Source organism: Triplophysa dalaica, chromosome 12 (genome assembly GCF_015846415.1).
Source record: "Triplophysa dalaica isolate WHDGS20190420 chromosome 12, ASM1584641v1, whole genome shotgun sequence".
NCBI lineage: Eukaryota > Metazoa > Chordata > Actinopteri > Cypriniformes > Nemacheilidae > Triplophysa > Triplophysa dalaica.
The window spans coordinates 7,511,370-7,733,583 of NC_079553.1; the positions used below are offsets into that span (position 1 = coordinate 7,511,370).

Genomic DNA, 222,214 nt, shown 5'->3' on the forward strand with positions numbered 1-222,214 from the left:
AAAGGCAATTTACTAGACAAATGTAATTTTAAAGGAAAAAGTGTTATTTTAACGTTTATTTTTGGCGCCCCAGCTACCAAGATTTCAGTTTTTATACGTTTTTTACAGTGAAAGTGCTTCTTGAAGTGACCAAGTGAAAAACATCATTGTTCCTTATGGACGCTATATGCATGGGATGTAACAGCTGGCTTAGAGACATGCGGAGGCAATCGTGCACAGAGTCTACTAAATTAAATTATTACTTCTGAAAAAAATACATTTTATTATCTGTTGCACTGAAGGCTGATTCACTTAACTAATTCAATGATACACACTTAAAAATACTGTGTAAAGAAATAACCCAGTGCAAGACCTAAATGGCACAACTGAGTCAAAAGCTGATGTTTATCAGTGTACACTATCAGAAAAAGTGTAGAAACGTTGTCACAGGGGTGATACATATGACCCTGCCTATGAAAACCCAGCTAAAGTCATTTTTGTGATACTTGATGTAAAAAACATTTAGTAAAAATACAATCTTGATGTCTTAAATACTGAATAAGACTGCGACAAAGATTGAACTGATAGTAAAATTAAAGGTTGAAATCCAATTTTGATATCTTTAGCCTGGCTTTCACATATACATGGTCACATATTTACACCTAAAGAGTGCATATTTGTTCTTTAAAAGGTATTGATACCTATGGTACACCCAGAACTGTCAGTTGCTATTATTCATTCAAATTGTATTCAGCTGAACAAAGAATTTCATTTAGGTTTGAAACGACTTAATGGTGAGTAATTCATGACAGAATTTTAATTTTTATTTAACAATTCCATCTCATGAAGATCAATCTCATGCTTCTTATAGTCTTTCTGTTTATGTGGCGTTGCTGTTTTGGAGGTAGTCTAGCATGGTCCAGCATAACTGTTGACTGCTGGTCAGCATGGTCTGGTGAAGCTGGATGCCCTGTACTGGGATCCAAGCATTCTCTATATGATTTTTTAACAGGGTTCTATCCTTTTATCATTTCCCCATCTCATGTTCTTATACCATCATTAGATTTCATGGCACGTCTGAACAGACATGGACAGAGGGGGACTGGGTCTAAGATCTTTCATGTTCAAGATTCTGTCTTGAAGCTTGTCTGCCAGGTAGTGCAGAGCTCAAGAGCCACACTGGGACATTGAGACTGCTGTCTGGATACCAAACAGTGACTGTCCCCTGCTTTTAAAGAACACTCAGGACTCGCACGGAATGCCAATTCTACAGTCAAAGTCAGGACAGTGAAATTTGGGATGCTGTTCCAGAAAGGAGACATTGTGTCATTGCTCTGATGTCTGTTAGCACGCCAAGTTGCCTTGCTAAAATCTATTACTACTTTGAAATGGAAGTAAGGTCTCTATTGCAGGTAAATTAGGAATTGTTATGTCTGGATTTAATGTACTAGGAATCACTTTCTGAGCTCTTTAAAACAATCTGTTTTGGAGAACGTAAATGAGTGTCTCATTTAAAAAGCTATCTGCATACTCTTGTCATCAGACACAGATGAAAGGTTTAAAGCACTGCTCAAGTGTAACAGACAGATATTTAGACTAACATTATGCGTTTGCCTGAGGCACTACAGTAATGGGGAGTCGTGCTTTCCTGCCTTTTGATATATGAATGACCCTCTTTTTCATTTTTCATCACAGCCATTGCGCTTCTTTCACAGCCGTCTCATGTCCGACCGTGTTTCAAATCTGTAGCTCTACACACACACAGCATTTCATGAATAACAATGCCCCAATACTATTCATTGCCCTATGGGAGTAATGGTTGGGTGGGTACAAAGAACCCGGCCCATTAAATTGTCCTGCCACCTGCAAGCATAACTGCCACTCAGCTTTTGCTGCATGCACACTCTTTCTGTCCTCATTTTTTCTTTGCAGTGGCATGTTTAATTCCTTTTGTTGTCATTTCAGTTCCAGGCCCATGTGCAGGTTGGATTTATAGATTCATTTTCTGTCGAATAAATTAAAGCTATAGTGGTGTATATCAAAATACTTTCTCCTCTCCAAGTTTAATGGTTTTATCTACCCCGAATATATAAACATTGTGGGTATGTGATGCTTTAATCTTGAGTGTGTAGTTCCATCTGAATGATGCAGGACCTTAAGAATGAAATGCATTATTTGGCCATCAACTGAAATGATGGTCTTAATAGAATGAATTGTACTTAATCAGTCTATAAAATGACAAAACTGCTATTTGTCTTGTATTACTGCTGTTTTATTCATGGAGGCATTTAGAATACGTTAGACCATCGAATAATTGTGGTGTAGCCTATTGTGAGTGACAGGCCAAGAGCAGCTATAGATTAGTAAGCTTGCCCAAGGCCACAAAATAATATTTATGCTTGCTCTATACCTCTAATAGCTTTTATACTCCAAGACATTTCCTTTGGTTGACCTTTAAACAATCATTTTGAAAGTTCAAGTGCAGTTCCATTCTTTAAAACTTGTGGCCTTGTTAGTGCCCTTTTCATGTCTCAAATACTAGGCCTAAACGCTAAAAAAAAATGTGGTTCTTCAAAGGTTCTTTATTAATGCTAAAGGTTCTATTTAGAACAATGTCTTCTGAAGAACACACAGGTAAGCTTCAGACTGTTGTTAATTATATATTTTATGGTTATTCAAGTATCAATTTTTTTATGTTTAGACAATCTAATTTAACAATCATTTAGAATAATAATGTGTTAAAATGTTGAGCGTATACATTTACAGTATATAGTATCAATCACAGTTAGCAATCATTATTTACTATAAACCATTTTTCTAAAATATTACTTTCTAAAATATTAATTAAATCTTCATGTTTCCTAAGTAGACTGTACTAAAACATGCATTTATGTTTATTTATTAATAGTTCAGAGTTGTGGGCTTGTGTTGTTTGTAAACTTGAAAGTAATTCTCACTGTGCTAACCAAACCTTCATTCAGCTTAGAAGTTTGATGTGTCTTGGTGTTTCAAGGTTTTTTTTATGGCGCGAACATGCATTTTTCTGTGTCTTTTGTGTGTTTTAGACACGTAAAATTGTAAAAATTAAAGAGTTTGAACAAAATATGCATTCTATCTAAAAGCGAATCCTTACCGAGACCTGCCTGAAATGCCTCATGTAATCACACCCCACATGTCTTTGTAATTTCGTGGTATGATTTGACTAAGACCGACCAAATGTATACGCTAGTAAGGTACTTGTCAGTGCAAATGCTTTGAAACCTGATATTCCAAATATGGTAAGAAGCATTTCATTTCCGTCACATGTTTGCAGTATTCTACCAATTACTACGCACTTGTTAATTGGCCAATCATAGCACACCTCGCCTTTCAGAGCGATGAGCTTTTGTAAAATCTGCGCATTTCAGAGAGGCGGGGCAAAGAGGAGATACAAACATGCACTGGATGTGAAAAATACAGCGGTTTTTAACCTTAAATCGTGTATACACATTGCATCACATCTAAAACAAAAGATAATATTCGTTTTAGCCGTGTCATATGACTCCTTTTAATGTTGATATCCTTCCTACACAAAAGTTATAGTAATTTACTGTTAAATCATTTTGGAAATGGAAGTTGTGTGTTCTTATAGCACATGTACTTGTCTCTGTTTTAGGTGAATCATAAGCCAAACTCACAACTGCACAGCTGCAGGTCTGACTTTGGCTGAACGGTTGAGGCAAATTCTGTGATATTCACAAGTCAGTCAAAAGAATTTATGAATGAATCTTTAGCCAAACATTATCTTTATTACCTATATAAACGTGTTTAAACATGTCGGGTCATAACCTTTACATATGGGAGTGGCATCTACAATAAAATCACCTTGTTAAGCTTCTGTCTCGTCTTCAGGCTCCTGAAAACACCTGACTGACAGACACAGCTCTGGTTTGGCCTAATGCTTAATGAGGATGACCACGGCCATGGTGGGAATCTGTTAAGGGCCTGCAGATTTGAGCCCCATGATACAACACGCTGCCAGATCCTGCTTCTATTTAGCCAGATACTCAACATCATAATCACACACAAGAAGAGTTTGGTTCCAAAATGAAATTACTCCGTAAAATGTCATTATTTTTATTATGTTTTCATGTTTTTGTTGTATTTTATTGTTAGTTTGCTGTATTTTTTTGTTATGGCTGAAATCAAAACAAACCAACTGAAGTTTGATTGATATTATTTGTATTTGTATTGATATTATGCGGTTGCATTACGCAACCTCACCACTAAATGTCTCTAAATTTTATTTTATACAACGGACCTTTAAATAGACTTTTTTGTCTTGCAGTGAGTCCAAAAGTTCTGGTAAAGTGTATTTTATTTCCATTTGAGTACCTTGTTTAAAGCTGAATTCCAGCTATTATTCACGCTGACAAAGAAAGGATCAAACCACTGTAAAAATGCACAAATAGGAGGAGCATCATAAGAGAACAAGGCATTATGGGTAGATGTAAAATAGAGGAGAGGTAGAAAGAGTGCGATTGTATGCTTTTAAAAACCACTCAGAAAAAATCTATTACTTCTACTTGTAAACAGATCGATTGTTCTTGCATTTTCCCCTTTCTCTGATATTCCTGCCAACAGTCGAGATCATTCTGTCGACGCAGTGTGAAGTCATCTCAGTCCAGCACGAGGCAGAGATGCTGAGTCAGATTACTCATAACCACAGGGCATCAGACCACATCATTCTACCAGGAAGCGCTGAACAACGTCACCATGACAGAATAACTCATCGATTGGTGGGTCACTATTAGAGAATAACAGAACTATTGTTGACAATGTCAGAGGATGCCTGTGGTTATGACTGAGGCAAGTGCCCACAATTCAGAAGTATTTCAGAAAAGTTTTTCATGCGTTCTATTTTTCTTGATTTTCAAATATGGCAGTTTTAAAGTGACAGTACACCCCTTAGCGGCGTAATGAACCCTTACAAGGTTTCTGCCTAAAAGTGATGATACGTTGCATATATAGTATGTTCAAGAGTTTTTTTAATATATATATCAGATTTCTGTTTGGTATTATGTTTATTGACATGACGAAGGCACCGTTACATCTTTGAAACGGTTAATCTTTATATAATGTTGCTTGATCTGATTTTCATTTTAAATTGAGTAAAAGCATTGATATTTTGTGTGAGATGGAGAAACTCTGCGTGGGTGTTATGTCTTGCAGGGGGGCTCACACAGAAGCTTGGATTGTCCTTGGGACCGCTTGCTTGATCAAAGGGACAGAAACAAAGCTCAAACCAACCAAGCCAGATGATGACGCCCACAATCTCTCTCTCTCTCTCACACACACACACACTCCTGCGGGACACTGCGCCTCACCATATGCTGAATATTGATTATGATTCTCATTGATTTATGCTTCCATGCCTTCGCACTAAATTAAGTCTAAACCCTTTTCAAGAAATTACTGCAGTGAATTTACATCACGCTATCCTTTGCTTTTGAAAAGAGCAAAGAGTTTTGCGTTTTACTCGAACAACATAATGTTCTTGCTGATCTGTGCAAAACAGACGATCTCTTTCTGCTGGAAGCTTGGGTGAATCAGCTGGTAAGTTGATTAAAAGAACACGTGGGCATTCCTCTGCACTGCTACACTCATGCTGATGAGCGGGCATGCTGGGAGCTCAGAAGCCCATGATCACAGCGCTAAATCATAGCTGCAGTAAGGGTGCTCTGTTGTACCCTCTCAAATGGCTACAATGGGTTGGGATTACCGATGTTGAGTTCTTTTGTCCGTTCTTTCTTCAAAAGCAAACTCCCATTTACACTAGCAATTTGTCATTGTGCTTGAGCATCTGTCATATTTTATTTTCCCTGAATGCACCGTCATTGGGGGCTAATACGATAATGACCATCATCATGAGTAATAGAGGGTGAGAGAAACGGGAAAGCATGGGTTGATAAAGAAGATGGCTTAAGGCGTGATGTAAAGAAGTTAGGTTTGAAAATTAAACACTTTAAAGTGATAGTTCACCCAAAAATGAAAATCCTGTCATCATTTACTCACCTTCCTGTTTATTGGAATCTGTATGACTGTTTCTTCCAAAGAACACAAAAGAAGATATTTTGAAGAATGTTGTTAAATGGAACCCATTCACTTGCATTGGTTTTGTCACCATACAAACTTTCTTAAATATCCAATATCCAAAGTCATACAGGTTTGATATGACAAGAGGGACATTAAATGATGACAGAATTTTTATTTTGGGTGATTTATCCCGTAATCAAAAGGTAGATTGGGTCATGATGGCTCAAGTAACTGGTCAGAATTGATCCTGTTGGTACATTAGCACAGAGCAAATACAAGAAAAGGGCTGGATTTGTTCTCTCGCACCACACTATTTTTAATTCTATCTTAATTAATTCAGTAAAAAATATGTTAGTGCCTGCCTGTAATACTTGAATCCCTTTTTAGATTGAAGCATTTCATCTCAACCTTTCCTTTCTTACACTGTGTGCTAGGCTAAGGAGTCTAATGAGTAAAGTGGCTTTAGTCCAGTCTCTGAAAGGGCCGTGGATTATCCCGCTGGTTGAATCGATAAAGAGCAGAAGCTGTGTGACAACTAAATGTGTGCATGGTGGTTTGGGGGTGAGTCTAGTGCCCCTGAAGAGATGAGGCCCCTCGGGGGGAGGTGACATCAGCTGAGTTTGGCACTGAAACGGGCCTCAACGCAAACAGATGGGGCCCCATTATGAACCAACTAACTTGCACAGAGAGCAGCACTGCCTAATGGACACACAGGTGGACAAACACTGGCATGATCTGGCTCTAGAGAGATGGAATAGAAATTTGAGCCCAGAGATCTCTCTGCCGAAAATACACTCTTATTTCTGCTGTATGCTGCAATCATTATTTGGTATTGCGGGAACAATAGCGGTAGGATGAGAAGGTGTTCAAATATGATTTTCTGCCTGGTTTGATGTGTCAACAGATCAGACCACAGTCTTACTTGTTTTCTTTGTGTAAGGATTATGAGATCCATTGTGGCCAGATCGGACATGTTGATGCACATATTGGTTACCTCATTTACATGCTTTCTAGATAAACAGTCACGCTTTGATTCATCCATAATTACCTCTTTATTCATTCCGTGGAACTGCGTTGTTTCTCTTTAAAGTGAGTTATAATTCAGGTTTATATAACTCTGAATATATTTCGAGTAATATATTTCAGAATTTGCCTTAAAGCTCTAACACCCCCATCTAACTTTGCACACATATTTCTTGACTCCATGTTGAATTGTACCTCTGGCGTGTTGCAGGCGTATGTGTATGAAAGAAAAAGCGTTAAAACATGATAAGGGTTTAAAGGTTCTCTTTAAAGGTTTCACATTTTTCAATATTGTTTTCTGGGAAGAATGTTTATGAAATAGGATGTGTTATACCTCAATGTTTACTGTGCGGTTTTCAAAGTCTACAGTATTTTGTAAGCTCAAACCAGATTTAAGTAGCCTAATATGCATGAATGTTACATAGCTCAAATAAAACCTGATCTCACGGGATTTCGTAATTTTACAAGGTGGCCAATTTGAATGGATTTGTTCAAATATTAGAAAAAAGCAATACAGAAAAACATATTTTAACCCAACCACTAAACCTAACATTGTGTGACAGCAGATCATACTTAAATGTATGAATAAAATCATACAAATCATATGAATTAGCCACCTCGTAAAATCGTTACAAATTCCCATGAGATTGTGTTGAATGATCCTAAATTCAATTACATATGGTTTTGTTTGCAAGACCCCTTGTTTAATAGGGAAGGGTATGGTCAACTTAGAAACGAACATGGCTGTCGGCATCGGTGGTCCGGTGGACTGTACCCCTCTCTTATTCTGTCATTTTCTGTTTCTCTCTACTACCTAGCAAAAAATGTCCCTATTAAACAATAGGTTCTGACATTCTATGTTATTATTGCCATTGAATTGAACCTGCAGAGAATAGCTGTTCATCCACCAGGTCAGCTGAGCAAGTTCTCAGAGAGGATGGATTTGCTGCTATCCTCCTTCCCTGGTACATCAGTCCACTTGTGAGCCTCAGAGGTTTCACCCACTCTGACCAAAGTGATAAGGTAATGTAAATCTTTTATATAGCAAACACATTTGCACTTTAAGTTATGGCTACAAAAATACCTTTAAAAGGTATTTACAGTGAACACTGTCCACTAAATGATAATGCATTATATAGCACGCTCCAATTTATACAGACTATAGATTGATTGATGGAACGATAGTTTGCCAAGCGTTTCACTTTAAGTAGACCGTACTATAAACAGTGGTAACTGATCTGAAAATCATTATCTTATTTTTCCACTTCCATTAGTTGAAAGATGCTGCTGAATACACAATAGAAAAACTCTGTTGTTCCAAACAAAGTACTTTGAACTGTCTCACAGGCCAGGGCTATGACACCAGCAGTGTGAATCATTCTATTTGGGTTTACAATAAAATTGTGCATTATATGAAGCGTGCAATATATCCTGTTGTGTTCTCACTGACTGCTAATGAGGCTTCTCCTAAGTGCCAATGATGAATGTGCCATGTTTACTGATAGTTAGATAGTTATTCTATGTTCTGTGACCCACACATTAAGGACTGATCAGTGTGGTCTGTGGTTTATAATAAACAGCTCTGTGTGCTGAGGAAGATGGTAAGTTAGGTTGTGGGCAGAAGGAACGATAGCCTCCATTGTTTCTCTAAAAGCCCCCATGAGGAAGAACCCCGGAGCTGAAATGTCAGCACGCACACCCACGTGCCAGCCACCCAACTTTCTGGGTAAAATCCAGACGCTATGCCGCCATGATTAGAGACTGTTATGGCTAGATCTGAAAGCTGGATATGTGCAGCTTGTGGGCTTAGTGTGGTACTTCCTGGAAGGAGTACAGAATATGGATCTGTCCCATCTGTACTGGGGTTCTCCTCCCAGAAACGGGCACCTTTTGCTGCATATCCATGCACCATGCAGAGGGTGATTCTTGTTTAAGAGATTTAAAGTAGTTTACTTAAAATCAAAACATTTTCATAATTTAAGCACCACGTTGTCAGCCAGTATTGTTTTTTTTGGTGAATTATATACAGTCAATATTTTCGTACAATGAAAGCAGATAGTGATTGCTAAAGGCACCATTCCATTCCATTCCATTCCATTTTCTACCGCTTATCCGAACTACCTCGGGTCACGGGGAGCCTGTGCCTATCTCAGGAGTCATCGGGCATCAAGGCAGGATACACCCTGGATGGAGTGCCAACCCATCGCAGGGCACACACACTCACTCATTCACTCACGCACTCACACCCTACGGACAATTTTTTCCAGAGATGCCAATCAACCTACCATGCATGTCTTTGGACCAGGGGAGGATACCGGAGTACCCGGAGGGCTAAAGGCACCATACAAATATAATTCGAGTTTTTTAGGTTTATGTGACTGGTGTGCTGTTTCAAGTCTTCTGGTTTTATTTGAAAGCTTCTTGAGAGAAAGAGACTTCTGAAGTTATTCTCACCGATTATCCTCCACTGTGCTTTGTCACTCATTGTGACACTTTTCTCATGTTTGAGTACATTTTTTCATAATATTTGTGGATATTTAACATGTCATCATTTGCAATATCTTTCTGTCCAATACTTTAAATCCCATGCAACTGTCATTGACCAGAAATAACTTTTCGCAGGACTTCTTGCAATGCTCTCTCTGAGCCAAATATTACCACTCCCTATATCATTTTGGCTTTTACTGAAAATACTATATTTTCCTGTTTCCATGCCAAGTGTTATAAAAAGGCATCTCTCGAAAAGCACATTTTCCATCCTCTGTGTTCAGTCACCAAAAATGACCAAAAAAACATGTATGAAAAATCGTTGGGGAAGATAACAACCTGACTGAAATTTGCAAAGAAATAACCTAAAAGCAAGATGATAAACAAAGAAATTCATATTGCGAAAGTGTGTGTGCATGGGGTGTTGGTTTGTGTAAGTGCACTTATTTATGCGCATTGCGCAACAACCTATAACCTGCGAAAAATGTACAAAGCACATGAATGCACTATAACTGTGCTGTGTATTGTCTGATTCACTGCAGATCTGTCCTGCTTTTTTCTCTTAAGCCCCAATTTATCATTCTGTTTCTCTCTTCTCCGCTGCTCTGTTCTTATATCTCTGTTGTTCCCCGAGGCTTCATGCTCGTCACACCCTAACACAAGAATCAAAGAGCTGTTCTGACCTCTTCTCTCCCCTTTTCATCATTTTATCATTACACGCCTTTATCATCCTGCCATCTGCTTGTATTTCTGATGGTCCTGAAAATGACACTGAGCACAACACTTTTGAGGGATATCACACAGTTTAGAGGTCCTCTGCACTGCTGGGTCAAGCGAAGGCTATGATGTGTTCAAAGAGCAAAATCTAGACCACGTAAAAGGTCACGAAGTGGGTATCGATTACTAGAATGTTATTCGTTCTGGCTCTGTGACCAGTAGTTAAACTGGACCTTGTAACTCAACACCAAAACAAAGCATAATTTCATAGTATGATAAGTTATGGCTTATCTCTAAAATTATCAGGAAATATACTATGTTGGGAAGAAATGTCATATTCCCATTCAGCCCCCCTATATAACAACACTACTGATTACTGTAAACAGATCATAACTGAATGTAGAGAGAGAAATGCTTGTGCATACCTCAGCAGACACACCTCTGGTGTTATGTGATGAGCATTTTAATGCTCTGATGTGCTGTTATTGCCCGGGAATAGCACAAAGTTACAGTAATGACACAGCTGAACATCATTCTGTATGTCCTGCTGTTTGCTATACTCTCTCTATTTAAGCCCAACCCCCTTTGCTCTCTCTCTTTTTCTTTCATCACTTTTTTGACCCACTTCATTTCCCATAGACTCCCTTCTTATAAGGTTTGATAACATACTCTCTCTCTCTCTCTCTCTCTCTCTCTCTCTCTCTCTCTCTCGTGCACCCCAGTCTTGCCCTGAGAAAAGTGAAGCAGCTGGTTTGCTCGAGCTATCATGGAGTGCCTTTTTGCAACCCTGTGTGCACTGAGACACTATTATTACCAATGGAACACCGAGATCTAAGCTTGTGGAATGGCTGAGATTATACTTACTGTCACATCTCTCACTAAGAAACTAAGTTACATGAAAAAACATAGCACAGTCCAAATCTTGTGTGGGGAATTTACAGAATGTTTTCTATACTACCATCTATACCATTATAAGTTCTGCGGTCATTTGTGATCGTTCATTACGCATTCAGAACTCATACAAACGCAACTGCGTTCATTTATATAATTTAAACATGATTCAAAAGTATATTATTAGGTTAAATTCCATCCATTTAACTCTAAATCAGCGTTTGCGTTTTCCCCGTTGCCCATTTTTGATTCACTCCAGCAGCAGGTTTTGGAGAGGGAGGGGTAGACGGGTCACCTTTTGTGCAAATATATCAGCCAAGTCACCACCATGCGCATCAGATTTCTTGCTGTGAGGACGGGCTGTGTTCGAGTGAGTGCGTGAGGCACAGTTTGAAAGCAGAGGGTGAAGGAGTTGTGCGGACATACGCCGGACTGACGATACATCGCAAAGAAATCAAAGCGACGCTGCGCGAAAGAAAGCCGCTAAGTTTAGAAGCAACTATGGAAAGAACGATGCTGGGACGCTTCGGGGTTTGCACCGTGTTTGCCTTAACGCTACAAGGTAAGTTCAATATATACATTTTTACTAAAACGTCAAGGCGCATAACGCCAATTTCTGCCAAAAGTTTTAAATATAGGCTACATTTAATCACTATGTTATGAATTTAAACCTAAACCTAAAGTGCATGTTTAGATGTAGAGAACATTGCTGCGTTGAACAAGTGCGTGTTATGACGGATGATGAGTGCAAGTGCGTCAAAAACATCTTTACATTTTATTTTAAAACAACTTTGGGGGTACTACACGTCTCCTTTACACACTCTTCCACAAAGATTCGAGACTGATTTTTTGGGTGTCGGTGGTCTTTAAATGTTTGTGGGTTATGTTTAAATCTGGAAATAGTTCAAAGGTTAATAACCCGGACAAGTCTTGGGGTTGAGGAGTGACACTCCGGCGCACTTGAGAGCCATCCCGAGAGCGGCTGTATGTCGCCTGTATGTTTGAATGCGCGATAAACCTGCGGCAGGACTCCGACTGACCTCGTTTAATATTTACCACCTCTCCCGTTAAGGTGAATGTTTTACTAGCAATTTGTTGACGCAAAACGGAAGCCGAATTCCGTCGCGTTAATGTAAAGTTAATTAACTGTTTAACATAAGTTTAATTGCATACGTTTTTACATTTTTTACCACTCCTAAAAATGTATTCTTTGACTGATTGTTTAAATTTGTTCAATATAAAAATGATGCATGTGCATCGCTCCCCTGTTACAACTGCACCATTCCCACTCCAAAATCTAGAAAACCCTTCCAGGCAGGCATTCCTCTCCATTCCAGAGGTACCTGCTTTTAATCTTATCTGCTCTTGAGGCTCTCTCACTCCCTTTTCCTATCAAGTGTATCTGTCTTTTTTGGCATTCTCACCTGCCTTTAGTATAGTGCAGCAACTGTCTTATAAAACCACGGATTTTATCCCTCTGCGTCCTATTGTTTAAGAGAAAATGTGTAAAGGCTTTACTCCTATCCGAAGTGTAAAAATGCTGTGTGGCGCAACAGAGATTAAGTATTTCTTCTGCTGCCCAGGGTCCTGTCATTATGATATCTCTCTTGTGAGTCTACAAAGCAGTTCTCTCAAGCTAATCCTTTAAATGTTTTATTAATTTATTTAAGATTTAAAATGAACTAATTTAGCTGAGCTTTATATATGCTGAGACAGTTGTATGATATTGGATCTACTTACTTCCTGACGGCCAGACTGTATTGCTGTACTGAAAGCTGTGTGTACATGTTAAAGGTATTGAGTACATGACGGTGAGAACATGCACTTTGTTGTTTCTATTATGCGAGTCAAACAACTGACCCATGATCTTTTAACCCTAATGGGATTAAAAGTCATTTCGGTTCCCCCTTGTTTTTGATCAGAATATGAAGACAGAAAACATGCTTTGAAGGGACACTTCACCCAAAAATGAAAATTCTGTCGTCATTTACTCTCCTTGAGTTGTTCCAAATCTGCATAGGTTTCTTTGCTTTGATGAACACAGAGATATTTGAAAGAATGCTTCTAACCAGACATATTTTGACTCCCATTGTAGGAAAAATTATTTTAAATATTTTTTGTTCCGTTGAACACAAAATGAGACATTTTGAAGAATGCAGAAAAAACATTTCTAGGGCACTTTTGACTAGCATTGTATTTTTTTTCTACTATGGTAGTCAATGTGGGGGGCAGAATCTGTCTGGTTATAAGCCTTCTTCCAAATGTCTTTCTCTGTATTCATCAGAACAAAGACATTTATACATATTTGGAACCACACAAAGGGAGTAAACAATGACAGAATTTTCATTTTTGGGCGAAGAATAACTTCATCATCTTTCCGGGCAATTGGTTTGAATTCTGTAGCATTTCACTGCCAAGTGGAAGCCGTTGGACCTCTGCCCGTTTATTTTTTTGCCACCCTCTACCATTCCATAGGGACACCACCAGCACCTGCTATTTTATAATAATTTGTCGTATCTGTTCCACGATGGAAAGCTCAATGATTTGCATATAAAATGGTTCATGGCCAACCTCATATTTAGATCACATGACCTTGTTACTTTAACCACTCTCACATCAGTCACAAAGCAATACCCTTTTTACGTGGCATTTAGACATTTTATTTGCTTTCTCGGGCTCCAAGTGCGCATCCTTAGGTGGTATCATGACTCTACCTGGGTGAGGTGTGTGGCTGCATGCGTTTGATCACAGTAGGATTTTAGTAAGTGGATGGAAAGAATCGCAGAGACAGCTTGTCAACCGAGTTTAAGGAGCTTCATAGAAACAATGCGCTTCCCTCCTTTTTCTATCATGGGCTTATTCCCCCGCTCATTTCCTTGGTTAAATTTTTCCCCAACCACAGCGGCTTCAAACGCCAGCACGCACACACATCACCTCCTGCTGCCAGCAGTAATTATTATGGTATTAGGAGGCTTCGAATTAAAACCCGCTCTTTGTGCTGGGCCAACAGATAAAAGCAAAACTTGTGTCTCTGAGGTGGCTTCTCCAAGCTCAAAGCTCATGTTGATATCCATGTGCATACGTACGCATTTCTTAATGGCAGTGTGAGCACCTGCACATAAACACACACACATTTAAAGCAGCATGCACACACCTGTGTGCACGCACAGCCCACCCCGGTGCGAGCCCAATGGCTAACTCACTTTACAAATTGTGCAACTGTACAGACCCAAGGTGCTTATTTGGTTGGTGATGATGGTGGTGGGTAGGGCCGGTAGTGTGTGATTCAGCTTACTGTTGTGGGCCCCAGACTGCTTAAACCTTGTGATTCATGCCTGTGGGGGGAGTCACTGCTTGGAATGAGAGGCATTCAGCCGGGGACAGGTTACATCTCGCCCCCTCCAGGTTTTCTCTCTATCTCGTTCTGCACAGATGGCCCCCTGACTCTGTATCCCCCCCCCATCTCCAGGTTTTCTCTCTATCTCGTTCTGCACAGATGGACACACGGGTTGCCAGTAAAAACTGGTCACGCAACCATAACATTCTGGTTTTAATCCAAGACCACAATATGACACTTTGGTAGACCATACACTTATTTTTATGCATAGGTCACGATATAGTGGTTTAACAATTTGTTTGCAGTTATAGCTGTAGCATGTTGCACTTTCTCTTGGAGTTTAATCCATCATAATATTGCAGTTATTTCTATCAATTAATAATATGACATAAATGTTACATTGTACAGAAAAGCCATTGCCAGATAAAAATACAGGTAATGATTCTTTACAGCAGAGCTTCTCAAACCAGGGGCTGTGGGCTGCTGAGGGGACCAAAGATGGATTCGGAGGGCCACAGATTTTGTGGCATTTTATGAAATGTAGAAATCTGTCATAGATTTTATGCAATCAAACATCAGAAAAATAAGACCACGGAACAAAATAATTGATGTTCCAGCATTGCATAACCAAATGTTTTTTTTTTTTATTCGACATTTAAATTTAAGATTATAAGTCTTTATTTGGGGGACACCAATGGACTCTACACAAAGGGGGCCTTACAATGAAAGAGTTTGAGAACAGCTGCTTTGAAATGATAGTTCACACAAAAATGAAAAATCTGTTATTATTTTTTCTTCTGCGGAACACCTATGAAGATATTTTGAAGAATGTTGGTATATGAACAACAGATGTACCAATTCTATTGGATTGACGCAAACCAATGCAAGTCAATGGGAACCGCCATTGTTCAGTTACCAACAAGTCATACAGGTTTGAAATGACAAGCTAGTGAGTAAATGATGACAAAATTGTGATCTCTTTAAACACTTTGAATGATAAATAAAAGTGTTTGTGCTCGTTTTAATTGTTTTATAAGCCCATCACACAGGCTTGTTTTTGGAAGCTTAGGCCCAATGGCGGCTGTCCTTTTGGCAGGCAGTTGGAAGAGAGCTCACTGGCAACAAAACAGCGACAACCACATGCTGCACTTCAGCTTGATGTGAGCTCAGAAAGAGAGATACAAAGCTGTCTGCTGTTTCATCTTAATATCATCTAAACCGGTGTTTTCCAACCTTTTTCATCTTATAAACCCTCACAGCACCATCAGTAAAGCACAAGGTCTCCTGTTTTAAAGGAACTTTTCTCTCAAAAATGAAAATTCTGTCATCATTTACTCACCCTAAAATTCTTCCAAATCTAGAGAAAGATACTTGGATGAATGCTTCTAACGGTTCTTGGCCACCATTGACTATGATGGTAGGAAATATTGGTTCTGTTTTGACACAAAAGAACATATTTTGAAGAATGTACGAAAGCAAACTTGACGTGAGCAATTTTGACAACCATTGTCATTTTCTTACTATGGTAGTCAATCTATGCCATAATTGTTTGGTTACACACATTTTTACCCAATATCTTTCTCTTTGTTGAACAGAACACAAACAAAAATATTAAAAGATTTAGAACAACTTGAGGGTGAGCAAATGATAACAGAATATTTATTTCTGGGTGAACTGTCCCTTTAACCTTAAGAAAAACCTTTTATTTCTTCAACTTACTGGATATCATTCAGGTAGCAATTTTGACTACCATTGTCATTTTCTTACTATGGTAGTCAATGTTGACCATAATTGTTTGGTTTAAAAAAAAATAGTCTTCTGAGGTAGCTTTGTTTCCAATGAACAAGACTGATAAACGTGTTTATATTTCACTTTTTATCAGTTCTGGCAATCCAAGGTAAACCTTCATAAGAAGGACTGTAGAGATGTTTAGAAATAGAATCCAGGTATAACATTATCTTTTTTTATAGGTTGAGCAAAATCGAAATCTTTTCAAGTCCCTTCCAGAGCTTGCTCAAGTATCTCCTGTGACCAATGAACCCTTGGATGGAAATTACAGATCTGAACTCCAACTGTTCAGACGGTGCTGCAGATGTTACAAACCCATACACAGCACACACGCCTAGCTGTTATGCAGTAGATTAGCTCTGTCTGAGATTTTTCAATGACTCTGAGGTTATTAGCATTTCTCATTGTTTTCAGTAATGATGGCGCTGTGTGTAGATCAGTGGGAGACCATTGATGTTTTCTTTGATTTACGATAGTCTCCATTATGTTTAACACAGCTATTATGCATGTCCTAACATAGATATTGAGCTTTCATACACACAGAGAAGTTGACAATGAGGGCAGACATGTGTATATGGACTTGAGGGTGGAGGTAAATTCATGCCCTACTGCTGATAGTCGTGACTTTAGAAAAGAAAATAATACCCCTCAGTCTCTCCTCCTCCTCCACTTTTCTGCTCAGTCTGCACCTAACCCCCCCACCAACTCCCCAGTCTTTCATGAAATCTGGACCCTGCCCAGTCCTTCGGTCTTCAAACACTCTACCCACACTACAAAGCATCCAGGCAGTGCAGAAAAAAGGATAGGGGAAGCAGGTAGCCCTGCTGCCCTTTGATTTCTCCACGGCTGTAACTTCAAGGCTGTTATTTGCGACATCCAGAAAACACAGACAAACAAGAGTGTGCGAGGAAGTTGTGTGTGCTTTGGCTGTTTTCTGTAAAGGATGTTGAAGTGGTTTGAAACTATAGCGGAGTGCAGAAGGATACGAGGGACATTGAAAAGCTCCATTTGTGTGTGCTGGGGTGTAGTGCTTTTGAAGCACAGCCTTGAATGTGGGGCCGATGGTAGTGAGAATGGAAGCTTCACATGGGCTCTTTGGGGAGACAGGGTTAAGTGCGGCTGATCCATTTAGCTGCAGAGATCGGCAGTGCGATTGGCCAACGCAAATCATGAAGCCTCTCTCAGGCATTCCTAATGGATACTGATGGGTTATCTTTTGGGAAAAAATATCCCTTTTTAGTAGCGAACTTAGGTCATGCTTTACTTTCGGCCATCTTGTCGTACATTGGAGCATCTATTAGACTCCTATCGATCCTGAAATGGACATTAGTAGTACTGAATTGATTTGTTTATCCTAACAGTGTTCGGGGATTTGGCTTACAAGAAATGCTTTGTAGTTTTACATCTTGCTTTCTGTTATACACTTGGTGGTCTGTTTTGTTGTCTGGTTACGGTATATCTAGCATTGAGTGAATATATTTTCAGCGTTTTGAGGATATAAAATATATATCTCAAGATTCATTGTTAAAAGGATCGTTCACCCAAAAATAAAAATCCTGTCATCGTTTTCTCACCGTCATTTCACACCCGTATGACACATTTTTAACCAACCAATGGCTGTACCCGTTCACTTCTATTGTATGGTCACAAACCAACGAATTTTCCTTTTTTGGTGAATTTACCCTTATGCTGTGAATATTGAATATCATTCCTTATTATATCATGATATATCTTATATTTTGTTTTCTGCATGAATTTCCATTCTACTTTAAGCTTATTTACTGCTAGTTTTGAGGTCATCAATGGTCTCGCTCATTTGCATCATCTCACAGTTAGACTCCACAGAATCTGGTTTAAACTGTGCCAGATTTACCTGTAAAACAGAGTGGTGTTGAAACACTGCTTGTTTAAGAACTCCTCAAACATCCTCTTCCTCACACAGACTTTCTCCATTGTCCTCATGCTATCAGCTGGCAAACATTCCCCAGAGAACAGTCTACTGACGCAGGGGAGAGAAAAGCTTTTATGGCCCTCAGCTTACGGCTGTTTGGTTAGTGGTACACACCCCCAGGCTCAGGTATTCACTGCGCTGCCCTCCAGAGACCCTTCAAGATGGACCTGAACCCTGAACATTTGATCTACTTGCACCACCTGAAAATGATATGAAAGCTTCGGTGTGCACACAAAACCACCAACAAATATTTTAGTTTTTTAAATGGACAAATATTTATTTTGCTTGTACACAGAACACTTTTTGTCATGTGTCAACAATTTAAATATTTTGATTTGCACATCTGGTTTTGGCGGGTGAATCATAGTTCAGTAGATGAAGATGGCTGTGTAGTGTGTCTGCATGTATACATTTCTGGATGTGATTTATCATCAGAATTCTCCTTTTCAATCATTCACGGTCTGTTTACACAACAAGTGGGATGAAGGACATTTTTTCTCTGTGGGTTATGTTGCCATTTTTTAATATGGTTAATGGTTAGTGGAGCATTGAACCTCTTCAACGAAAACGGTCACTGTTTGACAAACCGCATTGTTGCTCTAACAGAGCTTGACCCACGGAGCACTGCAGGGCCCACTGTTGATTTAAAATGTCCTCGTAGGGAGAAATCTGCTGAGCAGGCTAAAGTAAATTAAAAGAGTCCATTAGTGAGTGCGTGCGGCTCTGGAGCGTATTACATCAATCCATGGCAACGAATTATACTGCTAAAGAACGTGTCAGTTTCTGTTTAAATAAATCTGTTTACAAAAGACGGTACATTACATCACCAGAGGGCTCGTGTGTAAGTGTCAGATGGACGTTTTGGGACGTCTTTGAGCCGCTGAGATTGGGGGTTCCCCGTTCTCAGGCTGGGATTGGATAACAGATCACATTTCACTCAGGCTCCACGTGTTTACCTGCGGGAGAAGCGCACCTTTCATTTTTTTTCTAACGCCACCCCCCACAACTCGTGTCTGTAACATACGCGGTGCTTTCCTGTGTAAGCCTGTACTTCAAATTGACCAGGTCTAAATCAAAGAGCATATTTCTGTCTCGCTCTCTTTTCCTTCCCTTTCCCACATCTGAAACCCTTCATTCCTGTGACTTATATTAGCTGGCGTGGTGTTTGTAGTTAATGAATGTCCCAGGCTGAGTTAATCAGGAAGGTGGTCTGACGGACCCCAAGGACCTCCGTGCCAACTCTAATTCTGTTGGTCTCCTGATTGACACCCAGCTTGATAATCATATTCAGGCCTTCGGGGCTTAAACTCACATTGGTTTATCTCCGGTATAATCTCAACCAATCAGTGATTTCCCTGTACAGTACACCAGCATGTGATTGACAGCTGTGGCTAGATGTCCTATTTCAGGTTTCGTACCGTGTCATTTCTTATAGGTTGTAACCGTATATTTGTGCTGAAATGTCTTTGATGTCCAGAAATCGGTTTTCTATGTAATTTGTTTTCAGTACAAGAGAATCTAGATGAAGTTTGTAAGATTCACATTGCAACCAACGGGAAAGATGTTTTCCAGAGCTAGGATCGGATCGTAATGTGCGTTCTAATTCACTCAAATTAAGCACAAATGAAAATCCAGATCCGTTATGAATTATCATAGGAAATGGGATATGTGCAATTAAATTAAGCTTTAATGAGGACCCGTAATTTCTTGTTTTCTTCTTCCTAGCAGAATCTCTCTTAAAAGACAATTACACACTTACGCATTTGGCTTACTGTGGATTAGTTTAGTTCGTTCAAAAGACAAAAGCTTAAGAAATGGTTCTGCGCTGAAACACACAAGGCTTTACCTCTTTAAAACCGGCTTAATTAGACATTCATTTTGGGAAGAAACAGATAAGCACTGGTGGATTGAATCTGTCTTTGCATATGTTTGTTGCCATTGTTGATGTCTTTGAGCCTCCTGGCCGGCCTTATGGGGTGTGGGACGCCCGTTGGGCGAGGGCAGTGACGGCTGTCGCTCCCTGCCTCGGATGAACATTTTTGAGATGGAGGTCAGACTAACCCCCGTTCTCTTCCAAGTAACCATGGTGACAGGCACGTGGAATTCCCTAGTCAATTAACAGTCAGAGTGGGAGTAGGAGAGGGCGTGTGGGCGCATATTGACTGGTGCGGTAGGGAGGGCTGGTGTAGAGAGAACAGAGGACACATGTTCATTAAAATGATCCACTCTGGATCAGATGGGAGATCTCCCCCCTCAGTGTCTTTGAAACAGCAATTGCGTGAGTGTTATACTGTACCTTACTACGCTAAAGGCAACTTTCTCACACTGGTCTCTTTCCCCTTTGGCCTTCGTTTATTCTTATTCGCTTTGTTAATGTCCATTTTTCTTGTGGGGAAACCCCTTTCCTACCATCTTTCACATCTCTTTCCTCTCTTTATTTTTGTGCAGTGACATCATGCAATAAAGTATTTAATGTTACACAGCTTTCAGAATTCTGATTTGTATATGGACCATTAAAAGTCCAGTGTATGAAATTTAGGGGTATCTTGCAATGACTCCCACTTCTCCATTTCAAAGCTTTACGGAGGCTGACACAGGACTAAGTGTCATCATGCTTTGCCGAAGTAGAGAACATATTTATGAAAAGTGCTCTGTAAAGCAGTTTAGGGCTGCATGGAGAATTCCATCAAAGGGGACTCACAGTGTATGTAGATAAAAATAGCTCATTCTAAGGTAATAAAAACATAACACTTCATCATGTAAGGTGTTTATACACCTATGGACACATAGTTATGTATATTATATTGCATTTATGTCAATAGATCCTGAAAAAAGTACACGTTGGACCTTTAAATTGCTTAATTGTATTTTGAAGCACTCCACTGTTACACAGAAGTATCTCATTACTCCACAGTCTTTAAAATATATCTGTCAAATTTTTTCAGTTCACTCTATGACTTTTTATGTTTCATCAAAAACGTTTTTTCTCACTTTCTAGCACACGCAGACCCGAAAACGTGAAGTCGAACACGTCCACACACACACACGCTCTTGTACCTGTACATCAGTTAAAGGACAGGGCTACATTGTTAAGACATTCCTCCGGCTGCTGGAATGCAGGTATTAATGCGGAGTGATTAGACACAGCAAGAGGGACAAGGTGGAGAAAGACAAAGAAAAGAGAGAGACTAGATTTGGGGAAAATGAGGGAAGAAATGAGTGAGACATATTGCAAGAGAAGAAGGAGGCATTATGAAGCAACATACATACAGAGAGCTGTAGAGGTTTGATTTCCGATTTAAAGTGTATGTGTCAGTTATGTGTTTATTAGCTATCCTTACACTGTGTTTATGTGTGTTTTGGAGATTTTCGAGTGTGTTTGTTTGTGGGCATAACTCTCCAACAGGAGCATGTGAAAATACTCTTTTCATTCCAGAAGAGAATTTTGATTTAAACGTATTTAAAAATAGGAAGCAGAATGCCTGGGAGGTCCTACCATAGCGGTAACATTACCAGCTGGTGATAGGATCTGCCGTTGATCAGAGTGTGTGAATAACTGAGAACCGGAGAGGGAGGGGGTTGCATGTTGGTGCTTCCATGGTGAGCGCCACATTGCCAACCAATGTCAACCGTGCCATCTCTGCTATATGGCCAGGTGGCACCAGCATCGTGTCCTGGCACTTCCAACATCAATGCTTCCAACATAGGGTGGTGTAATCAATGTCAAAGTCGACCTCCTCTACCCCGAGATCTGCTCTAACCCTCCCTAGAATTCCCGGCCCTCTGTCCATCTGCTTCCGGCAAGTGCTGAGCAACTGACTGTAGTTGCACATTTGTCATGGAACTGGGTTTGCTATACTGAAATGTGAATATTTACATGACAAAAACTGTTAAGAAGCACGACGAGTACAGATCTCGGTTATAGGGATATTTCACCTAAAATGAAAATTTGTGCATTATTTACTCATCCCCATGACACTCCAAACCTGTATGACTTTCGTTCACTGTCACTCTGGTTTTCTGTCCATACAATAAAGGTCAAAGGGGTTGTTCAGAGTTTTTTAGTTACAAACAATCATTATATTATCTTCTTTGTGTTCTGCAGAAATAAAAGTGTGACACGAGAGTGAGTAAATGATGACAGGATTTTCATTTTTTGGTGAATTGCCCCTTTAAGTGCAGTGAATGAACGTTTGCAATGTAGCTCCTTAATGAACATTGAATTAACAACCTCAAATTTTTTGTTTTCATTTAAACTCTCTCTATTTCTTGATCTCTCTGGGAATGATAGTTTACAGTGTTGCTCCAGATGAAGTGACATAGAGACAGCTGGACCCGCTGCCCCACAGATCAGCTTACATATGCTCACTGGCATGTCTGGCTGCAGAGTTCCTCTCTTTCTATCTCTAATGCTCTTTCGTTCCACTTCTCTTATTCTGTAAGTTGCTCTCTTTCTGTTAGCTCCTTAGTGTACACAAACAAGCACAGACGCACACATAGGGCAATGTGTTGGTGTCTTGTGTTCATTTCTGTGGAGTAGCACACAAATAACAATAAAGGCATGCAAACACTGAGTGAAACCGCTCTTGGGCAGTAGCTATGAGCCCCTCACCACACACACATGCATTCAGATGGAAACATGCTTTAAAGGCATGACTCTTCGTACCCCTGCGGTGCCATTCATTTGTGAAGCAAGGAACGTTTCACTCACGGATAACTTTAAAAAGTGCAGAGTGACAGACAGGAAGATACTGCCCCCAGCACACTACCCCCTCCGCTCTCCCCGTACCCCCATTTTAGATGACAGATGGCTGTTTTCTACCCTTTTGTCACTGGCCTTCATACCTGCCTGGACACGGAGCATATCCCCCAGCCAAGCTTTACAGAACCCTTAACAAACACAGTAAAATCCACTCATTACCCAAGATTTAGGACACAGCCCGAGGCCTTGCATACTTCTCCAGGTGTGTTTTCGTACCGAAGCTCTTTAAAGTTGTAAAGGTCTGTAAGAGCAGGGAAGAACTGACACTTTTCTTTCATTCTAACACGAACTGTGGGTTGCTGCTAGACAACTTGGCATGTGTGTGTTTGCAAGGTTGTTGAGCTGATACGCCGTGTCGTGTATTTTCATGTCAGTCGTGCGTGTGTGTGTTTGCATATTTCAGCGGTCAGACAATGAGTCACAAAAAAGAAGAAAAGGCCAAGATCACATCACAGTTCTTTTATGTTTGTTTGGATAATGTTTGACAAATTGTTCACATATTTGAGCATTGTATCACGTTTGAAATGCTATCACTACATGTATGAATCATACTGAAGATTAGGTGGCAGAAAATCATGTTTTTTAGTGAACAATTAATAGGAAATATTTTATATATATATATATATATATATATATTTATAAAGAAAATATGCTTAAAACAAGTTAAATTAAAAAATATTTTTTCAAAGGAAAAGCTTGGAGAGAAATCTTCTCCAACACTACTTTTTAATAATGCAGTTTTGTTTCTCATGTAGGTGTTTCTTGTTTAGATTTATTTTAGGCTATTGGAAGATACTTTTGAGTTAGACTCCACAGCTAATTTCAGTTTTCTCTCTCTTGCTGTCTTTGTTTCAGAATTAAATTATAATGGTAGACAGTAGCATCTGTTCTTATTGCTCTTTCCCCCAAGGTTTCAGCTCGCTGCCCTCCTCAAAGGCTCTCTTTCTCTCCTCTTATCTCCACATGCACAAACTTCTATCTATCCTGCCAGAACAGTTGAAGAGGATGATGTTGTGCCAGGGGCATCAGAGCAGCCTGTGTTTAATTTCATCATTTTTTTCCATTTTTCTCCCTTTGCCTCCCTTATACAACCAGATCTGTCCTGCTGGAATTCTGATTAAAATGATAATTTGTCACCTGCCTGTCCTAATATTGATAAAAATTCTTTTGATCACTTTTCCGGGCTCCACCTCTTTCATGTTTTTGTTCAGGCTGGGCACTTTGTCTAAATACTTATCCGCTTCTCAGCAGATTATCTGCTTCTCAGCAGACCATGAACTCTCTGGCTGGTTTCTGCCCACTTCACGTTCATGTTGGCTCGTGCTTGCTAATCTTATATCTGAAGTTCATAGGTGTGCTGGTGGTATACAGTATCTGTTTGTTTGCTTTTTCATTGACGCAGTCGTGAATTAGCTTTCCAGCAGGGTGCTAAACTGCTTGACCTTGATGGCGGAACCAAGTCCTTGTTTACAAGTGACTCTGATATGAGCAGACAGAATAAAAAAAAAATAATAATAAACTAACCCTTTCTCTCAACAGGTATTGGTCTAGCTTTAGTTGAAACCAGTAACTTTGTATTGGCACCTAATGTATTATGGCTCCTGTATGACATATCGATTGTTGCTACCTAGCTCTTTGTAAGTCGCTTTGGATAAAAGCGTCTGCTAAATGACTAAATGTAAATGTCTGCGATATATTACTCGCTTTCAGAATTGCATGTGCTGGGAATCTCACTAATGATTGTTTGAATGTTATTGTTAATATCAGCGCTGTTTCAAAACATTGGAGTTAGAAAGTAATGCGCCCAATGCCAAGGCTGTTCCAAAAAGTTGGCAACAAAATAATGAAAATGATAAATAAAGCTGCATTTGTATGCGGTAGACAGCTAGTCAGCTCAGTTGTGGAACAGCGCTATTGTATTATGTTTAAAGGTGGAGCTTTTGAATGTCCGGGTCAGGTCTGAGGGTAATGCTCGGACACAGATATGGGGATGTGTTTACTAATAACAGAATTCCTGGAAAGCAGGATTTAACTTTTTCTTCACTATTACGGAACCAAATACGATAGGTCGATTTCAAACAATTGTGAGCGTGTCTGTGTGTCTCAGTCTTTCGATTCCTTGTGTGGTCCTGTCTCTTTCTTCAGCAGGATGTTATATTCCTCCCCTCCCTTAATATATGATGTACTCCATATTCAGCTTCTTTTTGTGTTTATAGACTTTTCTCTCTCTACTCATTAATTTTACAGCTTTATATCCCTGACGTTGTACCTTCCCCCGGTATCTCATCTCTCTGCTTCCTGGCTCCTCTACAGGTTGAGACGTGTTATGTCTGTAATGCAGATAAGGGCTATTCTTTAGTTCGCACTGCAGATGCTAATCTCTAGCTCACTCAGGCCAGACTCTGCTCCATTGTTCAACTTTAGCAATGCATTTCCTGCTTTCTACTAACACTTGGATCTTTCAATTTTTACTAGATATTTATAGACCCTTTAAATGATTCACTCAATCGATTCACTACATAAGAGCTTTATCCCACGTACATTTTTTTAAAAAATATTCTGACTTTTTGTAATGTATAGTGACATCATGGATGACGAGTGGAAAATATTTTCTGCAGTGACATAATGAACAAAAACAGGAGTGTGATTTGTCTCTTCTTTGATGTCTTGACTATGATCTCTGTTGTGTAACCTCCAGCCGAGTTAGCTTGAATCAGTGCATCCATCAATAAGGATGTGATTCTTTAGACCACAGACCTAACCCTGACCTGACCTCGCCCGAGACGCCGCCACCCCTCTCATTCCTTTATAACATCTCCGTTCATCTAAGGGGATGCGTCCTCTGTTATCCCTGTCTCCTTAGTGGCTGTCCTGGAAAGACAATTCCCCCCCTGGCCGGTAACCTTGTTGACACTTCATTCTTGTCCTCTCCGCCCTTCAAATTTACAGCTTTTCCCTGTGGGTTTTAAGCAGAGCCCTTTGTCTATGTTAGCTTTAAATAGCCGACTCTTTTTGGAAAGCAAGAGGGATATAAAGGCGGTGTTGCAGTGTGTGTGTTTGTGTTAACAGAGGGCAGGTTTCTCATAATTAGATGGATTAGGATTGTCCCACACAGACACAATGGAAGAGTCCGAGGGGTCACTTGTTGTGGCGGTTCTCCTGGTTGTGTTATGAAATCCCTCCAAAATAAAATGATATAGGCCAGAAAACCTAGTTAGTAAATTATAGAACCATGGATGTGAATTTGGATAGAATAGCTCAGATAGTTTGGAATTTGAAGAATTCACTGAGAAATGTGGAAGTTCAAATCAAAACATATGAAATATGGTTAAGGTTAAGTGAAATGTCCTTTTTCTTTTCTCTTTTCTCTATATGGTTACAGACACTATCTTTCTGCACTTGCACATCTTTTTGTCTGTCTGTGTCTCCCTGATGTCCTGTCTGTTAATACAAATTTGAATGGAATTTAAAGAAACACGCATGTATGTGTGTGTGTATGTTTTTATTGCTTGATCTCACATACTCAGACGTGTGTCATATGCTGCTCACAGTCACACACTGCAGAGATAATGCAAAACTATTCAGTACCGTAATGTGATTACGTGTGTCTTCATGTGAGTTTGTTATCTTTTAACTCGTTCGCATTTCAGATGAGAAGATAAAGTAATGCTAACGTGCCAAGGCTTTCCAGCAGTCAACAAATAAACAAAGTATTGCAGTTGTTGTTTTGTTTTATCACTGTACTGTTTTAAAAATAAACGCAGCCAAAATTAATTAATGCCATTTCAAACCTGGCTTGGCTTTATTTCTTTGGTGTAGAAAAAGAAAACAAATTCACTTTCTGAAGCTTGAAGACTCGAATTAAAATTGAATGAATACTATTGTCTGTTCCACCAAAGTCAAACAGATTTGGAACCAAGTCAAGCATGACTCAATTTTATTTCGTTTTAAGGTGAACGATCCCTTTAAGCTTTTTGCGGTTATTTTAGAGCAAGGAAGAGAAAGTAAAGCTCCCTGTCTCGACCAAATGTAATTTCCTCCTGAGGCGAATGAATGTCTGCTTGTAGGAAGTGTGTGTAGTTTAATGATCGCATGTTGGAGCGTCCTCTGCGCTAGGTGACCCTCTGTTTTAATCAATCAAAGTGAATCACAAGACGACAAGAGTTCGACAAGAGGAATACAGTTACGGAGAAAGAGAGTACAGTAGAAAACACAAGAGAGTAGGATAAATATCAGACAGTGGGATGAAAAAGAGGAATCATTCAAGGTAGAGTGCATTGAGCTAACTGCGATAAAATGGATTAGCCGGCCGTGAGCTGCATCGATCCTCCGTCAAACTCTCTGACTTGTTTACACGCTGGCTGCTCTGAGCTACAGAGCCGAAGACAGAAACGCCTGTGAGACTGTGACTACCTTCACACTTACCCACAGCCATTCAAGCGTTATAAAGTTAATCCGTCCTAATAGGCAAAAGAGAGAGAGGGAAATAGAGGGCTTGGTGTCGCAGTGGAGGAGTAAAATGGAGGGATAAAATGAAACAGTGGTTTCATTTTAGAAGCTTAGTGCTGTGGTTTTGGTTCGAGAAACTGATAACTTGTACAGACAGTCACGGATGATGAGGTCATGCTTTGTGCAGCTAGTCTAAACCCAGTCATAATCATACTTCATAAATTGCTTGGGGAAAGAGAAGAATATTTCCAAACAGTGCCAGGGTTTTGGGATATAGTGGCATGATAGCTATTGTTTGAAGTACTTTTGGGAGTACATAAAACAAATGACAAAAATAAAGGGTGAATAAAACAATTTTCATTGCAAAAAAAACAAGAAATATGGAGATGCAAGGTTTCAGAAGGACTACAACAATGTTCTTTTTTGTACCGAATTTGATTACAGACAACGCATGTTATATTTTGTTTTTTACCAAAGTTGTTTTTCTTTCCCCAATTGTTTAGTCTTTTTACTTAAAATGATATAATGCACCATAGACAAAAAGGATAATTACTTTTGATATGTTTGGAACCCTGCATCAAATGCATGTATATATATATAAATATTCTTATATTTTCCCGATTGACATATCACAAAATTTTGGAATAGCTAATATTACAAATACTGATGGGGTCACCAAAATTTCATGCATTCCTATTAAAGTTCCATCTGATAGCATCACTCTATCATGATACCGCCACAGTGCTTTCTGGGACAAGGAAAATGAAAGAAAAAACTCCTCAGATAAGCGTCAGAGTGAATGAAACCGTGGAGGATGAAAGACTGTGTTGAAAAAGCAAGGAATGTTTGTGTGTGACCTTTAGCCTTCAGTCTACTGTTAGCAATGCTAACGTTGTAAACAATCTCACTTTACGCTGGAGGCAGGATTAAAAATAAATAAGACAGAGACAGAATCAGCAGGAGACAGAAGAAAATCTAGAAAGAGAGACATTGGGAAGAAAGATTTGATAAGAATGAGGGGTTGACGGGGGGTGAGGGAGGCAGGTGCAGGACTGACTATAATAGCATTGTGGTGAAAACAGCAGGATGTTTATATTGATGTATTTATCCGAAGCACTTTTCAGTGCACTCAAGTTATATGTTTTATTTGTGCTTGCATTCCCTGGGAATCAAACCCATGACCTAGCGTTGCAAGTATCATGCTGTTCTAAAACAAACACTGACTTTTAGCTCTGATTTTTCACATCGAATGCCTCTTTATCATCCTCTCGCCCTCCCTTACACTTAAAAATCTCTTTAACTTTAGCTTTACGACTATCGGGGCTGAGATTTAAACAGGCCGATGGTTCTTGCTATCTTTTCCCGACACGCACCCGCACAGACTGCGGGCACAATAGAGGGGCCTCATGTAAGCGGACCTCATAAGATCGCCAGCGGTGTGCGTTTCCCCCTGTTTTCACGGGACCGGTTCGACAAGACTCCTCTTATTGTATTTCACCATGGAGACGTGAAACGCTACGATAACGTCCTCCTTTAATCCTATCGGATTAACAGCATATCATTTGATTAAATTTTTGCCACAACTCACTCATGGGTGAAGCTGTTAATATACGCATTGCAGTTGTAATTATGCACGGTCATTTAACGTTTATCACTCCACCCACAATAACCTCATTTCCATGCTAATTTTCAAATCATTTCCAGCTTTTCCCGTTCTCACTAACCTAGGAACGGGAAAAGAAAACCATACCGGTTGAACTCTACAGCGGCTGACAGGAAAGCAGACCCGAGGATGTGCAGTCAAACATCAGTAGCCTCTGGGATTGCAGACACTTTCTCTGTATTCTCTGTATCCTCCCTCTCTGTATTTCTCTCTCTCTCTGTCATTCCTGCCAAACCGAAGCTCATTAGAGGAAAAGAGATTCTTGACTAAATAGAACGGGGCTGCTGCCAGACGGAGTGAAAGATGAGGGTGAGAAAAAGAGAGAGAGGAAAAGTATGTTGCAGTGAGGAATAATACTTAGTTTAGCTATGGTTTGGATATAAACCACTTGAAGAGGTCCGGGAGTCACTTGAGCATTTATACACTTGAAATTTTTAACCTCTGATAATTTTTAATCCTGGATTGACATAGTCCTGGCTCTGCTTTTGACAATGTTTGAATTCAATTTTTAGGTATAAACATGTATGGTTTATTGTTCATATTTGCACGTTGAGTAACAGTAATTGGACCAAAACAAAATGAATCAAGCATTGAAATACCTTCTTCTCTATCTGCATACATAACTTTTTAACTCTTCCCCCACACGCTTATTGAAAACTAACCAAAGCACGTGCAAATTTTTGTGACTTTACAAAGCTCATGAATATTCAATGAGGCAAGCAACATTACTCCATTGACATTTAGGAGTGCTACACGACTCTTTGTTAAATACTGTTGCTAACCTTTAAATTACAAATGAGAAATGATGCTTAACCCAATGTTACCAATTGCCTTGACAAAAGTTTTAACAAAGATCAATAAAATCAATAAAATTAATTTGTGGGGCAATGACATTTTGATTGTTTTACACATAAGCCATAATGTAAAGAGCTTAATTGTAAGTTAAAACAAAAGTCCTCACCCAATACTGAATATATAATTTACACAGATTAGGTTTTAATTTATTCTACTCCATTTTAAAATGTTTAAAGCCTTTTCCTTTTTTAACTCTTGACTATGTTTACTTAGTCTGATGTTTATAAGGCTTGTGTGTCGGCGGCCGCCCTCCAAAAGTCAAACGCAGTATTGTCCAGCTAATAAAGCACCTGAGTGTGAGAAATGTGGAGCTTAAGAAGGGAAGGAAAGAGAGGGAACAAGCAGACAAAAGAAGTGTTGATACTATGAACTGAAGTCAGAAGACTTGTATTAAGACTAACCAGGGGACAGAGGGACTGAACAAGTTATGTGTGTGGCCTGGTTGGAAGCATAACTTCATCTGAACTTGAATTAAAGCTTATAATGATCAGTACACGGGGTCACAAAGCCAAAGAAAAAGTGAAAAAACCTAAATCAGCTGGTAAAAAATAATAATTCTTTAGATACAATCTCTTTAGTATCCCTAACGTTTCTCTTCGACAACAGAGATAAAAAAGAAACCATTAAAAGTAAATTATGATGTTTCTCTTTTGGAATTCCAAAAGAATTTACAACAATGTCTCAAACAAGTTGCCCGATAGCCCACTGATGATTTCTGTATGTCAACAGCTATGTGCTAGTAGTTTCTATTGAAAAACAATTATTTAGACAAAAGTATGAAGTGAGTGAGCAACTGGTACTCTAGCTGACAAATGTGCAGTGTAGTGAGTTTTATTTACATCCTTCAAAAACGCACAGTATTTCCAGAAACAAAGCTCTGTTGACTTTGTGTCATTTCAGCCTGAATAACTCATTTTTCGTGTGGTTATCTACACCCAGAACCCACTTTGTCTGCTTAATATTTATAAATATGTTATATACTGTAATCATCCCTCAGAGCAAACTATGCGGCACGGAGAGAAGGTTGAGAGAGATATTGGATGACTGAATTGTAGGGAGAGGGAGAGAGGGCAGCGCTCCCCGTCCTAACCCTTTTAGCGAGATTAATTCGAGCCGTAATGTCTCTCTCTCACACGGCCCTACTATTTATCTTCTGACTCAGCTCTCTCTCCCTATTTCCTTATGCTTCTGTCTCAGTAATGAGCTTGAGTGGTACGGCAGAGGTGCCCGTGTGTCATCTGACCGTCCTCTGCATTGTGTGTGGAGCAGCTGCGGTGTTAAAACACACAAACGGCATGTGAGCTCTTCTACAGAAACTGTCAGCGCTAATACACATACCTACCCACCCAACCCCTTCATCCTCTCCCTCCCCACTCCTGTCACTCACTTATTTGTTGTATTGCTGCCTGCTTCCATTTTTATTCCATCTCTTTTTCTTTCTCTTTCTCTCTCTTACTCTCGGAGTTCTATTTAATTCACTTCGTTTTCAGATGTCCATTACTGGCTGTTGCATCATTAACTGTCATCTACAGAGGCTGATTGCTCTGCCAAACAATGCATATATCTAGCTCCAGTTACAGGTGCTCATTTTTGCTTAAGTAAATGAGGGGAAATGCAGAGGGGCACTAAATTGCAGCATTTAGACTCTCTCCTTCCATTTAGTCATCTCCGTCTCTTTTTATATTTGCCCGTTTTTGTAGCCATCCATCTTTCGGTTTCCGAACGTCTCTGATTTAACCGCCCAACCCCCAGCGTACCTCATTTCCCCCCCAAAATTCATTTTCACATTCAGCTGGAGTTAGGAACGAGGGGCTGGTAATTGCTCTGCCTGGAGGGCTGGTGAGGTGAGAGGGAGACAGAGTTGTCTCTCAGCATTAAATATTAACTCAGTTTTTCATCTCTGCCTCTTTGCTGACATCCCCTAATAAAAATCCAATCTCTTCATTTTTGTCAATGCCATATGAGTTTCATTCCGGTCCCTTAGAGGCAATTTCAAATTGGGTTTCCAGGAACTCGCAATTTGAAACTTTTGAGATGGACCCTAAGATTGTCTTCGGTCGCTCTTGCGGGCTACTTAATGAACTGTGATTCAATTTGGTGATATATTTTATATATATTGATACAATTTGTGTCATTTAGGCAAACAAATATGCTTGTACATTTAGTCTTGTAATGCAAGCTCATGTGTCAAAGACAGGAGCAAAAAGAGCATTTTCCTCTTTGAGGAATTCAGAGTAGCTTAAAAATAACTAAAAAAGAATAAAACATCAACCGTTGGTGCTGCAGAGGATATATTTTGTCTGAATAATTTATTTAAAATTTGCTGCCCTCTTAGACAAAATGCACCAGCTAACTAACTAGACTATAAATTATACATGCAAACCAGGACATCAGATAGCTTCTAAAATGTCTGCAACATTGATGTAATGTAGGTATATAAAGTGCATGCTTAATAAACAAATCATTTATTCATTCTTAAATCTTATAGATCATCGTAAAGCAATGTAAAGTTTTCCGCTTAAACAAAGTTGCCAACTTCTTGTTCATGTATTTCTCATGCTGTGTGTGGTAGTTACTTTGGCCCTCAGACAGAATTGTTTTGACTCATGACCTGTTGTCAGGAGAACTACAATATCAAAGGGGAATGTTGGCAGTACAAACGACGTAGAGTGAACTGACCTTGTTGTCCACTTCACATAATTTAAAGTCTGATATTATTACGAGAACTAGAATTTACTCATCATAGTACTGTATATCATTAGGAAAAAAGATATAGAGCATTAAGCTAGTTGACTTAAACCAAAAATGAGGAAAATAGAGTCTGATGTGAGTGATTATATAAGAGTGGTGTAACCTGAGGCAGCTGTGGTCCAGATGTGACGGCTTACACATGTATGATAGTAATGGGTTACACTCAAACCAAACAAGATGTAACAAAAGTTTTAAGGAAATTATAACTTATATTATAAAGGGATTTGCAACAACAACAAAAAAATGCATTTTGTCTTGTAAAAATCAAATTACATTTACATAAGGAGAAAATTATGAAATTTAATATTATTTTAAGCTTTTTTTAAACCTTGTAAGATTTATGCTTAAAACGGCACAATAATATTTGCCAGTGGTAAAGATATTAAAGATATAGTTCATATCATATAGTTCAAGTTCATCTTTTACAATTTTGCATTCAAGCAAATTATCTGGTTTGGATGTTTTTAAAAGTTAAAACATAAAAAATACTGATTTAGAAAATTACAAAAAATGCAGTTTGTGTGTGCGCATGTGAGTGCGTGTGAGTGTGTGACTGGCTAACACAAACCTGTTTGATACGGTTCAAAAGCGTACAGAGATAAAAATAGAAAAAGAAATGGCATCTCGTCATGATCACTCGGGTGAGTAAAGGTGAAACGTCTGCCTTTATTGTGTTGTATCAATGTGTTGCTAAGTTGCAACTTACTCTTGGACACATTTCACTTTCCAGTTTTCCATTTCGTCTTTTTTTATCTTTTGGCAGTATTCTGTATGTCATGTTGTTACCCAACCCCAGTTTCAGTTCTTTCTCAGTTCCCTCCAAATCTGTCTGTCTGTCTTTTTCTGGTCACCCCTGATCTTGTGACTAACTGGGGGTGTGCCAGTGTGTGTGTGTGTGTGTGTGTGAGAGAGAGAGAGAGCCAGCAGCTGCTGTTGGTGATCTTGCACCTGTTCTTGTTTCATCACAGCAGTGATGACTGATGCAGGCCTTACATGGATTCATCATGCCCCTGTCTGCCCCCACACACACAGCGGCAGCTTATATCTACCGATTGGTCGTTTTGTGTTTGGCAGTTTATTTGAAGATGTCAGGAAGTGAAGTTTAACATGTTCTTAGTTTATAAGTGTTATGTGACTGTTCTCATTCCCTTTTATAGCTGGTAAATTTGTATGACCATATCTGTATACTATTGATGGGTTTGTTGCTGTCTGTTCTGGTTTTAGTTGTGAGTTGTCATCTGTTAACATTGAAGCAGCGTAGATACTGTTCCCTCCCACTCACTGCTATTACCCCCCACGGCAGTCCTGGTACCCTGTTGCCATAGCAATAATATTCAGCCCACATCATCACTGAAAATTAAAGGCCTCCATAAACATCAGCAAGGTTAACTCTTGCTGTGTGTTTACCTTAGTGTGGGTGGATGTTGTTGAATGAATATTCATATTGTTACAGTTTTGTATTATTTTATTTTAATAAGCATCTGTCTGTTTGTTTGTTTTTGTTTGCATAAAAATATGCAAATGCCATATTTGAGTTAGTTACTGGATAAATTATAATATCTAGGCCTAAAAGATTTTACATGCCTCCAATTATATATGCAGGTAGATCAGATCTTGTTAAATTATTTGGTTTCAATGGATTTTATTTTTTATAGGTGCTATATGGACGATTAAGGAGTATCTGTTGACAGAACTGCAAAATGAAATATACACAACATATGTCTTCAGAGGTGTATAGAGACCTAACATATTGAATCGTTATGTTTTTATAACCTTAGAATGAGCTATTTCTATATACATACAACGGGTCCCCTTACATGGAATTCTCCATGTTGTTTCTACAGTATCCCTAAACGGACAAACTGCTCTACACGTTTTGTCCACGTTATCTCCTGTGACAAAAAAGTGAAAATGAGACGTCATCTTAGTTTTGTGTCAGCCACCATAGTGCTTCGTAAGGATGTGTCGAGCGGTGAACTGAGCAATTGGTTGCAATTGATTTCGTACACTGGACCTTTAAGGAGGAAGGTGCATCATTACATTTCATCATGGTTTTGGTGATGCAGTAGATGCAGTTCTCTTAGAGAAAAGATGCAGGTTTTAATAAAAATTCTCAGAGATGCTGACCCACTGTCACTGTGAGTTAGAGAGAAAGTTCATCTGTTTTCAGCATCCTCTTCAGGATGTGCAGATAATAAATGTGCTCAGAGGAACACGAATAGCATGAAAGGTCATATTTTATTTTAAAAAATAAAGGAAAGTGGAAAGTTCAAGTGGATATGGAAAGCAGAGCAGAAAAACTTACTTCACCGGTTACCACAGAATCTGTCCATCTTTATTTTACAGCTCAGTCTGTGAGCTGGTATGTGTTTTTTATAATTCCATATTTTTACTATGATTAAGATCACCCAGGGCTCTTATAAAAGTCTGTTTAATCCTGATCGCAACCACAAACACACAATTAAATACTCCCCATAATTCATGAGCTTTGTGGAGCATCAAAACACACCCCATTTAACTTGAGCATTTTTACCTCAACATTAAACCTCAAATATATCATTTTTATGATAGCGTAATATGCAGATATGTAAGTCTATAGGTATCACCCAATAGCTTAATGTGTTAACACGTGCATCTACTGCTATGCCACTGTCTTAATAAGAGTCAAGTACCCTGTTAATGAACAAAAAAGCTTTTACAATTAATATCTTGTTTTTTACACTTTTTATATGCTCGGAGGACTCATAGGACGGGCAGCATATGTACCCTTGGCCGGGTGTTAACGGAAAATTGAGTTTACACTAAAGCTGTTGGCCATGAGGGAGCGATCATCCCCCTCTCCTGTCAGACCTTGTGTGTGTGTCTGAGTAAGCGAGTGTACAGTATGTCCTCTCAGTGGAAAGATACTGTATACACACCATTCATCTGTATAAAACATCAAGCATGTGTGTGCAGGTGATGCCAACACCAGCCAGCAAATTAATGAAAGGAGGTTAGAAAATGCGGTGGGGGAGGGAAATCATAATGTACGTTTAAAGATGATGTAAAAAGATCTCAAAGAGGCACCGCCCCCAAATAATCTTAAGATTAAGAGGTTTTTTAAAGGTGTAAGCAAAAAAGAGGATTGAGCACGGAATAGAGTGAAACAGTGAGAGACATTGAAAGTGGAAGTAGAAAAGGCAGCCGACTCTTTTTTCAACAGCCGTTTGCTGTGTGAGAGTGTGAAGGATAGCACTCAGCTTACTCTTAAGTCGGAACTTCAATGGGAGTGTATGACAGCAGGCTTTGACTGTGGCAGCTCTCCATCTCTCTGAAATCGACTGGCCCGATTTTGCCTTTCTCTCCAGCATCCAGCCGGGTGAGAACTGCCTTACGCTGTTTTGAGTTGTCAGAATTCAAGTCAGTATGGCAGTGGTTCATGAATACTAAATGTAAGAGTGTGTGTGTACAGTGTTCTCTCAGTGTGAGTGTCTGTCGATGTGTCTGCTGCTCACAGTCAGAACGTCTCCTGTCCATCTGCTTCTCTCGTTCGCTCTCTCTCTCTTTAAACCCGATTATCTTTCCCTTTGCGACAAGCACTCGCTATTGCTCCCACACGCGTGCCCTTGACCGTGCCCCACCCGGCCCCTGCTGAGGTGGAGATTGAACAGAGGAGCCACTAATTGCACCTTAATTGCCCCTCTGTCTGTCCAGCTGCTCCCCTAGGCAGAAAAAAGCAGAAAAGTAGTATTGATCAGACAAATCGAGTGTCTTGAGTTAGAATTGGGATGGGAGCTTGAGTTGAAACAGATGCATTAAAGGTTTACTCTCATGCAAAGTCAGGCAGATCGCAGCTCCAGACTTTCATGGGCTGTAGGTGAATGATAGAAGGTAGGAAGAATTCTAGATGTGCAAAATGCAGTCATCGAATACAGAATTGCTACAGTAGATACGATGGTCACGTTGCAACCATTTGATGTGTTGTGATATTTTGTTTCTCATTAAATGGTATTTAAAGATCTGACCTACGACACATTTCTTTTGGTGTACTGTATGTTTTTGTGTCCTCTGATGGATTCACAATGCCTGTCTTATACACCTCTTATAATTATATAAGATAAACAGCTGTGGAAAAAAATGAAGACCGTTTCAAATTTTCATGTATTCAGTATTTATAGATGGATTGTGGGCATTCCAGTCTAGTGTCTGTTACAACAAAATCAAACATTAGAAGTGACAAAGTCATCCAACAGCAATGTGAAAGACTGACAGCATGACAAGACACATAAAAACTGTGACAAAAATTGAGGTCATCACAAAAAAATGATGTTCAAACCTTTCCTAAATACATTTAGGCCTACAAATATTACAGTTGTATTGAATAAAAGTCAATATGAACTTGTTTTCTTGGCCGTATTTAATCTCTGAAAAAATACCAAGCATCTTTCCTGTTATTATGACCTGTTTTCTCCTCTTTGCATTTTCTACAAGTAAATGCAAACAGAAACTTTATTTTTATTTGAAATTTGGGAGAAATATTGTTAGTAGTTCACCGAATGAAACAGAAACAGACGTTTTACCTAAACACATCAGAAAACTGATTTTGACATGGTCTCTTCATTTTTTCCATGACTATATAGAGTATATATAGACTTATATACTGTATACGATATACCATATGATTTGGCAAAAAATAATAACGATTGGTAATGATTCTTAAAACAGGTTGTCTCCTCCCAGACTGACACTATTGATTGAGTCATGAATTTACACATCACTGCTTAAACATGCACACAGGAGAACTATGTCCAGGAGAAAGAGATATATGCTCTGTGCATGTCTACACATATTAACCTTTGATCCCAAGTTGAGGTCTTTAATGCATTCACTGTCAATCACCAGGGGAATGTCACAACCCCACTGACATCCACACTTTCACACAGACTTTTCAATTAGTCTTTTACAATGAACACACAATATATTTTTGTTGAAATACAGATACATCATTTCCATAACACATAGAACATAGAACGTTTTAAATTTTGCATACAATCTTGAGTTTGGCCAACAGTGTTGTGCTAGACGGCTGTCGCCACACTTGTTTGTTATTCCACCTCCACTGGGATGTGAATCCAGACCGACAGAGATCTGTCTGTGCGTGAGTGGGCGAGTCAGAGGGGAAATTAAAAACCTGAAAGCAGGAATCACCTGAAACTTTATTAGCCTGACTGAAGCACTGTTGATGTGTGCGCTGTGTGATAAGAACAGACACTTAACTGCCTGTAAATGTCCAGAGTGAAAAATTATACTGCTAAACATCCGCTCTAGATCTGCTTCCTTCTCTCTACATTTTTTTGTGCTGTTTGTGCTCCATTCAATATTGCAAAAATAAATTTTCTTGAGTGAACTTGGCAGGTTTTAGCTCCTCTCATCCAGTCTGTGGGACACACACAGCAATATGGCTCTCATGAGCTGTTTGTTTGGGTTCTGCGCTTCAGTGGGAGTCATGAGAATCTGCTGGAGCGAGTGTTTATGTTTGGACGTGTGTGTTGTCAAATTGAGGAATCTTAGGAAGAGGGCGGATCCTGAAAGAGATTATTGTCTGTTTGGGTGCCACAAGGCTCCTGTGATCTGTGACTCAAGGAGGACCCAAGGGTACTTTGGACACAAAGCCATAACTCATGTTACACTTCTACAAACAAAAAGGAAGAGGATTTATTTTCTGGGTATGGTGTAGCTTGGGAGCATACACTTGCTTCTTAATAACAAACATATTGGAACTTATTATTTTTGCTGCAAATGCATATTTTGCTTTAAAATGCCTAACCCAGTTTTAATTCTGCTAAAGAGCAGTGTGTTATTATCAAGACATAATTATTTTTCATAGTTCTCCTGGTTACCACACTGTTCCTCCTAACACAGTCCTGCTGTCCTTATTTTATAGAACCACAGGGTTATCTATAATCTCTCTCCTCCTTGCACCTGGATCTGTGCAGCTGGCCTTCATGTTTTGAGGCGGCAGGAACACAATGGTTGTTTGAGAGTCACAGCATGTGTATCATTTCTCGCCGCGTGTGGCTGAGGCTGGTGCGGGGAGTCGTCAGGCAAATTGTTAATGTTGTTCACTGATGCCCAATTTCTTCTTAAAGAACGTGCCATTTTTAGAAAACATTTAGCATTGCTATCAAATATTTAATGGTTTCTTTTGCTCTTTTGCGCTTTTTACAGTGTGTTTGGCTGCAGTCACGGTCAATGTGATCCCAAAGGTGGAAGTTATAAAAGGAGACACGGTCCAGCTGACCTGCACATACATCACTACTGAAACTGCCTCCTCTTTTGTGGTCCAGTGGTTCATTGTGAGTACTTATTTTTTACCATAGTGACGAAAATCAAAAATTGTATTTACTTATGTATAATGTACGTGCCACTTTTCAGGAGATTGCAGGTGCAAGGGAGCGAATAGCTTACTGGCAATCGAAAGGTGATGCTGGCGTTGATGCCAACACATTGTTGACAGAACGGTTGACCCTGGGAAGTGACAAGTCCATCACCATCTCCCCCGTCAATGTGGAAGATGAGATGACTTATTACTGCCAAGTAACTGGAGGGCCCGTGGGAACCTCTGAGGGTGAAACCGTGGTGAAAGTTTTCAGTAAGTACGGAGAAAATGAATTCAGAACTCACTCAGATAGAAACATGGCATTAAAAGGAGCAGTTCACCCCTCAAAAATTAAAATTCTGTCTTCATTTACTCACCCTCAAGTTGTGCCAAATCTGTATAAATCTCTTAGTTCTGATGAAAACAGAAAAAGATATTTGGAAGATTGCTTTTAACCAAACAGTTGGCCACCGTTCAGTAGGAAAAATTGTTTGATAAATGTCTTTGTTATGTTGAACACCAAAGAAGATATTTTGAAGACGGTAGGAACGCAAACAGTTCTGGGGCACTTTGACTATCATTATAGTCAATGCTGGCCAAGAACTGTTTGGTTACAAGCATTCTTCCAAATATCTTTCTCTCTGTTTTCGGAACAAAGACGTTTATGCAGGTTTGGAACAACTCGAGAGTAAATGATGACAGAATTTTCATTTTCGGGTGACTTATCCCTTTAAACCTTCAGCGTTTTCATTGTTTCATCAAAACTGGCTCCAATTATCCATAATCCTGTTCATTTCAGGTTAATATGGATTCCTGTTTATATCCAATCCTAATCAACCACAGATTCCTTATGTCTTCTTTAATAAATATTTATATACATTCAAACTGTACTTTTAGACAGCAAGCAGAGCTGCAAATCCTTGTTTCTCAAAGTCCTATTCAGTTTATTATATTTAATTTCTGTATGTATCTGTGCCACTGACAATTTTGCATATAGTTAATAGGACATTTTGCCAGTCACTTTAACCCCTTTTCATTAACCCTGGTTTGTGTTCATAAATTGCCCTAGGTCAATTATGGCCGTAGAGATTGCATTTGACACTATAGATTAATAGAGTCACTGCACTTGTCACGTTTGATGGATGTCATTTAAAGGACTTAGAGAACTAAATAGCTTTATACGCATTAAACACAGTGCTAATGATTACTGACCTCACAGCAGAGCACCATGGCCTTGCACATTACTGATTCCAGACCAGCTGCAATTAGACATATGCTAAAAATCCAGTTAAAGTTAACATATCAGGTATGGCCAAACTAACTAACAAACCTTATTTTTATAAATGAACATTTATTTATTTAAAAATATTTTAGTATACCTTCAATTGCCTGTAATTGGTCTGCATTAAGTGATAGAGTTTTCAGCCCCCTGCTGTCATGAAACTCGAACGGGAACCCAATTGCAAGGCAGAGAGATAGGCAGGACGAGATGATACGGGGTTGACAGGTTTATTTAACAGAAAACAAGAACACTACAAAATGGTCAAAACAAAAACCCACGAGGGGGAAAACAGGACAAGAATAATATATAAACTATAACAACGTACAAGGACACTGACTCACTAAACTAATAAAACAAGCACTTGAAACAAAACACTAACACTGACACTGACTGAACTACACTTACTTTGACGGAGAACAGGAACAAGAACAACTCAGACGAGGACCAGGTATCACACACAGTATACAGGTACACCTTACAAGGGACATCATACAATGAACGCGCACAGGACAATGAAACATGAGGACTCTTTATAGGGGAAACAAACAGAGGATGGTAACGAGCAACAGGTGCTGGGGATTAGCACTCAGGGAAAGCTGACGAGGAACAAGATGTAGGGAACAATGACGAGACACGAGAAAGATCACTCAATCTCACACAAAACCATAGGTTATGCCATGACTCCACTCAAACAACAAGAATAAACATGACATGATAGTGGAATCATGACATAAGCCCCCCCTTTAATGAGCACCTCCAGGTGTTCATCAAGGGGTAACTAACGAGACAAGACTGACTGGGAAACAGACAAAAACCAGACAGACAAGGTGAACATGACAAGGGGCATACAAGATATGATAACAAAAGGGTTGGGGTGAGATAACAAAAATAATAGACATGGGAGGGGGGGCGGGGGCAAACAAGAAAACACAGGAAGTCCAGAAGGGGCAGGGCCGGGCGGGGAAGTCCCAGCCCTGGGGGACGCGCCAGGGCGCGGAGCCCCAGGAGGCTTGACAGGGGTATTCCTGGGGGGAACTGTCCTAGTCCCCTGCAGGACTGCAGGGCTAGTCCTCGGCTGGAATGCCGGGCTGGACCAGGGCTGGAATGCCGACTGGATCGTCGGCTGGACAGGGCTTGGTGCTGACGGCGGCTGGGCAGCCGGACTTGACGGCGGCTGGGCAGCCGGACTTGACGGCGGCTGGGCAGCCGGACTTGACGGCGGCTGGGCAGCCGGACTTGACGGCGGCTGGGCAGCCGGACTTGACGGCGGCTGGGCAGCCGGACTTGACGGCGGCTGGGCAGCCGGACTTGACGGCGGCTGGGCAGCCGGACTTGACGGCGGCTGGGCAGCCGGACTTGACGGCGGCTGGGCAGCCGGACTTGACGGCGGCTGGGCAGCCGGACTTGACGGCGGCTGGGCAGCCGGACTTGACGGCGGCTGGGCAGCCGGACTTGACGGCGGCTGGGCAGCCGGACTTGACGGCGGCTGGGCAGCCGGACTTGACGGCGGCTGGGCAGCCGGACTTGACGGCGGCTGGGCAGCCGGACTTGACGGCGGCTGGGCAGCCGGACTTGACGGCGGCTGGGCAGCCGGACTTGACGGCGGCTGGGCAGCCGGACTTGACGGCGGCTGGGCAGCCGGACTTGACGGCGGCTGGGCAGCCGGACTTGACGGCGGCTGGGCAGCCGGACTTGACGGCGGCTTGGCAGCGACCTCTGGCGGCTTCTGGCCCGGGCTCGGTGCCGGACGGACCGTCACCTTCCCACAGCGCCCCCCCAAAAAATATTTGGGGTTAGGCACCACCGGACTCGGGACCACCGGACTCGGGACCACCGGACTCGGGACCACCGGACTCGGGACCACCGGACTCGGGACCACCGGACTCGGGACCACCGGACTCGGGACCACCGGACTCGGGACCACCGGACTCGGGACCACCGGACTCGGGACCACCGGACTCGGGACCACCGGACTCGGGACCACCGGACTCGGGACCACCGGACTCGGGACCACCGGACTCGGGACCACCGGACTCGGGACCACCGGACTCGGGACCACCGGACTCGGGACCACCGGACTCCCAGCTGCCCTCCGCTGCCTCTTCTTTTTCAGCCGACCCACCCGTCTGGTGGTCGGCTGAAGGAAGGAGGTGAAGGGCTCTGCTGGTTCGGGGTTGGAGGCCTCAGAGGAAGACCCCGAAGAATCTCTTCTCCCCCGTTTGCCACGGAGACCAGATGGTGGTGGTGAAGAGACTGCAGAGGATGGGGAGAGGCCCATGACCCCGATTTCTAGGGAATGACCCTCGGGGATGGCGGCCAGCGGAGAAGGAGAGCAGGACTCGACAAAGACCCTGGGCTCCGGCCGATTCATGGCGTACCTGATCAGTTCGGTGAAGCCCAGCGGTCTCAGCATCTGCATCTCCTCCCGCGTCAGAGGATGGTTGAGGCCACCATTGAACAGGACCATCTGTTCCTGCTCATCATGGACCATCTCCCCTGCAGTCTCAAAGAAGCGATCCGCGAAGCCAAGCACGTCGCCGTATCCCTGACGAACAGTACACAGGCGACGTGCCTGACTTGCGCGTCTCGCCTCCATGCCTGCTGGGTTCAATCTTGGCGCGTTCATTCTGTCATGAAACTCGAACGGGAACCCAATTGCAAGGCAGAGAGATAGGCAGGACGAGATGATACGGGGTTGACAGGTTTATTTAACAGAAAACAAGAACACTACAAAATGGTCAAAACAAAAACCCACGAGGGGGAAAACAGGACAAGAATAATATATAAACTATAACAACGTACAAGGACACTGACTCACTAAACTAATAAAACAAGCACTTGAAACAAAACACTAACACTGACACTGACTGAACTACACTTACTTTGACGGAGAACAGGAACAAGAACAACTCAGACGAGGACCAGGTATCACACACAGTATACAGGTACACCTTACAAGGGACATCATACAATGAACGCGCACAGGACAATGAAACATGAGGACTCTTTATAGGGGAAACAAACAGAGGATGGTAACGAGCAACAGGTGCTGGGGATTAGCACTCAGGGAAAGCTGACGAGGAACAAGATGTAGGGAACAATGACGAGACACGAGAAAGATCACTCAATCTCACACAAAACCATAGGTTATGCCATGACTCCACTCAAACAACAAGAATAAACATGACATGATAGTGGAATCATGACACCTGCTCAGTTAAGTGCGAACTTCATGAAAAACTGTGGCAACTGTGCATAGGGGGTCGTAAGCTGCGTGTACACTTGTGCATGTGTGTATGTGCACGTATAGAGAGAGTAACAGAACAGGCTCTTTGTTCATTTTCCATGCCAGGCTGTATAGAGAGAGAGAGAGCGAGAGCTGTAATGGCTGTAATAATTGTGAATGAGTGCACTGGGACCGGAAAACAATAGCATCTCCTCCCAGGAGACAATACTACTGCCTGCCTCATAGCTAATGGCTTCACAAGAGCGAAATGTCCTCGTTTTGAGCGAGAGAAACATCTATCTTCATACAATTCACTTGTATTCTGCTTGTGTTTTAAGAGAGATTTGGGGATTTAGAGAGATAAATTTGTCTCTGAAGGGAATATTTGATAAAGTGAAGAAATCTGAAAATCTTTTTCATATCTCAGTTGTTTTACTAGAGACCTAGAGAGAGACTGAATTGAGACTTTTGCTTAAAAAAAGGTTGAAACATTTCCAATATAGTTCTTTGAAATTTGAAAAAAATATGAAGAGAAAATTAGAGAAGATGACACACAAATGATACACAACTGAGAATTAGGTCTCTTGGACTATGGAAAGCAATATTATTAGTTATAAAATAGTGAAAATGACAAAAAAGGGAGAGTAAGTTGGAGTTTTTGGAAGAAAGGGTGTTAATGTCATTAAAATGCTGTTTATTTTTGTAGCAGATATCAACTGGGAGCAGTGTTATGACGATCTTGTGTGTGTATATAAAAATGTTTCAGAGATAAATCAGAGAAAGTCATAGTGTAAAAATTTCCAGATATTTATCTTTACTAAATTCCCATTTTCCTTTTTAATCATGAAGACTTGCCAGTGTCAGTGGGTGCATAACTGTTTCTGTGACAGTCTTTAATTTATTTAGGAAATCATATCTAGACCTTAACTTGATTTGAGCTATTAATAAAAATGAACTGGTAAGTAATGACGCGTTCCCTCTCTTTGCCTCTCACAGATGCACCAGAGAAGCCGATGATATCTGGCAATAATCAGGCCATCACTGTCAGTCATGGCTCAGCCCCCTCATCCCAGGTGAGTCTCATTGATCAACCTCCAAATGGTAGTATGTGTCCGTTTCATGTATAGTTTATAGAAGGCGTTTGTGTTTTTGTCTCTTTAGGTTGGTAAATGTACCAGCAGGAACGGTCACCCTGAACCTCGTATAGTCTGGTTCAAGGATGGCAAACCTCTGCCTGTAGTGAAGGACCAAAAGGAAAGTAAGTGTTAAATCTCAAAGGATCAGTTATTATTGAAGTAACTAACTATTTTTAATTTTCAAAAATCATGTTTTTTCATTGTTCTTTTCCAAGTTATATCAATCAAGCAACAGTTGGGATGTTTTGATTAAATAGTAACGACTTAAAAAAAACAGCTTACTAACACTATAAAATATGAGAACATAATCAAAAACATGATTTTTGAAAATGTTTAAAAACGGAGAAAAATGTATATTCTTATTAATCACTGTCTGCACATTTAAAAAAAAAACACTGAGGTCTATTCCTGTCCCACCAACTGTTACATATATTTTTTTAAGTTAAAAAGCAAGGAATCTATGGACAGACAAATAACCAGAAAAAAATCTGTAAATCTGTAAAAGTTGAAAACTGTTTCTAATCTCTCTCACTCTCTCTCAGAAACATTCATGATACCAAGTGTAGTGAAGGAAGCCTCAGGTCTGACCACTGTGACCAGCATACTGTTTATGCAGCCAGAAAAAGCTGATGCTAAATCAGTCTTCCACTGCACCGTTGAGTACAGCATGCCAAGAGACCAGACCAAACAGGACAGCTCGGAAACATTCAGTCTCTCGTTGCTCTGTGAGTCACACACGCACACACTCAAGATGAATAAAAGCGCATGAAGCCCCCCTTCCCCTGAAAATCATCATCCTGTTCTCTCCTCCAATCAGATCCATCAGAAAACGTGTTCTTTAAACTGATGAATCAAGGGCCAATCAAAGAGGGGGATGATGTGGATATGATCTGTGAGACTGATGGTAACCCTCAGCCAGAGATTTCTTTTTATCAAGTGGTGAGACCATCTATGCTACATCACAACCAAATTGATTTGCGATTGCCACAGTGGATCATGTTGACCATTAACACTCACTCACTTACTCATCAGACTACTCCTGAGGACAAAAAACTACCAGCGTCAGCAGGGAAGTTGGTCCTGAAGAACGTGACTCGTAACGATGCTGGAAACTATAAATGTGAAGCGGAGGACTTTGATGCTGTGGTTGATCTTGTCAAGACTTTGAGCTTTTCTGTGCATTGTGAGTATCAATTCCACACACTTTGCCAGTGATGTTGTGAGAACTAGTTGTTGACCACCAATATCCATGACAGCTACATTTGTCAGGTTCCATTTTGAATATTCAAGCACTCCTGAGACACGTTCACTTACCAGACTTTTTCATTCTCTTAGATCTTGAACTTGTGGAAGTGGATCCAAAAGGTCCTTTGTTTCCATCTCAGGGAGATGCTGTGGAGCTTCAATGTAAGACCCAATCCTCAGACGAATACACCCTGAAGTGGAAGAAGGTAAGTCAAAAAACTTCCATCCTTTTCAGTGTACCTGCTTTGTTTTATCTTGGTCGCTTTCTGTAAATCTTTCCAACAGGTTTTCTTTAATTTCACTGTGTATGTATGTATTTTAGGACTCAAAGGTATTGTCGCAGAATGGTGTGTTAAGTTTTCAGTCGGTATCTCTCTCTGACGCTGGTGTGTATATATGTGTGGGAGCTGTACCCTCTGTGCCAGGCCTCCAAAAACAAGCCAATGTCACCCTTACCGTAAAAGGTACCACTTGCACTCACAGATACAGTCATACACAATATTAAGTGTACACGTGGTAACATAATACATTTCTGAACCCAAAGTGCAGCTACAAACTGTCATTAATATCAACAGCCGGCATTCAGAAGATACAAATTATGCTATCAGGATGTGAAGAGACTTTTGAACTTTTGAACAAAAATGTTTCTGGAAAGAGTCACCTGCACTGCCTTTAAACTATGAGACACTTAAAAACACTTACATTCAAATAAAACAAGTTTAATTCACATAAAAGCACAACCTACTCACAACCCTAAACTAATCAAGTTTCTGTCTCCTCTGGAAATAGGAGCAAAGATTTCAAGTCAAAATGTGATTGGTTTGGTTCAAAACTCAATTATTTGTTAAATATAATCTACCAGTCATGGTTCTATTGAGAGTAAACTAATATAAACACTTTGTTATAGCAGATTGTAACATACACTGTAATAACACTGGGCAGGGTCCATAGCTGTTTCACCAGGAAAACGTTCTTTCCGTTTTTGTTTTCCTGTGGTTGTTCTATAGTGTTAATGGCCTTTACGGGTGGAGTTCAACTTCATTTTCCTGGTTGTCCGAATTTACGAGCATGAGAGGATGGTATCCACTATATCATATAGACATCATTCTTTAAGTTCTCCCGTAGTGCCAGGCACACGTAATGATGTCATGGCTACAGCAGATGTAAAATTGAAGAACTGGTGTTCTAGGCTGACCAAATGTGGCCAATGATCAGAATGTTTTGCTTTTCCTTTGCTCTCTCTCTCTCTCTCTCTCTCTTTCACTTACTATTCTCGAAGGTAAACCTGAGATTGATACTCCAGTGGATGTTTTCATTGCCAAGGAGGGAGGATTAATCACTCTCAACTGCTCTGCTCTTGGTTTTCCCGCTCCACAGTTCACCTGGACACCCTCTGGCAAAGAGGTGTGTGATTGTGTGTTGACATGTCTAAATTGGACCAAAACTATATTCATTGTGCAATAAAAATGATTTTACATTTGTTTTTAGTCAGTAACAGTAATGGGAAATAAGGTGATCAGCAGAATCATGCTTGAAGCCACATCTGCAGTCCTGAAGGATGGTGTCAAGTGCGAAGCATCCAACGAATTTGGAATGGACAGCAAGAAGTTCAAGGTTTCCATCAAAACAGGTTAGCACCTATTATTAGTACATGCGTAACTTCATACTGCATACTTCCTGCATATTGCACATTTTGGCAAACGTAGTTGGTCACAAAGATATTTGAAGCATATGGAGTATGTAGGAATCATGCATACTACATGTACTCCAAATCCACTCATACCCTAATTTAAAGTAAATGATTATTTAATTCAACCTACATACAACATAGTCTAAATCCCTCTTCTTTCATTACATCTTTGCAGAGCCAGTGACACACGAAGATGCCAATGCAGCTAACCGAGGTAGACACCTGTCTCAGCTCTCTCTGCTCCTCCTCTCCGTCTCAGGACTTTTTCTTGAATATATGCAATGATCTAGTTCTCCAGCTTTGCACATTGTATATTATACCTCTACCAAACACTGTTTATATTGTATATTGTATTATGTACGTGACCTTTGTATGATGTCCGTCCTATATTTTGTGGATGCTGCACCTTTAACTTCCCCTCATGTGGGACAATAAAGGAGTCTGTTCTATTTTACTTTCCTCTCTTTCCTTTCTCTATGTCTGAGGTGTCTGTGTCTGTGTCTTAAAACTCCCCTCCTTTCCTTCCATCCTCGAGCGTGTGGTGAGGTGTTTAGCTCGTCGCATCACTCTGTGTGCATGTGTGTGTGCGCGCGTGTGCGTGTGTCTACATCGAACACTTGCAATAAAACAATTTTTCTAATCGGTAATAAGATTTAAACATCCCATGGCCTTAAACAAGATAAATGTACTTAAGAATTAAATTAAACTTAAGAAGCATTGGATACATACTAAAACTTGCCCAGCTCACAGAGATATCTCATATTTTATACATCTTATAATATTCTGTGGGGGTTGTGCTTAAAATAAGAAAGGAATAATTCTGTGGCAGAGACAAATACACTTAACTCAAGATTTATTCTCAAGTATATTTATCTTGATTTAAAAAGGGTTTATATGTTTTTACTGGAAAACAATAAATGTAAATGGGTTAATGGTGAAGGTTTGTGTCTATGTACTGTTCAATGGGACTCAACTGTCTTTTTTTCATAATGCTGCTTGAAGGGAACCCCATGTTTAAAACAGGTCTGTATGACCACTCCTGCTATTTCTCTTTTCCAGTTTGTGTGCGTGTGGATGAGAGATCTGTGTGATGTTTCCTTTGCTTACAGTTGTGAGGAAGGGTGTGAGGCTGTGTATATTGATTCTTGATCATGACCTTATTTATCACAGTGTGGCTTTTTGCATTTACTTTCGACTGAAGAACAATTGCTGGAACAACTTATTGTTCTGGTTTGCTTCCTCCCCACCCTCCTGACTACGCCTACCGTTCCACTCTTTCTTGTCCTCTTCCACCCGAGCCGATCTCCTCTTTCCAACCATCAACCATCATCCTTGTTTTTCAACATCTCACCTGTGTTCTTCTCATTGTCTCCCTCTCTCCATGCACCCTCCCTCCTGTTCTCCCTCACGATCTTGCTCTCCTCAGCAGATAGACAGCAGGCGGGTTCGAGCTCGGTCGTGATCGCTGTGGTGGTGTGTGTTCTGCTGCTCCTTCTGCTGGTGGCTGGACTCTTCTTCCTCAATAAGAAAGGCAAGCTGAGCTGCGGAAAAAAGAACAAGAAGGATGTGTAAGTAGGAAGCTAACAGTTACATGTCATGTTTTACAGCACAGTCATGTATTGACCTGACCCTATGTCTTTTTAGGGCCTCTGGGGACATGAAAGGTGGCATCGTTGTGGAGATGAAATCTGGTGAAAAGGGCAATGAGGAGTCCGGTCTGCTAAACAAACCCAATGCAGATCAGGTGAGGCGTCACAGACACAGCAGAGTATACAGTTGTCTGACATGTATATTTTATTATCTTATATAGCAATATTAAAAATAAACAAATAAATTATAAATTGAATGAAGCATTTAGCAAAATGTCAAATTTAAATTAGTTAAATTTAAATAAAGTTAAATAATAAAAGAAAAATGAATAAAACTAAAAAAACTTTAATAACTCATGTGTCTGAATGACCAGACAGTCCTGTGTTTAACAGTTAGTTGACAGCTAAACATGTTAGAACTTTCAATAATAAAAAAAGACCAACAAATATTTAGGCCCTTCCAATGTTATGCATATTACATTTTTGTTCAAAACGTAGAATATGAATTCTGAGACAATATGATTATTGCCAATGAATTTAATCATCTGTTTATATTTTACTAAACCCCTGTTGATAGAGTCCAGACATCAGAAAAATATCAGTCTAAGCACGAGTTTTCTATTTTAAAATATAGAAAACATTTACGTTTTACGATTGTGACAAACAAGGATGCACGTTTTCGAGAGACAACATAGACAACTTTCAAGGATTTCTGTGCAATAATACGAAACAATTTTAATTTTAACGGCTCTTAATAAATGTATAATATTTATTCTAATGTAATTTTCATGTGTAATTTTTCATTTATTATGTTCACTTAACTTACCTGATGTAACAGTTCGCTAAGGGAACACTCGAGACGCAGATAATCCAATACCTTTTAATAATGTCCAAGATGAAGCCGACACAGAGAAAAGCACAACACTATGTACATACATATACAATTCCAGACAAGAACTGAATTGAATAGAATAGAACTTTATTATCATTGTTTAGGGAACAGTGAAATACAGTTTAGCAGCTCTTCACCATTGTAAAGTTTGTAAAGCACAGTTTAATGTGTAGGAGAGAACTAAAGAGAGAACTTGAATAGGACAGATAACGAGGGTTAGACAGGTGATGGGATGTCCGGATGATGGGGATCAGGTGTGACGGGTGAAAATGATTATGGATACTGTAGTCCAGGGGTGAATAAGAGGAGGCAGTGGACCGTGAGACCTGACTATGGAAAACTTTGCCTTAAAAACAACAACAAATAAAGCTTTAACATTTTTTGGACGGACCTCATATGGGTATTTAAACCACCTAATATTGACATCTGACCTATTGTGAAAACCTTTTGTTGAAAACCTTTTTTTTTACTTAAAAATATGATGGTCTGAAAAGCAACTTCATTAATCACTTTTACCCAATCACAGTGTTAAAGAAAGAAGACAACAGGAGGAATGCAAGAGGAGATGAAGCGATGGAATTGGAGCGCTGTTTTTTCTTCATGAACATCAGGCTACATTGAGAAGAGAGAAGATAATTTCATTTTAGCTGTACAGTTTTCTTTTTTGCAGGTTGGGGTGGGGGGTTGGGGGTACGGTAGGAGGGGCAATGATGTTACACTGAGGGTGGGTTTCAATTTGGAGGAGGAAGGGGCATAAATGTAAATCTGGCATAATTTTGATAAGGGCACCTAGTGTGTCATGATTTTGTAATCAGGTCAGTCGTGAAGGTCTGGGCAGTAGATATCTGTGGAACAGAGCACCAAATAAACACCAGGTCAGTGCTAAGCAAGCAGTGTCAATTAACTTATATACCCCAAAACAAAGACAAGAAAATCACTAGACACGGAATGCTATTCTTGTTCATACTGTGCTGCACCCTGGTCTATTAGAACATGACGTAGGCCAGTTTAGCTACCCCCTACATTAACCAAGAAACTGCACTTACCTATATTTGTATTTTGAGTCCTTCACATACCTGTATACATTACATGGCATTATTCTGACATTAGCTGCTTTGGTCATGATCTGCATGGAACACATTGAAACGCTATAAACATAATACACTGTCGAACTGTTTGCATAAGCTCTTCCATTCGTATTCGCTCCATATTCACATTTTTGCCCTTAAATGTTTTAAGTCATGCCTTAACTAGCATGCTCATTGCTGTTCTAATGTACTACATCTTTAAGAATCGAGCTTAAATTAAAAGGCAGGAAGTGAAGTGAAGAGAAGTGAAATTCAGAATTCGAACAGAAAGCATATGAAACCATTTATCAGAATTCGCAGTCATTCAGCTCGAGTCCGAGATGATTGTTGTTTTTGAAATACTTCAGAGTTACAGAACTGAATCAGCTCATTTCCTCTGTACTGCCCTGGATTCCATTCTACAGCCCAAACATGTTCAAAGACTTCAGTAATGATTAAGCATGAGCTACTAGGAGGGCAGGTCAGGGTTATCCTGTAAGTTAAAAATGACAGACACACATCAGAAACGATAGGGCTTAGATAGGGCGATAGAGTTGATTGTTTATATTCCTACTTGTGCTTTCCTTTTTGTATTATCAAATATTCGAAAATGATAAAAAAAATGATCTGCATATTGAGCAAAAAAGCAAGTTGGTTTCCGGCATACTTTTCTATTCGTCTTTTTCCCCAGCACATTTATCTACATAAGGTCATTGTATTCAGATTATGTATAAACAACTTAAGCCTTTCTTAAAGTTGACCCAGGTTGATACTTTACCCCAAGAGTTTCATAAGCAAACAATGACTGTAAGAGGAAGGAGGTAAAGAAGAGCAGCTTGTAACATTTGAGGGATGGGGCCGCAGTTTCGTTTTACTGTTGTTTCTGTGTGATCAGCTTTTGTTATTTATCATTTTTTATAATAACCACTTTCATTTAGCCTTTGTTTCTTTTTTAAACCAAATATATATGATTGAAGATGACACGCTGTAAAAATGATTTCTGTTAACTATGATTTTAGATTTATTTGTTTTTCATCTGTATGTATCTTTTTCCTCCGTGAAAGCACACTGTTGTTCACGTGACACAGCTGGACGACTCTAGAATCACTATGTTGTTGAAAGACCCTGTCATTTTTACCCACTTCCCTCAACAAGTTGCGAGCCTTGTTATTTTCCTCAAATAACAAGTTCTTTGAGATGGATCAACTGCATGTCGGAACAGCAAACTGGAATTATGATATTTAACAGTTTACTCGATGGCTACAAAAACATTCACCGTTCTTCTCTGAAACAACCAGTGATTCTAGACTCTCTAATTGGCATCATGGATGCAGATTAACTACATTTGGATAAGAGCATAGAAAGGACTATGCAGACATGGGCTAGAAGTTGGGATGGGGTTTGTTTTGGTTATAACACTGTTATTGTTTTACCTACTGAGTCTTTTGTGTAGTGGAGAGTGTTCTAATTAATTGGTATGAATTCATTGTCCTATAGAAACATCTCTGGGAATCATCATGTGGGAAAGGGAAACTCCCATTTTAAACACTGGAAAAATAAATAGTATATAATAGCAATTTGTAAAGCCCTTTGTTTCCGACTTGTATGCTTAATTTTAATCTGAATGTTTTTGAGATCATTTACTGATGTACATTTTGCAAAACGTAGCAATGGGTGTGCTTTAGCTTTATGGGAAATACATTCATACCAATGAATCTGGGCACTCAACATGCTGTAGGTAAAAAAGTGTGTGTTTTTTCTAAGCGGTATATGTATGTCTTAACTACTGAACAGTTTCTTATATTCCTGTACCAATTGAACCGGTCTTACAAGAAAGAACATATGATGTCATAGCTTGTCGTTCAGATTGCTCAAATTGTTTATGCCCTCCAGGTATACTGTATATTTTGTGGTACGCATTTGTGAACTTTGTAGCTTGTCTTCTGATTGGAACTGTGTAGAATTTATACTGCCAAAAAAACAAATTCCAAAATATGTGCCTCCTGTTTTATGTTATCTCAAATAATTGATTTTAAATGTTCATTCTATTGAGTTTCCTTTAAGGCTTTCTTGTTTATTCTTTTTTTGCTAATAATGCGGATGTATGTGGCTGAAAAATACACCTGTTTAAATGGTCAGGTAAGTGTATGGTGCATGATTTTGTTAATCATTAAACTATGCGAAACCCCCTTAAGGTATTTCCACATGTAAAGACAGTATTACCTTTGAGGACAGGTTTTACACACTTCCGTAATTTAAAGACATTTTACCATGATCACTACAATATGTAATCTGATAGGCGTGGGGTTTGGATATTCCATCTTTGTGGGAATGAACCGACACATTCAGGGATATACTTTAGGCTATGGGAAGTTTGCTCATCATTTTACTGCTAAAAGTTACCCAGACCCCATCTGCACTGCAAACAAGTCCCTACTCAAACATTCAAATCGTGTTTTTAGCTAATTTTAGGGGAATTTACTGTTTTATGGTTTTGATGGTTGGGTGTAAAATAACACAATAAACATATCATTTTACTTTAGAAAAAAAAAATTACATTTGTTTTTGTAGCACAGCTGCCAGAATGTAACACTTTTACAGGATTTATTGTACAGTGTATGATAGAAAGCATTCTGGCTTTTTTTATAAGAAAACCTTTTGAGATATCTCCCACCACGTGTCAACACAAGCAGGCTGGCCACCAGGATTCAGGGAGCGCAATGCAAGTTATAAGGTTGAATCCAGGCATGTAAACACATTTTGTGGGACTCAGGACAATGTTTCATCCATACAATGAAGGTTACCAACTTTCTTCAAAATATCTTCTTTGTCATAAATGATGACAAAATATTAATCTTTGGGTGAACTTTGCCTTTAACTCACTGCAATAAATTCAAGATGTACAACAGGATTCTTTTTAAAGAGCACGTATTTGACATCTGTATACTGCCTCGGGTCTGACTATCACTCCATGGTGTCCACATGAGTTTGAGGAATGAGACAGATGTACAAATGAGAAAAAAAGGGTCATCTGCAGATCCCTCTTCATTCATTGATTTTGTCAGTTCAATCAGTCTTCAGTCAGACCTAAGCTTTTCCAGCACATGCACTGTAAAAAATGCCTGTGAAATTAACGGTAAAATCCTGTTGTTTTCACACAAAAACCCTGTTATCAGAAAGTGTCTGTAAAAAATACGGAGAAACACTGTAAAATTGTCTGTAAAATTAACAGCAAAAATTCCATAGTTTTTACGGAAAAACCCTGTAAAAAAATGCTGTGAAATTAACAGTGAAATTCTGTAGTTTTCACAGAGAAAACTGTTGTCAAAAAACGTCCATAAAAATACGGATAACACTGTCAAATTCTCTACAAACACTTTTATCACCTTCACTTACAGACACCACTGTCACTTTATTTCTGTTGCACATCTACAAAAGTTCTAATTGAAAATGAACACAAGTTTACATGTTGATGGTTTTGTTGAGTCACCATTATGGTGATGAGTGTTTGCTTTAGTTGTGGTCTTGACCCTTTGCTTTCCATGTGAAGAAGTCTTTCCCCAGTATTGTCATCTATGAGTTGAAACACACTGACTCAGGTGGGTGGAAAGCTCAGATAAAGCTAACGCATTAAATTACTTGTGTTGGTGGTTAAGTACATGTTCAAGGGTTTAGGTAGTGTTTCTAAGTTACGTGTTGTCCTCATTGATGATACTGAATGAAATTAATTAATATACTGAATGTCTTTAACAGCACATCTAACACATGATAAATGTTCTAGCAGATATCTAGAATATAACAGTTTGTCTCAACAATGGTGACAACAGAAAAAACCTCTAAAGATAAACGCAATGCATTCTGGGTATCATCAAAGCACAAAACTCATCAATGACTCCCAGCATGCATTGCGGCTGTAAGCTTTTCATTTGTTAGTCACCACTGTTGAGATTCATACACTGATTCTTGATGTCTGAGTCAAAGAACAAATGAAAGCTTTTTAACGGTCAAATACTTTTTATATTGTTTGTTGCATGAAATGTGAATTTTAAAAGTAGATTCATTGAGGTGTTTGTAACAAAAAATACAATAAGTAATTAAACAACATCCCAGATAAAGAGTAAGTACCAAATCACACTTTCATTTGATGTGATTTGCTACAAGACTATGTTTCATATAAAACAATGTCATAGGAGCACAAAGAAAACTGTAAACTTATTTATGACGGCTGAAAGTGGCCAACTAAAGCAAACCCTGATCACAAAAACGGTGACTTTAAATAAACCAATAAAGCATCAAGTCATGGCTGTTATGCTGCAGTCCCTGTGAAGCAGAAGTGATGATCGTCTTCAGTATTCTGTCGTGTTTCCAAAATGAATAGTGGGTGTGGCTCATGTTTTCTACTGTGAATTGATTGGATCAATAAAAACAGGATGTTCCCGTAATTTTACGGTAGTTTGCTGGCAACCACAGCTGCCTGTATTTTTCCGTAAAAACTACGGAATTTGTATTTTTTCTTTTCTGACATTAAATATTTTGTGGGTCACCACTAAGCTGAAGAGTTGAGTCTGTGTTTAAGTCACGGTCAGGCAAAGATATTCTGATGTCATGTGCATGTTGCTTTGTTTAAAAGTGACTTTAATAATGAATTACAAAGAAATAAATTAAGTAAATGTAATGTTATCACTTTTATGCATTTGGACCAAGTTTTCATTTTCTATAAAGAAATGTTGTTGATATAAAATACTAAAATGTATTAAGTTCATTCACAGTTTGAAGTTCGTGCCCTGAAGTTTTAAACTGCAAAGCTGTTTACATTCTTTTCCTGTATTTTTTACGGAATTTTACTGGCAACCACAGCTGGCGGTATTTTTCCGTAAAAATTACGGAACATTTTTTACAGTGTGGGGCATAACATTTTAATACTGTTTTATATAGTTTGAACAGAAGGGAATGGAAAAATTATCGAAGATGGAAAATGTGTAATAGAATAAGAAGTGGAACCCTTAACAGATAATTCCAGATACGTGGACGTACTTGTAGAGAAAATTACTCGAGAGATTCAGTGAATAAGAGAATGTGGGTGACTATGCTGTATCAGATACTCTCAGTCACGTTGTTATGCATTTAATTTACTTAATGGAGACACTGATCCATTCCATTGATTTAATGATGATTCTTCCACATCAAAGCGAGTGGCTTTACATCTTTCTCCCAATGCTGCTCCACGCTGTAGTTCTTATTACTGTGTGAGTGATTGAATGAAGACAGAGATGCTGCACTTTTACACCATTTGAAATGTGTGAGTTTAATTTGAAAAATGTAATGTTATAAAAAATGTTCTCCATTTAGCAAGAACATAACTGAAGACAGCCTCTGCGAAAGAGAAAGAGACAACTGTGCAATCATTGCTGGAGGTCTCATAGCCTTGCCGTTTTATGCTGTGAACTGAAGTAGAGAGACCTCTTTTTCAGACAAATGTATACTTGTTGAGACTGAGGAATAAACAAGTGCATTTTAGACAGAGGTCACATTCTTGTAAATGTTTGGCCTTGAGGTGAAATCTCTCATGTAAACATGCTTTGTCTTATGACTTTTAGGAAAAACATGACCATCAAGATTGCAAATATCCAGATATGTCTAAATTATTAGGAGCCATAACCTCAGGAATGCTTTTACAGTCCTGCTGCCCACACACACTGTCTTAAAAGTGAGGATGCATCCTCAGTCATCAGCCTGTTTGATTCCCCCTCCATAGACTCACCCTTCTTACCCATAATGCCTTTCTGTCATAGTAGGGGGGTTTAAGGCATAATTTGTGAGGTATTTCTAATTGCAAATGTGCCTGCACTATGTTGTATGTACACTCAATTTGCTCTTTAATGATGCATTGAGCATAAGAACTCTTCGTTTGCTTGTTATCCTCAACCTTGTGTTACAGCCCCCGCTGTGTCAGGGGTTAAAGCAGAATGTTATCAAACCAGATTAGCTAAATGATCTCGCTTTGCTACTTCAAGTGAGACATTTTTTTAATTAGCTTCCTTTGTGATGAGTTCATTCTGTTTTAATTAGATTTTGTGACTGATGAGAAGAGTATTGTGAATAAATGTGATTTTTTTTTTTCGGGTAGAACAGGGAGGGAGTTTCTCATGCAGCAAAGACGAGATAGCAGAAAGGCCTTGACATTACTCACATAGCTTAACCCTTTTTTTTTTTATCACCACTTTTTTCTTGATTTAGTCAACAGCAGTCAACTCATGGTGGTTATCTCTACCTAGGTCATCATATATTTATAGAATACATTTGTGTTTGGGATTAATTTCTAAAACAGCACTGCGTGTATGAGTTTGTATGTGAATTTCTATAGACCACTTCGGATGATGTAAACAACGCTGGTCCAGAATAACTTCTTGTTTCAGTTTTTTTACCCATTCACTCACCCAGGATAACGCCCACCAAGTTACGCCGCTATTAGAGGAACCAAGTGAGTTCCCCATAGAGTTCAGAAGACCCTGCCACACACCAGCTAATCAAATAAAAAAATACAGCTACCGAACAGCCAATCAGAAAATAGCATTTCTGGATCCATGTAAGATTTAGATATTCCCGCAACAACAACATTTACTTTCTGATTCCAACGACACATTCTGTGATTCACGGGCTCGCGGATGCGACAATGTAGCGGCACCATTCTTTTCAAAACTGGGAGTGCTGTATTTGTGACGCATCAAATAAAAGGACATCATCAATGTTAAAGTGGAATGTTTTCCAGTACTATGTTTAATACTTCACAAACAAGTTGAAAGAATATTATAGATCGTATTTGCTGATCAACAAAGAGTACACTTACTCCCCATTCACCCCCTCCTGCCCACAACAGGTGAGTAGGTGGCTAATAATAACTAGTTTCCACATGACCACTCCCAAATCATGTGACAGATAGATAGAGAGATAATGGTTAGTGTTGTTTATTGTAGGTCTTTGTACCAGGTTTTGAGGCCTTCAGCACAGGGGTTGTTGGCTCCTCTGATTTTGTTCTTTTTCGTCAAAAGAGAATTTGTTCGTCATGTGAAAGTTAAAACCAAAAGCAGCTACCTGGACACACCAATAACCAAAATCTTTCTTTTATTGGAAGCAGAAAATGAATAATCACGGATTGAAGTTTGATGGACATTTGACAAAAACTTTGATCTGTGGATTTGACAAAAAATAACTTTTATGAGCATGGAATTCGTAATTTTGGACTTTTATCTCTTGGACTAATAAGATGAGACTTCTTCTCCTTTATGTTGGAAAATTAATGTAATGAATTTCATGTCTTCGTGTAAGTGTATGTGTATATGTAATTATTGATTTTTTTGATAATAATTAGGGGCTGGTAAATGTAGTCAACATGAAATGGTTAATCCATCACATGGTTTGGGAATGGTCATGTGGGAATTGGTTATTATTAGCAGGGCTGCACATAAGTTTTTCTATCTGGTTCTCAAGAGAGTACAAGAGGATTTGTTTTGTTGCTCACATTGCACATAGTGTGACAAATTATATTTACCTATTAAAAATACAAGTAACAAAATTGTTACTTTTTAATGAACAATAAACAAAATAATAAAGTGGGATAATACTATATTTATATTATTTTAAAGTACACTTAAAGCACAATGATAATGTATGTCTTCTTGTTTAAATACTAATTTTCAACACCAATTTTGAAACCTGCCTTTTTGGTTTTTGGCAGGTTGCTGGGAAGTGCACTTGCGAGCACACATGGAGACTTGCGGTGCAGAGCTAGGATCGAGTATAGCATAGAGAAACACAAGCTGCGTGCAAGTGTCAAGTTTAAACAGCTTGTCCTTTTAGAAAGTTTAAGAGAAGCGGTGCTTTGGTAGACGTGCAGCGCAGTGCAGATCCAGACATTCACAGGCTGCAAGTGCCGCGTGCTTCTCTAGTAACGGAAGCAGAACCAACAAAGCACTGGTTTGGAAGTAACTTGAAGGGTAGTCTGGTTTTGAAACCTTTTGGCCTTGTTTACATCTATGAACATGCGTCTCAGATCTCCGGTGGCCATTAATTATGATCATATTTCCAAGAATGGGAGTCTGGCTTTGTTATGATACTTTGTATCCCTCGCTGTATCCGTGTTTTGCGTTATCCCATTGTGAATCACCCCGAGACAGATGTTAAATTGTTCACATTTAAATTGAGCAGTGTTTAAACAGACCTGCACTAGTGGAAAAAGGTCAGCAGTGTTTATAATATTTATGTTAAATGAGCAGCCACTCCTATGTCGTATTTATTTACTCCTTAAACGAAATATGTCAAAATAGTCTTGTTCATTATTGTTTGCCTCAGAGGTTTCCTTGCCATGACATAATGCCATGACAAAAAAAGTGCATTTTAAAATCTGAATTCCTGTAAGTGCCATTATACACAGCTGATGACAGATACTGTCATTGCTTTCATGTACAGTGTGCACAAAGGTTTGTGTGTAAGTGTCCTGTAAAGTATATCTAATCACTGTAACCTTTTTGTTCAAAACCTCTTTGGTTGTCAAGCCGCCAGAAAAACATTCAGGATGTTGTTGTAAAATGTGAGTTACTTATATTTAAATATATCCTAGGGTTACAAGTTTCCTTTAGCATTCCTTTGTGCTTTACACCACACAAACTCACACAATGTCTGTCTTCATGAGCTGTTCTGATGCATTCATGCCTTTCGGCGTTGTTTTCCCAGTTTTACACACACACGCACACATACAAAGACTCAAGAGAGGACTTGTTGAACACCACTTTGTTTCTTCATTGAAGGCTGTTTCATGCCCCGTAAATCAAAGTAGCAAAAATAAACTGATCGATACATCCCGATTCCCCATATCCGCTGGCAATACATGCTGGTTTAAATGCATTGCAATAGACTATGGTGATAAAAAGGGTTCTTTTGTGTTCTCCAGGTGAAGAGTTTTCAGTGATTATGCTGCGGTTGGCATGAGTTGGAAATTTAAATTTAAATAGATGAAAGATAATATATCCTTGCCAGCGGGACACAGAGTCATGCCATCACAGAGGCTGATTGAGATGTGGGGCAGTCATCGCAGATACAGGTTCTCTCCAGTTAGATTTATGCTAAATCGAGACCAGCGTTTGATCTCTCTGGGTCCTTAACATGCAAAAAAGCCAACTGCATGCAAAAGCAGAATGAGTGAGTATAGACTTGAAAATTCCAGAGGTGAGCTCAGACTTTCCATTAGCTCATGCCTTTTCAGTATTGTGGTAGGATGATAGAGCCTGTCTATTTTATAGCAAAACAGAAAAAAAAGAGCTTCCCAATCCATTATCCACTTATCAGACATATTATCATGTTGGTAAACCTAGAGCCTAAATGCATGCTGTTATTATGAAACGCTTGTGTCCTTTTATATAAATACACTTGAGATCAATATGGTGGGCTGACACTATAGATCACTCGGGCAGTATTAAAAGCATCTCAATGAAACCATTAGAACAGAGAACTCACTTATCGGCCGGCAAAAACAGTGATGGGGACAGTATGGGTGACGTGGTATGGATAAGAGTTTATACCACCAAGCAAGCAAAAAAATAGGGGCAGGTGGTCTTTATACCATTCAAAATCAAGAGTTACTTATACAACAGTTTAACTACCGTAACAGGTCTAAATGGAGGCATAACTGAAGAGAGAGAAAAACACAATTCTGTTCTGTAGCTGGTTTAGGGGAAATAAGAGAGGGGAGAGCAGATGGAGAGATGGTTAATTGAGACCGGGGTTTGTTGTCACAAAGTCTAGCTCTATAATAACTGTAAGGTTTTGAGTCAAAACATTAACTACACAAATGTGTAAAGTTGATTTTTACATTACTTTAGTTCGGGATGACAAAGACGGATGGGCAGGAAAAATTTGTACCATAAACGGAACGTAATCACCCCTCTCTGTGGCTCTCTCAGCTGTAGTTGAGCTAAAATGTGTTTATGATGTGCTTCAGTTTATAGATAGTTGTATAGACACAGATATATATGGATGGAGATTGATGAATGAAAATAAAAAGTTAGTTAGGTGTATTATGTGAGGTCTGTTAATGGTGTCCATCACTGAAGTTCTGTCTGGTTTTTGTAACTGTCTGTGAACAGTACTGGAGCAATATTATGGAATGCTTTTCATCTCAATGTATTTGTAACCTGACATGTAGATAAACAGAAAGGAATTTGAGTTAATGTGTGAGATCTACTGGAGTTATGCAGGTGGAATATAAAATAACAGATGATGGAAGACATACAGAATGATATATAATGAAAATAATGGAGAATGGAGAGAGGTTGGAACAGGGCAGGGTATTTCACAGCTGAAACAGATGCACTTATCAAAAGACAGATGAGGGACCGGGATGGAAAGGCGGAGATGGTTCTGTTGGAATGGGTGATGGGTGGAGGAAGAGATAGAAAGGGAGAAGAAAAAAGAGAGATGGATGACAGTAAAGAAAAGACAGATGGTGAAGCGACTCCAGTTTGGTCTAAGTATTAATGGACACAGCTGTCGTGTGTGTGTGTGTGTGTAGGTGTGTGTGCGCGTGTGGCATTCCTAAAATGAAATTTTAAAATACTTACTATTGACAAAGTATTTTTCTTGTACTGGAGATGTTGAACTCATGGTGTCAGGGTTTTGATTGCTGGCGTTTAAGGATTGCCACCAGCCAATAGCGTTGATCTGGTTTTAGATTGACTCGAGATTAGAATTACCTGGACTGAGAGTCCATGAGCAAGAATGGCAGGTTTTAAATCATGTTATTCCAGGATCTTGTGTCAGCTAAGCATCTTCATGGGAACAATGGGAATGCTGTGGGATAGCTATATGAATTAAAGACCACCTCTTTGGAAATCTGCTTCCATCTGGTGGTGAAGGAAACAGAAACACTTCAAACACAAAAGATCATGTTATTAACACTGGCTAAAATCTTTAAATGAGCTCATTAAACCTGAAATGATTACTGTACACAACATCACAGCTTCATAAACAGGTGTGTGTGTGTGTGTGTTTGTGTGATTGTATGTGTGTGTGTCTGTGTGTGTGTGTGTGTTCGTTTTATGTGTGTTTCATGAAGCATTAATGGCTTTATCAAAGTGAATTAAGCATGAAGGGAAGAAAAGCTGAGGTATCCCAGCGGATTTCACATCAACAGAAAAACTGAGTAACACTCACTCAACACCTGAGAGCAGAACATTAGCCTGGAGGCTCTCCTCCAGATAGAAAACCCATTACAGAAAGGACACATTAGCATAGTTGTATTGTTTTCATATTCCTTTGCTTATTATTGATATATTTTGCTGGCACTGCCTGCAGGAAAAAGGCTTATACGACCACACATAAGAACAGTTATGTTTTGGAACAAGGGATGCGCTTTTGTTTTTGTTCCAATTGGAACCTTAATTTTAGGAATTATATGTTTTGTGTGAACCTATAAGAATGCGGACTTAGTTTAATTAATCTATGAAAGGGTTAGAACTCAACATGATGATGTTTATGTTGACATTTAGATCAAAACACAGCAGTTTTCATTGAAGCACTACTTGGGTAAGTACGGGCACACATAAGCAAACCAATTAATAGAATGAAAGAAATGTGTTTGTTGTACATAATTGACTTTTTAATTTAGTGACTTCATCATAAGGGGAGAACAAACATGATTTACAAATTGGTTTTTAAATGATAAACTGTTTAAAAGTAGAAAATATTTTATCTGAACATTTCTTGCCCTGGCTTATATCATGATATCTCTGTGTGTTGTGATGTTTACTTTAAACAAGGTTATAAAAGGCTGGAGGTGCTTTTATCAATAAAATGTCTTGTAACATCAGTTAATAATTAAATGTCACTATTGCATAATTTACAAGTAAATGTTACAAACACATGTTTGTGTTTCTTATCTGGCTAACACTAAAAAGTGCATTGTATAGAATACGTCATTCAGAATGGGGTATATGCACACGGAGCGAAGACGTCGTTCCTCTAAAATCTCTGCCAGCTCTGATACATCCGGCACCACAGGAACAGTGGCGTTTCGCTTCAGGATGCTATGATCACGATAAACAACGTGAGGGTAATTATTCAAACACTTCGCCATACGTCAACAACCCCAAAGGAGAAGCACTTTAGGTTATCCGTTTCAAGATGCATCTACGAATATATAAAAAAGCAATTCGCAACCTTGCCGCTAGATGTCACTGACTGGACATTTAACAATGCTCACCCGTAGTGCTGTAGGTTCGCCGAAATGTGAACGTTTTCTTAATAAACACATCGTTATCACTTGGTGAAAAATCCCCTTAGTGCTATGAGAGCGGAAGTGACCTAGATGGCAGCGATTTTAGCGGAATAACGTCATCGTCCTGTGTGCATATACCCTATTTGTTTGACTGTTTTTTTTTTACTGTCATAAGGATAAGCAATTATACATGTTCTTAAAGTGATAGCACACCTACAAATGAACATGCTGATCTTAAACCCAAAATCGCTCCAAACCCAAAGTCATTTTCTGGTGTGAAACATTATTAAAACATTTAGCACATAAGTAATTTTTTGCATGCAATGGAAGTGTGTGGAGAACAGGGACAGCTGTGATCATCATGTACTTTCTGGCATAATAAAGATAAAGATAATGTGTGAACTATCACTTTAAGGATAATCCAAACCAACCAACTGTGTTAAGAAATAAACAAAAAATAATAAAAATTGTGTTGATCAATTCTGAGTAACAAGATTGTTATCATTTGAAGATTGCAGGTGTCCAAATAAAAAAATACTCTTAATTGGAACCTTGCTGGTGCAAATCTTTATCAGAAACCTGTTTTCATGAATTCAGCTGTCGTCTTCGAGCAGGTAACACTACTGGACGGGCTGTGTCTGTGCCTGTAGAATTGTCTCTTTGTTTGCAATGTTAGAATGTTAGTAAAGCAATCCTACCTGTGAAAACTGCAAAGACCTGGTAAAAATGTTTTATACAAGGACAGTGAAAGTATGACTGTAATTTTGCAGAATTTGGACATTTCATAAGAAATTTCTTATGTTCTACGATAGCATTGTTTTGTGAGAGCAAGAAAATAAAGCTACATAAAAATGTACAAATGTGGAGTTTTATTTTAATGTGTTATTAACTATGGGTGCAGAACCTGTTAAAGTAGATATAATACATATATTTCTTTAATTTACACAGATAAACTACAGTGAAACAGTCAATGATTCTGTGTTAACCTTGATGCCCAATAGAGGGCACCAGATAGACAACAGTAAGCAGCAGTAGGGTTTACAATCTCCATCCAAAAAGAGCTTGAACGGTAATGTGCCTTTGCAATATATTGCTTTTTAGTTGACAGATAACCTTTGGGTTATAACAGTTATATCTTCACCGTAGACTGCGTGGTCTTCGTGGAGGATTAATGTAATCTTGGTTCCAACGTATAGTCACTCTGGACCAGAAAGAGATTGAAAAGTTCTAGTGAGGTATTCTGCTACATGTTACAACATAAGAGTGCATTTAAGCGGTGTCGTGGGAGTAGAGCATGTGGTACAGTTGGTCACCGAAGATGCCAGAGTAGGTGGTGACAGCACGAACCGTCTCATCGTATGCGTTCCTTTATGCAGAGAGAAATACATATTGTCAAATGTAATCAGATCTTTATGATAGCTTCAAAGTCAGAGTTCTATATCATTGAGCATGTGTCATAATAAAATGCTACAAATGTCTACGTCTAAAACCCTGAGAAGAAGTCACTACGAGAAATAGTTTATACATATGGACTTACTTGGCTTTCTGTTCTATCTTATAACCCTTGACGGTCTCAACATAACTGTTGGCAGTGTCAACACTCTTGTCATAGTAACTCTTTAGGGTGTCGATCACATTGGCAAAGGTTCCCTTTTCCTCGGCATCTCTGGGCACCCGAAAGCTGTCCGCACCTGCAGGGGGCAGTTATAAGTTCAGTGCTCCGGTCATTTAGGCATTGTGATATCAGTTAAGTGATTCTGGGCATTTTCCAAACGGAAGTGAGCATCCCTATGTCCAACTCCCAACGAAGGGCTGAGCACTTGAAGTGAACTCTTTGTAGGGTGTAATGCTTTATTGTCTCTCGTGAATGCATTTGGAACTCCCTTCCCAATGGGAATGACTGGCCAAATGTTACCTTGAAATTGCCGCACGTGCATTCTGAATCCAGTGCTCTTTTCTTGAAAATTAACAACATTTTAAATACTTCTGGTTGAATTTTGTGTAATTATGTTTTATTCCCTTCTTTTTCCACTATTCTTCACTTAATAATATAAGTGAAAAAGGAAATATATGATAAAAGAAACCTATAAACAAGTACCTATTTTGAAACATATTAAACATTCTTTCCTATAAACTAAATGATCTTATGCTATATTTTAACTGACATATTTATCACTGACAATAAGAGTGTAAAACAAATACGAACTGAATCATTCTACTTACATTTAGATAACATCAAAATCCCGCTCCTTATTTGCCTCAAAATGCATCCCAAGACCTCGTAATCCAAGATCATGGAACTCACTTCCTTGAAGTGACCATGGCATGTACCCTTCACCAACGGACTTCTGAAAGGGCCCTTCGTGAAGGGATTCAGGTGTTCACTTTTCTTTGGAATGGCCCATCAAATGGCATCCCCTTCGCGAAGGGCCCTTCAAGGTTGCATAAATGCCGTTTGGAAAATGCCCTCTGTGTGAATGCTTGCGTGCATGTGTGTGTACTTACTGAGAGCCAGCAAAGCAGTGAGTACTGTGATAGCCAGTAGCTTGTTCATAATGTCTGTCAGATCTGAGGAATTTGGTACAACACTATTTAGAACATGGCAACACAACAAGTGTGAGAATATAATGGTGACCACCAAGGGGAACATTTGCCACATTACGAACACCAGTATAGCAGTAATTTATAGTCATCCATATAGTGCAAACACTTTATATTGTTTATGCTGTTACATTAGATCTTAACGTTTTGACTGATTTTACTCAACATTGCAAGTGATTTCTTTTGCTAATTAAAAAAATGTTGTTTTACTTTGGGTTTGGCAAGAAATTACATCATTGTAATTCAAGGCATGAATTGAAGACTTAATTATATTCCTTGCATAATTGCACAGTTCTATTATATCTCATTAAACAAATTGACACATCTATATTGTTATTACTTTGGTGATATTACAACTTTTTAAAACAAACACTCAATTCGCCAATGTCCTCAGTATTTCATCAATACATTTGATAGTCATGTGTATTGTAGAAATACTACAGTTTTATTCGACAGGTGCTGAGTAATTATTCATCCTAAAATATGTTGAATTATGTAAACATTTACTTTAATACAATTAAAAAATACTTACAGTTTCTCCTCAGAAGTAGATGTGTCAGACTGAGAGCAGCAAAAACTCTTTGGCATATCTTATATATGGGCGCTGATGTATTGACCTGTGAACTCATGTGCCAAAGTGCAAGTCTTTCAGAGAAATGTGTGAGCGTGTTTATTTCTTTGTGCAGCTGTGTTTTCTTTAACTGGAGGTTGTAAGATAAAACTAAACCGTTGAACAAGGAGTCTCAAGAAGGGGGTTCACAAAAATGTAGAACTCTGAAAAATAATCTTTGAAACAATGAGAACTTTAAGGACAATTCAAGTTTCCAATTAAGCGGAAGCATATTCATTTAGACATTATAAAATGTCTCGCTTTAAGGCATTTAATATATGATCGTTTGAACAGTTCATTTAGCAACAAAAACAGAGAGATTAGGTTTATTACAAAATATTAAAAGTGGATTTTATTTTTCCTTAAAGTGTAAAAAACAATTTAATTATGTCATTTGGGTCCACAAACAGAGATTATAAAAGGGATCCTTGTTTAAAATTGAAGCCGGTTTGTTTTGCGCAATTGAATTTCTACACGTTTACAATTGAAGTCCCAAGTCTGTTGACACGTCATCCTGATTACTTAAATGTTACTTTGTCCACGATATGCATATTTAGCAGTTCAAATCATGCCATGGAATTGTTTTGGGCATGCAGTGAAATCTTTTGTCTGTTTCAGTTTCAATGGAAGGATTCAGATGTTGTAATGAATCATGAATGAGCTAACAGACAGTGAATTGATGGTGAGATAAGACTTGAGTGAAGTTAAAGAAATCTCAGTTTCTGTGAACTGTAATAATTATCTTATCAGTCTTGTTCAATTTATGAATATAAACTTGATGTTTAGTTAGCTGAGTGCATAGAATATTCAAAATCTTTGATTGTCTAATCGCCTTAAGAACTTTTTAAGCTAAGTTTTCTACTTTTTAGTGTCAATAATGTCATAATTAGGTCATTTAAATCTTTTAAAACAAGATGCTTTCTCAGTATAAAATAATCAATGAGTAAATAAATTAAAACTACAAGCTTTAATACATTGAATTATAAAAAGCTAAAACATAGAATAGGAGCAACTTCTTTGTTTTGTCTTTTTTTATTTACATCTAATGAGTTCTAAAAAAGAAACAAATTGTTAAATGATTATTGTTGTGTTTCTTTGGTGTACACTGTAAAAAAAATCCTGTAAAATTTACAGTAAACTACTGGCAGCAGGGTTGCCAGCCAGTTACTGTAAATTGTACAGCCACAGTACTGTAATTTAATTTACAGCCATTTACTGTAATTGCAGAATACAGGAAAAACTGTAATTTTGAATAGCAACAGTATAATGCTGTATTTTTTACAGCAAATTGCTTGATTTTAATTTACTTTATTTAGAAGAAATACATAAATCACTGTATATCCAGTATGTTTTGCATACTGGATATACAGTGTTTATTTTTTTTTAATTGATACAAAAATACATTACAGACAAATTGTGTACGTTGTTGTACATGAAATAATTTTATTCAGTAAGAACTTCATAGTATCCAACATGGCTCTTTAAACACTCATGTTTAAACAACACGTTAACCAACATTACCATCATGAAACAACATTGCAAAACAAGGCCCAAGTGAGTCTGTAAAACGGTCCACATCTTGATCCATCAGAGCACAACAAGTAGCTGGAACTATGGAAACGAAACAAGAGAATAATGTTAGATATTCAATTTATAGTCAGAGAAAAACAGAGGACAACATCTACAGTCAGAGAATAATAAAATGATGTAATTCAATGATGAGATCTGTGTGTGTGTGTGTGTGTGTGTGTGTGTGTGTGTGTGTGTGTGTGTGTGTGTGTGTGTGTCTCTGTGTGTGTGTGTGTGTGTGTGTGTGTGCTTCTTACTTTTCATCGATTACACTGAATATTCATCATTGTGTTTAGAAGAGCGGCGACATGTGGGTTCACTGCAACCTGTTTCTTCTGTATCCTGGCATTTTAGATGACGCTGCTTGTTCCACTCTCTGGATTAATATCTACAAAGAGTCAGGAAAAACTAAATGTTATATATTAAATGTACAAAATATATTATATTAAAACACATGAATTAAATCATCAGCTTGCTAGTGTTAAATAGGGGAGACTTCTAAATAATTTGCCCAAAAAAATTGCATCTCTCGTTGAGAAATATTGTTTTAAAGGTCTTAACAGGTATATAACATTAACATATCTATAAAATGCAGGTAAGGAAGTTGTTCAATTAATACCTTTCATTGGACTCCAAGTACATGCTGCCCCATCCTGGTACTCAAGCCTGAATATGTAACATGCTATGAACAGAGTGGGAAGGCCAGACATGAAGCTGTGCTGAGCACCGTCACACACAACCTAACCTTCAGTAGTCAGCATCCAGTGGCCTGCAAGTGTGTTCTAAAACAAACAATACCACATGTGACAATAGTAATAGTTAATAGTGACTATACAATTATCTTTAAGCATTTTACATTTAAACTACATTTTAGTATAAGTGACTCTACAAACAAACTCTAAGCAAATTAAACAGAGTAACTTACACTTAAAACCGTACTTATACAGAAATGTAATCCAACTAACGTTAGGGATGTCACGGTCAAGAAATTGTCACACTAGTATTTTGTAACGGGTCTCACTCCCACCCTCCAACGGTCCTATTTGGGAGACAGGCCTGCTATACAATGAGGGTGTCGCTAACGTCTTTTGCTCAAGCTCTCAGCTGGCCTCCGATACATAAACTGTATATCTAGATGGTTACGTACATTAATCACTTTACCGGGCTATCCTCCGTGAACATCGACTTACCTCAAGCTATGGTGACTCATTTTAATTTGGGCGCTCGATTTAACGGATGACTGCATTTGCAAATTTGAATTACAACACAAAATAATCACGAGCGAGTGTGGTATCCCAACTGTCGAAGCATGTAACTTTTACCGAGTCTACGGCGGGCGCGATGTTCAACATTAAAAAAACAACCGTCAACTTACTAATACAATGAACTGTAGCTCGTCACATACCGCCTTCACTCCTGGTGTGAACAAAAACTCTAAATAACATGAACAACTTCTGTCCTCAGGTGCTATAGCGACGGAGAATGTTTGAAATCTTACCGCGACGGCGCTGCTGAAACCCCGCAAGACTCCTTCGGTCCCCGCGGATGGTGTAGTATATGTAACAGTACACTCAATAAATACATTTATAGCTACATCATTTGCCACAAAATGAATATTAACTAGATTTTCTTATGAAAATAGGGATGCACAATATATTATCGGTCAAATCAGGATCGATAATAAAATCATGCCGACATATTACAGCCACTAAATCTTTTAATCATTACTTCGTTAACATACTGTATATATACTTCTCCTGCTCTCCATGCTGCCGCATGGGCGTGCCACATTTTTTTCCAGGCTAATTGTCCAATAAGGGACTAAGGAAAATTGTTACAAAACAGTTTTATTTGTTTGACAAAAACTTTCCGAAACGTTTACGATCGCTGGGGGAGTGTATTGAGCACAGAAATACTACTTAATACGCCCAACTCGTTTCTGACAAGTTGATCATGTTAAGCTTGAGAAGACAGCGCGTTTAACATTGTAAACAAGTCAGAATGCGTGACACATTGTTGCAGCACCCCTTTAAAGAATGTTGAACTAGTGTAAAGTAGGATTTTTTAGAGAACTAAATACTTTGTTTTCTGCAGTCAGTGTTTTTAAATTAAAGTAATTGTCCACTTTTTGCCTTTTGTTTCAGGCTCAGAAAAAAAGATAATATAAAAAACTGTATATCGGTCAGCATATTAGTTATCAACTTGGAATGTTGAAGAATTAGTTATCGTTATTGGCCCATATTTACATATCCGTGCATCCCTAGAAAATAAGACAGCTGATTGCCACAATGGCAATTCAATTATTAAATATTAAATACACTGTCATTCAAAAATTAAGGGTAACTTTTCTGAAATGTTTTCATTATCTTAAAAACCTTGATCTGAAGGTATATATCTGAATGTTTGAAAATGTTAAAAGGAGTGATGAATTAAAATCACAATTTTAACTAGAGCTTTTGTTATATAAACAGAAGGCTCCAACTACACAAACTGCTATCCAAATCAAAGCAGTGGGCATTTACTTATAAAGTCTTCAATGCGGCAAGCCAATTAAAACCAAGCGTTTGCAGAGCTGGCCTCAAAACCCTTGTAGAAAATAGCCTAATACTTATTGATTTCAATGTTTTTGAATGTGAAAAACCATGCAAACGTCATAAGTATACCCCATATAACAGTATAAAGCAATAAACAAGCACAGTTCATGAGACCTTTAAAATGTGAAGAGACCTTTTTATCTGAAGGTGTGTAAAATGCATGTGTTTGTATTCAAATTTTGTTGATTTGTCAATAATATATAATTCTTAAAAGACACAGTAGGGGCTTTGGTCAACACTGTGCAATAGACTAAACTATTAAATAATGCTTCTGTATTAGGGTACTATATTAAGACACACTTTACATACTTAAACAAACATTCACCGTTACAAAGTTTGCATTATCCAGAGATCTTTATTTAGAGTCTTTTTGTTTACTTTTGAGTCTCACAAAATCACACAATACTCATAACTCTATTAATGCTGGACTGGATGCTATTCTTTCTTGCAATGAACAGAACAGTATCAAATGCACAGATACAGTATATACACGCAAAAAATGCATTGACATAATAGCTGGGCTGGACACGCAGCTACCTGCCTTGCAGTTTCATTTAGAATTGGATCCAATTATTTTAGCTGTGGAAATGCATGATGTAATGCATGTTTAATACATATTATCTGCATATATAAAATAAGTCTAAATTGAACATGGCTCGGATGATCTTTCCTATCTGACAGAGTCAGGTGTTAACTTATAATAAGAATAACTAATCCTCAGCAGGCATGATGGTATTCAGGACTGGCTTGATGTTGTTGATGGCGTTGTCCAGGGTTTCACCAATGTAGGGTCTCAGATAGTAGCCATAAGCACCAAGAAGACTCAACCGAGCGTTATCCACAACAGGCTGCAGCTCTGAGCCCAAACCGCTGGAAGAACAAAACAAGACCACCATTTTACAAACGTGAAATATCTGAATGTAAAAGAAATGAAAATGACAGTGGGGGTGTATTTAGTTTATAGTGATTACGTGAGGATCTTGATGGCGCTTTCCACTCTTGGGCGTTTCTTGATTTCATCCATGGTCTCTTTGGCTAATTTTCCTGTTGGTGAGCTCTCCATCAATGGTTCGACAGCAGCTACGAACTTAGTGTAGGCGTTGACAAGCCTTTTGAAGAATACGGCCTTCAGCCCCTCATATTTCTCCACTAACTCCTTGTCTGGCGCTGGTATGGGTTCTGCCCACACACACACCGACACTAAAAGACAAAAGACAATGCTTTTTGAGAATGCCTAAACTAGCCAAATATGCAAAGGTGCTGATCAGTTTCAGTTCAGACGAAGGGGATACTGAGGTTCTGGAGTCTTGCATTAGCTTGCAACGAAACGTTTGGAGCAGATAGATATATTTATACCAATGTTACTTTATCATGATAAGGAAGTTATTTGAAGAGTAATGTGTAAATATCTTAAATAGACTGCCCGGTTCTTTTTTTACTTTTTTATGATTGGCATAAGTACTATTTGCCATTAAACAGTGTCAGTCAGAGACAAAGAGGCCTCAGGCCCTCTGTTTAAATGTATAGTAACTTTGTTTTTCAGGGGTCTCTTTCTTTATGCACCGATTATTGAAGAGGTCTAGTGAGAAACTCTAAAGAGCCCAAGAACTAGTATCTTACCTTGGAGTGCAAGAATGAGAGCTAATGTCAGCTTCATCTACAAGGGGAGAAACAAATTGGATGTCATATACTTGCTGAACATCTTCAGAATATCACCAATTTTGCAAAATTCAAATGCTGTAGATCTGCACACAGTCATGTACAACGTCCTCCATAACTGTATCTTGTAAATAAGCAAAATGTTGTCACACTAAAAAGAGGCATTTGAATAGTTTTCGTGCAGTGATTTATGCATGCATAAATGACAGGAGCAGTTACTTTACCTTTTGTTAGTAAGATTCCTGTAGAGAGAAATGAAGGACTGGAGTCAACTGGACCAGTTGTCTGCAGTTATACTGTCTTGCATCCACCCCTATATCTATCTGACCACTTGACCAAACAGACGTCATCACAAACACACACATATGCATACACAATCTTTCCTAATCGCACACATCTGCTCAAACTGCATGCATGCACACCCACCCACGCAGATGGACCTACTGTCCCTAAAGGACAAACACACAGACATACTCAAAGTCCACTGTTCCCTGTCTGTGGATTGATGAGATGGTAGAGAATGCTCATGAAATCTTTGATCAAAGATTTGTGTGCATGTGTTCCGTTTAAATCGTGTTGATCAATATTATGTTAGAGATTCACAAGATGCCTTGCTTACAAATGTCAGAATGCGTTTTTGAAAACGCTTAGCCATGGATCACTTTTGACTTTATTCACTTATTACTTGCATTTAATGTTTTAGCACTAAAATCATGGATTGACCTTATGTTAGAAAGCTGTTTCGTTTCTCTTGCAACCCTGCCAGAATCAATATTTTTGGACTTGATGTACATTCCAATAAGGGTTAAGCAAAGGCTGTCCAAAGGTTGTGAACAGCTTTCCACATACTCAATAGACAGAGCTAGACGCAGTGAACTTTCAACTTTGGAACATAACGTGTCCAATCTATAATATGTGGCCTTATTTATTTATGTATGAGTTTTTTCTGTTATATTATTGGTATGTAATATTTAGTTACTGTATATCATATTGTTTTGGCATATAATATATTTTCTAGTTTTATCCCTCTTATTTAGTTCTGTGATATTATTCAGTATATTATTTGTTTCATGTGCGGATGAAATGTGCAGAAAATGATTTCACCAACAACGTTTTTAAAGAAGTGTTTTAATGTATGAATGTATGCATTGCACTGTTTGACAGTTTTATTAAGTTTAACTGCAATGGAATGACTCAAATCGACAATTGGTTTGTGTAATAATTGTCAAAGACCTAAATCCTGAACAACATAAAATGAGTTTTGAATGAAGTTTATCAGGTTGATCTAAAGGTGGGCACTCTATTTTTTAGTTTCTCCCACAAAGAGCTTGTACTGCCTTTAGCCCATTCTACATAAGAGTCAGCAGTCTGTTTGAAATGTTCCTCATAGTACATCCCAGCAAAGTCAGCCACTGTGCTGCCAACATTAAGGACTTTAGCCTTTGTTTCCCTATCACAAAAAACAAACATAAGTGAACAAACAGATAAGTGAAAAATGTAGAACTCTTAAATTTCTCTTCAAGATTATTTTCAATTTGACTTATTTGTGAAATGAAAGACAGAAATGACATCTAGCAGTTCTACCTGTATGCTTGCTTTGCTCTTTCTAAAATTCCAGCAGTTTCCTCCGGACTTTGAGATGGCAACGGGTCTGATGCTATCATACATGCTTTAAAGGACCACATATTTAAAAAATTAAAAAATTATGTTGAAGAACAAAAACATTTTTTTTATGTATTTTGTCATAAGTGTGTCATAACCACAGTAAAACATAAATGTATAAATAAAATACAAATGCTAAACATAAGCAGACCTTGCAACGTCATGATCAGAACAAAGAGCATCAATCTTGACATCTATAATAAAACAATCAATAATATTATAATTTAACTAGTATATAGTTTAATTGTAATTTTTGATGTCTTGTTCATTAGTGCAGTTTGATACTGACAAAAAACTATTTAGACATATATGTAGTAAATGTACCTTCACAGATCTTTTTCTCTTCAATTAAACCGCCTGCTTGCTTTGTCACTGTTGTTTTTGTGATGAGGTTGTCTAGGGTTCAGTCAGATTTCTTTGAGCGATATCTTGGTGCAGTAGTGCTGTATTTGAATCAATTCACATTCCGAGAAACAGATGACAGATCATTTCTGAGCTGGCACTGATGATGTTTGTTTGGCAATGGCCATGTTGCAAGCAAATGTGAAATAAAGCATTTGTTGAGAGTGTCCACAAATGTTTTTGCTATTAATGATAAATGTTTTAATTGACTAAAATGGCATATAATGTCCTGTTTATGGGTTGTGTGTTTGAGGAAATCTAAGGTGAACCATTTGGGATCAAAGTGGGGTGGGCACAAAGCCATTTGTCTATTTTAAAAATAAATATTAAAAACCGTTACAGCACATTTTAAGTTTTGTGTGTGTGTGGGGGGGGGGCTAATATTGGAATAATCTATAAAATAGATATGATCAGAAGATATTATTGATAAATGCCATGTTCAAATTGTAATGTGTTGTTGTTAAGAAAGTAACTGAAAATCTGTTTGTTAATTCCTGAGTAATATTTTTGTGTTTACTTTTATTTTTATAAAAGCTAATATGATCATCCACATTAAACAGCTTACATTGTTTTAACCTTAAACCCGCATAACCTACATAAATGCGGTTTATTTAAATGCTGTTTATTTTTCACTTTCATAGAGACATTTGGTAACGGGATGTTATTCTAGGAAAAGATCACTGAACCTGAGAGGTTAAAAATATTCATGAATGTATTGATCATTAACAGAGGACAAACAGCGACTTTAGCCTGATGTGGCCTGATGGTGGAAGGTTGTTGACTTCTAGTTGTTTGTACATACAGGTATGTTTACATTTACACATTTGGCAGACACTTCTGTGCTTAGAAACTTTCTGGCTATATACCGTTTCTTTACGAATGAATTGATGGTTGAATGAATTTGGCATTTATACAGCGCTTTATTGTGCATTGCTGAACACCCGAAGCGCTTTACAATCATATGAGTGGGGTCTCTCCTCACCCACCACCGGTGCCATCCATATCAGTGTGTACATCCATTAGAAATCAAAACTGTGATCTTGGTTTTCCTAGCACCATGCTCTAGCAACACTCTATACTCTAGCAAGTATTTGAATGTGTATACATATTCTAGGTTGGCCTATGGGTAAACTTGAACACTGTAAATAATCTGACTTCAAAATGTCCTCCAACAAAGGTAATAAAGTATCTAGAGGAAATGCTTTTTTTAGGGGGAGTTTATTATTTTGTTAATAGGCTACTGAATAAGATCAGTCTAAACATGATGCTAAAAAATATTGTTTTTTTGACTGAATTGAAAAAAATCCCAGTATGAAATGTGGTTAAAAACAGGATTACTATTTCACTGACTTTATGCTGTTATTGTTCTCATTCATAGTTGCTTGTTGTAAGTAATTTTCTTTAATGAATTATTGTTGACTATGATTTACATTTTTGTTATGAGTTTAAAGTGCATTCAAAACAAATGTACCAACAGTTATTTAATTTATGACTTACTCTCTCTTCAGCAGAGTTGTGTAGAGTATATAATATAATATAATAATAATAATAAATAAAATGTAACAAAGTTGAATACAGCATGCTAATTTTTTAATAAATTTGATGTATTTTTTAACCTTTGTTAAATAAACTTGTAAAGTTATGTTGCATAATTATTTTAAGTTGGATTTAAGTTAAGTAAACGTTTTTCTTGAAGCCTTAAACTGTCATAATGCAAAAATAGGGATATAAATAACTGAATATACACTCACCTAAAGGATTATTAGGAACACCTGTTCAATTTCTTATTATTGCAATTATGGTGGTGGTGTAATGGTGTTGGGGATGTTTCCTTAGGCCCCTTAGTGCCAATTGAGCATCGTTTAAATGCCACGGCCTACCTGAGCATTGTTTCTGACCATGTACATGCTTTTATGACTACCATGTACCCATCCTCTGATGGCTACTTCCAGCAGGATAATGCACCATGTCACAAAGCTCGAATCATTCCAAATTGGTTTCTTGAACATGACAATGAGTTCACTGTACTAAAATGGCCCCCACAGTCACCAGATCTCAACCCAATAGAGCATCTCTGGGATGTGGTGGAACGGGAGCTTCATGCATCCCACAAATCTCCATCAACTGCAAGATGCTATCCTATCAATATGGGCCAACATTTCTAAAGAATGCTTTCAGCACCTTGTTGACTCAATGCCACGTAGAATTAAGGCAGTTCTGAAGGCGAAAGGGGGTCAAAGACAGTATTAGTGTGGTGTTCCTAATAATCCTTTAGGTGAGTGTATAACTGTTTTTATCAACTTAATGTATTTTTACATATCTTTGCTATTTTTGGTTATTAATTTGTTATTTACTTATTATTTTTTTTGGCAGGCTTGGGATTCCATATTTGTGCAGGTTGCATGTAACATGAAAAATAATTTATTTCGGTATTTCGTTGTCAGGTGTAATAAACTTTAGCCTGCTTTATGTGAACACAATGTAAAATATGAATCTTGCAAATGACACAAAAACAATAAGTCAATTACTGTTTATTCATTTGGGGAAAAAACCTGAATTTATTATTAGATTTCTTCAGAATATCTAACAGCATTCCACAAAACAAACTATTGTACAGATTACACAAATGACACGCAGATGACGACAGCTCATTGTAACCTTTTGGCCAATTGTTAAAAAGAATGGAAGTTATATTACATTCCTGATTTAAAGTTTTATGAAGAGTGGGTCACTGTTTTTTATTAATTGAAGCTTTCGGACATCTTCTGCTTCAACTTCTCAAACTGCTCAGTAAACCAGTTCCTGTCAAGAAAAAAATAATTAGAATTAGAAATATGTGCGTTTATGACACATTAATGTCTTAAAATATAAGCACATATGTCATAAAAAAAGATTTAATGGGTGTAAATATGACAATCTTACTTGGTTTTGACAGCAAATTCACTTTTTTCAATTTGATCAAATGTGTTTTTAGTCTTCTGTGTCAGGTCATCAGCAATTTCCTTAATCTGGCTATGGAAGCCGGCGAAACGCTGCTCCAGTGTTGGCTCCTCCTGGGCCTCTGTTTACATTTTAATTGTAAGTTATTGCATTTTTATTGACTGCGATAAATGACTGTTTTAAACTGAAATCTGATGTATTCAGTATGGTCAGAGCAAGTTACCTGTGTGTGCGGCCAGCACAAGCATCAGCACGGCTGCAGCGAGGTATAGTTTCATCTTTTCAATTCGTCCTGTAACACAGAGTTGATTTAACGACATAAAAAAGACAAAGATCGTGCTCAATGAACATGTCATCTTTGAAATGATTCGATAAAAATGTATCAGCCTACGTAACTTAATGCAAACAATTATTTTTTTTCTACACTTCGCTGTTCAGAATGTGGCAGTTTCAGAAACAATGAAATTGAATAGAATTATATTTAATGAGAAAGGCAATTTGATTCTATTTTTGTTAAGTTTTTCTTTTTTTAGGGAATATCTAAAAAAGCTGAACATTCTTACAACGATGCCAAATCATAACGTCTAGATGTCGCCAAAATACTGATTATTGTTCTGTTCTTGCAGAGCGCAACAAACAAAAAATTGTTTTCACTCTTGCGCTGTTAGCTACATGGTCTGTAAAAAAAGTGGTGATAAAAAGAAATCTTTTTTCAAATGTTAGTGCCCATACCTTGCAGTCCTCAAGAGAATCGAGTTGAGATTGTAGTGCCTCACAGATGAACGCGGGCTCTTTATAGGTCTACAGAGCTGACGTCGAATGAAAACACCAACTCTGACCTATTAAGACCTACTGCGCTTTGCTTAGGGTCCACGCAGGTGCGATGTTTTGATTTCTGTTGTTGTTATACTGCAAACATTAGAGTTGCTTAATGGTAAACATGTTGTAGAACTGCATAAAGTGTACCAGATGTTGAATAATATAATAAGATATATACATTATATAAATTCATTGTGTAGCCAAAGTGGAGCCTGGTATCACTAACCTTTGATACAATAACAACTATCAAAGCAATGATAAAGGCGCAGAAGTTAATAGTTGGATTGTGCAATGTCCACATATCATAAGGGATTTAAAAACAAAGATCCATAATCTTAATAATCCTTATTTTTTAATATTTTTTAATCCTATTTTAAAAAGACCTATCAATCTTAAAGAAGCCCTGCTGTTAAGGTTGTAGGCTTCACAGATCTCTGTCATGTGGAAGTTGGTCTTTGACCTGATAAGCCACGTCATTAGGTTAGATAGAGAGACTTGAAGTATTTAAGATTGTTTATCTAAATAGTTACAGTTAGTTCTGACACTACAAGCACAACAGAGATGCAGGAATGTGTTAACCTATGATGCAACAATTGTATTAAAACCCTCTCTGGATTTTTTCTGATCTAGGTCAGCAAGATGATCAGATCTGATAACCTTAATTACCCTTTATTGATCTAAAGCGTGTGTGTATTCTTAAATGTCTTCATGCTTTTGTGTTGTATAACCTATACGGAGTAATATTTATGTTTCTCCAATAAATTTTGTATAGGCCTATTGTGTATGAAAAATAGACACCTTTAGATTGCCCTATACACTTCATTCTCATGCAGCAGGACTGGAGACGTAACATTTGGTAGATTAATTCAACAGTAAAATAAAGTATTGCTGTAAACCTAATGTAATACTGTTTAATGTTTTAAAATAAAATCACAATAACCAAGGCTTTGAACTTTGACTAAAGTCCAACACAGTTTGGGCAGCTTTCCCTGCAATTCTTTTTAAATGTCAGCTGTTTTTTATTCTTATCTCAGGGCCCCTTTTTCTTAGTAATGCACCACATCTATAAAAAGACATGATCTCGATAAGAAATGTTTAGCTTAAAAACTGACTATGGCAAATGTTGCAAGTGTCTAGACTTAAAAGAAGGGAAGTGAGACTCCATGCAAACAAGGACATTGTGTGAAATCACAACAAGAGACAGTGAACTACAGTTACCTCACTTGTCACATTTGAAGATGAAAAGTCTGTGGTGGTGAGGGAGTGAGGGGGGTTACAGTTGAGATATTTCCTTTGTGACTGTTAACCATGATTTGTCCAGCAGACTCAAAGCTTAAACCCATTTGTCTAAAGCTATTTAAATAATCCCACATTGCTAACTGCTTGGCTATTTACTGCTCGTGCCATCTCTTTCTAGAAGCTGTGAAAGATGAACCAAAGTCGTCTAATTTGGTTGGTAATGAATGAATCTTGTGAAGTGGGTAGCATGCTGTGCCATTTAAGCTTCTTTGTTGACCTTTGAGACAAGATGTCTGAAATACAAGGCTTGGACTGCAAAGTGTATTAAAGATGCTGTGCTTTGAAGTTTAAAATACTACTTATATAAAAACTGGCACTGAATAAAGTGTGTAACTGAAGAAAAAAAGTCTGTTTTAAAACTTTTACAGAATTGTTTAGATTTTCTATTAGCAAACATTTATATATGAAATCTGGAAGATTTTTTATCAGAAAACCATTCGCTCAAAACAACACATATCACAACATGCAAATCAGCACATCCTTAGAAAATAGGGAGTAACCAAGATTACGACATAACTCTTCAGAGTTAAGATCCTTGTTATGCAATCTTCTCTTTTGTTCTTTCTTTTTCTTTAAATGGCTTTCCACTCGGCTCATGTTTTGTGAATAAGATCCTAAGATGTTTGTGAACTAATGATTTAAGTAAACCTAGATTCCCATTAAAAAAATATTCTAGGGATGCACCCATATGTAAATTTTGGCCGATAACCAATAATTATTTGCCATTGAAAGCAGATAACCGATATATTGGCCGATATACAGTATCTAGATATTAATATAACATTTCCTAAGACAAAAGGCGGACAACTGCTTTTATTTGAAAACGTTCACTGCAGAAAACAAGGTAACTGTTCTCTTTTTTTCCCCTTAAAATCATGTACCAAGCTTACTTTACACTATTTAAAGATTCTTTAACCATCAAACATTTCTGGTATATTTTCTATTTAATAAACAAATTATAAATGTTCTTACAGGTCTCAAGAAAAAATTATTTACACATTCATAAAAACTGTTTCTACATACTGTACATACATCAACAATGTTTTGCTAATAGCAGCAGGTGAATGATCACGACAGAAAGACTGTTCTGTACAGTATCTCAACTGTGAGCAGTGTGCAGCTGAAGAAGTTTAGAGGAAATGAATTTTAATCTTATTACTTAACATATTTGAAAATATCTATTAAAGACAGACAGAGGAAGGGTGGCATCTACTGGCAATATGTATGCAACAAAGCTCATACTGTGTGTTTGGTGTTCTTTTCAAATGTGTTAAGTCTTATTATGTTTGTGTAGTCTGTGTGCACAGTAATGCATCTGAATAACATAAATAATATGGCAAAGATTAAAAAGAAAAACAAACAGTGAATAATACCACGGGCACAGCACGTACCTTTAAACAGTAGACCCGCAGATAATCAAATGGAATTTGGATGCAGATCTCAACATGTCCACCTTGACATAGAATAGCAAAATGGCAAAAGAAAGACACAATTATAATGGAGTGAGAACAGTACCCTGATCCAGACACAAACAAAACTGTGCTTGTATACAATCCTGGACAAGTTTTAAATGTGGAGTTTCAAGAGGATAACCTATATTATATCCTAGGCTTGTGGTCTCTGGTAGCCCGCATGAACTCTGTAAGGTGCCCGCCAACCACAGGGATCTACAATAATGCTCAGGACTGTCGACAAATATTAGACCGTATCGTCGTGAAAATGTTATTATTAGCACGTGTTTTAAGCTTAAATATATTCAAAAATATGTGATAGAACACTCCATTTGGTCCTGTATACTGAAAATTTATGTATCAGATGTTTAAAGTTTTAAAGTATTTTATCAACAAGTAGCCCTGTAGATTATTTTATCTCTTCAGGTAGCCCTCGTTTACGAAAAGGTTGATGACCCCTGTCCTAGGAAATGTTTTTTATGTATTGCAAATGTACTAAATTCTTTGTTTATCTTACTGTAGGCTTATAAAAGTAAGTTTCCCAATGATGAAAGTTGAAGAAAGAAAGAGATGTTTTTTGTCAAAGGGTGGGTAAATATATGTATATTTTTCTTATAATTTAAACAACATGAAATAGTTGTCAATATGTAATCTTTAAATCAAAATTCAGTTAAATGTAAAGCCTTTTATTCAACAAATCAAATCTTCATCTCAAACATTCTGATTGAATGTTGTTCAATTCTAAGTTCAAACAGTTTGAACTTGCTTCTGCAATATTATTTAGTGTTATTTGCTATACGTTTCCCCATCAACACACAATAATGTGAATGTGATTCAGATAAATGATTCAATTCCTCCTTATTTATAGCTATTATTGCTCACACACAAAAAAATCGCAAAAAAAGGAACGAACATTGTTAACCTTTGCTATGCAATGCAACCTTAGCAGAGTTAAGACATCATGGAGATGGAAAGGAGTGAAACAGAGATTAGTCTTGCCCACACAAGTCTCCCTTTGAATGCAGGAGGTAGAAACATGCGTGACAGTCATCTAAAGTCAGCAATGGGAAAGTTAGGGGATGAATGTAGAAATGTTCTACTGTTATTTATTTGTGAGGAAAATGAAAGGTGGGTCAGTCTAGCCTTAATGCACTAATCCCTGAAAAAATAAGACTAAAGAGGACTCTGTCGAAACATGCATTTTGGATTGAATTATAATTCATGGTCACTACTTTTTGTGAATTAAGTTCCCGACTCATATTACAGGCCTGCACCCAGAGTGGTTGTTTTAAGTACATGTTTACACCCGAATGATTTCTTAGCCTGTTATTAAAATGATAGGAGTTGAGTGGACAAAAAAATCTTTGTCTGAGCATTTATGTACAGTTTATTATCTGTAAAATAAAGGAAACATGATTCAATTTCTGTTTCCTTTATATTTGATTGGTTTGGTTGTTTTGACATGTTTGGTTTGATGTTTTGTGTGTTTCTGTAGTCATGAAGAGAATCGTTTTGGCAAGAATCAAAAGGTAAATCACTTGTGTAGTAAGACACACATTTATTGTAAACAAATTCAAACAGCAGTGGACAAAAACATGCATAGCAAAATATTTAGAGATGTGGCTAGCAAAGCTCATCTCTGCATATATTCTCGTGATTTATTTTGAACAGTGAAGACACATTTTGATTATTCATTTCAGTAGGTGCCATAATGGCCAAATCAGCTGTGAACATTAACTTCCACAGATAAGTTGATTCATCATAAAATTTCTCTACTTTGTATGCTAATGAAAGACGTTTATTGAACATAGATAATGAGACAGTGGGTTAATACTGAAAAAGTAAACGTGGCAAGTTATTTATCCGTCCAATGATGGACACCAGTAGTTTATTAGAGTCCTGCACTCCTAAACCTACCACAACAGCACATTTCAGTAACAAAAGACAATCTTTGTTTGGTGTTTACTGTAGATGAGTGTTCAGAGTTCTTAAGCTTGGGCGGGAAGAGCTGCTGTGGCCTCCTTGATCTTGTCCATGACCATCTGCAGCTGCTCACGGATCTTCTCTGAGTAGGGCATGAGGAGGCTGGTCAGCTCGTCCACGCGTCCCTCCAGGGAAGTGCGCAGGGTCTCGGCGGTCTGTTCGAGCTTCTCTTTCAGAGCTCCGGCCTGAACCTCCAGCTGCTCGCTCACTTCCTGGGCCTGGGACTTCATCAGTTCGCTAAGGGCACCCAGTTTCTGGTTGGCATTGTCTTGGGCCTGGCTCACGTAGGGCTCGAAGCGGTCCTGCATAGCCTCTGCATTCTGGGAAGCACGAGACTGAAGCTCACCCATGTAGGTTGCCACAGTGCTGCAATTTAAAGGACGTGTGTTAAACCTAATTTGTTGTTATTTTAAATTCTTTATACTTTAAAACCTGGGACAGATGGACATACTTGCGGATCTCCTCTGTGTCTTTGTTCAGACGCTTTTTCAGTTTGCGGGTGTAGGTGCTGACGCGGTTCTTCACATCATCTGCGTTCTGCTCCATCATGGTTTTCAGCTCTTGCAGGTACTGGGTTGAGCGTTGCTTGGCGTCTGTCATGTCAGTTTGCAGTTTGGTAGTTAAGAGCTGGAGATCTTTAGTCATTTGACCGGCAGCATCAGAGGTGTATGGAGCCAGCTGGGTTTGAACATTTTCAGTGTACGAGCTAAGCTCAGCCATGGTGTCAGTGATAAGGGTGCTGCAAAACAGACAGCCAGGAATGATGTCAATTACTAAAATGTAAGATTGCGAATATGTGGTTGTTTTAACTAGGTTTTTTGTAAACTTACTCAAGCTCTCTGCTGAGCTGAGAGGTTTTGATGTTCTGCACCACACCATCAGCTTGTGTGTTGAGCTCTGCTACATACGTCCAGAAGCTCTCCACCATCTCCTCCCATTTGGGCTGAGGTGCGTCGGCCTGAAACAGAACACGAGCATTGCAGCCTGCAAAGAGGTGCCAAAACAATAACTTCATGATCATTTTATATACATATATATTTCTTGTATACACAAAGTAGAGCCTATAGTGATTGCCAATGATTTTATGCATAATAAAACATGTGGTGGTTGGTATAGATGCGCTAGAAACAGAACTGTCTATTCTGCATCAATAATTTATCAATGATGTATCCTAAACTAAATTAAAACCAGTGAATGTTTTTTTTTCATACCAGTAATGACTGCCAGAGCAAAGATCACTGCCAGAGCCCTCATTTTGATTGATATACAAATGCACCTGAAAGATCAGAATAGAAAAATAAATGCATCTTAAACCAAGAAACTTGATCAGTCCTACATAGAAACGTCGTCTAAAAATAACGATAATAATAACCCGAAAAGTTATTCAAATAAGTATATTCTTTATAATAAACATTGTATCTTAGATCTTTCATTGTAATTACTGTGATCGAAACTTTGAATGAATCCCAAAAGATTATTTAACATTTAAGACTAACCCAAGCCTCTAAATACTCGGAAGACTGTTTGGTGATCATTTATTCAATAATATAAAAAAACAATTATACTTTCTAGTCACAAGCTACCGCAATAGTTCAGATCGAGCTTACTCACCTGAGAAGAGCGTTTTCTCCGTGTAGAGGAGTCGCGGTGTCAGGTCTTATATACAGTCCCGGGACTCACAATCACTGCCACGTGATTCATCCTTTGTTCGCATCATCATCATCCCACGCATCTACTAGTGTGCGAAGTCCGCATCTTTTCGCACCAGTTGGAGATGCATTGCACAATTTTATAAAGCCCCTATAATGAAGCTTTAAAGAGCATATCAACCTTCAAATTTATTAAAGCTATTTTTAAATTCACGGGGTTAAACATGTAGAACCAAGAGGAAATAAATGGGCTAGTTTATAGTTTTAAAACCGCCACAAATACGTCTATGGTAACGAAACGACATAAAAACAACAAATTAGGAGTTTACTACAGTAATGCAAATCATTTAAAGGGGAAAAGCTATTCAAAATTTACAATTAAAACGTTTTTATCTAAAGTGTAATACATTCTGCTTCTATTATTGATAGCGTATTTATTTATTTTTTAATTTTTAACAATTTTATTTAGGTTTACCTTATCACAACCACGTCTTTAAGGATAAAACCTACGCTTTCTTTTCGGATGGAGCTTTTAAAACGTGTCTTTGTTTCTTTAGGACAAAACCTACTTGATCAAATGAACAGCAGTTTGCAGATGACCCGAACTTTAGGCTAGAGGCAGGCGCCATAGCGATGGTTATCGGCATGGATGAGCCCTATTAGCATCTTTATAAAGCCATTTGGATTAGCATTCTCGGTAATCACAATACAAAGAAAACACACGTAGGTACATTCTGTATTTACATTAGCATATGAGTCTTGTGATGGTTTGAACGTTTTTTTAATCAAACTGTTAATGTTATTATGTAAGTTATATGTACTATATTAGCCTATCACAGATTTACAACAACCACTGAATCCACCTGGTTTGATTACCAGTGCCCCTCCACGTGACACGTCTAATAGCGCCGTTTATCTTTCACACACTATGATAGGCTATTCTTTGTTCTTATCGAAATTAGTTCAAATTTATGAAATACGTCAATGTATTTCCTTCAGCAGGTCTATTCTGAACACACATCACAACCCGTTAGAACCGGATACCGTTCTTTCTTTAAATCTTTAGTCTGGGCAAAATGCCTGGGGTAATTGTGTTTTTCCTTGTAACACAAGCCTTATCACCCACATTTTGATTCCACCTATTCAGTGATCTTTAGCCTCCTGTCCCAACTTGTCCCTTTCATCTTGTTGAGCCTTGTCTGATTCACCCCTGCAGCTGCCGCAAACAAACTGGCTTTGGTAAAGCAAAGGACTCAGCAGGATCACTGTTGCACCAGGGTCACAAGTATGCATGCATACAGTATACAGTATGCAGTAGTGTCTGCTATTCTTCTTCTTAAAGATAGCCATTATTTAACTTTATTTAATCATTTATATAGGCTTTTTGGTCACACTTTATTTAAAAGTCCTGTTTCCCATGTACAGACTGTCCTTATTACAGTAAATATAATAACTGGGTAATAATTAGGTACCTTGCCTTAAACCTAAACTTATACCAAGTAGCTACCTTATACTACCCATACTTTCTTAGGTAAGTGCTGTAGGTAAACTATAGGCACACGTACTGTAAAATAAAGTACAACCGACTTTTCTCATCTGCATAACTCTGCTAGAAATACTTTTGCTACTCTCTCTTAAAAATTGCTTGTTGTTGCATTTTGTATTTATGGATTGCCTTGGATATAAAAGAAGTTAAATAGAGTATTGTAAATACAAATTATATTGCTCGGGGCAATTAATCTTATTCAGCGTTGATATGAATGATGTGAATTATGAATTTAAGTGACCGGTGGCATTGATGTCATGTCTGTCTGTCATCGACATGCTGGTGCTCTGTGTCAAGATAGTTCCTATTTTCATGGTTTTGTTTCCTGAAATTGTGAGTAAGGCAGAGTTAAAAAACCTAAAGACTGTGATGGAAATAAGACATATTAAAACTGCTGGGCGGCTTATGAACAAAAGAAAAGAGGAGTTTCATGTTTTTTTTTTTTCAAACCATTCTTTTGCTCTTGTTTCAACCTGTTCATAGATTCATATATGAAAGCTGTCCACACAGAGCACCTTCTGTAATTCCTTTGACTGTTTTTGATAACAGTGCTTTTCATAAGAAGATGATATTGTATGTGCCTACTATTGTGCAAAGCATTTTGGTGTCTTATTAGGAGTTGTTGAATGCAGTTTTTAACATTATGTAATAACCGGAGATATTGATATAACTTATCCAGATTTTAAATACAAATACTGTAAAAGTGGTTGAAAATGAATAATTCTCTTCAAAATAACCAAAATTAAATTCATCCAGATGATTTAATAATGAGCTCATGAAAGGCCTTTGTTGTTTTTGGGCCATGTGGTTTTTGCCTAAATGTGTGAAAGGTGAACGCATGTAACCTCGGCCAACTCATCAGAGTAATGAGGTTTCTTGGTCCAGTGAACTGAGTGTTTCAGTACAGTAATCAAACTGTGCGCTGCCCCCTCCCCAAGATAAAAGCTGCTCTTCACACCACAGTCATGGCTTGATAAATAGAAAGAAAACTCATCCCAGATAACAAACATGAGTGCTGCAGTGTACGTGGTGATGAACTTTAGTGAACCGAGTTCAGTTTTTTTATGTCTTGCTTTCTGTTATTTGTGAATCACTTGTGTTGTTTTGGAAGCTTGTCCACATTAGTCATTGTTTTCATCAGTCAAACATTCCAGATCACAGGGAGCTCAGCTGCTTTTTGTCAGAAAAAGCTGTCAGTGCATTTTAATCGCTGTCTTGACCAACACTTATATTTTCAAAATGTTGATTCGTGACCAGTATGACTTTTTAACCCTTGAATGCAACAGGCAACAACACACTATTTCTACTAGATTTGCTATTCAAATTAAACTCAGTAAAAATCTGTACATTTAAACAAGCCAACAATACTGTAAAACAGGCTTTATATTTGTAAGGCAATGTTTTGTTTTTGTCGTTTCCACCATGAGGGTTTTCATACAGTAAAAAATGGTAAACACATTGCTTTTTATTGGCTAATGTCCTGGTGATGATGGCATGCCTGATTGATTTATCTTGGCAGCGGCAGGATGAGCTTCTTTGTGTGCATTCAGGATATGAAGATTGTTTTTGTTCCCAATGTTTTGGGTGGGAGAGCAGAACGGGTACTTTTACAAACCTGCACAGACAGCTCCCAACATGCTATCCCAGAGATGTGTGGGATTATTATGTTTTTTAGGGGCTGTGGGTGTTTACGAATGTTCTGGTGGCACATGTCTTCATGCACTGAAGTAAGAGGTTAACCTGGCACTAGTAATGACCAGTTTCAACGGTAAACCTTGTAGTGACTTGTTGAAGAATTACGGTAAACTTCCCCTAGGTGGCAGATGTGTTACACAATAGTGTAGAAGTTTCAACGGACAGGCAGTTATCACAAAACTTGTTAACTTGTGTTCTGAATTTATAATAGGCTTCTTACTTTGAATGTTCAATGTCTCCGAGCAGAGAAGATACATTCTCTCTCTCTGAAACTCTCAACACCTGACTGACCATTTCTGACTTCTATTTCTTCTCTACTCTTTATAAAAAAATCAAATAAAAACTTAGCTCTGTATACTGTGTTAGGTTATATGAGATAAGTCTTCTTTTTGATTGCACTTATGCTTTTGTTGTCCTTATGCTGTCCCAATTGCTTCCATTGCTTACCCCACTTCGGATAAAAGCGTCTGCTAAATGACTAAATGTAAAATGTAACTGTAAACTACACGTTGCACATGTAATCGTCTGTTGGGCTATTTACAAAATACATTGTGCGGAACAGCGACCTTCTACAAATCATAACTCTATTGGTGGACATGAACAAGCTAAATGTCTGTTTAATAGTCCGATTCATTTGGATAACCAATTTTTCATATATGTGTAATCTTTAGGCAGTTTTATATGTTTGTTGGAAACGTCATACAGTGAATCACTCTGGTTGATGCTTTTTTAGAGGTGCAGAAGTCCACGTAGGCTATAGCAACACGTCAACTTGTGCTTAGTAATTACAATGACACATGATATAAACATGTTTATAATGTTTTTGGTGGGCTTGTTTTAACATATTCAATTTGTGTCTGTGAGTTTATATATATACAGTATCATTTTGGCTGGAGGCCAGTTTTTTAAAGGGTGTTCCAAATCTGTATACATTTCTTTGTTTGATGAACACAAATTTGGAAAAATGTTAGCAACTCAAATTTCTGTGTCATCATTGACTACCATAGTTGGAACAATTATCATTTTTTGGTTTTGTTGAGCACAACAATGAGATACTTTGAAGAATTTAGGAAGGCAAGAAGTTCTAGGGCACCTTTGAGGTTTACCGTTGTTAGTTCCGCACTGAGGTAGTCAATTATAACCAGCAAGGTAACCAATGTCCAAGTATTTAAAAGAAATCGAGCACTAGTTTCTTTCGACATGAGTTTTATTTTATTTTTGTTTGACGTTTTGTTTCATTGCTGTTAATAAATACTTCCACCACATATTGCGAAAAGGTGCAGTTGTTAATCACAGACAGTGAAGATGCATACTTTAACACTGAAATGAATCAAAGATTCAATTATATCAGCAGCAAATGGCAGCAAAGTCTTTGAAAAGACACAGTTGTGACAATATTTAATTTCTGTTGATGAAAGACTCATAGAGGGAGGATAGCTGGGTCTGCAGGTCCTGGGCGTAGGGGTCCAGCTTCTCCTTCAGGTCTTCAGCATAGGGTGTTAGACTCTCCTGAACCATCTTTGCTCTCTCAGCAATCTGGGCCTGGAGATCCTCAGCCATGGGGCTCACGGTCTTCTGAAACTCCTGCAGATGTTGGTCAACCTTCTCTTTGATATCAGCGGTGTAGGGCTCAAGCTGAACCTGGAGCTCCTTCACACTGTGCGCAACGCTCCCTCTCAGCTCCTCACTTTTCTGGAGAAGAGTGGCCTTCAGGCTCTCAGAATCCAGAGAATCTGCATATGGAGCCATGGCTGCTCTGAGATCCTCCACTCTCTGCTGAATGTCGCTCTTTAAGTTGTCGGCGTAGGGCTCCAGTTTGTCTCTCACTGTGATCAGATCCTGACCCAGACGCTCCCTCAATGCTTCAGCTTCCTTGGTGATTTTTGTCATGAACTCTTCAGTCAGAGGATCCACCTGTTTCCTGAGGGTGATGGCATATTCGCTGGCCATATAAGCACTTTGTGTCAGCCTAGCACTAAAAAAAAGTTGTTTATTTAAAGTCAGGATACATAAAATATATATTGAAATCACTCTTAAACACATTTTCTGGTCGGTGTATGTTCTTGACTTACTTGACTTCTTCCCCCAGGTTTGAAATCCTGATCATCTTGATGGTTTCCTCTGCGGTGTTTGTAGCTTTAGCAGCATAACTCCAGAAGGCATCAGTCAACTGCTCCAGCTGTGGCTTGGGCTCATCAGCATAGAAAAGGTTGGCATTGCAACCTGTATTGTTACATATACATTTAAGTCATTTACAGAATAAAATAACACATACATCTCACAATAGAACATTTTCATATTAATCCTCTTAAATTTAAATTTCTAACCTGTAAACACAGCAAGGGCGAGAACCAAGAGAACCTTCATGGTTTTAGTCTCCGTACTGTCCAGTAGAACAAGTGAGGATGTTGCTGTTTCATATCTGTACTTATACAGTATTAGGAGTTGATTGCTGGAGTGGAGACCCAAAGTCCATTGTGTAGTGCCTTGCTGTCAGGAGCGCTCCACATCATAACTTGACATCCTGACATTGTAACATAGGTCCTGATATCAATGCATATGGTGATAGCACATGGAAAATGAACTGTACAACTAATACATTGAAATAATTGTATGATACGTTTATTATTTAAAGAGCTGTTATTATCCCCCCCCCCGAAATAAACAGATAAACAAAGAAATCAATATGCAGCATTAAATTAACACATTTTTAAATCTCCTTTATATCTCTTTCTTTAGTTTGAATACTATTGTAGACACATATTTGTGTGCAGTGGGGGTTTCTTAATTGTTTCTGTGTTTAGAAACATGAATGTGATTAATTTATGGGAGCTCAAAACTAAATAACCTTCTTTAGATGAGTAATCTTAAATATCCTCATTAATGACAAGATTTATCTGAGATGCTTAATCTACATGAAACCAGACAGAGTTGGACCTTTGACCTAATATTAGCAACCAATGTTACAAGACTTTGATCGCTCTCTGATAAGATTTGACACATCACAGAAAACAAAAATATTTTTTTATTCTGTTTTCAGATGGATTTATCTTGACTACATATCGCCACAAAAGCTTTCCTGTTATTTTGCCTAATTTAATTTCCAAAACTAATCCCGTTTCTGTTATCTAAATTAATCTGCACAGAACCTAAAATCAGACTCAAAATAATTCCTACAGAATTTGCATCACAGTAAGGAGCCAGCGCTCAGCACGTCTGTTTGACCTTCAGCCAAAGAATTGCTGATTGTTTAACCTTGATAGCATTTTAGAAAATAATTGTGTGTGTGAATTTGAAATTCGATTATACTTAAATTTCTTGTGCAAATGAAAACTCAATAAGGTGATTTTCAATTTGGCATATGAAAGGAAAACAAATCTACCTACAGACCATTCTCAAAATTTAAATACTGATCCAGAAGGTCTTCCGGTTTCATTTCTTTTTTATTTTGAAATCTTACATATATAATTAAATCTTAAGGTTATTTGTTTAACATTTTGATTTGGTTATAAATGTTTTGTTGGTTGTATTTTGTTCAAATGTTCGTGTAGCATTAAAATGATTGAAACAGGAAGTTCTTTTGGACCAGTGTTGGACCAGAGTTGCTTACGTTTTCTGTCGTGACCTATAGTGGCATATACTGTTTCTTCATTGAAACAAGATGCTGATTTTACCTGTTGTGTTTAATTGCAGTTTAAAAGTATATTAACTCAGTAGAGAAAAATGTAATACTGAAGAGGGCAGAATGTAAGTTTGTACTGTGTTATTTTGTTCTGTAAATTGCTTAATATGGTGTGAGAACATGTGTTTAGTTTTCTAAATAAATGCATAATTCACACTCACTCCAATTCTTTTGATGTTTATTCATTTTGCGTATTACAGCATGAGGACAAAACACAAACGTTTTGGCAGTAAGTCTTCCTGGGTGCATTATTTTTTCTACACGCATCTATTAGGTATATTTGTTTAAGAAATTAACATATTTCATAATTTAACAAACGCTTTCCATTAATAAATGATCAATGAAGTCTCTAGTTGTAAAGGAAAAAAACTCCCACATGAAACCATTCAACCACAAATACAAAGTTGCCAGTTTTATGGATCATAAAAGTCAGTGCATTGTATATAATTCAGAATTAAATAGACGTATATGTTTAGATATGCCTCTAAATCTCTCTGTGATACACTATGAGTACGAATACTTAGATAAAGACTATGATTTAGGCCAGTTTGAGTAAATTGTGTTGACCACCTACATCACTGATTTTGGAATAAAAATGAAATTCATTTGTGACAGAGTCTTCAAAATGTTTAGCTGCCTGTGGCATAGAATTCATAAAAGGCCTTCAGCTCTCTGGTGTAGAGGTTCATCTTTTCCTTCAGCTCTTGTGTGAAAGGCTCCAGCTGAGCCTGTAGCTCCTTCAAGCGCTCCTCCATTGTTCCTCTCAGCTCCTCTCTCGTCTGGAGCATTTTGGCCTTCAACATCTCAGAATCCAGGTTCTTTATGTAATCAACGCCCTTCTCAAATGGCTCGGTAACGTATTCAATGTAGGGCTTCAGCGCACACTTCACAGTGTTCAGTTCCTCCAGTAGTTGGTCAGTCAACCTCTCCAGTTGTGACTGGGGTTCATCGGCATACAACGGGTTTGCTTGGCAGCCTGTGGATTCAACACAGCCTTGTATTTTTTACTTCTAATTCAATATTTGATGCTTTAAATACATTATTCTTGTGAACTAATTACACATAAAAATATCCTTTGGGATGCTTTATCTTGTCCATAAAGAACACAACATTTGTTCTATCATATTATTATATATATTTTAAGATATATACTATAGATGGATTAGTTTGTAATAAAGTGTAACCTGTGAATACAACTAATACAAGGACCAGAAGAGCCTTCATGTTTTTCAGTTTTAGCCTGGAAAGAAATTCAAATTAAAAAGCGTCTATTAAAATTATTCAAAGCAAATAATAAAGTGTTATTAAATAACGATAATGATATCAAAATTTAATAAATAAATACGAAATGAATTAAATAATGATAGTTTGTACCTGTACCTGTCAGTGCACTTTTAATTAAGCCTGTGTAGTATGTTGTTGTGTAGATAACTGTTTCATATCAGTTTATATATGCCTCAGCTGGTGACTTTTGCAATCAAAACCCAAAGTCCAATGGGAAGTGCCTTGCTGTCGATATTACTTCACAATAAAATTTCCTGACCTGTACTGTCTCTTACAAAAGCTTGAGTTCAAAGCAATCAATAAGAACTGTCCGGCTGTAAACTTGAAAGCACCGACTACCATAGAAGCACAATGTCTTGTGTAAGATGTCACGAAACCTGTTTATTGATTGATTGATTTTTTGTCAAGAGGGTCAATTGAGTGTTTAGATGGGATGATGACTGTAAAACACTTATCTTGTATCTTTACTCAATGGTAGATAACATTGCCACAGCCTATGATGGGACTTCTTTGTACTGAGATTGGTTGAGTAACACATCTTTTACCATTCAAACGAAACACAATTTGGTTTATAAATGCTGAATTTTTTATTTGATCAATGCAATCAAATAAAATTAACACTTGCAAGAAACTTCACACACATGTGATAAAGTTCCTAACTTTGACTTAATAAATATGCATCAGATATGCAGGACATTTTACTCATAAAACCATCAATGATCTTTCAAGGGCAACTGTTCATATTTACTAGTAGTTTTTGTTTAGGTGTAGTTGGATGAGTTATTTTGAAGTCCCATTTCTCATTCATGAGAAAATATTTGATGTAAGATGAAGTCTTAAAAGAATTTAGTTGGACTTGATGAAAGACTCATAGAGGGAGGTGAGCTGGGTCTTCAGGTCCTGGGCGTAGGGGTCAAGCTTCTCCTTCAGGTCTTCAGCATAGGGTGTTAGACTCTCCTGAACCATCTTTGCTCTCTCAGCAATCTGGGCCTGAAGATCCTCAGCCATGGGGCTCACGGTCTTCTGAAACTCCTGGAGATGTTGGTCAACCTTCTCTTTGATATCAGCGGTGTAGGGCTCAAGCTGAGCCTGCAGCTCCTTCACGCTCTGCTCAACGCTCCCTCTCAGCTCCTCACTTTTCTGGAGAAGAGTGGCCTTCAGGCTCTCAGAATCCAGAGAATCTGCATATGGAGTCATGGCTGCTCTGAGATCCTCAACTCTCTGCTGAATTTGACTCTTGATGTTGTCGGCATAGGGCTCCAGTTTGTCTCTCACTGTGATCAGATCCTGACCCAGACGCTCCCTCAAAACTTCAGTCTCCTTGGTGATTTTGGTCATGAGCTCTTCAGTCAGAGGATCCACCTGTTTCCTGAGGGTGATGGCATATTCACTGGCCATATCAGCACTCTGTGTCAGCCTAGAACTGAAAATGCAAGTTTTTTGTTTAATGTCAGGGCACAATAAATATATTTGAATAAAATGCTCTTAAAAAAAGTTTCCAGTCGATGTATGTTCTTGACTTACTTGACTTCTTGCCCCAGTTGTGAACTCCTGATCATCTGGACGGTTTCCTCTGCGGTGTGTGTAGCTTTAGCAACATAACTCCAGAAGGCATCAGTCAACTGCTCCAGCTGTGGCTTGGGCTCGTCAGCAGAGAAAAGGTTGGCATTGCAACCTGTATTGTTACATATACATTGAAGTCAGCAACATTATAAACAGAGCAGACATTTCATATTGTGAAAAATATTGATGTAATTTCTGACCTGTAAATACAGCAAGGGTGAGAACCAAGAGAACCTTCATGGTTGTAGTATCCACGCTGTCCAGTTTGAAGAACAAGTGAGGATCTAGCTTTTTCATATCTGTATTTATACAGCATGAGGAGGTGATTGCTGGAGTGGAGACCCAAAGTCCAGTGGGTAGTGCCTTGTAGTCAGGAATGCTCCACATCATAACTTCCTGACTGGACCTTTTGTCACCGTATCTTATTCAATGCAGATAATGATAAGTGTGGGATGGTGAACTCTTCTCTACACAGAAATTATATTAGAGTTGGTAGCATTGTAACTATATAGATATACAAGAAAAAAAATTTGTGAGTCTATTACTAAAAGGAAGTTAAAATAGAGGCAACATTTTAAATGTTATACCAAGGCATTTGGTATGCCATTTATTATTTACAACAGTGTTCTAACTGGAAAAGTCCATCTGATTCACATTGTTCAGTTAAACTAGACAGAGACTTGAGTTTGAATACTTGACCTATTGAACTCTTACAACCTACAGACCCAAATCATATTCTTTACTTCCTGATAAGGCCTGACACGTCATTTGAGCCTTTTGTCACTGTATCTGATGTCATACTATGTAGTGTTCTCCAGCCTCCTGCCCTTTAGCACTAGTTCACTGTGGAAAAAACAGGCAATAACATTAGAAACAGTATCCTGCTGTGTTTTTTGATGAAATTTTGATTTTGTGAATTATTTTATTTTATATCTTAAATCATATATTTTTTTAAATTCACAAAACCTGACCGAACTGGTTTAACTGTATTTGGCACAACTAGAGGGTGCTTTGAATACTTAGTGTTGCTTTATGGGCAACAATGTTTGATCTGCAGAGGTAAAGAAAGTGCAGTGTTCATAAACATAATGCAGCATTGATGCTACATGGTTTATGCTTTATTACTAAGAAGCACAAGCAGAACAATTATAAAGAGCATACAGGAAATATAATTTTCTGTTGAATAAAAAGGAGTCAAGAAGAGTGGAACTGAAGCAGTTTCAATCCAGCTTTTCAAGGTAAATGTGATCATGGAAATCGTGAGACAAGAGATTTTTGAAACTCCCTTAGATCTTATTTCACTTTCCTTTTGACATCAGCGGTGTAGGGCTCGAGCTGACCCTATAGCTCCTTCACGCTCTACTCCACGCTCCCTCTCAGCTTGTCAGTTTTCTGAAGAAGAGCACACGTCTAGGCCCTCTGTGATGACCTAAACTATCCTGAAAATTAATAAAGAAAAACGTTTTAAAGTACTATTTTCAATAAAAGTCGGCGATTTTCCCTTTTAGATATGTATATTTGACTTTCTAAGATCGATGCGGACTCTATCCACGTGAGATTTCCAAGTCTCATGAGAGAAATTCAAGATCACAGAGCATTTCTGGTATCATACGCTGTCTGCGCATGGTGCAAGAAGTCAAACGTGTGCTTACGTGGGGTTGGGGTACTGACAGTACAGTAAATCAATTGGAGAGTTTAATTTTGAGTGACACTAAAACTGACCAATCATATCATCTTTCTAAACGGGAGCGCTTTGTTTTATGCAGAGCCATTTGATAGAACGAATTCTGCCAACAGAAGTCCTAAACGTTGGAGCATCACGTGATTCATGGATCCTTCAGATAGTTCCAGGAAGTCATTTTTTCTCTTTAAATTATTTATTCATTAAATGGCTTTCATCTTTAAAGAAGATAAAGGGATGTTTTTTCTATACAAGATTTCATGTCCTTGAAAATGTATAATATCTGAGGGAATGTTTATATCTACTGATATAAAGAAACTCTGTGTGCTAAGATATAAACATCAGGATGTTATTTAGGAGTATCAGTCTCATGAATGACTGTGAGTATATCTGTGTCAACGCTGACGTAGAAATTTGGACAAAATGTATGATGTGTTGTATCATCAGTACTATGTAACTGTTAGAGGTCCATATTTTAAAGTAAGACAATCAATTCAATCTTTTAAATAGCCTAATGGTTAGTTATATAGAAGATTAGTGCTTCAAAATACTTTCATTATGTGCTCTTTATAATATTTTTATAAGCATTTCTCATATTGATGGTTTTTAAGAGAATGTCTAACTTTGCCAAAACTTGTTTTGGCAATAATACCATTCCTGTTTTGTCTAGTAATTTGATTTCTGTCCTGTGTTTACCATGACCTTTTTATGAAACATGTAAAATGTCTCATTTTAACTACATAATTTTTCAAAGGTGTAATTTCTTGGATCGGGTACATTATTCACAAACCTCTAGAAACACTGTAGTAGTAAAATGCAGATGTTTAATTGTTGGATAAATAAAAATAACTCGACATTATAAACTTGCAGCACAGACAATAGAAACCACACACAATATTCAGTCACAAATAATATTTAAATAAATACTCAACAGTTATAAAGAAAAAGGTGCAGATTGACGGTTAAGGTGTAAATAACAGGATATTGTTATTGTTCGTTTGTTAACTTTCTCTACATTGGTTTATAAATGAGCAAACAAAAGGCATAAAAGATTATTCTGTCGGCAAGTAGTTTGATTTAGGGGTGATGTTCTTACAAAAGTAAGAGTCATGAGAAAATATTTGATGTAAGATGAAGTCTTAAAATATTTTAGTTGGACTTGATGAAAGACTCATAGAGGGAGGTGAGCTGGGTCTTCAGGTCCTGGGCGTAGGGGTCCAGCTTTTCCTTCAGGTCTTCTGCATAAGGTGCTAGACTCTGTTGAACCATCTTTGCTCTCTCAGCAATCTGGGCCTGAAGATCCTCGGCCATGGGACTCACGGTCTTCTGGAACTCCTGGAGGCGCTGGTCTACTTTCTCTTTGATATCAGCGGTGTAGGGCTCAAGCTGAGCCTGCAGCTCCTTCACGCTCTTCTCAATGCTCACTCTCAGCTCCTCACTTTTCTGGAGAAGAGTGGCCTTCAGGCTCTCAGAATCCAGAGAATCTGCATATGGAGCCATGGCTGCTCTGAGATCCTCAACTCTCTGCTGAATTTGACTCTTGAAGTTGTCGGCGTAGGGCTCCAGTTTGTCTCTCACTGTGATCAGATCCTGACCCAGACGCTCCCTCAACACTTCAGCCTCCTTGGTGATTTTGGTCATGAGCTCTTCAGTCAGAGGATCCACCTGTTTCCTGAGGGTGATGGCATATTCACTGGCCATATCAGCACTCTGTGTCAGTCTAGCACTATATTATGGAAAAACATGATAGATTAAAACTTCATAAATTCTGAGATTTTAGTATTTGGAATGCAGACTACAGCTAACTTACTTGACATCCTGGCCCAGTTGAGACTCTCTGATCATTTTAAGAGTTTCCTCTGCGGTGCGAGTTGCCTTGGCAGCATAACTCCAGAATGCATCTGTCAACTGCTCCAGCTGGGGCTTGGGTTCATCAGCAGAAAATAGGTTAGCTTGGCAACCTGGTAAAGATGCAAATTAAATTGAGTTATGTTGGTTCATTCTTTTTTCCATTCAGTTTTCAAATTCTCTCAAACAGCAAACATTGCATTGTTTATTGATGTTAATGTTGTAAACAATAATAGTGAGTTTCTTGTATATCATTGAACGCATTAACACACTTTTTTAATATAGTAATGAGCATGGTTTACCTGTAAATGCAACAAAGGCGAGTACCAAGTACAATTTCATCTTCACTGTTGTTTTCTAAACAAGAAAGAAAGAGGGAATTGTTTAAATATTTGCTCATTTTATTTGAATGTTTATTGTAGCTCTGCTGTAAAGCTAAACTTACCTTGTGTGCCCCGTTCTCTGAAGTGCTTAGTCCAATGAATGAGCTTGAGTTAGTCTGGACTGTCTGTGGCTGTATATACATATAAATGTGTGTGAAGTTAAATAGACCGCAGAAAAAATCAAAGTCCAGCATTCAGTGCCATGCTGTCAATGCCACTCCCCCAGAGTCATTCCAGTTTTCTGTCACATGATGCTGTGAAGCTTTGGACCTTCTGATACCCTCTGAAACTGACTAACTGACCTCCATCAATTTCAAGTTTTTTTACTTTTTTTTTAGAAGATGGGATTTTGGAGTTTGTCATTTAACTTAAAATCTCCATACTATTGTATTTGAATGGTGAGAATAATAAACAGTAACACAGAGAACATAACGGCAAAAATGTGACGCCTCAAAGGAATTTGAATTTGGATGTGCAGTTAATTGGTTTGTCTACATCTGAAGGAGGTTTCTATGATAAATAGGTCATCTTTTGTTTTTACGCTTAAAGCACTGCAAAGTAACCTTTAATCCGTCGCAGTATGTAGCCTAATGTCTTTGTCTCTGTGTCATGGGTTTGAGCCACACTGAACACACTTTTTTGTAAAAATTTTAGTATCCAACTCGTTTTTGAATAAAAGCATCTGCAAAATGCTTATGTAACTTTTAAGAAAAGATAGCAGAGCATGTCTAGGGATTTGCATTACATTCAATATAATGGCATTCGGAAGAGGCTCTTATCCTAAGTAATATTTACTGTGTGGCTACAACAGAAAGTGTAAACTCACATTGTACACTGCACTGTGTAAAAAAAGCATTTCTCACTAATTCAAATTTTAAAACATTTGCGTTAAATGTTCTCAGGGAACACGCATGCTGATAAAAATGTATACCTTGAACCTCCACCTCCCCCAGAGACACACCTCTCGCATCAACCAGCCAGCGTGGAGGGGCAGAGTTCACTTTCAACACCTCTATTAGATATCTGATTTCCTAAAAAACTACAACATGCACATAAACAGCACACAACCTTGAAAATTAAGAATACAGAGAAAAACATGATATAAATCCCTGTCACATTCTCGTACCATTTTTGTACTGTTTGATTTTTTTTATAAATGTATGTTGCTGTTCATTTTAAAAATATGTCTTTTTTATATTTACTTCTACTTTCTTTCATGTTTGTTATTCTTACTTATTCTTTCATAATTCATTATAGTACAGAATAAACTTGTGATTAAAAGGAATAGAATATTTTCTGCTCTCTATTTGTTTAAGCACTCTTGCTTCAAATATTAATTTCAAACATTAAATGATGATAAAGCACTGGCTTCCCCTTGTGGTGACATAATGAGCATGAATGATCATGGTTTGTGATATGAGGACTGCCCTGCTCTGGTTTAGATGTTCTTTTTCCCCCAGAAGTGTATGGGCATCAGAGTCTATAAAACTTACATAAGTTGTTTCTGAAAATTCTGTCATCTTTTGTTTCCTAAACTTAAATTGAGCTTAAATACCCTTTCCATGGATTCTTTTGCTATTGTACATGTGCTCATGCTGGCAAGCACCTCATCGGACTCCATGAAGAGCCCCGCTCAACCGAATTGTAAGTCTTTCTCGAATATTTGCTCTTTCTATTGAATGGGAGCAAGGGCGTAGATTTGGTTTGAACATTGGGGGGGTTGAACGTCCTAAATAGCACACGAACATCACGGAGACGTCTATTTGATGTGTGTGTTTACATCTGGAAAACGTATTTTTTGAGTGTTTGCTCATCTGCAATACGTCTATAGGACGTTTCCTGTTAGAAGAACTCTTTAAGATGTAATAATTTAGAATGTATGTTAAACTGACATCTTATAGATGTCTATCAGATGTTAGTAATCTGTTAGTAATCTTTAAAAGACATCTTGCAGACGTACGTGTGCTTTCTGGGGTTGTATGCTGCCTGTTATTTTATTTTATTTTTTTAATGTGTATTGTCATTGGATAATGTATTTCTATATCCATCCATCCATCCATCTATATGCTTTAACTGATTACAAATTCAACATAAACAAATATGAAAGAGACAACATTTCGACATTTATTTTAAGATTTTTACATTCCACCTTAATGCATTTTTTTTAAAAGGGAAACACATCGGCTCTTGAACGACTGTAAACGTGAAATTTAGATACACCACTTACTCAAAGGCACAGAACTGTGATTATAATTACACAGGTTAAATGAAAGCTCAAAATACTGTGACTTTTCTACCCTGCTGCTATATTTACCTCAAATATGTAAAAAAAAAACTTGTTAAGAGATTATACACCTCATAACGTTATGAAATTCGTGTATAATCCTCATCCATGGTCTAACATAGAAGAGATTATAAAAAGAAAGAAATTAAGTATTGAAAGCGCCAGTAGGCGGCAGCGATTCACTGTTTTAATGAGTGAGCCACTTAAATTATTCATTCATCCAATTCGTTCAAAAATCAGATTATTTTAGGAAGAAAACAAACATCAATGTGAATACTTTTGTCGTTGATAATTACAGACACTATTGAAAAATGAACTAGCAAAACAGATGGCTGCTTTGGTAACTTGTTATACTGATAGTTATAGCTAAATACATTTCAATGGATTAGCTAGCTAACATATATGGTGTGTACTTAGCTATTATTACACAATATTCTCATACCTCATTCTCAGTACATTTTTTTATTTTGCATCCCTCTCTGACCAGCAGTTAAATATAGTCCGCTGTGCAGCGCTTCTCTTCATTTTTGGCGTACGTTAAGTTACCCGTTTGCTCTCCCATTCAAACAAACACAACTCGCGTTGTTTTGGTGAAAGTGCGACTCATTGGTTGGGCGTTACCAATCGGTTCAATGGAGGGGGAGTATTTTTTGCCTAATTTATTATGACACACTCATATTTGATTAGGAACAAAATTATTGTCACAAAATAAAGTAATTCTACATATTTTTCATTTGATCTACTGTGATTTTCATGTTGAAATATTGGAGGGGTTGTAACTGATGCATTTGAATATTGGGGGGGTTACCTCCCCCCATCCCCCCCATAAACTACGCCCTGAATGGGAGGACTTTCTTTGGCTTGAGCGGCCATATTTATCATTTCAACCCCTCCCCATTGAGATGCAGTGATGCATCTTGTTAATATCTATTACCTTTTGGTGTAAGTCTCTCTTTCTGTTTTGTTCTGGTTTCGTTGAGTTGAAAGTGTGAGGATTTTGCTTTTATTGCTTTCTCTTGTCATTTTCATTGTATATTAAATAATTTAATGATTTATCGGCGTCAAGTGTTTTTGGATTGTTACCTGGAAAATTTTATTTCCTTACAATTTAAGTTTCCTTAATTAAAATAATCTTTTGAATTACATTCAAAGTTGTGATTGCACACACTGTGACAATATTTGGACATCTTTTTATAGTTGAGGAAATATCTGAACACCTGTTTTCCTATGAAGTTAATCTCTCGCTAATTTACATTACCACTTTTTTTAGCTCTTAAACAACTTAATATTAAACAATATACAACAAAAATAAATGTTTTCTGCAAAGCAAAGATAATTAATAAATTACACATATATCAAAATAAATACACCGGCTCTCAGCCCAAATACGGGGGGAGCCTCCTCGGTTCGGGCCAAAATACCGAGCTCGGAGCCCTCTACCCAGACAGCACGCCAAATACGTATACTTTTATTTCCTTTATATTTTATTAGCAAAGGTGAACTTGTGAATAAAAACAAATAGACAGTCAAAACAACAAAAATACCATGTCAAAAGCATGCAATTTAGAAATCTTTCCTATATATATTGTACATGAATGTAATATACTTTTTTTTTTTAAGTTTTATAAGATGAAGGAATTTGAAACCTACGTCAATTCAAATTTGGTTATAGGAAAAGAAGTGGGGAAAACATTTCCTCATCTAAACATAATAGGCTGTCAGTGTATATTAGGACAATAATGAGTGTTGCGTGTTTCCAAACCAGCAACTTTTAATAAAATGGAATAATGTAGGGTAATATTTACATACAATTCAAACATGTTAATTTCATTTTTCTGCTTTGTATTTTCACTGCAGTTTGAATTAAATAACTGAAAAATAATTTGTTTGATAAACAAGCAACTCATATACGTCAGCAGTATGTGATCATTATGATGCTTTCATAAGCTTCTCTTATGAGAAGTTCAATTTTGTCTATCCCATAGTGAGTTGGATTGACTCAAAATAATGGATATCTAAACATAAATTAATTGTCATATCTTGGTTTAAATGAAGAATGTGCAGTACTCTTCATCTGTTAATGTGTTAGATCTTCAAGAGAATGTGATAAGGGTAAATACGACAGATATCTCAAGTATGATTTACAGTATACTTTCAGTAAAAGAAAAATGTGTGGTCATCTATCATATATAAATTGTTTTCTGTTTTTACATATTGTAGCCATGTCCATAATACTTTCTTCTGCTAATCAGAACAGAGACAACACATGTTTATCCATTACTCATCTCATTTGCATTTTAGACAGCAACATTATTTACAGGCATCTGCTTCTTATTGTGTAATATTTTGTCAACTGACCTATTTGTCAACAGCACCTGAGTCACACAAAGATCAATTGATTACTAGTTTTATAGCAAGACAACAGATATCACTCATGATCTTTGCAATTTTTGTGATGCAACAATTTATTAGAAACTGATGTACAATGTTTATTTTAAAAAAGAGTGCATTTTACTCAAAAAGAAAGAATGTGTTATACAGAAAGAAATGTGTATAGTACATTCAACTGAGCTGTAACCCATTTGTCTGTGATTTACTATAAAAATCCTTACCTACATAGTGTAAAGTAAAAGTTCAGATGCAAAAACCTCTAAATCCAACAGACTATTTTTCGTTTAAATTAGCATTCTAAAAAGAATGAATGTGCCTTACAAAAAGAAATGTGTCTATTACATGTAATCCAGGTGTAACCCATCTGTTTGTGATATACCATTAAAATAATCCTCCATAATGTAAAGTTACAGTTCAGATGCAAAACCCTCTAAATCCATCAGACTAATTTTCGTTCAAATGCCCATTTTCACTAGGCTCCTATACCTGTAATACATTTGTTTTTGATAAAACAACGAGTTGAAGGCCTCTACCCAGCACATCAAATATGCATACTATTATTTCCTTTATACTTCATTTGCAAAGGTGAACTCGTGAATAAAAACAAATAGACAGTCAAAACCACAAAAATACCATGTCAAAAGCATGCAACTTAGAAATCTTTCCAATATATATATTGTATATCACTGTAATATAATTGTTGTTTTGTTAAGTTTTATAAGATGAAGGAATTTGAAACCTACGTCAATTCAAATTTGGTTATAGGAAAAGAAGTGGGGAAAACATTTCCTCATCTAAACACAATAGGCTGTCAGTGTATATTATACAATAATGAGTGTTGCGTGTACAGTCGTGGCCAAAAGTTTTGAGAATTACATAAATATTGGAAATTGGAAAAGTTGCTGCTTAAGTTTTTATAATAGCAATTTGCATATACTCCAGAATGTTATGAAGAGTGATCATATGAATTGCATATTCCTTCTTTGCCATGAAAATTAACTTAATCCCAAAAAACCTTTCCACTGCATTTCATTGCTGTCATTAAAGGACCTGCACTGTAACGAATTGCTGTAAAAACTACAGCGTTATTTTACAGAAGCTGACTGTATTTTAAATAATACAGAATATTGCTGTAAAGTGCAATGCATTCTGGGGTCACGTGACGGATTAACTCAATGTACAGAATATTGCTGTAAATTTCAAATCTACAATGGCGGGATGATCTTCAACAGTCGAGATTGGGGTAGTGCGCAAAATGAATGATTCACACCTGTGGTAAGTAACTTATTACGTATTTTTTTTTCATATTTGGTAACTATCATACTGGTAACTTTATATAGAGGTATCTAAATTCGCGGTTCATATTGCTAACCCCGGATTCAACCCCCATCCGCGGGGACCGAAGGAGTCTTGCGGGGTTTCAGCAGCGCCGTCGCGGTAAGATTTCAAACATTCTCCGTCGCTATAGCACCTGAGGACAGAAGTTGTTCATGTTATTTAGAGTTTTTGTTCACACCAGGAGTGAAGGCGGTATGTGACGAGCTACAGTTCATTGTATTAGTAAGTTGACGGTTGTTTTTTTAATGTTGAACATCGCGCCCGCCGTAGACTCGGTAAAAGTTACATGCTTCGACAGTTGGGATACCACACTCGCTCGTGATTATTTTGTGTTGTAATTCAAATTTGCAAATGCAGTCATCCGTTAAATCGAGCGCCCAAATTAAAATGAGTCACCATAGCTTGAGGTAAGTCGATGTTCACGGAGGATAGCCCGGTAAAGTGATTAATGTACGTAACCATCTAGATATACAGTTTATGTATCGGAGGCCAGCTGAGAGCTTGAGCAAAAGACGTTAGCGACACCCTCATTGTATAGCAGGCCTGTCTCCCAAATAGGACCGTTGGAGGGTGGGAGTGAGACCCGTTACAAAATACTAGTGTGACAATTTCTTGACCGTGACATCCCTAACGTTAGTTGGATTACATTTCTGTATAAGTACGGTTTTAAGTGTAAGTTACTCTGTTTAATTTGCTTAGAGTTTGTTTGTAGAGTCACTTATACTAAAATGTAGTTTAAATGTAAAATGCTTAAAGATAATTGTATAGTCACTATTAACTATTACTATTGTCACATGTGGTATTGTTTGTTTTAGAACACACTTGCAGGCCACTGGATGCTGACTACTGAAGGTTAGGTTGTGTGTGACGGTGCTCAGCACAGCTTCATGTCTGGCCTTCCCACTCTGTTCATAGCATGTTACATATTCAGGCTTGAGTACCAGGATGGGGCAGCATGTACTTGGAGTCCAATGAAAGGTATTAATTGAACAACTTCCTTACCTGCATTTTATAGATATGTTAATGTTATATACCTGTTAAGACCTTTAAAACAATATTTCTCAACGAGAGATGCAATTTTTTTGGGCAAATTATTTAGAAGTCTCCCCTATTTAACACTAGCAAGCTGATGATTTAATTCATGTGTTTTAATATAATATATTTTGTACATTTAATATATAACATTTAGTTTTTCCTGACTCTTTGTAGATATTAATCCAGAGAGTGGAACAAGCAGCGTCATCTAAAATGCCAGGATACAGAAGAAACAGGTTGCAGTGAACCCACATGTCGCCGCTCTTCTAAACACAATGATGAATATTCAGTGTAATCGATGAAAAGTAAGAAGCACACACACACACACACACACACACACACACAGAGACACACACACACACACACACACACACACACACACACACACACACACACACAGATCTCATCATTGAATTACATCATTTTATTATTCTCTGACTGTAGATGTTGTCCTCTGTTTTTCTCTGACTATAAATTGAATATCTAACATTATTCTCTTGTTTCGTTTCCATAGTTCCAGCTACTTGTTGTGCTCTGATGGATCAAGATGTGGACCGTTTTACAGACTCACTTGGGCCTTGTTTTGCAATGTTGTTTCATGATGGTAATGTTGGTTAACGTGTTGTTTAAACATGAGTGTTTAAAGAGCCATGTTGGATACTATGAAGTTCTTACTGAATAAAATTATTTCATGTACAACAACGTACACAATTTGTCTGTAATGTATTTTTGTATCAATTAAAAAAAAATAAACACTGTATATCCAGTATGCAAAACATACTGGATATACAGTGATTTATGTATTTCTTCTAAATAAAGTAAATTAAAATCAAGCAATTTGCTGTAAAAAATACAGCATTATACTGTTGCTATTCAAAATTACAGTTTTTCCTGTATTCTGCAATTACAGTAAATGGCTGTAAATTAAATTACAGTACTGTGGCTGTACAATTTACAGTAACTGGCTGGCAACCCTGCTGCCAGTAGTTTACTGTAAATTTTACAGGATTTTTTTTACAGTGTGCTGAGATCATTTCAGTAATCATCTTGTTAACTCAGGTGAGAATGTTGACAAACACAAGGCTGGAGATCATTATGTCAGGCTGATTGGGTTAGAATGGCAGACTTGACATGTTAAAAGGAGGGTGATGCTTGAAATCATTGTTCTTCCATTGTTAACCATGGTGACTTGCAAAGGTCAACAACTCATATACGTCAGCAGTATGTGATCATTATGATGCTTTCATAAGCTTCTCTTCTGAGAAGTTCAATTTTGTCTATCCCATAGTGAGATGGATTGACTCAAAATAATGGATATCTAAACATAAATGAATTGTCGTAATTTGATTTAAATGAAGAATGTGCAGTACTCTTAATCTGTTAATGTGTTAGATCTTCAAGAGAATGTGATAAGGGTAAATACGACAGATATCTCAAGTATGATTTACAGTGTACTTTCAGTAAAAGAAAAATGTGTGGTATAGTCATCTATCATATATAAATTGTTTTCTGTTTTTACATATTGTAGCCATGTCCATAATACTTTCTTCTGCTAATCAGAACAGAGACAACACATGTTTATCCATTACTCATCTCATTTGCATTTTAGACAGCAACAATATTTACAGGCATCTGCTTCTTATTGTGTAATATTTTGTCAACTGACCTATTTGTCAACAGCACCTGAGTCACACAAAGATATATTGATTACTAGTTTTATAGCAAGAAAACAGATATCACTCATGATCTTTACAATTTTTGTGATGCAACAATTTATTAGCAACTGATGTACAATGTTTATTTTAAAAAAGAGTGCATTTTACTCGAAAAGAAAGAATGTGTTATACAGAAAGAAATGTGTATAGTACATTCAACTGAGCTGTAACCCATTTGTCTGTGATTTACTATAAAAATCCTTACCTACATAGTGTAAAGTAAAAGTTCAGATGCAAAAACCTCTAAATCCAACAGACTATTTTTCGTTTAAATTAGCATTTTCCTAGGGCTCCTACATTTACTTTCAGCAATTGTCAATAGAAGATATTTCAGACCGAGCAGAGTACATTTTTTGAATAACATTCACTCAACATCATGATCTCATTTTTGACGGAGGTGCTTTTAGAGGGGTTTGCATCTGCACTCTTCAAATATGATTGAAATCAAACTTTGAAACTCATTATCTCATAATTAGATTTTGAAACGTTATAGCCTGGTTTTCACAGTCACACAGTTTGAATTAAAACAGCTATTTATGTTTAATAATATTGTATTGCATAATTACATTATAAAATTAATATATAAAAGACAGTCTCATCACAAGGTGTGGTCTATAAATATAGGTAGAGATATTTGCATATGTCATAATTACTGAGATGATGAACAGGACTTCACTATAAAAATAACTTGACCAGCGGGAATTCATTGTATTGTTACCTTTTAAGCGGGATGATTGCAGGCCTCTTTTTCACATATTTAACAAGGCAAGTGACTGAATTTTAAATGTATATCAGATAGTAATAAAAATTATTAGGTTACAATTATTTGGTAAAATCATCAACAGTAAATGTGATCAATATGATTTACAGCAAAGATGAATTTGTGGGCTTTTCTTCTGCTGACAGTGGGTTTTTGCTCTGCATCACCAGTGGTAAGTCGGACAGTACTATGTGTTATATAGACATATAGGTTTTATCAGCCCACACGTGCCTGGCCCAAAGATAACTTTCGGTCTTTGTTTGGTTATAATATGTGACCCTGGATCACACTTAATTCTTAAGTAGCACCTGAATATTTTTTTTGTAAAAGACAAAAATACATTGTATGGGTCACAATTATCCATTTTTCTTTTATGCCATAAATCATTAGGATATAAAGTAAAGATCATGTTCCATGAAGATATTTTCGTAAACTTTCTAATTTATTTGTGTGAAGTAGCCTAACAAAGTGCCCCTGATAAACAACTTCAAAGGCAATTTTCTCAATATTTCGATTTTTTTGCAGTCTCAGATTAATGTCAGATTTGGATTGTGATGCAAAATACTGGTTTAAGTGTTTGCAGACACAAACATATTTTTTCAGTATTGATGTTTAAAATATTGTTTTCTCATCCTCAGCCCTCACTAAATGTAACTGGTGAGTACAACAAAGTATATAAGGTCTCATTTCAAAACAAGTTTTATTTGCTGATATAATCCCACAATTATATTTTTCAAAGAAACAAGAATTGTAAATCTTTCGGGCCTACTAAAACATCGATAAGTAGCTAGCAGCAATCTTGAAAAGGGGAAGAAACCTAATTTCACTCGTGTGATATTTGTTTGTTGTGTGTTGTGTTTGTGACTCAACCTTATTCTTCATACTTCCTAAAAGACATTGATGAGGAACAGAAGGATATTTCTGAAATAAACAAAGGTAAAATCACTATATTATGTCAATAACTCGCTCACACATTATTGAATCATTATATATTTACAAATACCTATGTAAAATGTATAGGATAAATTGTAAGTCGCTTTGGATAAAAGCGTCTGCCAAATGCCAAAAATGTAAATATATTAAAATATGAGTAAAAGTATAACCAAGAGTTTCGTTAAAAAGTAGAAAAAAAATTGAGACAGACATCTACCTGCAAAGCTGAAGTACTGTGAAAGGAAGGGATGCTATCAAAAAATCCTCATCGATCCTCAATCGATTTTATTTTTCAATTAGCTTCTGCTGAATTTGATACAGTTCTTCTGAATTTAGTTTGTCTCGTTTTTTTTCTTTCTTCATGTAATAATACTTTTTTTAAAAATAAAGATGCTTCACGATGCTATAAAACAGTGCTTCTCAAACTGTGTTACGCGTACTACGGTAGCCTACTTGAATGGACCTGGTGGTAGGCTGTGATTACTTTTACATTTTGTGTTTTAAATACAGTTTTAAATGTTTAATACATGATTGATAAATACGGAATACATCTCAGCCTATGTGAAATTTTTAAATAGTTGTATGATAAAAAAGTGTTTGTATTATTAATAATACATTAGGATTGGAGGATGAGGTGTAAAGATAAAGACTCGCGGCTATACTATTAATTTGAGTGTTTATCCATGTGATTTTCTATTGCGGTCATTAGGCGGTAGGCTACTTGGAACAACACATTTTATAAAAGGTAGTACTTGATCTGAAAAGTTTGAGAAACACTGCTATAGAAGAACCTTTTTCATCTAAATGGTTCCGTAAAGAAACTTTAACATCCAAAGAACCTTCTGTTTAAGTTCTTTGTGGCGAAAGACGGTTCTTCAGATTATAAAAAGGTAAGAAAGAGATGGTTCTTTAAAGAACCTTCGACTGAATGGTTCTTTGTGCAACTAAGAATGGTTATTCTATGGCATAGCAGTGAAAAAACTTTTAAGCACCTTTATTTTTAAGAGTAGAGTATTTAATGATGGTGAGACCAGATCTCTGCGTGGATCACACTCCTTGTGCATACAAAAGTCCCACTGGATTTTTTAGAACATTTAAAAAAGTAAATTTATATTTACTAGAGATACACTACAACACGATAGAAATAACTGACTTAAATACACTTTTTGGGGGGTAAAAATACTAATGTACATAAGACTTTTGCACAGTACTGTATTCATGTACTGTATGTGAGGTCCATATTTCCTGGTATCTTTCTGGTAAAACTATGATTTATATAATTTGCTTTGAGATCTCCCTGAATTGCATGATGTGAGTTCACTTTATAACGAAAAGCCCATACCTGTCCTAAAAACAGCTTTTGATTCAACTATCCCATTACTTTTGGTCTCTTGAAAAAGAGGGGAGCTAAATATCAAAGAACTGTAATTCCTAAAACCTTCAGCTAATGGGGTTGTATAGACACTTAAATAAAGGTGAGAGTATGCACTTTAAGCTAATATTCATTATACAACTTGAACACATTTTGTCATTAGGTTTACATCTAAAAGAAGGAGACATCATGGTGGTGAGTTGTAGTTTAAGACATCACATATACAAACTCAAGAAAATTCAGATATTAATTATCTTAAGATAGATCCCTTCCTAATACAAACCATCTGCTTCAAAGCCAAGGGAAAGAAGTTCAATTCTGGGAAATCAATACCTGTGGGAAATGCCTGTCCCCTACGTCCTGAGTGCTGATCTGAGTAAGAAAATAATGGCTTACTTTAAAGTATCTTTATGTATTTAAACATATCTGATTTGTGGCCTTAAATGATTTTGACTGATTTGTAGGTGTGAAATATAAAGGAATTATACTGAGGGCTTTTGAGCAGTTCAGACTGAAATCATGCATAGACTTTAAACCCAGGACAACAGAAACTTATTATATTTCGGTGGTGACTTCTAAAGGGTACAGTATAGATACATTTACTCATTTTTTAGTATTTGTTTATAAATCCTTAAATGGTCTATGGCCCCAATTTACCATTCTGACCTTATATAACTGCATGTCCCATCAAGGTCTCTGAGGTCTCTGGACCTCATGAATTTGGTCGTCCCTAGAGTAACACAGAAGCGCAAGAGAGATGTCTTTGCAGTAGCTGCCCATGAATTCTTAAATTCTTTACTTTCTTTCAGGATGGCCCCAACACTGAAACATGAAAGTTGAAAACTAACAGACAGATCAGAGATACTTTACGCCTATTTTACACTACACTTTACAAAATTTATGCCTACATCTATTGCTTCTGATTGATTTTGCAGATGTTCATCATATATTGGGCGGAAGGTTCCCCAGAGTCAAAATCTTTCCATTGGAGACGGCTGTGGAACTATAGCAAGTGTTGAGCATCTATTTCTCCATGCACTGGGATTTTATCATGAGCATACAAGATATGACAGAGATGATTATGTCACAATTAAACATCAAAACATCAAAGCAGGTTGCCACATACTTTTTCAGCCATTCAAATAATATAATGTATTCCTTATTGACAACCAGATTAATAACTGCACTAGTCTTTTTTCAGGGGATGAGAGCAAATTCGATAAAGTCAGTCAGAATTTGAGTAGTGTCCAGGGCACCCCATATGACTACATGTCTCTCATGCATTATGGTAAAGATTCCTACAGCAATGGTAATGGATCCACAATTATTACTAAGCGTCCTGAGTTTCAAGATATGATTGGTCAGAACCTAGACATGAGTGAATATGACGCTATTGAGCTCAACAGACTCTATAAATGCAGTGAGTATTTTTACTTTATTGTAGTTCTTCTAATGTGAAAACTTTGTAATACAATGAATCCGTGTGTTATTCTGTAAATGTCGTTTTTTTGGTATTCGTCTGATATTTAACATAACTGCCACGTGACAGTGCTGCATAAAAAAAATATGAATGTGTTCCAAAATATTGCATAAAATAAGTCAAATTTTTCTGTGTGTGTTATAGATTTGTCCACCACTTTCCTTCAGAGCTGTAGTTTTGATGATGAATCTCTGTGTCAGATGAGTTTCTGTTCTTCTACTGAACACGGATGGCAGAGAGTCAGTTCAGTGAGAGCCGTCAATGTGACTGACCACACATACTTGCACAAAAAGACAAGTGGTGAGACTGTGGTTTTTATTTTGTCAATATTTTGATATTGACAAGACAGGCAATTTTGGGCAAGATTGAAATTTAAGAGGAAACTCTTGTATTTATGAAGATATGAAGAGTTTGATTCCAAAATGAGAACTTGTTTTTCAAAAAATATGTTTTTGATTATGTTATCATGTTTTAATTGTGTTTTATGGTTTGGTTTTAGTTAGCTGTATTTTTTTGTTATTTGGGGTTAAACCAAAACAAACCAACTGCAGTTTGGTTGAAATTCATTGGAATGCACAAAATAAACAGATTTTTGTAATGTTTTAAAAACGGAGTTATCTCATTTTGGAACCAAACTCTTCATATGACCATAAAAATATTTATTTTTGCCTCACATGTCAACTCTACCGATCATTTTTGTCTTTTAATATCTGCAGGGAGCTCTTTCTTTATGCACTTCAGTGAAGAGGGCAAAAATGAGGGCGACTCCGCTAGACTCGAGACCAAAGCAATGACCCCAACAAGAGACTGCAAAGTTCAGTGTCTTCAGTTTTATTACTATCACAGCGGCAATGAGAATGACAAGCTCAACATCTGGATAAGAGAACACCAGAATGAAGCAGACAGCAGAGGACGATTCAGACTTATGGATAGCATCACAGGTTTTATAACACTTCTGTCTTTTAAAGGATCTTTTGACAAAACAAATTTCTTTGTCTTTTTGCGAATGAAGTTCATGAAATCTTGCTTAGGGTTTCATTGTTTCACATTTCTTCAGGATCACCTGGTAATTACTGGCGGTTGCACCACGTGTCACTAAATGCAGATAAAACCTTCCGACTTCTATTTGAAGCACGTAAAGGAGCTGGAAACTCCAGTGGAGGCTTCTCATTGGATGATATCAATATTTCACAGACTGAGTGCCCCCAAATATGGCAGATAAGGAACTTTAGGGAGCTTAAGAATAATACAGCAAGTCCACTGTATTATTCTAGTGAAGGTTATCGCTATCAGGTTAATATTTGGAATTATGAGACTTACTTTTCATTGTATGTTCGTTTGGTATCTGGTGAGTTTGATGACCAATTGCAGTGGCCTTGTGCATGGAGACAAGTGACCTTCCAGGTGCTTGATCAGAATCCACATATGCAGAAACGCATGTCCTTTGAGAGAAGCCTCACCACAGACCCAGCAAAGTTTACTGGTGAGAAATATTTCAGGCATATTATGAAATTCATTTTTTATACGTTTTGACTTTATGGTTAATTTTTATTACTCATCCAGATGGTAGAAATCCAGTATTATTCAGCATCTCAGTTCAATATAACGTGATCACATTTATCTAGCTTTTATAATACTTTACAAGACACATTTTATTGTAACAGGTAAAAGGTTTTTGTGGGATAATCCTCGACACAATGGAACTCAAATCAAAATTGGCAACGAGACAGTGTTTGTTACAGATGGATATGGATATCAATATTTCATGTACAAAAATGAGCTCACTAAAAGAGAGTTTATCAATGGTGAGGAGATCATATTTCTCTTCAGCATGCAAGGTAGGTTTTGTCACGTACTGTAACTTCAATGAAGACATTTATGTCAGACTTTGTATTGTTTGCTGATCCAAAATACTTTATCTTAGACACTTCAGGGCTGCTTCAGAATAATTCTGTATCTTGCCCAAATGTGAGAGTAAAGAGTAATGCTTTTCGTAATGAAAGTGCTTCCAGGTAAATATCACTTTAAACAATTTTCAATGAAAAGCAATGTTTAAACAGCACAAATTTTAACAAATGTGTTAAAAATAAGACATAATGGATGTGTTCATTTAAACACATGTGATTCTATTTAAAAAGTTTCTGTTACTTTGAACAGAACTTGTGTTAAATGTCAAGACAAAATGTGTTTTAAAAAACACATGACATGTTAAAAAAGGTTTATCTCAAACAATGTGTTAATGTTAAAACATTAATTTTTAGAGTGTAGTATTTGATAGAAATGTAGCACTAAGTCCATTATACTAAATCTGATAAATGTGTTTGTGTTTGTTTTTATCTAGAGGTCTAACTCGGTCCTTTCTGATCCTCTTGGTGGGTTTGTGGCTTTTTCTGCTGAATTAATCATAAGAAGAACCTGCTCTCACAGCCTTATGACTTCACAAGAATAAAAATTCAGCGCAAGTTTGTCCTCTCATATATTTATACATTTTCTCTTCCACTATTTACCTCTGTGTGGGGTTGTAGTATCTGGAAGATCCTTCTTAACACATTGTTTATTTCATCCTATCTAATACATTATGAGATTTGGTCACACTTTAGAATAGGGACCAATTATCAATATTAATCAACTATTAACTACTATATTTTTGTCTCAATAAACTCCTAATTTATATCAGGTCTTTGTAGGTTTAGGTTTTGGGTAGAATTAAGGGATGTAGAATAAGGTAATGCAGAATAAGGCTTTAATATCTTTATACTTGTATACAACCAATTTGCATGTTGATAAATAAGTAGTTAGTGAATGCATGTTAATAAAGTCAATTTGTGTACCTTAATATAAAGTGTAACCTATGATTTTTAACACAAAACGTGTTGTCCTAGAAATAACACAGAGATGTGTTCAATTAAGGACAACACATTAAAAATATGTTATAAAACTATTATTACTACTATTATAACTATTACTATTATAAACTCTTTAAAGGTTTTATAGCTTAATTTTTAACATGTTCAATTATGCATGCTTCAATATCTATAAACAATATTCAATATCAAGACTTTTTAGCATGTAAAATCATTGCAGTAATCCGTCCATTTTAAAATGTGTCATGTCAATGCAAAACAACCAGGATGCAAAGAGATGATATGATGATCATATATTTTCCTCACATTTTACACTGTACTATATGTAACAAAAAGTTTATTAAAAAATTAATGTTGACTTGCTGCACAGCTTTTTGCTTTTAACATTTTTCACTGGTAGCATATGTGATCACATTTTACATTACATTTTAGTGACATTTAGTGGTAACTTGTGGTATTGCTACATAATCATGGGGTTTAAAACACTGTAGACATTGACTTTCTGAACAACATTTTCTTGTTTATAATTTATATACATATATAAACAAACGTATTTATGCATGTCTGTATATATACAGCCGCTGAACAAAATTAAGAGACCATTCCCACTTTTCATTTCAAATCAGTATTTAGATGTTTTGTGGTAATCCCAGTCCAGTGTGTGTTGTATTTCAATAAAATCAAACCTCAGGAGCAATGTGAAAGATTGACACTGTCAGTCTGACAGAATGATAAAACACATGAAATCTGTGATACCAAATCTCGATTATAACAAGGAAACTTTTACTTAAAACAAATATTGCTTTAAAGTGAATACGGACTTGTTTTCTTTGCAGTATTTGAGGTCTGAAAAAATATATTATATATATAATATAAATATATAATTATAAATATAAAAATATTTAAGCATGTTTTCTGTTATTTTGGCCTGTTCATCCAGATTTCATTTTCTGTAAATAAAAGCAAATAGAAAAAAAAAATTATTTGAAATTTGGGAGAAATATTGTTAGTAGTTTATCGAATTTAATCTTAACACATGTAAATACAGTACAATTTAAAATCAGAATAACGGCCTCCTAATTTTTGGACGTGAATATAAAATAACATAAATATTGAAAATATCAATATACTGTAGATGTGTGTGTGTAATACACTGTCAATAATCAGTCGCAGATAATCTCAACCACAGAGATGCTGAGAGCTTTATTATAAAATAATATTGTTTCTGTTGAGCAACAAGATATGCATCATTCAGATATTTTAAAGGAAACTAGCTTTATTCCTTTCTGCTGAATTGATGTTATTTCTATTAGCTGTGGGATTCATACCCGCACACTGTAACTGCACATTTAATATACAAATGTTCATAGCAGTACTTCTAAAGATTCTATATTCAAGTTTAAACTCCTATATGTTGGATCTCAGACCAAATGAGGGTTTCCCCAGCTGGGTAAAGATGGAGAAGAAATCTGCCTTCTCAACTTGAGTAATCTCTCACTGCGTTGGCTCTCAGTTTGTATGACATCCTGTTCCTCAAGTGATTGGCGGATGAAGGATTTAAGCACTGACAGTCCAAAGCCAGTTGAAGCAGATACTGGGACAATGTTTGTAAAATGCACTGGGCTTCTTGGTTTCACGTCATCAGGAAGGTGACGTCCTGATTCTAAGAAGAGCAAAAGGTAACTTAAAATGAGCCATGAAGACTGTCACATCAGTCACACAGTCATCAAGAATTCTTTAAAGTTAAATGCAATTTCATAAAACAAGTTATTGCTTATTGCAAAAAATGGATACCACCAAATACAAATGACTATATGTTAATGTTGTTTGAAAAATATGACTAACCGGCTTGACAATACACGTAAGAAGCCAAAAGCACATGTTTGAATAATGACTACCTTGCTGGTTTTCCAGCTGTTCTTGCAGTTCTCTGAGCTTGTCTTCAGCCTCAGGGAGGTCCATCTTATTTATTACCAATATGGATGGCTTGGATAATAATTCTTCCTTATACAACTCCAGCTCCTGTGTATAAGAGAAAACTTTATGTATCACAATCTAAATGCAAGAGCATTGTATTGAGAAGAGTGGTGTTGATTATAAAGCGTCCACTTTTTGAGTTGAAATGAAATGCTTTTATTTTAGTTATAAATTGAAATATCAAAAACTGCAATTCCATGCAGTCTGAATCATTCTGTATATAGAGCAGATGAATGATGAAGGTTTTACCTTCGTGAGAAGTAACACGGTTTCAAAAGCAGACCTGACGGGAGTGGTACTAGCTAGCTGAAACCCACAGATATCGACCTAAAACATAAAACAGAACTGGGTCAGTTTGCACCATTACAACAGACCACTTACGCTGAATATTTATGTTCACCAAATAATAGAATGACCACAGTCGTACCACAAACATGATCTGCTTGGTTCTCTCCACATGTTTGAGAAACTTGTGTCCCATGCCTTTGTTTACATGGGCACCTTCAATGAGTCCTGGTAAGTCTGCAACTGAAACCTCAAGAGAAACATGTTGACACTTACTCGCATGTAATCGCATTCTCATAGAAAATCTGTTTGCGGGCAGCTTACAACGAAACCGCACACCTGTCCTATGGTGTGACAGCAAAAATAAAAAAACTGTTCATAACAGATGATTTTATTTTATTAATATTTATATTTACAATATTAAACGGCATAAAAGATTTATCTTCATTGTAAGTAAAAAAATTTTTTAAATGTTTACTATGTCACATCATAGGACACATGTAAGTTTATTTGTCAACCCTTGCACGTTCAAATTTTTATTCCATTCATAGACTTTCCTAGTGTGTAAGGAAGCACACCAGAATATTAATAATGGTGAAGGAGCACTTTCTCCCAAAGCGCGTTACATTGCATTGTGTTATACATTTTGTTACTGACTATGTGCAATCCCCTGGGATCGAACCCATGTTCTACTATTCTGCACATAGACCTCCACTGAAGAGGTTGTCACCTTACCTGCCTGTGGTCGTCATACGTGATTTTTCCAATTTCAGGTCGTAAGGTTGTAACTGCAGACCAAAATGAGAAAGGCATAACTTTGAAAGCGTTCAGATTTCTTTAACAAACAGTCATCCTCAACTATGTTCGTTGTGTTTTGTTGTTTTGTAACTGATGTACTCACAGGGGTAGCTGGCAATCTTGGGTTTGGCATGAGATAAGGCAGTCAGTAAGGAGGATTTACCCGCATTAGGAAACCTTACAAAATAATACAAATCTTTCATATTAAATCTATAATACAGAAGTAGTAGTTTGATCACATCTTCATACGTTTCTCTCACCCTACAAGTCCAACATCTGCAATGAGTTTGAGGTCCAGTCGAATCTGCCTGGTCTGACCTTTACTGGGCAAGAACCCAGAGTGAAGAGAGCCACCATGACCACCTCTAGCCACCAAAAGCCTGTCTCCTTCATTATTCAGCTCTCCTGAAGATAAAACAGTCCTTAAATGACACCATTTTCACAGAGAAAAAGGCGTCAAATCGTCAAGTGTAAAAAAATTGATAATGCAACTTTTCGGATAAACTAGACAGTACTGTTTATGGAATTACCAATAATCCTTCCGTCATCTGTTGTTACACAGATTCCCGTTTGTGAAAAGATCAGAGCATCTTCTCCTTTAGACCCTCTCAAAGCATGAATACTGACAAAAAAACACAAATTCTATTAACAAAATCTCACCACAGAACACTCGCCACAAAATCATGTTAGACCAATCATATTAAAGCTACTAAACAATTTTTTTTTAAAGATAGTCACAGGAATATACAATCATACCTAAATATAAATAAATAAAAAAGTCTGAAGTGTAACAAAGGTGAGAAATTGAGGATTTTTCACATCTAAATTAACATGATATATGTAGATTTATTTCATAAGCTATTTGATGACAACTATTGAAAAGGTTAGTTCTTCTAGTGCATCACATCGTTTGCATGGATGCTTTTGTCAGAAAGACAGTAAAACACATTGCTTCAGATTTCATACATAAAACCCATCAATAGAAGAAAAGAAAAAAGAGAGAGCTCTGTGAGGTGTATCAGAGCCACCCACATACAAAAGGAAAATGATCAATAACAAAACTCAAGTTGGTGTCCTCAGACAAATCTAAACGTAAGGCTTAAATAAGATACAAGTTAAATACGTTTAAAAATATTGTATAGATGTTTTATCTCTATTTACAAGGACTGTTATCTTGTCACTGCATGTAACCACCAGGTCCCTGCTCCTGTCAGGCATAAGAACACTGTTCCCACGGTTTGCAAAGATACTAGCTGGAAATATATTATAATGTATTACAAAAATAAAGGAATATGATCATTTCCAATTCCACAAATTGCGGAACTCAGCAAAAGGAAGATTAAAAAATATTTGTGTGTAAACAAGAGAGGCCCACCTGCTGTTAGAACCAACAGCTGCAGTAAAACGTTTGTCAGGGTGCTTGTCCTTGATTTGCTTCAGGGTGACTCCATTTTTGGCCATCACCCACACATCTCCACCGTTTCCACCTTGTCCACCTAACCGGGGCAATCCCATTCCCCCACATCCCCCCCTCACATACAACCGTATGTTGTCCACAAAGTTGCCATACTGAAAGAAAGCCGACAGGAAATAGCATTGCCATGACCGTTCATTGATACATAGGTACTCAAGCTGCAATGTTTAGTTCTAGCAACTGCAAACTGTTGACACTACAACGAGTGTACTGATAAATGAATATACGGACCGTTTAAAATAATAATTTCGAATTAATTTTCGGAAATAAGATTTACCCTCTAAACCGACCTAAAATAAAAAAACAGGTCAATACTTTAGCATTGAGTTGGGGGTCTGCGAATTTCTAAAGTTCTCCTGAATCTGCATTTAAATATGCTAAGCATTCGAAGTGTAGACATATACTTTGTAACATTAATACATACACCAGGGAGTTTATAGTGTTTACATGCTGTAAAGCTAGAAAATGTCATGGCGAATAGCATTCGATAAATTCGCCACTGTAACTAACCTTCCGAAAACAAATTCTGCTTGTCCAAACCATGCCGAAACAACTGCTCGATTCTATAACGCTTAATAGTGGCAACAAGTATACCTTTATGTAAGTTACAACGTTACCGATTCTGCATCGCTAAGTGAAGGACGAGCCACGTGTCTGTGCTTCCGGAAACATGACAATGTGTGTTGTGATTGGTTTAAAAGCCTGTTCGTTACAACGGAGTGTGAGAAAACGCTTACATTTCTTTTGTTAGAATATCTCTAATTTTCCAACATTCCCAAGTCTTTTTCAAGTGTTTTTTCATGAGAAAAAAATCCAAACGTGAAATTTTAACGTATATTATATTATAACAAGGCTTGTTGGAATGCCTGATTCTGATTGGCCAGTCGGGACATTTGCAGGTTCTTTATACCTAGATAACAACCGCTCAAAACTAATAATAACACACGGTAAACCCAGATTCAGCAAATCATTTTGACAGGTTTTTTTGACAAATTAAATAAAATATGTCTTTTAATAACATATATAACATTATATTTACAGATTATTAAACCAAATTGCCTGTTCGTGACATTTGAACGTCGTTTTTTACCTTAAAACTGAAAGTAAAGGTATTTTCCTCGCGGAAGGTCTGCATTAGTTAAAAATAAGCCAATCAAATATTTCAAATTCACATTTCATGTCCTGTTTTTTTTCTCGTTTGGCAAGTAGCCGTGTAATAAACGTGATAATATGTTGTCACCGGTAATTTGACAAAATCCTTCTGTATTATATCTAAATAATCTTATTTTATCTGTGGTTTTCATTAGTCACGTAACAACGGTATATACGAAATATCAATATAATAACCAACAAAGTCTTTTCCAGCATATGACACATAACTAAACGTTACATGTTAGGAGAAACAGGCCTTCACTATAAAACAAAGCATCATGTAATAATATCTTTACTTTGTGAAAGTCCAGCCGGCAAAATATGAGTAATAGTATAGTAATCATGAGCTGTAGGTACTTGTTCCTCAAATCGTTATTTAATCGTGTGCTTCATCTCAGGTGGTTGTAGTGTGAGTGAGCGCTAAAGCCAATTGAATGACGCTTGAAACGTGGGCGCGTAACACTTAAAAGTCCCCTGAAGTCGTAAAAGATTTGCTGGAAGCCAATAATACGCTTTAGCGATATGAAAAGTAACAGAGGTCTTAAGGACAGCTACATGATAGAAATCTCAAACACAGTATTGTAAGTACATTATTTGGACTGATGACACTTTCTGATTCATTCTCAAAATGTTAATGTTTTTTGCATGACATATTGAAAACATATGCAAACCTAAACGAGAACTGTTGAATGGTTTAATTTGCAACTGTTCCCAACTCTTAGAAGATTGACTATTGATTCCTGGACTTCGATGGGACGACTAATTGGATTCTTTGATGGCCAGTGGTGGCACCTTTTGACACTGTGTCTTCTAATGCTTTCCATCCCATCAACGCACGCTTTACCTCCAGATCTTGAAACGTTGAATGCAGAGATTGGTGGCAAGGCTCCAGGTACTCTGGGCGAGATAAATCGTGAATGCTGGGACGCATCGTCACTAGCGGTAATACAAGCGCGTAGATTACGCGTTGCAGATACCGTTAGTGGGTTCTGGAACTTCATGACATACCTGCGCGAGTCTCATCAACCTAAGCATCAAGAGATGTTTATGGAGCTGGCACAGGTCTTTTGGGAGCGGTATGTGGACTGTGTGCTCTCCCGCGCGCATGGACTAGGCAGAAGGGCCAGTGCGTCATGGCAAGACATCATCAAACTGTTAACTTATCAGTCAGAAGCGGTGAGGATCTAGTTAACTTCATTGTCTTACAAAATGTAGAGAATGTATTTTTTGTATGTGCCTCTCGTCTATCAAACTGCAGCTATAGAAGTTATTAAATGTCAGGTGTGGTGCATTTATCAGACGCATCACATGTCTATTCTTGTCAATTTGCAATATGTCTACCACTTTAGAAACGTAAATAAGTTAAATTCACTATAAATTCTTGCTTTTCCTTGCTGGAAAATCAAAAGACTAAAATCCTGTGGAATCCAAATGGCCACAGTTATCTTTTTACATCATGCCTTTGGTCATTTTTCAATCTGTTTTAACTGTTATATTAAACGGGTGGTGTTACAATTATTATTTTAAATGGCATAAAAAACAGTATTTTCGTGAAATGTCGGGGGGGAAGTGCGTACTAAAACTCAGCTATACGGCATAGGGAAAATTATACCTGTACATAAAAGGACACTTGAGTTTAGCGAGTCACGTATAAAAACTCACTCTTGCAGAACCCTGGAGAGCAACAGACCCAATCACAGCAAATCAACAACCAATTAAACCAATCATTCCATGTCAAACATCTCAAGCAATCCACAGTATTAAAGTACACATCAGAGGCCTAATTCATCACAAAACACTTGACAGTAAAGAATATAAAATTAAGGTATGTTATTTTGATTTTGCTCAGAATCTTCTATGGTATATGAATGTGAGGTTTTCTAGCACTTTCTCTACTTACTGTAATTCGATTTCTGTGACAAGATTGATATTTTACCTATTCAATATTCATATTTACCTAATTCAATTATTTAATATATTCAATCTGATGGTCTAGGGACTGTGAATAATGTGCATTCTAATTAAAATGACATTTATTGTCACGTCATCACCATCAGTGAAGTGAACGTCTGGAGTGTATGCTCCAGACTGTGTAGAATTACTGACAGACTTAACAAATAACGAACGTAATATATACACAAAATATATCAACGTACACAAAAATATGCACAATAAACATATGTACACCGAGTTCAGATGCAAATAATACAGTTTGGAGATAACCATCTATAATACACCATGCAGGTAACATAGAGTCTAAAATGTTTAAGTGTAATGATTTAAGATCTGATTTGAGTTGAAACGCACTGCGTGAACGAAGCATGGTTGTGTGTTTATCAGCAACAGTTGTGTTGAGCAGACCCATCATTATATGCGACCGCGCACACTCACTGCTTACACCATCTAGTGGTGACGAGAAGAACTCCTGCATGTAGGTCCCATACGGTACCACCGAAATGTCCATAGATAGCGAAATATAAATGGTGTCTGGCTATCTTAAAATGGAACAGAAAGTGCTCCATATTTTTACTTCGTGCTTAAAGCCACGTGTCCTATCAAATAGCAGCGTTTGCGCTAATTCTTAAAGTAGCCAAGTTACATGTTCCCGAATTATGTCCTTCTATGAATTATTCACAATGAAATAAAGCCAGGATGGGGACTAGTATTGCTCAATCGCGATAAGAACTTATCGACTTCTTATCACACAATGTATTGAACGAGGTGATTTTGCAACGTCTAGGATTGCATATCGAGAAGCTGAAGCTCGAATCGAGTAGATCGATTGAGTTTCCTATATCGTTTAAAGGGAAAAGGGCAAATTGCTTTATTCCACTGAATGCCATGTGCGTATAGCAGACTCCACGATTCTGGGCTCGCTGGACATGCCTGTCGGTGCGACACGAGGCACAGATGATGCTGAACTGACACCTCAGAGCTTCTTCATTGCCTATTACAACGTCGTGTTACGTCGGTTTAACACCGTTCTCTATCGCACATCGTTACTTCGCTGTTAAACAAACGTGTACGCACAAAACATGTCAGTCAGTTATTTGAAGCGGAATCTTTAGAGATCATTTATCCATGCCATCCTTTGACACGGCTTGGATCCTCCCACGAGGGACACGGACTATTTATACCACGCGCAGCATCATCACGAGTCTTCCAGAGATAAGCGAATCTGAAAATCAGCGAACTTGAAGGATTTTTGGTAAGAAGGTAAGAAAATCTGGTGTCAATATATGTCTTTCTTACTAAATAGCACACATGCGTAGATGTTGCCTATGTTATGCAAGGAATAATGTGTATGATTAGCTTTTCTAACGTTATCGGTTTTTATTCCACTAAAGATTCACGTTTTGATAGTTTACCATACTAAACTAAGTGTTGTATTAATTGGCCACTTTACACGGTTTTATATAAATGCACTTTTGCGCATTATTTTATGATTCACACAGACATTAAAGAAGATCATATCAGGAAAGAGATACATGTTGTAAAAGCACTTTATATTAAGGCAACGTTATCTAGTACTTTCTGTGCTTGTTAAGGTGTAACAACATATTCAATGCAATCTTTGTCATGTCGTTACTGTATGATAATTTCTGAAAATGTTACACCAGTCTTTTAGTCAAAGCGCTGTTTTAAATGTTTTCTTAATTGCCAAAAATCAACCTTGCGTCTGCTGGGGGCATATTGACCTCCTCACAACATGTGGACACACGTGATCACATAGACGTGTATGTGTGTAGACATACTCAACTGATAGCCCTGTCTGTGTACATTCTAAAGCACAAACCTGCTCAATAGTCACATCTTTACATCTTTACACAATTCTTTGTTTATTTAATTATTTTGAAGTCTTCAAAATGACTATTTGCAGGGGCAATTAGCTTTCATATTGTAATATTGTTATTGAGTAGAGATCTACAAAAAATCGGAGACAAATGAGTATGTCAGACAGGCACTTGGTAAGCCCATGTGAGTGCCCATAGTTAATGTGGTCAGGAGACTGTTAAATGGGGCAATGGGGTGGAAATGCCAGTTTCAAACACTGCCAGTACGGCCCCATACACACCCGTCGCACCATCCTGCCCCCGGTTATGCTCGGAATCCTGCACGCTCTGAAAAGTGTAAACAAGCAGGGTGAAATGAAAAGGGGGTGTGTTAGGTGACTGTCCGAATGCCAAGCCCTCTTTTTTGAAAAACATAAACACGGGCACCACGGATTAACAAGCCAAACTGATGTGTAATCAGGGGTGATTTGCACCCGCCAGGACAAGACAATGAGTGTATCAGGATAACAGTTATATTACTATAAAACTTTTTATAAGTTGGTTTTGTCAGAAGGCAGTAAATGCAGTGATCATGTATGCATACAACAGAAATGGCATACAAAATGAACACAATTACTATTTATATTTTGTGTAAAAAGGGTATGGATAGGTATATAAAAATAGGTATATTAAAGATTTTGTCCCCCATTGACTCCCATCGTAGGAAAAACTACTTTATCAAAGTTACTTTACTTTACTTCCAAATATCTTTCTCTGTGTTCATCAGAACAAAGACATTTAAACAGATTTGGAACAACTCGAAGGTGAGTAAATTATGACAGAATTTTCATTTTTGGGTGAAGTATCCCTTTAACAAAGCCTATTCACAATAAAAAAAGCACAGACCACATTCATTCTGCGTTGATTGACAGAGTTGTTTTTTTAAGCAGTGCCAGCTTTGATTCTGGGTTCCACTATGCCTCTTCTGGCAGAAAGTTCCCTGCTGAGGGACTGTGCTCGAACTGTGCCAGTAGTCATCATTGGTAAGTCACAAACGAGAAAAAGTGAATGCATTGACCATTGTTGTGTAGTAACACAAAACCTACTCCTTACTCTTTTACAGGGAACGGCCCTTCAGGTATCTGCTTGTCATACCTACTGAGCGGGTATACTCCGTATTTAGATCCTGTGGCTGCGCACCCAAACACCATCCTGTTTCGTAAACTACAGGAATCCAAACAGGTTCCTATAACTGACCAGGTAATAGGATAGTAACAAAACAGGTCACAGAAATGTTAACAATCACAATTTAGCAAGTAACCAGTTGTGTTCTCATTCAGGATTTGGAGTATCTCTGCGAGGGATTAGAAGGGCGTTCGGGGAACCCTGTGGCGGTGCTCTTTGACACCCTCCTTCATCCGAATGCAGATTTAGGCTTTGAGTTTCCATCTTTACTGCAGTGGAGGCTGGAAAAGAAACGCCACATTCCTCATTTGGTCTTGGGCAAGGCCACACCTGGTGGTGCCTGGCATGTGAGTCTTTTCGTGAGATGCTAGGGCTTATTCCTTATAAGGCTTAGCTTGTTGGTGTTTAGTTGGTGTTTTAAGTTTCTTTATATCCATTAATTCACCATCAGTTTGCTGAGTCAATGGAAGGGATCTGAATGTTTGTTTCATTGTCATCATTTGAATGACTGGGACAGTCGTGGCCTAATGGTTACAGACTCAGACTTGTAACCCAAATGTTGCCAGTTCGAGCCTCAGTACCAGCAGGGATTGTAGGTGGGAGGGAGTGAATGATCAGCACTCTACTCCACCTTCAATACCATGGCTGAGGCGAGACCCTTGAGCAAGGCACCGTTCCCCTCCAACTGCTCCCTGGGAGCCCCAGCAGTGGCTGCTCAATGGTCTGGGTGTGTGTTCACGTTGTTTGTGTTACTCACTGCTGAATGTGTGCACTTGGATGGGTTAAACGCTGAGCACAAATTCAGAGTATGGAACACCACACTTGGCCTCACATCACTCACGTCATTTCTCTTTAATCTCCAAGGCAATGGAGGGTTCAATGCTGACAATTAGTCTTGGTATATGGATGGAGTTACCAGGAGTCAACTACAGGGATTTGACCCTAGGCAAGAGAAGGTATGTACTATTGGTAACAATTGCACACATTATGAAGACAGAAATATCACAAGATTGATGTAATTTTTTGTGTCTGTGTGGGATTTTCTCACAGGGGGGCATCCAATGACAGAGCCACTCCAGAGGAGATCTCTTCCTACTACAAAAATTACGTCACGCTAATGAGCCTCCAGAAGAACTTTGTTGAGAACACTTACGTCACCTCTGTTCAGAAACTCCACCGCAGTCATGAAAACAGTCTTGGAAATGAAAAAGGCACCATAAGTGATCAAGTGTATAGTGGGAAAAAGGGCTTTGATCACTGCAAGAAGAACGGGACTGAGAATGGTCAAACTGGAATTAGAAATGGGTCTATGAATGAGATCCGAAACGGAATGGAAAATACCAGTATGGGTGAGATTGAGCAGGAAAAGGTTGAAAATAGGGGAGGGAAAGAGGTAAGAGAGAGTTTTGGGGTTTCCCAGGGGCTTTCACAGGGACTCTGGGAGGTTAGGGGCTACCAGCAGTTCCAAGGGGACACGAATGTCCCGTTTAGTTTATTCGCAGAGAATGTCGTGCTAGCTACAGGGGCATCTGACTCACCAGCTCGATTGGTAGTGGAAGGCGAGGATCTCCCTTACGTGTTTCACAACGTGCGCGACCTTGGAGTGGCCGTCAGCTGCAATCTGGGACCCTCCTCTGACCCCGTGCTGGTAGTGGGGGCGGGGCTTAGCGCTGCAGACGCAGTGCTGTGTGCTCTGAACCACGGGGTTCCCGTGTTGCATGCCTTCCGTAAGCGTGCTGATGACCCAGGTCTCATATTCAAGCAGTTGCCAAAGACACTTTACCCAGAATATCACAGGGTCTACAACATGATGTGCTCCCAAGCTTACCAGTCATCCCCTGTTACCAACACCACAACCCCCAGCCCATCACTCCTCGCAGACTACACCAGCTTCCCTGAGCACTGTGTGCTCTCCTTCCAGCCTGATATGCACTGTGTGATGAAGGGATCCAGCGGCGTTCTCATAGCTCTAAAAGTCTCGATGGTGCTAGTTCTCATTGGGTCCTGTCCCAACCTGTTTTTCCTGAAGGAGCAAGGGCAGTACCTTGGCTCGGATCCCAGCAGGCCCATTTCCTGCAAACAAAATCCCATTGACATAAATCCATACACCTTTGAATGCAACGCCGAGCCTGGGCTCTTCGCCATGGGTCCCCTTATTGGTGACAATTTTGTGCGCTTCTTGAAGGGTGGTGCTCTTGGTATTGCTAGCTGTCTGCTTAGGAGACTTAAACAGATGAATAAGAAGAATAGGACGTTGATCGGGGAGGAAGGAGGGCGTGGAAGAGAAGGCAGCAGAGGAGGAGGAGGATTTGTTTAGGCCACAGGGCAGCGTTTTTATGACGGAAGAAGCCTGGAGTAACACCCCGTTTTTATGTATGCTGTGAATATGGTGTAACTAAGACTTACGTCTTTCCATTTGCAAGAGAAGTAAGCTTGTAAAAATGAAGCGAAGCTTGGAGGACTGTCTTTGGCTGACCGTCTTGCCAAACGTTTTTTACAGGTCAGGAATAATGTGCCAATATATGTGAAGTACGCTTTACCTCGGTTGGAAATGCTATCCCTTGCCTTGTTGGTGTTGTTCTGCTCTTCCAGATGTTAAAGACAATATAGAGAGCAAATCCCCCAATCATGATTATAGTGCCTAAGGCGAGGAGACTGGCAAGGTGCTGTAAAAACAATACATGAGAAGGGCAGGGATTCTTGCATATGAAGTCTTTACCAGTGAAATACGAATAAACACACAATGCGTGCATGTTAAGACGCACCCAACTTCACAAGTGCATTTTAGGCAATGCATTTCTTAGAATGGGAATCAAAGATAATTATTGCATGAAACATTGATGTATCCCAGATTTCTTTAGTGTCCTCTGTATATTCCATTCAATTGGCTATATTTTATAATACAAAAGATAAAATAGTAATTTAAACAAACAGAATTAATATCATCCTCTTTTATCCATTGCTTCCCAAGCACCCAGGTCAAAGTTGGTTTCTTTCTACAGGGTGTTTAGAAGAGTGATGACAATGTAGAGGAGCCAGAGTAATCCATCAATATAGTCAAAAGTTCAAGAGAAAAGAACTTTGGAATACACATTGTAAGAATTTTATTGAAAAACAACCTTGTTCTTGTGCCAAAGCCTAGAAATGCATTCAGTCACTTAGTGACTGAACTGTTTTTCAGAACATATAGCATTTGTAAGTAAAATAGATTAAGTTGAACTGAATACAAGATGTTTCCTTGATAAGACGTTCTGCAAAGATTCCCACTTACAGCACTGAATAAGGAGGCTTTATACTTTATATTTCTCTGTTGTGCCAAAAAAATCATTTTAAAAGGCATTTAAACCTCAAAAACCTCTGCCATTCAGATAACAAATGTAGAAGAGGACATCGTAGATGGAAGATATAAACAAAGTACTCAATTATTGTATTATGATCACACAAACCGCAATTCATAAAACAACAAGATGTAATGAAGTCAACAGTCATTTAATTTATTGCAGGACGATGTGAAGCAGGCTGCTTAAAACAAGTTGAATGCAATGTTGGTGTGATGATATGCGATTGCTCAGATTTGTAAAACCTTTAATATACATATGTTTTGTACACAGTATTTTTATTATAGACAAATAAACCTCTTATAAAAATCAAACAGTTTTTTTCTTTGCGAATCATTTCGTGTGGGGTTTAGGACATTAAAAGCTCGGCCATTATTACTGTGGAACTGCCAAAGTAGGGCTATATGACAATGCAGAACTTGTCTTCGAAGAGAAAAGCAGCTTTATGAACCATTATCTCCTGGTGGTTCTAGGGTTGTACCTGAAAAAACACAAGTTACAAAAGCCAGTCATTTATACAGTGCTGAGTCTTTTAAAATTCCTGTCTTACGGTGACAATTAGTTCCCAATGTGGAAATGATAGAACAACTTAGCGAACAAACACACCCTAGCCTGTAAAAATCAGACATTGTTTAAAAACCATCAAACCAGACATCCCCTTAATAAAACAAGTCTGGTACACTTCAATAGAATGAGGGAGGAAGCTGTAGAAGTTGTATGTAGTAATAGAGGTGCTGTTCTGTTTTTTTTATTTTCGGTGTGGTTACCACTCCATGCATGACTGAGTGAGCACCATGGTTCAGAGATCAAACAATCATGTTGGATAAACCACACGGCTGTGGCGCTGTGTACATTTGTGAGTGAGAGTGTTTTTCTGCTGGAGAGATGGCACCACAAGAAAGTCCCTTGTTAGCCAGGTTAAGTCTCCAAGCAACAATATCGTGTCTCCTATGAGACCCGAGCAGAACATCTCAGGAGGCGAACAATGGATACAGTTTGGTTGTATAACCATGCTTGCACTAAATTTAATAAGCATGAGGTGACAATATTTGGAAAGTTACTATTGATAAGGTGTCCAAATGTATTTTTTTTACTTTTTGTAATAATAGAAGTGATCTAATTTCACTATCACTGTATTTTCTAAAATAATCAATTGGTTTAAACAGCAGCAGCTCATTAAAAATATCAATGGGGTCTTCGCAGCCAAGCTTGACTTCAACTGCGAACTACGATTTAAAAAGTAAATCATTGACGTCATGTTTCCACGTATGTTCTAAAACTGTTCAAACGAGAATGCCTCCCGTCAACGTCTCCCACATGACGGCTCAGAGATATCAAATAATTGTACAGAAATCAATGCATGCGAATGAGTCGTTTTTCAAACTTTTACAGTTGGCTGAACATCTGCACTGCTTTGCATAACCAAGCTAAGTGTGCATGATGGCAATAACAGACTCAAAATAGAACAACATTGGGAATCAGAAGTCCATTGGTCCTGCCCAGCCTGTGCGTCAGAGTATCCAGTCTAAGCCTGTCTACTGCAGCCATCACAAAAGTTATTGTCTGTTTGTGGGCTTTGATTCTCTAGGGTCAGAGGTCAGTGTTGGGATGAATGCAGTGTTGGTTTACGCAGGTGCCGAGTCTGTGTTTGCATAAGTGTTGGGATCAAACAGAGATCAGACAAGTTAAGTCTGGGTTCAAATAAGACTGAGACCGTCTGAAAGTGTACTGGATGTTTCACTTTTTTATCTAGCCGCCCATATTTTTCACGCGTTATTAACCACAGAAATACACAGACTGCATACCTGAACAAATCATCACCCAAAGTCTCTTCTCGTTCATTCTGTTTTTCTTCCTGAAAGAGATGAAAGAAATGAAACAGACCTTGTTGACAACGCTAAATTTTTGTCTGTGAGTTAAGGGCATTTTACATTGTACAGAATGTGGTAAACAACGAAGTTTGCAAGTGCTTCTGACATTTTTGCAACAGTCACAAATTGATCATTGTAATTCCTTATTTTATGGACTCCCTTATTGATCTTTGTACAAACTTCAGCTCGTACAGAAAGCGCCAGCATGAGCTATATCCAGAGCTCCTATGTCTAAGCACATTTCTCCTCTGCTACAAAATCTACACTGGCTCATTGTTAAATACTGAGTACATTTTAAAGTATTGCTTTTAATTTACAAGTCGCACAATAATCTGGCACGCTCATACTTATTTGATATCATTTGTTTAAATAAATCTCTCGGTTTTTAAATCTAGATTTAAAGTAACCATGAAATGGAAGGTGCGATTGAATAATTTTCCGTATCGTGACGTATCGGAGTGAAACAGCTTCTGAAATTAGAAAATTAGGGCTTTTTTTATTGGTTTGTTGTAATTTGGGCCTGATGGGGAGGGCTAAAAATGCCCTGCCATTGGACAGTCAGTATAGTCCTACCTCTTTCCTGTTGCTGACGTCATGTGGTGAAGAGTTGTTGTTGAGAGGGGGAGAGGAGCTTAATGTTTATGATTAAAGATAACAAGTGCAAAATAATTTTGAAAATACTAATGGTGTGCACGGATAAATAATTTATAATAATCACTGCAACACTGTATAAAACACTTGGAATTTTCCTGTTTGATTTCATGGTGAATTTAAAACATATTTATTTAGGCAGGCTTTTTTGTAATGTTCAGATGTAGATGGGCTGTGCTAGCCTAATGTGTTATGACAGGTTGTTTTATCGGTACGGTGTCCTTGAATGTCATGAATAGCGCCTTTAAATAAAATGTATAATAATGATAATAATCCCTACTGCTTGAGCTCGGTGCTGCCTTATGAAAACATGCTGAATCTTACGGTGGTACTTCAAACTTGATAAAATGCAAGTGATAAATAATAATAATAATAAAAACAAACAAATTGCAAAAAAAGCTCTCTTTTCCTTGTTACTGCTGCCTCTCACCTCGGCGGCATGCCTGAGCCACTCCTCCAATTCAGAGTTCTTGCTGCGATTGTGAGCAACCAAATCAGAACCTCCGATAATATTGGGCAGCCCTTTTAAACCAGGGACGGATGTCTAGACATGCACACACAGACAGAGATACACGTCCACCAAAAGTCATTTAAAGACACATAAAACAATCTATTACATTCAGTGTTTTTTATGCTATTTGCATTACCTTGCAGAACCTTTTGACATTCTTGCCATTGGGGTTGTGGGTCTGTAGTGGGATGGGTCTTGATCTTGAGGAGTTACTCACAGTCAGGGACATAAATTCAATCTGTACAAGCCTCTGGGGTAACTCAGGGTCATTCTCGGTTCCAGACAGAGACACTGAGGTCTTCGGAGAAACAGTGGTTTTGTCAGAAAACTATAACAGCATATTACAGATAGAAACATTATGCTTGTGGCCTTTTCCCTGAAAAAATATTTTTACCAATGTAGGTCAAAGTGGCTCACAGTCAGCATCTGTTTAAAACCTCACCTTCACTTCCTGTTTGGCTACATCTTTACAGTCCTGAGAAACCCCATTTTGGGTCCTTGAAGTCTAAAGGAAAGTAAAACATGGGACAAGCTGTTCTGTAGATAATAGAATAGTAAAGAAACAAGCAGTGCGTTCAAGGCACACACGTTTTTCTTACCACAAAGGACACCTCCTCCTCCTTGACATCTGTTTCCGGCCTTTTCACCCCAATGGCTAAACTATGCGTTTCCAGCTCCGAATTTGGTGCTTGATTGGATGATCTCTTTGACTGACTCTCAGAGACCTGATTTGTTACAGTCGGGCCTTTTCTATCCAACTGCAAGTTGCTGGCACTAATTTGCTGATTCGACTTGCTTTTTTGCTGATTGGGTAGTTGAGGGTTGTTGGCTGCGCTGCTCCTTCCTGACTCGAGACATTGTTTTTTATTGGCTGTAATCTGCAGAGGCTCATCCATCTCCTCAGACATGATGGACTCGAGCTCTTCAAGTGACAGGTCTAAATCAGCATCTTTGTCTGGGCCTGATGGGACATCCTGCTCTGGTTCTTTTCTCTTTTTGCTGCCAGAACTTTGAGTGGACCCACAACCCTTTCCTGGTTGGGCCACACTGTGATCTGAGCTCATACCCAGACTGGCACTTAAATTACGCTGGTTTTGGGCCGTACTTGAGGTTTTGTGAGATCTACTGTCGGAGGAACTTTGCTGGGCATATAAAGGAGCGGAATTCTTCTTCAACTCATCCTCTTTGACCTCATCGTCTTTTCTGGAGATTTTGGCCTCTGACTGGACCGAACTGGCACTATCTTCACGCGATCTGCAAACAAAACAGCAATGATGATCATTTTCCCAGTAATCTTTACAAAACTGTTAAATAAATCTCACCTTTAACATTTAATACAGAATATTTCAACACTGTTTACCCTGGATGCACCAAACGACTTGAGTTTAACAACATGTATGTAGCGCTGGTGGTCAGATCACACAGGACAAGTGTAAATGTGGCCTATGCAACATCCGGTGGTATGGGACTTGCCTTTTCTTGCTTACAGGCTGGAAATAGTTTGTGAAAGCTGACTGTTTCTGTGAAGACGGTTTTAGAGGAGTTGTCAATTTCAAAGAGCCATCTAGACCCCTGCCTGAAGAAGCAAAACCGGTCTTCGACCTCTGCTCAGGTTCAGCCCCACTGGAGCTCTCTGGTGACATCATGGTCTCAGTGATAATGCGAGAAGTTGAAGGTTCTGGGCCGAGAGATGGTTTTGTTTTTGACAATGTGGGAAGCTGTAAAGCCCTTTGTGCAGGGTGTGTCTTCTCTGGAGTCTCACCAACAGCACTAATTCCACTTGTTTCTATCCTGCAAATGTGAATATGATATAAAAATCTAACAAAAATCCAATATACACAAACATTAACAGCAACAGCAAAAATAAGAGACCTACATTCCATTTGTTGAATTCCAACAGAAACAAAGACATTGGGAATGTGAAAGACTGAGAGAATCCCACATGAACAAGAGAGCTGTGATTAAACATCTTTTTTTTTTCAATCAAGTATACATTTTTGAAGTGCCTCTAAAATACATGAAAAGACATTATTGTGTTGCCTAAAAATGTTCCTTTGGTTTCTTTGCAATTTTTGCATATCTTGAATACTGCATTTATTTTTTTGACCAATTTGTACTATTTACAAGTTCTGCAAATAACACAATATATTTATGGAATTTGGGGAAAATATTGTCAGTAGTTCACAGAATGAAACAAAAGTGATCGATCAATGTTGATACGATTTGTCAATTATAAATCCATTTGTTCAATTCTATTTTTTATCGGACAATCAGGTCACATTAGATGGCATTCATCGAACAAAACCTGCTCTCAGTTACCTGCTTTGGTCATGTGAGACCTCAGTGTTTACCACATAGGCTGTGATGTTCTGAGAAGGTGCTGGGAGAGCCGTCTCATCCACAGCAGTGTTCTGAGAGAGTGTCTCTGAAGCCATGACTGCCTTCTTTTTGACCGATTCTGTTGGGGAAAGTTGAAAAATTGTTCTCGATGTGTTGAGTCACAGTGTTTGCTGTTTTGCTGCATTGATGTGTCATTGTGTTGAGAGTATACCTACCAGAATGTATAGATGAGCAAGGATTGCAGTATGTTTGATTACTTAAATGAATGGCAGCCAATCCAATCTCAGATTCTGTGATAAAGCGCAAGCCTTTTCTGCATGAACAAAAAAACAGAGAAGTTATTAGGCTACATTAAGGGATGTCAAAAGTACCAGTGCTACAAGTATGGGTGGTATGTGGTACAAACTTAATTTAGTTTCCACCATGTATTGTGTGACAGACTGGTGACTGTTTTACAAAGCATATGCGTTATTTCCTTGTTCTTACACTTAAATTGTTGTATTGTAAAACCCTATCTTCCTCATGGTACTCCGGTTTCCTCCCACGGTCCAAAGAGTAAGTTACTAGGTAAGTTGGAGATGATCAATTGCCCTTCACTTAAAGATGTAAGATCAACTAGTATAGATTCATTTTTACTCGGATCAACCAGTTCTAACTAAGAATATAGCCATAGATGATGAAAAGGTGTCAAGAAATAATAAATAAACCCTAGACATGAGGCTGCAAAGACTAGAGGCCTTCAATTAAGATTATATTAATAAATACAATATGTGCAAAGAAATAACATCAACCAAACTTACACAGAATGGGAGGAGCGTGACATAAGGCTTGTAAGACTTGATGCGGCGTCTCAAGATATGAAAGGCGGATGACAACAAAGTACCGCGAGAGAGTTAAGCCATGCCTACGAATCTTGCGGTGCCGCATCGAGTCCATCAAGCCCATACACTCACCTCTGCAAAATCTGTGCCACAGAGTCCACCCATTTCTTGGTGGTGGGAGGGATCAGAGCTTGCGAGTTGTCAGATATCATGTCCACCACACAAGTGCTGCTTGACTCCAGGAGCGAAAGAGGCAAAGAGCCCTCCTCCAACAGCTGACTCACAGCACCTCCACAACTCACTGCCTGACTTAAACGCTTCATCTATAAGAAAAAACACAAAATGTTTAAGTATTACAACAATCAGGACTTCAACAAGATGATTTTATAAAACTTTATTTGCAAGGTAAAATATAAAAACTCAAGTCAGGACTAAAGATTAAGAAACTTCCTGTTAGTATTTACAGAGAAAACACAGAGCTTAGATGTAGGTAGAATTAAAACATGCATTACCTGATACACCTGTATGAGCCTATTCTTATATCATGGTACGAGTAATGATATTTTACAGAAATGATAATTATTAACATACAGCTGGAGTTTTGACCTCCAAATGTTTTCTATATTACATTCACAAGCAGCATATTTCTACATAATATCAAACGGCTTTAAATTGAATGGGATTTTACCTATATCTTTTTTATCTCTTGACTGTATTTATCTTTTAAATATTTTGATGGAATTTCATGATGCAAACTGCAACATTGCTCAGCAGCCATAATCAACATACAGTTGCACTGAGTCAATTCTCCCATTATAAACAATAAAACTCACAACACTTGATACGCACAGTTTGTAGAGAAGACATTTTTTCGTTCAAGACAAACAGTACAGCAACATTTTTACTGGTTTAATTTAATAGCCCATTTCTAACGGTACACTGTATAATATATAGTATACTTAAGTATAAATTGTATACATATAATGTCATGTAAGCCACGCAGTATTAGTAACCTGAAAAGATGTTTACAGAAGTTCTGGGGAAAAAGTTTACTTTTAAGAGTAAACCCTGACATCATTAACCGTTCACTTAAAACTGTTCACTTATTTCAAATGTGCTTAAAGGCATATATACTGTATAACCTTATCATATAGCCAACACAGGAGTGAACATCCTAGTAGTTTCCAGCACACATACAGGCCTGCTGGTTACAGAGAACCTCACAGCTTCACTTGCACTACACTTCCTCTGAGTCATTCTTTCAGTAACAGCAGGTTGAAGCTCCCAGAAAAGATATAACATCTACCACTCCCTGGGTTAGTAGAAATGAAGATAAGACTGTATAACTGCCGTTACACTGCAGAAGAGCCTGGCAAATCACAGCCCAAAAATTTCTTCAATATTTCTGATTTTCTATAAAACATGAGAAAGCCATACACTTTAACATTTTGGAATTAACAAAAAATATGTGACCCCGTCTGTGCTTACCTAATTATGAGATAACAAGCATTAAAACATTCAACCATGGAATTCACTATGATTTCAATCTCTGAGATGACCTAACAGAGTAAATATTAAATTTTATCAAGGTTGTATTTTCACAGAATGTACTTTACAGGATGTATGATAATATCATGTAAATAAAAAAAACATCACATCCCCCATCCATGTGACATTTTCCTTGCATGTTTCTTGCCGAAATTGTAAATTTTATTTGCAGAAATAACAGTGGTTTTAGAACCATTAGTATTTCTATTTTATGAAGAAAAAAAAAAGTCGTACTAATAGCAGCTTATAATAGTGAAAAAAAACACTTGCCTGTTTTGAGTTGAAGTATACAAATGTTTTCCCTTTGAAGAGACTCTTTCTCTCAGGCCGAGCGCCAAGGTCCAGATCCTCTTTAGTCAGGGTGGGCTCATCAACCTGAGGCCTGAATCTAATCCATACAACAAACAGCACTGTAACCCTTTATTCCGCATACAAATATACATCATTGCAAATTTTATTCTCAAAGTTACAGACAGTTTCTACAACTATGCATTTCCATATGCATGACTATTTATCCTAAATGAATCCTGGGATTTAAACCCGTGATGTTGGGGTTTGCTGTGCAATGAGCTACCATTTGAAATACAGCACAGCAAAGGTTGCAAGTAAAAGAAAGAACCTAAAAAGCCTTTCTTTACCTCTCAGGTTTAGGCAAAGGCAGTTTTTGCTGTACAGCTTTGCTAAACGCACTGAAATATTCCGGCTTTACTATAGGTCGACAGCACAGCAAGGCACAGATTGTCTGCAAAAGGAGTGAGAGAAAACAACAGAGAAAGGCGTGCATTCAGTGAATATCATAATCCTCCTCTCAAGGATCAAATGATGTCTGTGCGTCACATCATGTTGTTTCAGTAATCAATGGCCTCCTCACCTTTATGGTGACCTTTACAGTGGGCATGACGAGATGTGTGCAGTCAGGTGTCCACGAGTTGACCAGACGCCCCCCTATGGAGCGCACGTCCTGAGAGAGGGAGACCTTCCCTTCATTATCAACACATGAAGAACAGACCACAATAGACTCTTTCTCCAACCTGGGTGGAAAAGGACGATCCATATCATCCATTTAAAATTAATATGCAATATCAATATGGTATGAAGACAATACACATGAACAGCTACCATTGCCAGTAACCCAAAACCAATCAGCCAAATACACAAACAATACATACAAACCTGAACTTGCTTTGAAAGACCCCAAATGTGACCCTGTCTCCAGTCTGCAGGCTCTTCGTGGAGCCAGCCTCGAGCTTCTCGTCATTGACGAAAGTGCCATATTTCGAGCTATCTTTCAACGAGATTCCCTGCAAAGAGCATGAAGTCCTTATGAAGTCCTTTAAATGGTTGTATATACAAGAAAACACACTTCACTTATCCGGCTCAAACACCACAGCAAATAGGGCCATCTAGGGCATGACGATTGCAAGAACTCAGACTGCCTGGTTTTCCAAATAGCCTCCCAATGAAAATTACTTTTACATGGCTTTTGACTGACCTTGTAGATGACAAGTTATTTACCAAGCATATGGCAACATGTAACATTCCTTTCCTATTTTTTGGGACCTCTTCTTTTAGTGCCAACTTTATAGCGCTAGGTTCAAACAAACAGGCTCCAAATTCCATGTTTACATAATTTAGGCCATTCTCTACATCGAGAAATTGTACCCAAGGAAAAAAATATTCATATTCTTACTAGGTACTTAAACTATGCATTATTCCAAATACTTTGAATTACTTTTGAACAAGTATTATACAAATTATTTATTGTGTATGAATTTAGCACGGTACAAATGACTAAGCGAAATAATCACATCTATGAGTACTCATCTGATTAGTAATTAGCAAAAGAATAAAAAAATAAATAATCATTACAATTTAGAGAAACCAATTATTACATTGAAACTTGATTACTTGGGTGAAATCATTTTCACAGCTCTCCCTATGATCCCGTTTTATTAAGCAACATTTATGAGAGGTCGAGGAGAAACATATTGTGAACATTATTGTCGGAAGAACGTACTACTATTAGAAAAGAGCTATTCTTATTTTCCTACGAAAACATCTGCATCAAAACCTCTAATAATTTGCTGTTTAGGAATAGCAAAAAGAAGGGGATTTAAGGATATTACATTAACATTAAGTCATTTAGCAGGCTAAAGGATATGTTTTCTGAATTAAATATAAGTGATCTCTGCCAGAGCAAAACCCAGTGAAAAAACGCTTCACTCTTCTCATTCTGGTGCTGCGATAAGGCTGGGGCTCAACATCAGGCTTTAATGCACAACCCCAAAATATAAGACCCCTCATATCTCTATGAAATTCTCTATAATGTTAGTCAATGGCTGGATTGTTGGCCATAGTCGGCAGACACTTTTCACTGATCCTGAGATAAGATCCTTCTTGTCCGTTACAGTCTGATTGCTTAGAGCCTCCTCTATCAGATTATAGATATGATTTCTTTATGAGTTATTTTATCTGTAGAGATCTGGTGGACTCACCTGCTCAGTGACAGTGAGGCGGGCATGCACACGGCTGATGGACTGGTCATTGGACAGCAGTATCTCACAATTCTTACGGCCGACCACATACGTCTGACCAGAAAGCAGAAATAAGCTTTCCCCTTCACAGACAAAACATGAAAATGCTTTTAAAAGCAAATCAAACCCAAAACAGCTGCGTTTATCATATGACAAGTAACTTTGCTTCAAAGATTCATTTAATGGAAGTACCTCATCATGACAAGGTGAGACTGTATAATATATAACATGTACAAGTCAAGATGTCACATTAGTGACACGGCAAGATTATAACATATACATTTTGTCTGTCTGTAAAACTACAACCGTTTACATATGGAAATTACGTTAAGTGAGATGTAATACAGTATCGTTAACCTGTTAGCCAATAAACAGGACGATTATTAGCGTAAATTACACTTTGTATCTATGATTGGCAACTATTGGCCTTGATTTTACTGCTATATACACTGACTAGGCAACATACAGAACATTTACCTCCAGATTCCGTTGGTTGAAGTTTCCACATTTTAGTAATTTGTATTTTCGAGCGATTTGATATTTATCTCTGTTTACTTAATAACTCATTTTTTGTTTGTGGTGCTGTCAATCCCAGTAAATCTCTGAAAAATCTTTAACAACTGAAACGACTGTCGCGCCACACTCACATCTTTCGTGTGCGACGTAATAAACATCAGTTTCAAAATAAAAGTCCCACCTCGAGGCCACGCCTCTCACCGGTGGGACTTTTATCTTTAAAAAAAATCTAAATTTGTTTAACACTATAAAGAAACACAAACATTTGATAACAAGATTAATGATTGCAGTACTTTATTCATGTGTTTTTTATTTTACATAATTTGCAATAAAAGTTCATTACGTAGAGCTGCTTTTAATGTTCTTTTTAGGCATCACGTTTACAGGATAACAGTGTTTTCATCAGTCAGTGTAGAGGTTGTTTCATAAATACCCCATAAAATCCTTACATTTCTTAAAATATTCCCAATCAGATGTAACATGTCAGTGTGCAAGACAAGAGGTAGAATATCAAGCTCCGTTTCAGACTTCTTTTCAGTGCGTCAGTGAGTTAAAGAAAGTGTGTATGAGCGTAAGGGTCCATGCATCAACGTTATTTATATATACAGCAATTGTATCAATGCATTAGTAAGCATTCCAGATTATCTCTAAATTATTCCCTTCAGATCAACATCCATTTAAAAAAAATGATACTGGTAGTCTGTTTTTCCACTGTATTATTCCCAAAGTTCAATGAAACTTTCCCGAATACTTAGAAAATCATTCAACACATAATATCAGCCTCCTCTACTCTATTTTAGTTGTTTTTAGTCTTAACAGATTTTTTTCACTACAAAGTCCCAATTCTGTGTAGTAGTTCAAGACCTGAAGTCCCTCAAATATTTATTTGCATTAATGGCATCTAGCTTTGTATCATTAGCATGTATGTGCATGTGTTTCTGTGTGTGTGTGTGCAATTCGAAAGAAAAAAACATGCCTCCTCAATACATGCAGAGGCATTCAGCAAGAAACTATTATACTGACTGGGAATCTAGAGTCTGAAGACAAAGAGGTGCAAAATATTATAGCTCCAATTGAATTACTGTAGCTTAGTTACATGCACTTCTACTAAAAGCCAATAGATTTAAATACGTCAACCTCAGCTGTGGTGATGTGAGGCTAAGCGCGGCGCCATGAGATATACATATATACTGTATGTAAGACGATGTGTGAAATATTTTTTCTGTTACGCTATTTGAAAGGTTTAGGTGAGAGTTGAATGGAAAGCGTTCAGTGGCCATTTCCAGAAGAATTAACATCAGAGATTGTGTGTGTGCGTGCATATTTGCATGTGTTTGATTGCTATAAATATGAACAGCTGCATGAGAGGTGCTGCATTCTTTCCAACTTCACGTAAATACAGTGAGTAAGAAACAGAAAGAGCAGCAGATGAATATGTCCAAAGATGTAAAGAAGCACATGGTGAGGTAAAAGGAGAGACTGATAGGTACGACTGCAAAACAGCACCAGTGTTTCTCAGGCACAGGGAGCAGTGAGTCTGAAGGGTTATTTAGTGCAGGTGGTATGATAAGAACCGCTACAACCCTTATTTAGTGTACACATGCTGTTATTCAAACAGCATATTTATCTGCTTCGGGTTTCAACAACCCCATCTGCGAGATAAATGCTCTCACTGCTACACTGTTTTCCTCCTATCATTGTTTGCATTGTTTGTAATCTATTCCAGAATGCCTCAACTTAATTCAGAGGGCAGATTCTGAGAAAAGAGCTCCCGATGACCCGTGTGGCGGTGTGTGGAGCCTGCGCAGTGATGCTACAGAAGTTGAGTTGAGGTCTCCGCAGCTACGCAAGTGGATACCCCCGGTCCTCACGGGGTCATCGTCGTGGCGCCGGGCATTATGGCGACTGTCACTATGAGAGTGATGGTGTCCACGGCAGTGATGGACGTGTTGCTGCTGCCCCCTGTTGGCTCCCCAAGAGTTACGAAGCACCTTTAATAAGAGGATTGTTTAATTTACCATGGAAATAAATCATTTTTGAGATTTCGCAATTAATTCATTGAAAGCTAGCTGACACTACAGCACATTCAGCAAAATTCTGACACTGCTTCTTTACAAACTTCATTTTAAATATTCATAATGCTGGTGGTAAAAAAATGCTAAATTGAAACATTTTTACAAATGTTTTCAGAGCTAACTGTATCCCTGCTAATTAAGTTATTACCTGCTCTAAAGGGAGATTTCCCTCTCCCCCTGTCCTCTTTTTAGGCCCCTGGATAGAGTTTCCAGCATGTTCAGTTGCAGGGGATAAATTCCTCTTTGATCTCTGCAGAAAACGCTGCACTAAAACCCTGGTGACCTGAAAGAGAGAACATTGTTCTGTTAAGCTTCCACTTTTGGCCAATGATGTATGTTTACTTTTTTGAAGCCAGACTTACCTTGAGGTCTCCGAGTGAACGAGCACAGTCTTTGGGTAAACGGAGTGAGTTGGCTGGGACCTGTTTTGATGGCAACCGGCTACTTACGGCCTTAATGCTGCCCTTCCTGGGCAGGGATGCAGGATGGGCAAGAGATGAGCGAGGCAGCAAACAAGCTCCAGATGAGGGCCCTACGCCAAATGGGAGATGCAAACCAAACCATTTTTAGGCAGAATGTATGCAGATTTAAAAAAAACTGAACTACTATCTACTACTAAATATCATACTTTTATAAAAAAAAAATTCTCTGCTGTTCATGTTTGTGCGATAATACAGACAAGAACGAAAACTCTTTTTTGTTATACAAACCAGATTTTCCAGGTGCTATAGATTTTTAATATGCACTAAACGGGTGTATTTGATGCTAAAATGTGGGTGGTTATGCATTTGTTTCTGACCTCTGGAACTGAGAAGGATATTTTTGCAGCCTAGTGTTTTACAAAAAACATTTGTATATTTTTGAGTTTACCAATAGTAAAAATGACTTTCGGATCCTATATAAACCTTAGAATGAAAGAAATGTACCTGTTTCTGAGGAAGTCTGTGACCCGCACACACTCATTCCTTTACTTCCCCCTGAAAAACTGAAATCACCTGAGGACACAACAAAAACAAACATGCATCAGACATCATCTTTGTTTTCCAGAGTGCTTGAAGAAGGGATGGTCACAAAAAAAACACCATCGAACGAGAATGATAACTTTTCGTTAATTCTAAGCTTGTGTGCTGCAAATTGATGTAAAAGCTACGGAACAGCTAAACAGCCCTCAACACATATACACACACAAAAACTGGTGAAACAAGCTTTGACACACTACATACATAACGATAAATGAAAGTGAGCAGACTAACCACAAACAATACCATTCAAACACATACCTGTATCATTTGAAGAACTGAGCCCTGGTTCACTGTGTGACCTCACAAGGGGATAAAAGCCATCACTGTCTTTACGATCTCGGCCAATTTGTTCACGGATGCACAGACGTGGATGGAGAACAGGTGGTGTGTGGTCTGAATGCTCTGGAGGGGCAGCTGACTGAGCTGTTGAAGGCAGGTTGGTAAAAGCCAAGGAAGAGTCTCGACGTGAGGGCGTGCAGGGACAAACTCGAATTTCTGGGACCATGGCATGCTGAGATCTCGCCAACAACTCCAACTGAGAGCAGCTACTTGCCAACAGGGCTTGACGCCTCAGCACTGGTGACCTGTGGAGGAAATATAAAAGCAAATAGTGAGATTAAGTGTCATTGAAAGTTCATAGGTCTTATGATGTCAGTTCACCCGAAAAATAAAAGTTCTTTAATAATTTATTCACCCTCAAGTCATTACAAACCGGTAGACTTTCTATCATCTGCAGAACACAAAAGAAGATCTTTTGAAGAATGTGGTAAACAGAAAATCATAGCACCCATTGACTTCCAGTGTATGGACACAAAACAACAGAGACATTTCTCAAAATATCTTCATTTGTGATTTCTACATACTGTAGCACATACTTTAAAGAGGATAATTTAGGGATTAGCCTGTACATCTGTCAGACAATGCGTATAAAAAAATCAGCAGAGAGAGTCCTCCTCACCTGTAGGTGGAGGTGTTGTATGTGCTCGGAGAGGAGCAGGAGTTTGATCTTTCCCCTCTGAAACAGCGTCTGCCCTGGGGAGCCACCACCGTTCCCTCTGGATGTTGCGGCGAACAACGGAAAATTACGTACTCTCCCCCCTCCCCTCCCTCACTGGCCCCCCGTGGCCGCACCCGAATGCCTACTGCCACTTCCAAGAGACAGGAGTCCTCAGACGGGGAGCTGTCATCTGGAATATCCATAATCTCAGACATCAACAGAGAGCCACTGTCCATAGACACTGAGAGAAAATATAAACCGACAACATAATTAAAGAAATAGTGTTGATTTTTAATGATGGAGCAGTGGAAGAGAGGAAGGACTTACCTTCACCACTGAAAGCTGTAGAGGTTCCTCTCTCTCCAGACAGCTCACCACCTTGAGTGTCAAAGACTGTGGCCTACAAACACAAAGATCATCATGGGACAGTTCACCCCCCAAAAAATGTCATTACTCACCTTCAAGTTGTTCCAAATCTGTATAAATGTCTTTGTTCTGGTGCAATTGGAAGAATGCTTGTGACCAAACAATTATTCCATCCTATTGACCATTGACTAGTAGTCAATGAGATCCAATAATTGTTTGGTTACTAGCATTCTTTCAAATATCTTTGCATACAAATTTGAAACAACTAGACAGTGAGTAATTCATGACAGATCCCTTTAATACATACGCAGACAATGACCAAAATAACAAAACACACAAAACATTGACAGTTAATTGATTCAATTGCAATATTTTACTTTTAAATCTCTCATACCTGACTAGTAGCCCTTTGACCCATCACTGCCTCATAAGGAGGAGGGCAGTCTGTTGGATAGAGAGGCACTGGACTCTCCATTGATCCATTATATGTGACACTGCAGACAGACAAAATTATGAATGAGAGTTGAGAGGATTTTTTGGTTTACATTTTTTTTCTTCATTTGAAAAAAACTTTGAAAAATACCATTCATAATAAATAATCATGTTTGGCCATATGAACGAATAACCGCAACTATTTAAGCATTTTGATGGTATTCAGAAGCTGGTCGCAAGTAGAATAGATAATCATGATTTCTTACACCAGACGTATTAAGTATTATAAATTTAAATGTGTAAGTGTTAGAATGTTAGATTTAATGTGTAAAATGTGTAAACATCTGTTTAGCCTTGTGGTGTTCCTGGCTTTTATAATTGAGCAGCTAAAGTTTATTTTTAACATTTACATTTATGCATTTGGTTAAAAAAAACTCAAAGGGACATAACATTTGTTACTTTTTTTTTTGAGGCACAAAAACTATATTAAAATAAATATAAAATATATTTCAATTGTAAAATGTTGACATAAAAAACAGTCAGAGTTAATGACATTTAAATGCATTTACATTGCATAAATCCTGCTATCAAACACAGAGATGGACAGTTTTTCTGTGAGTGCATCTTCACCTCTGCGCATCCGTTTCCGAGCTGCAGGTGTATTCAGGAGGGTAGTAGGGGGGTGGAGGAATGGGCGCAACAAACTCTTCAAAGTCCATCATGTTACTGAGAAACGCATCCTGAGGAGTGGTGCATTCTGGGTTGACAGAACGAGAACGATGGGGAGCCAGCTACAAGCAATGCGCAATATGAGAAAGCATTAGAATCCATGCACTGTAAGATCTGAGTTATATCGAATTAAATTGTTCTGTCTCACTACACTCACCAGATGCATCAGGTCCAAAGAGAAGATATGGATGCTGCAGGTGACAGTTGACAGAGTGCAGATAATGGTGGAGAGAATACTGAGACCACAGGCACTAAAGAGCAGATCCTACAAAAACACAACGCATACACAGTCATGATTCAACCTAGACTTTAAACATATTCCAACAGAGTGGATTACTTAATGTCAAATATGAGCACGCACAGACACCCAATGACATCATGGAAGCAAACATAGGCTTTTTAAAGTTCTTTCAAACGCGAATATAGATTGAACAAAATGGAAATACACCTTGAGCTGGTGACGCACAGCATGGCAATCTGCATGTTGGTATAGTACCAGTGTCTCATCTTCTGTTGGGGAGCATATCTGCTTGGGATCACAGCAAAGACACAGGCCATTCTCCATCTGAAAGACACACACTTTATTTAGGGAGAAGAAAAGAAGACAAAAGAGGAGAAAACAAAAAGAAAATAATTAAGAGTGTACCTGGCAGGTAAGGTAAGATTTGACCATCTGCGCATTTTGACATGAGAGCATTGAACCAGCCAGACTGAGAATGACACACACCGCAGACAGCAGCATGAACAGGGACACCTGAACAAATGATCAACAGCATCACTTAAAAACACAAAGAGCAGCAGACATACACGGACACGCAAGTCAAAACATTTTGGTAAATATAATAAATGATACATACTACAAGTGTGAATGGCCTTCTCCATGATATCACTCCAACTACTCCTGAAGCTACAACCTTGTTTGACATGTAAAAAGCTGGTTAAACTTTACTTGAGACATACAAAAACGTCTTGTGTCTAAATGTGTATATGGTCATCCATTTAATTGCCTTCTATTAACACAAACATCATACATACACAGTATGTTGGTTTATGTGAGAAAGGAACTTACGAAAAAGCCAGCCCAGAAGGGACAAGACTGTCTGACGCGGGGTGATGAGGTGAAGGCCAGACTTGTGAAGCTGAAGGCCAGTACCATAGCTCCTAATGCAAGGTGACACAAGCCCAGGTAAAGCAACACGCGTGCACTTGTCCTCCCAGACATTGCTCTGCGACTACCTGATAGACCTCGAGATCCGGACATTGAGGCCACGCTACTGGAGTCCGATGGAGAGGGCATTGTGTCTTTGAGAAATATTTCCTAATTTATATGATTTTATAACTCAGTTTTACACGTAGCCTATGGGGACTGCCATCCAGAATTTCTGCTTGATTTTCTAAATACGTAGACTGGAAAAAATCATACAAACCGGAGCTTACAGAAAATGTCATAAGATGCTGTGGTTAGGAGGAGGACATCCAGGTGGTAAAACTGAACTTCGGTATCGTCACACTTATGTTGTGTCAACATTTATTCCTGACGTTGTACATCTGAATACTCCAACATGCCTCGATTCTCCATCCATCGCCCACCTGCCATCTCTCTCTCCCCATACCAGCGGCATTGCGGTATCCGGAGCTTTTAGCAGGCCGAGTGGCTGCAGCACCCGCAGGCCAGCGGAGGAGGTTCGGCCTTTTGGCTACTCCACAGAAGATGATGCGCGGAGCAGGACTAACGAAAAAACAACATCGCAGCACACGTTAAAGTGAATCTTCACTGCGTTTCCCTTAAAGAGACTCCCAGCCCCAGCCTGATTCTGTATGAAGCGCATGAAATGCTAAAGGTATCATACGGAAAAAAAGAAAAACCAAAACAGCCCAGCTGTAGCAGTTCTAAGAAAAGAACTGACTCCCATTTTGAAAAAAAAAACCTTTTAAATGATTGTGAATATGTGTTTTAGCCTTTGAGGCAGTTTTATCCTGGTTAGATTGTCCCCTTTTTCTTTTCCTCCCGCAGTCACGAGGACTCCCGTCCTGTCCGTATCCCGGACATCAGCATCACTGCGCCGTAAACTACGTAATCACGCCAGACCTTTAGCGTCTCAGGGTTTACACGTGTTATTTAGACACAGCATCCATTCGTTGTCATATACCCTTTAAGAGCAACGTAAACGCTATACGCTGTCATCTTAGCGTAACTCGGTTTGAGAAAGATCAAATAAACAGCGCAATATGGTAGCACGTGTCGAGGATATATATCCATTGCGGAAATTCATTCACCCGGCGCTGGATGGGAGGTTGCTTAGCAACGGATTTACACGGTCGCAAATGTTGGGGACCTTTTTGCGCATTCGCACAGGACAGCATTTAACATCAGTCATTTTTTACTATATTATAGAGTGTTAACGAAGGCTGAGAAGTAATCATTATTAAAGAAATTTCAACCATTTGGAGGATAATTATTATTAGACTTATTAGATTTATTAGATTTATACAAAATGAAAAATCATAAAATTACTTTTAAAATGTAAAATGATGACAAAAGTATATTTCCTTCTTTATTAAAATACAAGTAAAACGTCCAAAAGCATATAAAAAGTCAGAATAGGACAGTGAAACACTTGAGAAAAAATAGAGTGAAACTTTATGGTGAAACAGCTGTAGATTAAATCTGACAATAATCCCTTTAGAAAAAATGTGTGGCGAATTTTCTATATAATACTCTTATTTTTCCATCTGCAATTCATCAGTTCTGTTTGACACTCACTCAACATCCTAAATTCCCTCATGCCATCATGTTTAGAAGACAAAATAGAGGGTCCTTTTTTTAAACATTTAGCGATTTGAAACAACTTGCTAATGGTTGGCAAGTGGTCTATTTTTAACCTGTATCTATGACTGAATTCCAAGAAAAACATTCAATTTTCATTAAATGACTAAAGGGGTTGGTGTTGTATGTCTACCCTACAAATAACACTGAGGTGAGAAAATTTATTGTGCAAATTAATACCAATCATTCTAACCTACGAAATTAGCTGTTTTTTTTGTAGTGCAAAAAAAACATGAAATGTGATATGAATTTCCACTAAAGTCATGAAGGCAAAAACCTGTTTCCTATCTCATATCTAACATTTCACATCACACTTACAAGAGCCTTTCTTTTGACACTTCCTATTTTCATTCCATGTTCAATTTGCAAATGACCCTGGCATTAACACTGCAGTGCTCTGTGTGCATAGTGAGCCTGTCCTTAAAATGAAGGCGTAGCTAAAGAAGAAGACATTTGGAAGACTTTTTCTCTGTGCTGGTAAGTTTAACCTCTCGAGCGGCCGGGCCCTGTGGAAACAGGAAATTAAAAAATTAGTGCAATGATCTCTCTGATAAAAATGATGATTCTTTAGACAATAATTTGATAGTGATTGTAGACAAGATATGATCTACAATATGGAGTGGATTTTCAAAACATGACTCAAGAACAATGTGATTGATTGTGTATCTGAATGAAGAAGTTCACACAAGCATCAATAATGTCTATAACCATAAAGACAGGCAACTTACCGACTTTTTATTTGACTTCAGCAAAATGTCCCGAGCAAGAACGGCAAAAGACTACAAAGAGAGAACAAAAGCTCATCAAACAATGAATACATGAACTGCATACACTTAGACAAACTTAAATGCACAGACACACAAGAACTTCATTATTTAAAATGTCATGTGTGTGACATCTTAATAAGAAAGCATTTAATAGTTCAATTTCCTGTAGGTTGCTTTTAATATAGCTGTTGTTTTCTGATCAGTAAACAGCAATATTGGCTAAACTAATAGCAATAGTCTATCAACTCATACCTCATCAACATTGATGCTTGATTTTGCACTAGTCTCGAAGAATCGAATACCATGTTCCTTTGCAAGCTGTGATGAAAGCAAAACAAAATGTTACTTACATCCCATCAATCAACTTTAGGATTGTCATTAAGTGATTATAAAGTTGTATGTTTACATGCTTTTAACAACATATAAAATGTCATTTTTGATAGACATGGGAATCTTGTAAACCCACATACTACCCGCACACCTAATTTGACGTGTACGATATACTCCAGAGCTTACCTTCTCACCCGTCTCCTTCAACACCTTCCTTTTGGCCTCAATGTCGCACTTGTTTCCCAGTAACATCCGACTTACACCTGCTGATGCATTCTGGGAAACACAAGACAGGAACAAGCTCACTTCCCCATTTCTTCCATAGCTAAGGCTTGTTGAAAAAAAGCCCTCATCTGTTAAACTGTTGTCTCTGTTCTGGTAACCTGAGCAGGACGTTTTCTCTATGGCACCTTAACAGGAACTGATACTTCCGAAACTCCTATTCACTAAGAATCATTTCACTTTATGAGTTTTTCAGGAAGGCTGCCCGACAGCAGTAGATTATTATTTTCACCTTTATGAATTATTTATACTATTACCAGATGAAAATACAAAAAAATAGTAATATTTAAACCAAGAAGCCATAGACAGGGGACGTAAAAGGTTCTACATACTTTTACACTATATATATATATATATTTATTATTGGTATATTAGACCAAATATCAACAACAAGTCACATGATTCCACATTTTCATCAGTACAGTTGTTCAAACTAAGCAGAGATGAGGCATACAGAAGAGTGCATTTTTCATTCTGCACGTTTAAATGGATAGTTTACCCAAAAAGGAATGAATTACTTGCTCTCCGGTTGTTCCAAATCTGTATACAGTTATTTGATCTGATTAACCCCAGAGAAAGATATTTGGAAGAATGCCATTGACCAAACTGTTCTTGGAACCCATGACTTCCATGGTAGGAAAATGACAATGGTAGTCAAAAGTGCCCCAGAACAGCTTGACGTCGTACAATCTTCAAAATATCTTCTTTTGTGTTCAACAGAACAAAAAATGAGGAAGTAGTTTTCCTACTGTGGTAGTCAATGGTGTCCAAGAACTGTTTGACTACAAGCATTCTTCCAAATATCTTTCTCTGGGGTTCATCAGAACAAATAACTGTATACAGATTTGGAATAACTTGAGGGTGAGACAGAATTATTATTTTTAAGTGAACTATCCTTTTAAAGGGGTCATGTGGCATGAATACGTGCTTTCTGTGTTTTTGGTGTGTTATAAGTTGACCATGCATGTATTAGGCACGTAAAATTAAAAAAATTAAAGTGTCTGAACAAAATCTGCATTCCATCTATAAGCGAATGCTCACCCAGACCTGCCTGAAACGCCTCGTGTGACCACACCCCCACAAATCTACGTCATTTCGTGGTATGACTTAACAACAACCACGCAAATCTATACCCAAGTGATGTGGGCATACTTGTAAATCTTATTGTATTGTCGCTGCCGCAGCCATGTCATAGAGACGCTCTTTATTGCGAAAAAAGAAAGCCTCTTTGTGTGCCCTTCCAAATGATGAGACAACTAAAAACGAATGGTTACATTTTATTTGCAGTACTGTTTAAGAACAGTACAATCCGAATATTCGAGTGTGTGCAGCGCATTTCACAGATGATTGCTTTATGAACCTGGGAGAGATCAAGGCCGGTGGTGCATGAAAGCTTTTGTTAAAAAGTGGGGCAATTCCAACCATTACAACTTTACAAGGACAGTCTGGCACTTCAGATTCCCAACCTGCAAGTATATTTTTATTGTAAAATACTTTTTGTTACGGACTAATGCGAGTTAAGTTTGTCATGTGATTGTAGCGCATTTTGCTCTTTGTGTGATCTGCAAATTCAGACACGCGTGCAACGTGAAAAAAGAAAACATAAGTCGTAATAATCAGTAATTATGTTCCGACTAGAGGCAACAAATGTCGTGTTTATAATTCGGTTCATCGTCTTATTGAGTCGCAACAAGACACGCCGGAACACTGGTTGATCACTAACGGCAAATCATTATAACGCCTTATATAAAAGGTAAAAAGGTTACCTATAGTTTTTAACTATTTAACATAATATACTTTTTTTAAACTTTACCAATCCTTTACATCCTGCTCAAGTCGCTATGGCAAAGTTGATGTATCGGCTGGATTCTCTTCATTTTCCGGATCAGATTCGGGTTTGAATTGATAAGGGAATTACAGATGACATTTTATCACCTTTCAGAACAATTGCCTGGGAACATGATGTTCCAAATATGGTAAGAGGCGTTACATTTCCATCACATGCTTGCAGTATTCACCCAATCACTACGCACTGGTTAACTGGCCAATCAGAGCACACCTCACTTTTCAGAGCGATGAGCTTTGTAAAAAATCTGCGCGTTTCAGTGAGGTGGGGCAAAGAGGAGATACAAACATGCATGGTATGTGGAAAATACATCGGTTTTTAACCTTAAATCGTGTACACATTGCATTACATCTAAAACAAACCATAATATTTGTTTTAGCCCTGTCATTTTAGCCCTTTAAAAGTAAAACAGTATGTTCGTCTTGGTTAAACATCCAGTGATGTCTTACCTCTTTGATGCTCTTCATCCAGTTCTGAATATTCTCATAGGATTTTTCATCGGTGATGTCATATACAAGGATGATGCCCTGAAAGAGATACACATGTTAGATTCACTGTGCTTCAATAAAGCCTACAAGATTCACATTAAAAACAATCTGATATTTAATTCTGATGTGTTGATGATGCTTATGGCTGGTATACACTACATTACTTTTAAAACATGAAGAGATTTCAAAACACTAGGCATTAAGCACGTGTTGCCTTTTTAAAGAAAGAATGAAAGCGTAAAGCTAAAAAAATCTCCCCAACATTCACAACAAATTATCTGTGAAATCTGTAAACTCCGACTGCAGACTGGCACAAACTTTTTGCAATTATTAATGACTCGTCCAGACTCCAAATCATGGAAAAAATCTGAGCAAAAGTCATGTAGTGTATTCCAGCCTTTAATGAATTTTAAAGAATGAGTGTGTATTAACATTCGTGCTTCTACGCTTGGCTCACCATAGCTCCTCTGTAGTAAGCTGTAGTGATGGTCTTAAACCTCTCCTGTCCTGCGGTGTCCCTAACCAATAAAAGCACACAAGACATTTAAAAGAGCTCAGTCAGCTTGTCATCAGAAATCTTGTATAACAAAGTGTTAGTTATTACAGCAGCTGGACTCTGTACTTCCGTCCTCCACCCATGTCAGATTTTATTGAGTTGGCAGAAGGCCTGTGAAAAGCATTATTGTGCTAAACTCAACTAGACTCCACCTCTGGCATATTTGCACTCGGCATGCTGTTTTGACGGTCCAGTGTCACCCGAAGTAGAAGCTGAAGATATGTCAACTGTATCTTGTGTACAGAACACTGGTAACTACACAGACACTGTAAAGACGTCTGTAAAGACGCTGAATTTAATAGTTTCCAGCTATCCAATAACTGCAACTAAGATGCTCACAGCTGTGATAAAAAACAAAATAGAAAATGAACATATTACCAGACTTGCAGTTTTACTTTCTTCCCATCAACTTCAATGGTTTTCACCTTAAAGTCAATACCTAGGTGAAAAAAGACAGGGAGATATAAAGGAGAGAGAGAGGGGAGGGGCAGGGAGGAAACATAAACAGATCAAACACAGTCACAAGAAAGACGCTTCTGGAAAAACTTGCCAAATTACAAAAAGAACAGAAGTGTCACGACTCACAATGAGATACAATCGCTGCTTGTAATTGTTTAATAAACACAAACTATAAAGAGAAAAGGGAGGTCTTTTGAAGATCTGGGTGAATGCACTACATGCCAGAGAGAATGACCTCCATCTGATGCAGAAATGAAGTGGGAGGGGGTTGCTGGGGGAAAGAGAGATTGCAAAAAAAGATAGAAGAAAGGGGCAGGCTGTGGCTGGCAAAAGCAAAGAGGAGGGAGAGGGCCAGAAATGCATTCAGGGAGGAGGTGGATACACAGAGAAAGCACAGGACAGATTGAGTTTTACTGCAGCAGTAATGAAATGACGTTAGGGCTAGTACTGACATGAATCAACACCCATACAGGAACACTTGTTTTACAAGATAGAAGCAAAACAAGTATTGTATTATGATGACGAGGAAGTTCAATCAAAACGAAGTGAAAATCATTACAGCCGTAAAACATTTTAACACTTACCAATAGTTGATATATATGTTGAATTAAAATTATCCTCCGCAAATCGGATGATCAAACACGTCTTGCCAACACCACTATCACCAATAAGCAACAGTTTAAAGAGGAAGTCGTATTTCTTTGCCATTGTTTGATTCGAACGCTTGTTAACTTTAAAGTTTAAAAAACCTTCCGTTTCGATACTAACACACAAGCACAGACAGGCGCTTTAAAATCATCCAGAGCGAAAATGGTTCTCGTTTCAATTTCATCGATTTTCTTTACCATAAAAAAATGTCACCAGTAAATTCAGTTCCGATGCTCTGACTCACTACGTCCGGATAAGAGATAAAACAAAATCCATTAAATAAGGAAAAGTTTGCATCCAGTCCTTAAATCGCGTCTCCACCGGGTTTTCAAATCGGATGCCACGAACACGCCATTTAGGTAGATTACTCCACTACTTTTCTCTCCTGTCGTTCAGATCCATACATAGACAACAGTGCACTTTTTTTTCTTCCTAAACTTTCCCTTGCCTGAGTTTCCAAAAGCTGACGTCGAGGGAGGGAGAGGTTTATAAAGCAGTGCTAACGACTATCGAGAACAGCATCTGTCAGCAGAGGGCGCCCTTTACACATGTATCGATGGTTTAACGATTACGTGAAAAAGTTAAATATATATATATATTTGAAAACATATGTCTGGTTTATTTGTATTTAATTAATATGTATATTTTTTATAGAGAATGTATGTGTTGTACAGGATGCAGGGCTAGGCTTTTTTAAATGATCCCTTTAAAAAGGGAATATTTTTGTAATTAATAACGTTTTGTTGTTTGTTTAATGTCACATTTATACATTTTCATTCTCTGTAACTTTATTAATTTTTTATTTGATAAAATAATTTGAGCTGAGTAACGTCGTGTGTACACCGATTAGGTTTTTCCCTTATTTTAGTGACCTCTTTTTACCGTTTTTTTATTGTCTATTAGGATATTGTCAAAAATGCATTAATAAAAATGAAATAATAATAATCACAAGGCAAATTAAATATATCTACAAATAATTCATTGTTAAAAATATAAAATAATAAACTAACGTTTGTTTGCAAAAATATTTGTTTGTTTTTGTTGTGTACATGTGTACATTTTACTGTAATGCGTGTGTAAAAACAATTAAACAGCCATTCAATATACGCACACAGTTAAACGATTGTGTTTTCTCTTTGCATTTTTAAGGTAAATGGCTATTGTTCGTATGTTAACGAGAAATGATTTTATTAAATGTTACTAAAGTATTTCCTGCCCCTGCACACGAGCCCCGTTCATATGCGCCATGTATTTCCGCTAGCCCCCCCTTTTCGGCTGCCGCTCCATACTCGCCAACATGCCTGTAAGTGCGTGCTATCACAATCAACCGCATTTAAAACTCAATCACGCCTCGTTTGTGGATACAAACCTATCGATTGAAAAGGGGAGGGTTTGTCTTTTGAATCGCGCTGGTCACGATAGACTACATTCGCTTATTTTGCTATTAAAACTTCGTGAAAAAGAACGAAGCGCGTGCTCGGTGTTGAGTAACGACAAGATGGCCGCGTGCATAAGCGTTAGGAACGCATGTATTGTAACGCAATGCGTGCTCTGTTAAACATAATGACAATGTGATATAGATAATATCTAGTAATATAAGTCATTTTCCGGAGTCTTTTTATTACAGTTGGGAGCTAAAATGTCGTCTCGTGCTAATCATAGGAATCGATGGATAGAAAGTGTCATGAATTTGGGCCACCATACAGGCATTATTTTCTATTTGACAGTCAGCTGATGTATTATACCATCAAACATGTGGGACAATCAGTCATGTCAATCACCTAAGCTAGAGAAACCTCAGAAAACCGTCTTACTACTTTCCTACGTATGCTTGTGCTGGTTGTACTATTCGTGTGACAACGCTGATACATGCAATGATGTAACGTGGCATTCTATCATGATGATAGAGGTGATTGACAATCTTTTGTGCTCCAATTTCAGCTCGCGAAGGACTTGTTGCACCCAACGCCAGAGGAAGAAAAGAGGAGACACAAGAAGAAGCGTCTCGTACAGTGCCCCAACTCCTATTTTATGGATGTCAAATGCCCAGGTAATAATATTGATAGAGTAGATACTAGGTCCTCAATTAGATTAGATTAGATTCAACTTTATTGTCATTACACATATACAAGTACAGTGTAACGAAATGTAGTTTAGGTCTAACCAGAACTGCAATTAGCAAGTGCAGGATATACAGTGTGAATAAATACAGAATACAATATTAGGAAAATACTATACAATGGGCATGTACTATGAAAATATGACAGTCTGTATGTACTATGAACAATATAAACAGAAGGCTATATGCTGTGAACATTAATGTACAGGTGGTTATGAACAGATAACAATATAGACTATACAATAGTGCAAGTGACTTGAGTGTGCATTAGTTACAGACATTAGCTATTAAAGTTACAGTGCAGTAGATGAGTTGATGCGGTTATTAAAGGTACAGTGGAGTACATAAGTTAATGCAGTTATTGAAGTTACAGTGCAGGCTCAAGCAAGGACAGTTGAATGGTTTTATTTACACGTTTCAGGTCTGAAACGGAATGGCATTTTGAAAAATCCTGTTTTGATGACTATTTAAATGATATACTTGGGATGCACTGTACATGACCTGAACATAAAAAATGTTCTGTTTCCTGCGTTTTGGTCATAAACTTGTGTTATTGTGTGCTTAAACTTTGTGTGTTTTCGGAGCATCTTTTGACTATCCCTCTTTTTGCAGGCTGTTATAAGATCACTACGGTATTCAGTCACGCACAGACCGTGGTCTTGTGTGTAGGATGCTCCACAGTGCTGTGCCAGCCCACCGGAGGAAAGGCCCGCCTCACAGAAGGTATCACTTGAACACATTTGCACTATTTTACATTTGTAATTCAAGTAGTGTGAGTGGTGTACTTTTACAGCTGGATCAAAAACAGTGCGGTATTTTGGATCATTTATGCAGTCAATGGTCATATCTGGAACGGATGGGTTAAACATACTTTTTTTCTCAACTGTGGAGAACCGTGAATGCAATGAAATTGTCATTGAAAATTTCATGTCTTAACAGTGGTGGAAACGACAGAGACACTGTGGGTGCCATGTGAGGACTTTATGGCTTTGAAACGATTACTGGCATCCAGAATCGAAGTTTGTCTTGACATAATATATGTCTGTGTACCGTGTGTATTAATTTTGTATTTATGAACACATACACATGCATATAATAAAGCAAAGTATAAAAAATTAATATTTACACATTTTAAATTATTGGTAAATATAAATAAAAACAAATATTTCCTAAATGTATATACATGTATGTTTTTGTGGTTATAAATACAACTTAACATGCACACTACACACCACATATATTATGTAAACACAAACTTCTATTCTGGATGCGATTTATTGTTTGACAGCCTCAGAGGACATATTTTATCTTTTTAAACCACAGATGCAGACATTCCCAGTTAATTTGGAGCAAAATGTGTAAAGCAAATAGAGGCTATTATGTAAACAAAATATGGATGCTGTCTCCCCCTTTAAATTCACACTCAAAACTCCCTGGATGTAACATTTAGATCAACATTATCCTTTTATAGCTTTAGTAAATGTGTATGTGTACACAGTGTATGTTTTCATCATTTGAATGTCATAATAGTGGTTTTTCCAGTCTGTAAATGCAAGCAGAATATCAAAGTTGGATTTTCTTCTCCAGATGCAGTCAGAATGTTGCATGTGCTCACAAACAAATATGGCCTTCAGAAGATGACTAATGGATTCTCATTTTTGTGTGGGAGAAATATGGCATGGAAGTGCACTGGTAGATCAAAGATACATATACATGGGCTTGTAAATGCACCAGCACCATGGCAACACGCCCGCACAGTTCAGCCTTGTGTTTTTCCACTTGATCATTGTTCTCTTCTTGAGCGAAAGCTTGCCGATCGGTAAAACTCTGGAACACTCTGCCCTGCTGGCTCAAAGTCCACAAGACCCAGCAGAGATGATTGATAGATTGTTTCTGTCTCACTTGACCCATCATCTTGTTTGATTTTGAATTCAGTACAAGTACAATTTAGGGCCATTTGAATGAAACCGTAGACGACCCCTGTTCGAAGTTAACTGTAACTGAGCTCATCACCTTGCTTTAAACTGTTTTAGTAGTATCCTGCTGAAATGCACAACTTAAATGTACATTTAAAATCTAGTGTGAACCTCAAAGGTCTTGTTCTTTCTGTTAACAGGATGTTCATTCAGGAGAAAGCAGCACTAGTCTCTCATTAACTAATATGAAAGGATAAGGGAGACGGCGGGAGGAGAGACAGGATTGGCTGCTCCACGGGGTTAAAGTGACTCCATTCTTAACGGGTACATGTTCCTGATGTGTGATATGGAGATGAGTGCTAAACCGAGAAGAGGACGTGAAAACTTATAATGTCTAAGTGCTGTCTGATCACCGAGCTTGCTGGATTGATGCGTGTAATTACCGAACCTGTCTCTCTCTCCCTCTCACGTTAAATAAAGATTCATTTTTCATTTATGTGTGTTGTAGTGGTTAATCATGTGACGGACACCTTATTAATACAATGTAAAATTTCGATGAAGCAAAAGCTTCATCAGCAAAAATTGTAACCTTGGTTATGTGGGGTCTGATGGGCATAAATACGTTAAGTAAAATAGTTAAGCCTTTAAGAACCTTCTGGTATAGTTTAATTTTGCATTGAATAGAAATTCATAAAATGGAAAAATGAACTTCTTTTTTGGGGGGAAATGTATTGGGATTTTTAGCGAGCACTCCAGAGCAATTGTCTTCTCTGCAGGCTTCTGTCTGATGGTGCCAGCCACACTGACATGTGTCTTTGCTGCTCTGGAAAAAAAATCAAGAAAATATAAACAATATACTACTATCCAAAACGGTAACCTTATCAGTCTTAAAGCATGTTTATATTTAAGGAAAAATAACTATTAAACACCTGTATGATTGGAGTCCGTGTAGACCGCAGGTTGCGTCTGAATATGGGACAGCATGGCATTGTATGCTGTGGAAAATTATTTATGAGTTGTGTAGAGCCAGTAAAAGCTGTAAATCTTACTGGCTCTATAATTGTACATAAAATGTTTGCATGTGACTACCTATGAAAAGTGCAGCAGCAGCAGCCAGAACTGCAAACAACACAAATGTTACAATGAACAAATGTTCAGAATGTAAATAGGCTTCAAGTTGACCTGAACATAAAAAACAAAGAGCAATTCGTTACTTTTTAACATTTATGCATTTGGTAGACATTTTTTTTACAGAGCGACCTTGCTATGCATTCAAGTTATTTCCTCACTATCCTTGGGAATCAAACCTACAACCTTTGCATAGCTAAGGTAATCTGCATTTGAATCTAAATGTTTCTCTAACTGCAGTTGTACACATTTAAAGATGTAGCTCCTTGGCTGCTACTTTTAACACTAAATAGGCCTATAAATAAAATGGATTATTTGCGCTCTAACCTGATTTCTGGCTGTCCACAAGTCTAGTCACCCTAACTATATGTGTCTGTGTGGAGAGCTGTGTGAACAGGGTGATGCTTGCTGGAGAAGATAGCTGATCCAGGAAATGTGAGGTTGAATAGATCGACAAGTGGAGGAGGGTGGGGTCTTCAGCCGAATGGAACTTAGATACTACAATATCTGGGGTGTCTGAATGGACCTAATAAAAGAAGTGTTACTGTTTAGTGGTCTCTGGGTCTGCAGCAAGATAAATAATAAAATCCACATAAACATAATATATCAATCTCATTCCCATTAAAAAAGTAGTGGTTGCTTAAAAACATCTTTGTGTAAAAGCAACACATTTTATTTTATGTTAAGCAAGTGCAAGAAATACAATTTATGATTAAAATAATCTCTTTCCCACCTGCAGTGTGCTAAGCATGTCTTTGGTGCCAAACAATGTGATTTCAGCCACAGGGTGCTGGGGTGAAAGAGTGATCTCAGTTACAGGACAACAGAACGCTGGCACATATGGAAGCAGAACAGAAGACTGAACAGAGGTGGAGGACAGAGGAAATGGAAGAGGGATAGATGCATATGACTGAGTCTGCAGACTGACAGAAAGAGAGATGGAGAGAGACAGAGTCGATAGGACATGGAGGATGGAGTTTGACTGCGGCTGCACAAAAATCCTACAACTGTATTGAGCTGAAACGCAAGAAACAACGAACATGTTTAAAGTGCATTTAAAGTACAAGCTTTGTTAACACTGCACACAAATCCAACTGGTTTTCTACTATGATTAAACTATTTGTATACATTGCAAAGTCAGATTTTTGTTGCCTTTCTGAATAAAGCCAGCTTGTTTCCTCATGTCATATGTAAAATGACAAGTATCTTAAAGTTTTTATGTGATCTAAAACTTGTTTCACCAGTGTTTATATCGTAGAAGGATGATGCATGAAACACAGCCTGCAGTGTTTTCATCTGCAGGTAGGGGGCGCTGAAATGTAGCAAGCACTGTAGCTTTGCCTCAGGCTGTAAGTTCTTCTCTACAGCCTCCCACTGGTCCAGAGTGCATTGAGCTGGAGGAGAAAGTTGATGATAACAAATCATAAAATTCTTTAATAATTTGTCTAAACATGGCAGAAGAATTTTCAAAGCATCATAATTATAGCAAGAATCTAGTTTACAGCGTCATGAAACCTCCCCTTTCAGCCACATTCTACCTCGCTGTCGTTGTTGAAACTTGCCATTAAAATGGACGTGAACGCTGTGAGAAGAACGGTTAAAAACTGGGGAGACGGGCGCTCCAATCAAAAGACTCTGTCATGAATAATTAGGAGAAATGTCTTCGCATTGGTCAACATCTTTTGTGACGATTTTAAACCCAGAAGGCAAAAATAGCATTTAGGCTTTAAGGAGGAAGTCTTTGTGTTTTATAAACAGTGAAAAGAACTACCTGTGTTAGCAGCATAGGTGTTGAGATCCACTTTGACTATATATTCTGAAGCTTCGGGCCAGTTAGTAAGAAGCCTATCGGCTGGAACACTGACTAAAGGAACAGACGCCGGCTCCACTGTTACCTGCATGACACCACAAACATTCACAATATGTCACAGACGCACCCTTATTTACACTTGATACATTACCTGTCGTAAGGTTTGCTGTCCCCCCTCCAGTTTGTAGTAAACCACCACTATCCCAGAATTCTTTGCTAATGCCACTCCAGTCTCAGAATTCATCTGAAGGATTTGACTTGAGGACACGTTCCATCTGCCTTGCTGAGCTTACAAAGAGAAAATCAAAATACTATTACAATTACATTAGGGCTTTGTTTGCTCTTCTCCCTGGTAACCCAGCAGTAACTTACCAATCAGGTTTGTAATTGGGGAGTTGAAACAGATGACATCTCCTGGTCGCAGAGATCCTGGGGGCTCTGAGATGGCAGGCAGCACTAGCAGAGGTATGTAATCACTCAGAGAAGGGTTAGTAGGGTCACCCTGGACCATCAAAATTGTTAGACCCGGAGATACTGTCTGCACCAGAAACGACTTGCTGTCTTTATCGGTTGTCAAATGCACCAGGTCATCTCTGAGACGTGGTAAAGATAAACAACAGGTGAGTGCCTGATGTAGATATTATTGGTGAGAAATGCTTTACAATGTATTAACTTTAGGATAAACTTAATTAGATTTAATTGTTGTCTCATAGTATATGAATACCTGTTTGTGGTAAAAGTTGTTTGTATATTATGAGAATGAAACTGTTCTCCCATGTGGTTATAGTAAAGAGCCACGATGTTAATCTTCCAACCCAAAGGGAAGGCGGGCAGGGCTTTCTCAGCATCACTGTTCAGAGATGATGACGCAGCCAAAATACGTACAAACCACACCGCTGACACCTTGATTAACAAAAAGATACGAGATCATGTTAAACGGACCTTAAACAGTTCAAGGTGGCATACATTTATTAATATATATAAATGCTCACCTTTACACTGATGAGCAATGTTTGGTTAAAACCACAAACATCCATGACAAAGACCTCCAACAGGGCAGCGCCTGTATCAGGCCCCGCCCTCAACACTCCTTGCTCATTAACAGTTATAAGTCCCGCCCCTGAGACACACTCACTGAGGACGTAACGCACTGGACAGATTGAGTCTCTGAAATGGACACATTTTTTACCAAACATAATTTTCACCTCAAGTAAAACTAAAACAGAAATATTAATATAACTGGGCACATTATTTTGTACACGTCGCACTGTGAAAAGGTCTATTGCTAGTGATGTTGGGAATATTCAAACATACAAACTCACTTATTGCTCTGCAGGGAGTACTGAGACTGAGGAGACATGAGGATGGATCTGGGACTTCCTGCTGCCAACTGTATCTCTTCGAACACCTGACATGAAACAAAACAGGACAGAATAAAACAGACAGATTCAGGACTATATGTTTTTATATGTATAAATCCACTAATAATGTTGGTAAAGTTTTATCTTCAAAAATGATGATGCTAATAGTCATAACCATTTAGTAACTTGCCTTTAGAATTCAACAGGCCATTAAGACTTTGTGAACAGCCTTTTCACATGTTCGGTGTGAATTGTTAACTGCCATATTTGCAAAAATAATGTTGAAATGTGCCACTTTTAAATTTGATTTTAAAGTGAAATTCATGTTTTTTAACCTTCATTTTTCTGTGTCTGGCTGACAGAGTTGTTATGGGAACAAACACACTTTTAGAGAATGTTCAAAGAAAGATCAAAAACTTCATACTTGAACTTCTACACCAAACCCATTTGTATGCCATCAGGTTACTTAAAATATTGTGTGGAGTTATTTAAGCTATTTCGCTTTTAAGTCTTTTGTTGGGTCCACATTCCCTCTGCTAGTAATCAGAACACCCAAAACAACACATAAAAAACATTTCCAATGATCAAAGAAAGCCATAGATGGTTTGAATGAAACGGGGGTAAATTATGACAAAATGTAAATTTTTGGGTGAACTATCCCTTTAAGGTATTTATATTTTGTCATTTAGCAGAATCTTTTATTCAAAGCGATTTACAAAGAGTTCAGGGGGCAATAAGCGATATGTCATTGTTATGATTCTTGATTTCTCTTGTTGTTGCTTTGTGTGTTACGTTACCTATGTATTTGAGAAGATTTCATGTATGCCTTGTTTATTGTTTGTTCTTAATTGAATCATTATTATTGATTCAGGAGCATAGGGGTGGTCTGACATTAAATTTAATTCCCTTTTTAACAATTGTTTTGATAGGGAGTTAGTTTAGTTTATTTATAATTTTCTTTTGTATGTTATTAGGTCATTTTTTCACTTTTCTTTTCTTTTATTGATTTGATTTTTGTTGTTTGGGTCTGGGGTAACCCTGAAACATCTGCTCCTTCATGCCTATTTAATTTATTATTAATAATCAACAAAACATAATTGATTTGGTGTCTTTGGTGATCTGTCGGCTGCGGCTGGAATTCCAGTTGTATCTTCATTCAAATAGAACCCATTTTCAGTGGGCTGTAACAGTCATACAGGAGCAATAATATAATAGGGGCAACAAGTTACTAGTTCATCAAAAGTTAGACCAATACATTTTGAGAGAAAGAAAGTGGGTTAGTTTTTAGGTTATCTATTTTCATAAGTAACTAGTCTGCTATATTTACCTGTATCTGTATCTCATCAGTCAAATGATCAGAGAGTGACGAATTGCTGGCGTGTGTTTGTTCAAGTTGCATGCACACTTTAATGCTAGCCTTGCCTGGAGCTTCGGCCCTTACCAGAACAGAGAAACTGTGAGAGGGAGACACACTAACTCCAACCTACAACACACAGCATAATCAACAGACGGTCATTCGTACATGTATGCACTGTGGCACTTTTGGTAATTTCATGCATACATCTCTATAGACATCACCTCTGCATGCCTTGCTTTGATCTCCAAGACCCCCGGCTTGCTCAGACTCCAGAAGAAGCTGAGGCCAGACTCAACACTTCCCAGCGACAGAGGATTCTGATCACTGTCACTCCCCATCACATAAACAGGCATCTATAGATAAAGATTCATATACCCTTTAATAACACTGATTGCACAAATATGGTTGAACTAATGAAAAATTATGAGGTGGCATACCTCTGTTCCGACAGACAGAGTCACTAAAGGAGCTTGTATTCTCACTTGTATCAGGTTAAACACCTCCAACTCCACTACATCCTAAATCAAGAAACATAAAAAATTGTATATAAGCATTGTATATAAAAATAATGGTCCAACCAGAGCATACTGTAATCATAAGTTTTGTTGTGGAAGGGGGCGGGTGGACAAGTTTTGGGAGGTAGGGCTTTGTCTTTCATGGCCACAGCAAAATGTGTAGAAGACATATTACACCTGCTTGTGGTAAAACTTCTGGGTGAACATTATGTAATTTAATTGATATCCATGAGCCATCTTTATAACGCCCCCAAACTCCACTTTTCCGACAAAACTGCACTTTAGTACAGACATACTTGTGCCAGGGTGAGCAGTGCTCCTGTGTCTTGTCTCACAGTTTGGAGAGTTCCACTGATTTTGACCACGCCCTTTGCCACGCCCCTGACCAGTCCTTTGTCAGTCACCATGGCGACAGAGCTGTCACTCACGGAGAACTCCACAACAGACTGTGGATGAGGCCCTCCTTTCCATTTCACCTAGATACCAAACATAAAGCGAATCATATAATAGTGCCCACAACACTGTCTTCCAAGTTATTTCTAATATATGAACTATTTATATAATTTTGCCTCCTACCTGTCGCACACCTCCGACTACCAGGGTAAGTTTATATGGCTGCAAACGGAATGGTGGGTAAACCTGTATATTCTTATGGGAGGTGCTTATAACACCCCCATGACCAGCAACTGCTGAAAGATGAAAACTAGCCACGCCTACTGCCAGTCCTGTCACAGGAAATCCCACAGAGTAGAGGTCCACCGGCCCCACCTGCCTATTAACAACATAATAACAGAGAAGACATGTAATTCAACTTTGCATATGACCCAATTTACCATGTGGTTATAGGTCCAGTTTATGAAATTTAGCGGCATCTGGTGAGGTTGCGAACTGCAACCAACGACTCACTCCACCGCTCACCCCTCCCTTTCGAAGCACTACGGTGGCTGACACAGAACTAAGATGTCGTCACATCCTCTTTGCCGGAGTAGATAACGTATTTAAGAAACACGCTCTATAAAGGAGTTTGTCCATTTAGGGCTACTGTAGAAACATCCTTTAGTGTATGTAGATATAAATAGTTCATTCTAAGGCAATAAAAACATAACGCTTCATCATGTATGGTCATCATGTACACCTCTAATGTAATGTTTTTATATTGCCTTTCTGTAGATCCTGCAAAAAATTACACATTAGACCTTAAAGGATAGAGCTTTATAGTCCAGGTAAAAAATCTTACATAAGACTCACTTCACAGAAATGATAGATGAAGAAGGAATAAGAATGAGGTTCATAAGTGACAGGAAATGACTGAGAAACGGCTGATTCTTCGAGTCCAGAACACCAACTCGCACTATGGCGGTTCGACCGACCTCAATCTGAAATGAACGTGCATACACATAAACTATCTAAAATACATCAACAGAAGGGATAATTCAGTGAAAATGAAATTATAAAAAAAATGTTTTGCTTAGTGTAGATTATCAGGACTGAAATATTAGAGGATATCTGTATGCAGCATACGATATCAATGAAGTCAATCTGAAAATCTGTGATGTCAGAGATCAGGATGGAGACCACAGCAGGGTCAGAGGTCAGACAGAGGTCATGAGCCAAGAGAACTGAGGAACCTGGATGAAGTGGGGACACCTGGAACAAAACATTTGACAGGGCTTTGTTTGATTTGTAAAACAAAATACTTTGACATGTACACATGCTAGTCCTTTCCTGTACTTTTGAGTTTTAATTATAGTATATTGTATAATATTTTAGACAATATTATAAATATATATTATTGTATAATATACTGTATATGTATTACATTTCTAGAGCTACTAGTCTTACCTGTACCATATTAGTGTTCTCCAGATGAGTGATATGGGCCAAAGTCATGTCTTGTAAATGGAACTGAAAGTGTCCTGACCCATGGAACAAGGTCAGATTTTCCTGAAGAGAGGATAAATGGACTGATAAGTGAAACAAACCAAAGCAGGTGAAATGAGACCATGAACCGAAATGATCGCTTACTTTGACTTTTGGATGGTTGAACAGAGTAAGTGAGTGTGTGGCCCACTGTACGTCTTCTACCAAATGCAGAATCACATGCTGAGACACTGGGGCTGTTGACATCTTATACAGAGAGCAATGGTTATGTTACACATCTACTACAGACATACATTTGCAAATATCAAATAAGCTTCAAAAACCTTCTGACCACAAGTGAAAAAACTACAAATATAAATGACATTACATGTAAATTAGATTCTGAGTTCCAGTATAGGTTTTCAGATTTAAAGGGATAGTTCACCCAAAAATGAAGATGCTGTCATCATTTACTCACCCTCTTGTAATTTCAAACCTTTGACTTCCTTTCTTTTGCAGAACATTAAAGAAGTTATTTTGAAGAATGGTGTTAACTGGTCCCCATTCACTAAAATAGAAGTGAATGGGGGCCAGTGCTGTTCGGTTACCAACATTATTCCAAATATGTTCTTTTGTGTTTTGCGGAAGAAAGAAAGTCATAAAGGTTTGAAAGAACAAGAGGGTGAGTAAATGATGACCTTTTGGGTGAACTATCACTTTCAAATAAGCACAAAGAAACTTGTGAATGGCCACACACCTCTGGACATCTGAGGGTGACATTAACAGTCACAGTTCCTGTCTGTTGATGGACCTGAAGCACCTTCCAGGCTTTAAGAACAGTTTAATCAGGCTTTCATGAACAATGTTCTGAAAAATGCCAAAATTAGACCCCACAATGCAAACACACCATGTAGTTTGTAGCCTGTCTGAGTTGGTTTGTCAGCCAAGTTCATTGTGGATTGTGGTGGCAATGAAAGGAGATGAGGGTCAGAGGTGGTCCACTTTACCGAGCAGGAGGTGAAATTATCAAACTGCTCCCCCTTCTGGTCAAACACGGACAACTGGAACACAGCATCCCTACTGCTGGACACAGTTAACTGAGAGAGAGAGAGAGCTTGAGAGTGCAGAATGACATGAAAGAATATGGTAATGTGATATTTAATTATATCAGAGTCATTCTGTGAGAATAAAAGAAGTCCAAACATTGAGAGAGATAAAGCGTCTCCTCATGAAATAATTGTTGATGAAATAACATGTCATCTCACAATAAAAGGCATGCAGGAAAATATGTGTCACATATAGCATAAAAGCAATACTATGTTGACTTAGTGCTCTTTGATCATAAAAAATGAAACTGGGTAGTTAAAGCATGAATGAATCTTCGAACGAAAGATGGCAGCAATATCAGTCATATTTAGACGAAATGGGGGCAGGAATGGGCAGCTAATATATTTTCTTAGAAATCAATTAGTTTTCATGCAGAATAAACAAGGAAAAGTTACTGTGCACCTAAACACAAATATCAGTGTTTATTGAACTCTTTGTATGTGTGTGTGTGTGTGTGTGTGAGCATGCAATCACTGGCATTTTGCCTGCTTGTAATTACTCTTTCTGTCTTTGTGTGTGTGTGTTTCGCTTTGACGAATGATTCGGTTCATTAGATCGGTAAATGTAATGCAATATCTGCCTCTCTGACTGTGGTGTACACCAAAACAATCTTTTAACTAATGACCAAATACCTTTTTAATTACAGGTGTGTTGTGATATTCTACACACGGAGACAGAAGACAGAATGGAGATACTATATTTATTGCTAGGATTTTGACATCGATCAGTGATCAAAGTGTTTTTTTACTGTGTCAGCCACTGGAAAAGCCCTCACGCAACCCTCGTACACACATACACAAGCTGCTTAGGCCCCATGCATGCAGTTACTATGGAAACTGCCATAACACTTCACCCTGCATATGACACATAATTGCATGGCAAATGAGAGCAGCGGAAAGAGGGAATGAGAGACTGAGGTCTGGCTTTGGTGTGAACCAGATAGAAAGAGAAATCTCCTGGAGGAAGATAAAATGGAAAAAAGAAAAGAGAGTGAGGTCTGGGCAGGTGAAGGAAATAGAGGAAATGACTGAATCATAAGAGAGTTTGTGTGAGAACATAAAAGCAACAGGGGCCAAGTGAGGGAGGACGGAAAGGGCATTACTCACCGGTCCCCAGGGGTGATGATGCTGAGGGCAGGAACTGTGATTGGAGTACAGAGGGATGCATGAAGGTGAGGAGGTGTTGCACGGGAGAACAGAAACAGAGAGGCTTGCGGGGACACCGCATGACACCTGAACTCTGCTCTCCTCCATTGCGGGCATCTCGTTTAATGGACCTGGAGTATTACCACACCTAAAGACCAGCCACTGCATGCAAACACACATGTGCAAAAACACACAGGAAGACAAGGTTTCTTGGAATCACCTACCAAGCATTAATATCTGATACGTCAGGGAAAAATTCAGAATTTTAACTTTCAGCTTTTGAGTTAGAATTTAAATTGAATTGGTCACAGCCCACAGGATGTTGAATTGGTGTTCGAATTTAATGACAGGGAGAGGAAATTACTAAAGTAGTATTTGGAAAAATTTAGCACAGTCACACAACAGAGGAATTTCATTCGTCCAGGTGTACGTTATATTTCAAATATTACTTATCTTATGTTTTTACAAATAACACGAATGCATACAACATGTTTTATGCTGAAAAGGAATTCCTTTCAAGAAGGAATAGTTCACCTAAAAATATTAATACTTTCATCATTTATTCACCCTCATATCACTTTGAACCTGCATGACTTTCTTTCCTCTGCAGAACACAATTGAATGCATTTGTAAGAATGTTAATAAGAAAACTTCATTGAACCCCATTGACCTCCATTGTATGGACACAAAACAACTGAGACATTTCTCGAAATATCTTATTGTGTGTCCCAGGTAAGAATGAAAGTAATTAGTAATTAATTATTTAATAACGGAATCCTTTTTATTTTTGGATAAACTATCCTTTACATGACAATTCTTCTTTTTGTTTGTTATCTAAAATTGAAATGACTTGTAAAATGAATTTTCAATGCAGTTCTGTATTGCACACACCATATAAGCTACAAATGTGTGATATTGGAATCTAGGACATTTTCTAACCTGTTCTCCCACAGCATTACACGTGACCCAATAAGCATGTCGAGTTGGCCTTCCTTCTGCCGAACTCACTGTCTCCACGGTAACACCTCCTGATGGCTGTGCCTCGATGTGACGAAAGAAACGGATGGGAGCCGAGGGCCAGGGTTGTGGACCCCCCTCAAATACAACCATTCGAGCTGTGCCCACTGTGAGAAGAACCTTTGATGCAAGAGACTGAGAGAGACAATATTCACGATACTGTCCTTGCTTAGTACTATGTGTTTTGATAAGTGTACGATCTTTCACAACACTGATTCATCATCACATTGTTCTGGTAAACTCCCCTAGCTGTATCTGCCCTGCGCTGCTCCACTCAGTGTCCCAGACATACTATAGAGTCATACATCAGCACAGGTCACATTCACATTAATCTTCTGCTACCATCTAACAGTTCATTATATTAATAAATAGCCAACATAGGGCTGATAAATCACCCTTTATACAGATATGACATTCGGCACAAATCATACACGTGTTCACACACACACACGCACACACAACACACATACTTTAAGTGGGTTGTATGCCTCCAGTGACGTCGTCTCACTGATTTTGCTTCCCTCTGTTTCCACTGTGACGGTAACAACAGCCTGACCCTGTGAAATAGCTTTAAAACGGACCCCTCCACAGAACCCAGCACCAGGAGACACAGGACCTGACAGGGCAGAAACAAAAACGGATAATGATTTCGATTTTTTGCTTTAAAAGTGTAGAGCGTTGGAAACAAGAAAGCTTTTTCGTTTTGAATGAATTTCTCTTTTATGGAGAACACCAAAGAAGATATTTTATCAACCAAATAACATTGGCACCCATTTCATTGTATGGACACATAAAATATCTTCTTTTGTGTTCCACAGAAGGAAAAGAGTCATACACACGTTTTAAATGACATGAGAGTGAATAATTGATAACAGAATTATATTTTTTAGGTGAACCTTCCCTTTAAGTTTCATTCTATTAATTATCATTAATAAATCATATCAGTGCAATCGAAAGGATGGCTTTACATGCCATACAGCTGTGCAAGTTAACGTGCATAAATCCTCCGTCAAACACAATACGGCATCATCAACTTGATGTTGTGCATGCAATGTACTAACCGGATTACACCGAAAAAGACTATTGATTTTCTCAGTGCTTTAATTTTAAGGAAATATAAACAAATTAATTAAATTTTAATTTGTGGTGCAGTGCAGAGGAAGTTCTAAATGAGGCAGGGCACTAAGAGAAAGCAAGAGAGAGAGAAAGAAAAATGAGGTGATTGAGAGTAGATCACTTTTCTCATGTTCAATACGAGCTGAGATCAATTGGAGCAGGCAGATGAATTAATATGGTGCCATTAGAGAAAAAGATACAGAATATCAAGGGAGTCAGTGGAGGGTGAATGGATGCACTATAAACAATTGCAATGATAGAGGGAGGTAACATAGTAACTTGTTGCACCTGGCACACGTGTGAAGATGCCAATGGGTTCAGTGTGGATGTGTAGTGAGAGCTCAGTGCAGTCTGTGACCGGCACAAGATTACTCTTCATTAGAAAAGACTCTTCGTTTTGAGGATTGTATCTATGGGAGAAGCACTGTGCTTGAACATCTGCATTGGTGCTCCTGTGAGTGTACAAATGTGTATCAAAGTCTGTGTGAGAGCAAGAATCTTGGGGGTCCAGGATGCCCCACAGAGCTACGGGAAGTTCTATCCTGTCCCCTACACGGCAGTCTCCCCTCCGTGGCACCAGCTGCAACCGGCTGGGTCTCACAACCATTACCTGCATACAAACATTCAATGAGATAAAATATAGTTTGTGAATCTGTGTTTAACAATGTCCACACATTTTTACCTGGCCAACTACCCTATGTAGGGGGTTTTTGTAATCCGCAGCTTGAATTCTGCTCTGGCCCAACCTCTGTCCTGCTATGATCACCCCTTTTACCGTCACTGTGGCAATTTGACTATTTGACACGTCCCACATCACAGAGCCGCTTCCTCCCTCCACCTGGAAATACAGAATCTATAACAGCAAACAGTCATTATCTCCCAACACATTTAGATGAACAATATTGATCTGAACTCTACCGTAATATTGCGACGGTAAAGCTTATTGTGGGGTTGCCATGGAAACACAATCATAGAGGGATGCAGACTAAGAGGGTTATAGATGTCCACTTCCTGTTGCACTCTGATTGGTGGGATGACAAGCCACTTTTCACCATTCTATCATGTAACGCATAAACCAAATTCACGTAAATGGAATAAACATACAAAAACTTTAATGCAAATATCACATTCACAAGATTGAGAGATCAAAGCAAGCAACAACAATATCTAGCCCCAACATTCACTGTTAAAGTCTGGCAGGTAAATGTACGCCTGCCCGAAAGATGATTTCCCATGGAGGCGGTTTGGAATGTTTTGCTTTTGTCCTATTTATCTAATGGATGATTCTGATGTGTACATGGAATTGACAGGAAGTTGCCGACTGAAACTAATGAGCAACGTTTCTCTCTTACAGAACCATAATGACTACATGACATTGGATAACCCACCCCCCCATGATGTGTTTCATCTTCCGCCACATCGTGGCATCCCACAGATGCATCACGCTGTCTTTCAAACAATAGGTTTCCCAGCACACCGCATGCCTCTGTTTACGCTTCACACTGTGTGTGTCCTCATTTCCTGTTCACCGTCTCACCATGACCCCTCGGGTGGGGCTCCCACTCTAGATCTGAAAACAGCTTGTGCCATTTACTCAATAAAATTGAACTGTACTTTCATGTAATGGCTTGCTGAACCCCTCACACGGAGCAATTTTACAGAATGTAATCCCAGAAGCAAGAAATCTGACATCATATGGCATCAATTCTGTGTAATTAAACCCATGGGTCAATGAAAAGGAAAACAGCAGAAGATAGACATTCCACCACGCAAAAACGGATTTCCAGAAGGTTTTTATGGTTAAATATCTCTAACAATAAAGAGACCAATAAGGATGCTCAATCACTCTGTCAACAAATGTTGTCTCTCGCTTGCTATCAACAATTGATTTCCATATATTTTATGTATATTTTATCTAATTTACAGGTGTCAGAAAGCCCCTAGTAATATGCGAGAGAGGTGGGATGTCCGCTATTTTATGTGGTTATGTGGTAATACAGTAAGCACTAATAAGATATGTTTGTGAGGTATATAACAATGTGCAAATGTCTATATTATGCCTAGGATGGACACCCAAGACAAATTGAGAATTCTATGAATATTAAGAATGTGTGTCGTACCTTAGAGATGATGCTATGAAGTGAGGCCTGTATTGAGGTTTTTCCTGTCCCAAGTGTCTTCAAGAGCTGGACGGAAGAATCAGAGGTTGATTCCAATGTGATTAATCCTTCAGTCTCTTCTACAACAATAACAACGTTCTACACCGGAAGAGGTTAGAGAAAAAAGCATTTAGTGACTCTAATATTGTTCCAAATGTGTAACACTTTTTTTATTCCAGAGAACCTAAAATGTTGAAGATCCACTGGCCACTCTTTCTCATACAATCACATTGGGTGTACAGCAATACACAATAAAGTGCTGTATAAATGCCTCATTCAGTTATTTCTTCATTCATTCACATTTACATTTATTGTATAGAAAAGAGTGTCTGGATCCGACACAAAAGTGAATGTTGTTTTCTGAACTACGTTCAAATGTTTTGCGCCTGTCATGTGAAGAGATGCAATGAAGGATAAACTGATAACTGTGAAGCACAACCTGTGACAGGTGAACCGCATGGCCCTCGTTGTCATGGATTCGGACAGTCAAATAGTACTGCCGTTTTTTCTCCAATACCCATATGTCCTCTTCTTCCTTAATACCCAAAGCTGAAACAGGGACACACACAAATGCATACAATATAAAAAGACTGTATAACTCCATCCATGAAGAAATAGCATGGTGTGGTTTTAGATGAGCATGTGTGTTAATGTATGAACAGTATGTTTACAACGCACTCATATAACTGGGCTCCACCACGTATATGGTAGCGCGAGGGAGGTGGGACATTACTTTAGAGGGCAGATCTGAGTCACCATTGAGTTAAGAATTGGTATAGTCAAATGCCTTAACATAATCAACCCTTCAATGAAAAGCACAGTTGTGTAGGATACTGTTGTGTACAATGGTTAGCGTGGCATGACCCAGCTTGAAGGCAGTGACGGTAGTCGTCTCCTGGTCAACACAGATTCTGTCACTACACATTCTGCCTCTGTACCCATCCACAACCAGCCTGTATCCTTCCTCTGACAGAGTGACCTCTACAAACAGAAAGGAGAGTGAGAAATTAGATGCAGGTGTAAGAAACTCATCTATCCTGACATATGCAACGTTGTGTTAGGATGGAGAGCGTACATCTGCTTTAAGTGTGAAGCAATGTGCTAAGGGTTATTGAGGTGTTATCACAAGGTTTAAAATGCAGATTGATCATCTCGTGTGTGTGTGGGTAGGACACTGTCAAATGAGCTTTTTATGCATCCGGTTAGTTAAAAAAAGGTAGCTCAGCATATCCAAGAGCTGCCCTAATGTACCCTATGATAACTTTTCCTAGAATCATACAGTGCTTGAATAACAAACATCAGGCATTCCTGTTTACCGAATCCTGCATTTTATTATCAATTTGAAAAAACTTTATAATAAAACTACTAAAGCAGAACGTCTGTTTCAGTGTCCTGTGAAAAAGACCACCCTTGGTATATTTTTGACGCTATATAATATAGTTGACTGTATGTGTATGCGATGACAGCAACTGAAATGCTGACTGTTCCAAGATGGCGGTCCTGGAACAGTCAGCAGACACTTAAAAAATGGCGGACACTTAAAAAAATCATTTAAAAAAATGAAATTTTCTTGGGCACCTGAAAAATACGTAAAATGCAGTCCTTTACTGTAATTTGATGTTTTTAAAACAAAATCACTCAAAGAAAACTGGGACGCCTGAAAAAGACCATAAATTCAACGTTTTCTAGTAAATTTTTCTGTAATTTGACTGTTTTTTTCTACTATATTTCAAAAATAGGCGTAAAATCTGTAACAAAAAAACCATTCAGTAAAATTACAGCCTTTTACATTACACGTGAAAAATCTGTAAAAAATGACTTTAAAAAAATTGCTGATCTGTATAAATCCTTAACTATCACAAACCAGCTGAGTATCACAAACCAGATGAGATGTATCAGTCGGATGTACAGTATGTAGATAGATTTGTACCAATCTCTCTCTCGTCCTGTGTTTTCCACACGTTGTATTTGATAGTAGAGCCCTGTAGCAGGTATGTGTCCCCCGCTGGGCTCAGGTGTAGTCTATCTACCACAAGCAAAGTCACACTGGCTGCTTCTACGTGCTAAACACAAAAGCAATACACCATCACAATCTATCATTCAAAGAATTGATCAGTAAATTACAAAAAAGAAACATGTTTGAGTGTCCATGTGGTGTGTCTGCCTGAGCATGTTCATTCGTGCCTCATGTTCAGGGTCTGTAAGAGACACTTGTACGTTTGCCGCGCCATTGCGGATGCCATACAGCAGGACGCTTTCACCCCTCTGACCAGCTCCCTCTAGAGACAGGATATGAGGTGGAGGGGAATAACCAGCATCATGGTACCGGACAAATCTACAATAAAAACCGAGACTTTAGTCTCATCTGGTCCATCCCTCTTACTTTTTCAGACTCTTTTTTCATGTTTATTTAGGTCCTTTATAGTATTTACTACTCATTTTGTCCAGCTGAAAGGTTGACCGGAAAACATTAGCCTGTTAACAAATGTAAAACAATACCATTTACAACAACAATCAGTTTCAGAAATTCTGTTTCATCCATTGGTCCAAAGCTCTCTCCAACTGGCCTTTGGCCATCAGTCTGTCCTTATCAAGCCCTGGATCCACTGCTGTCATTATGTATTATTTCCTTTTTTACTGTCTCCTCCCCTCTTTTTCCCCTTTTCATTTTAAGAGTCTTGTTTACCTCACTGTCTCTATTGAATCAGACTTCTTTGCCAGCCGCCAACTAAACTTCAAGCCAGCCAGAGAGCTGAAAGTATTCCTGTAGATGACGCCAAGAACAGAATACAGACATAACCTTTCAAACTCCAAACTATAAAACAAACTTCTCTTACTTACAAAACAGTGTCCAAATTTAATTTGCTAAATGAAAAGTACCTTCGGTGTCAAACGCCTGGACGGACAATTGCAATGGTGGGTCATCTGTAAAAAGCTGTCTAGTGGTTGTCACAATTTGAATCCTTGCGATACGATCGATGATGACGTCACAGCGTAAAATGTGACCCGTCACTATAACGGGAATGAGTGATGTTATGCATTTTAATGGAGCAAATGCTGTGATATAAATGCTATGCTTCATGTGTTAATTTAAGCAGCCAATGAGGCAAAGACTTAATTAAAATGTCAATTTCATATGCAAAATGGTAATGATGAATCCCAAGTTTCATTTTAATCTGAATAAACCGCTCTAATGGTTCTGTGTATGCTTTTAAAGAAAGTGAAAAACATGTCTATTTACCCCCCACCCCATTCATTCCTCACCATTGTCCTGTCCTTTAACCACACTATGGATGGGAAGAGCCTGAGGAGAGGACAAAGTGGACACCAAACATTGCTGACTGCAGGAGGACGCGGGCAGAGGATCTGGAGGGCTGACGGCAGACAGAGGATACACCCTGACACACTCGGGCTTAGAGGACACCCTAAAGTCATCAGCAAACAGCAAGACTGTTAAATAAATCATGACTGATGCTCACAAGGCAGATAGTTTCTTATTCTTTTATGCTATTTTTTATGAATTGTACGGTAAGTGTATGTTTAAAAGGTATTTCACATTGTTCTCTTAAACACTTTACGATAAGGTTCCATGAATAACTGTGTTGCCATTAACCAGCATTAAAAACACCATGAAACGGAAGTTGCGATGTCTTCTTTTCCGAATCGTGACGTACATCCGAGTGAAACGTCTTCTGAAATTAAAAAAAAAAAGTAGGCCGGGACTTCATGTAGCCTGCCCCTCGTTGTAATTTGGCCTGAAAGACCATCAGTAACCATTGGACAGTCAGTATAGTCCTATATCTTTTTCAGACATTATTTTATTATATGTTGTTTAGAGGGGGAGTGGAGTTTGTATTTGATAAAAGATTACATCTGCAAATGAATTTTAATAAAAAATAATAATGTGCATATATAAATCATTTATAATAATCACTGCAACGCTGTGTAGGAAAATTTGCATTATCACTCATAATTGCATGGTGACTTATAAAAAGAAATATTAATATAAGCTGAAAAACAATATTTGTTACCGTTAACAGGTATTTAACGGAGTTAACTGATGGAATTCCAGAATTATAGATTGTGGCATTATCTGTTTTAACTTGAAATGAATAAAATCACTGAATGTATTATAGGTCATATTGAACCCCTAATCATGTTCATAAAGTCCAGATAAGTATCAGTCTCTTTTCTGTATGTGAGAAAAAAGGATGCTTACTTTTGAGAGACAACATGTAAGAGTTTTGTGAAACAAAATGTTCAAATAAAAGCAGCAATATTATACCAACACATAGAAAAAGGATGGCTCTTCAAAGAACATTATCTTATTTAAGTTCCCATGTGCCCATTTATTATGGATTTGACCGTTTTGAGGCGATACAACCTAGCAATGAAAAGTCACAGATAAAAAATAATGACAAGCGAAAAATATTAACCTTTAATATGGTAATTGGATATTGAAACCACAACATGCTGTTGACATCTAGGCTAACAGTAGGCTTTGGTAAAACAAAGTTAATGTTAATTTGCATAGAATGGCCAAACTGATGCATTTACAAATTTTGTAAAGTGTCACCAGAATTTTCAATGGATTTACTGGTAATAATAGAAATTGTTCTGGTTTTAATCTAGTGGATGGGAACCAACTGCAAACCATCAATTTCATATGTGAATTCATTAATGGGAAATATCTTGAATTAATAAGCTTTACATTCAGACGTAATACAGAATAGCTTACTGCCCCTGTCACTCACCATGTGTAGCATCCTCTCTCTGCTGTCAATGTGATGTTCACAGGCACACGAGCGCTCAAAGGCAACAGCAGCTTGGGAACGTTCAGTTTGCTCGACTGACTCAATGTAATCAATGAGTTCATTAGCAGAATTCCCCAAACTGCCCTCGCTTTCATCAGCATGATTAAAATACAGCACCGCGGTCAACTAGGCAATAACACACAGCGGGAATAACGGTGATCGACGAACGATTATTTCGAGAGCAAAGGCAGCCGTTAAACTGCGCAATTCGTTATAACGATACGTGTCGCTGTTGATTTTTGAAATGGACGATTTAATAAAGTGAAGATTGTCCTCTATAAACTAAAAGCATCAAGACACTGTGAGTGACGTGCACGTCGGCAACTTCAAACTCGTGTCAGTTACACAATGACACGCACACACAAACACAGTCATGTATAGATATATACTTTATTAATTCTCTCTGGTAAAATAAAATTACAAAATAATTTCAACCTCAAACGGCACCTCCCTCATCTATAATAATATTAATAAAATCGTTATTTATACAGCAATCATATTTTTTTACGAATGAAAAGAACGCTATCGTATAATTTTAATAAATATGAGCTTTAACTGCGTTAGTAATTAGTAATGGTAAAAAACTGAGCGATACAAAGCTAAGGTTCAGTAACGGCATACTGTACACATTTCCGAGCGGATATAATTCAGTATTCCGGCCACAGAGTGTCACTATTAGTCAGTTTTCAAAATGGTCTCCGTTGAAATTGGGTCAGAAGTAAAATAGTCTCTTATTCCAACAAACCATTTAATAGAAGCAATTCCAGTCGGAAAATGACTATAATCACTCATTCTACAGTTATTTCCGTGTGAGCAGCTGATCCACCTTCATGCGGTGGTTGGATAATGTACCGACTGGCTTTGAAATAATGCTTCGCTCAAATGGCTGTTAGTCGCTTTCAGACTTAAAGTGCTGTCCAGATACCTGTGATGATCCGTCAATCATAACATTCGTATATCATTTATATCCGTAATCCTCTAAACAAGCATCATTTTCCAACACAGAGTCACAAAAGGGAGTTTCAGTCAACTATAGACAGAGCACTTTGGTAGCAAAGACATAATGAGAGGATGTGCGTGTGTGTCCATGCATGTTAACATGTATGTCAGTGTCTACGGAAATGTATACATTCGTGTTAACAGTAAAGGTTGTCCTTCTCGTGGACTTTAAGTGAAATATGGCAGTTTTGTCATAGGGGTTTTTTGTGCAAATGGCAGCCTCTCCGTCCTGACGTATTCTCTGGAGTAAGCTGTGTAATACTTGAGTACATTACAGTATACGGGTACTGCATGTGTGTATATGATCATGTCATCACTTCTTGAAATTTTGACTGTGCGTCCATCTCTACACCTCCAGAGGTCCCGCCCACACCGGCGCTCTCAGCTGCTGGAGGTGCTGGTGTTGGGACTGTCGTCTCCCGGCTGGGCCGTGGTGGTGGAGATGATGGGTGGGTTGGCTAGTGGCAGGCTGGCAGTGGGGGGTGATAGCACAGCGGCCACGGTGGGGTTCGGGACCTTGGGGTCGCGCTCGCGCAGCAGTTGAACAAGGGCGGCGTGCTGAGTGCTGAGCGTTGCGGACAGGTGAGCAGGCAGGGCATTAAAACCGGCTGTCAACCGTTCCACACGCTGCTCCAGACTTAACATTTGCCTCTCCAGATCCTCACTGCGGTCGTTCAGCTCTGACATCAGTTCATACATGACGCTCTGCATCTATGTAGAGAGAAAACGGAGTTAGAGAGAAATTCTGTTGCGGTGAAAGGTAAAGAGGTCAGAGAGAAAGTGCGAGGAGAGAGGGATTAGAGGAGATAAAAGAATCAAAAATGAGATCTGTTTAATACCTCAGTTGTTTCACTAAGACAGTGATGAGATTACTTTCAAGTAACAAGATTAGAAAAAGGTTTTCACGAAACCATACTTTGGCATTTTGACAAATTGGACTTTTTGCAGGGTTAAATATATTTTTGGTTGTATAAAAAACTGTGCTGGAAATATCCAAAAGGTTCCCTGAGCAATAATTTTAAGCAATAATTGATTTTCTGTGGAGTAAAGATGCTAAAGTTATCCAAAGGAAATAGGAGCATTGGAAAAGTTATTTTAAAATAATTGGAATGATTTTAGACAAAGAGAGTGTATGGTAACCACGTCTGTTCCTGGTCCCTGTTCACTTTCATTGTACAGTAAATGGAAATTTAGACACAGAGATAACTCCTTTTGTGTTTCATAGAAGACGTCAAATCAGATATCTGCAACAAAATGATGCGAGTAAATGATGGCAGAATTTCCGTTTCAATCAATTCTTTAGGAGCCACATTGGAATGAAAATTTTGAATGAAAAAATCTAACCCCGGGAGAGAGAAAAGGACAGATAATGCTAAGATAATAAAACAAAACACAATCATTTATAAGTCCTGGCATTTGATGTACCACGTCTGCAACTATATACAAAAATATGGTGTGGAGTCCACAAAACAGGGGGTACATTCAGTAAAATCATACACACAGAGATCACGAAACATATCTTGAATTGCACACAATTTCTGTCATTCCTCAGCTTCCAGTCTCCCACCCCTCCCACCCTCTCCTCCTAGCCTCGCTTCTACTGTCATCCCCGCTTTAACACTTGTTCAGGTTGCTAGGAGACACAAAGCCACGGAAACAAACGGGTCAGCATGGAAACAGTTGAATGCTGAGATATATTTGGGAAAGCAAAGGTATGCGTGTGTGTCACTAGTTATTATGTACTTGCAACCTTGGGCATATAATGAATGCAAGTATGTATGTGGACACATGATAATTTTGCAAGAAAGGGAACACAATGACATTGAAAGTGTGTGTGGGCGTCTGCTGTTTCCTAACAGATGTAACGTGCATATGCGTGGGCTCTGATGTGTGACCATGTCTGTGATTTGTGTTTTATACGTTTTGTGCGTGTGAGAGACTGTAATGTTTACAGTAGTCTTACCTTTGATAAGTCCACCAGAGTATTGGCTTGATCACTGAGTTTTCTTTGCTCCATTTTAACACTCCGTAATCTAAAAAAAAAAAATGAAATACACTTGAATGAATCCCACACGTAGCCCAATAAATAACAGTAGAATCCATAGACTTAAATTTCAAACCCGACAACTAGCTAATGAAGTTAATCAGCTTGTTTTCCTTCATTTGTTTGTTTTTCCATCCTCTGAGATGAATACACAATTAGGATGTAAATCCTAAAAGCACTGGATTTAAGGAGTTCATGAGTGTGGGATTTCATCATTTGTCATGGAGTCTTTAAAATAAAAGGCTTCAATTTAACGGGAGCTTTGTCAACCTGGTCCAAAACAGTGACAGGAGGACTGGATCCTCAGCCCCAGCCAACTTACACTATTTACAACAAAAGAGGCTGATATCAGTGACTTTACAAAGATTAATAAATGCTATAAAAAAACTATAGACAAGATGTAAACACTGGTCCAGAGGCACTTACGATTTAATTTTTATTCCTTTTATTTCTAAATCATACGTACATAATAAAATCTTAAATATATTTGTTTAACAATTTGTTGCAGTTGTAAATGTTCTGTTGGTTGTATTTTGTTTAAACATTTGTCTAGTGTTATAAAATTAAAACAGGAAGATCTTCTGGACCAGCGTTGAACCAGTGTTGTTTACGTCAATCGAAGAGGTCTACAGAAAATAAGATTGTTATCTTATGTTAGCTAATGAGTTCCCTATTGTCAACAAAAACAGCCTATTTGCAAAGTGTTCCCTTTTTAGCTTCTATGGACTACTGCAAGCACAAAATTTAATTCACGCTGATATACACATTAAAGTTTACATCTGCTCTCTTCTGGGACCACGGAAAAAAGTAATCATGACTCACTTGCACTACAGAAAGATTTGTCCAATGAAATGCGCTTTACAATGAAAATATTCCTCCTCAATACAAGTTGAGTCTCATTAGCAATAGCAAAAAGCTAACTTAAAGTGTATGGCTGTGAAACTTAACCAAAGATATTTATATTAACAAGATGTGCCACTGCTGTTACAATGAATGGCGAGGTATGCACCGTTCAATAAGGCCACTCTAGCGAAGGAAGTCCCGCCTTCCAGGAAAATGAGCCAATCATCAATCAGTAAAGACTTACGATTCTTTCGGGCGGGGCTCTCGTGAGGCGCTTGCCAGCCTGACCGCAGGCGCAATAGATTAGGCAACCTCGAAAAAGGTGATTTTAAGCGCGATTTAATTTTAGCATACTAAAGTTATGATACAATTCATGTCATGCTTAATTATTGATCTAAAATATGCTGTTTAATTGTGATTTTTGCCTGCGATTTTAGCAATATTTGCCTTCCCCCATTCAAGTAAATAGGGCTGTGGACTTGCTATGATCTAAAAAGGCAGCCCAGAGGCGTTGTACACATGGCCGCCGAGTGGCACGACTTCCGTAAATGGGCTTCGGTTTAACACTAGGGGTTTGGGTCCATGGAGAAGTTTCGACATACCCAGATATTTGTGCAGTCAATTGGCCAAACCCCTACTTGAATAGGAAATATGTAAATGCACAAAGCATTTTATATAGTATTTAATGATGCCCACAGAGCCAATGGTTAGCAGAAGAGGCTGCTGTTTAATGGTCAGTTTTTCCCTCATGGGTACATTGCATGTGTGTAGATAAGTCAGATGTGCTAGAAACACACTCATCACAATTAGCCATTCGACCTGAATGTGAAGCACTTCAAACAGGTTTTGTGTAGTTTTAGTTCAGCTGATTATTGCTAAAGTTCACTTAGCAAGCTAACTATAAACAACATTTATAAATTATTTGGTGAATGTGTTGTGTAAAGTTGTGTATGTGGCAATATTTCTCACTGGTGAATGGCTTGGAGAAACTTCCTCTGGTGCTTGCGAACACGAGAATGGTCGATCTTCTTCGTCATTTTGGTGTGTTTGTATATCAGCCAGGTCTCTCGTAGAACATTCGCCGCGGCATTCTTTATCTGAAGGGACATGTCGCCATAACAACAATATTAGCAGCAGAAAAACCACATCGGGAAAGAGGGATCAAAGTATAACCTCTGCTTTGCCAACACGTTAGCTCATCCGCTTACACAAAACCCGAACGTCTGCCAAATGAATAGCCCTTTTGGGAAATATTTCACCTGACGATAGATCTTCTAGACTATAATTCTGTCAACCGGTCTATTTGAAATTCTAGACCAAGACCGGCAATGCCAAACAAGAGCATGGTTTTGGAGATCCTTGTGGTAAAGTTTTGTGAAGGATAAACGATTGTCTATAAAGTATTAAGTTGTTTTTGTGTTATGAGGTTCAATTCATACCAACTTGTGATAATATAAATGGTGCTATGCATAACTCTCCCCCTTGCAGTTTTCTCTAAAGTTTGCTTCTTTTTTGGGGATGCTTTAAAGCCGCAAATCTCAGAAATGGCAGCAGAAAAAGAAAGGGAGGAAAATAAATGGGGAACAAACGAAAAAAAAAAATCATCTTGAGTGAAATGAATGAGGAGACTTCAAAGGGGCTTTGTGTCGTGAGGAAAGAAGAATTAGATTCTAGTTGGGCAATGGAGGGAGGACAGAGCCTTTCGTTTTTAATAAGCCCCCGATTTGACAGTGTTCCTCCAGGCATAGGGCAGCACTGGACGTTTTTTAAACACTGTTACTGGATTTAGAACTGTCCAGCTCTGATTAATTAACACTGGTCATCGTATTTAATAATCCAAGAGTACGAGCTCAGGCTCAAACTTAATGCAGGTTTCATTTACAAGACAAGTCACAGACGGGGCAAGGTAAAGAATGAGAGAGAGAGAGAGAGAGAGAGAGAGAGAGTTGTTATTTAGAGAATCACATATGTTGTTTGTTCAGATGAGGGAAAGCTTTTGTGTGAAGTGACAGTCTAGTTTACATAAACCAGCATGAGTTATAATCCCACTGTGTGAAATAATCAAATTATAGCGCTTTTGCCTCCTCATCCTTTATCATCTTATTTACTTTCGTTACTTTATTAAATGTGGTAAATTAAATGGTACATTTTCAAAACGCACAATGCTGTTCTCTGTAGCAGCTCCTGGTCTGTTTTTTTATTGTATTTTGTTTCATTGTATTTTTCCACAATCTGAATTAGAAGGCAAACAATGGTGAGCAAACAATTCCCATCAGAAGATTAAGGTTAAAATACTATAAAACATTTTATTATGTTGCGTAAAATGCAACCCAGGGGGTGAACATTGTTACCCAGTGGGAGGTGAAAAGGATTCTTACATGCTCTTCAATCATGTGCAAGTTCAGTGATAAATCTAGCTGTGCAGGTGTATGTGAGTTTGTGACGGTGAAATGAAGGTCAAATGAGCTCTGATTCGACTACTTACAGAATGAAATAACACTTAACACAGTGGGAGCACTTGTATGGCCTAATCACTACAGATAAATGTGAGGGACATATGGCACTCGGAAGATTTTTAACTGGATCATTATCGGTGAAAACTGGTGTTTTCCTGTGTTCGAATTGAGGGGAGTCTGGGGAGATTCGTGACCCCCTTTAAAGGCATTAGGACCGCAAAAAAATAGACTTATGGGGTCCATCAGATAATTTTTTTAAATAATAATTACAATGAAAAATCTTAAATTTGTGCAGAAAAGATATGGTAAACATTGTAAATAAATTATAAACTATTTTGAAATTATTTTATATATTTTTTAAAACATTCCATGCTGGGGTCCCCCTACACGACATCATTAAGTTCAAGAACTGGTGTTTTCTTTAATGGGAGAACCAAACCGGAGGGCGAGGAACAAATCAAAGACGTGATGGTTCTAAAATTTTGTCAAAGAGGTGGGCATAGGACCGTGAAAGATAGTGATAGCACGGGGAGGGAGTCTGCCTATCATTGCTTCCCATGCGATAAACAGAAGCCTATACTAAAGTAACTGAATTTTGTTGTTTTCATGGAAACACAAAAGCAGGCTTTGAAAGTGTACATCATTTTCACTTCGAGTACCACTTAACCTACTTGTGAAATAGTACTGAAGCAACAGTGGCCGACGCGGTCGTCATAGTGACAACAGCCAATCAAATTGTTTTTCGATCTTGCATGAAAGCATGTGGCTAGCGTCTCCACTAGGTTATTTCCACAGGGCGATCTGATCGATTGAAGCATTAAAAGTTGAGAAATGTTCAACTTCTGCTGCGAGCAACGCCAGTTAAGCGAGGCTGACTGACCCACAAGAATGAGAAGCGCCCCAAGTGAATGTACTGTTACCTTACTGTCAGTTATTCCTTATGGGAAAAGTGAGGGGGAACACCCATGTGCTCTGTTACACGTACAGTACACGCTTTTGCCACCGTGTCTCCAAGGCAACAGGTTTGCAAGGTTACAGTTGTGAGCGTTTTTCTCTCTTTTAGCAGAGGTTTGAAACCATAGTAGCAGCAAACTCACTGCATGAAGAGGATATCCACGGCAACGCTACAGCATTTATCGATCCGCCTTCCTCACTCTCCCCTGACAGGCCGTTAAGCTGAAGCAATTGAGTGAGTGCAAGGTAATAAACTTTTGAAAAGGCGCCTCATTTCCCTCTTTCTAAGCATCTCTCCAACTCACTCGCTTGAGCATGTACTGTAGCCGCTTATATAAAGCAGCACTCCGCAGCTTATGTGATTTCTTTCATATGTGATGCAATTATTGATTACCAGCCTTCTAGTCGCTGATGTCGGCCATGATGTTGCCTACATATTTGATACGGAGAGCTATTTCTGAGTCTTTCAACCTCATGAAACATTAAAAAAGGACCAAAGGAGAGAGCAAGCCGTCTGTTTCATGGGAGACATTCTCCGAACACGAGGCTGCACTTTTATATCCGTTGAGGGAACCCTGTGCGCATCTCTTTGCGCGTACCCGTTTGGTGAGCTGCGTGTCCATCATGAAGTTATGCACGTGCTTCTCCGCCTTTGTCAGCTCAAGCTTCCTGGCTACCACGGCAACAACCAATGCGGTGCATCCAGCTCCCTGTGTGAGAGAGATGAAGAGCAGAAGGTCAAGGTTGATAAAAACATCAAGCAATTTGTCTTTTTTAAACATAAATCTGCAGCACAGCATGATATATAACAACATTCTGTTGCGCACAGTAATGTGGAGTATAATTTGAGTCAAATTAGATCGTACAGTGGGCGGGGCTAAGCTGCACAAATAGAAATGAACTGATCAACGAAGTGTCTCTTTGCTAACAGCTTGTCAAATTTGTATTGTTAATATTGTATCGCCTTTAAAAAAAAAATCTAACTGCTCTCTAAAAATCACACACACAGCAGTTAGTAACACACTGTGAACACACACCCAGGGCAGTGAGCAGCCATTGCTGGGGCGCCCGGTGAGCAATTGGGGGGAACGAAGCCGGGGTATTAAAGGTGGGGGAGAGCGCTGATCATTCACTCCCCCACCGACAATCCCTGCTGGTTCTAAGGCTCGAACCGGCAATGGTCGAGCTTTATGGGTACATTATTGTACCTTAAGGACCTATTGTGTACCTTCAAAGGTATAGTTACAAGTTGATAGAAGTACAGTAACACATAGAAAAGAAAAAAAAAACATAACACCGGTATTATGCGTCCCCTGTTGCTCTTTTGTCTGACAATCAAACCACAGAGTTTAACTTGCTGTGCATTATGCGGTTTTAAAAAGTCCTTCAAAACTGTTGCACGCCGGCACACTGTACGCACATGATCCCAGCTAAAAGTCATGTCACTGTTGAATCTTAGTTGTTATAATGTACAACAATAAAGACTTCTTAAAAGAGACACATCAAAGAAGACTTGTACGGAGTTTTACCTCACAGTCATATGATCCGCACTGAAGGACTGCATCTGAATCACTGCCAGAATTTTATTGGAGGTAAAATTTTATGTTATGGTCATAATAATAATATGGTGGTCTGAATATGGAATTCTTATTTCACAATAAGTATTCTCCAGTGCAGAGGGAGTGCTTTGGCTGATGTCGGACATAGCAGAAGAGGGTGGGCTTTGCGAAGGGTCAATTGACTACCATAGTAGGAAAAATTACAATCATTACAATCAAAATTCCGAAATTGTTCAAAATATCTACTTTTGTGTTCAACACAATCACAAAAAACCTTCTATGGTAGTCAATGGTGGCCAAGAACAGTCTGGTTACAAGCTATTATCCAAACATCTTTCTTTGTGTTCATCAGAGCAAAGATACACAGAATTGGAACAACTCGAATGTGAATAAATGATGACAGAATTAAATTTTTTGTGTGAACTGTTCCTTTAAGGTAAACAACAGTCCACAAATTATACGTTGTATACCCGTTATAAAGGTACCAAAAGGAAGCTTTAAGGGTACCAGCCCATTGACAGAAACTGTAACATTTTATACCTTTAGAGTTATAAACATATAAACACAAAGGCACATAGTGTTATACTGTACATATCCATTAGCACATCACAAACTGAAGGCATCGCCACTGACTGCAGAGAAGTGATAGATGTGAAGATTTGAGCAAAGGGAAGAAATTGAAGCAGGTGGAAGAAGATAAAAAACAAACAAATTCATTTAGATGTGAAGAGGTATGTTGAGTCAGAGGAGTGAAATTTCAGAAAAGGAGAGAAAAACAGGAACAAATTTCTACTTTGAAAAAAGCTGTCGGGTGTTTGAGGGGGTGCACGGGTGGGTGTTAATGAGGTCACAGAGCCACAAATAACATATGAACTTGAATTAAAGTGACTAATGAAAATGTATGTGCGCTTTCTGTGACTGTGTGCGGTAGAGAGTTTGTAGTACTAATGGAACTACAGGAACCCACTTAAAGGACATACGGAGAGCGACTTACAAACCCAAAAATACACCAAAGACATTTCTCTGAAGAAAGGAAGATAAATCAAAATGCACTTTTGTTGCCCATATTTACCATTTAATAAATCATGACGAGCATCTGTGGAAAACCCCTTTGGGACAGAAACAGTGTGTATGTGCAACTTGTATGCACATAAAATAGCTAAGCTCAAATAACACAGAAATGTTCTTAAATACTCTAAAACTAGACAAAAGCGATCACCAGATACCTTTACCCTTAGCCTATTCCCAGATATGACAGTTATTAACGCCACAGTACAGAAAAAATCCTGTCAGACCACAATATATTGTGTTAGAGGCGTAAGTGCTTCAGTCTGAAAAGCTGAATCTACACGGTTATAATGTTACAGAAAGAATTACCCTCGACTATAGCAATCCATTAGGTAGTTTATCTTGTGTGTGAGTGTATTATACAAACTGAGGTTTAAGAGATTGTGATATATGTCTAACATCTTCGTTCCACATCTACATTTGCAGACAAAAGAGACAGGTGCTTAACACATCCCCAAAATCCTCTAGCAGCACAGAGCGGCTGGCGAACTAAACCCCTGCCCAAACACTCCTGTTCCCTCAGGGCAGTGGTACATTCGAACAGAGCTGGCCTTCAATGTTGTCATAGCAACAAGTCCCATAATTCCACCTATAGAAAGTCATTACAATCACTCTCAACAGTAAAAGAAATCACTTCCAACACTCAGTCGCTCTCTCTCCCACTCTCGCTCTCTCTTGTATTTTTACCCCCTGGCTTTTCATCTCTCCGGCAGTCAAACATTGACAGAACACAAACGGTTTGAAAAATCAGCTACCCTTTTCCAAAAAAAAGACATGCATTACATGCATTCTCGCACCTAAAAACAGCTAGATGGAGCACAATAATGTGACTACATGTGATAAAATGTCAATCAGCTAGTTAACCTTATTCAATGACCACAAAAAGGCAATAAAAGAGATTTTTTTAAGGGATAAAAAACGCAAGACAACACTGATCAAATCTCAAGAAATAGTCACATTTGTTGTCACAACAAGCTTTCACATTATCTGTATGAAGATGAACAGAAATTGACATTTTAAAAGAAGGAACCATAAAAAGAAAACAACAGAGAAAAAAGCTTGCTATTTCTATTAACGGATATTTGCACTTACATAAATAATACACACTCAACACAAGCTGTCAAACTTCAATTTGGCACAAAGACATAAAAGCCTGGACAGAATTATGCAAAGAATTACCTTGGGCTTACATTAGGCTAACTCCATCTTGTGAAGTGATCAGGCAGAACAATGAAAGCTTGAAACAGCCTCAAAGCCGAACAATTGTGCCATCCTTCAATACACAACAGAATTCATCCAAATAGATGTTTGTATGTCATGGTGTTTGCTAGCATGTTTAGATTTCTAAGAAGAAGAAGGTAACAAGAAGAGAAACAACTTTAAGTTGTCCCTTGCTGCTGTGGGTGTGAAAACTCTTTTTAGCGCATGTGTGTATGTGTGTTTGTTTACCATTATTCCTGTGAGCAGACACACTCCCTTGCCACAGTAGGTGTGAGGCACCATATCTCCATATCCAATGGAGAGGAAAGTGATGGAGATCAGCCACATGGCACCCAAAAAATTACTGGTCACATCCTGAGCATCATGATACCTGAGAAAGAGAAAGGGTGAAAGATTTACTTTAGATTTCCTTTTTTTGTTTCGAAGGCATATTTGAACAAGTGCTGCATGTGAAGGTTTAAAGGATCAGTAACAGGAAATGAAATAAGCATAACTTATTAGCACATCTAAGATTTCACAAAAAAAAAATTTGGGGAATAAGGTATTGGAATTACTGGAAAAGAGGAAAAAATTTTTTTTTAGAAAGGAGCGTCCCAATACTTTAATATTGTCCACAATGTATAAATTGGTTTGTTTCAGTCACCCGGCTGCCTTAAAATTTTGACTTAATTCAATGTAAAAATATTAGTAAAGCAGCCAGGTAACTTATTTTTTTAAGTTAAAGGAACAAATCATTTTTGCAGTGCATTAATGCACAGTATTTCTGAGTGAGAATTGGAGGGAATAAAGGGAACGGGAAAACATTTACATTTATATTTAGTCATTTGGCAGACGCTTTTATCCAAAGCGACTTACAGTGCACTTATTACAGGGACAATCCCCCTGGAGCAACATGGAGTAAAGTGTCTTGCTCAAGGACACACTGGTGGTGGGTGCTGGGATCGAACCAGCAACCTTTGATTTACCAGTTCAGTGGTTTAACCCACTAGACCACATCTCTAAAAAAAAGTTACATTTCAGGACAGGGCCGATGTATACAATGCAAAAAATCTCATATTTTTGTCTTGTTTTGTACTACATTTTTTAAATCAGGATGCATTTCCTGCAAGTAAAACGACCAAACATATAAGTTCTTGTTTTCTGAGAGAAAATACATTTATAAATGAATTATTTTATAATAAATGTATAATTTATAATAAATCTAAATTTAGAGAGCTTATGATCAAAACAAGCATAGATACCTGCAGTAAGACAAATTTAATTGAATTTAGTAATTGACAAAGAGGTAAAATAATTAAAGTAAATCTTTTGTCCCATTGGGATGAAAAAACTCAGTTTAGACTTACCTTATAATTTACATAATTTTGCTTTAATAACTTTTATTGTTTAATTTTCAATTTGGGTTTTAAGAATTTAATTAATATCAGTTTTAAGTTGACTAAACTGTGAAGCACCCCTGAATGAACTTATAAGAAAACCACTTTAAGTTCCTTTGATGTCATTGGAGAACATCAAAGTTCCTTTGACACTTTTTAAATATAGTTTCAATTCTGGAGGGTTAAAAAGCCTGCTGTGCAAGTGTTGGGCTGTGTAAGAGCAGCACACAGCCTGCAGGGAGACGCCTCCTCTGGAAAGGACACGGCACATGATGACTTTGAATGCAGTGCATAAAAATAGAGCAGATCCCTGCAGACTCATGTCAGGAAGGTGCTGTGCTGATCGGACGTGTCACGCCGCTCAACCCTGTAGTTATCACAACAATCCTCGCAACTCACGACCCCAATCGAGGGAAACCCTCAATATTTCTCACTGCATACCCCCAGCCTAAAATACACACACTCAGAGTTTGTAACCATGACAACACGCCTGGTAGATTCAGAAACACCTACTCATTGGCCCGAGGGCCTAGTTTATCCAACAACCCTTTTAAGATGCAAAGGAAATCTGTTGATGGAAGTCGTGATTGGATGGTGCCTGAACCACATCCAAGATAGCCTGAACAGCGAAAAGTTGTGTTGAGAAAACAGGTCACCCAAAGACAAGGGTGTGAAGGTAAGAGCAAAAAACATGGCAGTCTTTTCTCTTACTCCTTTCCCCCCCTCTTTTCAGTCTCTCTGGTATACGTTTTCTCTCTTCCCTGCAGAATAGCCAATGCGCGGAGTGTTTGCACACCTCGACTGGTGTGTTATCATCCAGCCCCTGCCACTTATTGGTTCAATCAGGTGATTCCTCATTAAACGTAAGAAGCTTGACAGCGTCTAGACAGAAAGTCGCAGTTGGAAACGCACTGAATAATTTGTTCATTCTCTCACCTCTCACATACTCTTACGGTCCAGGCTGCTATGATCCACAGGGAGATACTGAAGACCAGCAGCACAGTTCCCGGGCAGATGGTCATCAAAGTCTTCATCACAAACCGTGTGTTAAAGTGCACCTGAAGAGGGAAAACAACAACCACAGTGTAGAATCAATTGAATAAAGTAACTAGAAAAATAACAAAATGATTATTAGTTTTAGAAGTACTGTACTGACAATTTTTAAGATTAAAGGCAGGGTGGGTGATCCTGTCCAGAATTTTTATTCGTCATGTTGGCTGAAAATCTCTTCACATCCTGATAGCAATCAAGAAGTATAGTGGTCAAATAATATTATTATAATAATATATCGTCTGTGAAAAAACTTCTGGATCATGAAACAGGAAAAACTGGAATTAACGTTGGATCAGCTTATACACGATGGAGACAGCTCCGGCAGGCAAAGGGTCTGAAAGACCCTTCTTTTGGACAGGTATGTACATGCTTCAAGAATAATTAAAAGGACTTAGTTTGTAATTCGTTACGTGGATTTTAGAAATATATTCATGTGTTTATAGGAGGTGTGGCTTTGGACGGCGAATCGCATTGAGGGTGGGATCATAATTTCAGTGCTAGCATGCTAAAGTCAGCACCTTTCCAAATCAACCACCCCACCTTTAAATAAACAATAATGGTAGATTCAATTAAAGAATTTTAAAATTTAATAGGCTTACACTTAAAATAAAAGTATGTTTATCCCAGCATGCACTGGGACATGGAAATGTAAATAGGTGAAAACTAGACATTTTGATTTTATACATGATTAACTACACTAATTTCATATACAGCCGTTGAAAAAAGTACTTCTTAGTTGTGTGTTTAGATAAAATAATAATTTTCTTATAATTCGTAATTATAATTCTGTTATTTCTGTTAATCTGTAATTAACAATATTTTTTCCCAAATTTCAGAAAAATATTGTTTCTAAAATGAGAAACAGGAGAAACAGGTCAAATTACTAGAAAAGATATTCTGTAGTTTTTCATACCTCAAACACTACAAAGAAGTATCATAGAAGGATAGTTAGAGGAGTTAAGTTGTATGTGATAACCACGATTTTTATCACAGTTTTCATGTGTCTTGTCATCCTGTAAGACTTTTACATTGCTGTTGGATGACTTTATGTCCTGAGGTTTGATTTAGTTAAAATTCAACAGACACTGGACTAGAAATGACAACAACACACCAAGAAATGCTGATTCAATGAAAAATTGGAACGGTCTCTTACTTATTTCCTAGGCTGTAAATAATTGCCGATGTCCAGTTATCTGATATCTTCCAGCTTACACTATCACAATATGTAGTATCGTTACACTTCAATACTCAACATCAAAATATATCATTGCATTCATCATTATTATTGATTAATTTCCTTTAATAAAGTCACATAAATGGAATTTCTCTAGGGGAAAGCAACTAAGATAGACCACATGATCATTAATGCACAAACAGAACATGAGAGCAAAGAGAATTAGCATTTACATCTCTTTGAAACAAGAGCTTCTCTCAAAGGACAAAGTGATTACCCTCTTCAATCAGCCATTCAAATTAAAGTACATCTTGACCGATTCTCGACTGTTTTACATTATTTCCGTTGGCATGGAAGGACAAATATTCAACTTTGAAAAAATCAACACTTGACAGACAGTCATTCGTCAACTCCTCTTAAGCACGAAGCAGAAAAAAGATACACAATATTCCCAGACATCAATCAGTCAACTAAACGGGACCAGAGATAAACCTGCTCGAAAAACACATATCCATCAATCATAAAATCTGTTAAAGCAGAAAAGTCATCAGTTATATCAAGTGGCACCAAGCTGCTAGACTGTATTCTCACAATGTTGAAACAGTAGGACAAAGCACATGTGCAACACTGATATCTGTACCATCAAGCTACCTCAACTTAATAGCTTTAAAATCTTAAAATCATCAGCATAGCTGGCAGGTCTATCCTTCTTTTTCAAAACCACAGGTCTCCGTCACTCATGCCTGTCCTTGTAAAACCAGACTGAACTGCTCTAAACCACAGCTAAATACTGCCTTTCTCAGATTTTGAAAACCCAAATGACACTCTTAAGGATAACCACACTTCCTCAAATTCCATCCCCACTACTACTAGTACAAATAATCCCACCCAAAAGCCTCAGGAGGGAATTCCCAAAGTATTAATTGACTCACTAATCATGCTGTTTTTTTCATGTGTCGTCCATTTTATATTAACACCCAATTCTTAAAAGAAATTATTCAAATTAAAATGGCCACAAAATCTCAATTTGCATTAATCGGGTACTTTCTGGGACTTTGCAAATGTAGTGCTTGCTGAAACTGTACAGTGCCGTCCCACCGTGGCTCTTTAAAATGCTGAAAGTGTGCTCGACTACACCACGCTTCTGGATGTATGCCTGGTTATAATGTTGTTCTTCATCATTATATCACCATCTGATGAATAACTGCTGCCATCATCAATAGAAAATGTATTGGACATCTATTTTATATAAAATTCGAATTCAATTTCATTTACAAAAGTGGTAACAGTGTGACTTTGGAAATAAGTCGAATTCACATAGAAAGGAGAACTCATTTTTAATACAGCGCAGCACTATTTCAGAGCGTACGGTGCCTGGGTTTACTGTATTAGTAAATAAGGTAGATTGAACTGAAACTCTGTATCCATTATAAAGGTTAATTGAAATTAGACCATTGGCATGACCTCTGACCTTGTTAAGTGCCCCTATACTGCGGGAGGAGGCATCAGTGAAGAGCTTGCTGTGTAGAAGCATGACTCTGGCGATGAGGTAGAGTCTAAGGAACATGGGTACAGAAAGCACCATGTCTAGATCCGCCTCCGCCTGCGAGGGAGCATAGGAGAAGGCGAGCCGCGCCCGCCACATGAATTTGAAGTCACCCGGCACCGGATGAACCGCCGAAACGATCAGCTCCAGAGAAATGAGTAGCACCCGCTCTATGGTCATGGCGATCCGCCAGTCATCCGCACCATTGTCAATGACAAAGAGCTAAGGGGGAGAAGAATAGAAATGTTAAACATTCAGGAGTTTTAAAGCAAATTTTCAATTGAGACCTTCACTAAACATGAATCTCAAGTCTAAACACTTAACATAATGGTTGCCAAATTAGCATTCATTCACTCAAAATAAGTGCTCAATGGCACACGGCAGTCACTTGCATACATAACCGGAAAATAGGAAATAAAAATAAAACATATCCTAACAAAGTTCTAAGCGATAAAAGACATCCCAATCAGCGACAAATCAATGAGTCGAAAGATTTTGTTGCTTGCTCTTATTGTGTGGCAACCCAAATTACATGAATAGCATTACATGCTATTGTGTTAACAGAACGAACTGAAAAAATATGAAGTGACAGCTCATATGAAGTGTGGTCCTAACAAATTCCACATGTTGGGTCATCATCCATGCTACAGTACAGTCCTGGAACAATAATCATAAGAACCAATCAGAATTTAGAGTCGGATTTAGGGCTAATGTAAGACTGATAAATTTTGGATATTCTGGACGCTGGGGCACCAGAAAATAAGTTAAAATAACATATTTTTAAAAGTAAAATGACACATTTTCATGTATATTTAACACCTAACTTGTAAATGTGTAGTTTATTTTTCGTAACTTACGTTTAAAACTCTTTAAAATAACATTATTACAGTTTAAATCATTCTTATCAATTCGTATCAACAAATGTAATATTTACGAAAGCTTGTCTAAATTGCCACTTTACAGGATTTATTTTTATTTTTATGTTTTAATCAATAAAACATATTTTTGTCCAAGTTGACAAGCTCTTTCAATACTTTTTACTGTTGAAATATTTCAATTTTATAGGTTAAATCTTAATTATTATATAAAAATCATGATAAATGCAGACGCAAGGTTTCAGTCCAACACCCATGGCATGTAAACCAACAAGTCACCTAAACATTTCTATGTGGTATCTGTATCTATGACTCATGTCTTTTTGCACACATACGGAACAATAATATAAGGGATTTACTCCTATATTTATATTCAAATGTCACTCCCAAATCTCTGCAGACTGAATGAAAGTTGCGAACCAACTTCACAAATGAAAAACGTAATGTCACCGCATGTAACCACTCCTCAGACTAACCATTCATCATACATCTAATCCAAAACTTTAGTTATGAATGAATAATTCAGATAGCTCATTAAAACAGCTACAAAGTAGAGCCGCTGCGAGTAACTGTAGGAGTACAATGATTCCTCAAGAGCAGCACAGGAGGCTAAATGAAGGGGAAACAGATTTATAAACCCCACAATGAGAACATGCTTAAATAGTAATTTAATCCTGCCAGGAAAGCCAAACAGACAGAGCAATAAACAAGCAGAATTCTGCTGGCATAATGTGCAGTGACAGTTATAGCTCTCTCTCTCTCTCTCTCTCTCTCTCTCTCTCTCTCTCTCCCAATGCAACTTCTTGTCAGACAGTATATCAGCAGTCTAAGGATGGAACAGGAAGCTAATTGTGCTGTTGGCGTTGTTAGATGTGTATAGTGTTAATTGTAAGTGTTAGATTGGTGAGGCTTGTATAATTGATATGCAGAAAGCAAGCAGGGTTCTCCCCACTGAGACTCCCACACACAAACACACACACACACACACACACACACTTAAAAGCTGCAAATTATCATATGGGAATCCTAGGAACTCTTGAATGAAGTTATACTTATGAGGAGATATACTGCCAGTGCACATTTATTCACTATGAGCCCTTGGTTCTGCGTGGTTGTGCATCCACAAGTGCAACAGGTCATCCAACCATCCAATGAAAATGTTTTACTAAACGATTTTCTTCCGCGAATGCCCCGAGAATGTAAACACCAGTCATTCTGTTCCCTTAAACATGTTGCTCAGCGCATGTGTGCGTTTCTAACTCGGTGAAGGGGATGTTGTATGTTGTATGGCAGTTAAATGTGCATGTTTTTTTTTTCTGGAAAAGCCAGCCTCGTCATGGTGACTGTTGCCTAGGCGACAACATCAAAGACCAGCCAAGCTTAATTAGGGTCCCCTGGTGAGAGAGGGAGAGAATGACTGTGTGTTTATACAGTATGTGTGTGCAAAGAGAGAGAGGGGCAGCGTGATAGAAAGAGGTGGAAGAGAGAGAAAGAGGCAAAGGGAATGAATGTGAGGGAGAAATACTCATGTGTGGGTGGTTGCGAGAAGAGTGAAAGAGAATGTGCGAATACTGTATGCGTGTGCATGAAAGAACATGCGAATCTGCTAGGAACTTGTACTGGTTTGGGTGTACGACTTGAAATGGTTGAATGCAATTTTCTATGCTCATAACCAATATACAGTATCTTCAGTGGATGGTGGAAGATGGCATTACATATGATGCGATGAGACTATCATTTCCGTTAATCTGCCGACAATCTTGGTCACCGACAGTAGAAAACCATTTAAAAATGGTCTTACAGTATAAAGGTCTAAGACTATTTTCTCTGCTTGACTCTGTTTGACACATTGTTACATACAATGCCCACACATATAATATTTTTTGTATAAAGCCACTAAACTGCACAATTGTTCATTGGCAACTGTGAATGTTTCCATAATCACTCTCACTCTGGTTTTCTATTAAAAAAATCAATATTTGATATTTATTCATTTAACAAGTAGTACAGCCTGGTCTCATTGTTTATACGTTGGTATTTGTGTGAAAGTTTTCAAGCACAAAACGTATTTTCTTTTAATTTTATATGTATTACAGCATAAAAATGTAAAATTTGCTACGTATTTTTTGCTTAAAAACGTAAAATATTTTTTAAGCTTTTATATCATTAAGATATCAGTGCATTTTTATAATTGTAACAATAAGAAATTCATTTTTCAGACTCGTTAACCTAACCCCAAACCTAACTATTTTATAGCAATTATAAAAAGATATAAAATGTAATAGATCTTAATATGCAGTAAAATTACCATTGTAATAATATATTGATATGGGATTAAAAATATATTTTATAGTCGCAAATCCTACTCCTTCCCCTATAGCGAATCATAACGATTTCTTAAAAATATGTACAGTATAAAGAAAACCATGACAGACAGATAAGTACATCCCAATCATTGATTTATTTCAAAAATATAAAAAGCAATCCAAATGAAGATGCGTAGCAGTCGCAGTCCTATCGGGTGAAATACAACAGTTTTGTGTAAGGAACAAAGTAGAATTTATTTAATCTCATTTAATCAGTCTCATTTAAACATACCTCACCAGAAACATGGCATGACGCGATCTGTGAAGAAGAAGGCGAGAGCCAATAGCCGTTCAATTTTCCTGACGTAAAACCTGTTGCAAAGGTTCTTGACAACTTTTGAATTTGAAACAAGCGTGTCAGCGCCAGGCAGTATTGCTGCTAATGGTGGCTGCTCAGGATGGAGATGAAGATCGCCGAATAACGGCTTGGATTTGGTTCTGTTCCTCGCAGTCAAATGGATTCGGAAGATATGGATTACATCCGACAAATAAAATTGATTCCCTTTATAATTATTTTCCGTTTATGGTTTATTTAACGCCTTTGTGTCCCACAGCAACAAAAGCTAATATTACATAAGTAATGGTTAAACGATGCAGAAATGTTATTAATTTTAAGAGTTTAAATTCTTGTTTTTTCTTAATGAGTTGGCGACAGAAATCACACAGAACGTAATGTCATTTCATATTAAGTAAACGAGTAAACTTTATTAAATGCAATTGAAAACATAATGCTGTTGACAAATAAATACAATGTAATAAAATGTTAATGTCACTATTACAATATTAATTAGGATTCATTTGTAAGTCTGTAAAGTTATTCATGTGTCGTCAATACGTCAGAATTGTGTGTTTAAATAATGTAAATACGTCAGTATTTTGCGTTTTTGTGTTTGTGCAAACGTAAGTAAATGTACGTTTGTAGAACCACATTTTACACAAACTACATACAAATTCTCATGAGATCACGTTAAGTAGTAATATAATAAGAAGGATAATGTTCGGTCAGCTGGTCCTTATCATAAAATAAACCTCTTTAGGATGACAAAAGACCCACCCCACCTGGATTCATTTTGTTATAATGACGATGGATAATGACCATGCTTGACTGTATATGACCTTTTAAAAATGTTATAAAAATATTCACAAAAAATTCATATAAATTATATATAAACATTTTTGTTCCTATCACTGCAAGCTGGGCTTTTATAATCCAATATAATCATGGGAATATTCCATCATGACTTTGTGCACTTGACGAAATTTCCCTTTTCCTCCGTCATCATCGCTCCCTTTCCGCCTCTACTCGTTATCCCCTAATTCATCTCTCCTCCGGCCCGAACCCCCCCATCCTGTCTTTCTTTTTCAGGCTGAATTGCCACCAGGATATGCTGAATAATTAAATTCCATTAGTGAAGGTAATCTGTCAACATGAGTGACTGGACCGAGCCGCCTCCCTCAGCCCATCAGAGACAGAGCAGTCAAGAGAAGGAAAGAAAACCCAGAACCTCCCAACAAATGAGGGCCAGTGCCAATTAGGAAACATTCAAAAGGGAGGATGAAGAGGAGAGCAGAGTGTGAAATGAAAGAGATAAGTACACGGATAGGTAAGGTAAATGGGGTCTCACCCAGGAGGGAAAGAGATCGAATAAAAAGGGAAAGTGTCAAAAAGGAAAGAAACTTGGAGACCAAAAAAGTGTTGTTCAAACTTATGCATGATACGCATGCTCTTAAATTCTGAGGCAGCATTGCATGTCCTATAAGAGGTCTATACATGAAGCTTTGCAACAGGCTCACAAAATTAAAATAATGGGTTAAATATAAAAATAAAGTAAACAGTAAAATATACAGCATGTTATAAATATTCAATATTCATTTTAACATGAAAGGGATTTAAAAATTAGTAAATTAAATGAAACTTTTTGTTTTAACCCAATATTTGTCCAATTGGACCAATATCAGATTTAGTGACTTGTTACTTCAATTTTTGTCTCATGAGGGTGAACCAAAGAGAACAGAATTTATTTTTGTGTAAAATACTAGTACTCTGTCATCAAATACTATTGGTTTGTAAAACTGAACCATACATTTCTGTGCAAGCTTTGTCTCTCACACAACTCTGTGCTTGTTTTCTCTCGCACAATAAAATCGTTTCGTGTCAAATCAATATTCAATCTCCTTTTATTGATTTATTAAGTAAGTCTGCAATCAAATATATAATAATACGAATCCATGTTGGTATGTAGTCAGCTATTCTGAATTCTAAAATGAATTTGTGATATGTAGGCAGTAGGCTTTTCAGTAGGTTTTAGAAGAGAGCTTTAATGTACATACTGCACGTCCAAAAAACGCTTACATACAATACCAAAACACTACCCCAAGAGACAATAGAGCCATGGAAAACTAAGACAGCTAAACTAAAACCGCAGGCAGCTCCATTCAATTTAGATTACTATTGAGACAAGCCCTAAATACCCAGTACTCTCTCTGCCCTTTGAGAAACTATACAGACAACGCACACATGTACACATGAATATATATATACATGTAGCCTATGAGATAAATACATAAGTTGAGAAATCTGCCTGTTATGTTGATCCTGAAAACACAACCATATAAGCATGGAATTCCCTCTTTATAAAATAAATACATTTATATACACCCCAAGCCTCTCTCTCTCACACACACATATGCACAGACTCCCTTATGTGTTGCCAGTAGCAATAACAGCAGGAAATCCCTTTAGTTTCCCCTAAGCAACAACTCACACAGTGACACTTAGCAACGAGACTTGCTGTGACAGTACTTGTGCAACGTTCTGGAAATGTTTCCCTGTCATTCTGTTGTCAGTACCACCCATATTCTGCTTGAGAGTTTATCACAGTTAAAAGCATTACCTGTGCATTACCAGCTTCATTTCAGGGTGGGGGATCTCTGATGATTCACCGAAAAATGAAAATCCCTTAATCCTTTATTTAGCTTCACATGATTCCAAACCTGAATTATTTTTCAAGATGGTAAACAAACAACATTGACCCCCATTGATTTCCACTGTTTGGACACAAAACCATTTCTCAAAATATCTTCTTTTGTGTTCCACCCGAACAACATGAGGGAAAATAAATGATAATAGAATATTTATATTGGTGTGAACTAATCCTTTAATACTAGCACAGTGACATCTCAAGCTTGTTCCTTTAAGCCTTTTAGAGCTTCTTCTTTGAATAGTTTGCAGCTTTTTTAAATGAAAGTGTCAATGATGGTTGAAAATATTATATATAGTATAATTGTTTTTTATTTTTTTTTATTTCAAAGAAAAGGGATTCATTTAAAGGGATAGGTCATCCAAAAATAAAGATTCTGTCATTATTTACACACTCTCAAGTTGTTATGAACCTGTTCAAACACATAGGAGGATGTTTAGAAGACTCTGAGAAACCAAAGCGTTCTGGGGCACCATTGACAACCATTGTAGTTTTTCCTGCTTTATTAGTCAACAGTGTTTTAGAAATGTTTGCTTACAAACATTCTTTGAAAAATCTTTTTTTGTGTGTGTTAAGCAGAACAGCAACATTTATACAGGTTTGGAACAACTTTTTTGGGTAAACAAAAAATCCCTTTAATATCCCTGGGTTGTGACTATTACTGCAACTATTTAAAGTAGTCTTTGATTAAATAAATCCTGCATCCGTAATTATAAAAGAACATGTTCAAAATATTTCTAAATAATTTGCATGAAATATAAAATCAAATTATTTATGGTTTTAACACATTTTAAAGTCTTCCGTCTATAGGTCTACTGCAGGGGTGTCCAAAGTCAGTTCTGGAGGGCCGGTGTCCTGCAAAGTTTAGCTTCATCCCTAATCAAACACCTGAACAGCTAATCAAGGTCTCACAAAGCAGACTACAAACTTCCAAACAGGTGTGTTGAGCCAAGTTGTAGCTTAAAGAGTACCTAGGATATGTTTTTTTAGCTCCTACTTTGGTTTATAGAGTGTCCAACAACAAGTTTATGTACATACAATGTGTAAAAACACTATAATGTCGTAATAATAGGCAGTTATTTATACCTTACTTCTTAACTGACTCTAAAATGATTCGTTCCGCGATTCATCCGTCTAGGCCCCGCCTACCCACTAACCTTGTGTCATGTGATTGGTCAGATGGTGTAGTCTGTTGTGATTAATCAAACGCGTTCGTCATTTGTCGCAAATGGAACCCCCCTACCATCAATACAGGATTACGGTTTACATGTGGTTGGATGTCATGTATATTATATGTGTAGCTAGAGATGCCGGCGATTTTACCGTACCAATTTGATCCCAAGTCTGTCAAAGAAAGCATCAGAAGACGCTAATCATCATAAACTCCACCACGACTGGAACAGGATGTTTGTCAGTTGCAAGTGACAACTCTTGTCATAAAAACTCCCAGTGTGACAACATGCATTTTATGCTTTTGCTCATCAATGAAATAAAATATTATTTTTTCTTAAAATACTGTTAATACGTTAGCAATACTATTATTTTGTCTTAACTGTGCGTTGTCATGGTACATAGAGCATCTCCGAAAGTCGACGTTATGAAAAATTATATACCCAAATATATATATATATATATATATATAGGTGCATGTGCGACAAATGTATCAAAATGCAAAGTCTATAGCAAGATAAACAAACTGTAACACCCAAGAAATAACGGCACATGCTAAAGTTAACGTTATATGCATTAGCTAAACACAGACATAAGGTACGAAAATATTTCTTGAAGTTAAGACAAAAAACAAAAGTCACACTTACAGGTTGGGATTCGGTGGAGCCAAAAGGTCCAAATAGAGTTAGTATTCCCCCTCTTTCAAGTACCGACGTTTCACATACCCTGCAGTGTTTGTGGGAGGAGAGATAAGTTTTTGCAGCAGTCGCGGGGACTATGTGTAGTGACGTAGATACGCAGGTGAACTATTCCACGTCTCGTTTCTGTGATTCAGAGTCGACTCCCAGTTTTACAAGCAAATAACTTTGTTATTTATTCACCTTCGGACTTACAACTTGGCAGAGAGCTTACTTTCAAACACGGCAACAGAACAGACTGCATGAAATGGCATTTTCAAGATCTCATGCTACGTACTCTTTAACTCTTTAGGACTGTGGCCCTGGAGGACCGACATTGGATACCCCTGCTGTGTCAACACCAAACAGGTGACCTCAACTGTACTGCATGTTAAGTCGCTTAAGGGTAACACAGCTTCCAAAGCTCATCATAAAAACCACTCAAGCAAAACATTTCCAGAATCAGTCCAACCTTGAACTAAAGATAATTATAAAATTGGCTTCAAGTAATCTGGTGATGCACCAAATTCTTTAATGGGTCCTAGCTGCAGTTGCACAGCCATGAAACATTTTTTAATGTGGTTCTACCGTAGCCATGCCGTACACGAACTTCAGCCAAGTTGGCTCTTTGTGGAAAATGCACTTAAAGTACATTAACATTAACATGCACTTCGGTACAATCTTTACCTTGGGGAGCCATTTAGCCATATTAGCACACTGATAAACACACAATACTGTATCTGTAAGCACACAGGAACCGTCCGATAAATGTGGTTTTGCCGAAAGATTCAGATGCCGCTGTGTATTTTGCAGGCTTTAAAGTATTATTCTGTGTTGAGTTGGGAATGAGGAGACCCAAGGAACAGCAGTTAAACTCAATATGATTTTAAAGATTTTCAACATGTACTCACTTCATGTCGTATATCCTTTTTTTTCCAGAAGATGAAAAAACACACTGAAAACATAACACTATAAACTCTTAAAGAATCAACCTTGGACCCTTTCATGTAAACTAAAATCTCGAGATCTCAGGTGTTGATTTAATTTTAAGGGGTCTGGATACGTCATCATCAGCTAAAACGAATTAGAGATTAACAATTCAGGCTCACAAAGAGGCAAGAGACGGTTGACTGAAGGAAAAAATACAGCCATAGATAGAGACACTGCAACATAACATGCAATCAAGAGAGAAAAAGACAGGTGGGGTGTAGGGAATGAGAGGAAAACAGGAGACGAATTGATTTAAGTAGAGAGCGTGCAAGCAATGGAGAGAGAGAGTAAGAGAGAGAGAGAGATTGGAGGGTGGTTTGTATAACTGTTATGTATTGCAATCGTGCCAATAAAGTACTTTGCAACTGAAAGAGAAAACTGAATTGAGATGGAAAGAGAGAGAGAGTGAGAAAGACAATGCGTGTCTGTTGTCCACTACTACTTTGGACTTCCTATTTTCTCTTCTGTATATTTATTTCTGCATAGGGCTGGGCGATAAATCGATAACAATATGCACCGATGATACATATTTAGCAATAACGATAACAAATGCTTGATATAACACTCCAAATTTACCATTTATATAAAGTTCCCTCCAGTATTATTGGCATCCTTGGTAAATATGAGAAAAGAAGGCTGTAAAAATAAATCTGCATTATTTCTCCTTTTGATCTTTTACTTTTTTTTTCTGCGTAATTTGCCGTAAAAACAAGCCTCAGGTTCACGTGCAGCCGAGGTATAATGCAAGTTAGACATTAACGTTAAAAAATTGTTATTTGACACACTTTTGTGTGAAAAGGATATTCAACGGTAAAAGAGATTTCATTGAATTCTCCGCATTTGTCTGAAATGTAAAAGTGTTTAAAGGTTCTATCATTATTTACACACTCTCAAGTTGTTCTGAAACTGTTCAAATTTCATTGTTCTGTTAAACACATAGGAGGATGTTTAGAAGACTCTTTTATTTTTAGAACCAAACATTTCTAGGGCACCATTGACAACCATTGTAGTTTTTCCTGCTTTATTAGTCAACAGTGTTTTAGAAATGTTTGCTTACAAACATTCTTTAAAAAAAAAAATTGTGTGTGTTAAGCAGAACAGCAACATTTATACAGGTTTGGAACAACTTTTTTGGGTAAACAAAAAATCCCTTTCATTTCCCTGGGTTCTGACTATTACTGCAACTATTTAAAGTAGTCTTTGATTAAATAAATCCTGCATCCGTAATTATAAATGTAATTTGCATGAAATATGAATTCATATTATTTATGGTTTCAACTCATTTTAAAGTCTTCCGTCTATAGGTCTACTGCAGGGGTGTCCAAAGTCAGTCCTGGAGGGCCGGTGTCCTGCAAAGTTTAGCTTCAACCCTAATCAAACACCTGAACAGCTAATCAAGGTCTCACAAAACAGACTACAAACTTCCAAACAGGTGTGTTGAGCCAAGATGGAGCTTAAAAAGTACCTAGGATATGTTTTTTTAGGTCCTACTTTGGTTTGTTGAGTGTCCAACAACAAGTTTAAGTACATACAATGTGTAAAAACACTATAATGTCATAATAATAGGCAATTATTCATACATAGAAATGTAAAAGTGTCTGTACTGTACACACAGTACCACACTGGATTCAGGTGGTTCGTGATATCAGATGAAAAGCTCTGGTTCAGGGTGAGTGAGTTAAAGAATCCTTGATGAAAGATCACAAAACAAGCATTTCTTTTTGAAAGAAAATGCATTGATGTGTCGATTCAAACTAAGACGAGAAACACGTATTGATTTTAGAGGGTCGAGTCTGATTTCACGTTCAATTTAAATACAGTCAACGAGTCAGATTAACTTTCATTTTATTACACCATTAAATTTTAAAGACATCAACACCATTTATACCTTTTCACCACCTCTTTCCATCCAGCTTATTTTCTAGCACGGGTGTTTCTGTCTGTGAGTTTCTTTTGAGAATTCAGCCAGTTCTCAAACTCTATTCATTGATAAAAGGGCACACATGCTCCATTTCAAAGTAACTGTCAAACACTCACAAAATGACTCACTGTTGTAGATGCACACAGCCCTAAAAATATCTGCTTAATGTCTCGAAGACGCTTGCCGTCTTCTGAAGGAGAAAGACGCCGAGTTTCAAGGAAGTTTTGAGGCTTGTGTGTGTGTAACACACTATGCTTACAGATCACTGCTGTGAGTAACATCCCAGCGCTAATGCTCCTATTAGAATAATGCTAATGAGGAGTTGAGTTTAGCTGCCCTTGCTGATGGCAACAGCCTAAAACAACATTACTCATCTCTTCATAACACCATGCTAAAAATGAGGCTAAAAACATCAAAAGTGGAATGCACTTGAGAAAAGCAATGTGTAAGAAAAGTATAGAAACATTTTAATGTGCCATTTTTGTCGTTACTTTGATCTAACTTGTAGTGGCTATTACAACACACCATTAGGCTGAAATATGGATATTGTTTACAGGATCTTTTGACCAAAAAATTCAAATTCTGTCATCTTTTATACACCCTCATGATGTTCAAATCCAGTTATGACACTTTGTTCTGTGAAACACAAATTAAGATATTTTGTGACCATACCATGGAAGTCAATATTGGGCAATGTTGTTTGGTTACCAATGTACTTAAAAATGTACATTCTTGTAATCTGCAGAAGTAATACAGGTTTGAAATGACATGACGGTGAATAAATGGTGGAAGAATTCAACTTAAAACTGACCCCTTAAGAACAGATTCAAATATTATCACAACATTTTGTAATATTAATATAATATAATAGTATATTTTATATGTATACAATTTGTGTGTGTGTGTGTGGGTGCGTGCCTGTGCGTGCGTGCTTACCTGGACCTCTCGAGCATGGTAAGCAATGATTAGTCCAAGAAGAATGACGGTGGAAAGGCTTATAAGACACTTCAATGCCAAAGAATACATGGAGCTCTGTGAAAGAAACCCACAAATATTAGTCCAAATATTAGTATCTCACCCACACGCATTTTTGCTCTGAAACCGCATTATTCATAACACACCATTATTACACATACACACAACCAGTGGTGTACCACAAATCCTGCCCTGTGAAATAATGCACCTGTATAAAAATTAAAAGTGAGAATAAGAAGTACCACTGATGGAAGCGCTGAGGTTATTTCGGCAATTAGCCACAAAATTTGATGACTTTTCACTGTTGACCCTACCTTAACACTAGCTCGAATGGAATGAGTGCGCATCAGTGCATGCTATTGAATCGACGTTTAAGCCATATATATGTATAGAAAATATGTAATATAGATGCAACAGAAATGTAAAACCTTTCTAGACAAATGTAACTAATAAAACCATTTTTCCCTTCGAGGGGCTCCCTGTATTGACCCCCCCGTGTCCTGCGTGCCAGTCCATATTTAGATATCTTGCAAACATACACTACTGGTAAAATGTTTGGGATCACTCCCTCATTTTTTTCCAAATTTTAGAATAATAGTTAACTCATCAAAACCATGGAATAATAATGTTCTAGCTGTGGTAATTATGTTGTGACTAAAAGCATTCAAAATACATGAACTCTACGATGTTGTTACTTTCAAAGTAGTCCCCCTTGACTAGAATTTGCAAAATTGTTCTCTTGGCATTTTATAATCCAGCTACTTTATGTCTCAACCTGGAATGCTTTTTAAACAGTATTGAGGGAATTTCCATCTACGTTGCTGGACTCTTATTGGCTGCTTTTTATTTATTATTTTGTCCAAGAAATCCATTTCAAAAATATTTTTTATGAAAATTTAGTTTCTAGAAAGAAATCAATATGTTGGCACAATCAAATTATTGAGCATGATGAAGAAGTGATCCCAAACTTTTGACCAGTAGTGTACAATCTGACATTGATAATACTATATACTGTGCATTAAAATCCCAAAGACATTTCTATTTTATAATATTATTAAAAATAAGCCTTTTTTATAAGCCTAACCCACACACACACACAGATTGAGGCTTACAAAAACTGTCCCGTGAAAAGCTAAAGTTTTAAATGATTTCCATGCTGGGCATTATTAGATTGGCCACCCGTGGGTATAAAGTTGCGTAGTGCAGGCATTGTTCTACACGGACAGACAATGGTGAATGGGGGATCCACTGCTCCTTAAACAGTCTTTCACTCACATACCCACATATATACAGTCCTTCTAATTTGAGCAATAACAAATTATTAATCCAACATCTGATTTCATAACAACCCCTTAAAATCTCGACAGCCTTAATTCTTTGGTGGTGAAAAAACTGATTGTCCTATAGATCAGTGATTGTCAAACTTTTAGACCAAGGACCACCTTTGAGCAGCTCAGAAACGCTGTAGCAACAAAGCCTCTACTTCCGTAATTTTATCAGCACATCTTTTTGAATACAATCTTAAAGGGACAGTTTGCCCAAAAATATCAATGATGTAACGATTTACTTTAATGTTTTCCCAGAACTGTATGACTTTCTTTTCTCTTTGGAAGAAAAAAGGAGATTGTTAGCGACTTATAGCCTCAGTTTCTATTCACTTACACTGTATGGGAAAAGAAGCACGAGGGAATGAAGAAACCAACTACCGCTATAATAATGGCAGTATTGATTGTGGCTCGAATAGCAGTGGGGAAAGTTGACATCTGATATAAGTGGTCAGTCTTACTTTAGTGTGCCGCAAGGGACAGACCGAGAAGTATGACTGTATTCTTAACTGACCACAACCACTGTCTTCTGATTTTTACAAGCTTCTAAAATGCAAGCCCATGTCAAAAATTACCCACAAAGGACATATTCCTAGTTTAACATTCTTATAGAGAAGGCTTTCTGATTGGTTGATCGAAAAATGATCCACCACTTCCACATGCAGGAATTCAGCTCAAATCATGTCATGTATTTAAAATAAATTGTTTAAGCTAAATTTCACTGCATCTTTTTAAATCAGACACAAATGCAAGTGAAAGCTCTTTGTTGAGGTTAAAACTAATACACACAAACACAGGAAATTTCATTACGGCTTTTTCTCACATTTAACCAACCAACCAACAAACCCTTGTTGATTTGTTACCATCGTAATTGAGTCTTTTGTTTCTGTGGCATGGCCCATGCTATATGTGTGTGTGTATAAACAGCATATATGACGAACACACTCATGGCTAGATTAGCAGTTATTGATCCTGTCATGGTCATGATGGACAACATACAAAGGTAATAGGCTTTCTGGGCACCATTAACAGCATTCTCTTTCGCTCACACACAAAAAATCTCTTTCCTGCTCTTTTTTCTTTTCTCCATGCATACAGCATCTTCTCTTTACTTCTCCCTGGACCTTTTATAAAAACCCAGCGAATCTGCTCTGACGTCTGAATACACAGTCATTTTTGAGCCTTCTGTCTGCCATGCAGTTGCATGAGGACTCTCGAACGCATTCGCACACAGACATTCACAGCTGAACGTAACCCCACAAACGCACAGTCATCTGTGATTCTAATGCAATTACTTCCTCTTGTTTCAGTGTCTTCGTTTATCACTGATGTCGGGTAGCCTGAAAAAACTAAACAATTATCCTTCCACACACGCGCACACACAAACAGAATAAAATCGTAACACACAAATAGCAGTCAGTTATACCGCTATAAGGACAATCTCCTTAAAGCCCAGGGCAAAAGTGCCACAAAATGTGGAACATAGAGTTTTACTTCACATAAATGTGAGGTTCAAATTAAAGGAGCATAAAACAGCACACACACACAACATACTGTAAAATTCAGGACAAAAACAGATTTGCAGATGATTAATGTTGCTGTATATGTTGTGCTTTGTGTGTGACTGACCCTTCATTCAGAGCACTTTATCTCAGTGACACATTCTAATGATATGAACAGTCTGGCCAAACCAATCTCAAAAACACTGCACTTCATCATTCACCTCCACTCAATCTACACAGAGCAAATAAAACAAAATAAAACACCATTGACCCTAAACACACACATAATGTAGTATACCCATCCAACCCAGCTGGTAATATGCTTGGTGTCACTTTTCAGTTTCCATTGGCTCCCAATAGCTTCTCACATCAAATTCAAAGCTATGATGTTTGCCTACAAGATGACCACTGCCTATACTAACTAATTCAGACTTATTCACTAATTGTCAAACATCATAATTATAAATATACTTTATTATCATGAAAATACCTGAAAAGGTTTTAAGAGCAGCAATAGAATATGACCATTGGCATTCCCTTGAACTAAGTTTGTAGTTGAACTCAGAACCATTGAAAAACAGAGTTACGACACTCGCATAGACGTCAGTTGGAAGAATGGAGTGACCAATAGTTCCAAACACTGTACTGTGGCCCATGCATCTCAATGTTTCCAAAACACATTTGCTGTACAGTTGGTGAATTATCGCCATGTTCATACATTTTAACAAGTTGGCAGACATATCTATATTCAGAGATCTTATTCATATTACTCCCCAGACAAAATGCTACTAAAAATGTAGTCAATGTAGTATTCAGTGTACACAATGTGCTACTGGATTTTAGCTGTTGTCTGTCCCACTTAAATCCATTCAAATAGGGAATTTTAAGTTGACTTCACGTCCTCCCAATTTAGGCATCACTTGAGTCTCAGATTTCTCTCCTGTAATTCCTAAAGTGAAAATAAAATACATACAAATGAGATAATTGTTGACATATAGTAACAGTACAGAGCTTTAAACCACACCACCCGTGGTACAAAAACAATAAAAAAAATGGATCTAGGGGTTTAAAACAATGTTGTGATGCTATCTGAATGTAATCTTACTTCCAGTTAGTTTCTACTGTTTTTTTTCCAACAAAGAATCCAAGAGTATTAAAACAAAAGAAAATATTACAAAAAACACCAACATATCTCAGTCAAAGCCACTTGATGGAAAGCCTACAACCTTTAGCCAAAAAAGCGTAACGGCTGATGCTAACGCCCTGCAGGAAAGAGGAGACCAGAGGCTTGTTTGAATGAATGTCAATGGGTTATGTTAGTCGTTACAGGTTCTCCAATTGGAAGTATTACAGATCCTGCCATCTCCCTATAATATGAGTATCTCTGACACAACGCTCAATATGGCCGCTCTAGCGAAGGAAGTTCCCCCTTCCAGTGAAAAGAGCCAAATGTCAATCAATAAAGACTGATGATTCTCAACAAAGAGTTTTGTGAGGGCGCTTGCCAACCTGTGCGTAAGTCATTAGCTAAAGCGAAAGGAAATTAGCTTAGTAAATAATAGTTATGGTACAGTTGACGTCAGGTTCAACTGTTGTTTGGAAACATGCTATGTTATAGTGATTTTCGAGCGATTTGAGAAATACCAACTTCCCCCATTTAACTAGATAGGACTGTTGTCATGCTATGACTGAAATAGCTGCCCAGAATCATTGCAAACATGGCCGCCAAGTGGCACAACATCTGTAAACAGACTTTGGTGGGACTCAGATTTTCCTATCCTTATGGGGACCCACAACTGGAGGCTACACCTGACACAAACACACAAGCCCTATTACACACAAACTTACACACTTGATTATACGCTGATACACCATTACACCCCTGAAACCCAATTACACACTCAGGGAATGGGAAAAAAGGAAAACAGCGCACTGCTACATTTATGAACACACAGTGATCCACAGCCCGTATATTAAACTAAGCACTAATGGTCATTTGAGGGTCGTTTTAATTCAATGTACTGTTGCCCCAGCTCTCTCTACTTCACTGACCCTTCCTTAGGCCCGTCCATCTCTTCTGTGCATGTACTGATGATTATTGCCCCTGCAGGAGAGCAGTAAAGAGCGTTAGTGTGGCAGGAGTGGGATTAGGGGCTTTACATGATGACTCAGCAGACTTCACACACACAAACATATTTGCTATGTTTTTTATTGACTTCTATTGTGATTATACTTAACTAATGATACGTCCTATACCGCATCCTACACCTAACCTAAAATCTAAACCTTGCACCTAACCTTTTTACACTCTTTTTACAGTGTACAAATACACATTCACATATTATTATATTATACAAATAATGGGTGGGGACTACATTGAATGTATTTTAATTATAATTGTGTATATTTATTAAGCCGCATTCCTCAAGGCTGGTCCATGTAACATTTGCAAGACGTGGCACAGTCGCAGAAACTCACAGCAACCCATGACCTCATGCACAGGGAACAGGCTGACCAACACAGGAATCCGTAGGCTTCTGTCAATGTACATATGTCCGAGCCAAGACAGACCCCAGGAAAGCTGTGATAGTGTGAGGACAATGTGAAAATTAAGTATTGATTTAACAAAAGCTTTTGGTTTTTGGCTTCTGGTATTTAGAGCTGCTCCACTGTATCTGTATTTTCTTAGAATAAACATTTTTTGAAAAATAAATATTCAAGATTCTGTTTTGTTGGTCACTAATCATTTAAGTGTTTTTTTTTTATTAAAGTACAGTTGCTCTTAAGATCAAAAATCATTATTCACAAGTTGTGGATGCCAGTTCTTCAAATGAAAAACAACTGCACATTAAACGTAAAAATGCAAAAATACACAAAGATCTCATACTTTTTAGCACATCAGAATTATTTAATAGTTCAATATCTTACTGTTCATGGAACGGTCATATAGAAAACAAATAGGCAGCTTGAAAATCCAAATATTTGAACAAACACCACAAACAAAGCTAGCAACATTGGCTCCTATTTCACCCTGCACTGAGTGCACTCTATTATTCTGTTTTTCCCAATTCCCTCTCAGTCTGTCTGTTCCTTTTACCATTCTATTTTGAAAGGACAGGATGTGAAGTGTGAATGAATCAGAGATTGACTGAGAAAGGGTACCACACACACCTACACACTATTCACCACATTTAATATGAACACAATCGAACAGGCTTACGTGCACAGGGAAAATTAAAGTGACATTACACCCCCAAAAAATAATTCTGTCATCATTTATTCATCATCCTCTTGTCATTTCAAACCTGTATGACTTGAACTCCTCCAGAACACAAAAGAAGATATTTTGAAGAATGCTGGTAACCAAACAATGATGGGACCCATTCATGTCAATGGGTTTGATGTTGTTCGGTTATCAACATTGTTTGAAAAATCTTCTTTTGTGTTTTCATACAGGTTTAAAAAGACATGTGTAAGAGGTGTGTAAATGATGGAATTTTCATTTTTGGTTGAACTATCCCTTTAAACATTCGCCAAGCCCAATGCAAGTGAAATTTGTTTCTTTACATTAAATTCAAGTCAAAGTCATACAAACTGTCTACTTTTAATATCCATTACAACTCGGATGCCACCAGTGGAAAATTTGTCATCTGAGGTTTATCTATGTGAAACAAGATTCAAGATATGGAAGGAAGGAGGCGGGAACCGGAAGACATTTAAACATTTATTATAAATAATAACAGCCGGTGGCCCCTCACGGCCGACCGCCGGCGAACAAGACATAAATACATATATAAAACATGTTCGGGCCCGGTCCTCTCTCTTCGACGGTCCGGTCGCTCGTTCTCTTATATGCTCCCAATCTCCTACGTGATTCGAGCCCGGTGCGCGCACAGCTGGCGCTCATTCACAATTACTCACCAGACTCGAACCATGGTCTCGTCCCGCCTACTCTACTACACTATGATGTTGAGAAATGTTTTTATTTCCAACTCGGTTAATCTTTTTCTTGTATTGGTGACCCCAATGCAGAAACAATTCCAAACTCACAATGTGTCAACATGATAGGTGGCGTTTCACTAAGAGACACTGCCTGCCTTATCTTGTATAATACATCCATTGACACAATGATTTGATGCTTGTCACCAACAAACACAAAACATTTGTCACAACGCAAAATTTTTTTGGCTGGTACATGGCATGTGTGGCTGGCACGGAGTTATTTTTGGTCCCTGCATATTTTTATTCAGACCAACCCACATCATTTACACACCTAACAAGCAATATAACCATCATCATCTTCATATCAGCAACCTGCTTTTTTGCTTGAATGCACACAAACACACACACAAACACACGGCTTCCATCTCTACCGAAAAAAAAGGAAAACGTTTTGGATGTGATTGTATCTCATCAGGAATTCCCTGCTGGCTTTATCCTTTCAAAAACAGCTGTCACACACACACAGAGCTCAAGTGGTGTGGCAGAGCCTTCAATAAAAGCTTGATGGTGTGCAAAGGTGATTTTTAATAATCAATAGAGGCAATCACTCAAAGGGCTGTCCGACAATATGCCATAATCATTCCATCTGACTTCAGTTATGTTAATTATTCATTACATTATAGAAACCTCTTTTGTCTGGACAAAATCTTTCACAAGACTGCGGTTTGGCAAATCTCCATTAGATCCGTCTGGCAATTCATGCAGTTTCGAGGATGTTTAGCTTGTGGAAAGCATCGGATTCTCAGGTAGCCTATCTCTCACAGACATTTAGCAGTAATGCACTGAGAGAAAAGCCCTTTAATTGCTCTGAGGGGCGATGCAGCACAGGCATCTATTGTGCTGTTTTATAATGGTACACAATAAGCATGGCCATTATTCATGTAGAAACTTGACTCACTCACCCGTTTTCTATCTCAAATAAAGAGATTTTATTACAGCCTTTCATTTCATCTCTCCTAACACTCACTCGCTTTTCTCTCCCTCTCCAATAACACTCCCCCGTTCACCTCCCACTAAAATGAGAGAGAGAGAGAGAGAGATAACTAAGGATAGTGAGTATGAAAGAGATCCAGACCAAGAATAATTATCAGGAGACAAGAGGAAAGCAACCTTCTGAGAAAATTCTGAGAGACAGGAAGAGAGAGAAAGAATATAAGAACGAAAAAACAAGGAAAAGTGAGTGGGTGAGACAGAAAGAGAAGAGAAATAAAAGGAGAGAGACACTGAGGGAAAACAGGCAACGAAAAAGCGATACAGAGACGGAGCAAATTTCCTATATGCCTTCCACATCACAACCACATGTGGAACAAGTACAATGAGCCCATGTACAAAGTGCTTTCCAGAACACATGCTGAGACAGATCCATTCAGAACAGTGCCAGGTAGAAGAAACCTCACACAAACCCGCCCGGGCTGATATACACACTAGACATCTTAGTTCTGTTCCAAAACCAAGTGAGCTGTCTCACCACCTAGGTAGCATTTTAAACACCATCTGATACGTGAAGGATTTAACGTGCCTCTGCTAGTGTATCCCTAAATAGAAAAAGAATTTGACAATAACAACACTTTTTTTTATTAATGGTCAAATTTATCTTTCATTTTGGCCAATAAATCACCCTTAAAACATGAGATAGATGGAGAATCTATGACCATTCTGACTTTTAAAGGCACGGTTCTGTCATTATTTACTCACCCTCATGTCATTTCACAAACATAAGACTTTAGCTCACCTTTAGAACACAAATTCAAATGTTTTTGATAAAGTCCAAGAGATTTCTGACCCTCCATAGAAAGCAATGCCACAACCACACTTCACTTAAGGTGCAGAAAGCTTAACCTTCATTTTATGACGCAACGAGAAACCTTTTTGTGAACGAAAAATAGCTTTACACAACAATTGTAGTAATTGAGTTCCGTGTCAGTTCCCAATGCACATTCAGGAAATTACATGGCGCATGGGTTTGGTGTTGATATAGAATGCTAGCTCCTAAGTCTACTCCACAGGCATTGAAGACTGACACCTTGCTGTCTATGGGAGGATCAGGAAGCCCTCAGAATTAATCAAAAAATATATATTTAATTAATATATTAATTGTGTTCTGAAAATGAATGAAAGTCTTAAAGTACTAGAATGAGGGTAATTTTTCATGACAGAATTTACATCTTTTAGTGACCTATCCGTTTCAGGAAAAATTTTAAATTGATGAAATACCACCACCTATGTCAGAGTGTCAATGAGATTCTGGCGCTGAATGATTTATGATATTATTATAAGTGTAGTATTATTGGTGTCATGAAATGAGACATCAATATTAACCCAAGCTTTTGTTATATAAGTGGTAATCATATTCAAGCAAACATCGTGTAAATATCAGAACTGAAAATGACCTTGTTACTGATATCACAACTTTTATTGACAGGTCCTGGAATGCACCCATCTATGACGTCATTGATAGGTTGAACACCGCCTCCACAGAAGAATATCAAGGACTACTTCTGTAGCCGCGCCCACTTGTTTGAGCATGACAGTACTGAGGTAACACAAGTGGCGCGTAACCAAATAGAGCGAGCAAGCAAGAAACATGCCATTAAACATTACACAATATTGTGCAGTGTCTGGTTGTGGAAGAACACGGTCTTGTCTAACCTTCTTTCAGATTCCAACATTAGTTTTTTTTTTTTATGTTCCAGCTCACGTGGGTAAAACCTTGAGCGTTTGTTCGCTTTTTTTTTTAATCATGGATTCCTTTGTGAACAAATCACGGGTCGACGCTGGATTTGCGGAGAGACTAGATTAAAAAGCAATGCTGTGCTATCAATATTGAATCCGACAGGAATGGCGCAGAAATCTTATGCGATTAAAATATATATTTACTTTACTCACTGTTGCTTTGTTAGAGATCGCTTGATGTGCTGATAATGAGTAACCTAACGTTACGTGTACTAACCAAATTCACAGAAGGCTTCAACTAAGTTTACTACACAAACTGCTATCCAATCATAGCAGAGGACTTTTACTTCCAAGTCTTCAATGTGCCACGCCCATTAACACAGAGCGTTTGTCAAACCGGCCTCAACGCCCGGGTAGAAAATAGCCTATTATTTACTGAATTTTATGTTTTGGAATGTAAAAACCACACAAACGTCACAAGTAGACCTCAGACAATAGTATAAAACAATAAAAAGGGCCAGTTCATGACACCTTTAACAAATTAATATTAATTAATAAAATCAAACTTATTGTCAGTATTGTTTATTGTGACACCCCTACGCCCCGAAAATGGCTCATCATTTGCATAAAGTTGAGCAATTCTAGACACGTCCACTTTCTGTTGCCAGCGGTCACTGTCATGAATAAAATCATGGCGCCCTATCATTACCAGTATGAACGGCAGCAACTATGTACTAAACAAATACTGCCCTGCATTTTCATACTGTATATGTTTTTATTAAAAAAAATTAAATCATTCAATACATTTATTTATATTTTTGCCTGTGCGATTGTACTTTCTACAATGAAAACATATAGTGCTACCATATAATTTGGCTAAAAATGGGTACTTGGAGCACAATTAAGATGCCCACCATTTCCCATAACACGGAATGAAAGATGTTTATGATGCATTAAAATGCTGCCTCCGTAGGCAGCTCGCAGGGTTTTGAAAAGCACAATTGCATCAACAAGTTGCTCCCTGGCAAACATTATGCAAGTGACACCATAGCAAAATCAATTGATAATGTCTTCATTCAATGCATCTACGTTTGAGGCCCAGGCTATAGCAAACAGTTTTTCTAGAAAATATTTCACCTTGACATGATGTGTCAGTTACATTCAATCATTCAGCCACTTTCAACGTATGAAGCTCATGAATCAGTCACTGTGCTATAAAGTTTGCCTTTATCTAACATGCTTCTGGTCTGAAATTCATATTAAAGAATCTAGACATTGAGTTACATTATGTAGAATCAATGTGATAATAGTTACGTTAACTATGATCACGCGTTCTCACCCAACTATCTGATGGTTAGGAGTTTGATCCATACGTAGAGCAAAAGTGAGTCTTGGCATTTAACACCAAAGTCAACATAGCAACATGGAGTTTTAGGTAAGGTTAAACGCATACATTCACCCAAACTATTAAAAAAAATTGTCAACTACCATAGACAAAGCTAACCAGGTCCTAAATTCAAGTTAGCATCAAGTCTCGACTTTTCTGTAAGTGGGTATAAGTGAGAAAACCCTCTTTTAGGTCTAATGTGCAAAATCTGCAAGAGGTCACAAACTTTCAAAGCACATGTTTCAGTCAGTTATGTCCGATGAGGTATCGGTCTTCTGTATCTGTGTGTTTTTACATGGAGGATTACATGAGTTTAAGTATCGGGCCCATGCATACTTACAAGGCATTCTGACGTGTGCCACTCGCATTTGTGATACATATTTTATACAAAAATATGTGTTATTAGAGTTGTGAAGAACTACTGCGCAAGTCTAAATAATTATCTGGTGAACTCATACACCCGTTTCATACTGCACCCGTGAGCAACGTGTAGGCTGAGCAGGAGCAGCGCATAGGGAGAGCTTTAGCAGCGTGTACCCATTTTCCTTTCAAACCGGCAGCGTATGCACCATAGGTACCACAGTACAACAATGCAATTTCGCATTATGTTATTTAAATACATCAATGAGCAGAATGTCTTCCAGAACTTCATCAATGCGCTGTTTAAGTAGATTGCATGACTATGATTTGTTATATCCGCCTCTTTCATGCTCTTTTAGATCTATGTAGTACAAGTTATAAATAAAAAAAGCCACCGTGCTTTGAAGGATACGAAGTCACTTAAGGTTTAACTCACCATAGGAGACTCATCTCTCACACATACACAATATATGCAAAGAACTTGAATGTCATATTATCTCATTTTTTCAGAAGGTTATGATGACAGTGGGTATCAGACAGTACACTGACAGCGTAATGCGATCGTTTTCCACTCCATTACATGAAATATAAACATAACATTTAAGATCCTTTAAATGTGCTGTTGTGGTTTTGGCCAAAAAGCTCCTGGCAAAAGTGTTTTTGAAACTCATGGCGACTGTTGAAAACACTTTAGACACCACTTACATGCTTTAAAGGTAGTAGTGTTACTTTTTCCTGTCAATCCATGTGGATTTTGTCCGTAATGTATGCACTGTCGCTTTAATTGAGCGTGAGCAGCGCAGCAAAAATAGACTCGGCGTCGAAATGATCGCTGCACTGCTGCTTACGCGCCTCAACTGCTCCGCAAGCCTGCGCTGCTTACGTGCTCGGTACGAATGAACTCATCTGTTCACATGTGCGACGAAAAAAATACGCGCTGCTTACGCACTGCTGAAGGGTGCTGTCTGAAACGGGTGTTACCCTTGAACATTGCTTTCACAAAAGGGATCTCCCAGTCAGCTGTCTAGAACTGTTCTTCCGCATACAGATATCCGATACGCTCCGTCTCTCCTTACAAGATATGCTGCTATTCACCACAGCAGCATTACTAACTTCGAACCCCTATTGCACGTGTATGTTTGTACACTAAGATAGGCATGAACTATTTAAAACATGCACGGGTCACACCCTGACACACAAATGTGTGGCTACTGTCTTCCGTGCCGAAACGAAATGCCAAAGCACTTTTAGAACTGGATTAGGATTTTCAAAATGCTTTAACTTTGCTTGTGTAAAGTGAGACTCTTAACTGAGGTTGCTTTGATAGATGGCTGTGATTCCAATTGTAAGATGCTCTCAGGACGTGCGTCTGAATAGATGCTTTAACACGGTCGAAAAAAGATTTTATTGTTTCCTCTTTTATTTCAAAGGGCCTTTATGAATTTGATTTCGGTTTGGTTCACAAACATCTGTCCTTGTTTTTAACTTACTCTAGAACCGTCTTGCCGGACATGCTATGTCATCTAGTAAACACACTCAAGTCCTGGTTAATGAAGCACAGTGAATGCCTCACCTTAGTGTAGACACCCCAGGACAGCTCGGTCTCAATCACCATGACAACAATGCCAAACATGCCGAATATGAGGGCATAGTCACTAAGTCTCTTCCTCTTTTCGAACAGCGCCCTCCTGTGGCCCAGTTTGTAGCCGATGTTTTGATTCTTACGTTTAGAAGCTTTGGAAGCGGTCCTCCCCACCCCTCCAGCAGCACCACCCCTCCTTCCATTGGTCCCACCCGCTGTAATGCCACCCAACATGCCCCTGCTCTCAGAGAGGGCGTGGTTCTGGTGATAGATGGACATTTGATTGGCAGAGGCCTCAAGTTCATAAGAGTGTCCGTAAGGTGGATCCTCTTTCGAGGAGATAACAATCTCTGGCGGGTTCTGGGATTGTGACTGGCTATGCTGAGAGGAGGGTGCCGTACCTGGGCCAGTGCTCGGCCCGCCCTCCTTGCTATCACTGCCGCTGTCCGACTCGATGAGGTTCCTGCGGGAGGCGCTAAGGCGGCTCAGCGGTTTCATCACGCCACCGCTGTACTTGCACGAGCTCATGGCGATCTCTGTAAAGGGGTTGCTATCCCGCCTGTGCACCAGGGGGCTGGCTTGCCTATGCTTACATCCTCTCTCCCGTTCCCTTTCTCTCTCTGTGGAGGGCGAATGAGAGGAGTAAAACAGTGCGTTGTAGACGGGCGAGGTCTCCCCGCTCAGACTATGTTGGCTACCGAGGCAGGAGGAAAGGGGCGTGCTGGTGGGGTGGAGTGCATTGGGTATTGGCGTGGACAGCTGGGGAGTTGTGGACAGGGGTAGCTTGGGCAGTGACGCGGGCGGAAGGTTCGGCGTGGTGGGCGAAGGAGTGCCGTTGAGACGCTCCAGGCTGTTGTTGCCTCCCGTGTGATTAGAATGGTTGGTCCCAGGATAGTTGCCAGAGAGGGAGGTGTGGGAGATACCACCTGTGGGGAGGGGCGGACGTTGCTCTTCGTCCTCGTTCCCACTGAGGAGGGCCAGACTCAGAGAGGGAGGGGGATCCATGGCAACCGGGCTCCGGCAGGATTGTTTGTGCTCTGCTCCTCAACTCTGGAGTTTTGTTAGGATGTGAGAGAGAGAGAGAGAGAGAGAGAGAGAGAGAGAGCAGAAAGACAGATGGTTTTATCTCTATTACAGTACCTAGAGGAGGCTGAAATGTCTGTAGGATGGGGACTCCCCTTTTATCAACAGATAGTGTGTATAGACTGAAAGCATTGACATATCAACAAGTTAAGAGTTACAATGTATGGATTTGTGCTCGAGAGATGCATCCACAATCTATTTATCGTTCTCATGTCTCATTCTCTGACACCCCCTCCTCTCCTCTCTCTCCTTCCAGCAATATCTGTCACACAAATGCAACCAAGAGTGTCTGGATTATTGCAAAACTTGCAATGGTTAAATTATGGCCTCTGGGCTGACCTCAATATATTACATCCCTACACTATTGAACTAATGAAAACATTGGTGAGCATTTTTAGTGCGCCCAAAAATAAAAATAACGAATTAGACGAAATCAGTCAAATAAATGTGTAAATGCATAATGGTTACACTTGATGTATATCACTTTTAATGTACATTAATTCCCACTAGTACGTTTTCTTAATAGGCACCTTTCTGCCACTTACCTCCACGTCTGTCAGTCAATCTCCGCGTTCATACGGTGAATTCAAAAGCGGTGGGAAAATATTCCTTCACACTTTTTCTTTTTCATGTTGTCACAGTCATGCCATCATTTCTTCTTCGCATCGTTGCCGACAAGCTTTGATTCCAGATTGAAGGTTTTGAATTACAGAAGTAAACGATCCCGTTTATTTACTGGAAAAGCCTCCCGGGTTAACGAAAGCGACTGTTGCGTTCACCATCTGCACAATAACCGCGATAAATGATGAACGTAAAATTCAGGGAAAATATGTTTTTTAACGCCGCTGCATATTTTTGAAGATATATCCACTCGTTGCGTTTATAACTTCGCAAAAGCGTAATCGGGGCTCTGTGAAAAACATCGATTTAACAAAGGCGAATGTGGATGAGTAAAGGTAAAAACTAACATTAGCCTGACATTATGTCTAGAAATGGATGCATATCCTCTAGCTCTCATTCTGACAGCACGTCTCTCATTCTCTCTCTCCTTCTCTCCCTCTCAACTTCTCTTTTGGGCTCCGTCTCTCCGCCCTGGTCCCTCCTCTCTGCTCCACTCATTGGTCAAACATCGCAAAACAAAAAAATAAGAAATGATTAAACTACAGATACAATTATTTATTATATATATTTCCAGCCACAAAGACTTTTCAAAAATAAATTTCAATTAAATTAAACAATAAAAATAAGATATGATAAAAGAAAACAATTTTGAGTATACAATATAACAATGATAATAAAACATAATAAACTGTTGTGTATATTTAAAAAAAATAGTAAAACAATAATAAATATAAGCTAACATAAAGATTACCAAGTAATTTGTAACATAAGCATTTAGCAATATTATCATTGTATGGAATACACCCTTAAGAATATGGTAGCCACGGTTTCTGAAAAAAAAACATAGTTGTTGATGGTCTAAAATCATAACCTACATCCTACATTTGTATGTAGGATCACCCCTTACACGGCCTTTGCTTCTCATGAACACATGAGACTTATAGCCCCGCAGTCAGCACTGTCGTTTAGTTCATGACATCATTTGTCAATTTCAGCATAGATGAAACCTAAACAGACAGCCGTTCTAACCCATCAAAGTTCCATCAACAGGTGGTACGGCCAGAAAGCAGGCCGAAGTGTCCCTTTGTCTCTGGGACCGACACCTGTCACCGTGTAGACATTCTGTTGATACCAATGTAAAAGAAATTTGACAAGTTTGTATTTCTTAAGATATACTTGCTGACAAAACTTCAAATGACCACATGTTTGCATCCGCTGTTTTTTATGATGATCTGTGGAAAAAATAAAACCACAGTCACCTTTTAAGCAGATACCGCTAACCTTCACAAATGCACGACATGGAGGTTGTCTGAAAAACAGACGGGATAAAATGAAATGAAACGTCGAAACTGAGTTTCCAGGTAAAAATGTCTCATCTCTTTACTATCTCATGGCAACAGCTTCCTCTCCATTATGTCATTATGTTCTCGTTCCAGGAATGACCGCGTTAAATCCTACATTTCTCTCTGGCTGCCGGCCCCTTAAACCGGATATAGAAGGATGACGCTCCATTAGCGTGGACAGAGATTTTATATGACAGGTAAGAATAAATTACACATTTATATCACCTGGTGATTATTTCCTCGGATTTAGGGGCTGTAACAGCACAAGCCATATGTTTCCCCGTGACATCATCGGCAACAATCACAGTCATCATCTACACAGTAGTCATGGAGATGATGAGGGTCTCCATGTATGTGTGTGTGTATCCAGACATTTTCTCAGTATAATATAATCTAAGGGCACAGCAGAGGGTTAGTTCCCCAGCAGCCAATCCAGATATATTAAAACAAAAGCACAGAGCGGAAAGTGAGAGGATCAAAGACCTGACATAGGATTAAATGAGAAATGAAATCACAAAATATCAAAGGGAGAGACAGAACAAGAGACATTAAGCAAGAAAAGACAGATAGTTGAGAGTTATAGCTCAGGGGGAGCAGAAAACCAGAAACTACTCTCCCCCACTCACCCACCCTATGGAAAGGTCAAAGGTGACTGCATGGGGCATAGCTGTCCAGTTGTAACTGAAGAACAGAGAAGAGAGCAATGACAAGTGACAATGAGAAAGATTAATTATTGTGTATTAAACAGCTTTAGAAAAAAAGCTGAACTCAACCTCAAAATGAGGATTTCCATCTTTTATCCATGAAACAAGGGCCTTTAAACGCTACGCCCTTTTTTACACGTAAAGTGACATCTTTGGCTTGTACCATAGTAGTCAAAAGAGCCCCAGAACGGTTTGCTTCTCTAAATTCTTCTAAATATCTTCTTTTGTGTTCAACAGAACAAATACATTTTTAATGCAATTTTCCTACTACGGAGGCCTATCAGAACAAAGAAATTTAGTCAGGTTTGGAACAACTCAAGGGTGAGTAAATAAAGACACTTTTTGTGGGTGAACTGTTCCTTTAAGTATATCATTAATTCAATAGACTTACAAATTACTAAACAAATTAAAGTGTGCCTTTCATAGTGAACTTTGGGCCATTTTATTGGATTTCAACCTGAATGTGGCATTACACTGAGCCTGAGGGGCCCAGGAACCTGCAGACAATTGTTCTTGATTCTAACAAATAGAGGGAAAATAAAATGTTTCTCTATCATGTGGTACTCACTTATTATTCTAAAGCAACTCAAGGGTACTTTTTTAGTAATTTCCACCTGAATTTGGCATACCCAATTTTGAAAAGACCCCATAACCACTTACAGTAGTAAACCTATTAAAGTAATCCTGTCAAAATTGCATGTAACACATCTGAAAGTGCATGTTACAGGCGAAAGTTGGTGTTGAGTTTGCTCGTGGTGCTTTGGTCCACCTCCCCTGTTGCGCATTGCC

General features: G+C 38.1%; 18 protein-coding genes and 2 long non-coding RNA genes across 35 annotated transcripts; 5 read left to right on the top strand and 15 right to left on the bottom strand.

Annotated features, from left to right (window-relative positions):
* The first annotated feature begins 11,492 nt into the window (after positions 1-11,492).
* bcam (basal cell adhesion molecule (Lutheran blood group)) lies at positions 11,493-53,411 on the top strand. Of its 4 annotated transcripts, none has more exons than XM_056762514.1 (17): positions 11,493-11,734; positions 38,936-39,063; positions 39,143-39,359; positions 44,591-44,667; positions 44,756-44,852; positions 45,273-45,455; positions 45,548-45,669; positions 45,763-45,913; positions 46,066-46,181; positions 46,298-46,439; positions 47,255-47,379; positions 47,464-47,605; positions 47,841-47,879; positions 48,668-48,688; positions 49,092-49,233; positions 49,310-49,409; positions 50,673-53,411. In XM_056762514.1, the coding sequence occupies exons 1-17, from the start codon at positions 11,674-11,676 to the stop codon at positions 50,676-50,678; spliced, it is 1,869 nt and encodes a 622-aa protein (XP_056618492.1). In that variant the 5' UTR covers positions 11,493-11,673; the 3' UTR covers positions 50,679-53,411. The 4 variants fall into 4 exon arrangements, with proteins under 4 accessions (XP_056618492.1, XP_056618493.1, XP_056618494.1 ...); XM_056762515.1 differs by having other exon boundaries at positions 49,095-49,233; XM_056762516.1 differs by lacking the exon at positions 48,668-48,688 and having other exon boundaries at positions 11,494-11,734.
* Positions 53,412-64,333: 10,922 nt separating this feature from the next.
* Positions 64,334-66,726, bottom strand: apoc2 (apolipoprotein C-II). The gene is made up of 4 exons (XM_056761626.1): positions 66,615-66,726; positions 65,987-66,049; positions 65,019-65,172; positions 64,334-64,847 (listed from the first exon to the last, which is right to left on the bottom strand). Exons 1-4 carry the CDS (start codon positions 66,709-66,711, stop codon positions 64,751-64,753), a joined length of 411 nt encoding a protein of 136 aa, XP_056617604.1. The 5' UTR covers positions 66,712-66,726; the 3' UTR covers positions 64,334-64,750.
* A 1,081-nt stretch (positions 66,727-67,807) lies between these two features.
* LOC130433174 (uncharacterized) lies at positions 67,808-69,797 on the bottom strand. Its single transcript, XR_008908547.1, has 3 exons — positions 68,881-69,797; positions 68,519-68,649; positions 67,808-68,303 (listed from the first exon to the last, which is right to left on the bottom strand). It is a non-coding gene; the product is annotated as an uncharacterized LOC130433174 (long non-coding RNA).
* Positions 69,798-71,190: 1,393 nt separating this feature from the next.
* Positions 71,191-72,862, bottom strand: apoa2 (apolipoprotein A-II). Its single transcript, XM_056761637.1, has 4 exons — positions 72,739-72,862; positions 72,476-72,512; positions 71,827-72,055; positions 71,191-71,725 (listed from the first exon to the last, which is right to left on the bottom strand). Exons 2-4 carry the CDS (start codon positions 72,510-72,512, stop codon positions 71,566-71,568), a joined length of 426 nt encoding a protein of 141 aa, XP_056617615.1. The 5' UTR covers positions 72,739-72,862; the 3' UTR covers positions 71,191-71,565.
* A 4,231-nt stretch (positions 72,863-77,093) lies between these two features.
* apoc1 (apolipoprotein C-I) lies at positions 77,094-78,393 on the bottom strand. Its single transcript, XM_056762741.1, has 4 exons — positions 78,251-78,393; positions 77,742-77,810; positions 77,501-77,639; positions 77,094-77,380 (listed from the first exon to the last, which is right to left on the bottom strand). Exons 2-4 carry the CDS (start codon positions 77,794-77,796, stop codon positions 77,320-77,322), a joined length of 255 nt encoding a protein of 84 aa, XP_056618719.1. The 5' UTR covers positions 77,797-77,810; positions 78,251-78,393; the 3' UTR covers positions 77,094-77,319.
* A 4,228-nt stretch (positions 78,394-82,621) lies between these two features.
* Positions 82,622-84,754, bottom strand: apoeb (apolipoprotein Eb). The gene is made up of 5 exons (XM_056762020.1): positions 84,682-84,754; positions 84,282-84,346; positions 83,901-84,054; positions 83,522-83,809; positions 82,622-83,436 (listed from the first exon to the last, which is right to left on the bottom strand). Exons 2-5 carry the CDS (start codon positions 84,322-84,324, stop codon positions 83,076-83,078), a joined length of 846 nt encoding a protein of 281 aa, XP_056617998.1. The 5' UTR covers positions 84,325-84,346; positions 84,682-84,754; the 3' UTR covers positions 82,622-83,075.
* Positions 84,755-89,216: 4,462 nt separating this feature from the next.
* apoa4b.2 (apolipoprotein A-IV b, tandem duplicate 2) lies at positions 89,217-91,657 on the bottom strand. Its single transcript, XM_056762022.1, has 3 exons — positions 90,288-91,657; positions 90,033-90,183; positions 89,217-89,935 (listed from the first exon to the last, which is right to left on the bottom strand). The coding sequence occupies exons 1-3, from the start codon at positions 90,325-90,327 to the stop codon at positions 89,359-89,361; spliced, it is 768 nt and encodes a 255-aa protein (XP_056618000.1). The 5' UTR covers positions 90,328-91,657; the 3' UTR covers positions 89,217-89,358.
* A 146-nt stretch (positions 91,658-91,803) lies between these two features.
* Positions 91,804-93,123, bottom strand: LOC130432589 (apolipoprotein A-I-like). Of its 2 annotated transcripts, none has more exons than XM_056762023.1 (3): positions 93,023-93,123; positions 92,827-92,882; positions 91,804-92,618 (listed from the first exon to the last, which is right to left on the bottom strand). In XM_056762023.1, the coding sequence occupies exons 2-3, from the start codon at positions 92,864-92,866 to the stop codon at positions 92,272-92,274; spliced, it is 387 nt and encodes a 128-aa protein (XP_056618001.1). In that variant the 5' UTR covers positions 92,867-92,882; positions 93,023-93,123; the 3' UTR covers positions 91,804-92,271. The 2 variants fall into 2 exon arrangements, with proteins under 2 accessions (XP_056618001.1, XP_056618002.1); XM_056762024.1 differs by having other exon boundaries at positions 93,017-93,076.
* A 339-nt stretch (positions 93,124-93,462) lies between these two features.
* LOC130432584 (apolipoprotein A-I-like) lies at positions 93,463-101,269 on the bottom strand. The gene is made up of 4 exons (XM_056762018.1): positions 101,128-101,269; positions 94,690-95,928; positions 94,451-94,601; positions 93,463-94,349 (listed from the first exon to the last, which is right to left on the bottom strand). The coding sequence occupies exons 2-4, from the start codon at positions 94,877-94,879 to the stop codon at positions 93,773-93,775; spliced, it is 918 nt and encodes a 305-aa protein (XP_056617996.1). The 5' UTR covers positions 94,880-95,928; positions 101,128-101,269; the 3' UTR covers positions 93,463-93,772.
* On the bottom strand, positions 96,975-98,602 carry LOC130432585 (apolipoprotein A-I-like). The gene is made up of 4 exons (XM_056762019.1): positions 98,464-98,602; positions 98,321-98,375; positions 97,981-98,131; positions 96,975-97,896 (listed from the first exon to the last, which is right to left on the bottom strand). The coding sequence occupies exons 1-4, from the start codon at positions 98,593-98,595 to the stop codon at positions 97,320-97,322; spliced, it is 915 nt and encodes a 304-aa protein (XP_056617997.1). The 5' UTR covers positions 98,596-98,602; the 3' UTR covers positions 96,975-97,319.
* A 2,662-nt stretch (positions 101,270-103,931) lies between the features above and the next one.
* On the top strand, positions 103,932-106,459 carry LOC130433103 (uncharacterized). 2 transcript variants are annotated; one of them, XR_008908533.1, is made up of 4 exons: positions 103,932-104,351; positions 105,230-105,392; positions 105,624-105,754; positions 105,964-106,459. It is a non-coding gene; the product is annotated as an uncharacterized LOC130433103 (long non-coding RNA). The 2 variants fall into 2 exon arrangements; XR_008908532.1 differs by lacking the exon at positions 103,932-104,351 and having other exon boundaries at positions 104,443-105,392.
* Positions 106,460-108,050: 1,591 nt separating this feature from the next.
* Positions 108,051-114,472, top strand: LOC130433104 (meprin A subunit beta-like). The gene is made up of 14 exons (XM_056762802.1): positions 108,051-108,096; positions 108,563-108,581; positions 108,819-108,860; positions 110,393-110,424; positions 110,527-110,605; positions 110,694-110,811; positions 111,165-111,343; positions 111,431-111,649; positions 111,854-112,009; positions 112,426-112,650; positions 112,767-113,192; positions 113,374-113,547; positions 113,634-113,721; positions 114,051-114,472. The coding sequence occupies exons 4-14, from the start codon at positions 110,419-110,421 to the stop codon at positions 114,109-114,111; spliced, it is 1,731 nt and encodes a 576-aa protein (XP_056618780.1). The 5' UTR covers positions 108,051-108,096; positions 108,563-108,581; positions 108,819-108,860; positions 110,393-110,418; the 3' UTR covers positions 114,112-114,472.
* Positions 114,473-115,747: 1,275 nt separating this feature from the next.
* On the bottom strand, positions 115,748-120,618 carry gtpbp10 (GTP-binding protein 10 (putative)). Of its 2 annotated transcripts, none has more exons than XM_056762643.1 (10): positions 120,556-120,618; positions 119,009-119,202; positions 118,164-118,255; positions 117,894-118,038; positions 117,737-117,810; positions 117,571-117,623; positions 116,978-117,085; positions 116,800-116,877; positions 116,472-116,595; positions 115,748-116,236 (listed from the first exon to the last, which is right to left on the bottom strand). In XM_056762643.1, the coding sequence occupies exons 1-10, from the start codon at positions 120,601-120,603 to the stop codon at positions 115,995-115,997; spliced, it is 1,158 nt and encodes a 385-aa protein (XP_056618621.1). In that variant the 5' UTR covers positions 120,604-120,618; the 3' UTR covers positions 115,748-115,994. The 2 variants fall into 2 exon arrangements, with proteins under 2 accessions (XP_056618621.1, XP_056618622.1); XM_056762644.1 differs by lacking the exon at positions 120,556-120,618 and adding an exon at positions 119,618-119,766.
* A 2,542-nt stretch (positions 120,619-123,160) lies between these two features.
* On the top strand, positions 123,161-128,869 carry osgin2 (oxidative stress induced growth inhibitor family member 2). 4 transcript variants are annotated; one of them, XM_056762837.1, is made up of 7 exons: positions 123,161-123,475; positions 124,820-124,856; positions 124,983-125,075; positions 125,156-125,292; positions 125,373-125,564; positions 126,082-126,173; positions 126,268-128,869. In XM_056762837.1, exons 3-7 carry the CDS (start codon positions 125,009-125,011, stop codon positions 127,532-127,534), a joined length of 1,755 nt encoding a protein of 584 aa, XP_056618815.1. In that variant the 5' UTR covers positions 123,161-123,475; positions 124,820-124,856; positions 124,983-125,008; the 3' UTR covers positions 127,535-128,869. The 4 variants fall into 4 exon arrangements, with proteins under 4 accessions (XP_056618815.1, XP_056618814.1, XP_056618813.1 ...); XM_056762836.1 differs by having other exon boundaries at positions 123,161-124,856; XM_056762835.1 differs by lacking the exon at positions 124,820-124,856.
* Positions 128,691-139,479, bottom strand: nbn (nibrin). Of its 2 annotated transcripts, none has more exons than XM_056762833.1 (16): positions 139,309-139,479; positions 138,793-138,914; positions 137,471-137,598; positions 137,169-137,328; positions 136,936-137,039; positions 136,568-136,685; positions 134,882-135,072; positions 134,144-134,241; positions 133,908-134,046; positions 133,062-133,379; positions 132,188-132,842; positions 132,031-132,093; positions 131,725-131,886; positions 131,508-131,621; positions 130,361-130,410; positions 128,691-129,036 (listed from the first exon to the last, which is right to left on the bottom strand). In XM_056762833.1, the coding sequence occupies exons 1-16, from the start codon at positions 139,337-139,339 to the stop codon at positions 129,009-129,011; spliced, it is 2,481 nt and encodes an 826-aa protein (XP_056618811.1). In that variant the 5' UTR covers positions 139,340-139,479; the 3' UTR covers positions 128,691-129,008. The 2 variants fall into 2 exon arrangements, with proteins under 2 accessions (XP_056618811.1, XP_056618810.1); XM_056762832.1 differs by having other exon boundaries at positions 131,725-131,916.
* Positions 139,480-139,630: 151 nt separating this feature from the next.
* fam189b (family with sequence similarity 189 member B) lies at positions 139,631-147,007 on the bottom strand. Its single transcript, XM_056761661.1, has 14 exons — positions 146,038-147,007; positions 145,826-145,882; positions 145,615-145,722; positions 145,417-145,533; positions 145,126-145,233; positions 144,870-145,030; positions 144,202-144,301; positions 143,769-143,841; positions 143,403-143,682; positions 142,703-143,028; positions 142,349-142,417; positions 141,785-141,954; positions 141,571-141,705; positions 139,631-141,338 (listed from the first exon to the last, which is right to left on the bottom strand). Exons 1-14 carry the CDS (start codon positions 146,263-146,265, stop codon positions 141,090-141,092), a joined length of 2,181 nt encoding a protein of 726 aa, XP_056617639.1. The 5' UTR covers positions 146,266-147,007; the 3' UTR covers positions 139,631-141,089.
* Positions 147,008-147,510: 503 nt separating this feature from the next.
* Positions 147,511-153,676, bottom strand: rab13 (RAB13, member RAS oncogene family). The gene is made up of 8 exons (XM_056763252.1): positions 153,108-153,676; positions 152,443-152,503; positions 151,966-152,026; positions 151,470-151,547; positions 149,079-149,168; positions 148,815-148,880; positions 148,524-148,574; positions 147,511-148,301 (listed from the first exon to the last, which is right to left on the bottom strand). Exons 1-8 carry the CDS (start codon positions 153,229-153,231, stop codon positions 148,233-148,235), a joined length of 600 nt encoding a protein of 199 aa, XP_056619230.1. The 5' UTR covers positions 153,232-153,676; the 3' UTR covers positions 147,511-148,232.
* A 721-nt stretch (positions 153,677-154,397) lies between these two features.
* On the top strand, positions 154,398-157,702 carry rps27.2 (ribosomal protein S27, isoform 2). The gene is made up of 4 exons (XM_056761850.1): positions 154,398-154,474; positions 155,113-155,221; positions 155,903-156,013; positions 157,407-157,702. Exons 1-4 carry the CDS (start codon positions 154,469-154,471, stop codon positions 157,433-157,435), a joined length of 255 nt encoding a protein of 84 aa, XP_056617828.1. The 5' UTR covers positions 154,398-154,468; the 3' UTR covers positions 157,436-157,702.
* Positions 157,703-157,802: 100 nt separating this feature from the next.
* On the bottom strand, positions 157,803-176,847 carry LOC130432480 (nuclear pore membrane glycoprotein 210-like). Of its 6 annotated transcripts, XM_056761848.1 has the most exons (39): positions 176,536-176,847; positions 175,046-175,206; positions 174,662-174,793; positions 174,468-174,546; positions 173,966-174,116; positions 173,712-173,844; positions 172,616-172,762; positions 172,460-172,528; positions 172,221-172,330; positions 171,743-171,880; positions 170,541-170,678; positions 170,305-170,460; positions 169,911-170,232; positions 168,977-169,122; positions 168,429-168,641; positions 167,451-167,651; positions 166,145-166,334; positions 165,995-166,065; positions 165,403-165,504; positions 165,220-165,321; positions 164,899-165,024; positions 164,626-164,753; positions 163,954-164,149; positions 163,674-163,853; positions 163,300-163,380; positions 163,084-163,215; positions 162,833-162,988; positions 161,467-161,552; positions 161,137-161,311; positions 160,869-161,047; positions 160,517-160,737; positions 160,296-160,432; positions 160,106-160,229; positions 159,576-159,728; positions 159,068-159,351; positions 158,662-158,860; positions 158,296-158,388; positions 158,136-158,201; positions 157,803-158,024 (listed from the first exon to the last, which is right to left on the bottom strand). In XM_056761848.1, the coding sequence occupies exons 1-39, from the start codon at positions 176,694-176,696 to the stop codon at positions 157,843-157,845; spliced, it is 5,820 nt and encodes a 1,939-aa protein (XP_056617826.1). In that variant the 5' UTR covers positions 176,697-176,847; the 3' UTR covers positions 157,803-157,842. The 6 variants fall into 6 exon arrangements, with proteins under 6 accessions (XP_056617826.1, XP_056617822.1, XP_056617823.1 ...); XM_056761844.1 differs by lacking the exons at positions 173,712-173,844; positions 173,966-174,116; positions 174,468-174,546; positions 174,662-174,793; XM_056761845.1 differs by lacking the exons at positions 173,712-173,844; positions 173,966-174,116; positions 174,468-174,546; positions 174,662-174,793 and having other exon boundaries at positions 158,296-158,325; positions 170,305-170,475.
* A 143-nt stretch (positions 176,848-176,990) lies between these two features.
* kcnn3 (potassium intermediate/small conductance calcium-activated channel, subfamily N, member 3) lies at positions 176,991-219,787 on the bottom strand. Its single transcript, XM_056761849.1, has 10 exons — positions 219,303-219,787; positions 217,666-218,724; positions 204,805-204,900; positions 192,814-193,110; positions 190,052-190,173; positions 187,968-188,109; positions 184,491-184,601; positions 181,451-181,578; positions 179,558-179,627; positions 176,991-178,305 (listed from the first exon to the last, which is right to left on the bottom strand). The coding sequence occupies exons 2-10, from the start codon at positions 218,677-218,679 to the stop codon at positions 177,976-177,978; spliced, it is 2,310 nt and encodes a 769-aa protein (XP_056617827.1). The 5' UTR covers positions 218,680-218,724; positions 219,303-219,787; the 3' UTR covers positions 176,991-177,975.
* Between the last annotated feature and the right edge of the window lie 2,427 nt (positions 219,788-222,214).

What these genes read in the sequence shown, in the direction of transcription:
- apoc1 (XM_056762741.1), bottom strand. Translation starts at nt 77,796, where the DNA reads ATGAAACTATACCTCGCTGCAGCCGTGCTGATGCTTGTGCTGGCCGCA. An exon ending in TGTGCTGGCCGCACACACAG is followed by an intron (nt 77,640 to 77,741) that starts GTAACTTGCTCT and finishes AAATGTAAACAG; the next exon opens with AGGCCCAGGAGGAGCCAACA. An exon ending in GAATTTGCTGTCAAAACCAA is followed by an intron (nt 77,381 to 77,500) that starts GTAAGATTGTCA and finishes TTTTCTTGACAG; the next exon opens with GAACTGGTTTACTGAGCAGT.
- osgin2 (XM_056762834.1), top strand. Translation starts at nt 125,009, where the DNA reads ATGCCTCTTCTGGCAGAAAGTTCCCTGCTGAGGGACTGTGCTCGAACT. An exon ending in TGTGCCAGTAGTCATCATTG is followed by an intron (nt 125,076 to 125,155) that starts GTAAGTCACAAA and finishes ACTCTTTTACAG; the next exon opens with GGAACGGCCCTTCAGGTATC. An exon ending in AGGTTCCTATAACTGACCAG is followed by an intron (nt 125,293 to 125,372) that starts GTAATAGGATAG and finishes GTTCTCATTCAG; the next exon opens with GATTTGGAGTATCTCTGCGA.
- LOC130433104 (XM_056762802.1), top strand. An exon ending in ACTTATGGATAGCATCACAG is followed by an intron (nt 112,651 to 112,766) that starts GTTTTATAACAC and finishes ACATTTCTTCAG; the next exon opens with GATCACCTGGTAATTACTGG. An exon ending in AGACCCAGCAAAGTTTACTG is followed by an intron (nt 113,193 to 113,373) that starts GTGAGAAATATT and finishes TTATTGTAACAG; the next exon opens with GTAAAAGGTTTTTGTGGGAT.
- LOC130432480 (XM_056761848.1), bottom strand. Translation starts at nt 176,696, where the DNA reads ATGCTGATGAAAGCGAGGGCAGTTTGGGGAATTCTGCTAATGAACTCA. An exon ending in GCTAACCATTGTACACAACA is followed by an intron (nt 172,529 to 172,615) that starts GTATCCTACACA and finishes ATGGTGACTCAG; the next exon opens with ATCTGCCCTCTAAAGTAATG. An exon ending in GGTGGAGCCCAGTTATATGA is followed by an intron (nt 172,331 to 172,459) that starts GTGCGTTGTAAA and finishes TCCCTGTTTCAG; the next exon opens with CTTTGGGTATTAAGGAAGAA.
- LOC130432584 (XM_056762018.1), bottom strand. Translation starts at nt 94,879, where the DNA reads ATGATGTGGAGCATTCCTGACTACAAGGCACTACCCACTGGACTTTGG. An exon ending in CACCCTTGCTGTATTTACAG is followed by an intron (nt 94,602 to 94,689) that starts GTCAGAAATTAC and finishes GTAACAATACAG; the next exon opens with GTTGCAATGCCAACCTTTTC. An exon ending in CAACTGGGGCAAGAAGTCAA is followed by an intron (nt 94,350 to 94,450) that starts GTAAGTCAAGAA and finishes TTGCATTTTCAG; the next exon opens with TTCTAGGCTGACACAGAGTG.
- LOC130432585 (XM_056762019.1), bottom strand. Translation starts at nt 98,595, where the DNA reads ATGCTGGACTTTGATTTTTTCTGCGGTCTATTTAACTTCACACACATT. An exon ending in CAGAGAACGGGGCACACAAG is followed by an intron (nt 98,376 to 98,463) that starts GTAAGTTTAGCT and finishes TTTCTTGTTTAG; the next exon opens with AAAACAACAGTGAAGATGAA. An exon ending in CGCCTTTGTTGCATTTACAG is followed by an intron (nt 98,132 to 98,320) that starts GTAAACCATGCT and finishes CATCTTTACCAG; the next exon opens with GTTGCCAAGCTAACCTATTT.
- nbn (XM_056762832.1), bottom strand. Translation starts at nt 139,339, where the DNA reads ATGTGGAAACTTCAACCAACGGAATCTGGAG. An exon ending in GCCTCACTGTCACTGAGCAG is followed by an intron (nt 137,599 to 138,792) that starts GTGAGTCCACCA and finishes TGCTCTTTGCAG; the next exon opens with GGAATCTCGTTGAAAGATAG. An exon ending in TATACTTCAACTCAAAACAG is followed by an intron (nt 135,073 to 136,567) that starts GCAAGTGTTTTT and finishes TTTTTCTTATAG; the next exon opens with ATGAAGCGTTTAAGTCAGGC.
- apoa4b.2 (XM_056762022.1), bottom strand. Translation starts at nt 90,327, where the DNA reads ATGAAGGTTCTCTTGGTTCTCGCCCTTGCTGTGTTTACAG. An exon ending in CGCCCTTGCTGTGTTTACAG is followed by an intron (nt 90,184 to 90,287) that starts GTTAGAAATTTA and finishes GTAACAATACAG; the next exon opens with GTTGCAATGCCAACCTTTTC. An exon ending in AACCTGGGGGAAGAAGTCAA is followed by an intron (nt 89,936 to 90,032) that starts GTAAGTCAAGAA and finishes ACTTTTTTTTAG; the next exon opens with TGCTAGGCTGACACAAAGTG.
- rps27.2 (XM_056761850.1), top strand. An exon ending in TATGGATGTCAAATGCCCAG is followed by an intron (nt 155,222 to 155,902) that starts GTAATAATATTG and finishes CTCTTTTTGCAG; the next exon opens with GCTGTTATAAGATCACTACG. An exon ending in AAAGGCCCGCCTCACAGAAG is followed by an intron (nt 156,014 to 157,406) that starts GTATCACTTGAA and finishes TTCTGTTAACAG; the next exon opens with GATGTTCATTCAGGAGAAAG.
- fam189b (XM_056761661.1), bottom strand. Translation starts at nt 146,265, where the DNA reads ATGCCCTCTCCATCGGACTCCAGTAGCGTGGCCTCAATGTCCGGATCT. An exon ending in GAAGGCCATTCACACTTGTA is followed by an intron (nt 145,723 to 145,825) that starts GTATGTATCATT and finishes TCATTTGTTCAG; the next exon opens with GTGTCCCTGTTCATGCTGCT. An exon ending in TACAACACCTCCACCTACAG is followed by an intron (nt 143,029 to 143,402) that starts GTGAGGAGGACT and finishes TTTCCTCCACAG; the next exon opens with GTCACCAGTGCTGAGGCGTC.
- apoa2 (XM_056761637.1), bottom strand. Translation starts at nt 72,512, where the DNA reads ATGAAGCTGACATTAGCTCTCATTCTTGCACTCCAAG. An exon ending in TCTCATTCTTGCACTCCAAG is followed by an intron (nt 72,056 to 72,475) that starts GTAAGATACTAG and finishes TTTGTCTTTTAG; the next exon opens with TGTCGGTGTGTGTGTGGGCA. An exon ending in AGCGCCATCAAGATCCTCAC is followed by an intron (nt 71,726 to 71,826) that starts GTAATCACTATA and finishes TTGTTCTTCCAG; the next exon opens with CGGTTTGGGCTCAGAGCTGC.
- rab13 (XM_056763252.1), bottom strand. Translation starts at nt 153,231, where the DNA reads ATGGCAAAGAAATACGACTTCCTCTTTAAACTGTTGCTTATTGGTGAT. An exon ending in AACATATATATCAACTATTG is followed by an intron (nt 152,504 to 153,107) that starts GTAAGTGTTAAA and finishes TTTTTCACCTAG; the next exon opens with GTATTGACTTTAAGGTGAAA. An exon ending in GGATGAAGAGCATCAAAGAG is followed by an intron (nt 149,169 to 151,469) that starts GTAAGACATCAC and finishes TGTGTTTCCCAG; the next exon opens with AATGCATCAGCAGGTGTAAG.
- LOC130432589 (XM_056762023.1), bottom strand. Translation starts at nt 92,866, where the DNA reads ATGAAGGCTCTTCTGGTCCTTGTATTAGTTGTATTCACAG. An exon ending in TGTATTAGTTGTATTCACAG is followed by an intron (nt 92,619 to 92,826) that starts GTTACACTTTAT and finishes TTGAATCCACAG; the next exon opens with GCTGCCAAGCAAACCCGTTG.
- apoc2 (XM_056761626.1), bottom strand. Translation starts at nt 66,711, where the DNA reads ATGAGTTCACAGGTCAATACATCAGCGCCCATATATAAGATATGCCAA. An exon ending in TCTACTTCTGAGGAGAAACT is followed by an intron (nt 66,050 to 66,614) that starts GTAAGTATTTTT and finishes CAAATTCCTCAG; the next exon opens with ATCTGACAGACATTATGAAC. An exon ending in CACTGCTTTGCTGGCTCTCA is followed by an intron (nt 65,173 to 65,986) that starts GTAAGTACACAC and finishes TGCCCCCTGCAG; the next exon opens with GTGCGGACAGCTTTCGGGTG.
- kcnn3 (XM_056761849.1), bottom strand. Translation starts at nt 218,679, where the DNA reads ATGGATCCCCCTCCCTCTCTGAGTCTGGCCCTCCTCAGTGGGAACGAG. An exon ending in GTATAGGGGCACTTAACAAG is followed by an intron (nt 190,174 to 192,813) that starts GTCAGAGGTCAT and finishes TTCCCTCTTCAG; the next exon opens with GTGCACTTTAACACACGGTT. An exon ending in GTCTGCTCACAGGAATAATG is followed by an intron (nt 184,602 to 187,967) that starts GTAAACAAACAC and finishes TCTCTCACACAG; the next exon opens with GGAGCTGGATGCACCGCATT.
- gtpbp10 (XM_056762643.1), bottom strand. Translation starts at nt 120,603, where the DNA reads ATGATTACTATACTATTACTCATATTTTGCCGGCTGGACTTTCACAAA. An exon ending in GCAGATGTTGGACTTGTAGG is followed by an intron (nt 117,811 to 117,893) that starts GTGAGAGAAACG and finishes TTATTTTGTAAG; the next exon opens with GTTTCCTAATGCGGGTAAAT. An exon ending in CAAGATTGCCAGCTACCCCT is followed by an intron (nt 117,624 to 117,736) that starts GTGAGTACATCA and finishes TTTGGTCTGCAG; the next exon opens with TTACAACCTTACGACCTGAA.
- apoeb (XM_056762020.1), bottom strand. Translation starts at nt 84,324, where the DNA reads ATGAGGGCTCTGGCAGTGATCTTTGCTCTGGCAGTCATTACTG. An exon ending in CAGCTCAGCAGAGAGCTTGA is followed by an intron (nt 83,810 to 83,900) that starts GTAAGTTTACAA and finishes TCTGTTTTGCAG; the next exon opens with CACCCTTATCACTGACACCA. An exon ending in GACACAGAGGAGATCCGCAA is followed by an intron (nt 83,437 to 83,521) that starts GTATGTCCATCT and finishes TTTAAATTGCAG; the next exon opens with CACTGTGGCAACCTACATGG.
- bcam (XM_056762514.1), top strand. Translation starts at nt 11,674, where the DNA reads ATGGAAAGAACGATGCTGGGACGCTTCGGGGTTTGCACCGTGTTTGCC. An exon ending in AACCGTGGTGAAAGTTTTCA is followed by an intron (nt 39,360 to 44,590) that starts GTAAGTACGGAG and finishes TGCCTCTCACAG; the next exon opens with ATGCACCAGAGAAGCCGATG. An exon ending in GAACCCCATGTTTAAAACAG is followed by an intron (nt 48,689 to 49,091) that starts GTCTGTATGACC and finishes TGCTCTCCTCAG; the next exon opens with CAGATAGACAGCAGGCGGGT.